Source organism: Saccoglossus kowalevskii, chromosome 3, assembly GCF_978046115.1.
Source record: "Saccoglossus kowalevskii chromosome 3, keSacKowa6.1, whole genome shotgun sequence".
Lineage (NCBI taxonomy): Eukaryota > Metazoa > Hemichordata > Enteropneusta > Harrimaniidae > Saccoglossus > Saccoglossus kowalevskii.
The window spans coordinates 20,025,800-20,314,157 of record NC_140643.1 but is presented as its reverse complement, the minus strand read 5'-3'; the positions used below and the strand labels follow the sequence as shown (position 1 = coordinate 20,314,157).

The 288,358-nt window shown below is 34.9% G+C and overlaps 15 protein-coding genes across 16 annotated transcripts in view; 10 read left to right on the top strand and 5 right to left on the bottom strand.

Annotated features, from left to right (window-relative positions):
* Positions 1-6,925, bottom strand: part of LOC100370134 (uncharacterized) — a 7,967-nt gene extending 1,042 nt beyond the window's left edge. Inside the window, exons 1-6 of the mRNA XM_002740264.3 lie at positions 6,869-6,925; positions 4,923-5,414; positions 2,707-3,482; positions 1,439-1,601; positions 1,162-1,294; positions 1-424 (exon numbers count right to left, since the gene is read on the bottom strand). The exon at positions 1-424 is cut by the window's left edge and continues 1,042 nt beyond it. Coding sequence (XP_002740310.3) covers positions 294-424; positions 1,162-1,294; positions 1,439-1,601; positions 2,707-3,482; positions 4,923-5,117 — 1,398 coding nt within the window. The 5' untranslated portion in view covers positions 5,118-5,414; positions 6,869-6,925 and the 3' untranslated portion in view covers positions 1-293. The remainder of the gene's footprint in view (positions 425-1,161; positions 1,295-1,438; positions 1,602-2,706; positions 3,483-4,922; positions 5,415-6,868) is intronic.
* Positions 6,926-44,615: 37,690 nt separating this feature from the next.
* LOC146747545 (uncharacterized) lies at positions 44,616-46,716 on the top strand. Its single transcript, XM_085496515.1, has 4 exons — positions 44,616-44,674; positions 45,461-45,583; positions 46,296-46,457; positions 46,594-46,716. Exons 1-4 carry the CDS (start codon positions 44,645-44,647, stop codon positions 46,660-46,662), a joined length of 384 nt encoding a protein of 127 aa, XP_085352641.1. The 5' UTR covers positions 44,616-44,644; the 3' UTR covers positions 46,663-46,716.
* A 544-nt stretch (positions 46,717-47,260) lies between these two features.
* Positions 47,261-54,970, top strand: LOC146747544 (uncharacterized). The gene is made up of 15 exons (XM_085497346.1): positions 47,261-47,432; positions 47,618-47,740; positions 48,007-48,138; positions 48,402-48,530; positions 48,862-48,981; positions 49,421-49,552; positions 49,739-49,867; positions 50,128-50,490; positions 51,012-51,137; positions 51,840-51,953; positions 52,392-52,511; positions 52,878-53,000; positions 53,490-53,628; positions 53,911-54,027; positions 54,497-54,970. Exons 1-15 carry the CDS (start codon positions 47,261-47,263, stop codon positions 54,588-54,590), a joined length of 2,133 nt encoding a protein of 710 aa, XP_085353472.1. The 3' UTR covers positions 54,591-54,970.
* Positions 54,971-56,073: 1,103 nt separating this feature from the next.
* Positions 56,074-83,548, bottom strand: LOC102808735 (phosphatidylinositol-3,5-bisphosphate 3-phosphatase MTMR14-like). Its single transcript, XM_006823478.3, has 20 exons — positions 83,197-83,548; positions 82,679-82,735; positions 81,856-81,953; positions 80,894-81,002; positions 80,449-80,527; positions 79,812-79,905; positions 79,145-79,261; positions 78,418-78,562; positions 77,428-77,505; positions 74,718-74,781; positions 70,197-70,282; positions 69,845-69,921; positions 69,587-69,623; positions 69,170-69,243; positions 64,437-64,489; positions 63,381-63,525; positions 62,419-62,530; positions 61,973-62,004; positions 60,972-61,109; positions 56,074-60,063 (listed from the first exon to the last, which is right to left on the bottom strand). Exons 1-20 carry the CDS (start codon positions 83,323-83,325, stop codon positions 59,901-59,903), a joined length of 1,887 nt encoding a protein of 628 aa, XP_006823541.2. The 5' UTR covers positions 83,326-83,548; the 3' UTR covers positions 56,074-59,900.
* A 224-nt stretch (positions 83,549-83,772) lies between these two features.
* On the top strand, positions 83,773-101,372 carry LOC100370436 (etoposide-induced protein 2.4-like). Of its 2 annotated transcripts, none has more exons than XM_002740266.4 (8): positions 83,773-83,954; positions 90,747-90,994; positions 92,702-92,829; positions 93,776-93,903; positions 94,673-94,789; positions 97,196-97,307; positions 97,728-97,914; positions 98,009-101,372. In XM_002740266.4, exons 2-8 carry the CDS (start codon positions 90,813-90,815, stop codon positions 98,145-98,147), a joined length of 993 nt encoding a protein of 330 aa, XP_002740312.1. In that variant the 5' UTR covers positions 83,773-83,954; positions 90,747-90,812; the 3' UTR covers positions 98,148-101,372. The 2 variants fall into 2 exon arrangements, with proteins under 2 accessions (XP_002740312.1, XP_085352985.1); XM_085496859.1 differs by lacking the exon at positions 83,773-83,954 and adding an exon at positions 84,894-85,105.
* A 13,972-nt stretch (positions 101,373-115,344) lies between these two features.
* LOC100370583 (protein kinase C delta type-like) lies at positions 115,345-147,834 on the bottom strand. The gene is made up of 17 exons (XM_002740267.3): positions 147,676-147,834; positions 139,510-139,637; positions 132,414-132,616; positions 130,062-130,122; positions 129,370-129,538; positions 128,902-128,933; positions 128,169-128,254; positions 126,839-126,968; positions 125,285-125,382; positions 125,075-125,166; positions 124,464-124,623; positions 123,979-124,152; positions 122,618-122,709; positions 122,214-122,415; positions 119,024-119,212; positions 118,741-118,869; positions 115,345-118,579 (listed from the first exon to the last, which is right to left on the bottom strand). The coding sequence occupies exons 2-17, from the start codon at positions 139,628-139,630 to the stop codon at positions 118,433-118,435; spliced, it is 2,085 nt and encodes a 694-aa protein (XP_002740313.1). The 5' UTR covers positions 139,631-139,637; positions 147,676-147,834; the 3' UTR covers positions 115,345-118,432.
* A 299-nt stretch (positions 147,835-148,133) lies between these two features.
* On the top strand, positions 148,134-158,385 carry LOC100370737 (metabotropic glutamate receptor 4-like). The gene is made up of 8 exons (XM_002740268.4): positions 148,134-148,631; positions 151,129-151,255; positions 152,998-153,323; positions 153,737-153,933; positions 155,744-155,988; positions 156,301-156,461; positions 157,518-157,713; positions 157,853-158,385. The coding sequence occupies exons 1-8, from the start codon at positions 148,200-148,202 to the stop codon at positions 158,383-158,385; spliced, it is 2,217 nt and encodes a 738-aa protein (XP_002740314.2). The 5' UTR covers positions 148,134-148,199.
* A 473-nt stretch (positions 158,386-158,858) lies between these two features.
* On the top strand, positions 158,859-162,155 carry LOC146747543 (metabotropic glutamate receptor 1-like). The gene is made up of 3 exons (XM_085496514.1): positions 158,859-158,970; positions 159,866-160,209; positions 161,712-162,155. Exons 1-3 carry the CDS (start codon positions 158,892-158,894, stop codon positions 161,925-161,927), a joined length of 639 nt encoding a protein of 212 aa, XP_085352640.1. The 5' UTR covers positions 158,859-158,891; the 3' UTR covers positions 161,928-162,155.
* An 8,787-nt stretch (positions 162,156-170,942) lies between these two features.
* On the top strand, positions 170,943-191,057 carry LOC100370877 (protein SSUH2 homolog). The gene is made up of 12 exons (XM_002740269.4): positions 170,943-171,204; positions 173,425-173,767; positions 174,753-174,898; positions 175,461-175,590; positions 175,895-175,955; positions 178,263-178,387; positions 178,674-178,736; positions 179,432-179,535; positions 180,106-180,198; positions 181,360-181,462; positions 184,369-184,473; positions 184,993-191,057. The coding sequence occupies exons 1-12, from the start codon at positions 171,179-171,181 to the stop codon at positions 185,137-185,139; spliced, it is 1,446 nt and encodes a 481-aa protein (XP_002740315.1). The 5' UTR covers positions 170,943-171,178; the 3' UTR covers positions 185,140-191,057.
* Positions 189,783-215,383, top strand: LOC144363047 (protein SSUH2 homolog). Its single transcript, XM_078013981.1, has 14 exons — positions 189,783-189,860; positions 190,884-190,948; positions 199,938-200,076; positions 201,625-201,696; positions 203,044-203,189; positions 203,536-203,665; positions 206,063-206,123; positions 207,937-208,061; positions 208,419-208,481; positions 209,024-209,088; positions 209,485-209,577; positions 210,593-210,695; positions 212,378-212,482; positions 215,237-215,383. The coding sequence occupies exons 1-14, from the start codon at positions 189,783-189,785 to the stop codon at positions 215,381-215,383; spliced, it is 1,392 nt and encodes a 463-aa protein (XP_077870107.1).
* Positions 215,384-221,728: 6,345 nt separating this feature from the next.
* Positions 221,729-236,169, top strand: LOC144363048 (protein SSUH2 homolog). The gene is made up of 11 exons (XM_078013982.1): positions 221,729-221,881; positions 224,299-224,444; positions 224,631-224,760; positions 225,070-225,130; positions 226,610-226,734; positions 226,935-226,997; positions 227,685-227,785; positions 228,177-228,269; positions 229,727-229,829; positions 231,837-231,941; positions 236,023-236,169. The coding sequence occupies exons 1-11, from the start codon at positions 221,729-221,731 to the stop codon at positions 236,167-236,169; spliced, it is 1,227 nt and encodes a 408-aa protein (XP_077870108.1).
* A 7,753-nt stretch (positions 236,170-243,922) lies between these two features.
* Positions 243,923-252,158, top strand: LOC144363049 (protein SSUH2 homolog). Its single transcript, XM_085497345.1, has 12 exons — positions 243,923-243,948; positions 244,352-244,469; positions 245,520-245,665; positions 245,795-245,924; positions 246,243-246,303; positions 247,883-248,007; positions 248,302-248,364; positions 249,001-249,068; positions 249,522-249,614; positions 249,984-250,104; positions 251,470-251,574; positions 252,012-252,158. Exons 1-12 carry the CDS (start codon positions 243,923-243,925, stop codon positions 252,156-252,158), a joined length of 1,203 nt encoding a protein of 400 aa, XP_085353471.1.
* Positions 252,159-259,551: 7,393 nt separating this feature from the next.
* LOC100371338 (uncharacterized) lies at positions 259,552-266,581 on the bottom strand. Its single transcript, XM_002740272.4, has 9 exons — positions 266,457-266,581; positions 264,242-264,800; positions 263,834-263,934; positions 263,514-263,609; positions 262,731-262,924; positions 261,489-261,577; positions 260,831-260,905; positions 259,946-260,020; positions 259,552-259,774 (listed from the first exon to the last, which is right to left on the bottom strand). Exons 2-9 carry the CDS (start codon positions 264,788-264,790, stop codon positions 259,661-259,663), a joined length of 1,293 nt encoding a protein of 430 aa, XP_002740318.1. The 5' UTR covers positions 264,791-264,800; positions 266,457-266,581; the 3' UTR covers positions 259,552-259,660.
* Positions 266,582-266,666: 85 nt separating this feature from the next.
* Positions 266,667-273,597, top strand: LOC100369843 (protein FAM72A-like). Its single transcript, XM_002740262.4, has 4 exons — positions 266,667-266,937; positions 267,166-267,243; positions 269,142-269,266; positions 272,120-273,597. Exons 1-4 carry the CDS (start codon positions 266,780-266,782, stop codon positions 272,215-272,217), a joined length of 459 nt encoding a protein of 152 aa, XP_002740308.1. The 5' UTR covers positions 266,667-266,779; the 3' UTR covers positions 272,218-273,597.
* Positions 273,598-274,928: 1,331 nt separating this feature from the next.
* Positions 274,929-280,003, bottom strand: LOC100371491 (ribitol-5-phosphate xylosyltransferase 1-like). The gene is made up of 6 exons (XM_002740273.4): positions 279,830-280,003; positions 278,648-278,848; positions 278,138-278,237; positions 277,399-277,704; positions 276,377-276,547; positions 274,929-275,534 (listed from the first exon to the last, which is right to left on the bottom strand). Exons 1-6 carry the CDS (start codon positions 279,969-279,971, stop codon positions 275,120-275,122), a joined length of 1,335 nt encoding a protein of 444 aa, XP_002740319.1. The 5' UTR covers positions 279,972-280,003; the 3' UTR covers positions 274,929-275,119.
* Between the last annotated feature and the right edge of the window lie 8,355 nt (positions 280,004-288,358).

The window sequence follows — 288,358 nt, the reverse complement described above, 5'->3', positions numbered from 1 at the left end:
ACATTATTCATGAGTATTTGAAGCAGTTATCAGGATTATTAGTGTCAACAATGTCTCTTGTACCACACAACAACACGTTATAAGGTATCAGTCATTATTAGCCAATGGCGTTTTTCCCGGTCTATGTAATGTTGGTTCTCATTTAAATAACATCTCTGTCATCCGCAATAGTTCATCAGACCGGACCGGACCGTTTGGACAAATAATGGTGTTCCGAGTAATTGATTTTAGAAATGCGGCAAGCCATAAACTTGTTTCCCAACTATATGGATCATCGCCAATATTATGACAATTCATCGCACCATCATGCGAACATTACTCGGCAATCCAGGCAAATCCTTTACATTTATTGTCTCTTCCAATCTGCCGTGTTTTACAAGCTGCGACCAATTTGATTTTGCACATGCAAAAAAAAGCTTGGCCTCTGAAAGAAAACGTAAAAAATGTTGTGATTAATTTTGCCTCGCAATTGTCTCTATAATTAGTTTGAGTTAACATGTTATCTGTTAAGTGGCGTCGGACAATTGCAATTATTTGGAGCTCATACGAACAATATTTTGATGATTTGTGCAGATTCGTTTTCCCCTAAATTTGATATTATACTCCTCAGGCTTACAATACAAAATCAGATAATATATTTGAACAAGATGTGGTAAATAGTTTATAAAATCAAAATATCATTATCCAGTATAGTGTAACACAATATTAAACAACAATATATCTAACATACATTGTTGGGACATGTTTACCAAATATACAATAAGGATACTGTGCCTAATATTCAGTTATTGCCGTCAGATAAAATGGGTCCCATTATTTCGAATATATTAATGTAACATGGATATAAATTATCATAGTTTACAATGCGTCTTGGTGGTATAGTAGACGTTGTATAGTAAGCACAACGATCTGAGTGATTCCCCTTCATAGACATAGGTTTACAATACAGGGGATCTCCTTGCAACAATTTATCCTGTTTTCCGAATTTATATTGGAAACAGTTTTTTTGTTTATCAATCATTCTCAATAAAGGTTTTCTAAAACACAAGAACATAGTAATTCCTAACCATACATTAATCAAGAAGTTTGACTTCGTCAATAGCCATGGCATACGAAATGGGTTGCGTACATATCCTAACATAGAAACAACTGCGTACTTACTACGTGCAAATTCTTGTTCAATTAATGACCATACGTAATTATCTTCTTTGTACTCTGCAATATCGCTTGACGGGGGAATGATGTCGTCTCGAGTATATAGACGTGTAGATTTTCCCAAAAGAGGTAATATTGCCTAAAATATATATGTTAAACATTGTTGAAAATCCTGAAACCAAATATTATCGAAAAGATCTTCGTTGAAGAGATCACGTATCGTGTGTCCTCAATTGGTAGTATTCATATGTACTCCTCTATTGATCCACGTGATTTATCTTACCTGATCGTAGAGTGGATAAGCAACATACAAACATTCTAGACCACGTGATTTCATGCTTTCCGTCAGTGATTGGACAATAACTCCAGCATATTTATACATACTCCCTAGCCTGGCAAGGACGGACCGACAATGTTCATCAGAATTGTCGCCAGGTCTGCAGCCACTTGAAAAAAACAAAACAAATCCGAATTTATTATGAATCATAATACATGTAACTAAGTACACAATCTGGAAAAAGTAATATTGGAATTGGGTCAGCTAACGACTTCCCTGTTCTCAACAATAAGTCATAAAATATATAAATTTAGGTCAGGTTGTTAGATGCCGGAGTTTCCGTCCCATTTCTGTTTTCGAAAAATGCACATCACTGTGAAATTTTAAATAATTTTAATTTCTTTTCCTATTTATGATATCAATAAATTATTGATATTTACATGTATATTATGTCAGACCATGACATAATTAAAGGTTCTAATTTTAGTACAACATTTATTAATGACTAACTACCATCATCTTCTTTCCCTGAGATGGTACAGTTCACAGTTCAAGTTCCCGTTCGATGAAGTCCGAAAACAGGAATTTATAATTTCATTCATGACTTGTTAAATTACCACTTTTTTCTTAATTTAATAAAACAGTATTGATAGTTTTGGGGGATTACAAATCTTTCAAAAATGTACGTTAAACATATGTATAGGGTGAGCTCAGTGCCAAATTATTTTGTTTTGTAGCCTTAATTCACATTAGTTATTTATTTTTTTGTTTTAGCTCATCATCATAATTTATGCATGTCTAATATCATACTAAGACTTTCTCTTTGAGATAAGTCTTTATCACACGTTTACAAAAGTTCATAAATTCCAATCAAATATGGACTCCGCTGTTTTACAACTAGGTATGATACAACTTGACGTCTTTATACCTCTAATATTGCAACCCGCGATGAACTGTGATTTACATATACAGACGACATTTTGCCGAGAACAGTAAGCTACAGCCATGCGCTACGAAGTAACAAGGCAGACTAAATAGCTGCGACTCGGGGAAAAATAAACCCAATCAAAATGTTTGACCTTTGACTTCTTAACGTCTTTTGAGTGCTATCACTGCAAACACAAGTAGCAATGGGTTAAGTCCCATTACCAGTTGACAGTTCCTCCCCGAAAATCTTCTTTAATTTTGACCCTTACTACTTGTATTTTACACGAACACCTTCGTTGTGTTACATAACTTGAAACTTTAAGCGAGATTGTGAGACGTATACTCACGTTTCCCCGGTTCTGTTTCTCCAGTGCAAGACCGCAAACTTACCACCGTCACAAATCTGTCTACTCAACAGGTTGGCCGCTGATACAATGTATGGCGCCCTCACAAAGTGCTCGTCGACTCTCCTGTATAACTCCTCTCCGTTTGGTAACTCCATATGGCGCAATTCCCATGGGCTGCTGACAATAAGGCACCTGGAATTGGGCGACGTACTGATGCGAGCACTTACATTATACGTTGAATCCCAAACGTCTTCAGCATTGGGGAGAACCAATCCAAACATACTTCGGAAAAGATCAACGTGTTTAGCATATCCTTCTTTGAGGTACTGTATATTACTTCTTGGTTTTCGAAATAATCTGCTGAGAATGACGTCATCTGCCGTCAAATTGTCGCCGCACTCCCGCTGAAATTCGTCTGTCGTCGCCAGCGGAAGCAGTTGGCGAAGTTTTTCTAAATCGAATGTGTCATTGAAATTTCTAATGCGAGACGAGGTGTCTTTCTGTGTCACGAAGTGCTTGTGAAACGGCAGCAACACAATGCTACGTTGCTGGTACAGCGCTAAGCGTACTGATATACGGAAGCTATTATACAGCCAGTTTGGACCGCCTTCTGTGAAGAATAATGGAAGTAAATATCGACGTTGTGGTGACTCGTTCGGTACCATTGAAGAATTACCTAATGGTTGCGAAGGCGTGATTGGATTATGCTGTGAGATCTCTCGTATCGTCGAGTTTTCTACTTGAATATCGTACACGTGTTCTGCTCTAATCCGTTCCTGTAATACAAATGATATTTAAAAGTATATCTCTTTTTGGTTAAAACAAATGGCTAGTTAGTAAATTAGACGAATTGGAAAATAACACTGCTTCATTATTAGAAACCAAGAAAATACGATTCTGTGTTTTTAGTTTGATACGTTGGTTAAGAAAAGTCAAGATTCTGGTCATCGTGGCACTACCAAACAATTCACTTATTTCGTCACTGCACACCGGCCTTGTAACTTGGAAAATGTTGACCGCGTCTAATATTTTAGCAGAGAAATAATGCGCCTAATCACCAACTTTTTTGAAAAAAAAAAATTGTCCAGACACATTTTGTCTTAATCAGATAAGTGTCATGAAACTCTATCAAAGCCTGATATATACGAGAACAGGAACGTATTGTAGCATGTGCTGAAATTATGAAAGAATCTGGACGGTCGCATGCAGTGTCAATCATTCACGGGGAAACCAAACATCCTACATGTACGTGATTGCAAATTTATTAGCTTCTGTTAACATTCCCGGCAGTCTGCTACTACTATATACTTCATACATGACAGAAGTCCAGGCCCTCAACCTGGCGTGTGCTGGGTGTAGACGTTATGCGGTGTTTCCTGTATACTACCGTTTAAATACAAAATGGCGACAACCGGCCACGAGTGAAATCATCTTCTCGAACGAATGGGATTCTCTGAGAATATTGTAACCATAACAACCAAAACTATTGTATAATTACACAGTCACTATATTCCACGGTGGTTTCATGTGATATACTTCTTTTAATCTATTGTAAGGTCAAAATAAAAGAATAAGACGTGCTTTTCAAGGACACCGAGACTCGGTGTCCAGATGAGTTTGCGGCCCATATGATTTGCATATGACTCTTAATATCAAAATAATTTAACTATCGCCGGATGAAATACCAGACGGTCTGGCACGTCATTGGTTCTAAAACCAATTTGTCGTATTCATCACGAATAATAGTACGTCTACATATGACAATAACTCATACTGCATGAACAGGCGAGAATATGTTATTTTTGCTCATGTCTTCACGTGACATAGCAACTGTGATCGTCCACTTATTGGTCAATTAAAAAAAAAAATTACAAACGTGTATTGCGACCCTAGCCGTCTGCCTTTTACAGTAAAATAACTGTGTCGGTGAATCGTAAGCGCCCACAATAAAGCCACATTGTTCGCACGATTACGTCATGACGTGTGCTGAAGTTAAATGTCTGTGGCCATTTTACACTGCGAAATGGAATTATTTTGTCCATGTTTATTTCATTTATGCACGAAATGTGTGATAATGTAGTATTGTGATGATAATATAGCAGGAAAACGTATGAATATCCCACGATAATACTTTTTTACGTTTATTTTCAGGCATAGTTCTTCACGTACACTTACTTCACGATATTCACTTCACGCATTCACACACCCATACTCACCTGTGTCGAGTTATTGATATAACTACCAGCCCTGGTACCGTATCCATGATGAGAAACCATAGTCGCAAAGCCCAAACCATAATTGTTATAAGTATACACAGATGCTAGCGAAAATATTAACATTATGAAAACAGTTTTACGAAGCTTCATTAGCATTGTTTTTGATTGAAACTTCTGTCTTTTTGGTGCCGACATTGATGTTTATTGTCTGATTTGTCCATGAAGACACTTCTAGGAAACACCGGTCATATAGGTGTACAACTTGTAAACTGCCAACACGGGAAGTAAAGCAAGTAAATAACGCCGAACACACGTAAAGAAAATAAATACTGTGTTAAATCAGATTGATCATGTCCTACACACGTACAGCACCGACTCGCCTAGTTACGGCACGTCTTCCTCTCAGCCAGATACACTGCACCAACGTCACACAGGTTTGCTTCCAATGCACATATTATTTACTTTCGGTTCATCTACTTTTGATTAGGTTCACTAGAAATAAATTAGAATCAAAATTAACAAATTAAATTCAAACAAGGGTAATATATTCCTGCGTCATGTGTTCACGTGGCAATAGTTTTTTTTTTTACCGCTTTTAACATCACTTACCGCGTTTGACACACTTTCCACCACACATACTAGGGGTGGGCTATATTTTCAATCCTTCGACTGGTTTAAGACCTCCAAAAATGAAAAATGACAAGTCCTTATTACACACTACTGTTGACTATTGCTCACCGGTTATCGCAAATTTGGGTAGAATATCGGATCGAATATCCCCCAGGCTGTTAATTAAACGTTATCGCGTTGACTGCTGCCACTGGCCACCTTTTGATTATATGGTACCCAAGCTCGTGCAAGTTATACAAATTGCTTCTCGGACACCGTAAACACCGAATTATCTCTTTTTCACAACGCTAGCGTTTAATAACAATATGATGACGTGCGCAACAAATACATTATATAAAAGTACTTGTTACCCCGTACTTCATTTTAAAACGTTCTGACCCCGTAAAAATGGCCAAACAACTATTCCCAAACAAGAGCCCGGTGACGTTTGGAGCCAATTTTCTTATATTGATAATTAGTAAAATATAATGGAATATCAATACATTCTCATGAGTATTTCATTGAATCAGCTTACACCCATACGTCACACATAAAACGTGTGCAGCTGAATAGCGAAAAACAGACAAGAATCAATTAAAGCAAATGCAACATAATGTACAATTTACATACTGTTATCGCCATGTTTGAAGTTTGTGGAGAAAACTGAAAGAGAAGCACGTAGTCACACTGATTAGTACAGTGTTATGGGGTCACTTATTGTTAACAGCCCGCCATATTATAATCACTTATTTTATATATACCGTAAACACATATTTTAACATCTGTATTATGTATCGCGACTGTGCACGGCTTTACCACGCCAATGGCTGCAAACATATATTGGCCTACGACTGTATAATAATATGCTATATAGAAATGTAAACAAGATTGCAACTCGACCGCATACGGAAAGTTGTTGATTGGAAATGGCAACCCGGCGGCAGATGCGGAGGTATTGTAGCCTGCCTGTTCGAGGCTTGGAGAATTCTGTCTGCCAATAGAGTTGAGTTTCGGTTCATTCTTTTGTAACAAAATGAGGACGTGTGCAACGAATACATTGGCCACAAGTACCTGTCACCCGGTGAAGTAGGCTTTTATCCAAACGTCATATATAAAGCGTATAAAACATTGTCGATCACGCTGCATGGCGACTATGCCGCTTTAATGAAAGTAAAAAGTAAATTGTGACAACAAGAAATCATTTAAAAAAAAAATTAAATTGTCAAAAGCTGAGTCGGGGAAGAGCTGTGTTGGAGTAGTTCTGGATGAACAGTTTTCTATATAACGAAAAAGACGATAACCACAGCAAATACAACATAATTTTACGATGTACATACCAAATCAGCTTGCCAGTTGAACACAGTCACCGCTCCAACAAATGTACACGCCGGACATTCACGATTTTTAACTTACATTATGAGTCACCACTCGAGTTTTTTATCGCTGTGATACAAACATAGAGTAACACGGATGTTGCTAGTATTCAATGCTATGATTGATGAAATCCATATGCTACATCGCTTGTTATTTTTTACCCTAGTGTGTAATGCTCATTGTTTGCTTAGTATGAGTGTGTCGTTTTCGCTACTGTGACGTCACATCGATAGACTGGGTATTCATACTGCCTCGATTCCGACAGTATTAAATAAAGATAATATTCTCGCGGCGGGCATCCGGGAATTTTTTCCGCCTGCCAAAAATCAAGATGAAAACAAAGGTCGACAACTCTCAGAGAATTCTACTTTGAGGACAGTGTAACATGTGCAAGTTATGTAAATTTGGTTGCTCGGAATTACTTCAAAGTTGAGTTTGTGCTGTTTGTGCTGGCGTTCCAACGCAGCTTGTGCAGAACCAATATAATTTACATGGTATAGTGGCGCGCGTCTTAAAACGTTCTGTGACGTAGTTCCGCCCCAATAATATATCGTGTATATATGAACTACAGATGCAATGAATGCAAATGACTTACTTGTGGCCACATCAGGAACATCCCTATAAGTGCGACTCGATGAACTACAAAGTGTCTTGATCAGCGAAGCACTCTTGCTGCGAACAATAAACTCGGGGGTTTTGAAGAATGTGATTTATTTGTAAACGTGTACATATCATTTTGGGTATATTTTGTAACATCCGTATAAAATCCGTAGTTTATAAAATAAACAATGTGCGCTTATTTGTTTTTGGTACAACTATAATAATATTGATATTAATAGCTATTGTGAATGTCCATACACTGTTCAATATGCATAAACTCAAATTACTCAATTTTAGAAATTGTAGAAGACGTAACAATCATAATGAGCGCTGACCAATGACAGACAATTTACCATACGTATTTATATTATTATTGAATAAGAACAATACATTGGAACTGATGAATAAAACAACAAACACTAGTACGCCGTAAGACCTAACAAATATGGCGACATCTGGTTATATCTAATCTATGACATTTAAATTCCCTGGGCAATATAATTTACTTTGTATGATTCATAACGAGGCATCATAACTGACTGAGTGTCAGAATTATTACGCAGGTAAGGGGTAATGTTAAGAAAATATGGCATTTTTTGTTACGTACAAAATATTCACTGTGGCGATTTATCGTAAATAGCGCCCTCTAGCGACGTAAACCGGCGACACCATAGACCTTAGAAAACAACGACATGCAACTGTGAATATTCCCTTCACACCTTAGACTGACAACAGAGAAATGTCAACTGGATACAGTCTGAGGGTATTAACTACACACAGTGAGCCATCTTTGTGGTTAGAATATAACCACAAAATTCACATTTTATTAAAACGCTAAGTTTTATAAACAATAATATATCAAGTTTATCATACTCACAGCAAACTACCAGCTGAGAGGTGGGAAACATAGTATTAAGGTCGTTCGCGGGTATTTGATCTATTTTGTTTGAAAAGTGTTACATAGTTATTGATTTATACAAGTCATCGACTTTTGGGCTTTGCACCCAGTATGACATATTTCACTGGGAATAAAAGTGTCTGAAAACATGCAAAAATGACACAATTTGGACTATTTATATATATGAATGCATTATTTTGTTTAAAAAACATATTATAGTATTTTTTCAGAATTTTCCAATAATTCGGGACAACCATATGTACATATCCTATTAGTAGTTATACATATGATATTTCATCACTATATATACCTGAAAACAGTTTTGAGATATAGCGTAACCTTGTTACCATGAGAACCAATGGCAAATGGCTTAAAATTACATTTTGTCATGGGTGTTTTACATTTTTTGTGCAAAAAGTTGTTCGAGGACTATGTCATTTAATTTGTATTGTGTGAAAAAACATCAAAAAATTAAGCCTCACGGTAAAAGTTAAGAAAATCTAGCGATAGGTTTTAAAGGTTGCCAAAGAAATAGAAATGATATCGAATGAACAAAATACAGGTTTTATTGATAATTAAACAATTTATAATCATAGAATCATATAATCTGTCGGTTCCACGACATGTCGTCTGTCTTTCAATGTAATTTTAAATATTGAACAGGCAGCCATATTAAAAATGGAGTTTCAAAACGAACAAACAACTTAACTTAACGTTGGATGTTATATCGCGCTCGGCATGTCATAGTCATTGAAACTGCCGCTTGCATATGTATGATCATCAGTTATTACCATGGTGACGGCACTCACTCGCTGTGTTGACCTTAATTGAGCGGTGATTGTTTGCACCTGTGCCACGACTGCTGCTATTTAACGAAAGTTTGCTGCTACAAATATGCCAATTAACATCTAATTTAAATATACAAACCGACAAAAGTCATAAATGTTTACCTACCCGTGAGTTGAATCAGGATAAATTCAGATACGCAATTATTTGATAATTGGAACTTGGAAATACTGTTGGTCAATTTAAGACGAAATAGTAACTGTTCAGTAATATCCATTCTCGAAGTTTAAAGTATTCGCCACTCCGTTCACATAATTAAGACTGGGCGTTATTTCAGGCGTGATCGCCGTAATCGAAGTCGCCATCGTCTGAGGTTGATTATTTGTTTGTTATTTCGCGTAGAGATGTGGTCAGCGAGGGATGTGTTACTTGTCCTTACTGTATCGCTACAACTATTTCTCTTAGCGGAACAAGGTGAGAATAGAATTTCAATTATTTGTGAACATATTTTGCAACGTATTAATATTTACACGAAAGCATCACGACACTGCACGTAATGACGTCATTATATATGGATTGATTGTGTGTATAATAAATACTAGTATATTTGAGGGTGTAGTAGACATTCGTGAAAAAATTTAAATACTAATCTTTAAAAAACTAAGATTATCATCAAAGCTAGGCCGATGATACTTTTACGGAATGTTCATCTAACCATGATCTGGTATCTTAATTTTTGTTACGTGTAATACTTTGGCGACCTGGTATCATCGCCAAACCACAAACTCGGCCGCAGCGTAGCCAGCTATGCTGTATATATACGCATACTACTGTTTTTATTGTGTACATACAAGTACTGTAGTAAGCACTATTTTCAGTAATTCAGTTTACTTGGCAGTCATATGACGTAATTCATATCACCACCCACATGATATAAACGGTGTGTTATGATTCAACCAATCAGAAGCTTAGACGAGAAATCCAGTGTTTGAAACACTCAAGTTTAGCACATCCTTCAATATAGTTTACATTATTTCCAGTGCCATGTGACAGTAATCCATGTCAGAATGATGCATTGACATGTATGGATGGAGAAACCGAATATTTCTGTCAATGTGCTGTGGGATATGAAGGGGATAGCTGTGAAATCCCAAACGGTAAGAGTACTTTTAATTTTTCTTACTTCTACGTAACTTAAACAATATGTAGAAGAAACTTATACATATATTAAAGTCTGTATGTGCGAATAGACACATCATGGTACAATGGTTATCACTCTGAATTGACACTTACATGACTGAATTATAACATTAGGAAAGTTACTGTAGTCACATTGCTTTTCAACACCAGTAAATAGGAACCTGGTATGTGGCGATCGGCACTTACCTATGTGCACTTATACATGGCAGCAGGGTTGTATGGCCTCAAGGGAGTGATGATAGCTGATACGTTTGATTCAGTATATATATGGCCAACTGACCTGATGCGCAGAGTGCTTCAGTGTGACGTTCTTAAGATGTACTAATTAGAATGTATATTACTTAGTTGCGTGGATCTTGTCATAATAACACAACTGTACAGTTGGGCATTATAATGCATTAATGTTACAATAATTATGATAACCAGATCTAATGTTAATATTTCATTCGATCCAGGCTTACCATCGAACAAAAACAACACAACATTCACTGGTAATACTAGCTTGTTTTTTTCCTCAGGTGCAAGATGTGGTGGGACATTCATCGGTGACACCGGGGACATCTTCTCACCAGGGTGGCCAGGCGAATATCCCGACAAATCTTCTTGTATTTGGTTAGTTTTGATACCCAATGCCGACGAAATACTCTTCAATATTGTGTCCTTTGACACCGAGTGGAACAAAGATGCCGTAGAAATCGGCGCTGGGACCGACACCTATGGTTTTGTGGAGCATACATTGATGGGGTCTGGCGCAAACGTCACGGATCACGTGACGATATCATCCAATAGAGCTTTCATCTTATTCACATCTGATCGCAATAAACCGAGACCAGGCTTCCATCTTCAATTTGAGAATCCGAATCCAGGTAACATTCACATTGATTTACACAAATATTATGATTGATTATGTAATGCAACGACTACATTATGAAAACTTCACGATACATACAACCATACCTTTTTAATAATGGACAAAACTATGCCGTAAAGTGAAATTATAAACATTACTATGCATACCATACCTTGTTGTTCAGATATTGAAGTTAAGTATTCGGATTTATTGAATAAAAAATCAAATAATAAAAGGTACATTTTTTGTGAATTCTTGAGAACCCTAATTTGCTTAAGTTGAATACATGAGTAAATATCGTCCTCACTTTGTTCAGTTCGTTAAATTCGTGCCTGTCATATTCCAGAAAGCGGTGGTCCAGAGGAAGTAACAATCACTGACTTCACGACAACGACGTCAACAATCACGTGGAGTGCGGTAGAGGGTGCTGAAGCATACATTGTTGAATACAATCCACAGGATGGAACTACTGGCTCTCCTATAAGAGTTGAATCTTCAGAAGCCAGGGAGATGACATTTGAAGGATTGACCCCTGGACGGTTATATACATATCAAGTGAAAGCAGTTATAAATGGACAGGAAGGTGTTGCCACGACAACGCAGGGTGCCACAGGTATAAAGCAATGCCGAATAATGATTTATAAGAGCCATATAGGAATGCAAGATAGTTTACGAAAAACTACCATGCTTTTTTTCTGTTTGTAGAATCGAACAGACCAGGCGACCCCGTACAACAAGCGGCTACGAAGGAATCTGTTACCGTGGGATGGGGTGCTCCCCTGGGGGGATTTGATAGCTACGAGCTTAGTTATGAGCCAGCTGACGGAACCCCTCAGCCACCGATATCTCTGTCACGTGACATAAGGGAATACACTGTGGATGGTCTTATGCCTGGTAGAAAGTATACATTTTATGTGTCTGCTGTCAACGGAGAGGTTAGCAGCGCCGCCAGTGTTGGGTATGCTTCAACAGGTATGCAAATTACTGATATGATTAAAGCTTAAAATTCTGTTTTGACAGACAGACAGACAGATAGACAGACGGGTAGACATATTTAAGCTGTAAGACAACTGTTCATTGTTACATGTAATATACCAGCGTATTGATCGCTATTAAATTACTAGTATAACTTTTTTTTTTCATTTCAGTACCAAACGCCGTGGCGGAGATTATACCTGGTGCTGTTGACACCTCCACAATCCCCATATCATGGGTTGCAGGCGAAGGCGAGTATCAAGAGTTCGAAATAATGTACGCCCCACACGACGGAATTCAGCAACTACCAATCTCTACAACCAGTACTGAAACTGTTATTTCCGGTCTCGAACCTGGAAGAAGTTACAATATTAGTGTGAACGCGCTATCTGGTGGATATAAGGGCGAAGGGAAATACATTGTCACCTCCACAGGTAAGTCACAGTCAATGGGGACATTAAACAATGTATGGGTATTATGGTTATTACACGAAATGCAGGCAGTATCGATGCAATGGAAGAGTGTTAGTGACGACGTCAAAAGATCGATGTCGGATAAAATAAACGTATCTGCTTTAGTTTGGGGATTTAAGTTTTTTATCCGACATCGATCTTTTGACGCCGTCCCTTATATTAATAAACATCGTTTTATCCCAGACGTGTCTTGAATGGCTCTGTGGTTAGTATCTACAATCTACCAAAATTACTATATAGAATTTGTTGTGATTTCCTCTACTGTTACGTAAAAAGCGAATCAATACATTATCATTAATCCTAAATAAAACACACATAACAGCATCTGTACATTATTCAAGTTTTTATAGGTTTTATAGTGTACCGACTACTCAGTTACGTCACACATACATTAACTAATTGACATGTCAATACAATTTGTATTTATATTTAGCCAAATGGTATAAAACTAGTGGGACGAGTTGGAGGCGGGGGGGGGGGGTATTTGTATACGTATTCATTCAAGCGCAGCCGCTGTTATTGATATATGCTGTAGGAAACCACTAATAAACGTTTAAATTATCCCCAAACAAAACAGACACACTCATAGTGATAAAACAAACTGCAAACTATTTAATACACTTTAAAAATTAAGAGTGACATTTTTTGGAAGTCTCCGGCACCTTTTAAATAGTAGTCAGAAAATTTAATCATTTGATTAAAGACGCCATTCAAATCTCTCTACTATATAAAAGGAAAAAAAAAACATTTCTCAACATTTAGGCAACAACCGTCGCCAATAATTGTGTTAAATACAATGTTGACAGTTCATTTGTGGTTATGGTTTTAAAGCGGTTCAGTCGTCACCTGCGCATGTGTCAGATGGCCATAGCGTGTCATTGTTTACAAACAAACATCTACCCGTGAGCCGTTGCGTTTTTAGCGCGTGCTGTTATCGTTGCTTGGGACTCAAATCCAGCGCGTGCGCAGGTTTTTTAGAATACTTTTCAGTATGGTGTTCAGCATTGTTTTTGTATTTGAATATCTAATTAATTGTATAATACTATTCCGTTTTTTGTTTTGCTTGTGTCAGTTTACTCGATTTCACATTCTCGATTCAGTTTAACATCGAAACAATTATCCTGTCGTTTATGTAGGACGGATCCGGGCGTTAACATATTTTAGTAATCTTGATTACAACCCTTAGTAACGGCCTTTGTCTAATTATCGCCACGCAATTCACTAATTGTCTTAATTGTTATGCAGCTCCGATGGGACCCGAGCGCACACAAGTCGGTGAGGTCACTGGAACAACTATTCAAGTGACTTGGGATGCGCCCGGCATGGGCGAATTTGATCATTATGAGCTGTCCTATGGTGACGGTGAGATCATTACCATCGGGAAAGATGAGCTGACCGAGTACACTCTCACCGGTCTTACCGATGGTAACGAATACACGATTGAAGTGCGTACAGTCAGTGGTGACGGTGTCCGAAGCGAAGCGGCTGTTGTATCACAGATTGCCGGGCGTGAGTATACTCATGAATATTCATTATTGTATATTCATAATTTCAAATCTAACCAGTGTCGTGCGCAGACGATAAGATGTTCGATATCGTTCAACCGAGAGCGACACTCCAACATATTTCGCCCCTAAATACGAGAGATTTTATTTATTTTTGTGTTTTATATAACCATTTTCAGAAGCCAATCCGTGCAGCGGCCAACCCTGTAATAATGACGGTGTATGCCGACCAACAAAAGAGGGCGGTTTTGAGTGTATTTGCACTACAGGGTGGATGGGAACACTGTGTGAAACAATGGTTGGTGAGTGGAAACGACAGTATAACACATGTTAAAACAATACACGAATATTGTAGACCTCGTTTCTTTAGACTAATAAATGTTGGATAACACCGTAATACGTCTTGGCGTCTCAAAGACAGATTCGATGGCACGGCTATGCATCTCCGCGGGGGTTACATATACTCGCCTTGATATAACACTACTTTTGTAAAATTCAGTATTTTAGAGAGAGAAAAGAATGTCAACGTCATTAATCTTAACCACTGTATCTTATCCCATTCCTGCAGAAATGGATATGTGTGAATTCAGTCCGTGTATGAATGGTGGTACTTGTAATATGATTGATGGACAGTCATTTACTTGTTACTGTCCTGGTGGATGGAGTGGATTTTTCTGTGAAGAGAGAGGGGGTAATTCGCTATTATATGTATACATATATATGTCACGCGAGTCAGCAGCGTTTTTGAATAATTTATTATTGGAATAATAGAAACTTTCTACGAATAAATAAAAACAGAATCGATAATGTTTGACCCTGTTAACTATGATTGTTTTCACATTATATCAGATCCGATGCCATGTGAAAGTAACCCATGTGAACGCGGTGGTACGTGCGAAGATGATGAATGGGGGGTTACATTTACATGTCAGTGCCTCGGTGGGTGGGGAGGTGCGACATGTACACAAGAACTCGGTAAGTGAATATTTTATGCCTTTTAATGCGTCATTATTAAATTATTGCCAGAAAATACTGATTTTATATATTACGCCCCAAGTCTCGGGGCAGATATACGGCCCTTTTCAGAAAAACCCATGACACAAAACAATGATACTGATCAATTAAAAAAAATTAACATTTAACAGACTGTCATTAGTTGATAACAATAATAACTATGCAATGCGCATGTTAATTGTGTACAGTATCAACTACCTCGCATATACTACATCGCATATGCATATACTACATCGCATATACTACATCGCATATATTACAAATTACGTTGATATAATGAATAGAAAGTGGTAGTTAGTAATCGCAGTTCGTGGTAATTATTGAGTATATAGATCAATGACCGAATATTGCCTATAATGGGTCGCAAGGGCTCTTTATATCTCAAAATGGCAAATGTATTGCGGGTACTTGGTGTGACTCTTGTGATATTGTGCTGCATTGCGAGAAATAATAAATATTTTAGTTTAGAGTGATTATCAATTAAACGAGATTGATATTGTCTGTATGCAGATCGATGTGATTCAAATCCTTGTCAAAATGACGGTACATGTGAAAGAACTGACGAGGGTTATCTGTGTACTTGCACAACAGCATGGGATGGTCCTGAATGTCAATTTGGTAAGTGTATTGTTTTGTCATAAGTCATGTGTACTTGTAAACCAGTTTGGAACGGTCATCAATGCAGTCAGTAGTCCCGAATGCCAATTTTGTAAGTCTACTATTTTTGTGACCCCAAAACGTAATGGTACTGATTTCTAATAAGAAAAGTCAGTGATAGTACTAATTCTGTTGTTGTTGTTGTTGTTGTTCTTTATGGAATGCAGTATTGTGTAATTCTACAAATATTTTAAATTCATTTGTAATAGTCATATTCATGCTGCTATTAAATTCCAAACATTAGGTTAGTGTTATATTCGAGTGAAATTTCAAAAGTAAAATAGAGATACTGCCAAATTAAGTTAGTAATGCCAGTAGCTGACATAATATTGACATTTCTTCATTTTTAGATGTTGATGAATGTGTCGGTAATCCATGCCAAAATGGAGGTTCATGTCTCAATGAATTGGGCGGGTATTATTGTGATTGTCCAGGTGGATGGACTGGAGAAATCTGCGGAGAAGGTAAACCACAAGCAATCGCTGTTCATAATTTAAAGTTGCGAATGGTTATTGATGTATATAATGGACAGCAATTGTATCATATACAGTAAAATCATATTTTGTCTTTTTCAAGTTAGGCATAAGCCAGGATAAGCTACAGTTGGGCACTAAACTAATTAATAACCTGTTGAAATTACAATGAGAATATAATTATACTTTCACGTGGAATTCGTTAATCAATTCACACCTTAAACAATAATACTTTTTGTATTTATAGTGAGTATGAATCCCTGTGACAGTGATCCGTGTCAGAATGGTGGACAATGTGAGGTTGAAGATGATGGGTTTAAATGTGTTTGCTTAGATAAGTGGTCTGGAACATTGTGTGACGAATATGGCAAGTACACATATATGTCATTGAATAAAATAAATAATTTGTCAATTAACTGTTAAATTAAATTGAATTCATAAACAAGGTGGAAATAACAAATGTCGAATAAAGACATTTAGAAGTCAAGCACAAATGACAGCAATCGATAAAAGAATAACAAAAAAATAATGTCAGGTGTTTCAAAAAGAGTGAGATCAACACAACTGTTGCTTAATGACAGTTTCGGTCTACAACCAGTTAAGTGACATTGATATCATCCGAGATCTTCATTTTTTTATTTAACCACAAATCATTTTATCTGTCAGGAAAGCCTTTTAAATCTTAACTGGAGTCTACAAAGTCCTTTGTTTAATAGTTTAGACAAAAGAAGACAAAGTCTCTTCAAAAGGTCTGCATATGTACTACAGCCGAGTTCGTAGCAAATGAGGTGGAAAATGAATACCTCATAAGTCATAAAATTATCCATTGTCCTGCACTGAAATCATATGTTTATATGTGCCATCGTTTGACTCCTATTTGTACTTTCATTAGATTATGATGTATGTGGTGACCAGCCCTGCCAGCATGGTTTCTGTGAACCATCAGTTAATACATTTACGTGTACATGTGATGATGGATACACAGGAGAATTATGTGATACAGGTATCAGTATAATACAGTTATGTAGCTATACATTTCAAATTGCAGATCATGTTGAGTTCAGAATATTAGGTTCTGTAAATTAGAAAATGGGGCATACTGTTTCATGTATCTAAACATTCATTCAGCTATAGACGTGACTTAATCCGGTGGCGAAGTGACTGATTTGTCATAATATTATTATCATAATATTTGTTCTTGTTTATTATATTGTAGCAATTGAAGCAACTGGTGCTCAACTTGCCTGTGAGAGTCAACCTTGTCAAAATGGGGGCACTTGTGTTGAAGGTGATAATATGTATACTTGTGAATGTCCCGTTGGTTTCATGGGAACACATTGTGAAGAAGGTGAGACAAATGTAATATTTTGATGTCTTAACATTTTGTTGAATTACTGCCATATTTTGATTGCTGTTTTGGCTTAAATTTTTAAATATAGTAATTGAGGCAACTTGTGCCCAACTTGCATGTGATAGTCAACCTTGTCAAAATGGGAGCACTTGTGTTGAAGGTGATAATATGTATACTTGTGAATGTCCTGCCGGCTTCATGGGAACACATTGTGAGTTGAATGTAATAAGTTCTTGTTCTTTTTAAATTATGTTGATTAATTACCATGTTTTTATCATAATATTTTTTCTTGCTCATTAAATTGTAGCGATTGAAGCAACTGGTACTCAACTTTCCTGTGAGAGTCAACCTTGTCAAAATGGGGGCACTTGTGTTGAAGGTGATAATATGTATACCTGTGAATGTCCTGCTGGCTTCATGGGAACACATTGTGAAGAAGGTGAGTTGATTGTATTATGTTGATATTGTTTTAAAGTTATTTTGTTTTATTATGCTGTTTTTATCATAATATTTGTTCCTGCTCATTAAATTGTAGTGATTGAAGCAACTGGTGCTCAACTTGCCTGTGAGAGTCAACCTTGTCAAAATGGGGGCACTTGTGTAGAAGGTGATAATATGTATACTTGTGAATGTCCTGCTGGCTTCATGGGAACACATTGTGAAGAAGGTGAGTTGAATATATTATGTTGATATTGTTTTAAAATTATGTTGTTTTAGTATGCTGTTTTTATCATAATATTTGTTCTTGCTCATTAAATTGTAGCGATTGAAGCAACTGGTACTCAACTTGCCTGTGAGAGTATACCTTGTCAAAATGGTGGCACTTGTGTCGAAGGTGATAATATGTATACTTGTGAATGTCCTGCTGGCTTCATGGGAACACATTGTGAAGAAGGTAAGTTGAATGTATTATATTAATATTGTTTTTAAATTATGTTGATTTATTACCATATTTTTATCATAATATTTGTTCATGCTCATTGAATTGTAGCGATTGAAGCAACTGGTGCTCAACTTGCCTGTGAGAGTCAACCTTGTCAAAATGGTGGCACTTGTGTCGAAGGTGATAATATGTATACTTGTGAATGTCCTGCCGGCTTCATGGGAACACATTGTGAAGAAGGTGAGTTGAATATATTATGTTGATATTGTTTTAAAATTATGTTGATTTATTACCATATTTTTATCATAATATTTGTTCATGCTCATTGAATTGTAGCGATTGAAGCAACTGGTGCTCAACTTGCCTGTGAGAGTACACCTTGTCAAAATGGTGGCACTTGTGTCGAAGGTGATAATATGTATACATGTGAATGTCCGGCTGGCTTCATGGGAACACATTGTGAAGAAGGTAAGTTGAATATATTATGTTAATATTGTTTTTAAATTATGTTGTTTTATTACCATATTTTTATCATAATATTTGTTCTTGCTCATTAAATTGTAGCGATTGAAGCAACTGGTGCCCAACGTACCTGTGAGAGTACACCTTGTCAAAATGGTGGCACTTGTGTAGAAGGTGATAATATGTATACTTGTGAATGTCCTGCTGGCTTCATGGGAACACATTGTGAAGAAGGTAAGTTGAATATATTATGTTAATATTGTTTTTAAATTATGTTGTTTTATTACCATATTTTTATCTTAATATTTGTTCATGCTCATTGAATTGTAGCGATTGAAGCAACTGGTGCTCAACTTGCCTGTGAGAGTACACCTTGTCAAAATGGTGGCACTTGTGTCGAAGGTGATAATATGTATACATGTGAATGTCCTGCCGGCTTCATGGGAACACATTGTGAAGAAGGTAACTTGAATATATTATGTTAATATTGTTTTTAAATTATGTTGTTTTATTACCATATTTTTATCATAATATTTGTTCTTGCTCATTAAATTGTAGCGATTGAAGCAACTGGTGCTCAACTTGCCTGTGAGAGTACACCTTGTCAAAATGGGGGCACTTGTGTTGAAGGTGATAATATGTATACATGTGAATGTCCTGCTGGCTTCATGGGAACACATTGTGAAGAAGGTAAGTTGAATGTAATATGTTAATATTGTTTTTATATTATGTTGATTTATTACCATATTTTTATCATAATATTTGTTTTTGCTCAATAAATTGTAGCGATTGAAGCAACTGGTGCTCAACTTGCCTGTGAGAGTCAACCTTGTCAAAATGGTGGCACTTGTGTAGAAGGTGATAATATGTATACATGTGAATGTTATGCTGGCTTCATGGGAACACATTGTGAAGAAGGTAAGTTGAATTTATTATGTTAATATTGTTTTTAAATTATGCTGATTTATTACCATATTGTTATCATAATATTTGTTCTTGCTAATTAAATTGTAGCGATTGAAGCAACTGGTGCTCAACTTGCCTGTGAGAGTCAACCTTGTCAAAATGGTGGCACTTGTGTTGAAGGTGATAATATGTATACATGTGAATGTCCTGCTGGCTTCATGGGAACACATTGTGAAGAAGGTGAGCCAAATGTGATATATTGTTGTTGTTTTTAAATTTTAATTTATCACCATATTTGTATCATAATTGTTGTTCTTGCTAATTAAATTGTAGCAATTGAAACAACTGGTGCTCAACTTACCTGTGAGAGTCAACCTTGTCAAAATGGTGGCATTTGTGTTGAAGGTGATAATATGTATACATGTGAATGCCCTGCTGGCTTCATGGGAACACATTGTGAAGAAGGTAACTTGAATGTATTATGTTGATATTGTTTTTAAATTATGTTGATTTATTACCATATTGTTATCATAATATTTGTTCTTTCTCATTAAATTGTAGCGATTGAAGCAACTGGTGCTCAACTTGCCTGTGAGAGTCAACCTTGTCAAAATGGTGGCACTTGTGTCGAAGGTGATAATATGTATACATGTGAATGTCCTGCCGGCTTCATGGGAACACATTGTGAAGAAGGTGAGTTGAATATATTATGTTGATATTGTTTTTAAATTATGTTGATTTATTACCATATTTTTATCATAATATTTGTTTTTGCTAATCAAACTGTAGCGATTGAAGCAACTGGTACTCAACTTACCTGTGAGAGTACACCTTGTCAAAATGGTGGCACTTGTGTCGAAGGTGATAATATGTATACTTGTGAATGTCCTGCTGGCTTCATGGGAACACATTGTGAAGAAGGTAAGTTGAATGTATTATGTTGATATTGTTTTTAAATTATGTTGATTTATTACTATATTTTTATCATAATATTTGTTCTTGCTCATTAAATTGTAGCGATGGAAGCAACTGGTGCCTTACTTGCCTGTGAGAGTCAACCTTGTCAAAATGGGGGCACTTGTGTCGAAGGTGATAATATGTATACATGTGAATGTCCTGCTGGCTTCATGGGAATACATTGTGAAGAAGGTAGTGTAATGTCGCTATGTTTATAACAACCTAAATACTTATTATTATATAATAATATTATTATTCTCAATATGGGCAACGTTTTGATTTGACGCGGAATGCACACTATTACAACCGACATAATAATTACGTTAAATTTGCTCACTCCAGCCGGTTGGTAATTGCAGTTGCTTCGATTGCAAAACTGACGTGTTCTAAATGTTGCTATACATTTTGTACTATCAAAACAGTCTGCCAGGCGCCCAGCATGATAAACAACATTTGATGATGGGTGATGCCATGTTGTGAATAAGTAACTTCACGGACAGCAATTGGTTTTCATATCATATGAATTTTGAACATACATAGAATTTAATTTATTATCAGTCCCATTTTCCGGCAACAGCAGTAATTACTCTGCTTGTTATATCATCACTGCTGTCATTGTCACCATTATATCGTTATATCGGGGAGTCGTCAACTGCGCATGCGTCAGATGGCCATAGCGTGTCATTGTCTACAAACACGAGTCTACCCATGAGCCTTTGCGTTCTTAGCGTGTGTTGTTATCGTCGCTTGTCACTCAAGTGACGACCCTTCCGCTTTAACTGCAACGTTTCATAGCGAAAACGCTGAAGAAGAATGTGTGCAACACGAGGTGCTGTTCTTCCCCATATAAGACACAGATACCGGTCAAATTTGAATAAGGAATATTCAGAAATTTCATCCCATTCTGCAACGTACATGTACCCATGAGGAAACAGTACATTCTAAATAAACTATTTTCACGCTGACCACGTGATTTCTTTTATAGTGCAATGTACTAGTAAGAACAATTGCAACAATGTAGTTGTTGATCCTTGCAAGCCAATAACGACGTTTAGATTAGGTCAACTTTACAAAGAAGCGACTGCAATTACCAATCGTTGCGAGTGAACAAATTTCGCGCAATTATGACGCGGTTTGTATTCAACTTCACAGAGCTTACTGTAACAAATGAGTGTGATAGTGCACCTTGTATGAACGGGGCAACCTGTCTTGATGGCGATGATATGTTTACCTGTGAATGTGCAGCTGGATACACAGGAGAAATATGCAATGAAGGTACATTTCATAAATATTGTTTTTTTGTCATATATTAGTTGTCTTGCCAAACATCCTTACTTATTTGTTTGTTCTTTTCTCGCGATAACAAATGCCATGATTTTCCAGATATTATTGAGTGTGCAAGTCTGCCTTGTCAGAATGGTGCAACATGTATAGATGATGTGAACAAATACACGTGTTGGTGTATTGATGGCTACACTGGAATTAACTGTGAAGTGGGTGAGTAATCTTTATCTTTAATTATGCAATATTAAATGTAATCCCATGCAAAATACAAGATTTTAAAAGCAAAATGGTGTTATTTTTGTTAGCATTTGAGCGTTAATGCCATTTTCATGTTAAGTACTTCATATAGAGACGGTTTAACATGTTCGTGATGATTTGACTATTTTGGTTTTAGGCGACACTTGCTGCTTTAAATCAATTATTTATTCTTTGGTTAGTGAACCATAGTTACATAATGGTTATCTTATCATTTGATATAGCATTTTATTTTTCATCTAGACATTGATGAGTGTGCAAGTACTCCCTGTCCACCCACTGCTACATGTTTTGATATGGTGAATAGTTTTAGATGTGAATGTCCTGATGGATTCATGGGAGATAATTGTGACGTGCCTATTGGTATGTATGTGTTATTGTACAATATATTCTGAACAGTGTTTATTTGTATTGTGTACAAGAAAAATAATCACATGAATAAGTCTTTGTGATACGTGTTTGTTACCCTTTCTGGTTCACAGTTAATGATGCGTGTGCTGATCAGTCACCGTGTCAAAATGGCGGTACATGTAGCAACACAGAGTCGGACCCAGGTTATCAGTGCTATTGTGACAACGGTTGGTATGGCGACCAGTGTACAGGTACAGAATAGTGTTCATAATATTTCACTCTAGCTACATGGCAACATAACGGGACACTTTAAATTAAACATATGTTGATTTTGTTATTCAGAATATGACACATGTTTTACTGGACCCTGTCAAAACGGCGGAACTTGCGAAGATGGTGATGATACATACACATGTATATGTCGAGATGGGTTTACAGGAACAAACTGTGAGATAGGTAAGGGATCAACACATACACATGTATATGTCGAGATGGGTTTACAGGAACAAACTGTGAGATAGGTAAGTGATCAACACATACACATGTATATGTCGAGATGGGTTTACAGGAACAAACTGTGAGATAGGTAAGTGACCAACACATACACATGTATATGTCGAGATGGGTTTACAGGAACAAACTGTGAGATAGGTAAGTGATCAACACATACACATGTATATGTCGAGATGGGTTTACAGGAACAAACTGTGAGATAGGTAAGTGACCAACACATACACATCAGTAAATGAAATGAAGAATTAATTAAACGTTTGGTTGTCATGATAAGAAATTTGTCTCAAGAGTGAAATATGTACCGTAATCGACGCTTTCTTTCATTTATTATGTGGGGACATATCCACAGTGAGAAACCAAACCACTCGTTTTAAATTTGTGTATGGGTTCGTTACAAATATTACAATATTTGTTTTTTATTCAGATGTCGACGAATGTGCCAGTGGTCCTTGTCAAAATGGCGGACAATGTGTTGATCAAGTGAATGGTTACTACTGTATCTGTCCTGACGGTTTTATGGGAGTAATGTGTGAAGAAGGTAAGTAGCAATTGCTCAACATTAAACATAAATGACAAACAAAATTATATAAATTACTAATATTATTGTAAATGTTCCCTTTGTATAGTGATTGGTGTCAATGCGTGCGAGAGCAATCCTTGTCAAAATGCTGGCACATGTAATGACGCTGAAGGTATCTACACATGTGATTGTCTTGCTGGATTTACTGGAGTAAATTGCGAACAAGGTAATATAAACATTGTTAGTAGCTATCATTTTAAACAACAGTGAACATTTCAGGGTTCAGTGCAAGGATGTAATGAATCACACATTTCAGAGAGCATCTTCAATTGCATTTATTTACATGCATTTACAAAAACAACTTTTATGTCAAATGTATTTTCTCACAGCGATTATTGTTCATGAGTGTACAAGTGCACCCTGTCAGAATGGAGGTACATGTGCAGACGGTGATAATATGTATTCATGTTCATGTGCTGGCGGGTTTACTGGAAATGACTGTGAGCAAGGTAGGTATATTTCTGCGCATCAAAAATATAGCATTTTTTAGTTCTGATACTAGAGTGTTAGATAGACAGAATGATTCATTGAATAATGTAATTTTATGTTTGCTTTCCAGATATTGATGAATGTTTAAGTGTGCCATGTCAGAATGGTGCAACATGTATAAACGATGTCAACGAATACACGTGTCAGTGCATAGATGGGTACACTGGAATTAACTGTGAAATTGGTGAGTACAATTATATTATTCTTACTTTTTCTGCATTTAAAAAGTCGAACCAGAAAACAATTATGCCAATATATAATAATTTTTTACAATTTTGTTTAATTCCAGATATTGACGAGTGTGCAGATTCTCCCTGTCCACCCACTGCTACATGTTTTGATATGGTGAATAGTTTTAGATGTGAATGTCCTGATGGATTTATGGGAGATAATTGTGACGTGCCTATTGGTAAGTATGTGTTATTATGCAGTATTGCAAAAATGCTTCGTTTGTCATAATTCATGAATCGTCAAACCAAATAACTAATTTTATAATTATTGGAATCCTGCATTAATTGTTTAAACGCAAATTAATATAAATTTATGAGATAAAGAAATATTGTGTCATTTACCTCGTTTTAGATAATCATGTTTATATGAACACATATATGAATTTGTAGTCTCGCAAAGTGCCGTCATTTATGCATTACTTTATTAGTTTATGCCGTCCTGTGTATTACATAATGATAAAGTTTACGTAACACAATGTCATTGCAGAATGGTAATGTGTGCTACTGATTGTAAAAAAATCTTTTTCTGAAATAGTATGCACTATATTGTTGTATAGCTACAGATTTCTGTACTCCCTCACCATGTTTAAATGATGGTACATGTCAGAATGAAGATACAGACAGTGGGTTCATTTGTTATTGTTCAGATGGGTGGTCTGGAGAAATATGTGATGGTAAGTGAAATGCAATTGTGAGCAAATGTTTATCTGGCATGAACAATATTAATATATAGTGAAAAACTATAAATTAATATTAGTATAATAGTTCTAGTACTTTGCAGTTACAGTTTACAGCATTATTTTCCCTTTCTAGCGTTTAATGAATGTATTAGTGGACCGTGCATGAATGGTGGTGTATGTGAAGATTTAGACAATATGTATACATGTAGTTGTCAAGACGGTTTTACTGGAACAAACTGTGAAAGTGGTAAGCAATCATACTATACATACTGTAACTTCTTTGGGTGGGAAGACGTCACACATTTCATATTATATTTATGTTTCTGTACACATAGGATGGACAATGTTGTGGTTAACAATATTTTATCTAGTTGCTGTAATAACTAGTTACACCAGTTACACAAAAGTGGAAAAGACGTTAGCTATCAATCTATGATCTTTATTGACAAACGTTATAGCAATGCAATGAGATTATAGATTTACATTGATGGGTGGGTAACATTTTTGCAATTCAGATATTGATGAATGTGCTAGTGACCCTTGTCAAAATGGCGGTGAATGTGTTGATGAAGTTAATAGTTATTACTGTATCTGTCCTGATGGATTTATGGGTGATGTTTGCCAAGAAGGTTTGCTATATTCCTTCATATCTCATATCTTGTAATATGCTCGTTCATGTTTGCTTCGATTGCCTATGGACAATTTTAAAATCATATTCCTCTTAAGGCTGTGCTATTTGATAAATGAGAAAGAATATCAAACTATATTTTCCGCGTAAAAAGAAAGTCTCTCATATTGGTATTAACGTATTAATGAGTATATATATATATATATATATATCATGTGATTACTAGTTCCTCAAACAGAGTCGCCCGATATTGATGAATGTGTTAGTCAACCCTGTCAAAATGATGGTACTTGCATTGATGGTGATGAAATGTATACATGTATCTGCTCCGCTGGTTTCATGGGAACAAACTGTGAAGAAAGTGAGTATTAAAGGGTGGTAGTCGTCGCGCCTCGCATGTACGACATTTGTGTTGATAAACATAGATTTTCCCACAATCCAATGCGCGTTTCTAATGAAATCACGAGTACGATTTTTGCACTGGGCGCCACTTGCACTAATTACCACGCTGACTCCTTCGATGCCTTCTAAACACCAAAACAAAATACTGAGTAAGCTCTCAGTTTGTACTAGTTGGTGTGCGCTACATTAAAAATCGCCTTCTTTGTTTATATGAGACCCATATATCGCGCATGCGCAGCGCGACGACCACGCCCTTTAAACTATTGTAATATATTACATGTATTGTGTGTGCTGAGAATCAGATTGTTTTGTTGGTAACATCGCATCCTCACCAATTTGACTTATCTCTAAATTTCAGACATTGACGAATGTACCAGTGGACCATGCCAACATGGTGGGACCTGTGTAGATGGCATCAGTGAATATACATGCAAATGCGTTACTGGGTACACTGGCAGTAATTGTGGGACTAGTGAGTACAAATGTGTTGTAATAAATATTTTGAGTATCATGATCTATGCCATAGTTCCTAGTTGTAAATTATTAACTAATGAGCCTTCCGTTTATATTGTAGACATTGATGAGTGCGCTTCAGAGCCGTGTGATAATAGTGGTCAATGTGTTGATGGGTTGGATGAATACACATGTATATGTCCATCCGGATTCATGGGTGAAATATGTGATGAAAGTAAGTTGTATTATGTTATGATATTAACATTTATAAGTTAATGAACACCATACTTCGGAGTATTCATTGAGTATGTGTTGTGTATGTTTCTTCTTTATTAAACTGTTATGTAATAAAATATGTGCTGTTTCAGTTGTCAGTGGATGTGATCCTAATCCTTGCCAGCATGGTGGAACATGTCAAGACACTGGTCCTAACCAATATGAATGCACATGTACTGACGGATACACAGGAACACATTGTGAGCTCGGTAAGAAATCTTTAATTCGCTATTCTGAAAACAAAACTATTTAAGTATCAAAGGATCGTAAGCCGAGGACATGATGTGTAGAATACATATTGAATAGTAATGAACAACATATATTTTTGTACTAACAATTGCTATAACTTTTATTATTACGCTAATTTTAGATATTGACGATTGTGTCTCTGAACCGTGTCAACACAATGGGATGTGTTTTGATCAACTCAATGAGTATGTATGTGTTTGTACTCCGGGATATCAAGGTCAAAATTGTGAAGAAGGTAGGTTACCTTATTGACATATTTGGAAATATGTGAATGCTGTTACATCACAAATATGTCCTGCATTCCCTCTATATAGGATTACTAATTTTCATGTTACGAATAATTAATCCTCTACAACAATTTTAATGACAATATAAAACTACTTCACAGATATTGATGAATGTGCTTCTGGTCCATGCTTGAATGATGGTACTTGTATTGATGGTGTTAATCAGTTCACTTGCATGTGTTCAACTGATTATATGGGCATTTTGTGCCAAGAAGGTCAGTTGTCAAGTATTTGATGTTTTTATTACTTTTTTATTCATGGCTGTCGTCAAACATCAATAACAGGTATTCCGATATAGTGTATAACACAATGGTGTCTTTGTTCTGAAATACATTTACCAACACCATTGTTTTATATATAGGCGTACCGGGTTAGCAGTAGTCATAATTATATTTGCATGATAGTATTGCTGTCATTTGTCTTTTCAAGAGGTGAAAGGATGTGATCCGAACCCTTGTATGAATGGAGGTACTTGTGTTGAACAACATCCAAATGATTATATCTGTGTTTGTGATGCCGGATTTGAAGGACCACACTGTGAAATAGGTGAGACTAAGCATATATTGTGAGCACAAAACATATTGAGAATGATTGCCATAAACATATTATTTTGAATTTCTGACAACAATTATATGATTTGAATCATGCCGTTTTATGTATTCTTTTATTTTGTCCTTGTACTCTAGATATTGATGAGTGTGAATCGGGACCATGTCAAAATGATGGAATATGTGTGGATTATGTCAATGAATATACTTGTATATGTATTGGTGGATTTGAAGGTGTTCACTGTGGTGAAGGAAAGTACATTGTCCTATTAGTTATGGTCTATTTTGTTCAAAACTTGTTAGCCAGTGTTTTATGGTTCCACCTCGGAAAACTTGTAATCATGTTAATTGTCATTTTTGAGTCGAAAACTGTTAGCCACACATACTTTTCTACGTATCCTTGAACCTTGTCCAAGGTTTTGTATTTATGCATCCTCGTCAAACCATTGCATCCATGTTCAAGATATTGTTAATAATCATTTTGTTCAAATCATTCAAATGAAATATTTCCAAAATCATAAACTACCCTCGTCATTATCATTACCACTTTACTGTCTTGTATGTTTGTATATAGTTTATATATCATTGGATTTATTTATATTCAAATGAATGAAACTTGAATCTAATTAAATATGATGTTTACATTGTTTATACAGGTGTGGATGAATGTTTGTCATTTCCTTGCCTAAATGGTGGTACATGTATTGATGGAGATCACAGCGTGACTTGTGTCTGTCCAGTGGGATTTATGGGAGATTTATGCGAAGAAAGTGAGTTTTCTAAACATATATGTGAATTGGCATTACAAATACACATGTAGCTGAAATTGCATTAAGTTTAATCTTTACAAACATGCTTTGATCAGTTTGTAATGGTATGTTTGACATGTTTACATTACTTCAAGCAATTACACAATTAACAATTTATTGAACTATCAAATGCCATGTTCGTGTACTTAGTTTTCATGTGAATTTTATGCTATATACAGATATCGATGAATGTGGATCCGACCCTTGTGTTAATGGTGGTACATGTCTTGATGGTATAAATAAGTATGTGTGTGCCTGTCCAATGGGATATATGGGGGATCACTGTGAAGAAGGTATAACTACTTCTTAATCTATTTATATAATTGATCTTCCATATTTCAGATCATGTGCAAATCTACTACTACTTTCCAACTCTTCGCTGGAAGGTTGTGTAATAATGTTCATGATTATTAGACGTAGTGATATAGTTATACCCGTGTTAAAGTTGTGTATATATCTTTGCCGATATGTTTGTTTAACTGCAGTTGTTAGTGGTTGTGATCCAACGAGATGTCATCATGGCGGTACATGTCTGGATACTGGTCCAAGTCAATATCAGTGTCTCTGTGTAGATGGATTTACTGGAACGCATTGCGAAGTCAGTAAGTGTTAACAAGTGCATGACCATCTACATCGCTCATCTACTAATTGTGGGTTTCGATCAACAAAGATTTCATTTGATAATTTCATTTTAACGTAAACACAGTGTTCATTATTTGAGTGTCACTGTAATGGTCAATAATGCTGTGTATTAGACAGAATAAGCATTTTCGTGACATACAACAATTATATTTATTATCGCTGAGGATCTTTAATATATATTTGCATCAGATATTGACGAATGTGAAAGTAATCCATGTGAAAATAATGGTGTATGTGTGGATGAAGATAATGGGTATACATGTTCATGTCCAGATGGTTATAGTGGCGATACATGCGAAGAAGGTAAATACAACACAAACCATTATCTCATCTCATTTGATCTCATTTTGTTTGATTTGTATCTTGGCAATAGTTAACACAACTTTATTTGATTTACAGAACTTGATGAATGTTTGTCATTACCCTGTCTAAATGGTGGCACGTGTATTGATGGAGATCATAGCGTGACTTGTATCTGTGCAGCGGGTTTTATGGGAGGTTTATGTGAAGAAAGTGAGTTTATTCACAAATAAAAATAATTTCTAATCAATCAATCAATAACACAACAGTGTCAATGACACAATACATTAATAGAAAAACATGTGTTACGTGTTATTATTGTGTGCATGGTTTTAGTTTCCACATCCATAAATGACTGTTATATTCTGTCATATATTCAGATATCGATGAATGTGAATCTGGTCCATGTGTTAATGGTGGTACATGTCTTGATGGTATAAATAAGTACGTGTGTGCCTGTCCAATGGGATCTATGGGAGATTATTGTGAAGAAGGTATAGCAGTTAGATTACAACTTTTTAATTTATTTATGTAAACTGTATGCAATAATTCAGTTCATTGGTAAGGAGCTAATATGCATGCCGCTTTGTGCACCGAAATGTTCATTTGACTATGAAATGTGACATGTTAGTTGTTCAGCGCTGAGACAGACAGAAAGAGTTCACTCCCCAACGTCGCCAGGAAAAGTTGTGTATTAGTCTAATTTATGTATTTATATATGTATGTACTAAAAAGTATCATAAACTACAGATACTTATATATATTTCCAGTTGTTAGTGGATGTGACCCAACGAGATGTCATCATGGCGGTACATGTCTTGATACTGGTCCCAGTCAATATCAGTGTCTCTGTGTAGATGGATTTACAGGAACACATTGCGAAGTCAGTAAGTATACAAATACTTTATTTGTATGGTTTGAGATGTGTATGTTGTGTTTAATATAAATCCAGATGTCCGCTTGACGCAGAACCCCTATATGTTGCTGTGACTGCATTGATGTTGAATCAACGTTAAGATCAAAGCCACGTTTGTGGATAAACGTTCACATTCATTTCATGCAATGATGATCTGACAATATAATATATATTTGCATCAGATATAGACGAATGTGAAAGTAATCCATGTGAAAATAATGGTGTATGTGTGGATGAAGATAATGGGTATACATGTTCATGTCCAGATGGTTATAGTGGCGATACATGCGAAGAAGGTAAATATAGTATAAACCTCTATATAATCTTCATGAATTACTTTAAGAGAAATTTTACATTCAAATTACAGTGAAGTTAATACAACTTAATTATTTGATTCACAGAAGTTGATGAATGCTTGTCTTTCCCCTGTCTAAATGGTGGCACGTGTGTTGATGGAGATCACAGCGTGACTTGTATCTGTGCAGCTGGATTCAAGGGGGATTTATGTGAAGAAAGTGAGTTTATTTTCAGATATTATAAGTTATTTCTAATCAATCAAATATCAGTGTCTTTTAATCAGCTTTCTGTGACAATTTATCTTAAAGTCACATTTCACTTACTTTAAATGACATTTGAAACTTTAAGCTACCACGTGTATAATTGTATTAATGTTTATGCGTCGTTTTATTTTCTCTGTTTATAAATGACTTCTACTTTAACTCATATTCAGATATCGATGAGTGTCAATCCGGTCCATGTGATAATGGTGGTACATGTCTTGATGGTATAAATAAATATGTCTGTGCCTGTCCAATGGGATATATGGGGGACCATTGTGAAGAAGGTACAATATATAATAAATTTTGTTAATATATTTCTGTTAAGGTCATTCAGTAATTGAGATCATGTTCATGGCAATAGATCAACAAGCCCCTTTAGGCTATAATTGGCAAACAGAAAATTTGAGATTGGCAACATTCCAACGTCACCTTGGAAGGTTGGGTTTTAGTCATATTCATGTATGAAGCTGGCGTTGCTGTAGTTAGCCACACACTAATCATACATACATACACACTTACAGTTGTTAGTGGATGTGATCCAACAAGATGTCATCATGGCGGTACATGTCTTGATACGGGTCCCAGCCAATATCAGTGTCTCTGTGTAGATGGATTTACAGGGACACATTGCGAAGTCAGTAAGTATACAATCATCTTATTTGTGTAGTTTGAAACTTTCATTCAATACAAACTCAATTGTCCAATTGAATCAGAACCCTAGTCTTGTTGTGATATTCGCCTGGATGGCAATTAACGTAAAACAATAGCCACGTTTGTATAGAGGTCAAATAATAATAATAATCATTGACTGTAATAATCTTTTGCATCAGATATTGACGAATGTGAAAGTAATCCATGTGAAAATAATGGTGTATGTGTGGATGAAGATAATGGGTATACATGTTTATGTTCAGATGGTTATAGTGGCGATACATGTCAAGAAGGTAAATACAACACAAACCATTATTTGAGCGTAATCAACTATTTAAAAGAAATGTATTATTTACGTCTTGGCAGTATTTAATACAACTCATTTATTTGATATACAGAACTGGATGAATGTTTGTCATTCCCCTGTCTAAATGGTGGCACGTGTATTGATGGGGATCATAGCGTGACTTGTATCTGTGCAGCGGGCTTTGTGGGAGGTTTATGTGAAGAAAGTGAGTGAAAAGCAATTCAATTTTTCATCCACCAGACACTAGTTCGTTGCTCTTTGATGTTTGATAGTAAATATTCCCCACGTGAGCTATAATAACAAAGTTGAAAAAAGAAGCCTGCAATCTAGCAAATACGTAGCAGCAAGTGTCCATGATTTTAATCAAATCATCAGACCATTTCTGTGAGGCTGTCCTTTCAGAGTTTTTGTGACACTTTCATATTGTACACTAGTTCCGGTGAGCACGTGTTTGCCTGATTTTGCCTTCTCTCTACCAGATATAAATGAATGTGCGTCCAACCCGTGTAACAATGGAGGTACATGTATTGATGGTGTTGCTGAATATGTTTGCGTATGTCCAATGGGTTACATGGGAGATCTATGTGAAGAAGGTACTGTATAATTAGCATATGTCGTGACATTGTATAGTTAATCGGCATGTATCATGTGTAGAAATATAATCACATTTTACTTTCAGTTGTTAGTGGATGTGATCCCACACGATGCCATAATGGTGGAATATGTATTGATACTGGACCCAGTCAGTATCAGTGTGTCTGCGCAGATGGTTTCACAGGAACTCACTGTGAAGTCAGTAAGTTGTTTTTACATATAATTTGCAGTGTATTAAAATTGTGACAGTACTATTATACAACGTTGTGTTAACTTAACGAATTCATTGTTTTGAAAGTGGCATTCTAATATATACAATATTGTTAGTAATATGTCATATGACAACTTATAATTCCAGATATAAATGAATGTGACAGTAATCCCTGCGATAACAACGCACAGTGCTTGGATATGGACAATGGTTATATGTGTAATTGTCTTGATGGATATACTGGGGACAACTGCGAACAAGGTACATATCCACTTGTCCATAGCAAACAACATTAATTTTCCTACAATGTAATGTATAAATTTCTATCAATACAACCTATTGTGTATGGTAATGTTAATTATTTTAACTGGGCAATATTACAATAACTTACGTGCGCGTGTTTGATCATGTAGAAGCGACAACTCCATGCGACTCCAGTCCGTGTGTAAATGGCGGCTCATGTCACAGTACAACAACTGGATATGTATGCGACTGTATCGATGGCTACACCGGGAATAACTGCGAGACAAGTAAGTAAAATCCTTAATTAAATCTAAGCCAAGTATGACTACGGTTTATATCTGCCGGGTGTCGTATGTGAAACCGAGTGTGTTTAGTATCCATGACATCACATCTTGTCTACTAACTTCATTTTCATGTGTACTTGGTATGCCAGCTTCCCACTCTAGAACAAATACAATTTAGATGTATTGCTTATTTCTATTTCTTCTCAGATGTCGATGATTGCAGTCCAGACCCGTGTTTACACCGTGGTACATGTATTGATAGTATCGATGACTTCATGTGCATATGTAGTACTGGATATACTGGAAAATATTGTGAGCAAGGTGAGTAACATAATGGATCACTGTTATACATATATGCACTGTTCGCCAGTTGATGCAATTTGTAGTGAGATATATATTTATGTTCATTTGTAGTCCGTATATCATGTGATGCGTTGCCATTTATTTTACAGACGTTGATGACTGTGAAAATGCACCATGCCAAAACAATGGTGTGTGTGTTGATGGGGCAAGTGGATCTTACAGCTGTGTTTGCCAAGCAGGATACACCGGAATTCATTGTGAAACTGGTATGTTAAGGTTACTTCTGTACAAATTAACTGTCTGTAAAATGATATGCATAAAATTGAGGCATTGTCCATCGACAACAGAGGTTTGTAATTAACAATCCACTAAAAATAATATAAATTTTGTAATGATGTGTATGGTACAACACTATATATCTTGTTATCGGTCAATATTTTGAGATATATCCTTGCCATAGAAAACAATGATAAACAGCTCTAACACATACGTGTCGCCTATTTTGTACATCTCTAGAGTAACGCCATATTTTAATTTCATTTTCGTCATCATTGTGACACTGTAAGATAAAAGAGAATTGTTGGTGCTGGGTAGCTTTCTACCTTAAATATGTGACACAGATATATTTGGTTAGTTTGTATTATTGTGTTTATCATGCATGTTCATAATCTTACACTGGGTTATGATTTATAGTACACTTGCGCTCTGAAATATTGACTTGCGCTCTGAAATACTTGCCAGTAATTAAAAAATGTATAGTTTAATCATTTCATTGATTAAATATTGTTTTTAAAACGAAGTGTGTTTACTGCCATATACAATTATTGTATATTGCAATGTAATTAAACACTGTTAACTGCTAACATGCCTCGATTTGTTTCATTTGAATGTATGAATATAACATCTCTTTATTAGAAATAAACGAATGTGCTAGTGTCCCATGCCTGAATGGCGGAACGTGCATTGACCAGCTGAATGGCTATTTGTGTATATGTACTGACGATTTTGAAGGACAGATTTGTACTGAACGTAAGTGTATGTTGTGCGGTTGGGTTTTTAATGCAATTGAATCAACAATTCGTGAAATGTTCTAATGTAATCTTATACAAACATGTTCGTTATTGCATATATATGAATACAAACAGTGAAGTACAATGTCCTTTTCTTTTTCATAGAAATTGACTTTTGTGACCCAAATCCATGTTTCAATGGTGGGACGTGTCACAGTACCAGTGTTGGCGCAGTCTGTATATGCGCACCAGGATATACTGGAGATATTTGCACAGAAAGTATGAACAAAAATCTCGTTCTGTTTACTTAATCTATTCCAAATATTCGTATCGAATCTTTTTGTACAGAAAACTAATATATGATTTATGTTAGTAATATTGACGTATTTAATCAAATTTAAGATAAAGATGAATGTGATCCGAACCCATGTCAGCATGGTATATGTCGTGATGGCAGTAATGATTTCACATGTGTATGTGATCAGGGCTACACAGGACAATTCTGTGAACAAGGTATTTTTTTAATATTTTTTGTCATTTCAAAACATACGCTAAGCCTCGGTCAGTTGAAACATTAATGATGCAAATGAGTTTGTTTGGTAGAATACAAACCGCGGATGTGTATTAACACCAACTGGTGCTAGCAATGTAACACGGAAAGTTTCTCTGCTTGATATAATCCACCAGATTCTTCTGAACTACTATTTATGAATTATGTCAGATGTGTCGAGGTGTCTGAGCTAAAGGCCTATGATGATGAATTTAATTTGGATTATGTATATTATCGCGTTAATAAGATATCCCGTTTGTAATTCCTTGTTTGCAGATGTGTATAATTGTGACATCAATCCGTGTCTTAACGATGGTACATGTATTGATAGAGGATTTAATGATGTTTTATGCCTATGTAAAGATGGATATGAAGGAGATATTTGCGAAACATGTGAGTGTTGAGTTTAACAAATATGTTACAGTTTTTTGTATATTGTTAACTGATTTGAACGACATTAAAGTGCATCATCCAATGTACTTATAATAATACTGATTACTTTTCTATTATTAGTCAATCCATGTACGAGTTTTCCGTGCAAAAATGGAGCAACCTGTTTAAAGAGTGCTTCTAATTATCTATGTATATGTGAATCGGGATATACAGGTCAACAGTGTGACGAAAGTAAGATTTAATTAAGACTGACAACAATTGAATTTGCCGTTTTGTATCTGCTTGTGCTGTAACTTGTCAACACGTATTCGAACATACGAATTTTTCTTTATTCGGGGTAATCTATGTCACCAACATTGACTCAGATTCCTTTGTTTATATTGGATACAGAATTGCTGGTGATGCAAATATATTCTCATCAATTAGGCCAACGTTAACAAAGCTTAAGAAGTGCTTCGTTGTAATTTTAGGCATTAATCTCTCAATATTTATTACCACAAGCAGAAACAAGATGTATAATGATCTACATACATCTAGACTATGCGTCGGTCGATACGATCATCGTACTGCCTTCGTACATAAACAACTCAATGAAACAAGAATCTGATTTGAACGCACCCATACGACGACAAATATTCTTTAAAATGTGTACATGGTAATAGTGTCTTGTCGGCAGTTAAAAGAAATGAAGTGTTGAATCTCTCATATGAACCGATTAAACGGTCATGCTACAGCTGCGTGTCCTACAATACAATATTCGTTTCATAAAGTGCAAGCTTTTCTATGACAGATGTTAAAATCAAATCCTTTTAGTGGGATATCAAGTTAACACTAGATAGCCGAAGGTGAAAAGAACAGGTTAGTCAATTGCTGAAATTGTGCACTAACAAATCTAGAAGCAAATTTTATATAGGGTAGTCTGAACTCTTATGATCTATTCTATTTTAGATATAAATGACTGTTTGCCAAACCCATGTTTGCATGATGGTGTTTGTGTTGACGAGATTGATGGATTTACATGTATATGTCCATCAGGATTCACGGGTGATTACTGTCAACAAGGTAAGGTAGAATGCAGGCATTTGAGATAATGATTTACATTTATTACAATGTTGTACGTTTAACATAATTATTGAATTTGATGTCATCAACTTTATGTTTTTTTCCTCCATCACGAAAAATTAGTTTGGAGAAAGAGAATTCATAGTAATCATCAGAATATGCAAATAATTCTTGACAATGTAACGAAACGAACTTTTTAGGTATATTGAGATCTTTTTTCATAAATGGTTCACAAATCACCATTTTAACTGATATTGAACTTGTGTTTTGAGTAAAGAATAGTTTATTTTATGCTGGTTTTGTGATCAACATCGTGAATTTAAAAACATAGTATAAACCTAAGAATAATTCGAAAATTTGTTTATATTTTGTTTTTATAATACCCAGCTAACTTGAAAACACGTCATATAATTGTGTTGCGAATATAGTAATCATACGTTGTTTTGCATTGTTTGATTAATTGAAACTTTCCGTAGATGAAGATGACTGTAATCCCAATCCATGTCTCAATAACGGTATATGCGCAGACACTGGTACAAACGTATTTATGTGCTTTTGTGCTGATGGATACGACGGACAGTATTGTGAGAATACGGGTAAGTTTAGAAACACAAGGTTAAACACATTAATTGTATTCATCAATGGGGCTTTGAACCTATGGTTTTGTGTGTTATATGCTTAAAATGATTAAAAAAATAAGTTGTCATAAACATGTAGTACTGTTACACCCATTTTATTTCAACTTTAAATACTAGACATTATTACATTCCTTCAATGGTACAAGTGAAAAAAAGTCATAGCAATGTGTTATTAATACTAAGTAAGAATATAATAGCAGTTTGTCGGAATCTGTGTTTAAAAGACGGTGCGTTTGTATATGTGCGTCTAATGTCTGGTGGATTGTAAATTTGCCTTTTTTGGTTTACAGCATCTGATCCATGTGATAGTAACCCTTGTGTAAATGACATCAACTGTATTAATGCTGGCGATGATTATGTATGCATATGTCAGCCAGGTTATACTGGTGAACGCTGTGAAGAAAGTAAGTAGTTGTTTGTCGTCGAATCAAGCAGAGATTGTGAAGACTTTCAAAATTATTTACTCGTATCATGAACAAGGCATTAGGAACAATTCGTACCAAGTTGTGCGAGCTGAGGTATTGAAGTCTATCATACTAACAAGTGTTTTCTTTGTTTGTTGTTATTAGGTATTAATGAGTGTGTCAGTCAGCCATGTCTTAATAATGGTATCTGTATTGATGATAATAATGCATTCCAGTGTATATGTCAAGATGGCTTTTCTGGGACGTATTGTGAGGAAGGTATAACAAACGTTTGTTGGTGCATTGACATAGTTGTGTACATTATTTACATTAACATACTTAGATAGATAAAATATTTGAAATATATTTAATAACTAATTGTTGGCTCGATATTCATTATTTTTTTCAGTCAGCCGTTTGAGATGCTCTGAATATGTTATAAATGTTTCTCCGCCATAACATTCTTTTCTGCTTAACGTAGATGGAACAGGCTGTGACCCAGATCCGTGTTTAAATGGTGGTGTATGTGTGCCAAATAGCAGTGGACAATATACATGTATCTGTAAGGATGACTATTCCGGACAGCATTGCGAAAAAGGTATAAATACGTAAACGTTTGTATTATCAGCTACAAATTCCCAACTGCTGGTGTTCAATTGATCAAATGTGGTGATTGCAAAAACACTCTGAATATAATGCTAGCTACTATCACATATCCTGTACTATAGCTTGCTATTAAATTGTTTTCGTATTTGATTGAATGGTCCAATATGTTTTAAATTGTAATACTAATATTGTCCCAAACATGACTTCAATGCATATCAACTTTAACGGACCACGTTAACAAATATTGTCAACAGCTCCTGACCCCTGTAGCAGTGGTCCATGTAATAATGGTGGGACCTGTCATGAAAATGTAAGAGGTGAAATTATATGCGTGTGTACATCTGGTTGGGAAGGAGATACTTGTGAAATAGGTAAAGTACCATCGAACATGCCTATATGTATTTAGAAAAAACATATTGAATACAGTGAACAAATGCATAATATTGTAATCGACATTTTGAGAAGTTGTGAATCATGTTAATCGTTACTATATCGTGAATGATATCAGGAAACTAACGTACTATTGTCATATATCATTTAACGGCCAGAAATTAATGAATGCGAGTCCGCTCCATGCAAAAATAATGGTGCATGTATTGACGAAGTGGATACCTTTACCTGTCAGTGTCTTATTGGATGGACCGGAACATTTTGTGAACAAGGTATATCGTATATTTCAAATTTATTAAAAATACGGAAATTACTAGACGTATGCTAGATTTACCTGGTATTTGTGAGTGTCGTCGGATATTATTTTGATGTGATCTTATAATAGTAATGTTATAATGACTTGTTTTCTTTTCTCAGATGTTGATGATTGTGGTTCTAACCCGTGTATGAATGGCGGACAGTGTTATGACATAGGAACAAATGCGTATGAGTGTTTGTGTGAAACAGGATTTACTGGACACAGTTGTGAAACAGGTATCGCCTTTTTGAATACTTCAACTTCAAATGTGAGAAACATTTAATCGACATTTTTAATAGAAGTTTCGGGTATTTCATATGTATTTATTGATATATAATTAATAATATGAGGTTGTGAGCAACACTGTTAAACAATAAAGAACAAAATGTATGCCATTTTTATTGCAAAAACACGATATTTTTGTATATTCTCTGTTACAGTAATTGATCTATGCGAGAGTGAACCTTGCCTACATGATAGTACTTGCATAAGTGCTATCAATTCCTACACATGTGCATGCAAACAAGGGTGGACTGGAGATAAATGTGAAACTAGTGAGTATTTGTACATGATGCATTAACGCAATAAAGCATGTCAACAGTCTGTGCTAACAATCACTAATTGTGTCTGTGTGGAACATAACTACAGTTTCTCCGTACATATTCAAATAAATTGTGAAACACATAGTGAATGTCATTTGTTTGGTTTTATTATTAGATATCGACGACTGCGTAAGAAATCTCTGCTTGCACGGGGGCACGTGTGTAGATGGTGATAATTTATTTACATGTGTGTGTGATGGTGGTTGGACAGGGAGATACTGTGACCAAGGTATTGTATTTAGGAAGAGAAAAGTCTCAAAAATAGAACAAAATTGCTGTTTATTGTTTTATGGATTCTGTAGTAAAATATGATTATACATGTCAAGTTCACATATTTTATATAAAATAGTACAATTCTTAATTCAATCAAGTTAATCACAAAATAAGTCAGCCATTTAAAGAGAACACTACTGATCAGTAATTAATTTACAAAAAATGAGCTAACTGGTTTGTGTTTTATGGATAATAACTTAATAACTGCAACCACATAGAGTCTATTAATGTCACAGTCACATGCGTTCACTGATTATTATCTGTGGAATCTTGTTTCTGTCTCTTTCAGACATCAATGATTGTGATTCTGAACCGTGTAAGAATGGGGCTACATGCTATGACATGGGTGCCAATGCATTCAGATGTATTTGCTCCGATGGTAACACAGGACAGTTATGTGAAACAAGTATGTTTACCACAATTTGTTGTCAGGAATGATAATTCACAAACACACATTGTGTTTTAATAGTTACTTTTCATTTGAGAAATGTACAATAATTGACAATTTACTGTTCATTCACTCCTTCAGTAATTGATTATTGTGAGAGTGGTCCGTGTCAGAATGGTGTTTGTATCAATGAAGCTAGAACATACACTTGTATATGCGATGCTGGTTTTACTGGGCATGACTGCGAAGAAGGTGATGTTGATTTTTAATAATAATTGAAATGATATTGACTCTTCAGCGCATGAAAATTAACAATCCCATATCTTATATATGAAGTTTACGCTTCCACTTCCTATTGTGGTCGCTTTCACATCCCTACATAGGTCCTCCTGCACGGGATCTGCCAAGTGTTTATAGTTAGCCTCCAAATACGTTCGACATTACCTAGCTTAAGGAGCTGTATACTAACATTACACTCGATTTCACATCTGTAAATTGACATTAAAACTACCAATAAGGTAATTACATTATATGGTACATGTATATATTCTGCAGATCAAGACGACTGTACTCCTACTACATGTTTAAATGGCGGAACATGCATCGATGACGTCAATGCTCATATATGCATATGTGCACCTGGATATGAAGGATTTTACTGTGAGGAAGGTAAGGAAATATCAACACAAAATAAGAAATGGTAATACATATTAAAGTATATTCAGTTATCATTGGTATTGTTGTTATTAGCTTGCGATATGTGAGGTTGACACGAAAGTATATTGATTTGTGTGTTTCTGGCTCTGTTCGTTGTTGTATACAGACATTAACGATTGTAACCCTGACCCATGTCTCCATGGTTACTGCGAAGACCTCATCGATGAATATTCATGTCATTGTCAAGCAGAATATACGGGGGAAAACTGCGAAACTAGTAAGCCGCTGTTTTAATTAAGATTTACGATTTACTTTTATCGCATTGAATTAACATTATATTCCAAATTAAAGTTACAATTGTGAAATGCCATAGAATGTACACACTGACATTACACCACACTTAATTAATGCTTACTGTGCCATTCATAATTAATTACGGTACGGTATTAATTCGTTCTTATTTGATTAGGAATTGATCCATGTAATAGTGGACCATGTCAGAACGGACAGTGTGTTAGTAGTATCGTGTTTTACACGTGTGTATGTGAAACTGGATGGACTGGGCAATCATGTAACCAAGGCAAGTGTTCTTATATGCGACACACTGAAATATCTTTGATTATTGTATTAGTAATTTGCAGTTGTTTTCTGAAAGCCACAAGTGTAATTTATTACGACGTTTTTAAAAATGAATTTTGTAAAAAAAAATGTCTGTTTTTATTAAATTAGATTTGGTATGTTGCTTAAATGCAAATCTTATGCATACATAGTGATATACATGTATATTACTGTGTTGGATGAATGTGACCTCGTCTTAATATTACCTTAGATTGTTGTACAAGTATATTTCCATAAATAAACTAACTAGGTCGTATACATGAATTCGTTTACGGTTACATGCTGTGAGATATAGAAGAAATGATAGTTAGTTCAATTCCGCTCCTTTGCTTGTACGTAGACATATAACATATGATTGATTGATTGGTGGATGGATTGATTGATTGATTGATTGGTTGATGGATTGATATATCTGAATACAGACAGAAAATAACATTGTTTTATTGTGATTTGTATAGATGCGGACGACTGCGAAAGAAATCCATGTTTGAATGGTGGTAGTTGCATTGATACTGGGACCAATGCATACACATGTGTCTGCTCCGCTGGATTGACCGGCGATAGATGTAATGAAGGTATGACTCAGTAGTATTTGTTCGTTTTCTTAAATATTTCGTCATACGCTATCAACGTATGTATTTATATATGATAAGTGATTAAGCATTTAATATTATTATACATCTGTCACCGTAATGCCATAAGTTACTGCGTGTCGTAATTTTCCGGTATTTTACGGGGTATTTTCATCCTACCATATAAAGAAATGCGAATTCCAAATATGGAATGAGTATGGCGTAAGCGTTCTCTGACAATAAAAACAAACATAGCTGCCATCAGGATTTGACCGGACTCCACACAAAGTTCGCTGATTCTGTTCTAAACGTTTTGGATTTCGGCATTCCCATGATGTATCTTTGGAAGGAAAAGATGTATAATAATAAGATTATTATGAGGATACCTCAAAGTATGCACTCAGACAGTACGCCGCGCATCGACCTCCAATGCGCGTCGGTCGATACTCCAGCTGTACTGTCTTCGTGCATACTTTGAGGTATCTCGTACTAACCTCATAGTTTACAACCATAACCACCATTGACTAGAACAAAAATATTCTGCTGATTTACATACACTATTCATTATTACGTTTTTCATCTGGGGTATTTTAAATTCGTGTTTCTCATTCTCATAGTGATTAACTACTGTGATAGTGGTCCATGCTACAATGGTGCTACGTGTATCTCGGGTATGAATAATTACGCATGTCAATGTGCATCTGGATTTGAGGGCACACTTTGTCAAATAGGTAAGACAGTACCAGCATTTGGAACGCATCGATTTTAATCAATACATAATATAACGTTCATTTTTTGTGTCAAATGTGTATAGTGATGAGTGGATCATATACAATAATTCACCCATTCAGCGTCAGGTAATCAAGATTGTCACCCATAAATTACATTTTTGGAACGTGCAAGCTTTAAAAATAATCTTACACATACAGGTAGAACTTGTATAATCTTTCACATACAGTTAACACTTGCCATGTAAGCTTTATTCATTTGTTTTGTGTCTTGTAGATATAAATGAGTGTTTATCTAATCCCTGTCAGAATGCAATACAATGCATAGATGTACAGGATGGTTATCGCTGTATGTGTGCTTCTGGATTTACTGGTGGAAACTGTCAAATAAGTAAGAAATTTATTTCATATGAACCAATGAACACTCTCGTTTTAAAATGTGCATGCATGCATACAATTAGAAATATAACACCATATATTTCATGCTTTTTGATTGTCCAGAAATTATTATTCTAATAATATATTGGTGATTTGTTTACATCGATTACCGGGCATAAGCAGGTTTATGGTCATATTCTAAATACTGACTAAGAACAAGGAATCGTTTGATGTGTTGTGTCTATTGATAACGATAGGAGTATATTAATTTATCTTTTGTCTTGATATTTCAGATATCAACGAATGCTATCAACATAACCCATGTCAACACGGTGGTACTTGTATTGATGACGTAAACTCCCATAGATGTATGTGCAGAGACGGATATACAGGAATGAACTGTGAAACAGGTAAACATAGATATATATATGCAGAATTTCGGTCTAGTTTAGTTTAGTTTGGCTAAAAAGTTGAATGTTTATAATTTATGTAATCAATCATATGCATTGTAAAACTGAATTTGTGTTTCAGTGTACTGTAGGATGTTGACGTCCGACGCAAAAACTATATCGGGAGTGTCATGTTATAAATGACGCGCTCATTAATTTCACGTATCGTGGTATTGCAATTTTATTACGAGATTGTATAATACATTGTTTATGATATACAAGTATTTCACCGTTGGTTGCCATATGGGTCAAATCAAATGCTGCAGATGAGCATATCAGCACTCAGGTCCATTGCAGAATGAACAAAAGTTCGTTGTACAAATAGACCCCACAATTTTATAAATTAACGAGAAATTTCTTACAAATTTTATCACCAAATTAATCTTATACTAATCGTGTCATGTTTACATTAAATACTAATATTGTTGTAATAAGCAAAACAGTGTACGGAAGTGTTATTCCGTAATCATTGTATACCATTACCCATGGTAGGTATTGAGTATAATTGTAATGCATAAATAGAAATATATAATAGGGCAACTATAAAGCTCACTGCCTCCAGGTTAATGACATAATAACTGTATTATTTGTATTGGTCTAGTCATCATCGAATCATGTACGCCTTCGCCCTGTACTCATGGTGGTATATGTATTGCAAGTTTATCTGGTATCCAATGTATTTGTAGTGATGGGTGGACTGGACAAATATGTGAAGAAGGTATTCGTTCATTCATTCATTTATATACATTATGAATATAGTAGCATGTCGTATTTTATTTTGTTTTTTTAAATTAAATAATTATGTCTTAGGCGATGACAGTGTTGAAGCTAACCAAAGATTAAAACGAGATACATTATATTCTGGGGACTAGGGGGTTAATTCCATTATACTCATCAAACGCAAATATAAAAACGACATATGATGCGTACGTTTTATCTGTTTTAAAGAAGCGTTAAATATTATGCAAAACGTTGAATTGATATGTTGTTGTAGCAGTCTGTTATTTATATATCACAAAGACCAATATACACTGATGAATTATGAAATAGAAGACGACACAGTGCTCATTATAGTATAGTTATAAATCACCACTATGACGTCATAGCTTTACATTGTCATACAATGTTGTGAAACTTTATTTGCAAGTAAATTCATTTCAACAAATTATTGTGCTGGTGGTGAGCGCGTCGTTTACTCTTGCATTTTAAGCATAAGCCTTTACGATTAAACAACATGCAAAGATTCGAAAATGCCCAGATGAAATTGGCCAGGATTTCTTAAGTGATAGAGTTATTGTACAAACGATCTCCACAAAAAAATAAAAAACAATGAATATTGACAAGTCGCACACAGATGTTCGTCCATTTGTACACTGATCGCAAGCACTATACAGTTATCTTCAAAAAACAGGGCTGCACGTGGTACCGATCGACCAATGAGAATACGATGTTTTAATAATGGCCAGCACACGATGTTATAATTAATGATTTATTTTGTTTTCAGCGATTTCCACCCCTTGTTCCTCTAATCCATGTCAGTCGAGAGGGACATGTATCAATGATCCACGAGGAGGTGCTTATTTCTGCCAGTGCCAGAACGGATGGGAAGGCACAAACTGCGAAATACGTAAGTTAGGCATATTTTGCCTATATTTGTATAGTTACAAAAATTACATTACAATTTAAATCATTCATAAAATAAAATCTATTATTCTGAGTAATAGTCAGATTTTTTGGCCGATCTACATACATGCAAATCTTCAGATCCAAAGAACTGCTGCATTTTAGAAGTTTATATTGAAAAACGGAAACATCTCCAACTGACAGAATAACGCATTATCTCACTCATAGTGATTGCAATGTTTGTGCATTGCCCTGCCAAAAATGTGATTTCGGAAATACAGCATTGCCTTATTGAACCTTGTATGCAATGTACGTCGTTTTACAGTGTAATTGTTTTGGAAATAGATTATAGGCATGATATAGAGCAATTTCCCGGAAGTAGCGAGACACGGGTCTAGTAATATTCAGTAAAAGGGAAATTTATTTTTTGGTACATCATTTGGTACATCAACAAGCACAATATCTGGCGTACAAGTTTACGTACACCCCATATATGGTATGCGTGCGTGTACGAAACGCCATATCTTTGAATTCCAAGACGAAGGCCATTCGGGTTAATTCCATGTAAGCATCAATATGATTTTACTCGTTATTGGAATAGTATCCATGCAATGATTATCCAGATGTAACGCAAATGACGATGGAATGAACAGTTTTGTACATGACTTTAGTCATATGTTTTACACTAAACGCTATAAAAATTGTATTGTTTTCAGTTTCACCTGTTGGTCCTCCTACATCACCGCATCCACCTGTTGGACCAGATCCTTGTAGATCCACGCCGTGTGTTGGTGATTCCACATGTGTTGCCAGTTCAGACTATTCTGCTTATTTCTGTATATGTTCAGTTGGTAAACAAGGGGTACACTGTCAAGAAGGTAAAGAATTTCGGTAATTACTGTAATGATTATGACGTTAATTATAATTATACGTGCTACGTATGTAGTGTCAAATTATATGTATTCCTGAATTACTCAATCATTATCATATGCTTTTACATATTTTACATTTCAGATATGGCTCCTGACAACCCGTGTTCTAGTGGTCCTTGTCAACATGGTTCATGTTCGTCTCCAGAAATGATATCATATTTTTGTGTTTGTGATAATGGTTGGGAAGGACTAAACTGCCAATCTCGTAAGATAGAAATTGTTTTACGAATATTAAATTTATGTTCAAGATTGACAGCGATTACAGCATTACTGTCTTGAAATCAATTCCTGACTGAGATATAAATTGTATCGAGCAATATTTACTGGCGTCATAGAGATATGAAATGTACCTCGTTGTTAGCAATGAATCGGCCAAAAACACATTTCTCCGGAATTGTAATGTATTATTGGTTATCAACCCTGCGTACAACACGATAGTGGTGTAAAACATCAGTTGCGTCTCAGAAACATTTGTCTTGTTGACCCTTACAGTATATATGTAAATGGATATATGACTATAAATGATAGATAGAACACGATAGTGGTGTAAAACATCAGTTGCGTCTCAGAAACATTTGTCTTGTTGACCCTAACAATCTATATGTAAATGGATATATGACTATAAATGATTTTATTCTTCTGATTCAGTATTTTTAGACTTGCTTGAGCCTGAATATAGATTTGTAAACAAATCTCTGAATGAAATTCTGGAAATAGGACTGTATTTTATAATATCGTTATAGTTTGACATGTTATTTTTAATTAATATTCCACCGTATATTCTACTAGCTATTCCTGTAGGGCCAAGCCCTTGTCAGTCCTACCCTTGTACGAATGGTGGCACATGTGTTAGCAGTACCAGTGGCAGCGATTTCTTTTGCATGTGTCTTTCTGGATTTTCTGGGATTCGTTGCGAGAATGGTATGTATCAATCCTGTTCTTTTAAGAAATATTTCGTTTCGTTTCCCCGCGATTTTCAATTCAATGCACTATGTGGTTTTGCCATTGTCTATGTGAAGTGAGGGCCATTGCACATGTGATTAAATAAGTTACGAAGCAACTGGTTGTAACATGTCATTACAATGCTTCATATTTTTATCTCACAGCCGATGATCCATGTTCACCGAGCAATTCTCCATGCGAGAACGGTGGTACGTGTATAACATTAGGCAACAATCAATATGACTGCATTTGTCCACAAGGAATAACTGGAGACAGATGTCAGACAGGTAAAAACTACTACGATTTTAAGATTCACTGTAACACTAGTTAATGCATTATTAATGTATTAGAGCAAAATGTTTTTAAATTATTTTATGAAAAACATTAATTAAATAAACACTGTCACTGTTCTACCTATTACTGTCATTTTCTCGGTGGGCATGGAGTGGTAGGTAGCCTGTTTTCCTGTAGTGGCAAGGTGATTTCCGTAATCGTGAGTTTGAATTATTGTGTTTCATGTCGTAATGTGTATGTATAAATATTATTCAAACAGTTATACCTCCAACTGAAGATCCTTGCTCTCCTGATAATTATCCTTGTCAAAATGGTGGCTCATGTATTGAATCGGGATCGTCCTACGAATGTATATGTACCGACGACTGGACTGGACAGCAGTGTCAAATACGTAAGTACTACTAGCATTGAAAATTGCATTTCATAGAAATACCGTACTATTCTTTATTTGCATCAACAACAAAATCGTCCAGTCAAAGTTGCAATTTTACTAGTTTATACGATACTGCTCATAAAGTGTTTCATGGACAAGTTTTTTGTTTCAAAATTCTGCTACCTTAACAAATTAATTAATATTTTCTTGTACTTTGTTCGTGTGTAATGCAACTGGTCGTATAGTATTGAAACATCTCGACCCGTATATTTTGCTTGCAGCTGACGAGGTGTCACCTCCTTGTTTGTCATCGCCCTGTGAAAACCGGGGTAAATGTATTTCTGACAGCAGTGGTATTATCTACGCGTGTATATGTCCACAGGGTTATCAGGGAAAGAACTGTGAACAAGGTAAATCACCTAGACCTGTATTATAAGCATTAGTATTCTGGTGAGATATATTTACATTACCACTGAGCTATATGGAAGTGTTTAATTATCAAATATGTAATTGTATGTACCTTGTTAAATATTACTAGTGTATAACCTCGTATTGTTTAATTATGGACAAATTTACAGTGATAAGCTATGTTATAGTTATAGTTCATTACCTGTCCGTAAATTTACAGGTCTTTATTCGATGAGATTATCAAATAATATGTACTATATCTTTTATTTATATACCACTTTTATTATATTGTACATTGCTTGTTGTCACTGTTCTCTGTAAATATGTATTTAGTTGTACCAAACGATCCGTGTTCGTCCTTCCCTTGTGACAATGGGGGTACATGCATTACAATGGAATCTACCTATGACTGTATATGTATGGATGGATGGACCGGGCCATCATGTGATACTGGTGAGTGTTATAGGGCATTGTATATTGTGATTAATTAATTAATTATTCATTGAGTCGTCGGGGTTCGTATAAACACCCAAGTAAATATGAAGTAGAATAGAAAAAGACGTATGTACAACTGTTTTGGCATTGAAGTAATAATCTTATAATAATCTTATAATGATTTTTCATTTGGTAATTACATGTACAGCATGCCACCCAAAAGCGTTTAGGGTGAAACACATCTTTATCGACTACGCACGGTGTCTGCATTAGATTTGTTTTATGTGCTGAACAGCGATCGCATCGTGGTCAATGTTAAAGTTTATATGTATGCAAATTATTATAAACATATGGTAATGATAAATAGAATGATACGCTCCATGTCTTAACACAAACATGAATCACAAAGAACTTATATTATTTATATTATTTATATTTGCCTGACGTTTCTCTGCAGACATAAACGTTGAAAATGTGTGTATTTTGAACACCAATCTGTGTAAAAATGGTGGTACATGCTACAGTACCGGGGAACAGGAATTCAGTTGTATTTGTGAAAGCGGATGGACCGGACAAACTTGTGAAACTAGTAAGTGTTGTATACTCCAGTAATTATTCATCATGTTTCAAACAGAAATCATTTGAATATGACATGTGCAACACGAGGATACAATCGTGAAATGGCTCAATCAATACCATATGTATGTATGCCATTTACCTATAATTACAATTAAAAAAAATTAAAAATGATGTAAATTACCTGTTATTTATACAGCTGTGATTGTGGTCAATCCTTGTCTCAGTTCGCCATGTAAGAACGGAGCATCGTGTGTTCACCGTCAGACTGAACAGACATATATATGCCAGTGTAGCAGTAACTGGCAAGGCAGAGACTGTGACATTGGTAAGTGGCCATGCTAAAATGTAACCAATCAAAACGTTACCTTGCAATATTGTATTGAATTGAAACTATTATTTTCGCTATATATATCTAGTCTTTACGGGATATTAATACAATTGTTAGAGGTCTGACAATATTTCATTGAAATACGATGATTATATATTTCCGAACAACACAATTCACTAGGCCTACTGTACTGTGTATGTCTTTTACCTTGTACCATTATCCAACTCGGCCTACTAACAGTTTAATTTTGTTTTCAGCGCCAGCACCAGACTGTGAAATGGAGTATAACTTACAAACAGGTGATGTGGTCACTGTGACATCACCAAACTACCCTTATAACTACCCTGATAACGCACACTGTACATGGACAGTGACAACGGAAGAAGGCCATAAGTTAAAGATCACAGTGAATGATATGAACACAGAATGCGAGGGTGACATGGTTAATTTGGGATCTGGAAGTAATCCCAATGATCCAAATTCTCTGGAGATGAAGGAATCAGGGTCTGACTTAATTCATCCGTTTATTGTCGATGACAATGAAGTATGGATCAAGTTCGATTCAGATCCAACGAACAACAAACGAGGATTCTCATTGAATGTTGAAGATATTATTCCAGGTAACACTATATTTTAATTTAAAGTACACTGACTCACATATAAAATCTATTCGTACTTTTGAAAGCGGGGGAGTTGTCACCTGCGCATGCGTCAGGTGGACATAACGTGTCATTGTTTACAAACAGGCGTCTACCCGTGAGCCTTTGCGTTCTTAGCCTGTGTTGCTATCATTGCTTGTGCGCGTGCGCAGGTGACGACCCTCCCGCTTTAAGAGTTTTGGGTTGAACGTTTCCAAGTACAAAGAGATACTATGTGCGAAGTAATCAAATATCGTATATAAAGTGTATTACATATTACTAGGGTTATATTTTCACAGAGATTGTCACGTGGAATGTTGAGCCAATGAGTTTCGTGTATTGATTGCAATATCGTTGTGTCCCCTCTCTACCTCAGAATAGTGGGAATCACAACATTCTGTTAAATGGTAGAAATATTAGTATCATTCAACGATGTCACAATGTTCATGTGTCTAGTGTCAATATGCAATTTAAGTAGCCTAGACAACGGCTGTATTTTTTAGATGAAGGTGTGGCTTGTGACAGTTCTCCTTGTCAGAATGGTGGAATGTGTGTTCTGGTACCTACCCTAAGCAACAGTTATAAATGTATATGCCAGCCTGGATGGGGCGGACAGACTTGTGATACAGGTAACACGGGTGTATAATGTTTCTACATTTCTGTTTGTTTATATCACATTAAACAAAACAACGCCCTCTATTGGACGACGTGTTAGTATGTTGTTGTCGTTTTACTATGAAAATAACTACCGACCTAACTATAATCTACCTTGTATTGAAAACAGTGAAACTATATAAATGAGTAGTGGAGACAGCAGTTACGTCAAGGAAACCAAATATTACGCTGTCAAAACAATGTGTTTGTATTTTAATGTATTAAAGACTATTGTGTCTCTATTATCAGACTACACTCATGACTGGTGGGCATCTATGAACAATTCGTAACCACTGACCAAATTCACATACAAAATATCAGATCGTCATCTCAAATCAACCCGTTAAAATAGAAAGCACTTGTTTTAGTTTCACCGGGCACACAACCAATGGAATTCATCCAATGCAAATATTATTGTTTTCTCACCGCCACGTGATATAAATCGCTGTGTGAGATACAATGTATATAGATAATTCCAATTTTAGTCAATTTTATATTTAGTGTAATTCCAAATTCACTAGTACTACTTTTTTGTGCAGGGTCTTTGTTAATAGTAGGTAGTAGCTACTTGATTAGCTACCTAGATTAAATACAGTCAAATAAACTGGACTGGACTGAACTGAAATAAAACTGGTAATATAGTAACAGCTGTATATAATGTTCTTTTTACATTATAGATACTGATGAATGTCGAAGTAATCCATGTTTAAATGGCGCCACATGTGTTGATGGCAACGATCTGTATATTTGTGTATGCTTGACTGGATTCAAGGGCAATAACTGTGAGCTCAGTAAGTATTCAACTAAAGTGTAATATATAATTATGTCGATCTATTGATCGCTCACATGCATTCTGTATTATTAAAATTGTAGTAATCTACACAACTATCTAGTACTCAGTGTATTTATGTGATAGATGTGCATAAGGCGTGGGTCATTGTGGTAGACAATGAAAAGCGTATTATAATAGCTCTGGGAGAATGACGTCATATCGGATAGGAATGATATCTACTGTTGGCCCCATGTGCAGTTAATGTTTATTGCCTCTTTGTTCAAGCAGACTCAACGTGATTGTAGCGACGATGTTTATGTTTATTGCCACGGTGCTCAAGAACACTGAACATGATTGTAATGACAATACTTTTGTTTATTGACTCCTTGCTCAAGGATGCTCAACATGATTATCATGAGATGATTATCATGACAATGTTTATTTTTATTCACAACAGCAACAGCCGTTGAATCATGTGGAAATCATTTTTGTTATAATGACGGTGCGTGTATTACGATTGGTGGAGAGGAACAGTGTACATGTGGTTCTGGATGGACTGGAGAATATTGTGAAGATGGTGAGATGCCAGCGTCTGATCACTTATAGTTCTACATTAGCCTTCACATCCTGTCACATACGAATTATGCGTTCTAGAGCGCCTACTTGCAAGATTTACTTTGTTTTCGTAATAATATATCTGCTGTCAAATGTAATTATTACAGCATGCCTTATTTTCATTACAAAACTGAACACAAATGCCCACTAATTCCCATGCATTTTCTGTTCATACTATATTATTATATACTAATAATAACATACTTCTTCTTCTTCTTAAAACAGTGTTGAAATGAAACATTTCAATAAATCCATTACGTAATATCTCATATATTTTCGACTTGCATGTAGTATAACAACACAATTACATTGTTGATTTTCATTCCAGCTGTTAATGAATGTGCCAATGCTCCTTGCCAGAATGGTGGAGAGTGTGTCGACGGCAATGATCAGTTTCATTGTGTATGTGCTGATGGCTGGACAGGGTCTGTGTGTGATGAGGTGTCTGCAGGTAAATGTTCGTAACCATATTGGTTGTTCGGATTAAATGTGACAATCGTTATAGGATATTCTGTTTAACAATTAACAAACACGAATGTTTCTCAATATTTCGAAAATTGTATGTGCCGGGCTCACTGCTACTAAATACCTAGTACATAAAATAACATTGAACATTAACTACAATAAAGGTGTCAAATGTAAACAAATGGTAAAAATCAGCTACCTTTTTTTACAATAAACATACCTAAATAAAAAAGAATATCTTGATTTTAGATAGTGTCCATATTTCGATAATATTCACTGACAAAATATTACCTTTTACTGTAATACCTTTCAAATTGTGTTAATTATTCAAACAAATCATTTACAGAGTCTTAATCTAATGTTTTACTGTGAATAAAAAGTAAGTTAACATTTGGTATTCCGTATATATTATTAACGAATCGGCCATTTTATTATTTCTAATCACTCCTACAATGTCGTCTACTTTTATCCGTAGCATCCTCCGGGGATCCAAACTCAACTGGTAACGATCCATCATCGTCTTTACCGTGGTATTGGATCTTTATAATTGCTGTCTTGGGTGGCTTAGCTGTTGGTGTTGGAGGATATCTTGCATATAAACAATATTTACAAAAGTAAGTGAAATATCTAACCACCACCTTCAAGAAATAGTGCTTAGTTAAAGATGACAATAAATGACAGACAGACAGACCCGCCGTTGATTACAGTATTGAACAAATTAATTAATATTCTATTGTATTTCAGTCTCAAACGTATACATTTTTAACATATCTCTACTTTATGGTATTTTCCCTTGGTCGATATTTAATATTTCAATTCATAATTGGTATAATTTACTGACTTGAAATCAACAGACTCATATTTGTGTTGTACTTCCTAATTGTTTTTTTTTTCAGGAAAAAGGAAAAGGAATCGAACTTGAGAAACACTGATCTACTCCAGTCCTTGAAGGTCAATAATGGCGGACTTTCACCAGAAAATAGGTACGGCTTCACTCCACCTGGAGAACTCAGGTAAAGACGAATGATAGCCCCAGTGATTAGCTTGTAAACTGTATATCACATGCTCATGCATGAGGGCCTCATGCTTTTCTGACTCTGTGGGGGTCGCTTCGCCCGCTTAACTTCAGGTCAGTACACAGTTCATGTCAATGTTTTGACAATCATATATTTCCTAACCTGGATCGTCACAAAATTGAATCTAAAACTGTAATAATTAGTTTTACTAAGCTCATAATTTTCGTAAAATAAGTAAGATGCGCGTTTTGAGTTAGTCTGTTAAAACAGGAAAAAAACATGTCTACTTGTGCCAGTAGTTAAAATAGTGTTATGAAAAAGGAAATAACGAAAGAATCAACTGGCACAATGTCCCAGTTCACATATTTAGGAGTAACATGAATTGAAAACAACTGACAGCCAAGTTTGCTTCCCTTAGAATTGTTGTCATCATAATGTTATACAGTATATTATATATCTGTTACAGCTCACATTCCACGGTGCCTGAGGTGAACAGTTACGAAAACCCATGGCCACGAAGTACAGAAGACTTTGGTGATCTTCACAAAACAGAGATTTAGTATTTATATTTACAAATAGCGTCTTTTTTAGATCGAGACAACAACAAATATATTTATCTCAATACTGTTGTATGCCAATTTGCTATTATTTCCAATCTGACAAGGTCTCGTCGAGTTGATGAAAAAAAAAACAGAAAATATTTTGTTTGTGGAAATTGATAATGAGAAATAAAAAGGAAATAAAGTAGATATATGCTAGGAATTATCCAGGCACATTGAATTAATAATTAAAACTATTGATAAGTGTTATTATAATATAAATGGCATATTTCATATGTACAAGAAATATTGTAATTCACATCCATTTATTGCGTAGCTTAATAATTTTATTTTGTTGATTTCAGAATTTTGTAAATAAATTATATTATTAATTCCTTGTATGTGACTGTGAGTGTTTCACTTCCACAAAATTCACTTTTCATTATCATACCAGTATGTCTGCCACACTTCTTCAATGTCATTATCCATAAATATCCTCAGAGCCGTATTGTAGTGCTTATGAATGCATAGCTATGGCCGGAAAGCAGTTTTGTGACCCTGTGTATTTTATCGGCTGATCTGCACTGGCTCGGAAGATGAATTCTGATTGGCTAAAAAAACAAAAAAACTTGTGGCGTTGAATGCACGTTCATTGTCAGTATTGTTATGCAAATTAAAACTAGCTAATCATTTACAACCTTCCAAGCCAGTGCAGATTAGCCCTATTTTATCTTTGATCTTAACATGTAATACGTGTATAAAGTTTGAAAGTGGTAGCTATTTTTTTCATTTCAGTTATATTGCGAAAACAATCCTGTATGCCGGTTGCAAGGGAAACATGTGTGTGAAGGCATTAGTATTTTATTCCCTTTAAATTATATTGAAAACATACATTCACACATACTGCTTTGACCGACAGTGTCACATAGCTAACACTTGTGTAAAGATTGAAGGTACTATCCGTTTTTCTTTTTGCGTTTTATTGCAAATTTAAATACATGGTACACACATTCTGTAATAACCTTCACCTTTTGTTCAGAACTTTTAACATGCTTAAGAGCTCTATTGCAAACATACATACATACGAGTATGAACATGTATGGCAGTGAATGTTCTACCTGAACGCTGATTTACATTTCTAAAATCAATGACTGTTAGAAATCATGAAATTTAATGCATTTGTTGTTTTTCATCTTACAACCCTTGTATTTAAGACCATAGGAGACAAATGCAAAATTGCCATTCTGACCACAGGGGGCACTATACTACAAAATTAGCATACTGACCACAGGGGGCAGTATACTACAAGATTGCCTTTCTGACGACAGGGGGCAGTATACTACAAGATTAGCAAACTGACCACAGGGGGCAGTAAACTGCAACATCATACTGACAATAGGGGACAGTATACTACACGATTGGCATTATGTCCACAATAGGAAGTATACTACAAGATTGTCTTTCTGACTTAACATTGACAAAAACTAAATAAAAACTAAACTAGTTTTTTTACCATTGAAGATAAAACGAACTTTAATGTCTTTTAAATTTAAAATGGTCCAAGAACTCAGAACTGACTGTAAATGAAATACAGGATTATGAAATTGTTGAGTAAAATATAAGCAATTAAATGGCAGTGGTCATCGCACCATATATGTTTATGGGAGTGCTATGCGATGAATATAACACATGTAAAATGTTTGTTTACAACAAATATGAACTTGTGCTGCATCATTACCATCAAACCACCCTATAAAATAAGTCAGAAATTGACGATCAAACTGATTACAGTTAATGCACCACCCTATTTATACAATTTATAATGATAACATGTACACCCCATTGACAATTAACTCAAATCATATGTAGTTCAAAGTTGAAAGTAGACATGCATCCAGTGTTAAAAACAAAAACAAAAATAAATGGAACACTGTAAAATACTTTATTTTAGACTGGAATTAATTATCGCTGAATAGACTTTTTGGGTGTTTTGTGTGGAATTTATTTTCACTGATTATTGACAAGTTGAATGTAAAATATAGGGAAAAAAAAGTATATTCTCTGGATTTTACTTTCACTGAATCATTCCTCCAGTGAAAATTAATTGCAAGTGAAAATAAAGTATTCCACAGTAAGCTGTTAAAGGCTGTTAAGGCCAGCAGAAACAGCAGAGCACAGCACTGTCAATGATACAGAACACAGTACAAGTGATATACCCTGTTCCTTTCACCTGCATTCTTTTATTGTTTGCTTGCTTACATCGAATATAATACCCCGGATAATTAAAATAGCATGATCAGAATAGAAGTAATGTATGAATTGAATTAATACTGTATACAAGAGAGGGTTACTCTTTCACCACATTGTTACTTTTTGAGTCCATCATAAAAGGATGCAGAACAGGTTAGATTTATAGATAACAAGACTGCAATACTGATGCCAATGTTCAAATGAGGGCTGATCAAGCAAGACATTATTGGTCAGAGATTAGCCAACTTGCATTAAATGTGCTGATAATTGTGACAAGTCATGTTTGATATAGATTCCTTACATGCAAATATGGTAAAATGAAATAGAACAAACAAATTCAACAACCCAATGTCACAATTCAGATTTTTTTTTCTTAGCAGACTATGTCTCTATTTTTATATTTTTGAATATGTAACAAGCAACCAACCAACCAGCTAGCTAGCTAGCTTAAAACATTACTCTGTCCAACATTGTTTTGCAATCAGAAAAAGCGACATTGTTGATTCATTAACAACAAAACAGACAATGTTGCAAGTAACAACACTTTTCAGCAAGTCTAATGTTTGACAGTTTGAACCATTGTTGATATTAATTATAAGAAATTAATCGCAACAATGTGTTTTTATGTTTTGGTTTATCTGTTATTTCAAATTGTTCAGTGATTTATCAGAACAGAATGATAGAAAATAGACAATCTATGTACGAGAATTACTCCCATCTACAGACTATATGAATGTAACATTACTTGAACCACTGCTGTAGTGCCCAGCAAAGTACATTTAGCTGAAGATGTTACTTGGTGTACCCAAGAAGTGCAAAATAAAGTTGTGATCTCTTAAATAAATAATTCTTACAAAGCATTTTACCACAAAATGAAATGTTGTTTGACCTCAGTCATTAAATATTGTAAATTTCAGGGCATGCATATTAGCATTACTGCACCAACAATTTCTAAAAGTTGTGTTCGCAACCTTTAAAGAAAAACTCCTAATAAGGGGTACAAATTTTGGCCAGGTATGTTAAGCACTTAGGAGTATTAATAGTTGCATTTGAATATTTAACATATTACCAGAGAAACTCATTTTAGACTTCCAAGCAGAAACTACAGCATGTTTTCTTCAGCGACATCATTCAGCGTACTGCACACAGTGTTCTTTTATCGCATCCAACACATCATTTGGTTCATATCTTCAAATGACCATTATTATGGGAATAATTTCTTGACCCTACTTATGTGAAAAAGGTAGTTACATTCAACAAAAAGTGTTTAGGGAGAAATTTTGAGTTTTGGTTACCCAAGTGTTTAGTCAAATGCACCTATTCCAACCCCAGGGTGTGAGCATCTAGAGTCGTACATAAGACATAAACGAAAATGTGTACATGACCTAAGATGAATAGCTTGATTTGACTGGAAGTACTAAAGAGCTAACATGTCAATATTTACAAGCCATGCATGGCACAGTCCCCATTAGTTATGGAATTTAAGATATATAGTTTTGTTTATAGTAATATAGCTGGAATATGAACATGTCAGGAATATGATTATGACTGTTTAACATTAAAATGATTGACATTTGTATCTGATCATCAAACGAGTTCTTGTCCATATTGAGAGATATTGGAACAGCATTAATTAAAACAAAATCAGCCATTTTGAATACATGTATATATCTATAAAATGGTGTATAATGAATATATAAAATTTGAACATTATCAGTCAAAGCAAGACAGAAGGGCTCTAGAAGCCCATTCATTAAAACAAAATAGCCACCAGTCAGCCATATTGAATCCGATCTGAAAAATAAAATGACGTGCATCAGGAACCCGTAATGTCTAATGTATGTACCAAGTTTGAACAAATGCCAGAAATGCTTGATATTTGATGATTTTTTAGCACAAAAATGGCCACCATTCGACCATTTTTAATAGGATCATCAAACCAATATATCTGTATATCTATGACATGATGTATAATGAATATTTAAAATTTTAACATAATCATTCAAAGCAAATCAGAGATATGGCACTAGAACCACATTCATTAAAACTAAATGGCTGCCAGTCAGCCATTTTGAATCTTATCTGAAAAGCAAAATGATGCGCATCGAGGTCCTATAATGTCCAATGTGTAGACCAAGTTTGAACAAAATCCATCTGTAAACAGCTGAGAAATTTAATTTTGATGATTTTTTCAGTACAAAAATGACTGCCATACTGCCATCTTGAATTAGATTGTGAAACAAATTGATGTGCATATGTATAATATATGTATGATGTATGTGTGTATGTCAAAGATACAGGCATCTCTAAAATACAGGCACGCATGCGCGCATAGACGCACAGAGGTCAATCATTAAGTCCCCGTTTTTGGACTGCGTCCAAACGGGGACTAAAAACATCTCAAATACATGGATTGACTGAGGTCTGGTAACGCGGGTGCATCAGAACAAACAATAACTGCAGATATGAACCATTTGCTATCCTTATCAATTTCAATTCAAACTGACAACATTTTCCATTACCTAAAGGTTGTGATCAAAATTGTCAAAAAAATTATGAAGACGTATAGTGAAAAAGTTGAGTTTGATGTTCAACATCACCTGCAGAAAGCCTATGAATTACCAAAATGAATGGAGAAATATGGTGTTGGCAGGCGATGTGCTTTCAAGATCCATCGTGAACAAATTTCCCCTCATGAATGCATACAAATTATCAACAACCAATTGCATTATACTTCACAAATTGGGCTTTGGATCAATGTGATTCCAATGTAGTCAAACATACGCAAACAACCATTATATAAAACCACAAAAAAATGTAATATATAAATTTCAAAAGAGATTTCCCCATGCAAGGTGTGCCAACATTCCAAATATATACAAGAGGGGTATACTTCTTGTCAAAATAGTAAATCATTAATTTGAAAAAACTTTAAATTTATCTCACAGAAAAAATCAAAGACTATAACATGAACAACATAACCTAAGACATAAATAAAGATATTTCATTTGAATTCATGACAATTGTAAATTTCATTGGACTCGCTTTGGTTAAAAACATTAAATACTGTTTTTTTTTAAATTAAAATAGTCTGCTCTTGATTCCTATTTTGGATGCCAAGTTATCAAGCATTGATGAGAAGACGCTTGCTTCGGAACCGTTCTTGTAACCGATGATCTCGTCGTAGGCTGCGATGAAAGCCATTCTCACAGCACTTAGTTTTTGGTGTCTTTCAGAGTAAGTACTGAAATAAAAAGAATTGATTGATTTATTTTATGGAAGGTGACAAAAGTTGACTTTGGCATTCAGACCATAATTTTAATGTAGAATATTTTATTTTAGAAACAGTAATCAGTGATCATTAACACACTAGAATTAAATCCAATACAAGGGTTTTTCTAGGGTTTCTTAGGGCCAAAATTACTATCAGACAGGTCAAAGTTAAAGACTGTGGCCACATGTGATCCCAGGTCAATCAGAATTTTATGGTTACCAGAGGATCTGCTCCCCAGGGTAAGGGGGCGCATGGCCATACCATGAGGGCACTGCGCCCCTGTTCCCTTGTTTAAACAAATCCCTGCAATATGTTTGCATGTATGGAGTATAGACTAAAAAGTATTTTATCATTGCATGGCTGCTTCATAAATTTTTCATTTTTCTTCTAATTTTATTAACGTCCTTACAATTTTTATATTAAGGTTCATATGTTAACTTACTGCAAATATTCAAGACGTGTGAGCGAATGCCACTATTAATACAGAACTGGGCTATTGACTGTCGACCTGACTAACTATTGACTGTCACCTCATGAATGGTCAATAGCATGTGCTGTTACAGTACTGTATTACTTGTTGCACATAGCCAAGCAGTACTGTAAACTGGAACTTATGTGATTTGATAATTTTATGGCATTGGTTAAGGCAAAATTTCATGAACGTCACTGTCACTCTGCACCAGATAAAATTTGGAATGTCACAAAATTTCACAATTTTCACTTACTCACCGAATTCACAAAAATTTGTCACTCTCAAAATTTAAGCAGTTTACATTTAATAGATAACATCGCAACCTTACATTATACGTTGACCTTTCACCTATGAACACCTACCAATATTCATGTCATGTCATCAGAAGAACAAAAAAATCACTTACCTCGCTGCAGAATTGTGAAATGATAAATGACTTTGACCAGCTCCACCGCTACTACTGCTACCACTGCTACTAGCAGCGTTAGAGCTATCTGAAGGAACAGAATCCTTGCAGCTTCCTGCCCTTGATATAATCTGCCAACTAATGCATATAATCACATCATATACAGTAGAAACATTAATTTTTACACCTACAAACACATACTGTGTTTCACTATGATGATAAGTTACATCCACTGATTTAAAATTAAAATCATGTAAACATATAAAGTTACAATACTCTTTGTACCAACACATCCATGAATTTAAAACCCAGTGTGTATGCTCTTAGTATGGAAATTTGAGTGAAATTGAATGGTTTTGTACCAGTGTAATAATACATGTACACCTTAACATAGCATAACATGTGGTATGGTGAATACACAAGTTTTGCCACTTGCTTTTCTTACGGCAACCATGTAATGTCCTTTCTACTTTGAATTACAAACTAGAGTCAAGAAGCTTCAGTTGGCAATGGTACTAAATACAAGCCACCTCTATTTTTAGCGAGACAAACCCTCCATTGAAGGGATTCCTGCTAGGCATTGTATATGCGTTGGTCTGGTATGAAATTGTGCATCTGATAACAAATAATGAATCACATTGTTGGCACACAGCAAAAGTTGCCCAAATTCAATGATTTTTATAGAATACAGGTCAGATCAATTATATATATTCATTTTTGAGAATGTGTACACACATGATTAGTATGCCAGAATTTATTGATAATGATGGCCACATAGAAACGTTATGAAATATTTGTGAATAACAAAGCTATATGTAACTGACAGTCACTTATCTCAAAGAATATAATTAGTGAAATTCAACACTGTCATCCATAGTGAATCAATTGATGGAGCTGTGTCTGTTTATTATGCAAATTATCATAATGACGTACATGACAGGCATAAAGATGTGGGAGTTTAATATTGTTAAGGTCTCTGCTATGATAGATAGTATGCTTACCTTCCACAACCTGATGATGCTGCTGATTTGTCCTGCAAGAAATATTGTAACTATGGTGACTCGTGTTATCTGTACATGTAGGAACTGTCACAGTGATAATTACTGTAATCATGTTTTCTAGTAATGTAATTATATTTGATGTATTCTTAATACCATGTCATTTGTTATTTTCATAATCATGTTTTTCTATTGACTTTTCATAATGTAAATACATTTTCCTTTATAATAATGAAATGTTTGCACGTTTTTTTTTTCCATAATTTAATAATATCTCACAATGTAATCAGGTTTTCTGATTACATAATCTTTTTTTCTTCTAATGTAATTATGTAACCACATACAATGTATTTCTACAGTGTCACGATCACCAAGGTCATTACCAATATATTATGTATATACATGTCAATCTAAATCGATTCCAGTGGAAATTATCACTTTGTACTTACCGTATCAGGGGTGTATTTTTTGAGTGGGACGGGAACAGGACTTGTTCCACCTTTACCACCATTGCTATAAACACTGGTAGAATTATTGTTGTAAAGTGGTCGGTAAAACACACTAGAAAAAAAATTTCAGCTTGTAAATATGTATTTCAAAAGTGATGTCACAAAAGAATCAACAGGCAATAATATGAGGTTATTACGAAAATAGCTCATAGTATGCACGAAGACAGTACAGCTGGAGTATCGATTGACGTGCAGCGGAGGTTGATGCGCAGTGTACTGTCTGAGTGCATACTTTTGAGGTATTCTCGTAATAACCTTATTATTATACATCTTTTCCTTGCAAGGATACATCATGGGAATGTCAAAATCCAAAAAGTTTACAACAGAATCAGCGAACTTCTTTGTGTGGAGTCCGGTCAAACCCTGATGGCAGCCACATTTGTTTTTATTATCAGAGGACGTTTAAGCACGTAATCATTCCATATTTGGAATTCGCATTCCCTTATATGATAGGATGAAAATACCCCGCAAAATACTGAAAAATTACGGCACATTGTAACTTATAGTGTTATGGTGACAGATGTATAATAATTATCGTTATTATAAAGCTCACTGTTTCAAATTTAATGTCTAAAATTATCATCACATTTTAAATAATGTGTAGTGTTGAGTCCCTGATGTTATAAAACACAGATTGTCTGGCTTCATTAACGCAGCTGAGTAAGTCTATTTTTCTTGCTAAGGCCTCTCTGGGAATAGTCAGATTTGTGACCAACTCAAAATATCTCTGGAAAAATATACGTACATTGTTGTATGCTGTTGTCCTTATTGCCAGTCAATATATGTTTAATATTCTTAGGAAAAATATTATTGTGGAAATGAAAGTTCATTTTTTAAATAACTGCTTACATATGTATATTAAAAAGTGTTATAAAGTAAAACAGCATCACTATGTTAATTACCTGTTTCCCTGAACAGCATCTTCTCTATCTGTCTTTTCTGAGACATTGAATACAATTGGTGAGCTTGTACTACCAACACTGGTAACACTACAAGCACTGTTTAAACTAGTACTGCTACCAGAACATTGATTAGAATATTCAGAATCTGTAATACAAATACCAAAACAGTGTTGTTAGTCATGGTGGATGATGGCTTTACATCTAGTGAGAGTGACCGAATGTAGTGGATTGAGTTTTGAGAAGTAAACACCAAAACAGTGGTGTTAGATCTTGGACTGCTTCAATTAAAAGTAGATTTATATTGAAAAATATAGTTTGAGACAAATGTCTTCATTTCCATCAACAGTAAAAACAACAGCTTATTCACCATATTATACATATAGTTAATAATTTTGATTCATTTGTCAAAGCATTTACTACATGTTTAGCAACAAAACAATAAGTAAATAGGAGCACCCACTGAATGTGTCTGCAGGACCACCACATTTCATGGTTACTGGTTTAGACCACACACTGAATGTGTCTGCAGGACCACCACATTTCATGGTTACTGGTTTAGACCACACAATTCCAGATTCCAGATACTATTCGCTGCACAGAAAGGGGTTTGGAATGAAATGACGAGTCACCTTATGAATAATGTACATAACCTTTTATATCACTCACCGTTAGTGTACTACACAGTTAGTGTACTACACAGTTAGTGTACTACACAGTTAGTGTACTACACAGTTAGTGTACTACACAGTTGTGGCTTTGGAACGATGAATAGCTGAACTACTGGATGAGTTTATTAGATACTAAAACAGAGATAGGCTACTGACTGAGATTTATCTACCAACAGACATGACTTTAGGAGAACCTTGGATAACGTCTACAGGTAAATGCATTTACCTTGGCCTTGTTGAGACATTAAATTGCAATACTATTATGATATTAAGATGGTCACACAGTCCCGACGTGTAATCCCAAACACGGAATTTGGTTTCCACAGAAAAATGTACTGTAGGTTTAGTTAGAAGTAAACTAGATATGAAATTCAAAATGAGAACTTACCGAGCAGTAAAGGGTTATCAAACTGGGAGTCCGAGTCTAATCTACCAAGTGGCCTACAATGAAATACCATACACAGTGCAAGTTAAAGGTGTAATGATTAAAGTCAGTATTCATTTGGGGAACCACCAATGGTTTTGATGAAAAATTTGAATAGTGACATTAACTACTTTTATAAATAATATTTCTCTAAATATTTCTCAATACCTACATCAATTTGAAATTGATGGCCAATTTGAAATTGATTGAAAAATGAACAAATACATTTAAATACAAGTCATTGAAAATGACACAGTCCCTGTTAAATTTTTGAAAGTTCTCTTTGTGCTCGTCATAGTGGCGTATACAACAGATTGTGTATTTACATCAAAACATGTGTTCCATGTACTGTAAAATCTGTATTAAAAGCCGCAGCTTCTATTAAAATGGTACACTGCAACAGAGGGGATGCAGCTTCTATTAGAGCGTTACACATATGAGAAATGATGAATTTTTGGGTCTCAATTATTCAATCAAAGAAAGCTTAGAAAGAACTCCCGTGTGCTGAGAGTATTGAAAACACATTAAAAATTAATTCAAAATTACCTGTACATGAGATATTGATAGAAAAGCTGAAAACTAATTATGTACATCATGTAACTAATATCAACAGAACAGAACAAAAAAATTATGAATTATTATGCTAATTAGAGAATTAATATGAACAAATTTTAACCCAAAATTAATCAGGCCTGTCTATTGTCCTAGAGCATTTATGTACCAAATTTTATTCAAATGTGATGATCAGTAATTGAGATATCAGTGTTAATTAATTATGTTAATTAGGTGATTAATAAGCATAAATATTTACCAAAAACTAATTGGGTTTCTGCATAGTTCTCTTTAAAAGTTTCATTAAAATCCAATTTGTGGTTCTTTATATATCAGTGGAACATTATGCAAATTAGGTAATTAATATCCAATTAAAAATAATTAATAGGTCTCTGCATAATCCTAGAAGATCTATGTAGCAAGTCTCATTGAAATATGATGATTACTACTTGATACATTGTATATCAAAAGCTGAAAATTAATTAATTATGCAAATTAGATAATTAATATGTACTCATATTACCCTAAAAACTATCAGGTTTGTGCAGTGTCCTAATCATGCATCAAAATCCAATGAGTGGTTCTTTAGATATCAGTGGAACAGTCATGAAACAGCTAAAAATCAGCTAATTATCATGCAAATTAGGTAATTAATATGCATGGATTTTTACCAAAACCTAATCAAATCTGCGCATTGGCCCAGAGCATCTATGCACCAAGTTTCATCAAAAACTGATGTATGGTTCTTGAGATATCAGTGGAACAGACGGACACGCATACACACACACACACGCACACACACCCACACCCACACACACAGACACACTAACTGCAAAGACTCCCTTTTTGTGCCTCGCACACGGAAGTCAAAAAGAATGAGTGCGGCTTTTATAAGGGATGCGGCTTCTACTACAGATTTTACGGTAGTAGTAATATGGCCAAAAATAAAAACAGCCGTTATTCGGCCATCTTTGATTTGATTATGAAACACACTGTCTGATATGTATGATGTATGTGCCAAATATGAATGAACATAGTTGAACTCTGGTGACCTTGCCCTTTGTTATATAATATAATTCCCTTTATCATAGTTTGTTTCAATATAAATATGCATTGTCATAATTAATTTTGAATACAAACAAGTTTTGGGGTTGAACCAACAGTGGGGAATCAGTCAACCGAATGTCCTTAAAAGATGTAAATATCTTACAAAAACATGCCTTATTTGTTTAATTATTTTAAGGAACATAATTTCCAGCTTTATTCAAAGTAATTCAGATATTTTAGAATAAAAACAAATGTCTCATTGCAAACAAAAAGTGCTGCATTTAGATGTGAATAGATTCATAAAACATGCAAGATAACAGAAAAATTTAGCTGGCTTTAGTCCAAGTATTTTGTACAGGTGTCTGTCAAAAATTAATGATTCACTGAGACAAATATGAACTGCCTCATTGTGTGACTACTGTATTATATGAAAAGTAAAAAAAAACACCCTTTATGAATAGCTATCATGTTGCAAGCTCTGCTTTGTAGGCAAATCAACTTACTGTAGAATACTTTATTTTCGCTTGGAATTTTTTTTCGCTGAAGGGATGTTTCCGTGAAAATAAAATCCAGCGAATATACTTTTTTTCCTATATTTCACATTAAACTCATCAAAAATCAGTGAAAATAAATTCCACACAAAACGCCTAAAAAGCCTTTTCAGCGAAAATTTATTCCAGCGAAAATAAAGTATTCCACAGTAAATAGTTGGTGTCCAGTGGAGGAAGAAGTCAACAGTACTGTTGCCTCCTGAGAATCTACATCTTCAAACACTGCAATCTTTGAAGTGCGTTTTTAAACTAGTATTATAAAAACTCTATCATTCTGTTCTAATAGCTGAAACATATTCCTGTGAGTTTTCATTTGTCGAATGAACTGTTTGTCAAATACAGAATACATATATTTTAGAATAATTTTCTTTTTAAAATGTGGATGAAATGTTTTGCTTTTAATGTATTTTTTATGTATTGTTTTTGATTTGATAACTTTGAACTAAACAGATTTTCTATTAGCTTCAGATCTTGATCAAAGTTAGGCACCCAGTTCATAGGAGTGCTTATATTGATTTTCTGACATCTTGTTTTCTGTAAAGATTTTATTGGTAGGTTTGCAAATGTGTATCAGACTGTGCAATCTCTCCATGAGTTGGTTTTGAAACCCAGTATGGGATTCTGAGATACAATACCAAGGATATTATTACAAGATAAATCATTTGCTTCATTGAACACACACAACAATGCATATTTCCACTGAGATCAGTGACCTTTGATGTGTATCACCAGTGATCAGTCAAGTAGAAACAGTCAAAATATTTTATCATATTTTCTCAATTTTTGCATGATATTTTCATACAGGACATCTGTTGTTCAAACTCAGGGAAGACTTTATACTGATGAATAAAGTGACCAAGTTTGATAAAGTTTGGAATAGAATTAGTAAAGTTATTATGCACACAATAACAATTATTAACAACGACGACGACGGACAAAATTTTTCCCTTAATATACCTTTCCCTTCCATCTTTGATGGTACGGGCAAGGTAAAAATGGTACATAAATTGTGGAAATATAGTAGCAAGGCCAAACAGTCAGATGGCTGTCAATCGGCCATCCTTGACCAGATTTTGAAACAAATTGTCATGAAGATGCATCCTAACATGTATAAAGTACATGTATGTGCCAAATTTGAATGAAAACTGACATAGCACCTCCAAGATAATGCATAAAAAACAAGCAGCCTATCGGCTGAGATAGCTCTGCTGTTATAGCAATGCACATTTCAATTAAAGAACTGAAGACATCATTAGAAAATGAACAATATGAATAGTATCAAAGCAATCGGACTTACAGTTTTTAACAAGAAGTTGAAAATATCACTTTTTACCAAAAATTACAAAAATATTCACCAAAATAAGAGAACTGAAGATATCATCACAAAATGAACAAATCTGAGAAAGGTCTACATGTAGTATCTATATATGTAATATCAAAGCAATTGAACTTTTGGTTTTTAACAAGAAGTCGAAAATATCACTTTTTACCAAAAATTACAAAAATATTCACCAAAATTAGAGAACTGAAGATATCATCACGAAATGAACAAATCTGAGAGAGGTCCACATGTAGTACCTATATATGTAGTATCAAAGCAATTGGACATGCGGTTTTTAACAAGAAGTCGAAAATATCACTTTTTACCAAAAATGACAAAAATATTCACCAAAATTAGAGAACTGAAGATATCATCACAAAATGAACAAATCTGAGAAAGGTCTACATGTAGTATCTATATATGTAATATCAAAGCAATTGAACTTTTGGTTTTTAACAAGAAGTCGAAAATATCACTTTTTACCAAAAATTACAAAAATATTCACCAAAATTAGAGAATTGAAGATATCATCACGAAATGAACAAATCTGAGAGAGGTCCACATGTAGTACCTATATATGTAGTATCAAAGCAATTGGACATGCGGTTTTTAACAAGAAGTCGAAAATATCACTTTTTACCAAAAATGACAAAAATATTCACCAAAATTAGAGAATTGAAGATATCAACATGAAATGAACAAACCTAAGAGAGGTCTACCCAAGGTACATATACACCAAGTATCAAAGCATTCAGGCTTGTAGTTTTCAAGAAGAAGTCGAAAAAGTAAAACATTGACACAGACGACGGACGACGGACAATCACTCATATGATAAGCTCCACTCGACAAAGTCGACAGCGGAGCTAAAAAAAAAAAAACATGCCTGCAAGTTGACCATCTTTGATCCAATTGCGAAATAAATCATCATGGACATGTATCCTAACATGTATAGTCTATGTACCAAGTTTGAATGAAAACTGACAAAGCATGTCCAAAATACAACATTTTCAAAAAACAAGATGGCTGCCAGTCGGCCATTTTGAATCGAATCGCTAATCCACTGCATGTGCATATGTCCCACATAAAGTATTAGGCACATGCAAGGAATGAACAGAATCGGTTCAAGGGATTCTGAGATATGACTCCGGACGGACGCATAATAAGTACACATGTAAATTGAAAGAAGCAAACCAAGCTAAAATACACATGCACTTGACAGAACTCACCGATGGTGTCGCTGCTTCAGCGAAAACTCTTCTGATGATATGTTTTTAAGAAAGTTGAAGCAGAAGAAAAAAATCTGAAAATAGAGAATAGCCGGTATAAAATTCCACACAGCTCAACAAAACTCAACAACACATTCTGTTTTTTCTATCAGTGGACTTTTTACAGTACACACACACACACACACACACACACACACACACACACACACACACACACACACACACACACACACACACAGATGTAATTGTAAACTTAAACAAGTTGTTCATACTTTTTCAACAATTTTGACCTGCAGCTTGTGTCCATTTGGTCGGAAATTAATGAAGACATTATAGAAAAAATTGGGAAAATATGAGGTTAAAGGTTGAGCAAGAAGGATAAAACCTGAGGTTTTCATAGTTGATGTGAAAGCTCACCTCTTCGCCTTTTCCAACTCGGTCAATTAAATTATGCCTGTAAAACAAAGATTTAATGAATTAATCTGAGAAATCATAAGAAAATATAACTTGAAAACAGAATTGATGGATAATATTTGTTGGTGGTATACAGATGACATTTCAACAGAAACATTTTTAAAGCACTAAAGTCATCGTGCAGCGCCTGTTGGAATGTGTGTTGCTATTGGTTACATATCAAACATGACATGGTGTGATGACTGTACAATTAAAGCTTACCCAAATAGTAGCCAATCATAAGCTATTGTTAAATATAGCATTTCTATCGGTGACAGTGATTTATGCATTTTGCCGTCCTGTGAAATAAGAAGACTGTTATTTGACATGTAAATTAAATCAAGTTGAATTATCAATTTTGAATTTGTGTGCATATTAAAAAAAGATAATGAACTCAAGGCACACATAAAAAATCAGTCAGTTGTCAATGTTTACAACCACTAACATTATAGGATGATTCTGTTACAATTCCTTGACTTGAGAAGCATAGTACCACCTCGTCACTGTGAGAGAGCTAATTATTATGAATGGAGATGCATCTCTGCCCAACTTTTCAGAAACGTTTTATACTTACGGCCCATAATGAGAGTCTTAAGAGTGAAATATAAAGTGGAGTCCTGTCCCATCCTGAGATGCAATGTATCAACACACCACAATCACCTGAAAGAATAAATGTTTAAGATGACATATTGTAGTAAACAAGTCAGTAGCACTGGGGTCCATAAGACACACAGAGTTACAATGATCCAGAAGACACACAGAGTTACAATGATCCAGAAGACACACAGAGTTACAATGATTCAGAAGACACACAGAGTTACAATGATCCAGAAGACACACAGAGTTACAATGATCCAGAAGACACACAGAGTTACAATGATTCAGAAGACACACAGAGTTACAATGATTCAGAAACACACAGAGTTACAATGATCCAGAAGACACACAGAGTTACAATGATCCAGAAGACACACAGAGTTACAATGATCCAGAAGACACACAGAGTTACAATGATCCAGAAGACACACAGAGTTACAATGATCCAGAAGACACACAGAGTTACAATGATCCAGAAGACACACAGAGTTACAATGATCCAGAAGACACACAGAGTTACAATGATTCAGAAGACACACAGAGTTACAATGATTCAGAAGACACACAGAGTTACAATGATCCAGAAGACACAGAGTTACAATGATCCAGAAGACACACAGAGTTACAATGATCCAGAAGACACACAGAGTTACAATGATCCAGAAGACACACAGAGTTACAATGATTCAGAAGACACACAGAGTTACAATGATTCAGAAGACACACAGAGTTACAATGATCCAGAAGACACACAGAGTTACAATGATCCAGAAGACACACAGAGTTACAATGATCCAGAAGACACACAGAGTTACAATGATCCAGAAGACACACAGAGTTACAATGATTCAGAAGACACACAGAGTTACAATGATCCAGAAGACACACAGAGTTACAATGATCCAGAAGACACACAGAGTTACAATGATCCAGAAGACACACAGAGTTACAATGATCCAGAAGACACACAGAGTTACAATGATCCAGAAGACACACAGAGTTACAATGATTCAGAAGACACACAGAGTTACAATGATCCAGAAGACACACAGAGTTACAATGATCCAGAAGACACACAGAGTTACAATGATCCAGAAGACACACAGAGTTACAACGATCCAGAAGACACACAGAGTTACAATGATTCAGAAGACACACAGAGTTACAATGATCCAGAAGACACACAGAGTTACAATGATCCAGAAGACACACAGAGTTACAATGATCCAGAAGACACACAGAGTTACAATGATCCAGAAGACACACAGAGTTACAATGATTCAGAAGACACACAGAGTTACAATGATCCAGAAGACACACAGAGTTACAATGATTCAGAAGACACACAGAGTTACAATGATCCAGAAGACACACAGAGTTACAATGATCCAGAAGACACACAGAGTTACAATGATCCAGAAGACACACAGAGTTACAACGATCCAGAAGACACACAGAGTTACAATGATCCAGAAGACACACAGAGTTACAATGATCCAGAAGACACACAGAGTTACAATGATCCAGAAGACACACAGAGTTACAATGATCCAGAAGACACACAGAGTTACAATGATCCAGAAGACACACAGAGTTACAATGATCCAGAAGACACACAGAGTTACAATGATTCAGAAGACACACAGAATTACAATGATCCAGAAGACACACAGAGTTACAATGATCCAGAAGACACACAGAGTTACAATGATCCAGAAGACACACAGAGTTACAATGATCCAGAAGACACACAGAGTTACAATGATCCAGAAGACACACAGAGTTACAATGATCCAGAAGACACACAGAGTTACAATGATCCAGAAGACACACAGAGTTACAATGATTCAGAAGACACACAGAGTTACAATGATTCAGAAGACACACAGAGTTACAATGATCCAAAAGACACACAGAGTTACAATGATCCAGAAGACACACAGAGTTACAATGATCCAGAAGACACACAGAGTTACAATGATCCAGAAGACACACAGAGTTACAATGATTCAGAAGACACACAGAGTTACAATGATTCAGAAGACACACAGAGTTACAATGATCCAGAAGACACACAGAGTTACAATGATCCAGAAGACACAGAGTTACAATGATCCAGAAGACACACAGAGTTACAATGATCCAGAAGACACACAGAGTTACAATGATTTAGAAGACACACAGAGTTACAATGATCCAGAAGACACACAGAGTTACAATGATCCAGAAGACACACAGAGTTACAATGATCCAGAAGACACACAGAGTTACAATGATCCAGAAGACACACAGAGTTACAATGATCCAGAAGACACACAGAGTTACAATGATTCAGAAGACACACAGAGTTACAATGATCCAGAAGACACACAGAGTTACAATGATCCAGAAGACACACAGAGTTACAATGATCCAGAAGACACACAGAGTTACAACGATCCAGAAGACACACAGAGTTACAATGATTCAGAAGACACACAGAGTTACAATGATCCAGAAGACACACAGAGTTACAATGATCCAGAAGACACACAGAGTTACAATGATCCAGAAGACACACAGAGTTACAATGATCCAGAAGACACACAGAGTTACAATGATTCAGAAGACACACAGAGTTACAATGATTCAGAAGACACACAGAGTTACAATGATCCAGAAGACACACAGAGTTACAATGATTCAGAAGACACACAGAGTTACAATGATCCAGAAGACACACAGAGTTACAATGATCCAGAAGACACACAGAGTTACAATGATCCAGAAGACACACAGAGTTACAACGATCCAGAAGACACACAGAGTTACAATGATTCAGAAGACACACAGAGTTACAATGATCCAGAAGACACACAGAGTTACAATGATCCAGAAGACACACAGAGTTACAATGATCCAGAAGACACACAGAGTTACAATGATCCAGAAGACACACAGAGTTACAATGATCCAGAAGACACACAGAGTTACAATGATTCAGAAGACACACAGAGTTACAATGATTCAGAAGACACACAGAGTTACAATGATCCAGAAGACACACAGAGTTTCAGCAACTCACACAAAATGTTGTGCTGACAAACACAATTAAATCGTGATAACAATAATCCGTATTCACAATTTGATAGAACTGACATCTCTTGGTGCACCCCCGTTTCTTTATGAGTGCATGTATACAGCCACTAGTATTCACATTTTTTTCAGTAGTTTATATGTAACCCTTGTATGAAAATATGACTAGTTCAGATACTACTGTACATAAAAGTTTAAATGTATTGTTGTTTCACTAGATCGGGAATCAAAGAAAATTTTCTGTCAACTCAAAGCAAATTTTGTAATCAATTTTCAGATCATAAAGTATATCAAATTCACATTCTAGTTTATGTTGTATTGCTCTAGTGAGTTAGGAAAAAAACATTAGGAATTAGACATAGAAGAAGACATTATGATAAGTTCAGAAAGGGAACATCGACAAAGACATGACAAGTTTAGGAATGGGACATCAATGGAGACGTCTTGACAAGTTTAAAAGGGGACATTGACAAAGACATGACAAGTTTAGGAATGGGACATCAATGGAGACGTCTTGACAAGTTTAAAAGGGGACATTGACAAAGACATGACAAGTTTAGGAGGGGCACATCGATAAAGACATGACAAGTTTAGAAGGGGACGTCGATAAAGACATGACAAGTTTATGAGGCGACATCGATAAAGACATGACAAGATTAGGAGGGGCACGTAGATAAAGACATGACAAGTTTAGGAGGGAACATCGATAAAAGCATGACAAGTTTAGAAGGAGCACATCGATAAAGACATGACAAGTTTAGGAGGAGCACATCGATAAAGACATGACAAGTTTAGAAGGGGACGTCGATAAAGACATGACAAGTTTAGAAGGGGACGTTGATAAAGACATGACAAGTTTAGGAGGGGACATCGATAAAGACATGACAAGTTTAGGAGGGGACATCGAAAAAGACATGACAAGTTTAGGAGGGGCACATAGATAAAGACATGACAAGTTTAGGAGGGGACATCGATAAAGACATGACAAGTTTAGGAGGAGCACATCGATAAAGACATGACAAGTTTAGAAGGGGACGTCGATAAAGACATGACAAGTTTAGGAGGGGGACATCGATAAAGACATGACAAGTTTAGGAATGGGACATAGACATGACAAGTTTAGGAGGGGGACATCGATAAAGACATGACAAGTTTAGGAATGGGACATAGACATGACAAGTTTAGGAGGGGGACATCGATAAAGACATGACAAGTTTAGGAATGGGACATAGACATGACAAGTTTAGGAGGGGGACATCGATAAAGACATGACAAGTTTAGGAGGGGACATCGATAAAGACATGACAAGTTTAGGAGGGGACATCGATAAAGACATGACAAGTTTAGGAGGGGGACATCGATAAAGACATGACAAGTTTAGGAGGGTACATCGACATAACAAATATCAAATACAAACACTCACCTTCTTTTAAAATATGCAAAAATAACTTTAAATAATTAGATGTAATAGTAACTAGGTCCCATTTCTGAAAAGAAAGTAAACAGTGCTTGTAAAAATTGTATTCACCTTAATAGTCAGTAATGATATGGAAATGACATTACAGTTTTATTCAATTTCCTGAAGAACAAAAACAATCAGTTTTGAGAAGTATTTGAACAGTTAGTAAGATAGCTTGCAGCTTTATGAAATGCTTGGCATTTGCTTTGCTAGATTTGATGGCACAGTTTGACTGATGGCATGCTGTGTGTGATTTACTATTTCATAGAGTAATCAACATTATGATTTGCAAATCTGGTGTACATTGCAACAAGTCATTGAAAATGACACAGTCCCCGTTAAGTTCTCTTTGTGCTCGTCATATTAAAGCGGAGGGGTTGTCGCGAGCGTGTCCTTGAAATTTGAGTTCCAAGTGGCGTATACAACAGATTGTTTATTTACATCAAAACACGTGTTTCGTGTCATAGTAATATGGCTAAAATAAAAACAGCCGTTATTCAGCCATCTTTGATCTGATTATGAAACACACTGATATGTATGATGTATGTGCCAAATATGAATGAAAATGGTACATAAATTGTGGAAATATAGTAGTAAGGCCAAAAAGTCGGATGGCTGTCAATCGGCCATCCTTGACCAGATTTTGAAACAAACTGTCATGGACATGCATCCTAACATGTATAAAGTACATATATGTGCCAAATTTGAATGAAAACTGACAGAGCATGTCCAAGATACCGCATAAAAAAACAAGATGCCTGCCAGTCAACCATCTTTGATCCAATTGCGAAATAAATCGTCATGGACATGTAACCTAACATGTATAATCTATGTGCCAAGTTTGAATGACAACTGACAAAGCATGTCCAAAATACAACATTTTCAAAAAACAAGATGGCTGCCAGTCGGCCATTTTGAATCGAATCGCTAAACCACTGCATGTGCATATGTCCCACATAAGGTACTAGGCACATGCAAAGAATGAACGGAATCGGTCCACAGGATTCTGAAATATGACGTTGGATAGACTGACGCACGGACAGACGGACAGTCGGACGGACAGACTCAGGAACTCATGGATGGTCAGGGACATGTATCCTAATATGTATGATCTATGTACTAAATTTGAATGAAAACTGACAAAGCATGTCCAAAATACGACAATTTCAAAAAACAAGATGGCTGCCAGTCGGCCATCTTTGATCCAATTGTGAAATAAATCATCATGGACATGTATCCTAACATTTATAATCTATGTACCAAATTTGAATGAAAACTGACAAAGCATGTCCAAAATACAACATTTTCAAAAAACAAGATGGCTGCCAGTCGGCCATTTTGAATCGAATCGCTAAACCACTGCATGTGCATATGTCCCACATAAAGTACTAGGCACATGCAAAGAATGAACAGAATCGGTCCAAGGGATTCTGAAATATGACGTTGGATAGACTGACGCACGAACAGACGGACACACGGACGGTCGGACGGACGGTCGGACGGACAGACTCAGGAACTCACGGATGGTCGGGGACATGTATCCTAACATGTATGATCTATGTACTAAATTTGAATCAAAACTGACAAAGCATGTCCAAAATACGACATTTTCAAAAAACAAGATGGCTGCCAGTCGGCCATCTTTGATCCAATTGTGAAATAAATCATCATGGACATGTATCCTAACATGTATAATCTATGTACCAAGTTTGAATGAAAACTGACAAAGCATGTTCAAAATACAACATTTTCAAAAAACAAGATGGCTGCCAGTCGGCCATTTTGAATCGAATCGCTAAACCACTGCATGTGCATATGTCCCACATAAAGTACTAGGCACATGCAAAGAATGAACGGAATCGGTCCAAGGGAGTCTGAGATATGACTCCGGACGGACGCACGAACACACGGACACACTGACGGACACACGGACGGACGGAGACCGAATTATAAGTCCCCGTTTTCGGACTTCGTCCGAACGGGGACTAATAACTATTCTTCATTACTTGTATATCTACATTGTATTTGATTCAATAAATATCAAAACACGTCAAAATAACCTGTTTGTGTATTCTAATGAACATATATTATTTTGAAAAACTGTGCTTTATCCTTGTCTAGTTTGATAATGAAATGATCTCAACTGTGCATGTGTCAATGAAACAGCACTGTGAAGTCTAGATTTAACAATAACCAAAATGTTAAATCTCATAACCATGGTAACACCTCATTCAAAAGTATACACCTTAGTCAAGGTTGTGATAGGTATGCTATGTTTTCTCTGTATACTGTACAAAGAATATTCACAGGGTATAATTTTAGTGGATTTGGAAAACAATACATTTTCTTGCTAAATTTGAATACTCTCTGGGTGTCAATTCAGTGCAACTAGCTCTGAAAAAATAGATATGGAAATTTTAATCAAATTATGTACAATGATCAACCAATCAGGACTTGTGTTACAAACTATATGTGCAAATTAATCTTATTTGTTTAAAAAGGCATGAGCTAATTGGTTCATGAATCTCATCTGCCAAAACACAATTTCCATATACAGAACATAAGATTGTAGGAGCAGCTAAGAATGAGACACTTTTATTCTCTTATTATGTGATACATTACATCTGATCCACCATGTACAGCTGCAGTTTTACCAAAGATAATGTTAACTCACCCTATATTTGGTCCAATCTATTCCTAATGAATCAAGTTTACAACTCCCAGGTATCTGTAATTCAGCATCAACAAAACCCTGAAAAGGAATAGATGAAAAAATTATGCTAACTGCAAGGGATGACATTTATAAATATACCACCAGAATACCAAAGTGTAGATTTGTGAGTGGAATTTTAGCAAAAACCAATCAATTCTGAAGTGGTGGACTAATTTAACACATATTTGGAATGAATACATAGACATACTTAGGTGGTTCAACTTTTTCAATAATGCCAATACCAATACCATTGTGACTGAATTCACTTTATTTGTATATTACAATGTTGTTTAATATTCGGTTTTAGAAACTCGACAAACCACATTTTTCAATTTTATAAAATTTTGGGTATTGTGTAAAAATATCTGTGCTTTTCAGTACATGTAGGTAATTGGAATATTAATAACGTTCATTTAATTGGGAGACTAGTGGGAGCAAGTCAGGCATATCGGTAATTAGAAAAAATTGCAGTTCTTCCAAATAATACATTAGTAGCAAAGGCAAAGCAATACATGTGTCATATTACTACCATAGCAGACACTGCATGCACTTCCTATTTAGTCAACAACAAAAAATAGCCTGAGGAGCGAGTTATACATTATTCAATTGTCCGGTGTTTTCAGGAATCTTCAGCAGGGAATGAATAAATTCTTGCATCACTCTCAGGTATTTATTTAACTAATTCATTGTACTATACTAACAGTAATATTACTTCAAATTCATAATGATTGTTGATTTAATTTGTTTGAAATTAATTTTCTGTTATAACCATTGTCCACTATTGTCACACTTTAATAAACATAAAAATTCTTATTATAACTTGTAAAATCAATGTCAAAATTTAAGATACAACGAAAATTGAAATCTAACAAAAAATGTGCAACAGTAAACACTGTAGGTACAATACACTGGAATTATAATATGGTCGAACAACACTGATTTGAAACTAACCTGAGTCCAGTCAAATGAGAGCCCTTCTGCAACATACTTATTATCTTTATAATCCTTAAAAAACTCACAACCAGGATAAGGTAATGACATGAGACAGAAATCACTATACCGGTGTTCCTTGTCAGCTTTCTCTGATGATGTCACACTGTAATCAAGAGGGATTATCAATCGGTGGTTGCCAAGCGACATCATCAACACTAGAGAAGGAGCCATCAGGTTTTTACATTGAAAGAGGTGTGAGAGAATCAGATAACGATAATCACTTTATCATCAATGGAGATACACTTCTCATAAAGTAAATATGACAATTAATGAAATACCTTGCACCTTAAAGTTCACTCTGAAAGCATTGGGGTCTTGAGACTATTAAATGAAATATTTACTGGTCTGAATTTTGGGAAGAAAGATAGATCTTGAGCCCATGATTAGAATAACTATGACCCGTATTAATTTGGAACAGAAACAACTCTTTGTGAATCCATGTGCATTTGAACACATAATCAAATAAGAAGCTGTAACAATTGCCAGCAATTCAGACATACTGAAAATTATTGAAATTTTAAATTGTATTATTATTTCCCATAATCCATATAAATATGTCATATAATAATCCTGATTTCAATAAATGAACGCTATCAGAGTGCAACTTTAAAGCATGGTAATACCACCCTGTTTGAAGTTTCAAGAAAACAATTGAAGTTAATATTAATAAACAAATTCGACTTACGACATGCCAAACTTAACTTTCTTCTTTTCAACCATCAGATCACATACATAGCCTACTGATAATAATTTCAATAACTTTATATCTTGACCACGAATTCTATCCATCAACTGCCAATCACTGTAAAATCAAACAATTCCGTTGATGTCAGATTATAAACTGACCGGTACATACACCTGGTGGTACTGCTACAGTGATTTGTTGTTATCGCCACACTGGTCTGATACAACCACTATGGTCTGATCGCCACAATGTTGTCGTTTTTTCGTTCATTGTGTGCAAATTTTAAATGAGGATATTAATCTTTACAAAGGTCACATAGATTGTCACTCATTAACAGAAGTAAGCTATAACAGGAAAAACGGTATCCCAGAGCACACTAACTATCAACTTTTGTTTTAGCACTACCAACTTGACTGCTGAAACTAAAAAAAATGGGTACTGTACCCTGTATATGCAATATGACTTCTGTATCCATATTTCTCTGCATAGCTCTATAATGGAATAACCAACATAAAGGGACAACAAGCTTTTAAAACTGCGCACATAGGAGGTTTCAGAGCTTCGTCTAACAATATGACTCGCCAGTAAGCCTACTCAGGTGACAGGATAATAATCTGTATATAAACTGATGAGCAGATTCACACCACTCTAATCTGTTTAGTCTTACCCACTAGTGGCTTGATTTGTCTGCAGCATTTCATCAGTAGGCGAATCTTCCTCATAAGAAACATCTGAGAAACCAACACCACCTCCACTACCACCTAGAAAAGTTCAATAAAATGAATCCAAATTACAATATTGAAAAAAATATTAAACAATAAAGATCTTAAAATAAAAAGATCTTCTGAAGTCAGACAAAAATACACACATTTGGTCAAGTTGTTTGGTATAAATGCAGCGGTGACACACGTCTGCATTATTCAGTATTAAACATCAATTTATTCACTTTTTATCCCGACCTCAGATGTGCATGTACAACATTGGCAGGGTTGCATACAAATTCAAGTCCATCATAATTATAATTTCATCAGGTAATTATCATCATGATCAGTGAAGTATGCACTAGGGATATTAATTGTCAAGACATGTATGCAGTAAAAGTGTACAGTTGACTCTACTGGCTTGGCTGTATGTATGTAGTGGCTGAATGACGAAAAACATTGATTCATTGGCAAGTTTATTAATTTTGATTGTCAAATTGAATGCAACAGCCAGACTAGTAAGGTACATGTAGCTTTCATATGTCTGACGGAACAATAAATCTGAGGAGTTTAATATACATGAAATAGACCAGTATGACATACCTGTATTAAACAAATAATCTAAACCCGACCTGCCATAGATCTCAGCACCAGCAGATAAAGTAGATGATCTACATATTTGCTGTATAAAATAGTAGAAAAAGAAATGTTAGCCATAAAATTATTTGTTTTCCAGATCAACAGTTCAGTGTTTTGTCAGTTTTCTCTACAGGCCTTTTAAGAACAGCAGTTTTACACGCGTGTTACTGAAAGGCCATGCTTGAACTATCAAGAAACATTAGAGTTAAGTTAATTATTTTAGTTACAAAATACATATGCAAATTAAATATATTATCATGCAAATTAGTCAACATGTACCTAGGGAGGGGCCTATCATTGATGTGCATGAACAATGCATTTAAAGTGAGTAAACTTCAGTAACATATCTTATTTTAACAGTATGAGAATATATCAAAATGTGCGAAGACAAATGGTGACAAGCGCATACCTTTCCCTCATAAAGTAAAACCGGTATAACAAAGCGTGATCGACATCTGGCAAAGCGGGCTTTTGTGAAAAGTTCTTGCATCTTTGCTAAATCATACAGGCTTTCAACACTATAAAAAATGTGACAATATAAAAAAACAAATCAATAATTGCAATAGAGAGGAGAACAATGAAAGTTGTTTCAGCACAGGTGAACTATAGATAAGCACTGAAGATGAACTACTACGTTATGACACTGAAAGAATGTGATGTGAATCATGAGTGTAGCTTCTAATGAAGTAACGACTTTGACATATTTACAACTTGTTTTGCACACAGAAAATGCAACAGAGGAGATAATTGCATTGAACCAAGGAAAGTTATAGTAGTGAGAGAAGACACAATAAAAGTTGTGCATGTTTACAGATGTTAATGGTTTTCAAAACATGTACCATTCATTGTCTAAAACACAATACACAAAATGGTTGACATATAAAACATGTTGAAATAGCTACATATCATTTTAGCAAATTTGACACAGTGCTTGAATTATATCTAGTTGAATATTACTTGAGCTAAAAAGTGTCAACACTCCCATTGTGAGAATATACTTTATTTTGAATTAGTAAATTATGTATTAGATAAACTAGCAAAAAAAGCTAGCTAAAAGGACATGTTTTTCTATGATGATCTATTGATTATTATCTTCCCTACAATTCCCAGCAAAACAAGGTGAATTTCATACTGCAAAGCACTAGATGTGTCAACCAAAGAAGTATGAAAGTCAAGTGATTGCCACAGAATTTAACAGATGCATGGTATTTTATAATAATGGGAATTGCATTATTTCTGCGTTTTTGCAACAATCGCATGGAGAAGACTCAACGTTTAGTAGAATATGATCAGTTGTTTTGAAAACAAATCATTCATTGGTAATTATTATTTTTTCTACATGTTAGCAAAATGTTACATAAAGCACTTTACCTGGTTGGGTACACATCACTGTTTGACAATTCATACTCCAAGAGAATTAACTTAGTTGGATAGTGATTACACAGTTCACCATTACCATTATGTATCACCTAACAAAATGCAAGTTATCAGTGTTTGGGTATCTGCATACATCATCAGCTAAACATGAAACTGATGGAACATATACTAGTACATACACAATGTAGATGAGACAAGATGTGTGATTGGTCAAACTATGCACATCCTAGATGCCTTAACCCACTTTTTCTACTCACTGCAGTTTCAATTAAGTTAGTTGTTTTTTTTAGGACATAAAAAAATACATTGTATTTAGTGCTTGGAACAGATTGCACTAAGTGTATTTATTACAGCGCAAAAATAAACAATTTTGACAACAAACAATAATAATTTCCTTGAGAAATTAAACATAAATAAACATAAAAAACTCTTGTACAAACAAAAAATGTACAAAATGTACAAACTTAGCATTATTGGTATACTAAAGAGGGTAACGCACTAGTGATCACTAACAATCTGTGAAATACACTTTTTGCATTGTTTTTCATGTTTTAAACAATGACTTGAATGTATACATCATTTAATGGCTGTAGCAAATATTTAGGACAGGAGATCCAATGCTATGCATCATATTTTGACCTGGGATGTTAATCATTCAAACACACTTTAATAATACAGTATGTACATTGTAATGTATAGTTTGCATCAAAGCTTTATTTATTTCACTGTATTAGCATACAGACATACAATATAAATTGTATGCAATTGTTGTATAGCATCTAATTTACTGTATGGTGTTAATTACAAATTAGCTTACCGAGTATTTGTAGTCTTTGGCAAATAAATGTAAACATCTTCTCTCCACAATTTCATGCTGTCAATAATATTAGATTTGAAAAAAAAAGTCAGTTATTCCATGGACTAATTACCACTATTTTGTATCGTACTGTAACATCATTTGCTAATATCATACAATACTGATATCGTTGTGAGAATAGAAAACTTAAAAAGCCAGTCTTATCAGTCATTAAAGATTGACTCTACAAAAATGTTTTTTTTTTTCCCATCCAGTTGTAAGAATATTAATAATTCAATGTTGTATCTCTGTCAAGTCTGCACTTGTCTTATGTTTATATTGGATTTTTGTTTATCTCTATGTTACAATATTCAAATTAATCTGGCATATGACATCATCACATGAATCTTTTACTATTTATTATGACCAGATAAGTTTATGAAAAGTAGGCGGGTCGCTTTGTATACGTGTACATGCAGTGTTGGTCGTCATTTTTTTGCACGAGTTGATGCACAGTCATTGAACGCAGTAACTCTTACCTTTCTTTCCTTGTCCCGAGCCCTGTACGTTGTCTTTGAGAACTGATCTAGTAGTTCCAATACCTGACCTTCGCTCACGAGGCTGTCAGGCGCAGCACTGCTAGTGCTGGTAAAAGCTTCTGCATTCATACACACGTGTACGTCGGGAAAACACAAAAAATTGTCGACAGCTGCTACACCAAACGGCGAAACAAGTCAAAATAAGTTTTGCCCGAATTCAAATAAGAAATATAAAACTACATATAGTCGTCATAATTTGGCTAGGTTGAGTTGAAAAGGTCATTTGAGATGGGTTAACATAAAACACACACACAACCAACCAAAACGAAATTATCAACTACTTCCTGTATGTCAAAAAAGATATTCAGGCAATTCACAACATGTCGTTCGCCCGTTTGATGAAATTTATAATCTGAATATAGTTACTAGAACCTACAGAATTTCGGAAATGCATTCCCTTTATGAATTTAATTTTTAATGTATTTCAAATATACGAGATATTTAAAACAAATACAATAACAAATATCGACTCTGACCCAAATCTTTATCTTTGAAACAGTTGCTGCAAATGTACAACTTTTGCCGTAATTTGTTATTGGAAGACGAGATTGGAGCCTGTCAAGTTACATTGACCCACAAGGAAAAAATACCAATACTGTTGAAAAACATATATTTCTGTTTCAAAAAAATTGGACTGGTTAGTCGTGAATGGAACCAAGGAAACGAACTATGTAGACATAAAGTCCCAGAGGCCCGAGGTACGTCCCGTTCTGTTTGTTTCTCCAACCTTTGTTATTACGTTGATCGAAGTCGTCGTTGTTCACTACGACAATGACGTTGATGGAAGTCCAGTCGTGATTGGCCTACCGTGAACTACTCGGCTTATACGAGCCACCTATGTTACCTTTAAAAGTAGGGCCCTTTCCTGCTACGAAATTGCAGACACATTGAGTAAGCCATAAAACTAAAAAAAACCGGGATGAAAATTGCTTTCTTCATTCTTTGTTACCATGAGCGCCTATGGTATTTACTCTGTACACAAGATTAAATAGCGCACGTCGGATTACGCTGTTTGTCAAAGACGCCTACTATTTGCTTCTTAACACTGTAGTATCCATAAAATATCCTAGTCAAATTATGTTATTGCGAGTGAACAAAACAATATTAATATTAAAAAAACAACAACAACAAAACACAGTTAAAGCTCCAAACTCATTCAAGACACATCCACTGTCCGTTATTAAGACTTGTCTTAATCAACTGAGGTATGGGAAATACAGGCAGAGCTCCAGAAGGAGTACCTACACTTTATGCAATTTTTTTAAAATTATGCTAATTTATTCATGACGTTGCAGTTTCTGTGCTCATGAATATTCATTAATTTGTGGCTCAATACATTTTAAAAGGGGCGATATATTATTTTTGGGGGAAGAGTTAGAAAGGGGGATTAGCAATCCTTAGGGGGTCAATACAAAAGAAGGGAGCCATTTGAAGAGCAGCCATGCTCCTCGTGTCTGTTGTTGCACGTGACCTACAGCTGTCAACTGTGTTCGTTCTTCGACTGTGTTCATTCTTCGACGACTTCGACTGGCTTCGACTGGCTTCCATGTGGGGTAGTATTCTTGTGTTCTGTTTTCCTGACTTGAGTTTTTGAATCCACTGTTTATGTTTTTAACGTCTTTCATGTCTTTTCTAGGAGTGTCTAATCCGTGACTCGAACTTGCGATCTTTGAGTTCCCAGCGCACTGTCTTGTCCACTGTACCACGAGTGTCTTCACACAGGAGATAGGATTTAAGTCCTATTCATAGGAGCACTGTCTTCACTAGCATTCAAAAATCTAACTAAACATACTGGATTCGAACCAACGATCGCTCACATTGCTGACATCGTACAAATCAACTGAGCTATGTGGGTGGTCATGCAAATTAAATAATTTGTTGTCATATTTAGCTTTATTGCCAAATGGTGTTTGCGAGAAAAAGATGGGCAGGCAAGGGAATTGAACCCAGGTCCTCCTGATCACTATGTAAATAACTGACCCACAAGACCACAATGGATTAACTGGATGTGTTTGCATTTGATAAGACTATATAGTGTGTATATATATAGAAATACAACATATTTCTATTATTGAGTTACAATTGTCCAAAAAATTGCCAATTTTGTGTTTTTACTTGTGTAAACTATATGCATGCCATAACCCGTTAGTGTACATCTTGCCAATTGGGTGTTTGCCATTTGCGTTGCCCATACCTGACCCGACCCTAACCCTAATGTCAAGACACGTTCCTGTTAATAATTCCGTTGCCCATACCTGACCCGACCCTAACCCTAATGTCAAGACACGTTCCTGTTAATAATTCCGTTGCCCATACCTGACCCGACCCTAACCCTAATGCCAAGACACGTTCCTGTTTATAATTGCTCAATAATGATACTCTGTTGTGCACTGTCTGCGGGTACTGTAAAATGACTAATTTTCATTGGGTTTAATTTTCACTGATTTACCATTTCAGGCATATTAAGTGGGTTTTAAATTCACGGTTTCGTCATTTAGATAATGTGTTCTATGCTAAATTGTACATATTCACTGTGTTTTAATTTAGCGCATTTTCCAGTCAGCGAAATAAGCTAAATTAAAACCCAGTGAATAATTACCCCATTTACAGTAAGTTGCATTGATGTCAACTGATTAAACAAGTCGCATTTAAGTAATTTCCACTATTAACAAGTGGTTAAATTGTGACAATAAATGTGTGGACAAATATTTGAGATTAATTTTGGTGTAGACAACTCTCGTTTAATTATTTTACACCATTACAAGTTGTTAAATTGAGAGAATAAATGTCTCAACAAATATTAAATACTTAGTTTGATGTAAACAACTCACGTTTGATTAATTCCCACAATTACAGGTTGTTAAATTGAAAGAATAAATGTGCGGACAAATATTTTAGACTTATTTTGGTGTAGACAGCTCTCGTTTAATTATTTTACACAATTCCAAGTTGTTAAATTGAGAGAATAAATGTATGGACAAATATTTTAGACTTATTTTGGTGTAGACAGCTCTCGTTTAATTATTTTACACCATTACAAGTTGTTAAATTGAGAGAATAAGTGTGCGGACAAATATTTTAGACTTATTTTGGTGTAGACAGCTCTCGTTTGATTAATTCCCACAATTACAAGTTGTTAAATTGAGAGAATAAATATACGGACAAATATTTTAGACTTATTTTGGTGTAGACAGCTATCGTTTAATTATTTTACACCATTACAAGTTGTTAAATTGAGAGAATAAATGTGCGGACAAATATTTTAGACTTATTTTGGTGTAGACAACTCTCGTTTAATTATTTTACACCATTACAAGTTGTTAACGTGAGAGAATAAATGTATGGACAAATATTTTAGACTTATTTTGGTGTAGACAGCTATCGTTTAATTATTTTACACCATTACAAGTTGTTAAATTGAGAGAATAAATGTGCGGACAAATATTTTAGACTTATTTTGGTGTAGACAACTCTCGTTTAATTATTTTACACCATTACAAGTTGTTAACATGAGAGAATAAATGTATGGACAAATATTTTAGACTTATTTTGGTGTAGACAGCTCTCGTTTAATTATTTTACACCATTACAAGTTGTTAAATTAAGAGAATAAATGTGCGGACAAATATTTTAGACTTATTTTGGTGTAGACAACTCTCGTTTAATTATTTTACACCATTACAAGTTGTTAAATTGAGAGAATAAATGTATGGACAAATATTTTAGACTTATTTTGGTGTAGACAGCTATCGTTTAATTATTTTACACCATTACAAGTTGTTAAATTGAGAGAATAAATGTGCGGACAAATATTTTAGACTTATTTTGGTGTAGACAGCTATCGTTTAATTATTTTACACCATTACAAGTTGTTAAATTGAGAGAATAAATGTGCGGACAAATATTTTAGACTTATTTTGGTGTAGACAACTCTCGTTTAATTATTTTACACCATTACAAGTTGTTAACGTGAGAGAATAAATGTATGGACAAATATTTTAGACTTATTTTGGTGTAGACAGCTCTCGTTTAATTATTTTACACCATTACAAGTTGTTAAATTGAGAGAATAAATGTGCAGACAAATATTTTAGACTTATTTTGGTGTAGACAACTCTCGTTTAATTATTTTACACCATTACAAGTTGTTAACGTGAGAGAATAAATGTATGGACAAATATTTTAGACTTATTTTGGTGTAGACAGCTATCGTTTAATTATTTTACACCATTACAAGTTGTTAAATTGAGAGAATAAATGTGCGGACAAATATTTTAGACTTATTTTGGTGTAGACAACTCTCGTTTAATTATTTTACACCATTACAAGTTGTTAACGTGAGAGAATAAATGTATGGACAAATATTTTAGACTTATTTTGGTGTAGACAGCTCTCGTTTAATTATTTTACACCATTACAAGTTGTTAAATTAAGAGAATAAATGTGCGGACAAATATTTTAGACTTATTTTGGTGTAGACAACTCTCGTTTAATTATTTTACACCATTACAAGTTGTTAAATTGAGAGAATAAATGTGCGGACAAATATTTTAGACTTATTTTGGTGTAGACAACTCTCGTTTAATTATTTTACACCATTACAAGTTGTTAAATTGAGAGAATAAATGTATGGACAAGTATTTGAAACTTATTTTGGTGTAGACAACTCTCATTTGATTAATTCCAACAATTACAAGTTCTTAAATTGACAGAATGAATGTATGGACAAATATTGACCATTATATTTGTGAGTAAATACCTGTTGTTTAATTAATTTCCACCTCTACAAGGTTGAGAGAATAAATGTGTCGACAAATATTTGATACTTATTTAGGTGTAAGAACTCGTGTTTGACCAACTTCCACCATTGCAAGTTGTTAAAATAATGAAATAAATATACTGGTATCATTGGATATTTGATTTAATTGTGAAACTTTCTAACAAAATGTTAACTGCTGGCTTCGAACCCTCAATCAACAATTCCGCAGACACGGTATAAATTCCACAACACCACAGAAGATATTCGTCTGTTGCCTGAATTGTTTTCGTAATATAGGGAACGCCATCGACACTTTAACAAAACTTACCTTGACTTGGGTCTTGTTTATCTCTTGTCACAATCTGGAAACTGTTGAACAAATTGCGCGTCGTCTAGTTTAAGACGTTAGTTATTTTATTATTTATTCATTCAGTTTTGTATGGTGGAGTTTTGTGAGGTTTATTATTCTTTTGCGACGTTCTTTGTTTACTTGTTTACGGTTTGAGAGATTTCAGTTTATTTGATTTACGTTTTTACGGTAGCTCTGAGCGGGACTCGAACCCACTGTCTTTTCAAGCTAATTTTGTTTTATTTTGATGGCACGCTTGTGTACCACGCCACGACGTTGGTCGTTAAGTGGTGTTCATTTTTCTAACTACTCCAGTGTTCCGATGAGTTGAACGGAAAAGCCAAAACGATTGCTGGTTTCTGATTGCTTCGGTTCTGGTGAGTGTGTATCTAGTGTGATTCGAACCCATGTCGTTTGTATTGGGCGTTTTTTTATTTTCCATGTTAGCTACGCCGTAATATGCAACCACTTCCCCGTTTTATTGTGATTTTGAGTGTTTAATGATGTCTTCCTCACCCGTCATGACCCAGTTTCAACCACACGGCCATTTTGCAACACAGTTCGTGACCCTCGGCGTCACCCGACTGACTATATGAGCGTTCTGTTCAACTGTTAAGCTAGGATTTATTACCGTTATTATCATTATATTGTCACGTGATTTGTTTTACCTTATGTGTAATGTCTTAAGTATCTTTATTGTAATTTGTATATACCAATTCGTATATACCGAGGAAACGACCCCGATTGAAGGTCATGTATTTTATGACGTCACCAATTCGTGTGTAGGTACTGCTTCTAGATCTGTGCCGAAATACCATATGTTTGTTGCTCATAATGGAAATAAATTTATCACTCTCGCTACTGGTTCTAAGACATAATAAAAGTTTCCAAGTTTTAAGTGGATAGAAAAATTAATGGGCATGACCTGAGCTTGATCCCATATCTTAACTGACTCCATTAAAAATTATGATGCATAATAAAAACCATATTTTCCCCAAAAAATAAGTTTATATAAGCAAATAATTCCCAATTTAGATTCTCAGTCGAACAAGGGTGGTAAAAATTGCATTCGTAACATCACTATTTTGTTTTGGGGTTTAATTTATTGGTCAACCAATATTCCATATGTTTTGATGAATTTATAAGATGAAGGTATGCCAGTGGTGTGATATGCGATGAAGAGCTAGAAATCTTGACAAGTTGTATAAATTAGTGACTCTGTTAAGTATCTGATTAGCATTCATCTCAGAACATTTTGCTAATGCCCTTATTTATTTGCAAAGCATGTATACACTTGTAATTGTATTTTGAGTGTTTGAATGCATGTACAGTTGCTCATTTATGTTAATGCAGACAAACTTGTTTCAAGTAAAATCGATATGCTATCGATTAGGCAAAGGTAACTTTCTACAAATATTTTCAGTCAAACTTTGTTTGCAAATTAGCCCATTTTATTGTATATTTAGACAAATTAGTCATGTCCTCACAAAAATTATTCTGTTTATTTACCTTTGGTTTAGTAAATGGTCAGAATATGACTGCATTAATTATACACTGTTCTTTAATTTCGCTATTTTTATTAATAAGTATAATTCACTAAATTAAATTCACATGGGCATGTAGAAAAAAACGATAGAACTTATTGTTTCCTTGCCAAGTTTGTGAAAATGAAACCAAGGGAAATTGCTCAAAACGTGAAAATAGTGAAATTACCGTACGTGTCATTGAAAATAAATGGTTTTATAGTATAAACTTACAAGTGGTAGTCATTCTCATGTCTATGTTAAATGCATGATTGTAATAGAAATAACCTGTAAAAATGTGGTCCACTAGAAAAATAAAAATAAACTAAACTAAACTAAAATAAAAACTCTAATCTGCTTACCAAATATTTAGTTAGCCTGTTACAGGAACTGCAATTTTTTTTTTCTTAGCCCTTAGAAACATTAATATGCACTGAATGGAATCGCTTTTAAATGCTACAAAGTACAAGAGTTCATTTTTTGTGAGATCTTTATCTTGATCACCATATTATATGTACATTTTTCATTTGACATACTGTATGCCTGTCTACCTAAACATTTTACAAGTCAAGTGACTGTCTGTTCTTGCAAACTAAATACTGTAGAATACTTTATTTTCGCTTGGAATTTATTTTCGCTATTTTCGCTGAAGGGATGATTCCGTGAAAATAAAATCCAGCGAATATACTTTTTTTCCTATATTTTACATTAAACTCATCAAAAATCAGTGAAAATAAATTCCATACAAAATGCCCAAAAAGCCTTTTCAGTGAAAATTAATTCCAGCGAAAATAAAGTATTCCACAGTAGTTAATATTTCTAGCAGCAAAAAATCACTGACTTTACTTAATCTTTTCAGAAAGTGTGTAGACTACTTGAGTCATTCATCTCTGTGACTTGTACATCTAATTAAAAGACTTCAGTTATGACGGATAATGTCAAAGAAATCCTTCAGGGTATAGGAAATGGCATGAAAGATGCATTTGCAGGCACCTTGAAGATATATAGCATGGACAGTGAGCTGAGTGCTCGTGAGGAAAAAGTAAGAAAGAAAAGAGAAGAGTGGGCACGATTGAAAGGAAGACCACCACCAAAGAAGGAAGCAGGGTATGTCATGCATGGGTGTCACTGTCAATCCAACTGCAAAATTGTTCAATATGATGACAAATTGAATAATTTTACACTGGCTAATCTATTCTAATAACAACAATTTGTAAGATTGGTCATGTGATAGTTATGATGAATAAAACACAAGTGATTATGTAGGCGAATGATTTATCTGTTAAGTAAATATCACCACCAAATGTGTCAACTATGCACAATGTGTGGTACTTTATTCTGGTATACCACAGTCCCTCCACACCTGGTTAGGAAACGTGTTTCGCGTTCGTAAAATTAGTTTACCGGTAATCCCCACACTGTCTACATTAACATAAAATTAGCATATAGTATGACATCATTTTCACCCAGAATACCTCGCAATTAATTTCTGCGCAGGCGTACACAACTTTATTTTCATGTTTCACTGCTGTGAAAGTTTCAACTTACTGACTTCTGGGCATTTTATTTTAACGGAATGCAGGAAAAACACAAAGATTTCGTCGACAGTGATATTGATTGGGGTGACATAATGGATCGCCACCACCACTTGGAAAAAAACGAATGAAAAAATAAGAGAACAGCAATGGAAATAATATTTGCCATTTTTTGGGATATCTAATCTCCATATTGTACTAACTATATAATAGTTTAAGCCGAAATGTGCATATACGAAGGTCGATACGATCGGATACTTTCAGCATAACGGCGACAATAGTAGGTATCGCCATCTTGAAAACAAAAATTCTGCCGAGCACATGTAACAGGTAACGTGACATAATGTTATTAATTATGATTAGAATAGAATGGGTCATATGACAACATAAACGGTTTGGTTATCTAAAAGCTACAATTAATTCTATCTTTTAAGTTTCGGTAGTTCCTATTTCTCACGGAATAACATTTTCTGTTAGCGACACCAAACAGCCATCTTGAATGAATGAATGACTGAAATGAACACCTTCCCAGCACTTATGCACAAAGTAAAAAATATTGTCCAAAATTAATGTATCAAATCACAAATTGATAACGACTGTGTTTGTTTTGGGGGTGGTAACGCGATTCACCAGGGTTGAAACTTTCGTGGTACTATTGCCGTAACGCATACAGTAATAATAAATGAACATGGAAGCTACAGTTTGAAATCAAAATCGTTTTTTTTTTCGTTATTTATAATGAATATGGATTTTAAACTACATGTACACGTGCCCTTTCATGAAACCGATATGATCACACAGAGATTTGTAACTTTAAATAAAATTTACCGACTTTGATCAAAAACACGCAATATTTGTAGACGTAACACTGGACGGACGTGCTTCGAACGAGCTCGAAGATAATGCTGTGACGTCACTGCTCTCTCTCCACAAGCAAAACACGCACTGTACACAGGACTCGGGTGATTCACACCTTAGAACAATTTCCTAACCGAGTGTTGAGGGACTGTGGGTATACTATTTACTGCATTAAACCACAGCCAATAAAAAATTGATTTGTTTCTAGTCAGTGTGTGTGTGAGTTCAAAAAATAAAAAAATTGAATTGCATAAAAAATCTTATTATTTCATTCTTTGGAACATCTCAAGAGTAGAAACAAATCATTCTTTTTAGCCTAATATTTCACTCAATTAGTAACACTGTACCAGTTCATAACAAATTACATTGATTATCATCGATTAAAAAGCTGTGTTATTTTGTGTTCCATTTTGTCTTTCAGCGAGACTCGTATTCTGTTCCGTATCATACAGTGTTGTACCTTCAATGGTGGTGTGTTTTGGTGTAGTATAGCAATATTTAATAACATAGTTTTACCGTTATTAGAAAAATTAACTTACTACATAGTTGGTGAGTATAAATTACTTAAGATTTCTAACTACCAATAATAACTACAAACTATGAGTTACAATATTTTGAAGAGTTGTTTCTCAGTGCCTATTTCATTTTCATGTGCATTGTATTGTATAAGTTATACATTCAGCATGTATGGGTAATGTGCAATAAAACCATATATCGGTACATTAATTTGTCCACTCACACATTTCATTAAATTTTTGTGTTTATGCTGCATGTTTCAACCATGCTTGTTGTTTTTAAATATGTGAAAAATAATTTTATCCCCAGTCTGTTCATACAGTATATAATGTACGATTTCATACAGTATATTTTTCATATACTGATATTGATGTGTTTGCTTTTATATGATAATACTGGTGTGGTGATGTACATGGGAAAGTGTGCCTGTGTAACATTTGTGCAGTATTCGAATAAAAAGGAGAAATTAATTCTATTTTTGGATTTTGGTGAAGCCCAATATGTTATATGAGATTAATAATATGAGTATTTCTCAAAACCCAAATTAACTAAGAGAATAAGAATGTCAATGATTCAGCTCAACATAAGCCAAGCAGCATGGAACATTTTGTTTTGTTCGGGTATTTCATGAATCTATAATTAGAAGCTTATCAGGTACAGCCAGTACAATATTGTATCAACAAGGATCTGTGTTTGAAAAGTTGGCATGTGTTTATCAATAGTGGGCAAAAACTAATGTGACTTCGTATATTTAAAGTAATCAATGTCAATAATGTTTATAACAATCATCAGCTATGTCCCTCTGACTATCTTTGAGTCAGTTTTTGTTATGTCTAGATACTACTTTATTTTTAGTCGTGTAATATAAAAACAGTGTCACTGTCCTATCCCATCCTATCCTGCACTGATTTGTACTGTGAACCACACTGTCTGTATTTGGTAATGTTGATTATCCAGGAAATCTCATTATATTTTTTAGGTGATAGTGCAGTTCAAAGTTTAGTTGTGTGGTCATGGCTGGGACCGATGTTATCATATACTTTCAGTGCATTGTGGGTCATACCACTCTTTCTACTTTCTAAAATTGTCAATAGTTTATGGTTTCAGGTAAGAAATATATCTATCAATCAGGGTTTTTTGTCGAAAAAAAATGCAAGAGGGAGCACTACAATTCAGCAGCGCCACCAAGTGGGGAGTTAGAGTTCTCCCTATCAGGGTGTGGAGTTTTTGATAATTCTAAATTAAAATGGAGCGTTCTATGGCTTCCTTGGGGCCAAAATTACTATCAGACAGATCACAGTTGAAGACTGTGGCCACATGTGATCCTTGGTCAATCAGGATTTTATGGTTGCCAGAGGATCTGCTCCCCAGGGTAAGAGGGAGCATGACCATGGCATGAGGGTGCTGCGCCCCTGTTCCCTTGTTTAAAAAAATCCGTGCATCAATCATACTTACCCTATTAGACGGATATATCCAGAAGACGTGTATATCATATGTACTGTATTAGAAGCATGTCTTCAATAGAAACACATATAAACCAAAAATTGCATTTATGGTATGCTAGATCATATACTGGTAAATATCTTAATTTGACCATGGACTGATTTACTTATAAAGCAGATGTACTTTTAATAGTCCACAAACGATAACCTATTTTGGATGGGACATTATCTAGATTTTTTTCATAAAGTGAAAATTCTCTATTAAAGAAAATGTTTGTATTTCTCAATAATTTCAAAGGTAACATAAAAGCACCAATATTTAGTGTAAAATCGTTAGTACATGTATTGCGAGTACCTTTATAATGTACATGTACCTTACATGTAAGTAGCTTTACCTCTTGCCTTATTAATGAGTCAAGACCTTTCATTTTCAGGACATAGGAGATCTTGCCTACAGAAAGTCACGTGGACGTCCACAGATGCTAGGTTTAAGTACTATGGTAGCTGATCTTCTGTTTAGTATAGTTATACAGGCAATATTCCTGATTCAGGTAAATCATACATATCTAATCACTTCCTAGATCATAAGTGTCTTAGTTTTCAATAGAATAGAATCTTTATTGCTATCATTTCCCATATCTGAGGTTTTAATGAAATCCCCGGCAAAAAACGAAAATTCACGAAAATTTTCAACACGCAGATCGAACTGCGGTAGGGAATAGAACGGCAAATGAAAACATGCAACCGATATAAATGAACAATATGCAACATTAGAAGTAAAACAAAATTAATGTATTGCTTATACTGTGATAAATAAACCAGAAATAATAAAAAATCGACAGTGAGGAATCATTTGAATTAGGATTTTCCTGCCGACAAACACACCCAATGCACGTGAACTCAAAATGAATTAAAATGTCTGGGGTTAAACTACGTAAATGATTCCCGGTCTCCACAAATTACGAATCAACTGTCATATAAGATCAATAATAATTAACAATTTTACACAGTAAAAATTATAAAAATTCATAGCTGTTTGAAAAAACTTCTCAGATCTTTATTTGTACGTTCATTGCCATCTTCGTCAAACTCAAAACCCTCAAAGTCCAAGTCGGCGTCACTGTAGCCGTCAAACAAAATCCCTAAAACTTTTTCCTGAAGTTCGTCGATATCGCCCCACACAATTTGGACATTTTTAATCCACGGATTTCACCTTGGTCTATCACCTTGGCACTTTTCATTCATATCTAATCACAATAAAGAGACAAAAAAATAGGATCACTCTGCTGCGATGGCACACGCTGTTTTTGTTTACAGTCTGGCAATCATCTTTGACCTTTATGCATCTGCTTAACTGATTGGCTAAGATGACATCACTACTGGTATTTCATCATCGTAAAGGTCAAATCGTGCCATTGCTTTCTTATCAGACTCTACGCTTATCAATCACGGTGAAAGTTATCATTTAGCAAGTTCCAGCGGTTGGAATGTCTAACTATATGGATATCGCGGTGGACTTGAAATGGGAAGTTTTTTTTTATCCAACGACAGAAGAATAGTTTTCATGACAGAAATGCAATAGCGGTGATGAATGAAAGATGGTAAAAAAGTTGGCAGTCTTCGGCGTGACATTGCGTGACATTGCAAAATTGCATTTATGGATTCGCAAGCTGCTACCAAATATTTTATAAAGCCAAAATAACGTGATTTCAACCACTCTTCCAGGTACGGGTTGCTACAATATTGCAACATTGGTTTTATTGTCGACGACGCTAAAGCCGAATGAGTGCGGCACTTGCTTAGCGGCTCTCCTTATACGATTTGCTTGAATCGTTTCTATGGAAGCACAAACCAAACGGCCGGCCCTTTTTAGGGCCACATCATATTTCAAAAAGAGAACTACCGTTTCTGCTTTAATATATATTTTTATAGACTTGCTGACTTTTATGATTCTGAAAAAAATCAGCGGTGAACGCGCTGCCCTGAAGGCAGAAAGATGTCACAGCTATTGCGTGTTCACCCCATGTTTTACGCAATTAACAATTATATTTAAAGTATTTTTATGAGCATCACAAGAGACTGCAAGAAAGTCAACTGTTGATACAACCACAGTCAATGAATTGAAAATAGTTTTTTATTATTTTTTGTATAGAAAAAGACCCCCTGGGCGTGTGCCCGGATATGACCTCAACTTCTTTATTGTGTGAAAAGTGGGGGGTGGGCGTTTGCCCAGGCATGAGCTCTTACCCAGATAAGTACGGTAACAATACAGAAAAAAACTTAAATTTCTAGACGTAGAAAAACTGGTTAATTTGTATTTTCTGAAGCAGCTAGTTCAAGCATTTCACTTTTAATTGAATTTTCTTGTATATTAAAACAGTTATAGATGTGTTTCACCACATCATTGTTTAAAATATTAATTAATAACTGTTCATTGTTTTTGTTGTCATGAATGATGTTGTGTTTTCTAAACAAACTTTCTCTTTCTTTAGCGTATAACTGAAATGACTGCAAAAAGTGTTGCTCATTTTCAATTTCTTTAATTTCACAAACTGAACATTTTCTATCAGAGATTGGTAGATTATTGTATCTTTCCATTTTAATCTGTTAGTGGTGAGCACTTATCCTCAGTTTGGTCATTGCAATGCGATATAGCAGGTTTTTTTATTACTTGTTAATATTATTATTAATGACAGGTAAATTTATATATTAATAAACTGTTTCATAGTTATGGGGCAGCATTATAAAAAGCACATCTTCCAAAGGCATTTAATTTTGATTTGTGTATGAATAACATAAGTTGATTTTGTGAACAGAGACAAGTTGCAGTACCATGATTAGCATGAAATGTAATGAGCACAGTTCCAAATGTAAAACATTGTTTTATGCGCAGCCAGTGGTGTTTGTATAGAATGTTATTTGAATGTTCATATCTTTGTGTTCATTGTTTTTTTCAGGCTATGTTTGTTGGATTGATACCTCTATCTGGTATGGCTACTCTGTTAAGTCTTTTTCATCTGTGTCTGTTGTATTCTTTATATGCATTTGAATACAAATGGTTTAATATGGGTGAGTACAAATAATTTAATGAGTGCAGAAGTTGGAAAACAAACCCAACTTTGGTGGTTTCATCTTAGCACAGTAAACGTTGGTCAGTGTTTCATCTTTGATGCCTGTTAACTAGTATATACAAGTTTAGTACAATTTATGAGAACAAAGATATGTGACTTGAGAAAATGAGTCAGAATTGGAAACAAGACACAAAGTGTGTGTATATATATATATATATATACCAGTATATATATAGTCCTGCAGTGGAGCTTTCTCTTTTGTTGAAAAGCATTAAGATAGGTTTCAGTGCTAGCTACATTTTTTTGGATGACAAAACACAACACAGTTGATTGGTGTAAAAATTTCCTTTAGAATTGATCTTTTAATGCAATCTTTCTATTGTTTTATTCAAGTTGTGTCTACTTTATACTTCTATAGGTTGGGAAGTTCACAAGCGCATCCACTACATCGAGAGTAACTGGCCTTACTTTGTTGGATTTGGTTTACCTTTAGCTGTGTGCACTTACCTACCCCAGTCACAGATTGTTAGTGGTTGCGTGTTCTCTATGCTGTTCCCTTTATTTATTATTAGTGCCAACGAAGCCAGACCACCAAGACAACTATGGTGAGCATCATAACCGTGCAATTATTTTTTGTTTTCAAATAATTTCTGTTCCAATACTTCATCAAATTTTAAAATTTTGTTTGTTTTCTTCCAGTGAGAAAACTATACGGGTCTTCCATCTGTCTGTAGAACTTGCCAACAAGATATTTCATAAGACGATGAGAACACCAAAATCTGCCACAGATCAGTCCACTGGTACTGTCACCACGTCAATATCATTGTCAACTAGCTAGAGTTGTACTTTTCTTCTCGCATCTACTGTGCATTATATATTGATAGTCATGTCAGAGGTGATATAAGATTTGTCATATAGAATACCATAATTTGAGGCATACTCAACTAAACTTTTATTAATTTTTCATTGTCTTTAAGAAGTCCTCTGTGTTATTTAAAAATCAACTCAGGACTTCTAGTTATTTTTGCATTGAAAGCATAGTCTTGCTGATAAGCATATAACCACCATATTTGCTTCATTGAGCCGAAAAAAAAGTAATGTTTCTAGTCAGTGTAAGAACTACCCAAAAAAGTGTGGGTCAATCAATTATTCAGACATTGCATAGCGCCCATTCTTGATGAAACCTGCAAAATGTGTGCCCTGTCAAATATTTTAGAAAATAAAAAATACCTCACAACCCCATATTTGAAAAAAATTTAATCATTTTTTTTGGGAGACTAAAGGATTGCATATATATGCTTTAATTCAGCCAAGGTTCAATGTATTTCTTGGCTCATATGCACCTCTGTTAGATATGTGCTTCTAATGGAATAAATGCAGTTCATAAAGTTCGTATCAATTCATAAACCCGTATGAATTGATACGCCCATGTTCTTGTAACAAGGGAAGTAACTACCGATAATCACATGCGTCTTTTAATGAATTTGGTTTGTGATAATTTACTACTGCCTAATCTGATATTAGATTAGAAGTATACATGTACTTGTATTAACATCTATATAATCTGCCAGTTGTAGATTGACTCGCATCTAATTTAGATGGTTTATTCACATCCTGTGATTATTACGTATACATAGATATATTCAAGTTTAGTAATTCATATTAAAATAATATTAGTACTATAATATTAATACAAATAATTAATCAGTAATTAGTCAGATATTTAGTGCTACTTTTATAGAATGTATCTAAGTGTTAACCATAGTGTAAAACTTGAACTTAAAGATATTAGTTGGTGGTTACACCCCACTGATTGTCGTTTATTGAAAACAATTATTGTGCCAATGTGTAATATGCAAGCATGTTTTATGTAATATTATATCAATATACCAATATGTATATTATCTCTTAATGGCAAAAGCTGTGTCCACATTATCAGCGATTTTGAAGTGTCTTTGACTTTATTTTTTTCAGTGAGTGTGTCATGTTTTCAGCTTTCAGTTATAGTTATATTGGTGGATATTTATGTCAGTCACATACAAAAATATCTTTTTAAAGTATTTGCAATTTTATATAAAGTGTACCATGCTCACTCTATATAACTCAAATACTTGCGACAACAATTAATATTTATGGGTAATTTTCTATTCATTGCGAATGCTGTGGGTCGAGCGCCTGCAGCAAAAATTGAACAGTTTGTTAATTCAGGCCAACATCATCACCAAATCTCATCAAAGTTCTGAGGATATGGTAGTTCCCTGGAAAAAACGAGCCTTTCTAAAAATGAATTAATAACTATGAAGAAATTTATTGTTCCTGTAATTTAAAGACAACTCAAAGACTTTCCAATTTATTTGTTATAGCTCAATGTTGATTTCTAAGAGGGGAATATTGTGTTATAATACCCTTAAAATACCCTTCATCAAATGTGTATATCACATTAATATGCCCAAAATATACAATGGTTTGATATCACTGTGTTTCTATGACCTTTGTTTGTTCGTTCGGTTTCACGTATAAAGCAGGATCTCACAATGAACAGAAAATGGTCTACTGTAAAGTCTGTATTAGAAGCCGCGACTTCTATTAAAATGGTACAATGCAACAGAGGGGATGCGGTTTCTATTGGAGCTATCTACACATAGGAGAAATGGTGAATTTTTGGTTCTCAATTGCTGAAAAAGAATGGGTGCGACTCTATTAGTGATGCGGCTTCTAATGGAGATTTGATGGTATTGTTATTATGGTAATTTTATTGTGTGGTTGAATAAATTCTGTACTGTTAGGAGCTACATTATGGGTGTTTTTTGCCCTGGTTGGATATCTATGGTGCTTGCCATTCCTGGACATTTTTGTTACACACAAAAAATTTATTGTTGATTGTAGGTAATATAGAGAACATTTAATTTAGACAGTGTTATTTCCAGTATCAGTTTTCTTGCAGTTGTGCTGGCGCAACTGACTTGGAAGATCCAAATTTAATTTCTCTTGTATTAACCACACACTGTCCAATTTAAGATAAAAATAAAATAATGATAATTATAAAGTCCTTCAGCATGTGCTGGTACCCACATGTAAATAGCTGAAATTAGAAATAGATATCTCATTAATGTCTACCTTTGAGCGCATTGTGAACCCTAATTAGTGTATCGTATGTGTATCTTGTGCATTATTGTTACTCATTAAGCATGCAGGTGATTTCATTATGAAACAAAGAACTCAATTAAATATGTTAAATAGTTGTTTTCTTCTGTAATTTGCTATGTTGTCAAAGTAATATTAGTTACTGTATACTTGTCAGGAATATCTATAGTAAGGTGTGTTCATAACTGACTTACTTTTTATCATTCAGAACTGTATTTGTTTGTTTCAACTGCAGTAGAGTGGTAGTTATTTTAAAATAGTAAATTGCAGCTAAAAACTGCATCGCTTATTTACATTAATGTGTTTTCACCTGCAACTATGAGGTTTAATCATTTTGACAATTTTTGTCTTAGAGTGGCTTGGCACCAGTATTAATGTATTATATATTTTAGGTTTTTTTTTTAAGCTTTGTTTTTTAATAGGTATTCAAAAAAGAACTGAAAATATTGGGTTGTTTTTAATATCTGTGAAAGTGATATTACCGTACATGTATGTACTAGATAAATATGAATACTGAGTATTCATTAGCTAATTTTGTGTCTGTATGTATAAATTGTGTTTGATATTTTCTGTACAAGCATCATATTATGTCATTTCAAGATTGGGGGGGGGCACAATTTTAGCACCTCATAATAGTTTGACTAATATTTATTACCCCTCCCATAAACTAATCCATTATGCTCCATAGTATAGGAATGTAGAAAATTAAAGTCAGGTTTAATTTTTACAAAAAAATTTAACCATTTACGCCGTGTACCGTAATGTGAAAGGTTGAGTATGAAGCATGAATTTTTAGAATGTATGTACATTGTTATTTTCAGAGTACAGTTTGTAATTTAATTTTTTAATTATTTCTATGCAGTTCAGATTGTCAAAAATGTATGTTGGCATGAATTTAAATAAAGCTACGATGAAACCATGTTTTGTTTCTACTACTGGTTCTCTTCCTTACACAACACAACTTATAGTGTGTATCCACACTGCTAGTACATCCCCATGTTAAAAGTACATTCCTTTGCAAGCCAGCACTAAAAACCAGCAAATAAATCTATGCTGATTTAATAAGCCACACACACAGCGATGGATAGGCTGAGTTCTCGTTCACTGATAGCGCCCTCCTTTGGCCAACAAAACGTTACTTTCTTTTTTCACGATGTTTCTGCAAATCTAGTTATATAACAACAAAGCTTCACTCACTCTGGTGGTATTTAAATATAGATATCTTAAGGCACTTGTAAGACTTTGATAAAAGTCATAACTAGGTACGTCTTCATAGTGATTTGCATAAACTATTTACTAGTATTGAAAATTATTTTGCATAATAATAAGGGGTCTTTTTACAACATTGTTTGTTGCGTTTGTATCTCAAGTACCATTTGGTTTTAAGTCAGTTTGAAAACAACATACACAAGTTTTCTATTATTATTATTTGCATATTTAATTGGTTTTATGTTTTCCTAATACATAATGTATCATTAAAACCACTTTTCCATATACAATAAAATTTGTGAAGTAGACTACTTGATGAACAATGTAAAGTTTAAGTTCACGTTTGTTGACAAGGTCATTTTCATTAAATAATTTCAGCTAGGAATGTTCAGCCACACATGGTTCAGAGCGTTTGTTAGGATTCAATAAATAAATGGTACTAGTTTATATAGGTGAGTACAATTGCGACCAAAATAGCAGGGAAAACAGAACTAGTCTTAATTATAGATTAAGGAGATTAGCAAACTTAGCTTCTTAATTACAGAAATTCCTCTCAGCTTTCTACCAGATTGTATGACAAAAATATTTGATTTTTAAATTTACCATGATTAATTGTCAACCAAGAGTTGTAGAAAACTACTCGCCTCAACATTCAAAAGATTTTACTTTGGAAATGTAACTAGCTTGCAGTTAAACATGATAACACAGTGGTATCAGATATGGCATCAATGTCACTTGTCTGGCATGTAATTTCGCTAGTTCAAGATGTAGATAATTCAAATAAAGTATGTTCTCACTACAGTCAGCTGGCGCACACGTGATAATTAAATAAATATGATATTTACTATATGGGGGCCGCCATCTTGAATGACGCATAAAACTAAATAAGAGACAAGTTGTGAAACGCGTTTTTCAGATTCCTACAAATCAGGACAAAAATACCAATCTTTCACAAAAATACGGTCCGTTGGGGTTATATAAAGAACACTTTCCTGGGTGTATTTAAAACTAAAAATTGGCATTCCAGCTCAGCAGCCAATCAACGACGGCCTAACGCTTAGATGACAATTTCGGTTTCAAATACCCCGGCTTAGTGTTCTAGGTTCTTCGCGTAATTAGGTGTTCATTAGCCCTGCGTACAGTGCTGTGTGTACGGGGACGCGGTCGGTTGATAGATGTCCCCACCACAGCCCTGCGAACTTCCATAGACAAAGTTCGGGACTTTGAAAAATATAACTTTTTCAATGAAATAACATGCCCAGGTACCAAAAATGATGATCGATTACCAGATATATCCAGAACTCCTAGTTCGGAGTCCAATTGTGGATGAAATCGGCTAGTTTGCCCTAAAAACAAACGCATTCTCTCGCGTGAATGAAATTAAAAATGGCGGCGTTTGGTGGATAATTCCTCCGGTACCTACGCATTTACAATTTGTCCGTCGTTACTAGTTGTTATTTAAAGACATTTCAGTTTCAGATAACTTTGTAATGGTTGTTACAGATAACTATCGTCATTTCAGCCGATTTCGGCTGGGCAACTACTTATTTTTAACTTGCGCACCAATTACGGTGCGCTCCCGGACTTTGTCTATGGAGGTACACAGGGCTGTGGTGGGGGATAGCCCTGCGTACAGTGCTGTGTGTACGGGGACGCGTTCCGTTGATAGATGTCCCCACCACAGCACTGCGAACTTCCATAGACAAAGTCCGGGACTTTGAAAAATGTAACTTTTTTAATTAAATAACATGCCCAGCTACCAAAAATGATGATCGATTACCAGATATATCCAGAACTCCCAGTTCGGAGTCCAATTGTCATTGAAATCGGCCACTTTGCCCTAAAAACTATCGCATTCTGTCGCGTGAATGAAATTAAAAATGGCGGCGTTTGGTGAATAATTTCTCCGGTACCTCCGCGTGTCCGTCTTTACTAGTCGTTTTTTAAAGACATTTCAGTTTCAGATAACTTTGTAATGGTTGTTACAGATAACTATCGTCATTTCAGCCGATTTCAACCGGGAAACTACTTATTTTTAACTTGCGCACCAATTCCGGTGCACTCCCGGACTTTGTCTATGGAGGTATGCAGGGCTGTGGTGGGGACATCTATCAACGGAACGCGTCCCCGTACACACAGCACTGTACGCAGGGCTATGGTGGGGGACATCTATTATATCTATAAATATTAGGCTATGCCAATTCATAGAAAGCAAGAATATCATAAACAACAATCAGGCAGGATTCAGAAAAGGGTACCGGACAACTGATCACATTTTTGTCTTAAAAACAATAGTTCATAAATATCTGAAACAAAACAAAAAAATTTATACTTGCTTCATCGATTTTAAAAAAGCGTTTGACAAAGTGTGGAGAGAAGGATTATTCTATAAACTGCTAAATAATGGTATTACTGGAAATATCTACAAATTAATTCAAAATATGTACCAGAATACAAAGGCATGCATTCGTTTCGGTGATAAGATATCTCCGATATTTGAAACTATCACAGGTGTAAGACAGGGATGTGTTATGAGTCCAATGCTTTTCAATCTATACGTCAATGACTTAAATAGTCCAATACAAAACAATGACAAAGATCAAGTTCAACTTAATAACATCAAAATTAGCTCACTGTTTTATGCAGATGATCTAGTTTTAATATCAGAAACAAATAAAGGTCTACAGAGATCAATCAATAATTTGGAGAAATATTGCCAAAATTGGAAACTCCAAGTGAATATGTCAAAAAGTAAAATTGTAATATTTAAAAGAGGATACTTGAGAAATACTGAAAAATTTACATATCAAGGTCAAAATATTAGTTGTGTATTTTCATACAACTACCTTGGGGTATCATTACAGTCGAATGGTAAATTCAGCGACACAAGAAATAATTTGGCAGACAAAGCCACAAGAGCTTTATATGCAATGATGACTTCTGTGCCAAAAGAAACTGACTGCAAAACAATGTTACACCTATTCAAAACATGTATAAGACCAATACTAGTATATGGATCAGATGTATGGGGCTTCGAAATTCAAGAAAATAATAAATGGGACATTACACCAATCGAGAAAACCCATCTGAAATTTAGTAAAAGAATGCTTGGATTGAATAAATTTTCATCAAATCTAGCTTGTAGAGCAGAAATAGGTGAACTACCATTACTAGTAGACATCAAAATAAATCTTATAAAGTATTTGGCACGGATCAAAGAACTTCCAGAATGTAATTTAACAAAACAGGCATACCATGAACAGATAAACTGCAAACTCCCATGGATTATGTCAATTTACAAAGAGTTAAATAAGGAAGATAACACATTAGATATAAAGAATATCAATGACAAATTGAATGCAACAAAACAAAATATAAAGAGAATAGGAAACAATATTAAACAAAAATATATTGAATTCTGGAAGGAGACAATTATGGATAAACCTAAGTTGAGAACATATACTCAATTCAAAACAAACTACAACTTTGAAAGTTACTTAATTATACTGAATCTAAAACATAGAATTTCTGTCTCTAGATTCCGAACAAGTAATCACAGCCTAGCAATAGAAAAGGGTAGACATACCCAACCTAAAATTTCTTTGGAAAACAGGATTTGTAAACAATGTACTTTAGCAGACATAGAAGATGAAATGCATCTCCTCATCAAATGCCCAAAATATCACACACTGCGAATGGATATATTCTCAAATATACAGTTTCCTGATGAAACAAAAACTGACCAACAGAAATTTACATACTTAATGAAAAATTCTAACACAAATGTAATCAAACTTGTTGGAGAATTTATACACAGCTCGTTCTTAATGAGAAACGAGAAAGATACTTAACAAAAACACTAAAATCTATCATTTATTATTTGCTATAGTTATTTTGTTATTTTGTTTTTTAATATCTTACTTTTGTTGCTATAAACTGATGGAAACACTGTATTTCTAAGGATGCAATAAATTATCTTTATTATTATTATTCTATCAACCGAACGCGTCTCCGTACACACAGCACTGTACGCAGGGCTAGGTGTTCATATGCAAGGGATTTTTCCACACAAAAACGACGAATTAGGCCGAATTTTGTTATCGGTTGGCTTAATATAACCCCAACGGACCGTATTTTTGTGAAAGATTGGTATTTTTGTCCTGATTTGTAGGAATCTGAAAAACGCGTTTCACAACTTGTCTCTTACCGGTATTTAGTTGTATGCGTCATTCAAGATGGCGGCCCCCATATAGTAAATATCGTATTTATTTTATTATCACGTTTGCGACAGCTGACTGTGGTTCTCACATTGAGATTATTGTCGACACTTATTAATTAAAGGGCGCCGCCGCGGTGGTCGTCGTGTAGTGCGTCTTCTAATATCATGTAAACAAACAATGTATTTTACACGCGTTGTATACATCGCTATGAGTCCCATATCGAACAGGACGCGGAGCGACAACCACTGCCCTTTAATATTCTGGTAATTCATGCATCGGATTAAATTCGCTGAAATGACATGTAGTGTACAACAGTAACTAAATTAGCTTCATAGTATGACTTGATGAATATTGATTTACTTACGACTGAAGTGTTTATATACACGCGCAGATTTAGGGGTAGCCCCCCCCCCCCCACCACCACCACCACCATTCAGCCCGCAGAATGAAAACAAAAGCCACGTCAATAGTAGCGCCCCCTCTTACTGAATTTCTGGATCCGCCAGTGATATATGATAATATGTTAGTGTTTATAATGAATTACGATTTTACTTGTAAAAACAAATCAAATTGGAGTTCTCAGATATATTCTTACCTACAAATAAAATATATGGGGAAATATACAAGTTGTATGCGAGTATCGTCGGGGGCGGAGCTACGTCACAAGACGTTCCACGTTGCTAAGACGCGCACCACTCAACCTGTACATGCATTTCTGTGGGCTCTGTGCGCGCTGCTGTGGAACGCCGGTCGAGCCGGTGAAAATTCGAGAAAACAACACAAACTCAACTTTGAAGTAATCCCGGACATACCAAATTTATATATGTTACACACGTAGAGCTAATCTTGTTACACTGTTCAGGGGAGTCTCAACAACCACCCCAAAGTACCGTTTTCTGCGATTTTTTGGCCTTTGTTTTCACCGCCAGGGTTGCCAAGCGGTGAAAATGCCCGGATGTCCGCCCCCGAGGATTCATTTTTTCAAGTACAGTAAGTAAAACTGAACGTCACAGCTAATGATTGGGCAGCCAACATTACAGTTTCCCGACCGCATTTTCGCACTTTTATACAAATTCAACAAATAAAGCATATTGGGGGAATTTTTAAAGCTGACGATACAGGAAATCTGAAAAACACATGTATCTTAGAGTACGAGCAAGACCACTGGACAACGTTGTGCGCAACTCGGCAACCTTTGACACGTACTGTCAGCAGACGACATTTTTTTGTTGGCGGGAGTTATCAATACATAAATGTCTCCCTCGTGCATAGCATCGCTTGAGTAATATTTCAACACTTTATTCTTATTTTTCCATATTTTATAGTCCTACTGTTATCTAATTGAAATGAGCCCACCCCCCCGTCGTTGACCGAAATTTAAGTTCCAAAGCGACCAGGCCCGTAGCCAGCACTTTTGAATAGTGGGTTCGAAAACAAAAATAATATATTTGACGTGAAACGTGTGAATTTTATAATATTAGAAAAGTGTCTTTGAGCTCTGTTACAGGCATTTTTATATTCTCGGTTTTAAATTCAATTGGTTTACTTTGTGTTACGTTGGTAAGTTATTTCACATAACATCATTGAACTATTTTACCATATGATTTTAGAGAAGGGGTCCTGAGCCATTCCCCACCCACAGACAAACGCACCCACACCCTAGATTCACTACGGCAAAATGTTGTACACAAAAAAGACAAGACTATACCTATCTTAGCATTATTATTATTTTAAGGTTGAATGCTACTCACGAGATTTTTCGCTCTTCGCAGATGTTAGCGCACATAAAAGTAACACGATTTCACGTCGAAATCTGTCTACAATTATTCATTTTAGTATTAGTAAATTGTGTATTATGTAATTTTATTTCTGTACAGGGCCTCAGTCCATCGTAGAAAATGTAATGAGTAGAAAAGTGCATAGCACGTTTTAAAAACAATACAACATCCATATAAACATATGGTACTAAGTTAAGCTGGATTAATATTCATCTCGTCGCTCGAAAACTTTTAAAAGACACAGAGCTAGTTGATAAATGGTGTTGCAGTTTGTGTAGCGACGAAGTAAGCCCAGACTGTCAGTATTTGCATAATTGCATATTGCATTATTTGACAAAAGATCAACCCTTAGATCATTTAAAATGGACATATAAAAACAAAGTGAATTTCATTTTCTACCATGCTAAATTCAAGCATATCACTGCAAAAACTAAACATTTATTGATCTAACTATATTTTTGTGTGTCTACCTAATTCAACATTGTTTATGGCCAAAACAGCGAAAACTCGTCAGTATATATTTTAGTCTATAATTGCTTGCCAATAAATCTCCCAGGTTTTAATACTACTTTGATTTTTCCGAAAGTGCACAGCCTGATGATTGTGAAATTGGGGCATGCCATTCTTGCTGACAAATTGTTTTTATTCTTTGAGTAAATATCTCTAAGAAATGTGCAGTATCTCCAACTTGTTTTTCAAACCAGACAATGCCGAAACCATATTTGAACAGGCGATTTTTATGTGGGTATCCCAAGTAAGTCTGCCGGTTTTGTCTAATCGTTTAAGCATGATATAACATGTTTTGGGGTTCCAGCTATTTTTTACTTCAACTAATTTTAACCAATATGAGATACAACGCTTAAAATAACGACAGCATAATGGTAGCCTTCCACATTCATTCAACTTCGCTACATTGTTAGTACAACTATTCACGCTAAGTAGATATCTGCAAAATGTTGTCTGTACCCTCTCGATTTCCGAATTTTTGTACCCCCATATCGCTACCATAAGAAATAGCTGGCACAATGATTGCATCAAACAAATTAAATGCACTAACCAATGGCATACCATATATGTTTCTTACAGTATGTAAATGTTTTGGTTCATTGTAAATCTGTTTTTAGAGCGCGGTAAAATAATATACATATAGTGGTAGTTTAGCAGCAGTCTCAATGGACTTCAATGACTACATCTCCTGTTTATGAACCCACTAAAAATATAGTAAATTTTCTAAGACATCAAAACAAAAAAACGTGTAAAAAAATATGTTTGAAAAATATGATTCGTCGCATAGTTTCAGTGCTGAAGCAACACAGTGGGGGAAAATTGTTGACTGCAAGGAGCTCTTCGACCTATACAACTCGTGATGATAAATCTTCGGCATTTTTTTAATGATCTGTTAAATCCGTAGCTATACACTATTGTCCAATAACACAGGCTACACGTACTAATACAATAAGTTGACTACATTTGGCTGATACACTTGCAACAAAAAGTATATATGCCATCATTTAAAAATACAAAACTAATGAACCAAACTAGGAAAGTACAGTGTCGTGTTGTGTCAATCCCGTTCGACACTTTACTAACTGGGCGAACACTCGCACAAGACAAACGGCCCTATTCAGGACCACCACATCATTCAGAGAATGACTACCATTACATTATTTTTTCAATGTTGTTTTAATATTTAACATCAGCTGCTGAATCTGATAGTTACCTCAATGAGTCAAGTGATTTAAACGATGATAATTATTTTAATTAATACTGTTTGTTTATTATGTTCTAATCTACGTTAATAAATCTATTCACTTCCAAAATTTAGTGGGTTCGACCGACCCCCCCGAACCTCCCCAAACTACGGGCCTGGCGACGTTATAATCGCAGTGAGTGTTTTCTCGCCAAGACAATCGAACAATGGCGGTACGTAGCTTGTACGCGCTGCGCTACGCGCCAGGAACACTCACTTCATTGCAATCACTGGCTGCATCAACACGCTCTGGATTTGCGCTCTCACTGCCATTTACAGTTCAGCTTTGTAAAACACTTCGAATACAATTTCTGTTTATTCTGTTTACAGCCAAAACAAGGTCAGCTTGGACGTTCAGTTGCGAGACATAACAAAAAAACCGCAGCCAGTGATACATTTCGAAAATAAAAATACAAAATAAACGCAATCAGAGGCGCCGACCACGCGCGTTGGTAATAAATAGAACGCGTTGTGACACATTCTCACCAGCGTCTTTCACTCACGCAATATATAATTATGCTATTTTCCAATGCACTTATAATTAATACATTGACGAAAAACACCACAAGAAAAATGTAAATCAGGCTTGTAATTACTAGTAACTCAACTTGAACGCAATATTCATCCGGTCGTCTTCGTTGATAACTCGCCAATTCACCACAACCGTGGTGGTAAACTGTTTAGCTGATTTTTCATCCCAACTTATTTGAATATTCTTTCGGAAATTTGAGACATTGTTCAAAAAATCCTGTACAGGGATATGTCTGATGTCAACTAATAATACACAATTATCCAGGCAGTACTAGAATTTATTGCTGATACTAATCATGTTTTGTATTGGGAAGTTGGATACTTGAACGTGTAGTTCCTGGGCGTGTAGTAGACGAGCACAATCGTACTGTCACATGTTTTTCGTCGTAGCCTTGTCTTTTCGTCTTAACCGTCGCAGTCCGCTTCATTGAATGTTTAGTTTGATAATTGATAAACATATATTCAGTGTGAGACTGTTGCTTTCACGTTATGTTAATACAAAGATGATTTAAACTTGCCCTTTCCGTTGCCAGCAAATAACACCGAATAAACGGCAAGGTAAAGACTATGTCTAATTATAGTAAATACGTACTGCGTGCGTGACTCGAACCGGCGCTCGCGTACGGCACCTAATCGCCTAGCTTCACGTCACTACACGTCTTCCCCTCGGCCACCGGGCATCCCCAAAAAAGGATGCTTAATAACCGAGCTTATTACGTGCAGAGAACATGAAACCCGTCGGTTATTAAGCATCCTTTTTTGGGGATGCCCGGTGGCCGAGGGGAAGACGTGTAGTGACGTGAAGCTAGGCGATTAGGTGCCGTACGCGAGCGCCGGTTCGAGTCACGCACGCAGTACGTATTTACTATAATTAGACATAGTCTTTACCTTGCCGTTTATTCGGTGTTATTTGCTTACTTTACTTCCTATGTCGACAGCAACTATGAGTTTAAAAATTATTTCTCAGTACCTTTCCGTTGCCAACGTATTCAATATACGGAAATAGCATGTCTCATCGCAACGCGTTCTATTTATTTCCAACGCGCGTGGTCGGCGCCTTTGATTGCGTTTATTTTGTTCTTTCATTCGCAAAATCTATCGCTGGCACCGTTTATTTTGTCATGTCTCACAACTGAATGTCCAAGCTGACTTTGTTTTGGCTGTATTTGCTCAAGTATTATTTCACATACAAGTGGTAAGTTGTAATTTTTGTCTTATCCAATAGTCTTTTTCGTGGAAAAAATCTTGTCGAATTTGTAATGGAATGTAATGCATCGCTGTGAGACGCGTCGGAATATTGCTATAGCAACTGGAACAAACTCTGTAACATTGTTATAAAAACAAAGTAAACTTGTGACTGAATCACCTACGGTGTTGGTTTTACAGGTGTGACCGTTTACGAAGTTCTTACATGTAAAAAGTGTATACATTTTATTTTACAGAATATGTATAAACATCCATTGATCATGAAAACTCTTGATGAAAATAGACGTCATCGACACCGTCCGCATGTTCGTAACATTACCACTCCCAAAGTTGACAACCATGCTACGTCTGAAACAAAGTTTAATGTGCCATCACCTCGTTCTATAAGAAGTAAGTAATATTAAACAAATTATTTCCATTAATTGTTAATTTATATCTTAAAAATTATATTATAAATACTTACTATACAATTGCAAATTAAATTATTTTTTAGTTACGTTTATGTACCCTCATTACATTTGAAATAGCTAAATAGAAAATGTATAACTTTTTTATATGATGATAATCATATGGAGGTAATAAAGAATTATCATTTATTTGTCAAAGAATGGGCATTTAATATATGTTTCTCTGAAATTTTTTTATATTTCTTGAGGAAACAAATTTTGAGAGATTCTCAATTCTAAAATTAAAAAACTTGTTTTTTTTTTTAGGTGATTTGTTCGCGTTGCCACCACTTACTCAGCCTCTAGATGGTACTCATTACTTTCCCCATGCTCCTCCTCCTCAGCGTGTTCATAAAGGAGCAAGACGAAATGACCAGCAGTACCAGTGTCTGTCACCAAATGAAATTGGATTGAAGAACTTTCCTACAGTGGAAAATTCAACTAGCTTCAATGAAGGTAATTTCACAAATACTGTGTAATTATTTGTTCATGTAGTTTTAATATGTATTACTGAATTATTGAAATAAAAATGATAACACTAACTTGATACCTTCAATTTAATTTTTTTTTGCTGAATTTCTTTAAAATTATATTTTATTTTTTCCAGAGGTAAATCATTGTTATCCACTGGGATCACAACCTGGTGTTTCCAGGATACTTTCATCACCAAAAATGGAGGACATTTACGATCTCTGTGAGGATACATACATTGCACCGTATGAGATTGAACCAGATCTATTGTCACCTCTCCAAGAGTTGCCACATGCAAGAAGTGTAATTGACCTTAACTCTCTGCCAGCTTATGCTGGTTTGAAAAAGATGGCTGAACACAAAGCATATATGCAACAACGGATGCATCCTGATTACATGGATGTTGATATTACTAAACGACCTGCAGCTCCATCAAGTAAATCTTATCGGCAAAAACATGTTAAAAGTAGCTGTGATGATGGTAAGTTAAGTTTTGATATTCGTGTTTCATTTTGCTGCTTACACTAACAGTACATTTACAATATATAATTATTCTGGATGATAATAGAAAGGTTTATTTTATAATAAGTTTATTGTTTACATAAAAAACGGTACAATATAATGTTTATAGCTGAATACAGCATTATAAGTTGTTTTTTTGTTTTTTTAAAGATAAAAAACTGATGCCAAAAGAAGCATCTAATTCCGACATTGCTAAAAGTAATGTCGAGACATTGGTTGCATCAATCCACCTACCGGAGATTGAGAGACAAAAGTTTATGCCACATCCGCCAACCAAACAGCCACGCCCACCAACTAGTAGGAGACGAACCAGCAGACCAACTCAAGTCATGGCTAGTCTCAAGCACCAGGATCCAATTGTTGAAACTCCATCTGCAGCATCAGCAACTTCTTTCCTGCCAAGCATTAACATTCGTCCTAAAAGAATGCCACGTCCAAAAGCTGCTCACCATTTACGCCGTCGTCAGCCATCTTTGCCACCACTGTCCGCCAATACCAAATATCCTAGCATAATTACTCAAGTTAAAGATGCTGCTGGGCAATCACAAATGATGGCAGGAGGTCTTCAACTGTCACGAAAATCTGGAGAAGTACGCCTAATTAGCGATCTATGCAATAACGTACCCAAAAAACAAGAAAAATTCATCACTGCTGAAGAGCATGGCACAGCAGAGATAGAATGCCACAAGAGTCTTACAAAAGATGCTCGCTTATCGGTTTCGCAAAGACAGTGGTAATGCTTACGGGACATCAAGTGCAGAAACATAAAATATTTTAAATCAGTTTTACTTAATTTAATATACAGTTACAGTTTATTTCAAAGATAAGAGGAACGATCAATTGTTTTAAATAAGAAATCATAGTACAAATTAAATGACTGAAAGTGGGATAAAATACTTCAAAGTTAAGGACGGACTAAACGAAAAGACGCAAGAGGATCCAATCACCAGAGAGAAAAAAACAATGTATTGAATAATTACTCATTCTCAGCACTGTGTGAGTGGTTTACATTGTATCAGCATTCTGCAATCTGCAAGAACAATTCAACGAAGCATAATATGTGCCGAATATTTGAATTACCTGGTTCATGATGAGACTGTACTGTCATGCTAACACCTTGTAGTCAACCATTAAAATTTGAAGTCTGTAATTATTTGTATTGAGTCATATTTGTGTAATCAAACTTTATATCCCCCTGGTATGAGATTTCATCATATATTGAAAAACCTGAATGTTTAAAATTTACCATCCCTGTTGTGTGGTGCATAATGTTGTGGCATTTCAATGTTTGAACTTCAGAATCTATCGAACACTCAATTTCAAGGCCAAGACGGATAAAAGTTACATGAATTATATGGAGTATCTGGATTTATTGAAGTGTACAAAGACGTCTTTTATCTGACTTTTGAAGCCCTGCAGCCCATGATACTGATATTCCTTTGGAGACAATTTTATAAAATCTCTAATCTGGGCGTTTTCTCAAGACCTGCCAAGCTAACATTAATTATAACCAAATAGCAAGGGCAATTAATATTTTCTGCTAGAGAAGTGATACTTACATGACACATTTTTGTTTAGCCATTGCCTAATTGGCATCACAACTGAACTAAAGTGACTGACAATAGTAGAAGAGCGCCATCTATGGTCAAGACTAGAAAACTGTTCACAGTAACCAATACCACTACCTATTTTGCTCTATGAAAGAAGCACATAAAACAATGCACAAATATTGCATTTATTGTATGCTTTATCATTAAAATATGGCTTACTAGTATTTTGACCACAGATGCAACGCTGTCATTTACGCAAGTGCTTCTAATAGAGTACAGTAAATAAAATATTTTGTTCATAGTTGACACAAAGAAAAAGCCGAATTTAATAGTTTCAATTTAAAGTATAGAGAAGAGAACACTAAATCTCATTGAATAAAGAACTGTATGACTATAACTATTTGGTGGTTTCATAACTTGTTTGAATAGTAAGTGTTATTAGAAAATTCATTGCAGGTTGTTTTTAGTAACTTTAGATGGAGGAAGCGTACATAAAATTCAGCATGTTAATGTTTACCCAACGACTTTGATCAAAATTGACAGTTGGTCCACCGAATTAAATTGAATCACAAAAAAAAAAATTATGTGCACCTGTAACAAAATAAGTGTGATCATCAAAATCGTTGGTCATCTCCGAGAAACAGCTGCTGACACATTTGAGAATCAAAAATAGCAAATTCTACATCCAAAATGGCCACCAGTCAATAAAAAAAACTAATATGCAAGATATGATGTATTGTCTTTGTGTAAAGTTTGAATGAAATTGGTCAATGAGTGTCTGAGATACGACTCTGGACGGACTTCAAATTAATAGTCCCTAATTTCGAACTTAGTAAATATACTTGTATTCAGAGATTCATGGAAATAAATCTCCTCAGAGTTTCACCAAAAGCAAAATTATTTCTCATAATTCTCCTCATACTCGTATGTTTCCTGTCAGTAAATCAATCTCTCCCATGGCGTCTAATACATACCAAAGATAATATTGCACAGTGTAGAGATTTAGAATCAAGTTGTATGTACAGTCATCTGGCACAGTATTTTTGTTCACATCTACTGACAATCAGTCACGCAAAACTATAGAGGTCGATCTTTCACTTTACCTCACAAGGACCCCAGCGTGAAATGTTCCAAGTGCAATACATATGGACAATTTTGAGATTTGCTTCCAAAATGGCTGCTATATCTATTAAAGCAACAACATTAGAAATGATATGGGAGAAAGACTTTTAATTTAATCTGGAGACCCTATTGAAATGAAACAAGCTTTTAAGCACATATAACAATCAATCATAATGTAAGTAATCGGATTAGTAGAGTCGAGTGGTATATTTATTTTATTACTGACTGTCAGTATGTACACATCGACAAATGTACTATTCATGTAAAATTGATACCTGAATATAACTGTCATTTCAAGCTTAGTGATTTGTATCGTTTCTTGGTACAAATCTGAATCAAATTTATCTCCTGAAATAATGAGACTTCAAATATGAGCTTGTGAGTATTACATTTTATATTAGTTTAAAAAAAAAATGTTTTGTTCTCCAAATACTAGGTTAAATAGAAGATGTCTCTAGTAATCATAATGCTAAAAATTATAAAAACAGCACTATTTGTTCTATTAGAAGATTATACACAAAAGTAGACAACCCATTTAAAATGAACCAATGCAAGGTTGGTGTACTTAATATTCTACCGAAAATGTTTTGGGTCATATGTACTTTTTATTGAAGATGAGCTTCTAATAGAACAAATACAGTATATACCATTGTGAGTCAGTGAACCTTCAATTCAAATACATATCACGCTACAGAGAAACTTGTAAATGACTTCTCTATCATGAATGATCTAACACCTTGCAGTATGTTGCTCCATGTTATTGTTATTCAGCATTGTTACATAACAATGTGCAAAATTTTTTATTTTGATGACATCTATTATATATAAGAACGATCTGTGAAAAATGCCATGAATTGATAATGGAGATACAAAATTGTTGAAAAATATAGCAAGAAATAACAATTGTAGTAGAAAAAAATATACAAGATTATTATAGTTTCATCAGTAATGTGGTTAGAAACAACATTTTTTAGGGTTGTAATCCAGTACAATGTATGAAAACTGGAACCGTGCACACAGGAATACTGAAAGTTAATTTATAAATATCAACAGAATAAATTAATCATTATTACTACTTTTTGTTTAAAGGCCACATATATAAGTCATTCCAACAATCATGAAACAAATCACACAGGATTATAGAGTGAGCAACATCATTCATAATTAAGCCTAAAAATTTGATTAGTAGACATACTTAGCACATAAATAATGATATCAGCACAAAAAACGCATATATACAGGGAATGTTGTGCCATACACCATTTAAATTTCTGTGTATCACTGAAAATTTCATTAGTGACTTTGGTCCTTTTTTTTCAAAAATGATCAGTTTACATTGATTTATATTGACTTTCTTAAATTTTGTACTCTATAAAATCACTGAAGAAAATTCAGCAAATCCTTCCATCATTTTAAATTATTTGTGTTAGAAGACAATTTGTTTAGCACACAGTGCTATACTTTGTACTGATTAAAGATGGAGGTATAATGAAAGTTTTTGAAATTTGGGAAATGCATGTTTAATAAATGACCTGTCAATTTTCCATTAGACCCAAAAAATATTAGATTGACATTTGTATCAGACAAGTAGTTGTCCATATTGAGAGATATTGCTCTGGAACAGCATTCAAAATCAGCCATTTTGAATACATGTATATATATATAACATGATGTATAACGAATATATAAAATTTGAATATATAATCAGTCAAAGATATGGCTCTAGAAGCCCAATCATTAAAACAAAATGGCCGCCAGTCAGCCATTTTGAATCCAATCTGGAAAATAAAATGATGTGCATCAGGAGCCCGTAATGTCTCATGTATGTACCAAGTTTGAACGAAATCCATCCATAAATACCAGAAAAGCTTGATATTTGATGATTTTTTAGCACAAAAATGGCCACCATTTGGCCATTTTGAATAAGATCGTCAAACCAATATATCTGTCTGTCTATGATATGATGTATGATGAATATTTAAAATTTGAACATAATCAGTCAAAACAAGTCGGAGATATGGATCTAGAAGCCCATTCATTAAAACAAAATGGCCACCAGACAGCAATTTTGAATCCGATCTGAAAAATAAATGATGTGCATCAGGAACCTGTAATATCTAATATATGTACCAAGTTTGAACAAAATCCATCCATAAATGCCAGAAATGCTTGATATTTGATGATTTTTTTAGCACAAAAATGGCCACCAATTGGCCATTTTGAATAGGATCGTCAAACCAATATATCTGTCTATCTATGACATGATGTATAATGAATATTTAAAATTTGTACATAATCAGTGAAAGCAAGTCAGAGATATGGCACAAGAACCACATTCATTAAAACAAAATGGCCGCCAGTCAGCCATTTTAAATCTTATCTGAAAAACAAAATATTTGCATCAAGGTCCCATAATGTCCAACGTATATACAAGGTTTGAACAAAATCCATCTGTAAACAGCTGAAAAATGTTTGATTTTGATGATTTTTAGCACAAAAATGGCCGCCATTCGGCCATCTTGAATCAGATTGTGAAACAAATTGACGTGCATATGTATAATATCATGTATGATGTATGTGTGAAGTTTGATTGTGATTGGTCCAGGCATTTCTAAGATACAGGTCCGGACGCACGCACACACGCACGCACGAACACACGGAGGTTAAAACATAAGTCCGCGTTTTCGGACTGTGTCCGAACGGGGACTAAAAAGAGGGGTGTACAGCCTGTCATTGGTCAGATAATATCTTGTCAATGCATGAGCAGATGAACTTTCTTGTTGTTTCATACAAAAAGTAATAGACCTTTTAGGGGGAGGGAATAGTCCAGTAATACATTGAATTAATTAATATACATCTGAGTTACAGGTACATTTAAATGTAATGCAACTACATGTGGGTAATCAAGAGATAATATTTGGAATTCACCATTGAATGATCACAGAGAATTATGCATTTTTTTTACAATTTAATAAGTTGAAGACAAACAAATGATATGCTTAAAAATTCTTGAACATATGATGACTGCAATTAATTAAGTTTTAAAAATTGATAAGAAGGGAAAAGAAATTCCATTTTCAGACTAAAATAAAAACACAGCAGCCCAGGCAACTGGCAAATGCCAAGGCTTTGAAGTTGCCACAGAGGTATCATATCATTCTATGGCAACTGTTTCTATTCCATCATGTGAGGATTGGTAAACGAGAATCCTTTGAACTGTACTTGATTGATAGAATCTAATAGCCTGGGATCAGTTGGTGTCAAAACCACTTTCTCCATTGTAAACTCTGGATCAAAGTTACTGGCATCCTTGGCTGATTTCTGTTATAGAAACAAACAAATCATTAATAAGCAAATTATATTATCTTGATGTATGAAATGTTTGAGTGAAGCAGATGGACTATAAAATGTAACCCACAACACACAAAAAAATTATATTTATCATCCAGGGTGCTTTTGTGATGCATGAAAAATATGCTTACAATTTTGGGTTTGTATGGAGGAGTCACTTCTCTCCTGTCCATTTTATCCCAGTCAACCGCCCGAAAGAATGCATGTTTTCTGATGTCAGTCTTGATACCTAGTCGTTCGGTTGGATTGGGTTCCATCAGCTAGAAGACAAAAATGAAATATTACAGAAAAAAAGTTACACCAATGTTGCATCAGCTTCAGTATGTCCAGCACAGCATACTCTGATAAATCTGATAAATAATGATAGTGAAAATAACAGTAATGCTATTGCTATGGTAACCATTTAACACTTACTAAACTGAGACAGGCAGCAGCTTCTTTTGGCAGCCATCTTGGATACACTGGATTATCATTACAGATAGACTCAAAGAGTGCGTCTTCGTCTTCCCCATGGAACGGGGACTGACCAATCAGCATTTCGTACAATAGTACACCGAAGGACCACCAATCCACAGAGGAATTGTACTTCAAACCTTTCAGAATCTGAAAAGCAATGTAGAGTAAACAGATGAAAATGTTTATTTCATTGAATATGTATCCATAACAGTGATAGAAAAGATTATTACATATGTACTGCAGTTTATTTTGATTCGTCTCTGAAATCACAATCGGTATTTCCACAACCCATATGCAAATGAGGTCTGAGAGCAAACAAAGTAGTCCCTTCAGGAGTACCGTTTTTCGAAATAAACTTTATATAGAAATACGATATTTTCCCTTTGGGGTACATGAATATACTTGCCGAGTGAAATGAAATTTGAACAACGGTGATGGTACTTTTGGGCAGTCACTTATTTTGACTCAAACTAATTTGCATATCACCATGCAATAATGTTTTCGGTATTTTCACGGTCTATATGCAAATGAACATGTTATTTCCATTGGCTACCGAACTATTTTTATTTTGTAAACACATTTTCGTCTGCTATTTTTATCCTGTTCAAATCGTTCAGCAACATCTTTGGCATGTCAGATGTACATCACATGGAATACTACGATTGGGAGAACTTAATCACCTGGAAACTGAGTTTTATAAACCTTAAAGGGCTCTCGAAAAACCCACCAGCAGTAAAATCAGCGATTACTATAGAGCCGCAACCTTCAACATTGAGATACCAGGTTTCTGCTGGCGACGTTGCAACGTTACTGAGTTTCAAATAAAGAGTATTACCGGTAATGCCAAATGAGCAACCTTTTAATCGGTAACCAAGACTCATTCAATCCACGACCAGCAACATCATAAAAGAAGTTGTAGGTTGCAGCTCAGCGACGACCGCTGTCAATGAAAGTCATGCCGTCAGTGGAGTACCGTAGTTGCCCAGCATGTTTGCCAATGCACAATTCTGTGGTGAAACTTTTAACTTCAACACAAGTCATTGAAAATGACACAGTGCCCGTTAAGTTCTCTTTGTGCTCGTCATATTAAAGCGGAGGGGTTGTCGCGAGCGTGTCCTTGAAACTTGAGTTCCAAGTGGCGTATACAACAGATTTTTTATTTACATCAAAACACGTGTTCCGTGTAGTAGTAATATGGCGAAAAATAAAAACAGCCGTTATTCGGCCATCTTTGATCTGATTATGAAACACACTGATATGTATGATGTATGTGCCAAATACGAATGAAAATGGTACATAAATTGTGGAAGTAGTAAGGCCAAAAAGTCAGATGGCTGTCAATCGGCCATCCTTGACCAGATTTTGAAACAAATTGTCATGGACATGCTTCCTAACATGTATAAAGTACATGTATGTGCCAAATTTGAATGAAAACTGACAGAGCACGTCCAAGATACCGCATAAAAAAACAAAAACAAGATGCCTGCCAGTCGACCATCTTTGATCCAATTGCGAAATAAATCGTCATGGACATGTATCCTAACATGTATAATCTATGTACCAAGTTTGAATGACAACTGACAAAGCATGTCCAAAATACGACATTTTCAAAAAACAAGATGGCTGCCAGTCAGCCATCTTTGATCCAATTGTGAAATAAATCATAATGGACATGTATCCTAACATGTATAATCTATGTACCAAGTTTGAATGAAAACTGACAAAGCATGTCCAAAATACAACATTTTCAAAAAACAAGATGGCTGCCAGTCGGCCATTTTGAATTGAATCGCTAAACCACTGTATGTGCATATGTCCCACATAAAGTACTAGGCACATGCAAAGAATGAACAGAATCGGTCCAAGGGATTCTGAGATATGACTCCGGACGGACGCACGGACGCACAGACGGACGGAGACCGAATTATAAGTCCCCGTTTTCGGACTTCGTCCGAACGGGGACTAATAAACTGTGTATCATAGTAGTCCAGTTCAAGTTCTGGTCCTGTCATGGATCCAACTAAACGTCCACGAGTAATTTATTCGGACAGTGATTCAGATTGGATGTATGATTATTTTATGTCCACACAGACAGTGACACGCGTTCTACACGGGGAGGGAGTGGGGTTCTGTCATATTACTGTAAAATACATTATTTTTGCTTGAAATTAATTTTCATCAAAGGAATGATTCAGTGAAAATAAAATCCAGTGAATATACCGTTTTTCCTATATTTTACATTTAACTTGTCAAGAATTTTACAGTATGTAATTATTAATTCAGTTGTCTCAACATTACCTCAGAACATTATATTGGCCCAGGTGGCAACTTAGCTTCATGGAACATTTCTAATTATTTGCCATATTTTAGGGTTAAAACAATAAATTTAACAGAAAAAACACTTTGTCAGAAATAATTGAACAAAATTAGGACATTTTGAAAAGTACCAGTAAATTGCTGAAGTCTTTTGAGCATTTGAATTACCGACTTATTAGCTGCATATAAAATGCATGTATAACACTGCAACAGTAATATAGGATGCAACAGTTAGATTCTTACATTCATCTCCAACTTCCAAGTCATATATTGCTTGATATGCGAGTATTGTTAATGAAATTGTTAAATTCACTGATTGATATATTCATCATATTTTATAAATTTGCCAATAACACGCATTGTTTACTTAAATTCACTTTGTTATTTTAAAGGGCAGTGGTGTTTGATATGAGACTCGTAGTGACGTACATATTGCGTGTAAAATGCATTGTTTTTTACATGAAATACAAACTTGTGTTGCGTTATAATCACCCCCTGTAAAGATATAATATAATTGTTACTTGTATATTTATTTTTTAGGCTTAGAGTGTATGTTTGTATGAATAATACTTCAAGGCGACTGTAAAACTGGATTTGTTCCTGTTAGATTTTCCAAATAAATAAATAACTATAGTTAACATCGATAGAGGTAGGGTTATTTTGATAACATTTCATGCAGACAGGTTAAATAGTTATTAGTTTTTTACTAGGAATTTTCATTGCAACAATTACCGGTAAATACACAAACAATTAAATAACAACATTTATTTTTCTTTTGAAGAAATTTCAGCCAGTAATAACAGTTGATAAACAAGAATAGGGATGAACTCACCTCAGGTGCTATGTAGTCTGGCGTCCCACAGAACGTGCTGGCTTTCTTATCGCCAAGTATATTCTCTTTACACATCCCAAAATCAGCAATTTTGATATGACCATCTTTGTCTAATAATACATTGTCAAGTTTAAGATCTCTGTAAATGATTCCCCTTCGGTGTAAGAATTGTAAACCAAGAATGATTTCTGCACCATAAAACCTGAAAAGAAGAAGATAATGTCAGCAAAATGTGGTGGATAAATCTCTTCTCAAAGCAAATGTCATTAGATCTGTAACTGCAGTGTATATTTATCCTTCTACATCTCACAAATTTTGTCTCTTGTGGAATTAAAACAGTTTTAAAGTTATATTTTACACTGATTATACTTTCATAGTTGAACGCTTTAAATGTCAATTCATACCTTGCTCTCTTTTCTTCAAATCTCCCATTTTGCTGGATATGAAACATTAAATCACCGCCGTTTAAATACTCCATTACAAAATATAAATGTTCCTACAAAAATAACATGATTAGAAAATGACAACACATTCTTGGTGGCAAGAAAATATAGAGGTGTAATGTGCATGCAACTTCCCGTTCTGTAGAGCTAGTTACATAATTTTGCAATACTGTGATATTCTAATATATAATTAGAAGGGCTAATCTCTAATTCAAGTGCACAAAAAACAAAAATTGCATTTATTATATTATGACTTATTTTGACCGTAGCATTTTTGCCCTCTATCATAAGCACACAATATTTGCTTTATCAGAAGCCAATCTTCAAATGTAGCGCATATAAAACGGCACATTTTTTCTATTCTGAATCATTCAAATATTATTTGGACAAGAATAACACCTAATAATTCATGTAAGCACATGTACCGGTACTACTAATAGTAATTATATATAGGAATAATGTTTCATTACTAATATTGCTTCGATATTGCACAACAAAATGATATAATTTGACAATCACTAGATAAGAGGAAGAAATAAGTAATGATCTACTACTTTGACTTGGATAAATTTTTTGTATAAAACATAGTGAAACTATTAAAACCATGCTATATAGCATGTATTTTATGATTTGTGGTTTCACATCACACAGCACCAAGTGCACCAGTGCAGGTAACTTTGTATGGTAGAAGAGTAGCCCTGCGTACAGTGCTGTGTATACGGGGACGCGTTCGGTTGATAGATGTCCCCACCACAGCCCTGCGTACCTCCATAGACAAAGTTCGGGAGTGCACCGTAATTGGTGCGCGAGTTAAAAATAAGTAGTTTCCCAGCCGAAATTGGCTGAAATGACGATAGTTATCCGTAACAACCATTACTGAGATGTCTTTAAATAACAACTAGTAAAGACAGACTAACTGTCAACGCGTAGGTACCGGAGGAATTATCCACCAAACGCCGCCATTTTTAATTTCATTCACGCGAGAGAATGCGTTTGTTTTTAAGGCAAAGTAGCCGATTTCATCCACAATTGGACTCCGAACTGGGAGTTCTGGATATATCTGGTAATCGATCATCATTTTTGGTACCTGGGCATGTTCTTTCATTAAAAAAAGTTATATTTTTCAAAGTCCCGAACTTTGTCTATGGAAGTTCGCAGGGCTGTGGTGGGGACATCTATCAACCGAACGCGTCCCCGTACGCACAGCACTGTACGCAGGGCAAGGTAGAAGAGAAGACAATTAACAGTTTTAACTTAAAACTAAAATTTTCTAGTAGACATGTGAAAAGGGCAAGATTAGAACACAAAAAATATTTACTAACCTTTGACTGAAATGTACAATAGAGATGAGTCAAGAATGGATGTTGCCATGCCAATGCTAATACCCGCCTTTCAATCATAGTGCATTCAATGTCATCATCTTCTAAAACCACATCTTTTTTAAGTGTCTTTACTGCAAAATATTTATCTGTTCCTTTTAGTTCTGCTAACAGCACCTGAGTGACAAAAAGAAGTATCGACATTTAGAAAAGATTGTGTGAGTTTTGAAAATGTTTGCAGCATTCTCCCCAACCAGCAAAATCTTCAAACATGACAGCTATCTTCTTATTAAAATATCGAAAGTGCATATTGTTAAGACAATTAAGTTGTAACAGTAAAATTAATTTACATATAAATAACTGTTTGGTGAAAGTCAAGCATGGCATTTTTCTGGCAGGCATGATAAAATTACTTGTCACTACTGGTAATCTGAAAACTATGAATATCAAAAAAAAGGAAGACATTGCATGAGTACATTTGTATTTACCTTTCCGAAACTACCCTTTCCTAAAACTTTGAGAAAATTGAAGTCTGTGTTACAAAATCTTCTGACTTCCTGAGGAGGTACTGCAACTGCTCCTCTAAGACTGGTGGTACGCTGAGGGGGTGGTGGACCTACAGCCTCCCACATAGGCTCATATACAGCTCTGAAAAAAAATGTTAATAAGTAAAACTTGTTCTTGTTTGGCTTCTGATATTGTAACCAATCAGTTGGTTAAAAAAAAGTTGGTCATAAAAATCACATGTAATGTTCATTGTTTTATTATATCAAATTTTTTGAACGTTTTTGATACCCAGTTTTTTGAAATAATTCACCACAACAAATAGTACACCATCAGTCACAATATATAATTTTGTCATCCTAAGTCATCAGCCTACAATTTATCCACCATAAGAGCCAATGGTAAAAACCTTGTACCAACAAAATGGCCGCCATCCACTAAAATACACATGTACAACCAAAAACAATAGGCTGGTGACCCCCCCCCCCCCAACTCAAAATACTTGTATTGACCAGGAATATTTTTAATACATTGCAAAATGAATAAATTCTTGGTATTCATGATTAGCCTTTTAAAAACAGAATTAAGAAATCACCTTTCATCGTCATCATCATCATCATCATCATCTTCATCATCAGCACCAGGAACCATTGGATATTCAGAATTTGATCTTGTTACCCGTGCTTGCTGTAACAAATTATCAAAAACTTAAAATTAAACCACAATAAAGAGATGACCTCTTAACTAAGTACACCACATAAATTGGTGTTGTTAGTGGTTAACAATATACTTTGTTATATCTCACCTCCACTGCATCCATGGCTTCAGCAAGTAATTTCTGATTGACGCCGCACAAGTTGGGCACCAGTTTCTTGCACTTATGATGTACGTTTACTGCACAAACTGAAAACAAATAAACATAGTTAAGATCCTTCTAATAAATATGTGGGGGTTCAAGTGGTGAACCTAATTATGCTATGGACATTAAAGAATTGATAAATGTAAAAATGTCACACAGTATAATATACTTGTGTATAGTAATGTATCATGTATCTGAGCTGCACCAGGATAATAGGAAGGAAAAATTATATGTAGATCTCTAAATACTGCTTTTTGAAGCCTTCTGAACATTGTGGTGCTTTAATAAGCTATTAAATTCATGCACAAAGCTTTCAAATTTTTTTTTTCTATAATTTGTTCATTTATGATTAAATTATCTTTTTCTGCTACAGGTTGTGATACAAACAAATTGAAAAAAAGGGGGGGGGGAAATGTGTAAATGTTTAATCCTTTAATTCGGTGCAAATATTTTGTAAAATTTTGTAAAATAATCACTGAATTTCGTCATCATTTTGAATAATACAGACTGTTTCAGATCGTCCTTTTAGTTTTTGATCAAAAGATTTGGCAATTTTTTTTATCAATATTTATTAAGTTAGGAGTAGACTACAACATCATTTTGTAGATGGTGCCGAAAGTTTACAATGGCTCTCAATTGGAGGGATGAATGAATGTCCAAATATAACAGTATTTTTGGGGCCTTTCATAACAAGGTACTTAATAAGTGAGATATGCACTATGGAAGTATCAGCATGGTTTAAGGCTTTGTTATTATGTAGCATTTTCACCAGCCAATGCCTAACCATGACTACATGTATAGTATTAGTTTACAGGTGCATTCTCAATGTCAATTCAATAACCCCCCCCCCAATTTTTGTTTATATACCCAGTCATATGTAAACTATTGCAACATAATTTACAGGTGTTTCCAATCACATTTATGAATAGACCATTTTCCGTACACTGCGAGAATCACGCGTTATTCGTGAAATCGAACGTAAAAACAGGACAAACAAAGGTCATAGCGTCGTAGTCGCGTCAAACATCGCGTGGGATTCGACAAACGCGAAAGTATTTCGGGGACATTTCCATGCTTAATAATGTGCTGTCCACATTTGATGATAGGCAATTTCGATTAAGTGAGGGTATTCGGAAGCAATATTCCTCTGTCGAAGATCGGCCGGTCAATGTAAGCTGCGAAATAAAAAATTTCTAGTTCAAAATCAAATCGTTCGATTTTTGCGGCAGACGCGCGTCTTTCATGCATCTCGCGAGATCTCGCAATTGTTCGGAAAATCACCTATTCCACCAGTAGGAATACTCACAATTTGTTGGAAGTACATTTACATTGAGTTTGAGAAACTGTGTGTGGTTTGGATGATAACACAGGAGTGATAGCTTAAAGTATTTGTGTCATATCCAACTATAGGATGTGATCACCCAGAATGTACACTTATAATTCAGTACTGTATACTAGTTCATTTCAAGGAAGATCTCTACAATGTTTTCACTGTCTTACCTTCACATTTCACACCTTGTCTGAATAATCCATACAGCATTGTACCACAGTGATCACAGAAAGTGGGACTCATATAGTTGTGAACTTTAAATCTATGAGGCATGTCTACTTTAAAACGTTCTTTGAGTCGCTGTAAAGAACCATGTGGATTAAATAAATTAGAATAGGTACCGATGTATATTTATTTCATCATTCTATCATATTTCGGGATTGAGAGTCAACATTCAAGAATGTATGAAAATTGGGCATGTACCAACAAATGGTGAAGCAATTCTGAGAAATTTAGCACAAATGATGTATTCATGCATCATACTCGCTTAGAAACAAAAACTAATATAGCATGGAAAACACAGCTTAGTTATACAAAATGTTTTGGAATATTCTACTATTTTTTTTGATGCTGCCAGTCAATCGTAAGATAGTGGATTGATTTATTCCACAAGTTGAGACAAATACTGTATATAACGGACAAGTGACTATGATTATATATATCCCAATACACGTATTTTGCTGAAGTTCAGTGAATAATACAGTATTAGTACATTTTCAGATACAATGGAAAATTACATTGAAATCTGTTGGCATTACATCTACACCCTTTAAATCGGTCTGTCAAGGTAAACTACTTGAAATAGTAAATTTAACGCAACTACCGTATTAAAGGCTATCAACGCAATTATGTTGGCAGCAAAAGATAATGTAGAAGACTGACTACAATAATTCTATTGATGATTCTATGCTACACTGTTTGAAGCTCGTATACTATCTTCTATAGAATCGTCATCTAACGATGGCTGCAGGGAATCCATAACTCTGATAATATTATAATGGTATCAGTCTACTCCTATATATTTATGCTTTAAAGTTGCACTCTGATAGCTTTCATTTATTGGACTCTTGAGAATATTATGTGACATATTTGATAGTCTGAATTTGTGTGAATTATGGGAAATGACAAATAAGTTTCCAATTGATGTATGTTAATAATTCACAAAGATTCACTTCTGTTCTGCATTACTGTGGGTCACAACATTCTGGTGAATCCACATTTTTTTTCTCTCGAAATGCATGCGAATTATTATAGTCCTAAGGCATCAGTAAACCTCTGCTCTCCCTTTCAAACAGCAGTTCCCTTTTTTCATCACAAAATTGTCTTGTTTATCTTCCTTCAGAAGATTAAGGCAGAAATAGTCAAATTTTTGGAGTAAAAACCTAAAATTAAATCAAATTTTGTCTGTTGGCTCCCAAATTAGGCTTCATTTCCAGAAATATTAAAGAAGAAAGTCTGGTGGTGAGAAGGTTATTAAGGCAGTACTACAAATTGACTCACCTTGGTATCCAGTGTTTCTACACCAGTTCCTGGACATTTAGTCAAGATCTTTTTATGGCACTTCCTATGCACAGCCATTGTGCATTCTGCAAGAGAGAAATAATACCTTACAGAAATTGTATACAATAAATTTCATATAAATATAACAAGACAACTCTTAATTTCAGGGATTTTACTTCATAGAGGCAATTGTCTTTATGCCTAAGAAGTTTGTCTCGTTACCCTTATAAATATACTGGAAATATACTGATTTTCTCCAACACTATTCCTAAAGGTATAAAGGCAATTTCGTTAAAGTTCATGCTTTGTCAATTCCTAAATTCAAGCATAGTTTTTAGGTGAACTTGTAAATGTATTGTGGGTAATATTTCATTATTCTTTTTGTATGCCAAGATTTGGTTGAATGGGTAACCATATTAACATGGAAACAAACTATGAACTATGTTCCTAGTACACGTATATGAACAACTTCTGATTAATATTAGAAATTTAGAAACATGAAAGAAGTGCTTTTTAACAAAGAGAATGATTTTTGTTATTTTTTCAAAGGTTTAATACAAAGCTAATATGACCTAGTAGAAGGTGACTCGCATGTATATAATAGAGTTACTTTTATGACACAACAGATAAAGATAAAGATAAAAGGCATTTATTTGGCAAAAACAGGAACCACGCTGCAATAATACTAATTTCACCTGAATAGAAATATGTGAATAAAAAAATGAACACCTACCTTTACACTGATAGCCTTGTTTACCAAAACCCCTGTGAAAGTGACATAAATGTTACGTAACAATTAATCACATGATTCCATGACGTTAGGGCACTATCAGTCACCTTATCAAAAGACAGCAGGATTGAACATGACACTTTCAGGATCTTTAAAAAGCCTATTTTTATTTTTTATGTATGTTTCTATAAATATTTGGATAATGTAAGATCAAATGGACATTTGAATGAAGGTCATGAACAAGTTTGTTTTTTTCAAAATATGTGGAAACAATTATGCAGCTTGATTTTGTGAAAGATGTTATGTTATTCATGGACCCTTCATTTGGGCAAGTTGTGGCCAGCAAGATTTGTCCACACATTTTGTGTGTTACTATCATAAATTACTTCTAAACCACGTACAAATGTAAGCAGAGTAATGTTGTCTGTGAAAACACCAGTTAGAATAAATTTGCTTTCTTCATAAACTCACCATAAAAACTCACTGCAAAATGAACAATATGCAGGCTGGCGAAAAAACTTTGCAAGAAATTTGTGCCCTCGGTGGTCATGTATCTTAGCATGACGAATAGCTCCTTGACGTCGCGCCAATCCAAGAAGTGGCCTCTGGGAACCAGCATCTGGTATGTGTGTCTCCGGATCTGAACAATTCAACATAAATTATTTTGTCACATATCATGGTTTTAAAAGTGTAGTGGTTTTTCTTTTCAATGAACTATTAATATGTGCAGAATTTACACAAAATTAAATGCACATCAGACCTTTAATGTAAATTGTAAAGGTCAAAGAACCAGCAATCTTCCCATGTAGTTAGTTGAACTCAGTGACAGATGCAAAATTAAAACATAGAAATAAGCCATCAACTGTATTCAGATTGTTTTCAAAACATAGAGGGTGCTGTGAATATGAACAGATATCTACCATCTGAATTATATTGATCAGAAAACTCAATAAGAACATTTCTACTAATGTGTTCATGTATGACATCATAATAGGAGCCCTCAGTGTTCAATGTAAAACATATGAACCAGTAATATGTATTGAGCTCTTTAAACATGATTTTATTTTCTTGTTCATTCCAACCAATGAAACAAGAGTAAAATGACTAAAAAATCTCTTTAAATTTATGCTTAAAACAAATATAAAAAATTAGGATATTTTTACCTCCATCTTCAGCAAAGTGTCTAACTTGTATAAGAACTCGCCCGGTTGGTTGTAAATCCAACTAAAAAATAATATAATTGAAAAGAAAAATTACAAATAAGCATTGGTTTTAATGTTTGTGCAGGAAAGTTATTACATTTTAATAGTACATGTACCAAATTTTTTCTTATTAATAGTGCAATCAATTTACAGAGGTATTTCTATTGTCAAAGTGAATCATATTTTAGCAATTTTTGGTTTAATGTGCTTTTAGTGGAGATGCACTTCTAATAGAGCAAATACAGTATACATCAAACCACAGTTTTCACAACCATCTCACATTTTGTTTCATGATGAACTAAAGCATGATTAATTACAACTGATATTATGTAGACAAACATGCCAGTGCTGATCTGTTCTGGGTTCCCTATATAAAATAAAATGTCCTTATTAAAATAAAAAGCATAAAACAAATTCAGCAGCTTATTTTATTTATGAAGTAATATCTGGCCAAACCAAACATTATTATTATGTGTCAAACTATTGGAATAATTAAGGTAAAATTTGCAGAAACATTTGGTTGCAATGTGATAGTTTTGATGCGATTTCAGGTCAGGTGTCATTGAGGTGAGCCTTCTTCTTTTTAAGGTGGAATTCACAATGTAATCTTTTGATCAGCTGGGCTACCAGGTCTAATCAATTTGGTTAATCTTATTTCCTATATTCTCAGTGGGTGGAGATCCAGGTATTTTCACTAAGCAAAGTTCAAAAATTATTAGTACTTTTGGTTAGTTGTTGAGACTTTCCTGTACAGTACAACAAGAATATCCCTACATCAGCAACATATATAAATTTGGTTGCTAAGGAATACTTCAAAGTTTAGTTTGTGCTGTTTTCTCAACTTTGGCTGTTTTCACCAGCGTTTCGACCAGATCAACATGCAGTAGCTCCGTAGCTATGCTCCTGTGAATAGTCTGCTGGAGGTAGTCAAATTAGCTGATCAAAACCAGGGGATGTAGACAACATTGACTGTATCCATAAAAATGGCGTTGAAATAAAAAAATATTTCTAGAGATGAATAATAGAATAAGTATAATTAAAATTGCAGCAACCAAATGAAATACCACATAAAGTGGTATCATATGTTACTCTCACACAGTGGTTTTGCACACTTCCTACTCTTTGGAATACTTTGAAGTGAGTCTGCATGCTTTTTGAAAACATTTTAATAAGAGTGCTAAATTAGGGAAGATGATGGATAACCATTGGATAACCATTTTGAGAATTATTTTTTAAACATTTCACAACAAATTTATACAAGCTTTTCATTTTATTATAATCGAGCAAAACAAAAATAATTCTAGTCAAAAAAAATGCTGTGTACAAGCAATGTCAAAATATACGAGGGATGGATTTGAAAGAACTGCTAATGTAGTGTGATTTTGTACCATATAGTACCAAAGATAACAGTGGATTTGAAAATTACATTGCAAGTGTTTAGCGATTTTACTACTGTAGTATGAACAGTAAAGGACCGGCTAAGTACATTGTATGTATTCAATCATAGATTATTGAGATTGCCATCACCACTACATGCAGAGTCGTATTTTCTTCAATGACATGCTTTTTGTGTGTTCACTGACAATGTCATAACATGGATATCTGCACCATGGTAAAAATAGAAAACTATCTACCGGTAATTTATCAACACACATTGATGTCTATTCAATACCAGTACATATTATACAATGATTTATAACATCCTTTCACTTTCATGCATATGGCTCATTATAATAAAATCCAGGGTCCAGTGAAACCATTGCAACTAGTTTGTTAATATGCAGTCAACTGTGTGAACATTGGAAAACGGGGACATTGGTAATCTCACCTTTGTGTACACATGTGTCCCTCAGATATGTAAACTTCACACATTGCACATCACGTCATACATGTACTTCATACATGTATGCACTTGCATTTGTTTTATGATCCAATTGAAAATGAATGAATGACGACTATTTTAATGTCTCAGTTGTGCATAGACATATTTAAGTTGAATTGTATATGTACATTAACATAATTAGTCCTTGATATACATAACTTTTTTCCAGACCAAATTCAAAATGGCCGACTGGAAAGCTGTTTTGTTTCACGGAATGCCGTTCTAGGGCTATATTTTTAAAATGCCTTACATATGCATTTATTTCATATTCCAGCTATTTACATGCTATTAAATTAAATACATGCCATGTTTTACTTTACTCATTTGATACACAAAGTTAATTTGGCCTCATGCACAAAGAATGAGGAATACTTGTTGCATTGCATTGATCAAGTTTCAACATTATCATAAACCTCAAATAGTTAACTTACCCACATGCCAACAATACTATCATTTTTCCCTTTAGCCTTGTGCGCCAAAACATCAACACCAATTGTCACTTCAGCCAGCATTTTATTTGGTCTATTCATGATGACAATCTGGACAACTCTCCCATCGTACACGTGAGCGTCAAAACATTTATTCCAATCGGGATAAATTGTCTTTTTCTTTTGTACGAGCTGCACTCCATGACCTAAATGATGGAATGGAAGAGAAATGAATAAAAGTATGACTAATGTATGGCTTACATCATTATTAAACCTTTGAGTGCAAAAGTCAAAATAGTTTCATTTATAGTCTGCTATTTTTCACTGAAATGTTGGCAAAAATTCAAATTTTCTGATTAAAAAGTAGAAGCAATGTCACATTTTGTCTGTTTGGTTATAAATTAAAAATTCAGTTTTATTGACGTGAACATACAAATTTCATAATTATGCTCATTCTTATTTTATTCATACTGCATGTAACCCCTTGAGGAGTCACAACATGATGGTGCTGTTACACTGAACACAAGAGTATTCACTTTGAACAGCAGCTAGGTCAATGTTATTGTTTCAACACAAAAACCCACAAATGATATGGATATTAAAGGGGTATATGTACATTTCGTGACAATCACTGAGTGATTCAATCACATAACATTGTCTCCTTTCCAATTGATATGCAAATGAGATGATGAAATGGCAGCTCAGTGAGACCTAGAGAGGAATTTTCAATTTATGAAGTAACTGACAATTAATTATCAATTTTACATGATTACATTATTTGTCATTAACTTACATATGCAATAGATCTAAAAAAAAAATTCTAGGAGTTATCAGTTTTTAGATTAGTTTTCTTTAATATGTAAACTGGTTAATTTTTGTAGTTTTTGCAATTCAATAACTGAAAAGACAAAACTTGATGTACAACATCTTTTGTATTGGGGATAAAAAAAATGCATTTATACTGAAGTGGAATTCATTATTATCTAATTTGAAGTGTGATCCGATGGGGTTGATATCACTGAAAAAAGCATGATTTTTTTTTCATTTAAAGAAAAAAATATCAATTTTTATAAAGGTAAAACAACTAATGGAAGCGTTTTAACAATTTTATGATAACAGATAAAATGTATTACATATCTTCTCGTGCAATTATATAAAATTGTCCTTCCAATTGATATGCAAATATGATGATGGAATTGCAGCTCAGTGAGATGCAAGATCTAGAGACTAATTTCTATCATTAATAGCCACAAGAATTTCCAATTTACAAATTTACTGATAATTAATTATGTTACATGATAATTTGTCATTCACTTGTTAACAAATACTTCAACCTTTTCATCACAAATTCACAAAATAGTACTGTTTATAGTCTGTCTGCACTTTCCTTCAAATATTGAGAAAAATAACCAAATTGAAAACCGAAAAAAATACTGAAAATTGACTGAAATTTTGTCTGTTTGCTCTAAAATTAGGGTTCATTTCCTGGAATATTGAAGAATACATGTATAAAAAAGTGCTGAAAAATTTGGCCAAAAAAGGTTGAATCATCTACGCATAGCTCTTGAAAATTGTACATACGGTAATAGTTACCAGCATTGGGACGTTTTGGTTCAGTTTTCCAAATCTAACACTTGTAGGAAGTACAGATATACTGTAAATCAGTTAAATTTTGATACCATCAATATTTGCAATTAAAAATGTTAATGCTGCAATATTTTTCATTTTTATCTTAATTTTTGAAAGTTGTTAAAATTTGTCTCATGAAGCTGTTTGCAGTAAATCATAAAAGTTAGGTTGACATGACAACCAAATTATCCTCCTTATTGTGGTGAGAATATACACGACATTGGAATGTTTTCATGAATTGCATTATTGCATTAAGACATTCACAACAAAGATAAAACTTCAAATCTGAACACAATTCAGGACAAATTACATTGCCTTAGTTGTACAGAATGCAGACATAAATTCACTTGGCCAGGTATAAACTTTTCCAAAGTTTTTGTCAGTGTATTTTTCATATAAGACCCAAATAACACTCATGAAGTGTAACAGTCACATGGTTGGCACAGACTTGACATGCTATATTGGAGATAATGAGTATACCTGGATTTAAATTTACAAGTCAGTCTCTCATGTATTGATAAATATTTACGGGTTTCCTCATTTCGTATACAATAACAAAACTGTCACATCTCATAAATCATTTGCACTGTCTGTATGATTATGATTTTCCTTACGAAGATTGTATCATGAAGAGTAAATTGATTTCTCTATGGCATCCAGATAATTTAAGTCTGATCAAAAGAAGCTTAGAAAGAGCTCCTGTATGCCAGGGGGTATTGGAATAATAATTTGTAAGGTTGGCCGTTCAATCTTCATTTACCAGCAGAAAATGAGAGTTTTATATTCTTCTACCTTGGTGCTGCATTTCTTATTTTTTTGAACAGATCTTTTTTGGTTAAGTCATATAAAATAAATATTGAAAATCTTTTCAAGGCAGTACGCATAGATTTTATTACTTGTATCTCATCCCTGTACAATAGTAGCTTGACCAATATGTGAGGTAATCTACTTCCAGCACCATGACCTTCAAGATGAATCCGCTCTATAATAATATCAACCAAATTAAATTTCTCACGTAGTATATCTTCCACATGTCAGACAAACTTCTTTTTTTCTTTAGTTGGAACCCTACAACACGAAAATTATTCCGCCTTGAAAACCGTTCCTGAATATTCAACTGATACTGTTTGCGATCCAAGTGAGTTTGCTTTTTCTTGTTAATACACATAAGTTTGCGGTTCTCTGGAGGAATGCCAATTTGTTGACTTTGAAATTCAAATTCAGCACAAAACATTTTTTCATTTCTATTTTTACTACAAGCAGGGAATAGATGTACATGTATACACAAATAACTGTAACAATAAGACTATTATCTGCTGGGCATTGGGTGATACGATCACTGTACTGCATTCGTACATACTTGGTGGTATTCTCATAGTAGTAACTCACCCATAAACAAACTAATCAATAACAAGACATAAATGTCACAATAATGGTATTAGAAAAATGTAATATGTACAATGAACAAAATTGTGGATATGTTTGCTTATATTATCCAATGTATCAATTAAGATTCATCTGGAATTTGATCAGTCCATATGATACATGTACATTGTATCTAGGACTGATTCTGAATACAGAAGACTATATATATTCCATTATCTGCTTCATTGAACCTAAAACTATATACACGAGTAAATATTGTAATTGTTTAGCTCGTACACTGTCTTGCAAAGAAACAATATTCTATTTTTTTTTTAAATGTAGCGCTATGGGGCATTCATTATTGTGAGTATAAATCATCTATGACTGAACTGAAACATTTCATTTCTATTACCTTCATGTCATTTATCATTACAACCAGTTAGATTGGAACTCAGTAATTATGTCCAATATTTGTTTTTGCTATACACTAATTTCTATCGGTCGCAATCATCCTCTATATACCTAAATTCTGTAAAATTTTGAAAAACCAAGATATTATTTTTTTTGTATTTAAAAAAAATTGTAAAAACCTAGTAAATGTTCTAATGTATTTTCTCTATTAGAAGCAAATCTGTAATACATATACATGTAGAAGGGCACATATGCCAAAAATTGCATATATTATCTGCTAAATCATTAAAACAGGTCTTTAACCATAGAACACCTCTGTTTATTATATTCATACAAGGCTTACAATTTATGTTATAAAATCAATTTTATTTCTTGCAATATATAATATCACAGCTGCATACATCCCCAGTGGCAATGCAATTATATAGTCTTCCCAAATTTATAATATAATATGGCTGCACACACAATGTCTTTTCATTTCCATACTGTGATACATGTATAAGTTACAACAACATGGTTGAATTGACATTATCTGTTGACTATCTCAAAATCTAATTAAAATAAGATTTATTGGCTTTAGTGTGTAATTTTTTAGGGTATATGTATCAGGAAAGCCATACATGTACATAGACATGATATATCTACCATTGAATTTTTACTCATACATGCATCTGACAGTTTCACCATGTCCAAAAGGGATTCGGGTATGGAAGTAAAGCTTTCTCTGATTGGTTGAGCTATATTTACTTTGAAAACATCTTGTGAATGAGATCTTCTGTTTGAGTTAGTTATTGATGATACCATGGAGGTAAAAATAGATAACAGGAATTAGAATATTTGTATTTTAGCTATGCAAACAGGCTATATAAACAGGAAAGACAATGACGTTCTCACTCTTTCTACTGTATAACCATTTATTTTTACTGACATTTAATTTGACTATGTTGATATTTTGAGCATATTCACTGCGTTTTAAGTTCACTAGTTTGGCAGGGACACAATAAATTCTATTTTTATTTTACATGTTAATGTGGATTTAACTCAGTGAATTGTAGCTGTCAGTGAAAATAGCATGCATTCACAGTATTTTACCTGCATGATGAAACTGAACGTGTAACCAGCAAAAAATGGCTGAAAAGGCTAAAGGTAATTTTCGGGAAAAATTTTAATTTCTAGTTGAATTTGAAATTTGAAAAAAAATACATTGAGTACAGTTAAAGAGACTCATCATGCAGCACATTAAAATTCGATGCAAACAACGTAGAGTTGTACATGTCATATGGGACTCGTATCAAGCATTATATTCTGTCATATTCCATGGTAATATTAAGAAAACTATATTTATTTGATTTTAATACACATCGACTTCACGTAAATGTGGAAAGTAATCTTCAGGAGATGAGGTATTAGAATGGATTTCCAGAAAGTGGTGACCCTAATATAATATAATGTCAGAATTATTAAGCTCCTAGTGTAGTAATTGATCTGTGTTTTTCGTGAACAACAAATCACTTTAATTTTGCCTGCAACTGTATTTTATATCGTGAGATCAAATTTCACTTTTGTTCGTTAGACATAGATTACTTACCTGGTAGGTAAAATTTTGTTACATTACCAAATGTCAATAAATACCCAGCAGTAAAAGAACTAAAATTGGTGATACATGTATGAACATTTATATATCTCTAAATGTTGTCATATCAGAATTGTATCTTTTAATCTAAATCATGTAAAAGTAAACGTAAAATGCTTTAATTTCGTGATAGACAAATGTTTGCAAAATTTCGCAAGTCATTGAAAATCCACAATTTCTGTAGCATTAGGATTTTCTCTGATGTCCTACCGACAACACAGAGTGTCAATGTCTTACAGAAAATTTGTTCTCCATGGATGCCATAAAATATGAAAAGGTGAATATTTCTAGCTGTGAAAATAAATCGTTCACCGTGTGTGTATATGGCAATTTGGGTTATGGCAATCCTAATCTGAGCAAAATCAGATGTTAGTAGGTTTTTCTTCTTTCTTTTTTATATGTTTACGTGTTCATTTTTAAAAAAATATTTTTATAATCATAATTTTTCAAATTTTTTTCTAAATTCTATTTTTTAAATGCTCAACATATACCAGGGTACATGATATGGATATGTAAAAGCAGAAGAAGTCACATAAAGCAGTGAGTTACTCCAAAACAGCAAAATGTGCAATTCTTTGTCTTCCAGCCTGTGTGCTCAGGCATGGGGTTAATCTCAAACGTTAAGAAAATTCCCACTTTTATAGTGACAGAAAACTTTAATTCAGTATTCAAATACAACTAAACACATTTTACATTTAAAATAATTATTCAGAATTGTGAATTAAGATACAGGTAAATAACTTTGCATTATGTGGTTATTTTGTAGAAGTTTATGTTGAAGGGTCAATGGAAGGCAATTTTAGGGTGGCTTAGCCACTCGTCATTTTAAAGTTTGTTTGCAGTAAACTCAAGAATAACCATTCATTCTATATTTTGCTATTTTCTCTATTATGAAGTTATGATGTGAATATTTGTTAATATACATTTTTATATGTGTACAGAACAATATTGGTTGGTTCGTTAAGTTACGGTCACGATATTATGATGCTGAACATTGTCTTTAAGGATCAGACAATTACAAAAAAATTAAATTCAGAAAATATTTGAAAACAAATAATATGATTAAAAAAATTAATAATAACATTTTTTTAAATAAGTAAAGAAAATTAAATTAAATCTGATTTTAATTACGGTAGATGTTTTTTAAGCCGTTCACTTACAGTGCATGTGAGCACTACACAGTACACTGATTTAACTGTTGTTGATCATTGTTTGGTACTTGTTGCACGTCAAGGTTGATTTGTTTTATCCTGAAACTGAGCAAATAGTTCTTTAATTCCATAGAAAAAATAAACAGCTGCTGAGGCCATGTTTTCTTAGTTTCGCTACATGTACTTTCAATATACCCTTCCAGAGAAAAATGCAAGGACACTTTTTTACAGGATGTATATGTATAGGGTACATGTGTAACTTTTATAAGTATTTGACAATTGGATAAAATAATTTTATTGAAAGGGGAAGATCACAATCCCTGGGATTTCACCAAGGAATCGTGGGATATCATATTTACACTAATTAATCTGTTAAATTAGTGATTATGTACATATAGTCTTTTTTAAATAATTTTAATATTAACAGAACTTAAGTTTCTGATTTTGATTTTCTGATAAACGTGTTTGGTTTCCCATACAATAGGTGTACCCGTGATATGTATGGTCTTTTGAAATTAGTCACATAACAACTGACTTAGTACAGGTAGTAAGTAAACTGGTTTGAGGATGTAGTCGAGGTTTTTTTCTTTGAAAATATCAAATTTACATTTTTTTCCACATTCTCTTATACGAATATATAAAGCATGCACTCAACTAGAAAAAACAATTGTAGCAATGGTTTAAGAGGGTAATACATTTTGAGTAAATCTGAGATACAGTGTGTTTTATGTTTTTTGTGGTTTATCACGCATACGAAAACATCGGTATTTGGGGTTAGTCAAGAGAGTTGATCTTGACTCCCAGCTGCTCCATGACGATGATTTTTGACATAGAATTGGATTATCATAATAAGCGAGTGAAGTAAATAAATAATTAAATAAAATTGTTAGAAAGGGGGGCGGGTTCTCACCTTGAGATTCAACAGCTTCTTTGACATTGATGGCACAAAATGGATCAAACACTTCACCATCATCAACCATCTTTCGACTTCCTGGTTCCACTTGCAACAATTTGACTCGGATGAAGCCCATCTTGAAGCTGACGTTCAGTACCATTAATATAAAATAAATAAAATTAAACATTAATATTGCTAACATATTGGTAGATATATATAGGGTTTGTTCTCTTGTATATTTATATATATAAATAGAACATTTTATGAGGGCTACTGTAATACTTTTGTACTCTGAAGTGATACTTTTATTTTTCAGATTAATTTAAAATGTCACATATATTGGTTCTACATGTATTGGAAGCACATCTAGAATGAAGAAGGGCATGTGAATCAAAAATAAATTAATAATTTGCTGGATTATTCAAATATAACTTGTTTTGATTCTTTATAATTGTGGCAAATATGACACTACATTTGATGGGGGAAGAAATATGTACAACATGTGAGTATATGTATGAATAGTGATACCATAATGTATACATCAAAGTAAAAATTAAGTTACATCATTTGTAAGTACATTGTTAATAACATGTACGCATTTAACAGTGTAAATAAACATAACCCCCACCCCTCCAAAACCAATCACTACAACCCCCCACCCCCACCCCCCACATAATTAGTCTTTTCAAGTACAAGATTAAGGCAATGCAATCAGTTAATCAGTCACATTTTTGAAAAAAAAAAAATATTTTTTTATCTGCGCATATAAAAAAACTACTGAAACTGTCATATTTTTTTACAAAGAGGTCCATATAGTTGACTTTCAAAAAATCTCAAACAAATTTTCTAATTCAACAAGTAATGCCACAATAATCAGCATAAAGTAATATCACGTTTATCAAAAAAAAAAAAAAAATGTTCACCTTCAAGCTTCAATTCTAACAGATTCAATTCAACAATTATTAACACATAAGCAAACAGGAACTAAATTATATACCTAGTAATAGACATCCATTGTTTAAAAATTTACAATACTGGTAAACAATGTTGCAATTGATTACTAATCACTCAGTTCCCCCCAAGATCTTACTTGTACAACCTATGTTTACATCAATATCTGTATTATGTGGGAAGTATATTCATGAGCACCCAGTAGTGAAACAATATACATAACAATTATTGTGAAAAAAAAAACACGTCAAAAGTCTGGAGAGGTGTTTTTAATCAAACAAACCAGGGCTTAGTCTAGCCTGGATTTTACCCTGCCATCAAGCTTTACAAAATGTTAGGGTACATAATCAAATCAAGTTTTTTCTCTTTAAATATCTATAGATATATAGATATGCTAATTTTTGTGTTGGTTCAAAAAGTAAGCTGTTAAAATCTTTGAAGTAGTTGGTCAACAGGAAGTGCTCTGCCTGCTGCCAAGTTTCAAATGATGACATCATGCACATATTTAAACAATGTTTTTTTCAGTAATTTGCAATGTCAAAAGAAACATACAGGAAATGAACAATGCTATAAATATTTACACTTTGTATGAAAATTTGCGAATATTTGTCTCTCTTGGAAAATTAAAATCGGTTCAATTCATCAAGTAAGAGAACCGAATCAACTACATAATCAATTATCAAATCTATTACATCACAATTTATCAAATAGCCACCCAGGGACCATTGTGCAGATTGACAAATCTGACAACATCCAGACGGAAGTGAAAACTAATGAAACATCCAGGAAAATATCAATTTGGATTATTTCTATCAGTATCCAGGGCTTCACTAAATGCACTTACAGGAAACAACGTACATAAAAGAAAATCAGAATACATTTATCCTTCTATGATTACATATATCCTGAGGCATATGACTTATTATGGTTCCTTGAAAAATAAATTTAAAAAGCTTATAAAGTAGTCCTATGAGCTGATGGTACATGTATTGGGGACAGATAATAATCATAATTTTAAAGCTCATTTTTTACATTTAGTTAAAAGCAAAAAATTATAATTCATGAAATATACATTTTTATAAAGTTATTAAAAGAATGTATATAAAGATAAATAATATAAATTTAAATATCTCTCTCTCTCGGTATATATAGCCAGCTAATTTTTTAATAATATCTGATTGAAAGTATATAAGAATATAATTTTATTGTTTCTTCTCTGGTACACGTGGCACCTTGAGAAATATTTATTGACAAATATCTTCTATTAAATTGTCATCACAATTTTGGTGTACTGGAGACAAGATTTATTTAACAAAATTAATTCAAAATTTGAATAAGGGCTTAAATGAGGCTATTGTTTTTTTACATGTTTAATCAGATTTAACTCTAGTCATAAGGTGTGCAGTTCATGAAACTGGTTAATTATTATGCAAATTGCATCACTATTAGGCACGTAAAATGAACCAAATATATACCGGGGGGGGGGGGGGGTAGTAGTGTTCATGCTATGTGAAGTAAGATTTAGGCTAATCTCATATGTTTGCATATAGATAGATCCAATTGTGTTCATGCACAGGAAGAAACGGTGGTTAGCATATGGGCTAAGGAACCCCTAAACTTGTTAAGAATACACAAGATCTTCAGTCATTTTAACTATGAATACTCAGTAAAGCAACTAGAAAGGTATACATGTTAGTTTTACGGTTATAAGACAATACCAAAATGAATTCAGACAGAGCAGATTACAGAATTACAGGAAGAAGCACAGAGTCTCATCATCAGTTAATTTCTTTCTCAAGAATAAAGATTGTCATGTCAGAAATGGCATACTGAAATGAATAGTTAATGTACAATATAATAAAATATACCGGTAATAGTGCATCTCCCAAATGAACATTGAATACAATGATGTTTTGGGCGCTTAGTCCGAACTAAGCGTTCACGCACATTTTTTTAGCCCATGCTAAGGATCTGGACCAGATTTAATCTTGTTTCTTAGCCTGTGCTAAGTGTTCATGCATGTTTTGTTAGCACGGGCTAAAGTATCTGACTAAGGAGTTGTGCATGAATGCTACGGTACTACAAACCAGGTCAGATCATATTATCCCAAAGTATGCAATTTACTCAAATGTACTGAATCCAACAGTGGACCATCTGAAATTCCATATACAAGATTCTCTCTGATATGAGAATAGAATACGATTATTAAAATTGCACTAAATGAGAACTGAAAAAACTACGCATCAAATGATATATATTTATTAATGCCTTTCTGTTTAGTTCCCTAAATAATCTCTGTAATGCCTTTGAATGAGAAAGTCAACATTTGTCACATTTCAGGAAATAAATGTATAAAAAGACCTGTAGGCAACAGACAAGTATTAAACAATGTGGAAAAGACTGCTCCAACATTTTGGTAAGTTCAAAGGATGCAGATTGTAAATCACAGAATCAACAGGTCTGCCAAGCTTGAACTTCATAGAGGTAACAACAGTAATTGCCTAGACGCCCAATGCATATGCCTTGGTCAGATTGGTTTCCTTTAATATTATTTGTAAGGTTACATATGATCAAACAAGGAAGCAATATCGGTAATCCCAATTAGTTATCGCTAAATTCTTTCTCTTTCATATCAAACTGTCTTGAATTGTGTATTGTATATATACATTTGTGAACAGTCTCTAAATTAACCTTCTGATAATGTAAACTGCGTTAATTTTGCAAGAGATAGATTTTTGTGAATTTTGCGAATCACTAAAATTTTTTTTTTTTTGTGGTGAATATGTTTCTGGCATTTTACGAGTGTCAGTGATTTTTGGAAAATTTTGTTTTCACTAAAACCATAGAATTCTGTAATCGCTAAAGTTTCTATCTGTGAAAATCAATTGGTTTAAATTATGAATAATTATTTTTGAATCCAGATTTGGTTTAAATTAGTAGTGAGATGGTTGTAGAATTAATGTTAATGCAGGTATATATACAAACCCAAAAAACATGTTGAACAGTTTAATATACAAAGATTTGAAACAAATTTTATTTTGTGTCAATAAGAAGTAAAATTACAGTAGATTGTTAGCATTAGCATGTGGTGGTTTCCTGTTACAATACATAAAACTAAATATTTATTGATTATGGGAAAAAACAGGTGGCTCAAGAACTGTAAAATAATTTATTTTAGCTGGAATTAATTTTTGCTAAAAGATATTTCTGAGCATTTTCACTGAAATACAGACAAAAAAAGGTATTTCCAACCAGATTTTATTTTTACTGATTCATTCAGCGAAAATAGCCAAAATAAATCCCAAGTGAAAATACAAGTACTTCAGTAATAGAAGATTGTCAATAAATGGAAGGGTTACAACCACCCTAATTTGCAAGAGACACATTTACAAGTCAAGGAAAATCATAAAATTTAGTTACTTAGACACAGAATCAGAGGGACTTGTTATGGATAACTTTACAGCAAAAATATCTATTGCCAACAAACCAAATTAACTAGATAGAGTACAACACAGATATACTGGGGTAAAATTTAAAATAACCTTTATACAGTGGAGTGTAATGAACTATTATAAAACACCTAAGTTTAGTTATTAAACTATTATTTACCAGTAAGTGAATTTAACAATTACAATTAACCATGGACCATGTAGATATGTATACACCATAGACCCTAAAAAAGTGGGTTCCTTTCCTCTAGGGTATATGTTTACACTAATGGCAGGTATATGCACTTACAACCAGTACATGTAACGGTATGTCTATCCCTATACAAAGTTACAGTGATTGAGCTACACACTGCACCTACCTGTATTCGTGTTAAAGTCTTCAATTGTGTATGCAACTAAATGACTTAGTATGTATGTCTCTCATATAAACTCCACACAAAGTTATTTTTAGAAACAGACCTAATGGTGGTGGGCAGATAAAGGTCAATTAATTAAGACCTAAATACTAGTATGTCATACTGGTGTGATACACTTGTGAGTGAATCAGCTATGTACATCAGAACAACTAAACTCACGACACAATTTACATGACAACAGAGTTATGACATCAATTCAAACCCCAACTAAAGGTTGACCCATATATAGGAATAAAACTGCCCAGTTTACAAACAGATGACTCAGGTTACTCTTTACACATGTGCTGATTGCTTTGATAAGTCAATAGATCATGAACTTGTAGTGATTCCCACTCTTTCCAGCAAGGTGCCAATAAATGAATGAATCAGTGAATGAATGACCCCTCCCCCAAGCTAAGAAACCCTGGGGAAGTATGTATGACAGCAGTACCCAACATTAAATGTTATTTTTGTCTCACCTGACTTAATTTGTGTCATCTGTAAATGTTAATTATTATGTGAACTCCTGACAAAGTCTGGAATGTGCCTGGTAGAATTGTATTCTACTGATGGTAGCGCAAAAAACAACCCAAATGATGATCAAGCTAAGAAGACACAGTGCATTTATAAAAAGTATGATAATGAATAACAGTGAGGTTATACTGCATCACGACACACAGGTGTGTTATGTGATGGAAACACTCCTTGTAGGGATATGTTTGAAAGCTGTGATTACAGCCATGGTTGAACATGTTAACAACAATGACAACACACTTTTGCATGCACGGGTGACGCCTATGCTGTGATGCTGTAAATGCATGAAATAATATCCAGAAATATATCATTATGTTTCCCATGAATAGATTAGTCAGTGATTGAAACACTGCCAGAAGGTTTTAATTTGTTATTTTTGATACCACTTAGCCATGAAACATTTACTGAACTTTTAACAAAAACCTTCCGATCAATATTACATATAAATGTCAATCATAAATAAATTTGAACAGATAGAGGAATGATTGATCACTCTCACAAATAATTCATTCATTATTGCAGTGATGCATCTCTTGGGATGACATACACTGTAGCCTCGCTATAACGAACTCTTTGGGGGACATACAATTAGTTTATTATAGTGAAATGTTCACTATAATGAAGTACATAATACATTGGGTTTGTTGTGAGCGGGAGACATATGCTATGTGTTCATTATATCAGGAAATTCATTATAACGGTGTTCATTATATTGAGGTTATAGGGTACTAAATTTATCAACTAATGAAATAAATAAACTTTATAGAGTACTCTTAGCTCAACAAAGTTATTCTCTTCATCTTTATAAATAATTTCACAATTCAAAGTTAAACAAGGTTTCTGTTGGTCGATTGAATAACAGTAAATTGTTTTCAAATTATGTCATTGCACACTGTACTCATTGATTGGTTCATTTGATTCACCTGCAATTGAAATTTACAAATTTTAATAAGGCCAGACTTTTATTATCCCTTGTTTCGCAAACCTGCCGAATGAGCAGCAGCCGAAAATGAAATAAAAATAAAATTTTATTTCAGCGTAATTTCTCATGCCCGCCGACTTGCGAGTGCAAAAAATTGCTAAAAAAATAAATGTTATCTTCATTTTTTTTTTTGCCCGCCGCCTAACAAATCCAAGTTTCATGGGAGTATCATGATCAAAGTACCTAAGTTTCACGCAGATCTATATTTTATGCATGTTGGTTGACAGTGAATTTTGGGTATTGACTTCTCTGCGTGCTGTTTGAGATTACGAGGCAGCGGCGTGTTTTGTGGTGACATGTTGTGAAACTCTGTCGTCAAAAACCGAGAAATTCCTCATTAATGCTGAAAATTGTGCCCCAATTGGCACCATTGCCAACAAGGTTATACATGGAATAAAAATTTATTTCATTTCTTCTCTCTGATCAATGATCTCACTTACAATTCTTTGAGAATCACACAAATCTAATGGAAAAAAAAAAAAATTTTTTTTTTTTTTTCGCCCTCCTCAAAAACATTTACTTATAAAAACTCAAGAAACAAGGAATAAAAAAAAGTCTGGCCTAAAAATTAAGGGGAATGCCTTTGTTGTGCTGAGAGTACTACTCATTAAATATTCAATGGGTTTTATCTTTTACTGAAAAGTATAATTAATTCATACTAGCAGATGTCTACATAAATTTAAAATGCTCAAATATTCCCTACTTTACTCTTTTGGAAGAGTTCCATAACATCACTGCATATCATGAGTAATTAATAGCACTGAATGTGTGAATGGTGAACATACAGTAGCACAGACTGTGATAAAATAGTTCACTAGATCAATCCCTTGCACACTGTAAATGCATTAATTATTCAATGTTTTTAATTTTACTACTTCTGCTATAATAAGTAAAATTTGCTAAATTAAATCCACGTGAACACGTAAAATAAAAATAGAATGGTTCAAACCTAGTAAAATTGCTCAAAACACCGAAATAGTAAAATTAAATGCCAGTGAAAATAATTGTTTAAACATTACTTTTCCTTCATTCACGATGTCACAAGAAATCTGGTTATTTGACGTGAATAAAAACGAAATTTATGATCCACTTCAGCAATCACCGAGTCTTTAAATAAATTATTACTATGTATTCTCTAAATGACTCACGGTATTTCTGCGAACTCCATTCAGTTGTGCTTCCGGTGGATTGTCCCACTATCTGGCCGGTAGAAAACTTATCAAAACTCGATCACCCACATCCCACATGCATTGGCATGCCGTTTTATTTGATGAAAAATCACATCAAACTATTTACATACATGTATACGAGGTCAAACAAACAAAGTTTCACTCTCGAATGAACATCGCTCTACTTAATTACAACTTTGTGTACACATTGCCTCCGCGTTGTTGACTTGAATTATCCGCCATTTTGGTGGATAATGTAATTGAATTTAAATGATATGTACATTTGGTGTCAAACGGTGTAACTTGTATTGACAAGATTGGATTTTAATGCGAAATCCGATCTGAGCCACGAATGCAAATGCGTTTTGAACCCGGAAATAACAACGTGAAGTAACAACGATTAATTAATTTCGTAAAGTTAGTTTATATTTTTACCCCCATGGTTTATAGTTTTCACACTGCAACACGTTTCAAATGTGAAGTGTCCATTTTCAACAGGGAGCCAGAGATGTCTACTATAACGCCAATAAGATCGATAGTGGATTACCGGCAGATCAACACATCTATATGTTACTGCACAGTCCCTCATTGAGGGACTGTGGTTACTGGTATATAGGTGTACGGTTTTTAAAATGGTTCCCCTGGCTTGATCTCGCAGGTACACCTGGATGACAAAGTACAGAATATTGATAAAAACTTACCTTCACGCGGTAGCAACACTATACAGACGTGTATAATAGTGGGAAGAATACAGAGGTAATATACAACACTGAAATATAACTAGGACACATCGATTGGAAACTGACTATAAAAGTCAGAACGGCCTTCCCTTTTCTCAAGAACCTACGCTGAACGGGGGTACACTCCCTGATGTCAAATTGCAACTCAAATTATCGCGGGGGACACACACTTGAACAAGTGTGTAATTGTTTCATCATAATGAGCATACGAACACTATTTAACAGGAATCACTCAACAAATGCATGAAATTATTGAGTATGAATCGTGATTTACAAATGTTGCAGGTCCAAAACCATTATTCGCCGTGAAAAATATACATAATCTGAGCGTTAAATAATGGTTATCAACGTCAACTTAAAGGGTCTGGCTCCTCTAGAATGTCATTTTACTAGGGGATCAATACCACTTTATGAGATTACGGTTTTATGGGTGATTAACGCAATTTATTCTGATCTGGGATATCCCGCTTATTCGTGTTCCCGGAATGTTCTGTTTTTCGAAGATTATTAGAGGATGCGGTGTGTGTGTTTGCAGCATCGCGATACTATGTTGCTTCGGCGCTGTTGCTGTGAATGTGGCGAACACCAGCAGTGATTACACCTTGGCATCCTCGCATCTTTCTCAGAACTCACTGTCAACAGCTGTTGATTCACCAATAAATTATGACAGTTCCATCGCAGACACTTTCTTTATCGGGACATCGGTGAATCTTGGCGGGCTCTTCGCGGTGCATCTGCCAGACGAAGATGCAAACGGTAAGACGACGTGTGGCATTTTGAACGAAAAATCGGGATTGTGGATCGAGGGCATGCTTTACGCAATTGACAATGTCAACAAACGAGATGACATGTTACCAGGTGTTATTATTCATGGTGTAATCAAAGATGATTGTTCGGATCCCAATCATGCTCTAGAGGTAATGTCACATAATCAATCCCACAATCCCTGCACAACTAGTAAGTATTGCATAACACCATATACACATTAGTGTCTATGATAATAATAACACAAAATTGAGAATTGTATATCTACATGTATAAAAACAAAATAAAAATACTTAAATATAAGTATATCACTACACTGGGTTTCATGTAGGCGTGAATTTGTTTTACCTGGTAAATAAAATATTTATAAGAGTTTTTTTAAAATTTAAAATGGTGATTGAAAACAGCTTGACCAATTACAAGCCTTAGAGAAGGAATGTCACCCATATAGAACTCCACTGTGGTAAGTTAACATTTAATGTCTTCTCTTTCTGTGCCTAACAAAAATATGTTACCTATTCGTACGACCAAAAATTAAAGAAATTCCATAAAATCAAGTGGGGAATGGGCATCACCTAATGGTTTCTACAGCCAATGAAAGCATTCCTTTGAATGAAATATGAAGATCTTTCGTGTTAATTGTTTTATAGATATTTATAAATGTCCATAAAACAAATTCATGCCTTCATGAACCCTGGTGTATATTTGTTGTAATGAAGCAGGAATGCTGTCATTATACTTCCTGTTTTCTAAGACAAAAAGATGATGTAGATTCCCACTTAGAGGCAAATCTCAAATTAGCACATAACCTCAACAAACATAATAAGTCAGGGAAAACTACAAAATTACTTTTAAAGGTTGTTTATTTACTCGATCTGATTTATTGAACCAAACTGCACACAATTAATCTGATTTGATCATATTAATCAGATGAAATTAAACACACCTGATTCTCCAAAAAAATTGATCAGACATCAGATTCTGTCTGATTAGATTAAATGGAGATTAAGTTACGTCTAATTTTTTACAATCTGATTGGAGGTCACATTTTATGCATAAATGATCAGATTTATCTGATCAGGTTAATCTGATCAGATCATTAATATTTTAAATTAAAAATGACTGAAACATAGATATGGCCAACCATTGTATTTACAGATGAATACCATTGCGATAGAAATCCACAATGGCATGCAACCTTTGATTCCAAAATAATTCAGCAGCTAGAAAACGATATGCATTTTATTTGTAACATTCTGCAACAATGATATTCAACTATTCAAAAGTGTTGGAATAACTTTGATTGGATCTATCATCAGTTCTGCATAAATGAGTCATAATTGCGGGAAAGACTGAATCACAATAATGAGGATTAACGAAGGACTTCTCTAGCCAATGAAAACTGCTTCTTTGGATATGAATATTACAGCAGGTTCTTCTAGGGTAAATGTCTTACAAATTTCCATAGAAAATGATCATGCATCCTTGGAAACGATTGTACATGTATATTTTTAGAAAGGCTGTAGTTTTCAAACAATGTGACCAATCCCCAACACATTCTCAACCTTTAATGTGTATATGCTGAAAAATAACTTTTACATCATTTATATGTTCAGTGGTTCTGAAGAAGAAGATTTTTAAGCATGTTTTGAATTTTTGCAGGTTAAAAAAAACATGTCAGTCAGTCAGCTACTTTAATAAACTGGCTATATTGAAATGTCCAAAACAATATGACAATGACAATAACAGGAGACATGTGCTGTTAACACTTTTACTGTCCATATAGTCTTTTGTTGTTTGTTACCAGCTTTAAGTAGTATTGACGCATGTATTGATGCAGCAACCACAAACTAATACCACATTAGTTCTATTAGAAGTGTATCTACAAAAGAAATGTATTAAAATGAATAATTGCATTAAATGCACTACTACTAGAGCAAATATTTGAAAACATCTAGAATTATATTAAAAATCCCAACAAGGATGTGATTGTCATCAGAATGACATATGCTCAGCTTTATTTAATTTTGCAATTTAATACTTTATTACTTATACTTATTTCAGACAGTGCCATGTACAAAAGTGAAATCGAAGACAGGACATTTTTTTGCTGAAATGTAAACTACACGTGTACATGGGAGAGAAAAAAATCCCTCATAAGCGAAACTGAAAAATTTACAAACATAACCTGAAATAGAAAAAAAATATATAGCCATCATTTATTTATTTATTTATTTATTTATTTATTTATTTATTTATTTATTTATTTATTTATTTATTTATTTATTTATTTATTTATTTATTTATTTATTTATTTATTTATTTATTTGTTTGTTTGTTTGTTTGTTTGTTTGTTTGTTTATTTTACCTCTTGTTTTCTTTATTGAACAACTTATCAAGATCCAAACACAATTAGATAAAGATTAATATTATTTTAATTAGAATTAAATGTTCAAGGGGGACAAATGACATAAAATAAAACCTTTACAAGGTCCAGATACTTGAATTATAATTATTATTACATGTTGTGGTGCCTGTTTTCACACACTTACAAAGTAATCAAATTACAAATTCCATTCTCTCAGTCAGAGTCCACTAAGTAAATGATATGTTTTGTGATTATTTCATGATGTTCTCCTCATCCAATAGCAAGCATTATCCTTCCTCGATGATGAGGAAGACACTTGCTGTAAAGATTGTAAAGTCCCTGTTCCTATGATTGGTGTGGTTGGAACTGGATCCAGTGTGACCTCTACAGCTGTGGCTGATCTTTTAGGTAAGCAATCAGTATTACATACTTTATTAAACTTTATTGCGTCTACAATGGTTACTGGAGTGCCTGGCTAATTGCCTGACAGATGGGGCAGTTACATGTAGGTTTATGTAAATATCTTGCACCCGCTGTTAAGCATACACTGTACTGATGAATCTCTGAAACCAGTAGGTGTCTTAAGTAATGTAAAATAATCAAATTTAATGAGAAAAACAAGAGATCTGTTTCTGGTCCAAAGTTTCTTAAAATTTTTCCACGATTTTTTTGTAAAAAGACTACCAACAGAGTAACCTGGAGCATTAATATGAAAGAAGGAAATAGATTTGAGACGCCTTCTATTAGTGAGGAAATAAGTGCATTGATTACCAAAACCAGATATAGCAGATTACTAGTCCACCTACCAAGCAGTACGAAATGACTACATTGCCAACATGATGAGTTGCAATAGATACCAACAACTACTGCAGTATTTTCACTGAAATGACCAAAGAATGATTCTATGAACATATAGTTGATGATGCTGAACGAAGAAAAAAAAAAAAGAAGCAGACACCCCTATATGAAGTGCAGCCAGTGCTGGATGCTGTGTTCAATAAGTCCCAGGAATGTTACAATATGAACACGTGAAGTTGTGGGATGTAACAGACTTTAAGGAGGAATCCCAGGAGTGTGTATCAGGGGGGAACCTCATTCCAAGGGATTCAAAACATATTCCATGGCAGATGCCAAAACTGGATACAACTACAAAATTGAGATAATGTCAATGACTGGTAGTCGTGAGAAGTATAGAAGGGATGTGGCCACCACATGGCCACAGGATGCCCAGATATAACAAAGTCAACACAGATTATGCAGGGAGATTTTTAGGCAAGAAGAAGATGACAACATAATGGAAGAGATGCTGGGAAATACAATAAGAAGAAATGTAATCTGCCATTTTTTTTCATAGTAGTAGAAGTCTCTGAATAGAAGTTTTTTTAATGCTTATATAGAAGTATAGAAGGGATGTGGCCACCACATGGCCACAGGATGCCCAGATATAACAAAGTCAACACAGATTATGCAGGGAGATTTTTAGGCAAGAAGAAGATGACAACATAATGGAAGAGATACTGGGAAATACAATATAAAGAAGAAATGTAATCTGCCATTTTTTTTCATAGTAGTAGAAGTCTCTGAATAGAAGTTTTTTTAATGCTTAACATGAACAAATTTTTCTGAACATAAATCTCTATTTTATTTTTAACTATTGTATTCCTTGACTACTTCAGGATGACTAAAAATCAAAATGATATCGACTTTGAATTATGTCAATTACATTTATTTGCATCATTTACTTTGTCATTAGAGGGCGCAGTTTATATGAGTAGTGTATACTCGGTAGTCTTTTATATCAATAATTCATGATTAATACTAGATACTGTCTTAATGTTAAGTGTAAATAAAATAGTTCCATTCACTGTACTTTTTTTGAGATTTTGCTAAAAAAACATTTAAAAAAAAAGAAAGAAAGAAAACCCAAGAAAAATTGAGAATATTTATAGCCAAAATGCTTCAGTTTGCTGGTATGTGAAGGCATGTATGTATATCTTTCAGTTACAGCGCCCTCAATAATTGTGTCAGTAAAAAAAATAAAAACACTGTTGTTTTACTTAATTCACTGTCTGTGAATTGAACTGCATTACTACGTTAGCAGAAGATGCTTTATCAAAATTTGTGAATATTTACCTTTGAATTGTTTGCAGGTTTGTTTCAAGTTCCCCAGATCAGTTACTCGGCAACGAGCGAGATGCTAAGTGACAAGAAAAGATTTCCTTTCTTTTTACGAACTGTGGCATCCGACATCAATCAAGCCCAAGTTATGGCAGATTTAGCTGTGTACTTTGATTGGAACTATGTAGCCATCATCCACACTAAAGATGATTATGGGACGCCGGCCGCTGAGACTCTGACAGCTGAACTAAAGAATCTGAATGTCTGTATCGCCTCCTTACATGAGATAACCAGACATAGTACTGATAGAGAAATCAGACACATCATCAGTGATCTCAAAGATCAGACCCAAGTAAAGGTAACTTACAAAATTGTAATTACAAAATACTTCTATATGTCAGGCAATAATTATTATCCTGCGATGACATTTGCATATTATGTCATCAGATATTTAGTAAAAACTAATAACCACAAGTCAGGTCCAGATCCCCCCAAAAACTTGTGGAATTTTCTAGGAATATTCCAGAGGTGGTGACTGATATTGTAATTTTTTTAGTTTTTTTGTTTGTTTTTTAATGGTGGTGGTGTTGGGGGGTGGTTATAATAGGGTAATGTCTTGTGATTCTGTTTCTCACAATAGCACACAAATTTGGCAGAGTGTTATTCTATATTCTCCCAAACCACAAAAAAACGCATTTGTAAAGATACATTTCTGTATGAACTAACATTGAAAGCAAACAGGGACTATGTCATGATTTGTACTCTTTGTAGGTGATTTTCACCTTCTGTTTGAAGCATGACATTTCACGGATACTAAAGGAGGCTGTAAAACAAGACATGACAGGTCGTACATGGGTGGCCAGCGATGCTTGGAGTAATTCCGATCAGGTCATGCGAGGAAAGGAATCAGTAGTGAAAGGCATGTTGGGTATTGTCCCAAAAGCAGGAAGTGATGATCAGTTTATCAGGTACTGTATTAAACCATTGTCCATATTTGAACCTTGTGTGATGTTATGGCTGTACGTTATCACAATGGAGGATGGCTATATTTTGTTGCATTAATGTCTGAACCTGCATGAAGTTTATTCAAGAACGCTTCAATATTTCTGTATAGCCCATGTATCCAGACATGATACTTGTATGTAATTTGTTTGCTCTTTGTTACCAGCCCACAATTTGAATTACGGCATATTCTCGTACGTTAACTCAAAGACACAGGAGGATATTTAGAGTTGAAATCTAATCACATTCAAGAGATTTATGTTGAGGCTCCAGCGGAGGTTTCAGTTACAAATAGATGACAAACAAAATATTAGTTTCTTTTTTAAGAGTGTCCTTATACTCGTACAGACTAACATGTTTTTTTTTTATTTTTTGCAAATGTAATTTACTTATAGGAGCAGAATCTAAATAAGTTACAACATATATGCCGATCATTAAAACTCTTGAGGGGTAGAACTACTGTGCAAGGGACTATTAATTTGGGTTCGTTCCGTACGTACGTCCGGAGCTATATCTTGAACACCCCCATTGACGGATTTCATTCAAACTTTACATGAAGACAATACATAATGTCTTACATATGCGTGTTATGTTACTTTATGATCGGAGAAAAATGGTCGACTGGCAGCCATTTTTGATGTCAAATTTGCTATTTCTGATACCTAAACGTGTCAAAAGCAGTTTCTCAAGGATGACTGGGCCGATTTGGATCAAAGTGGGTATGATGATCATACATATTGGGTTGTAGGTGCACGTCATACTTTTTCCGTGATTCAAACAAATATGGTTGACTGGCGGCCATCTTGTTTTTCATGGTACCCACGCTACTTTATCTTAAATGCAATGAGGGTTTCTGTTTAAATTTTGTACAAAGATAGTATACCAAGAGATACAACTACACCATCATTATTTTTGTGATTTGATTCAATATGGCTGACTGACGCCCAAATTTCATGTCAAATTTGCTATTTCTGATACCTAAACGTGTCCGGAGCTGTTTCTCAGAGATGACTGGGCCAATTTGGATCAAAGTTGGTATGATGATCATACATATTGGGTTATAGTTGCATGTCATATTTTTTCTGTGATTCAAATTAATATGGCTGACTGGTGGCCAGTTTTTCATGATACACATGCCTACTTTCCCATGAATGCAATGAACATTTCTGTTAAAATTTTGTACAAAGACAGTATACCAATAGATACATCAACAAGAACATTATTTTTGTAATTTGATTCAATATGACTGCCCAATGTCCAATTCTCGTGTAAAAGCACTAAATCATAATTTTTTAACAAATCCATCTCCTATTAATATTTTCAATCTAATTTCAATGACTTCATCAGCATCAAATTGATATGTCAGATCACAAAATTTTTGACGGGGACTTTGTCATTAACAATGACTTGTTATATATGGAAATGACACTTTATTTCCCAACCCCCAAATGTAATGTTATTTGGGGGGGACAAAAACTGTTGAGTCACAGGCCAATTGGACTGTTTTATATGATAAAACCATTATAGTCTGATTGTATGGCTAATGTGTCCACTTAAGCTTGGACACTTCTGCCGCATGACCTTGGTCCAAAAAAGCCGGATCTGGTTCATAATGGCTAAAACTGTGAAGCATGATTGATTTTTTTCAATGCATATCAGAAAATCTTATAACTACCACTACCATTACATTAACAAATTTAAAATTAAGTATTAATAAATAAATAAATAAAAGAAACTATATGAGGCAGACTATACCTTTTCCAATTTTCTCATCAGCTACCTGGCTCAGTTGAAGCCTGACAACAATGCACGTAATTTTTGGTACAGGGATACATTGCAAGCTGGTTTTAAATGTAGCTATATGCCATCTGGACCCAATATCAGGAAATGCCATGGAAATGAAACATTTGCTGAGATGGTTCAGGGCAAAATGGAAGCAGGCTGGACTGCATTTGTTATTGATGCTGTGTATGCATTTGCATATGGTCTCCATGGCTACCTTGAATGTAACTATGGCAATGGTGAGTATTTGCTTGTTCATTTGTTTCAAAGAACTTACCAATGTACTAAAGGTGGAGAAAACAGCTAACAGCTAACAGCGAAAATTAGTGAACTAGCAAAAAAAAAGCTGAGACAATACTCCTTCAAGGTCATTTTCATTTACTCCGGTAGTATTTCTAGAAATAGTATAGCTGCTACCGTAAGTAACTTTGTGATCATACGCAATTGATACACTTTCAAATTGGATCTTATTCATCATTTTATTCTATAGATTCTTAATCTAATGGACACATCTAACTGATACTAATAAGTACTTATCTTTTTTTTTTAAGGAGAAGGAAAGTGCAATATTTCTAAACTTAGTGAACATAACTCATCTGCGTTTTTGGATGACATTAAAAATGTTTCTTTCAATGGAATAAGCACTGGAGGAAAGAAGTTTTACTTCCAAAATGACGAACCCCTGGCAAACTATGCTATATATAATCTACAGGTAAATTATTATGTGTCAGACAAACGTGGTGTAAAGCTTTATCCAGTAGAGACTGTTTTGTCAGTTTATATGTGTCTCCATTGCAAACAAAATAACATCAATAAGCATTACAACATATTTATGAAGACATTGGATTCGGACAAATGAGTATGCAATAACTACTATCAGAGGTACATTAATTGGGGTTTGCAAGTAGTGGGACATGATACCAAGATACTGTTTCAATCTCCTTCTGGCATGAGCATTCCCAACTTAGAACAATACAAATGCGCAAGGTAACTAGGATACTGGGAGGTCCAGGTGAATCAAAATAGCTGCTCACGATACGACGGATTACAAGAAATATATTTTCTGTACATTTTCAATGTATTATAATTTTTTACAATGATAGTGGTAAGACATGTTTTATTGTTTTATTACAAACCCTGAACATTGATATATGTCATGTCAGAAGGTCATAGCATCAGTCTTGCTATCTACGAGATGAGACTTGAATTGGATCTTGACATGATGTCACCATACAGAACTATGCGCATTGGAAACCCCAAGCTACTATATATATTGTGACAGTGATATTTATAACTGTTATGGCATGAGTAATTTCGTTAAGGCTTTGTTCAGATAATCGATTCCCATGATTGTGTCTTACGTCTGCACTTATTGTCATCATTTGATGTGTTTTATGTACTGTATCGCATTATATATATGATTGTGTGATTTTGTTTTGACAAGATTCATTTGCATTTAGTTACAGGGTTACATTTTTTGAATGGTTGAGTGGTTACAATACTTAAAGGGTGGTCATCGTTGCATAGCACGCATTTGAATTTCAAAACTAAGTGAAGGAAAAATCTATATTTACCAATGCACAACTTATAATGGTCAGAATTGTAAAAACATTACTGATTGTTGATTAAAATAAAGGGTGGGCGATTGTTGTGCAGCAACTGTTTGAATGTAAATTTCATGTAAATAAACACATTTACACGCTTTAAGCATTGTTGTCTTTAAAACCATAATTACATGTGATAACAACTTAATTTGCAATTGTTACAGGTTTTCGGTGAGAGAAGTAATTTCTCAGAAGTTGGTAGTTGGTCTCCATCATCAGGACTTACCCTTAAAGAAGCCAATATTCGTTGGTCAACTGGTTCATTTCCACCTATGTCCAGATGCTCTCAGGATTGTTACCCTGGCAACTACAAAGTGATTAAGAGTCCTTCTTGTTGCTGGACGTGTGAGCCATGTGAAGGTAAATATTTCGTGTTGATTCTCATTCTCGCCATCTTATATGCACTTTGTATTACTGTGTACAAGGAACCGTGCTCTAATTGATTTGATATATAAAGTCATGTAAATTTAATTGTTTTCTTTTTTATTGATTTCCGCAGATAACAGTGTCAGCTCTGTGGTGAATTCACTGTCGTGTGATGTGTGTCACGATTGGGAGAAATCAAACCCCAATCAGACTCAGTGTATCGATTTACCGCTAGAGTATCCCTCCATGTCTCATCCCATCATCATAGTACTCAACATCATCACAACAATTGGTCTCCTAGCAACAGCAATTGTATTCTACATCTTTGTGAAGCATCGGATGACTCCGATCGTTAAAGCCACCAGTGTGGAGCTGAGTTACTGCCTACTTATCTGTATTGCTCTGTGCTACGCTAATACTTTTCTTATTTTACAAAAGCCTAGTGATGGTACTTGCAGTGCTGTTGTGGTCATGGTGGGAATCAGTTTTGCGGCCTATGTGGGCACTTTATTAACAAAGACCAATAGAATAGCAAGAATCTTCAACAGAAAGCTGTCTGCTGGTTCTCCATCATTTCTCGCAATCAAGGTAAACACCATGCTTCAATATTTAGGGACACACAGTTTTATAGATTATAATGCCACTTCTATCATACTCAATTATTAACCACGGTAATACATTTTAGGAATATCTTTCAAGCCAAGCAAGGGTAGTGTTGTATAAAATGAAATGTGTCAAGCCACTGGAAAATAATGTGTTTATCAAAATAATATTCACACATATTTGGCAGCATAAAGCCCAAAAGAAATTAACAGTTCAAAACTAAGTGAAGGAAAAAATCTATATGCACAGCTTATCATGGTCAGTCCTTAAAATTGTAAAAACATTACTGATTGTTGATTAAAATAAATTTTGAATACCTTATTTGCTTTATTAGTAGTGCATACACTTTATGTAAATGAAGATGCATGGTCATAATTAGTCAATAAATGCAATTTTTGGTTTAATGAGAGCTTTCTTCTGGGGTGCAATATGTTCATTTTTTTTCACATTTGAATGATTTCAAATTAAAAAATGTTTGTGAACTCTAGTACCAGATGCTGATGATTGGTGGTATAGTCGGACTACAGACCATTATACAAGTATTATGGGTATGGATTGAACCAGGACACATGATTTTTGTAAGACGTGATGACTATGTGCAACTTGAATGTAAATATGGAAGCTATGCAGGCCCCACAATAACTGTTGGTAAGAATTATACTGGGGTAATATATAAACCATTGTGACTGTTACAATATCCACTTTCAAAAAGTCGTATAAAAGGTCTTTATAAACTGAACACCTCTGTAAAAATACATTTGGTGTTCATTTTAAATACATTTTACTCATAGTTCAAGGACAGCAATGAGGACACTAACAGTGGGTAATCGACTGTTTGGGGTTTCAGTAAACAAAAATACTAGTACTGGTAACCCATATTTAAGTAGTGCAGGAAAAGTTTTGCTCATCACTTGAGTCATATGAGAGCAGTTCAGTTCCAAAAAAAGAGTCCTGTCTAAGTAAATGGATATTGTTAAGAGCAAAAAATAAGGACTGTATATAATAAAGAAAGAGTACTTTTCTAGTAAAATCTGAATAAAAACTGTCCACTGTCGAAGGTTAGAGGACTGTTAAAGCAATAGAGATAATCTAGAAAGTAGTATTACTGTATAAATTAACTATAAACTGAATACCGTAGAAAAGTTTATTTTAGTTGGAATTAATTTTCGCTGAAAAGACTTCTTTGGTGTTTTGTATGGAATTTAATTTCACTGATTTCTGACGAGTTGCATGTTAAACATACAAAAAAAGGTATATTCGCTGGATTTTATTTTCACTGAAATAGTGAAAATTAATTCCAAGTGAAAATAAAGTATTTCACAGTACCTCAGTGAATATAACAATCTGTTTTCAGTACAGGTTTCACTGTATAAAAAACTTATGTGAACATTATGTTTTTAGTTCTTTAGTGTTCAATTTAGGCAGGTTTTACTTTATTGGTTTTAATATTGCAAACATTCTGTTTTTCAAGCCTTAAAAATAAATTCAATCTCAAGTGTCTCTCAGGGAAATAAGAGTTAATGGTTTGGTTCTCTTCTAACAGGTTATGTAACAATTCTGGCAATGAGTTGTTCCTATCTAGCATTTCGTATCCGCAAGCTACCTGGCCAATTCAACGACTCCAAATCAATCTTTTTCACCATGCTGACGACCTGTCTGATCTGGTGCACATTCTTCCCAGCATACTTTGCATCTGGAAACAAGTGGAGGTTAATTGTGTGCTCGCTGGCAATGATTTTCAATGCCACTGTTGCACTGTCATGTGTGTTCATTCCAAAACTGTGGATCATTCTCTTCAGACCGGAGAGAAACAGACGAGAATCAACGCTGAATTTGAAAGAAGCAAACAAGATCCATATGAATACTCCAAGAAATTCAATCACTCAGGTACTAATGAAGTTTGTCATGTTTATAAGATCTTACTTAAAATTGAACATGCATATAAACATAGAACATTGTCTTTGAAACAGAACAAATGCAAAAGATGATAAAGACAAATGTTTTCTGTTCTTTCCAGAGCATTTCAAGCATCGTGGCCACGAAGCTTGAATAGGTGATTTACTTTTCAACTGCGTGAAAGACGCACACTGAACATCTGCCGCAAAAGTCAAACAATTTGATTTTGAACTCTAATTTCTTTATTTCAAAGCTCACATTGAAAGCCCGATCTTTGACAGGGGAATATTGCGTTTAAATACCCTTACTTCATTGAAATTGACCATCATCAAATGTGTACAGCACATGGTTTTAAGCGTGGAAATATCCCCAAAATTACTTTTGCGATGTTTGTCGCCACTACGATGCTATGACCTTTGTTTGTCCTGTTTTTACGTTTGATTTCATGTATAACATGTGATCTCGCAGTGAACGGATAATGATCTATTTGTTGTTAAAATTAAAGTAAAATTAAATACAAGTAAGACTAAGTAATAAATTGCTTGAGATCACTTACTTAATTAATGTTTCAAGTTATGGGGAAACTTGAGCAATAGTGTAATTAATAATTCAGGCAATGTTGTGTTTGATAATGAATTAAGTCTACATTATGTGGAACATATCTATATCTTGTCGAACACGGATACAGTGCAGGAAAAGAGGAGAATATTCAGTCAAAGGCGTTAGTGCAAGAGATGGATCAGATATAGATAACAATATAGTAATATTAGACTTCACAAACTGGTGTTCACATGTAAAACTGTGTATAAATGACCTCTCTACTTGAGCGTGATTTTATGCTATGAGGGAATGTCAAGACATTACATTAAATTGTCTTAATATGCAGAATAACTTGTAGCAAACCTCACTATCATATGTTTTAATTAGAATTTTTTTTTGTTATAAATCTTGCATATACATTGTATTTAATATTTCACACTGCATTTACAGTTTAACACATTGCCTCCTGACACTGTTTTAGTCATATCCATAGAGGTTTTCTGCAGGCAATATGTTTATTGGCTTAGATTGGTATGGACATGGTTTTAAAGGGAGATACTTTTTTGCCACACTAAACTTGTGCCGTATACAAAGTTTTGTCTGTCATAAGATTGGCACAATGATTCACTTTCGTTTGCATTCAATCCAAAATGGAGAGACCACAATACCTTAACCAACCGTGATGTTCTTGTCAAATATTATTGGCCTTGATCCAGAATTGTTTAACATGTCTTTTTCATGAAACAAATATGGTGGCAAACCACAATGAGATTATCAGATTTTAATGCTCGGAGGCTATAAAGTAAATTTCAGAGCTACAATGGTTGTGAATAAAATGATTTCTAAGTGTTCTATGTAATTTTTGGTAAATCCAATATGGCCACATAAGTTTTTATCCATGAACATGCTGCTCAACTACTCTGATCAATGTCTCAATTCTTCCACAATTTCAGAATATCATCTCATCAAGTTCTTATCATGCTGACGAAGACAACAGTTTCGACAGAATCCTTGATGACGAAGAGACTTTCCAGAAACGCCTAGAAGAACTACAAGAAGAGTTAGCCAATGCAGAGAGTGAGAAGACGGTGACACTCTCACGTGTTGAAGAGCTGAAAATAATTTTGGAGGAACTTGAAAAAGCATGTGATACCATACATGTATTGTAAACTTGAAAAATCATGTAATAACATACATGTATTGTAAACTGGAAGAAGCATGTAATAACATACATGTATTGTAAACTTGAAAAGACATGTAATTACATACATATATTGTAAAATTGAAAAGACATGTAATAACATACATGAACTGTAAACTTGGAAATACTTGTAGTAATATACATGTATTGTAAACTGGAAGAAGCATGTAATAACATACATATATTGTAAACTTGAAAAAGCATGTAATAACATACATGTATTGTAAACTTGAAAAAGCATGTAATAACATACATGTATTGTAAACTTGAAAAGGCATGTAAACATACATGTATTGTAAACTTGAAAAAGCATGTAATAACATACATGTATTGTAAACTTGAAAAGGCATTTAATAATATACATGTATTGTAAACTAGAAAGGCATATAATAACATACATGTATTGTAAACTTGAAAAGGCATATAATAACATACATGTATTGTAAACTGGAAAAGACATGTAGTAACATACATGTATTGTAAACTGGAAAGGCATGTAATAACATACATGTATTGTAAACTTGAAAAGGCATGTACTTTATATTATGTGTCCGCCCAAACTGTTCCCCTATACCCAATTTTGATAATTGGTTTGTAATAGAATTGAATATTTATTTGAATGTGTATGATAGCAGGTCATACTGAGCTATTGAATACTTCAATGTTGACCTATTGAACACTGTATTCATGAGCATCGTAATGTTGAGCTACTGTGCACTGTAATGTTGAGCTACTGTGCACTGTAATGTTGAGCTACTGAGCACCGTAATGTTGAGCTACAGAACACTGTAATATTGAGTTACTGAGCATTGTAATGTTGAGCTATTTACAATTTTGTGCAATATTTACAAATTTAACACTGGTTCTGAGCTACCACAAGTAAACAATTTACTAAACACATGCTATTGATTTGTAAACATTGTTTAGTTTATTGTATTAACCAACTGAACACTGGAACTGAAAATTGCATTTATTTTATACTGGATCATTAAAATATGACTTTTTTTAGCTCCGCTGTCGACTTTGTCGAGCGGAGCTTATCATATGAGTGATTGTCCGTCGTCGTCGTCGTCGTCCGTGTCAATGTTTTACTTTTTCGACTTCTTCTTGAAAACTACAAGCCTAAATGCTTTGATACTTGGTGTATATTTACCTTGGGTAGACCTCTCTTAGGTTTGTTCATTTCATGTTGATATCTTTAATTCTCTAATTTTGGTGAATATTTTTGTCATTTTTGGTAAAAACTGATATTTTCGACTTCTTGTTAAAAACCGCAAGTGCAATTGCTTTGATATTACATCTATAGGTACTACATGTGGACCTCTCTCAGATTTGTTAATTTTGTAATGATATCTTTAATTCTTTAATTTTGGTGAATATTTTTGTCATTTTTGGTAAAAACTGATATTTTCGACTTCTTGTTAAAAACCGCAAGTCCAATTGCTTTGATACTACATATATAGGTACTACATGTGGACCTCTCTCAGATTTGTTCATTTCGTGATGATATCTTCAATTCTCTAATTTTGGTGAATATTTTTGTCATTTTTGGTAAAAACTGATATTTTCGACTTCTTGTTAAAAACCGCAAGTGCAATTGCTTTGATATTACATATATAGGTACTACATGTGGACCTCTCTCAGATTTATTCATTTTGTAATGATATCTTTAATTCTCTAATTTTGGTGAATATTTTTGTCATTTTTGGTAAAAACTGATATTTTCGACTTCTTGTTAAAAACCGCAAGTGCAATTGCTTTGATATTACATATATAGGTACTACATGTGGACCTCTCTCAGATTTGTTCATTTTGTAATGATATCTTTAATTCTCTAATTTTGGTGAATATTTTTGTCATTTTTGGTAAAAACTGATATTTTCGACTTCTTGTTAAAAACCGCAAGTGCAAATGCTTTGATATTACATATATAGGTACTACATGTGGACCTCTCTCAGATTTGTTCATTTTGTAATGATATCTTTAATTCTCTAATTTTGGTGAATATTTTTGTCATTTTTTGGTGAAAAGTGATATTTTCGACTTCTTGTTAAAAACCGCAAGTCCAATTGCTTTGATACTACATATATAGGTACTACATGTGGACCTCTCTCAGATTTGTTTATTTCGTGATGATATCTTCAATTCTCTAATTTTGGTGAATATTTTTGTCATTTTTGGTAAAAAGTGATATTTTTGACTTCTTGTTAAAAACCGCAAGTCCGATTGCTTTGATATTACATATATAGGTACTACATGTGGACCTCTCTCAGATTTGTTCATTTTGTGATGATATCTTCAATTCTCTAATTTTGGTGAATATTTTTGTCATTTTTGGTAAAAAGTGATATTTTCGACTTCTTGTTGAAAACTGTAAGTCCGATTGCTTTGATATTACATATATAGGTACTACATGTGGACCTCTCTCAGATTTGTTCGTTTTGTGATGTTATCTTCAATTCTCTAATTAATTTATTTTGGTGAATATTTTTGTAATTTTTGGTAAAAAGTGATATTTTCGACTTCTTGTTAAAAACTGTAAGTCCGATTGCTTTGATACTATTCATATTGTTCATTTTCTAATGATGTCTTCAGTTCTTTAATTGAAATGTGCATTGCTAACAGCGGAGCTATCTCAGCCGATAGGCTGCTTGTTTAATCATAGAGACACCTAGTCATTTACATAAGCCCATGTGCTACTACTCGACCAAAAATGAAACTACCTTTTGAATACAAGTTACTCCAGCAGCCCTTTATATAAGTCTATTACGAATGAATGTTATGAATATATTTTTGATTACAATACACAGCTAAAACATTTTATAACTATAAATTTATAAATTCAAAAGGGCTGTTGGAATTTCAATTGACCAATCCAGCAATGTTGTGACATCATAGTAAGTTAATTATTATTAATCAGTTAGTTCAACGTCATTCAATCAGCAAATGCTTTAATTTGAACAAGTTTACATTCAGATATGATTCAAAGCATGTATTCACTGTAGGCAATGTTGAGTTCTTGAGCCAATTACATATTTGAATAGAATGCTCAGGGTCGGTAATTATGAATATTTATAAATGTATTTATTTATTAAGTAAGCTACAGGTTTCTGCTGCGTACTGTGGTTCTTTGAACTTTTGCATTTTTGTAATTCTTTTTATATATATTTAATTTTTTATTATTTATTTATAGCATTTGTAATACAGTGTTAAATAAAAGTGTTTCTCTATCCTACTTACCTGTAAGAGTGTTTTGTGAAAAACACACATGACACAAATTGTAAAAAGGGATTTGCGACACGCATGCAAATGTAGATATTTTATAAAAAAAATAAAAGTAAACAATGACCTGTAAAACTTTTGTAACATCATTTTTACCATAATTGACTGGCTGCCATATTGTTTTATAGAATGCTGTTGTCGCATACGACTTATTTACCACTTCCGTGTCACTGAGAATGTTCTAGAACCGTACTGTGTCTGGGTGGAATATTCTAGATTTTTTTTAGAAACTGGTTGAATAGGTAATAAAACACTGGAGGAGGCAATAGAAGGTAATGGAACATTCTAGAAATTTGTAGTAAGTGCCAGACTCATTATGTATGCTGATGTAATGGTCTATTTATAGACAGTGGGGGGTATATATAGGGGAGTTGTTCAGCACTGAGATCAGATCGGAGATCTCGTTGAATTGTATTGGAGTTTAAGTATCTAGTTATTGGAGTAGTGGAGTTTTACCGCGTTATTGTACTTGATGTTTGCAGAGTATAATAATACCAGTACCAGTTGAAACCTCATCTGTTGGCTCCGTGTTCGTATTTTATCATCGCCGCCAGGGAAGTCTTTCTGTTACTGTTGCCATTTTGGTATTTGAACCATCACACCTGTACTATACCAATTACGGTAATATTACGTTGCGTGTGACAGCTGTACTATAGGTCTGGGTCTCATTTGAATTATTCATGCATTCAAACATAACTGCTATGATTCCTGTTTGAAATATTTATCGACTCATTAACGAATGAACTGGGTCCCAATTCAACTTTCATCCTTTCAGCATAAATGATCTGGTTTCCAATTAAAACATTCAGATAACTGGTATGGGACCTGTTTGAAACATGCTTTCCTTCTCACATTACTGTTCCAAGCCTTTTGAAACGTCTGTACACACCTAGTTAGTCTGTAGCCCGTTTGAAATATAAAAGATAATAATTCCGTAATGGGGGGTAAAATATTTTCTACAAAATTTCTAGACATGGAAACTAACAGGTTAAATAGTAATAGTAAAAGAATAAACTCAAAACAACCTTTTTTGTAAATGGGGGGAAAGTTGTCTGGAAAGTCACAACAATCCCATCTGCGAACTTCGCAGTGTCGCGCCATGAAGACGAGAAAGTAGCCTAAAACTAAACAAGCTGCAAAGTTCAGTGACTCACTTTGAAAGGAAGTCAAGTTGCCAACAAATTGGTAGAGTTGCTTTGGAAAGCAGAAAGTAGCTTGAAAAGTCACCTTGAAGAAAGAAGAGTTACCTAAAAAGTAGCAGTTCGATTTAGCAGGCGGGAAAGCTGCCTGAAAGGCCATGAGCGTCATCTGCAAAGTTTAGAGAGTCGCTTGGAAAAACTTTAAAGTTGTTTGACAAGCCATGAAACTTACATACAACAATTGAATTGTTACAAAAGCTGTCTACAATATTGGAAAGTTACTTCGAATGGCGAGAAATTTGAAATTTGCTGAATTTGAAACATCACTCTGATAAGCGAAAAAATGTATGAAAAGTATATGCAACGAAGGCAAATAAACTGAAAAAATGAAAGATGACTGAAAAATAACAAATAAAGTTTGCAAAGTCACTTTTGAATCTGCAAAGTTCTAAAAGTCATTTTGAAAGCTGAAACATTTGCCAAGTCAAGGAAACGAAGTGCGGGAAATAAGCCTGGAAAATTATCTGAAATGTAAATGTAAGATGGAAAAGTTGCCTGAAAGGCCATATAATACATTTAAGGAGTCACTTGGAAAGGCAGCAAAGTTGCCTGAAAGGCCATATAATACATTTAAGGAGTCACTGGGAAAGGCAGCAAAGTTGCCTGAAAGGCCATATAATACATTTAAGGAGTCGCTTGGAAAAGCAGCAAAGTTGCCTGAAAAGTCATGAAAGCTTCAGACCGTCAATATCCAGACCGTCATTTCGAAAAACGGCAAAAGGTTGAAAGATTGCTGAAATACAAGTATGAAATTTGCAGTGGTTTAAGAATTATGGGGAGGTTCCTGGAAAAAGATGAAATTCGTAGAGAGACAATGTACGGAAAGTTGCTTCAAGGCAGAAAAGTCTACAAAATTGAGGCTTCTCACTTTGGAAAGAAAAAAAAATGAAACTCTGTAAGCAGTTTGCAAAATTTGAAGTTTAACACGTAATGTTTAACATTGTATTATCACCTTAGAAATTGAAAAGGTTTCATGAACAGCAACAAACACAATCTGTAAAGCTCGAAAATTCTATTTTGAAGGCTAAAAGTATTTAAAAATTTCAGTTGCCTGAAAAACCATGAAGGCTTTTTTCAATGTTTGATTAAAACTCGTCAGATGTGTAGTAAAAAGTCCAAGGTGTTATACAAAGACCGTGCTTTTGAAAATTTAGGTCCTAAACTTTTTAATGAATTACCTCTGTCTGTTCGTTCTAGTCCTTCAGTAGACATTTTTAAATCCAGACTGAAAACGCACTTATTTAAATGTGCTTTTAATATTTGACTGATTGTTTATTGTATCAGCGCCTTTGATCTTCATATGTTGGAATTGTTGCGCTTAATTAAATAGAGTTATTATTATTATTATTATTATTATTATTATTGTATCCAAGACATTGCATGAATAAACAAAAATGTCGCCCACAAAGTACGACAAGTTGCCTGAAATGTCACGAAAGCCATTTTCAAAGACTAAAAGGGCATTTTTAAAGGTGGAAAATTTGCCCGAATAGTGAAAAAGCTCTCTGTAAAGCTCGAAAATTAAATGGAAAATTGCCTCCAATGTCCCAAAAGCTCAAAAATTAAAATCGTTTTGAAAGTCGAGAACGAAAGTCAATCCACAAAGCTCGGAGACTCGCTTTGTACGGCAGAAATATCGCCTGAAAAGGTCGTAGGGAATGTTCGTCGTGTCTTCTCGGAAGTTGAAAAGTTACCTGAGAAGGTAGAACGTAGTCAACACGTTTTGCATTTTAGATAACTTGTTTGAGCTGAAAGTACTTGATAAAAATGTCGTGCAGCTCAATCCTTTTTTCTATTAACATGGTAGCCCGAGTTTGTACTTGTCTTTGATCATTTGTTATTGGGCTCGCCATCGACTGAAAATGTGAAAATAACCGAAAAGGCCCTCTAGCGATTCAATAAAATGAAACGTCCCAAAATGTTGAAAGCTAAATGTCGCCACCACAGGTATAAGTTTAAGAATAATTGTGATTCCTTACTACCAAACTATCATTTGTAAAGACGCCAACAACTAAATTGGCCGTCATTGGCCACGGACTCCATTTACAAAGATTGACAAGTCACTTTTAAGGGCGGGAAAGTTGTCTGAAAATTATCATTAGCCGTCTGCCGAACAAGGTTCGAAAAGTCGGTTTCGAAGGCATAAGACTTGTCTGAAACGTCTGCAAAGTTCAAAATATTCACTTTACAAGGCGGGAATGTTGCCTAAAAACATCAAAAGCTGCCTGTACAGTTCGGGCAGTCATTCCAAAAGCCAAATAAGATACCAACTGTATGGCTGGGTAAATACTATGCCAAATCAAAGTGACTTGTGTAAAATGTTTTAAATTATTTTAAAAACATGTACTGTTGTATTTATGTTTAGAAAAACTACATAAACAACTTTTTGCCAACGATTATGTTGTTAATAATCTTCCCCCAAGCTCTTCATGCACTGGGAGCAAGCGGTGAAAACTTCCCCGAGACACCTACCGGTATTTGTGACGTCACATACTAGCAGTGTAACGAAGACGCGGCAAACTCAATGCGACCTGGGCACCATTCGTAATACGTAATTAAAAAATAATTGAAACAAAAAGGGCGGGACAAATCAAATACTTTGAATTAATCTGCGACCAAGATAATTATTTTCAGAAATCTGTTTTGTGCAAACGATGGGTACAAATGATAGTTTTAAGAGCGCAGTGATTAGTATTTGGTCAAATGTCGTGCGCTCTCGTGCTCGAGTTTTATCAGCTATCTTTTAGAAAGCCCGGGTACCAGGTTCACTCAAGCTCAAGATCGAACGACCTAATTTTTTAAAGAAAATTGACAAATTAGTCAAATTCAGTATCTATGTTCTGCAACTTGAAAATGTGTTGGTAATTTAGTAACGTTACGTGGACAGCCTATAATCCCTATTAAAAACTCTGTAAAGTTACGTGGGAAAAAATGTAATGCTAAATGGAAAGTCGCTACAGTTGCGTGAAATGTTCACATGGTAATGTACTGAAGTCTGCGCCGACTACGTAGTTACATAGCAATTAACCAGGCCTCTCTAGTAGCGAACTTTGTTCACACATGGAGCTAAAAAAAGAAGGAGACTGGACTGGTTTTAATCCTACTTGAGTCTTTTGTTTTAAGCTGATTATTCTTTTGTGTTTACGCGCCTTTCATGTCGATGACTTCTGCTGGCTGCCGTCACACTGATTATTCAGCCGTCACTGCCTTCCTGAGGTGTGACGATCATTTTTGTTCTGCGCAGTTGACGTCAAAGGTCGGTGAACATGCGCGTAGCGGTAATTACGGAAGAGTGTCGTCAGTTCTACAGGTCTGCGTTTGAGTCATGGAAATCGGACGGGTTTTCAGCAAGTTATTACAATGTATGTGGTTCTCGTAATGTCGAAAACATTGCTCACAAGAAATTGATTTTAAAATAAAATACTTGGCCGCAGACGATAAAATTACTACCGATATATAGTGTTTTCCATGTACTTTCCAACAAGCTTGAATTGAAGTTCGAGCTCCCATGGCCAAATTCACAATCACGTTTTTCATTTCTGTTCATCTGTCCTACTTCCTGTGTGGGCCCTCATAGACAACACGTGCCTTGGATTAGCTGCAGTTCTGTAGCTCGCTTGGTTTCACTGTCGGTTATTTTGTTCGTCGTGGTGTTAACGCGAAACCAGGGAGCTACAGTTCCATCCAGAACTGCAGCTAGCCTTGGATAAACGACGCGTTAAATTTGAGCTCCGGTAAATTCTATTTTTTTCGTAAAATCTTTTTCCGCGGACGCCGAAATTTAGTTAAATAGTAAGCTGACCTATTCTACGCCATGTTAGGGTAGGTGCCAATAGCGGCACATCACGGCCAAACCGGCAATCGCCGATTGAGTTTGACATGCGTTGCGTTGCTTTGATTTGTGTTGATAGCTCATATTAAGGAATAGGGGATAGTTATATTGTGGCGGGTTGGAAGTTAACGATACTTTGTTCCCCACTACATTCCATCACAATTACTTGTGTATTACACATCACCAATTTAGAAGTTACTGTGTAATTCTGGCCATGTTTTTTTCCTACTTGAGTCTTTATAATTTTTTTTTCGTCCCTCACCCTGCTTTGTAATAACGACCGAACTCATCCGAGAACGTCCGATCATGACTAATTAAATATTCACGTCCAGTAATCCCCCCATAAACCCGTCAAGTGTTATCTGTTGACCAAATAGTCGGCAGAAGTCATGGTAACAATAGCATCAAAGGGAGTTCACTCTCCTTCTTTTTTTAGCTCCATGGTTCACACAATATTTCGACATTGAATGGATATCTAAGCTGTAAGGAATTATTTTAAGTTTCTTTTCTGCTTGATCTCATAACAAAACTTATATGTTATTTATTCGCTTCTTTAAGTTTTACGTTCTAATGAGAATGTTTTGGAAATTCCAATACGAAAAAACAAGCGACTTGTATACATGAGAGTAACACCCCCTGAAGAGGTTACAGATAGTCACGTGAGAATCATCACTCCCTTCGTTTGATCAATGTAAACAGTGAAACACATTGATATGCGAGGTCTTCGCTTCGTAAACTGCTGTGACTGTGAATCATTTCGTTAGAGTCATTCAGAGGTTCCGAACGCTTCCGCAAGTGGCGCAAAAATAGCCTGACTTGTCTGGTGAAATTACGACGCAAGCTCAGAACAGTGTGTCGTACAAGACGCAAGTTACTGAAACTCGACCAACCTCTAGACAAGGCAAGATGAGCGAAAAACAACCACTGTTAAGGTATTATTTATTCCTAAGGCGTCGATATAGGGTCATGCCGAGGACAACAGAGTACACCATATAATAAAATTCACGACAACAGCATGCTTTACCACACGTTTCTGATTTCACTTCCGGGTTTAATCTTGTATACGTTACCACCGTTGAGGGACGGTGACGTTACGTGGCTTGTTCACGCCCTTGAAAACCTCTACATTCTTGGGGTTATCATGCATATACCGTATTTGTTCTATTAATTAGTAGCGCATATTTTTGCACTTATAATAATGAAAGTAGTGTAACTATAATCCAAAAAATAAGTCATAATGATTTAGTACTGTAAAATGACTAATTTTCACTGGGTTTAAATTTCACTGATTTACCATTTCAGGCATATTCAGTGGGTTTTAAATTCACGGTTTCGTCATTTAGATAATGCGTTCTATGCTAAATTTTACATATTCACTGTGTTTTAATTTAGCGCATTAAGCTAAATTAAAACCCAGTGAATAATTACCCCCTTTACAGTATACAATAAATCCAATTGTTATGCCCTTCTAATAAAGTAAATACAGTATTTGTTTTTCTGTAAATACATGTACAGAATATGACAGTGAACATCATACTATGATACCTGGCACATACCACTGTCTATATATACCAGAATAAATTGCACTCCTGTTGCTTTATTGGTGGAGGGGTGGAGTAGGATTACTAAATGAATTATTTGATGGTTAGAATTTTCAAAAATGACAGGAAATAAATGTACTAATAAATGCATATAAACTGAATGTTGGCGATATCTTTGGCTGACTATTTGATTGATTGTACAGATTTACAGACATTCAGTTCTGTTTCACTGCAGTACTCTCAGCAATATTCATTAAGAATACAAAAGTACTACCAATTTGTTTTTTGTTGTACCATATTTACTTTATTAGTATTGCGTATACTTTAATACATACATAACAGAGGTGAGTCTATGTTCACAATAAATCATATTTTAATAATCCAAAATACATAATATCTCAGACCACCAATAAACGGACTGGCAATGCTATTGTTTAGAGGTGTCAATCAACATAATCCCCGGCGAACGTGTGTCTCGGCTATGCTGGTGGCTCACGTTTGGTGAATTTTGCCGAATGGCGAGTACACACATCTGAAATCCTCAGTCTCGCATGCATTTCAGTCATTCTCTGTATTCAGTTCAGATCAGATCACCTGGAAATGACAGAATTTCCTTTGATTTGCCGAATAATATAATTTTTAGCCAAAATTTACCATATTTTAAGAAAGTAATGATTATTTTAATGTATATATAATGTATCTTTATATTAATGTTGAATGTATAATGAAGAAAAAGGAACGACTTTTACCGTAGCATATTGAAAGTATGATACATCAGGGCAAAAACTGTACCAGTCAATTAAATTTAGGCAAAATTAATATAACGGTTTCGAAATAGTACTGACGTGATGTTTTGATTTTGTACATTGTGTGTAGCAACTTCGCGTCAAGAGAACGCTCATTAATTATTTCCATCTGATTTATTTTCACTGCTATTTAGTTTGACCTTCAACTGAATTTTATACTTTCTGTTTTATTTTTACCTGGACCTGTTTTATGAATGTTAGTGGGCCTGTGAGAATCACTAATGCTAGGAAAATCTGAAACTTCGGTCTGACCTTTCATGTCACTTCTTGTTGAAACAGTTTCTCACAAAGTCGTGCATTATCATGTGACTTCTTGGACATTTTCTTATCTCCCCCGGTTGTTTATAAGATTAAAATGTTATTGCAATAGTAAACCCAAAACTCACGTAAGATCAAAAGAAATACCTGCATTGCCAGTCTGTTTATTAGTGGTCTGAGTTCTAGGAGAGCAAGTATGGCAAAGAATAAATATTAGTTTATAGTAATATTTTCAGTAACTGTTAATTTTTTAGCTCCGCTGGTGAATTTGTCAAGCGGAGCTTATCATAGGAGTGATTGTCTGTCATCATTATCAACCGTTGGCGTCCGTATCAACTTTTTACTTCTTTTTGAATATTATAGAAGTCTTATTCTCTGATACTTTGTGTATATATTTATTTTGATCGAACTAGTGAAATTAAATACCAGTAAAAATGATTGTTTTTTGAGTGTATGGACACTGTAGAATGTAGAGTGTATTATGTTGCCTCATCCAAGCTGTCATTTGAGGGCCAGTATTTTACTGTATCTTAATGTTTATTTATAGTGGACCTCCATACCCTGGCAATCCTCAAGGTCAACCACAATATCCAGGAACCCAGGGACAGCCACCATATCCATATCCATCGGCCCAAGGACAGCAACCATACCCACCAGCCCAGGGACAGCAACCATATCCACCAGCCCAGGGACAGCAACCATACCCACCAGCCCAGGGACAGCAACCATACTCACCACCTTCTGGGCAGTCTCCTTATCCAGCAGCAGGGGGCGCTACCCCTGGTTATCAGAGTGGATACCCAGCAGCCACTAGTGGAAATCATGTTGACACACCAACGTGGCAAGGTGAAGTTCCTGATGATGACCCAGATGAAAACCCAAATGTGCAGGTATGGTGGATCAATCAAGTAATATAATATAATATAATATAATATAATATAATATAATATAATATAATATAATATAATATAATATAATATAATATAATATAATATAATATAATATAATATAATATAATATAATATAATATAATATAATATAATATAATATAATATAATATAATATAATATAATATAATATAATATAATATAATATAATATAATATAATATAATATAATATAATATAATATAATATAATATAATATAATATAATATAATATAATATAATATAATATAATAATTTAATATAATAAAATATACGCAATATTCCCTCTAATCTGGCACCTTGTGAATCAAAATTGTCTTTTGGATAATTTTCGGGGGGGGGGGCTGTTCGACTGAAAAAAACATGATTTTTTGAGTTGATTGGATGAGTACGATAGTTGACTACAGTCAAAACAATTGATCAAATTATTTTGACATTTACTATATGCTGTTGTTTACAAAACTCAGTTGAAAATATATGAAACTAATTATGTCACAAAACACAGGTCAGACTTGCATGAAAATTGTGATTTTGAGTCATTAATGATTGGTTTTTCCTATGGTAAAGTATTTTGTACTGGGAATAAAAAAAATAAATAAAAAAAAAACATGTGTCAAAATAAATAACCTGTATTTGTTAGGTTGAATTATACACAGTCTTCATTAGTATCTTGATTCTGAACAGACAGGGTCGTACTGTAAAATACTTTATTTTAGCTGGAATTAATTTTTGCGGAAAAGACTTTTTGGGTGTTTTGTTTGGAATTTATTTTCACTGATTTTTGATGAGTTGAATGTAAAATATGGGGAAAAGTGTATATTCGCTGGAATTTTACAGTATGTTTATTTTGAATATTCTGCCAAATTTCCATTCTCAAGTTAATTCCAACATAGTTTTTGTTGTTGTTATATCATTAAATATTCAGCATAATAAATAATATTCATATTCAGCCTCCATCAGCGACAGCCCCACCGCTTGAGAAAATGGACCAATTTTCAGGGTATGAAAATATGGAAGGTACACCATTACAGCCACCTCCTAGCTACAATGAAGCACTTCACTCACAGCCACCACAGAGCCAAGATATGGCAACAAGGTAACTATAATATAAGTGTTAATAATTATGTCTTCCCCAAGCATTATGTCATGTTTGGTTTGGACAAACAGAAAATAATTAGAATGAAAGAGTAATGGATTTGTATTACTGTTACATTTATTTCTGAAATTTTGTCAATTTAGTACAATTAGTCAGGTTCACTATGTTAAGAAATGTAACTTCATTCAATTTTTTTTTGGAGATTAGCAAAACTATACATTTTTTAGAATCTTCAGAGTAATGGAGAATCTGAAAACCAATGTTGGCATTTGCACAAACACCAGGATGGCCGCCATCTTGGATTTGTAAAATGGCCGCCATAAAATACATAATTTATGATATCCCACCTTCAATTCAACCTTGAAACATAGTTAAATAGGCTAATACTATGACTAAATATGGACATACATCTTGATAAAAAAATTTGAAAAAAAAGATAATAATTAAATAATTCTGCAGTGTTATTTTGTGAAGTATCAACGAATTCAGTGACTTTATGATGGCAGACTATTTTGATGGTTTATGAAAAGCTTGTTGAATTCTTGCATCATTTGTTTTGCAGAGTACCAGTTGTTTCTGAAGAACAAGCAAGAAATGCATTGCTCGACCATGTTTCTCAGAATTGCTGTTTTGGTTCGAAACCAGCAAATGAATTGATCTTCACCAATATTCTCCCATCAAGCGCATTCCATGTAAGTTTAAATAGATTGTGTGTGGTACATGCATATGTTCTAATTCAGTTATGCATGGTTTAGGCTTGTATATTGTTAGAAAGCGCTAAGTAATCATACTATGCCCATATTATAGTTACATTACATGTATGTATATACTTCAAATTGTTCGAATGTGGTTTAATTGACTTGATAATGTTATGTACTGTTCCAGCAGTGTTTTCTTGGAGAATGCCTGTAGTCTATACCATCTCTCTGATGAAATTGACACATACATTTTCAATTTAATATGTGGTACTTTTGTGATGTGATTTCTCCCTCTCAGTATTCATTGGAATCCTACACTGAGAAAAGGTCAACTAAATGGGCCTATGAACCATATCATGGTGAGTAAATAATAATATTATACATATATGGTGTTTTGAATATAAACTATAACTTTTGACTTAATTTTGCATATTTGTTTTATAGTTTATGCAAATTTGTTAGTCCCCGTTCGGACGTAGTCCGAAAACGGGGACTTATGTTTTGCCCTGTGTGCGTCCATGCGTGCGTCCGTGCGTGCGTCCGTGATCACCTGTATCTCGAACATGCATAGACCGATTAAGTTCAAACTTCACTCATACATCACACATTATATGGGATATATGCACATGCATTTTTTTCATGATCCGATTAACGATAGCCGAATAGCGGCCATTTTAAGGTCGAAAATGCATCAAAATCACACATTTTCACCATTCCGGACCCGGATCTCAGTTATGCATGGACAGATTTTGTTCAAATTTGGTACATACATTAAACATAATAGGACCTTGGTGCACGTCATTTTTTTTGGGGGATCGGGTTTGAAATGGCCGACTGGCGGCCATTTTGTTTTAAAGAATTCAGTTCTGGATCCGTATCTGAGACATGCTTGGATTGATCGAGTTCAAACTTCACACACACAAGGTACATCATGTCACAAGTATGTATGTGCATTTCTTTCATGATCTCATTAACGATAGCCAAATGGCGGCCGCTTTAAGGCCAAAAATGCATTGAAATCGCACATTTTCACTATTCCGGACCCGGATCTCAGTTATGCATGGACGGATTTCAGTCAAATTTGGTACATACATTAAACATAATAGGACCTTGATGCACGTCATTTTTTTGGGGGGATCTGGTTTTAAATGGCCAACTGGCGGCCATTTTGTTTTAAAGAATTCAGTTCTGGATCCGTATCCGAGACATGTCTGGATTGATCAAGTTCAAACTTCACACACACAAGGTACATCATGTCACAAATATGTATGTGCATTTGTTTCATGATTTCATTAACGATAGCCAAATGGCGGCTTTTTTAAGGTCGAAAATGCATTGCAAAATCGCACATTATCACCATTCCGTACCCGGATCTCAGTTATGCATGGACGGATTTTGTTCAAATTTGGTACATACATTGAACATAATAGGACCTTGATGCACGTCATTTTTTTTCCGGATCAAGTTCGAAATGGCCGACTGGCGGCTATTTTGTTTTAATAAATTCAGTTCTGGATCCGTATCCAAGACATGTCTGGATTGATCAAGTTCAAACTTCACACACACATGGTACATCATGTCACAAATAGATATGTGCATTTGTTTCATGATCTGCTTAACAATAGCTGAATTATGGCCATTTTAAGGCCGAAAATGCATCAAAATCACGTATTTTCACAATTCCGGAACCTGATCTCAGTCATGCATGGATGGATTTTGTTCAGATTTAGAACAATGTGTTGTACATATGCAGGTGCATTTCGGTCATGATCTGCTTTGAATGTATATGTCACTCAAATATGAACGGAACGGGGACGTGTCATTGACAATGACTTGTTCCATACATGATGATTTTGTGGGAGTTTATATGCAAATGTATTCCATACATGGTGATTTTGTGGTAGTTTATGCAAATGTGTTCCATACATGGTGATTTTGTGGGAGTATATGCAAATGTATTCCATACATGGTGATTTTGTGGGAGTATATGCAAATGTGTTCCATACATGGTGATTTTGTGGGAGTATATGCAAATGTGTTCCATATATGGTGATTTTGTGGGAGTTCATGCAAATGTGTTCCATACATGGTGATTTTGTGGGAGTATATGCAAATGTGTTCCATACATGGTGACTTTGTGGGAGTTTATACAAATGTGTTCCATACATGGTGATTTTGTGGGAGTATATGCAAATGTGTTCCATACATGGTGATTTTGTGGGAGTATATGCAAATGTGTTCCATACATGGTGACTTTGTGGGAGTTTATACAAATGTGTTCCATACATGGTGATTTTGTGGGAGTATATGCAAATGTGTTCCATACATGGTGATTTTGTCAGAGTTTATACAAATGTGTTCCATACATGGTGATTTTGTGGGAGTATATGCAAATTTGTTCTATATCTGGTAACTGCATTGAATTATAAATTACACAAATTTGCACAAATTTGAATCTTAGAAAATTGGTTTACAATTTTGCTCTAGTGCATCTCTGAAAATAAAAATGCATTTATTGCAAGTGTGAGCATTGAAAAATTACCACATACACACACCTGTTATTTACATATAAACAGTACTTGTATTAAAAAGTAAACATTTATATTGTGCTAGAATTATTCCATTTATCATTTCACTTGAATGAATACTGTGTTTTTCAATGAAAGGGCAAGTAATTGATGGGTCATTCAATGGTGTAGCGCCATCTCCGTGGGATATAGAGGCAAGACCTCCTGCATTATTTCAGTCGCACACTGTAAATATGGAAGTACCACATACAGCATCTGTCAAGGTAATTAACAAATACTCGCCGTAATATGTATGATTTATTTCAATAATGTAACATAGTATACTTAATATATTAATATGAGGTAATCACTATATGCGTGATGTCTGGATGTTTACATTTATTGTTTTTATCAATCTTCTTGATCAAACTTCATAATGTATGAGGAGGAGGACTCATGTGAAAGATGATACGTGCCTATACCCCACCCAACATTACAAAAAAGGATGGTACGCTGTGACTGTGACTGTGACAGATTAAATTTAAATTTCTGAAATATTTATGTTTTTAGCCTTGTCATGACTGTATTGGTCTGGGTAGAAAACGATGTTATAATTGTCATGGTAGAGGAAGGGTAAGTTGATTAATCGTTGCGATTTGTATCAATATTTAGTAATTATTGTATCTGTAAATACATTAATGAGTTACAATTTTGCATGACTGTACTGGTCACCAGTATGTAGTGGTTCTTGCTCTGAACTTGTTAAGATTGATGGGTTCTAGAGTTAAAATCTGGACTTGAACACAAACAAGTAAGGGATCAACTGGTACCTTGTGTGAGAATGTCACAGATGTAGTGGGTATGTCAAAGACAATTGGCTAAGATTCATTAACCAACATAGTTTGGGGGAATCTCGTTTATTTTAGGTCTACATACAGACCAGGATATATAGCCTATTAAATTGGCATTTACGTGTCCACTCAGTATGTGGCACTGTTGCCTGGCACAAATTACCAAAACTAGTTTATATATGATTAAAATTTTGAGTCTGTACGTGTATCTAAATTGTAATTTCTGATTCATAATTTCAACCTGAGTTACGTATGGCCCAGGTTGCCAAAAGTTGTTAACATCATGGAAATAAGCTAAGAACAAAATTTGTTTTCAGTGTTGATGTATGCGATTTCTTACATATCAACTAGTTGTCACACAAGTATATCTATAGAATTATCAATTATGAATACTATCTATGGTGAGTGATTTATTTTTCATTTTTTCTGACGCTGTATAACCAATCTCTATAGTTACTATGATGTATATCATTTCAGACTCGATGCCATAGTTGCCATGGACACGGTCATTCAACTCATTATATCAATGGTCATCATGAGAGACGCCATTGTCATTTTTGTCATGGCCATGGGAGAAAACGGTGAGAATCTTGTTCGCTTTAAAATATATATACATATACTTAGAAGTTTTTAAGATTTGATTCCAACCAATCAGACCACTTGTATATTTGTAAATAAAGATTAATTTCTTGCTACATTGTTTGGAAAAAATGTATGTACGTCGATCATTATCCTCAATCCTTGAATATAGTATTCTACATTGCAGTTTGTCAAACTTGTCAAACAAATGTCAAATGTATCCATTTTCAAATCAGAGATGCTAGGGTTAACATTGAATAACATGCGTTACATGTGTTATTATTAGATGGCGTACTGTTCACGAACACATTTCAATCTATACCTAATGCATGAGAAATGTGAACGGTTGTGGATTTCATTTAAGGGGTAATCTGCAAAGCTTTGTTTTTATTAAAAAATATTAGGTTAGTTTTGTTTTTGTTGTGCGCTTTACAGTGCATGTATGTTTTGGAAGATATTATTAAAAAAAAACTTAGTGTGCAGAGTAAGAAGTACTCCTGAATCATTTTGTTGTACACAGTGCATGTCTGCAAAAGTAAAACAATAATTGATGTTCTACATTTTTGCTGCAGGTGCTTTGTCTGCAATGGTCATGGTCACACTGCGTGTCATACATGTAATGCTAGGGGTCAACTGAAGTGCTTCATCAGACTGACTATTGAATGGTAATATTTTATTTATTAATTTACACAGCTTATGACTTGGAATTAATTTTTGCTATTTTCGCTGAAGGAATGATTCAGTGAAAATAAAATCCAGCGAATATACCTTTTTTTCCTATGTTTTACATTAAACTCGTCAAAAATCAGTGAAAATAAATTCCATACAAAACACCCAAAAAGTCTTTTCAGCGAAAATTAATTCCAGCGAAAATAAAGTATTTCACAGTATAATCTTTTTCTACTGAATATAAAACAGCTAATTGATTGAATGGGAAAGCAACCTCATTATGCAAATTACAATCAATGCAGTTGCCCTGCTTTTACTGCTAATCATAAAAAAAAAACACGTGAACCAAGTTTTGATGATTTTGTTTAATGTTTTATCCGAAGGGACCTTGTTTAATACATCAAGTACAATTTATTATATAATACATTTTTGCATTTGATGTTTTGTGAATCAGAAAACTCTATTACAATTCTTTAAGTTACCTCCATGCACATGCTGCTTGACTTTGATTGTATCTGAGAATTTAAATATGATTAGTAGAATTGCTATCACTGCTGTATTAATGAAGTCCAATATTATGCACATATGATAAGATGCATGAAAATGTTGCCATGTTTCATTAACTTAATGTAATTCAATATATGTGCAATATATGACCTATTGTGAGAGATATATACACTGATTACGTAACAAAATCAAACTTGATTGAAATCATCCCAAAGTGGTTAATATAATATCCATATTTGAAAGAAATTAGATATGAAACTGTAACCACAAGATAAAGTTTTAAAACAATGACAGACATTTCCCTTCATATTCCTTTCCCTGTATCTACAGTAATACAGGCAAGGTAAAAATAGTGTACTGTTATATATTTCTGTTGTTTTTAGTTTTATTCCTCAAATAATTGAAATGCATTATGGGAGAACTACAATGCACCTTGATATCTGACATTTTTAAAAATTGTATACTCCTACACATGTGAACTCACCCCACACACAAGTGGATTAGCATAAACTTACCCCATTGCAGTATTGTATTCTCTTTTTCATCTCTGGGAACCATCATCTAAAAAAACTAACTTAATTTTTTGTGTACATGCAAATGTTGTTGTTATTATTATTATTATTGTTTTGTTTTTATTTCAACTTTATTAGGATTGTTCACCATGATGACCATGTTGTGGAAAGAACTTCATTGCCAGATGAATTAATTCGCACTGTGTCTGGCGAGACTGTCTTCAAACAGGAACTTCCTAGGGTGAGTTTTGAGAATTAGACACAGTATATATCAAGGTTTTCAATTTCAAGTTATATTAAGACTAAGTTTATATTTTGCATTTACTAATTAGGCAGTAAACTTTTTCCCTTGATATTTATAATAAATGTCAGAACGCAGTTGAATCCAACAATTTTATTTCATCAGCCAATAGAAACATCTCGTTTCAGTTTCATTCATGAAATTGATAAATACATACGTGTATAAAAACCTAAGGAATATGTTAACAGTAACAGTTAACAGTGTCAACAATATACAAACTTCTGTGAAAGCTTAATCAACTTATAACAAAAAATCCAACGGTTGAAAAAGCTACGCTGTCCTATAAGAACATTGTGTCAGCCAAGTCATGCAATAGTCAACCATAATTCAAAATGCAAAAAAAAAACCCCCAAAAAAACAGTTTTCTTCTGGCTGTTATGGACTTAACTTTGTCAAAGAAATTGTTCACAACCAATTGATTAAAACATAGATGATGTCAAATATTCTATATTGTCACACATCCCCCTCATCCCCTCTTGAAAAAATAGTTATTTACACCTGAAATATATTAATCAGGCTAATAGTTTTTAAGAAGTCAAAATTGTTAGAAGTAATTTTGTAATAAAATTTACATATTATAATCAAACAGAAATGGCTGATCCAAGTACAAAAAAGTATGTACAATTAATGTACATATCAAGCATGACAGAAATCAGTTTTAAAAAAAGAAGTTGAAAATCTCATTTATTACCATAAAATCAACAATATTTGCTAAAAATAGAGAATTAATGATATGAAAACAAATCTGAAAGAGGTCCACCAAGTTACATGTACATGTACTTTTAAATCAAGGGTGAGTTTTCAAGAATAAGTCAAAAATATCATTTTTTACCGAAAATAACAGAAATATTTTCTAAAAATAAAGAACTAAATACATTCACAAAAAATGAACAAATCTATCAATAGGTTAATGGACCCGTGATACCTACATAATTAGTATCAAAGCAATGAGCCTGTTTACAAGAATACAAAACGAAGCCGAAAATATAACTAAGAATGTGAAAAAATATATGCTAAAAATAGAGAATTAATGATATTGTCACGAAAACAAGCAAATATGACACAGGTCCACCCAAGGTACTTAATATCTATTGGTAGTATCAAAGCAATTGAGCTGGTACTTTTCAAGAATAAGTCAAAAATTTAATTGTTGATGGACATCTGAAAGTCACCTATATGAACAGCTTTGTAGAGTTAAAAAAAATATGTCAGCTATAACATATTTGCTCTATAATCATAATTCTATAGTAATAGAATATGGTATATGAGAGACATTCAAGAAATGTTTAGAAAACTATTGTAGATGGTTATATGTTAATGAGTCAGTAACAATTGTAATGTTTTATAGAAGTTAAAATATCATTCAGTTCAATTTTGCAAAATACTTTAAAACATGTTGAAAAAGCGACATGCAATTTTCGCGAACTGTGGTAAAATGATGTAATAGCGAAAATTTTGCGAATTTCTCTTGTCATTGTTGATTCCCTGTTTTCACAATACATGTCTGTCGTTCGTCAATACAAATGTACCGTTATCATCTCCATAAAAACAAAGAAAAACTGTCAAGTGTAATTTGAGTTTGTTTGCAGTGATAAAAAACAGATTCAACAGGGGTTTGAAAAAGCCGGTATCGTTGCTGCGTTACATCCAGAACATTGACCTTTTATGTTACTAAGTACTACCAATTCCCATAATAATATATCAGTATTACTTCATTTATTTATTTATTTTCATTAAAATAATGACCGCAATGAATACGTTTATTTTTTGTGTTAATTTACTTTTCAATCAAGTGTATCTATCATGTCAGTACGTTTTTTTTGTATTGTTTAAGGCGCAGTCACACCATGACGTTCTGGCTAGCGTTCTCTGGCATTTGAGGAAACGTTGGTAGTCGCCCAAAGTTGCTGGGAACGTCGGTAATCGTTGCTGATCGTCGGGAATCGGCGGAGAACGCTGATCAAAAAAAAAAAGTTTTGAACATGCACGTTCTTCAACGTTTATTTTTGAACGCTGTTAAACGTTAAATAATATTCTTCGATTGTTTTGCTAATGTTTGACGCGTTAGACAATCGTTAGTCAGTCGTTGCTCTAGCGTTACTTAGTTGTTACCAATCGCTCGCTTTGCAGTGAACAACTCACTAGCGACCTGTCAACGACCGCTGAACGTACCCCTAGAGCACATAAAGCGTGCGACTAACGTCAAATTAACGACCTAACGATAGATACACGCTCAACACGCTCACTTAACGTTTAAAAGTCATTCGTTGCGCGCTAGTGACACGTTAGCACACGTCAATGATTTCCAGGGGTATCTTACTTGGTCGCTCATTACACACTCCTCGTGCGTTAGGAACACGCTAGTCATACGTTAGGGGCACTCGTTAATCGAACGCTGGATGTGTCTACCTCGTTCCAGAACGCTCGGAAATTGGACGATTGGAACATTCAGAGAACGCTGACCAAAACGTTATGGTGTGACGGGGGCTATTACAAAGTGCATGTTGAGAAAAAAAGACATTGTTGGTGCTAAATTCGCTAGAAAGACATGTTTGCGAAAAAGACATGTTTTACAGTAGTCAATTTCCCATCACTGGAAATTAAATAGTTTACAGTATCAGTGTTGTCAAAGGAAGTTTAATTACCATATCTGCATTAATTACCGAGGTGTTTCTGTGGTCAAAATTACTAATATTCTATACATACAGCAATTTATTGTGCTTTTAGTAATCTGTTCGAGATGTGCTGCTAATACAGCTAATACGGTATACAAAATTATTGTAAAAAACAGTGAACATTATTTTTTTTTAAATACAAATTATATAAACAATGAAATTTTTATATAGGTTTGGCCAATCAATCATTTTCCAGATGTAAATATCAATGAAGCATCTAAAAATTTGGTACAGCGTCACCTGACGGGTTTTCAAGCAGAACGTATAATTATGCAGGTATAGTCTTTTATTTTTACAAGAATGTACATTGAAGTGTCTGGATATCAGTGTTTCTTATATACTACTAATCATTATTACATTATCATCTACAATAGAGTTTCAAGTTATAACGCAATTAATTGGTGTCCAGGTGAGAATGGAGCGTTGATTTCCACCTCTCACAATTTGTTAGGTGGTTTTCTTGATTCCTGGTGCTCTAGTTAACCATTGACCATTTATGCTGCTAAATCACCCCCCCCCCATGCAGCTGAAATTGGTATATTACCCCCCCCCCCCCCCTGCATCCAAGTTTCTAATATTTTAACTCGAAAGTTGTCAATTGTGTATACAAAGCAAAATTTATAGAAATCAGTTTATAAACACACTCAGCTTCGTGTATTTACAAGATGCTGACCCATTACTGTTACATTTATAAACATACTTACTTTTACTTAAATATGTTTATTACATTTTTTTTTTTAATTTCCCTTAATCTTGTCTAAAAAAAATCTTCTTCTTCACCATTTTTTTTTTCAGCGTCATAAAGTTCGAGTTATTCCAGTTGCTAACATCCATTGTCATTGGAACAACAATAGTTTCTCGTACTTTGTATATGGATTTGAACACAAAGTGCATGCACCAGACTACCCCCAACAGTGCTGCTGCGGATGTACATTACTGTAAACCACCACTAGAGGGCGACATTACACCTGACAAGATATGATTTTTCTATTTCAGTGTTTGGTTTGTTTAATATTAACAATCAGATTTGATTGCTATAATTATCCAGTATGTCAACTGCATAGATAAATTAATTTTTTTGTATGTGAAAAAATTAGTTGTTAACCACAGGATAGGTTTTTAATTGAAGAGAATTTTAGGGATGTATATCTAGAAACTTCATTCCCATAGAAACAGGGAATTTTATTTTTTCTCTCTTAGTCACATTTTTCTTAACATTGGATTTTTTGTGTATCTAATGATACATTGTTTCCAATACTGTCTATCTCCACAACAGAACATCTTGAATTATACCACACTCACATACATGACATTATAGCATTTTACAATCCACTGTATACAACTGTTATTTCAGTTCCATATCTGTACACATTGAATTACACAATATATATTTACATATTTTATTGAATTGCAGTAACTAACATTTCACAGAAGTGAATAATATTTGTATACATAGAACTCGAAAAATATAATTGTCAACTTTTATTATTTTTTTTATTCTCTGGACTCAAGAATGACAGACCACATAAACAACTATGCTTTCTGTGACATGGTTCAATAAGAATGAATATATATATTTTAAATTGTAAAATATAAATACCTGATTTGGGTAGTTCTTAGGTATTTAACCCATAAAAGAATGCCATAATTTATCTTATAATAGTACTGTAGTAAACAAACAACTGTTCCATGTGAAGAGCTTATGAGGTAAGACCTTAAAGCAGATTGCATACTTTGTCCAAGTTCTCCCGCATTCTCGTTACTCATGGTGAAATATACATTGCCTTGTTTATGTAAATAGGGAAAATGTAACCATATAATAATTGTTGTGCAAAATGCTGTAATACTTCCACTAAAAGTCAATTGTGCAATCAAATCTGGATAGCAGCACACTGCATAAATTTTATGCCAATTTTGTTGATCATATTGAACGGAAAAATTGTTAAAAATAAATACTGTGAATCATTGTATTTTCATGATCGATTTTCTCCATCAGACATTCAGCATAATAATTCTATCCGGCCTGTAACAGGTCTGCTTCATCAGACATGCAGCATAATAATTCTATCCGGCCTGTAACAGATCTGCTCCATCAGACATTCAGCATACTAATTCTATCAGGCCTTAACAGGTCTGCTTCATCAGACGTGCAGCATACTAACTCTATCCGGCCTGTAATAGATCTGCTCCATCAGACATTCAGCATACTAATTCTATCAGGCCTGTAACAGTATGCTCCATCAGACATGAGCATACTAATTCTATTAGGTTTGTAACATGTCTGCTCCATCAGACATGCAGCATACTAATTCTATCAGGCCTGTAACAGGTATGCTCCATCAGACATGAGCATACTAATTCTATTAGGTTTGTAACATGTCTGCTCCATCAGACATGCAGCATACTAATTATATCAGGCTTGTAACAGATCTGCTCCATCAGACATGCAGCATACTAATTCTATCAGGCCTGTAACAGATCTGCTCCACCAGACATGAGCATACTAATTCTATTAGGTTTGTAACATGTCTGCTCCATCGGACATGCAGCATACTAATTTTATCAGGCCTGTAACAGGTCTGCTCCATCAGACCTGCAGCATGCCAATTCTATCAGGCCTGTAACAGGTATGCTCCATCAGACATGCAGCATACTAATTCTATCAGGCCTGTAACAGGTCTGCTCCATCAGACATGCAGCATACTAATTCTATCAGGCCTGTAACAGGTCTGCTCCATCAGACATGCAGCATACTAATTCTATCAGGCCTGTAACAGGTCTGCTCCATCAGACATGAGCATACTAATTCTATTAGGTTTGTAACATGTCTGCTCCATCAGACATGCAGCATACTAATTCTATCAGGCCTGTAACAGATCTGCTCCATCAGATCTGCAGCATACTAATTCTATCAGGCCTGTAACAGGTCTGCTCCATCAGACATGCAGCAAGCCAATTATGTCTGTAACAGATCTGCTCCATCAGACATGCAGCATACTATTTCTATCAGGCCTGTAACATGTCTGCTCCATCAGACATGCAGCATACTAATTCTATCAGGCCTGTAACATGTCTGCTCCATCAGACTTATCAATTCAGTAAGACCTTCAGCTTATCATTTCTCTCAGAAATACATTAATACATTGCCTGCTGAAACCTCCCCAAAATCTATAGGAAAAAATATCAACAGGCAATGAGATAATCATTATACTCGACATTTCTCGCTAAACTGAAATAACATAATAAAATGCAATCATTTTTTGGTGGGAAGACACCAATTATTTCAGAACCTTTAATACCTTTGATACAAAACCTGTAGGACTGTAGTGCCAAATCCCAACACATCACCCGTGAATTAACTATTTTGGCTCTCTGCATGTATTTAAAAGATTGGTGGTCTGTCTGTAGAGTAAATTTACGGCCATACACATATGCATCGACCTTGTACACTTCCCTAGTCATTGCTAAGCATTCTTTTTCAACAGTAGCATACTTGGTTTCTCTTGGCAACTGCTTTTGGCTAGGCTACTGAGAAAACGTCTTGGTCATGTTCCTAGAGAAGAGCTACACCTAAGCCGAGATTTGATGCATCTGTGCGTAGCATAAGTGGCTTTGTGCAGTATGGTAGATGTAGGATAATTGAGGAGGTTAACTGGTTAATTTTAGTTCATCTTCCTGACTCTCGCCCTAACTAACCCCCTTTCTTTGTCAGACCTGTTAAAGGCACTGCAATCGCCGCAAAGTTGGGAATGAACTTCTGATAGTAATATGCTAGCCCAAGAAAGGAACGCAGATGCTTTTTGGTTGATGGCCTCTTAGCTTCTCTAATGTTCAATAGTTTGTCATGTTGTGGCTTGAGCTGACCTTCACCAACTATGTGATCCAAGAAGATTCACTTCTTTAAGTCGTGCCATGGCCCAAGTTGCTGTGCGGACCAATATATCGTCAACAAAGCTATCAACGTTCTTTATTCCATCTAGTTCCAACCTTATAACACTGCTAAACGATGTCTGTGCATTTACCAAGCCAAAGGCCATCATGCAGAAGTAAAACAAAGCATTTGGAGCTTCAAATGCAGTTACTGGATGTGACTCCTTTTTCAAGAGAATTTACCAATACCCGCTAGTGAGGTCTACCTTGCTGAAATAATTATCATGTAAAAGCGAAGCAAAAATTTCATCTGAATCATTCAATTGAGCAGCGTCAAAAACTGTGATGCCATTTAATGACAGAAAATCAATGCAGAACATGATGTTGTAATCTTTTTTCTTCACAATGACTATTGGAAGAAGAGTTGGGGGATTTCGACCAAGGGTTTTATTATTCTCAGACGCAACATGGATGATATCTCCTGTCTCACTGTATCTTTTAAGGTATGTGCTATGGGGTAAGGTCGTTGTCTGATTGGGTTGTATGTAGTCAACTTTATCTCATGCTCCCATAGTGATGTTCTTTTAGGCAAATCCTTGAGTACTTCACTATTACTGGGAAAGTAGCTGTCTCAGTGCGTCATCCTGCTCCAAAGTAAGGCTGTCACTCACCTTAACATCATTGGCGTTCTGAGTTTGCTGTAAAAACCGACACCATCAGCAAGTCACCATGTGGTTGTACAGTCTCGTGCCCGTGCTCCAGTTCTGGCTCTGCTTCAAGTAGCACTGACGCCCGAGTCATCTCATTGGCGGCCGCTGGGCCAACTACATCCTCTGCTTTCCTGCAAACATACAACTTTAGTAAATTGGAATGGAATGTTTTTACTTTACCGCCTATGTCAATCTGATAATCTACATTACCGATTTTTGCCTTCACTGAAAATGGGCCCTTCCACTGCAGCAACAGCATTTTACTTTCTGTTGAAAGGAGTAGCAAAACATAATCACGAACCTTAAACTGATGTGGTTCACTCGTTCTATTTTAAAATAAATTTCTCTTGTCTCATCAGTGCCTTCTTTAGGTTCTCATGTGCGAGCCCACATGTCTTTTCCAATCTTTCCTGCAGATCGATAACATACTTGTAGGTGGTCCTTACCTCAGTCTCCTCTACCTCACCAGTCCACTGGTCTTTGAGTATAGATATCCGACATCTCACACTCCTCCAATATATCAAATCAAATGGCTTGTGGTACCTCACGGTATGCAAATAAAAGTGATGCCAGCTAGCGGTCCCAGTCTTTGGGTCTCTCAGAACTCAGTCTCTTCAACATTTGCTTCAATGTGCCATTGAAACACAGTCCATTACAGACAGGTTGGTGGGGTGTTGTAGTCAACTGTTTTATTGAAAGTAACTGAGTCGCCTCTTGCATGACACCTGATGTAAATTGAGAGCCTTGGTCACTCAAGATCTTCTGCGTTACACCAACCCTACAAAACGCATCCACTAATGCCTCTGCTACTTTAGTAGTCTCAATATTCTTCATTGCCACTGCCTCTGGGTGTCTTGTAGCATAATCTAGTTCAGTTATCGGGAAGATGGGTCCCACAATATCTAGATAGATATAATAGTGTCCATTCACAACCACCTGTGTCCATTCACATCCAGACAACCACGATACACCAGCTGTCGATATAATTACCAAGCCAATGCTGATATGCCGTTACTCTTTTTTATTCCATTCAGCAAAGGACATGACCATCTAAACCAACAAACCTGTCCTGTCTTTACACAGGTATATACGTAAAGCTGGTTATACTATTAGTCTGGTTCTGCAGCATAAACTAGGCGACGAAGAGCCTAACATGCCCTAACAAGAAGTTAATTAGATCAAAACAAAAAGAAGAACAAAACAAAATTGTTAAATTAACTGACATAAAAAAAATAATTCCCATCAATTTTGGAAAATAATCAATGAACTAAAAGGTTCAAGAAATGATCAATCTAATCCAATTTCTCCCAAGAAAATGGACAGAATTATATGAACAATTACATAATGATTGTCCTGATAATAATAATACTGTTTTTCAAAAACAGATAATCTCCAACATCTATGGAAGTAAAGGACATTTTAACAACTATAATGTAAATAATGAGATATCTGAAAAAGAATCTAGGCAAGCCATCTAAACCTGGCGATTTTCCAGTTGGAAAAGATCTGTATTGTAATTTGTATATATCAATTCGTATATACCCCGATTGAAGGTCATGTATTTTGTGACGTTGCCAATATCTCCGTGTATTGTCGAAATATGTTTTATGCAGTGATAAATTTATATCAATTTATATGGTCGACATTTTTTTTGCTAACAGCGCCATCTTGCATACTCGTTCGTTTTTATGGTGGCAAATTATTAGGTCAGTTGATGATGCTCTCATCTGAAATACAATACAAAATTAAATTAAATTGAGCATTATATTATTCCCAATAAATAAACCTTATTTTAGTGATTGAGCATTATGTATGAATGCATCACATACCACATGTTGTAGGGTTTATAATTTATATTATTTCTATATTAATTTGTATGTATCACTGTGAATTATAAAATAAAAGATATCTGCCTGAAGTGTTTTTGGCTTTCATATTTGTATACACTATATATACAATATATACACTATATAATACTTTTGTGTATCTTTTTTTTACAACAAAACTTTCATGGAATGAGAAAGAAACTGTTTTCCTTAGAATTAGACTAACTTTTTTTATTGATAAATGCCTGAATTATTTATTGATTTTTTCTTTACATTTTAGGTTATTGTAGCTGGAAGATTTTTTTCTCTGTGTAAAAGGGTTTTTGAGGGACTAGGTTGCATTTGGTTAGTACACGCACCAACTCATATCCGGACCACACACTGTCAAATAATCTGGTATTAAATACCAGACATTTGAACAATACCAATAAAAATCCATTGCTATCACATATAACTCTACAGTTTTGTCCATGTACTATACAACAAATAACTCTCTCATTACATTACAGAAGATGCTGAATTGTTCGAGATACGGATATCGAGTTACGAAAATCGAGTCACGAAAACATCAAGTTATAAACATGTCCACACCCACTTTTGCAAAACGACAATTAACAATTAGCTTAACTTCGAGTTCCGGGCAACGCATATTTTTATTTTTGTTAAACGTCCACATTTAGTTCCTCGAATTTTAATGAACAGTTAACCGAACTTCGAGTTACGGGTAACATAGATTTTTTGTTTTGTTTTGTTTTGTTTCGCCAGAAGTGATATACTTAACTATACAACTACATCTGATAATCACCAAGTCTGCAGAATTGCATATTATTTAAATAACTCAATATTAACTAATCACTGTTTGGATAAAGAAATTGTACTTGGCAGGATAAATAAAATGAATCACTTTCTATGTGACATATTGATTAAAGCCTCGTAAACATGTATGTATAATGCTTGCATATGCTTCTTATGAGGTTATTGCATGTTTTGTAATGAAAATGACAAATAATTGGTAGACGAGTTGGTTTTATTTTTATGTGTGAATATGCTTGACCTTTAAAAAAATACATAATAGGACATGAACTAACAGAGGTATCAAAGGAAAATAATTCACCCTTTCTAAATGCTAAAGTCTTTTTTTTAGAAAATGGGTGCTCCTCAATTCAAAAGTAAGGTTCTGCAATAGTATACTTGTAAATTTGTTTTTCATTCTGACCTCTGACTGGTGGCCATGTTAGTCGTAGAAAACATTTGAACGTGTCAAATTTCAAACTTGGGTTTTAATGCATGACTGCATTGTAATTTGAAATCCAAAATGCTGACTGGTGACCATGTTTTATTTTCATACTGTACTTTGTTAATAAGACATTAACATGCTGAATACTTCTGCAACATTTAATTTATAAACTACATCTGTCATTGTTTGTAACTGGTACAGTAATTAAAAACTGGATGGGGACTATGACAGTGACTTGTGTTTCATGGATCCTGTTGCATGGCAATTTCCCTGGAATGCACGCCCTGATTTAATTAAAACTACAAAACATACACCATAGATGGCGTACACGAATTTAGTAATGAAAAAAACAGAAGATGTTAGTAGAAAGGTACGAAAATCAAGATGTTGTTTAACCAAATTTTGTTTAAATCTGGCACATAACTAAAAGGTTTACCAGTTATGTTTGTAATGTAGTGGGAGGGATAAGATGACGCCTTTCAATAAAGAGTTTTCTGACTGTTATCCCTTTCTGCCATTTACCATGTGTTTGGTTTGAGCACAGGGAAACTGGGATTTGCGACACACTTGCACGTGTAGGTATTCCTTTCCTGTAGCCTAAGTTATAATTCACAAGCTGTCTGCAAAGTTCGGTGATTCACTTTGAAAAGCAGTCAAGTTGCCAAAACAACTTGAGGAGTTGCTTTGAAAAGCAGGAAAGTAGCTTGAAAAGCTAAGCAAGTCAACTGCAAAGTCGACAAATCATTTTGAAAGGAGAGAAAGCTGCCTGAAAAATTATGAAAGCCAAGCACAACGATTTGAAGTCACCTTCAGCGATGGAAGAGTTGACTAATAAGTTCGATTTGGGAGACAGGAAGGTCACAAAAGCCTCCTGCAAAGTTCGAAAAAGCAATTTGAAAGGCTGAAAAATGCCTTAAAAGTAACAAAAGCAAATTTCAAATTTCGAAAAGTCGCTTATGAAGCCAGGAAAATTGCTTGAAATGTCAAAAGTGTCTAAAAAGTTTGAAGAGTTGATATGAAAGACGTATAAAAATACATGAAATGAAACTTTGCAAAGTAACTTTTGAGGACAGAAAAGTCATAAAATTTACAGGTACAGTTCGGCAGAATATTTGCTTGAAAAATAACACAGACAAAGTGCAGAAAAAATGCTTGAAAAGCCACGAAAACCATTTGCAAAGTTCGAAAAGTAAAGGCTGGATATTTCCTCAAAAGTAATAAAAGTTGACTGCGATTATATTTAAAAAGTGATAATATTGAATGATAAAAAAATTGAAAAATGGAAAAGATGTTCGAAAACTAAGAAAAAACAGTCTGCAAAATTCTGAAAGTCGTTTTGAAAGTTTCCTGAAAGTATAACAATAGTCATTTAAAAAAAAATAATGCATTAAATTTTTAAAGGTAAGTTCGAAGTTTTGGAAGTGGGAAGGTTTATGATAGACATCTGCAAAGTTCAGATAGCCATTTTGAAAAACAGGAAAACATTGAAAAGTTGCTAAAAAAAAGTTTGAAATTTGCAGTGGTTTAAGAATTGCGGTGAGAAAATGAAATTCGTAGTGGCAATGTTCGGAAATTTGCCTCTCAGGGCAGGCAAGTCTACACAATTTAGCCATGTAGAAAAGTAGAAAAAAACTGCGTGGGAAATCACGAAAACAGTTTGCAAATTTTGAAAATGTTAAACGCAATGTATGGAAAGTCACTTTACAAGATATAATAATTACCTTAAATTTATCAGAACCACAAAGTGTTATTATCACATTAGACAGCAAAAACGTTGCATGAAAAGCAACAAACACAGTCTGTAAAGCTTGAAAAGTCGTATTCGATAGCAAAATGTTCTCTGAATAACAATTTAAAGTTGTCTAAAATGTTCGGAGAATGCACATAAGCTACCTGAAAAGTGAGAAAAGCAGTTGGCAAAAAGAAGCAGACTGCAAAATTTGAAAGGCAGGTTTTCAAAGATTAACGAGTCACTTTCAAAGGCCGGAAGGTCAGCAAAGTTTGAAAAAATCACTTTCAAGGTAGGAAAAGTTCCCTGAAAAATATCAAAAACTGCCTGCCTGCTTACACTAGTAGTTTATATTAAGACATTATACTTAAATTAGTTTTTCCATCATTTTATTTAATGAAATACAAAAAATCCCCCCCAATAAAAACAGGAGATCAAACTTTTCCAACTACAGACATAAAACCAAGTCAAATTCAGATTGTGATTGATAAACTTGCTCTGCCGTGTAATAACTGTTTATGAGACATATCTTTAAATTGTCCACGAATTATTAAATGTCACCTATTACAAATTATAATCAATATATGTGCGTTTCATAATACATTATAGGTATAGATACAAACTCAATAGTTTCATTGTAATTAGTGTTTAATTAGTTAGTGTCTGCTAGAATACAGAAAAATTTTACCATAATTATGATTTTTATATTTTGACATTTCTGCTAATTATTAAATGTCACCCAACATAAATGGTTCATATGCACAATCAACAGTTGCAATTAGTGTTTTAATTAGTGAGTGTCTGCTAGAAAAAGGAAAGAACTACCATAAGTATATTTTTTCAAATTTTGACATTTTCTGCTAATTATTAAATGTTACCTATTGCAAATTGTAATCTATGCATATATGTTTCATACCAGGTATTTCGCGTTTAGATTCACACTCAATATTTGCATTGTACTTAGGGACTTAATTAGAGAGTGTCTGATAGAAAATATGGAAGTTATATCATATTTATATTTATGTTGTATGAGAACAACTTCTCTGACGAGGTTACAGCTAGTCACGTGAAAATCAACACTCCCCTCGTATGATTAATGTAAACAGTAAAACACATTGACATGCGAGGACTTCGCCTCGTAAACTGCTGTGACTGTGAATCATTTCGTTAGAATTTGAGTTATTCGGATGTTCTGATCGCTTCTGTAAGTGGCGTTAAACTAACCTGACCTGACTGGTGAAATTACGACGACAAGCTCAGAACAGTGTGTCGTATAAGACGCAAGTTACTGAAACTCGACCAACTTCTAAACAAGGCAGTCGCCAAGATGAGTAGGTAATTAGTAGTAGTAGTAAATGGTATCTGCTAACGAATAGGGAAGTTCTACAATAATTATGATTTTCATATGTTGAAATTGTCTGTTAATTATTAAATTTCACCTATCGCAAATTGTAGTCCATGCATGTATGTTTCATACTACATCAGTTGTATAGGTGCACACTCAATAGTTGCATTGTAATTTGTGTCCTAATTAGTGAGTCTCTGCTAGAAAATAGGGAAATTTTACCAAAATTATGATTTTCATATGTTGAAATTGTCTGTTAATTATTTATTGTTGTCTATCACGAATTGTAGTCAATACATGTATGTTTCATACCACATAAATGGTCATTCAGGAGTTCTGGTCGCTTCTGTAAGTGACTCTAAACTAGCCTGACTTGTCTGGTGAAATCACGACAACAAGATCAGAACAGTGTGTCGTATAAGACGCAAGTTACTGAAACTCGACCAACTTCTAGACAAGACAGTCACCAAGATGAGTAGGTAATTAGTAGTAAATAGTCTCTGCTAGAAAATAGGTTTCACTATAATTATGATTTTCATATGTTGAAATCGTTTGTTAATTATTAAATGACACCTATCGCAAATAGTAGTCCATGCATGTATGTTTCATACCACGTATTTGGTTTAGATGCACACTCAATATTTTCACTGTAATTGGGGACTTAATTAGTGAGGGTTTGCTAGAATATCGGGAAGTTTTACCATAATTATAATTATGTTGCATGAAAACATCACCTCCTGATGATTTACAGCTAGTCACGTGAGAGTCAGCAGTTCCCTTGTTTGATAAATGTAAACAGTAGAACACATTGACATGCGAGGACTTCGCCTCGTAAACTGCGGTGACTGTGTATCATTAAATTCGGAGGTTCTGGTCGCTTCTGTAAGTGGCACTAAACCAGCCTGACTTGTCTGGTGAAATCACAACGACAAGCTCAGAAGTTACTGAACCTCGACCAACTTCTAGACAAGACAGTCGCCAAGTGAGTAGGTTATTAGTAGTAAATAGTGTCTGGCAGCAAATAGGGAAGTTCAGACATAATTATGATTTTCGTATGTTTAAACTGTCTGTTAATTATTAAATGTCATTTATTACAATTTATAGTCTATTTATATATGTTCATACCATATTTGAGTTATTGGTTCACACTCAATATTGTTACTGTAATTTGTGTCTTAATTAGTGAGTCTCTGCTGGAAAATGTTACCATAATTATGATTTTCATATGTTGAAATTGTCTGTTAATTATTAAATGTCACCTATCGCAAATACTAATCCATGCATATATGTTCCATGCCACATATTTGGTTTAGATGCACACTCAATATTTTCACTGTACTTAGGGACTTAATTAGAGAGTGTCTGCTAGAATATCGGGAAGTTTTACCATAATTATAATTTTGTTGCATGAAAACATCACCTCCTGATGAGGTTACAGCTAGTCACGTGAGAATCAGCACTCGTCTCGTTTCACGAATGTAAACAGTAGAACACATTGAAATGCGAGTACTTCGCCTCGTAAACTGCTGTGCCCGTAAATCATTTCGTTAGAATTTGAATAATTCGTAGGTTCTGGTCGCTTCTGTAAGTGGCGCTAAACTAGCCTGACTTGTCTGGTGAAATCACGACGACAAGCTCAGAACAGTGTGTCGTATAAGACGCAAGTTACTGAAACTCGACCAACTTCTAGACAAGGCAGTCGCCAAGATGAGTAGGTAATTAGTAGTAAATAGTGTATGCTAGCAAATAGGGAAGTTCAAACATAATTATGATTTTCGTATGTTTAAATTTTCTGTTAATTATTAAATGACACCTATCGCAATTTATAGTCCATTTATATATGTTCATACCACATTAGAGTTATTGCTTCATTCTCAATATTTTTTACTGAAATGTGTGTCTTAATTAGTGAGTCTCTGCTAGAAAATTTTACCATAATTATGATTTTCATATGTTGAAATTGTCTGTTAATTATTAAATGTTATCTATCACGTATTGTAGTCAATACATGTATGTTTCATACCACATAAATGGTGTAGATGCACGCTCAACATTTGTATTGTCATTAGGGACTTAATTAGTTAATATCTACTAGAAGTTCTTCCATGATTATAATTATGTTGCATGAGAACGGCGCCCCCTGATGAGGTTACAGCTAGTTACGTGAGACCCAGCATTCCCTTAGTTTCACCAATGTAAACAGTAGAACACATTGAAATGCGAGTACTTCGCCTCGTAAACTGCTGTGCCCGTAAATCATTTCGTTAGAATTTGAATAATTCGTAGGTTCTGGTCGCTTCTGTCAGGTGCAGTCAACGAAGCTGTTCGTGCAAAAAGGTGTTCGCGAACGTTTTTCTGTGGGCAGGCAAAATTTAATTTAATCAGTGGGAGGGAGAATAATATGACTTAATATTGTGGGGAGTGGGTGTGGGTAATGCATTTTTGGAAGTGGGAAGGCAGAATTGTTAACATATGGTGGGCAGAAAATTATAACTATCAGTGGGTAAAGAAGAACTTGTGGTTACAATATCGGGAGGGAGAATATAGAGATAATACCCGTAGAATACAGATGAATCGTCAGGTTGCCAGATTGGGTCAAGCGAGGTCAGTTGTGTCTTTGATATGATGAACGCCACCAAACAGCGAAGAGTTCAGTGCGACGAAGAAGCCGACAGGATATCATTCGTCCATCAGTGATCAATCGAGTTTTATGTTTGTTGATATTAGTTTCTTTTGTTGATAAAACAACGTCTGCCCTTATATAGGAAACACGTGGGTGTGAGCACGCCAATTTGACAACATTATGATTAGATGTTGACAAAAAGTAATTAAATTCAAAATAATAATTAGCAAAAACAAAACAAAGCCCGCACACTACTTGAGGTTTAATGAAATATGCTGAGTCATGGCTGAGGTATGCTCGAGTATGGTTTGAATCTACACATAAAACATCAAGTTGAAGAATTAACTGCATGTAGGATTTAAGTAGGTTGAGCTCTTGTACAATGAATTTCGAAGATGTGTAAGAACAGGTGGCGAGAGGGCTCTGAAGACCACTACCCAGTGGGAGGGCATTTTTTTGCAGGCACTAGTGGGAGGGAAGGTAGTGAGAGGGGTGATGGGTGGGGAGAAGGCAGCGGGAACCAAGATGCAGTGGGAGGGCATTTTTTTGACGTTAGTGGGAGGGGAATTACGAACAGCTTAACCCCTCCCCTCCAAATTTAAAAACGTGTCAAATATCGATAAAAAGTATGTACATGATGGACAATTATTAATAATGACGGTTTTGGAAAATTTGGCCGTTGGCTGCACCTGTTCTGTATGTGACTCTAAACTAGCCTGACTTGTCTGGTGAAATCACGACGACAAGCTCAGAACAGTGTGTAGTATAAGACGCAAGGTACTGAAACTCGACCAACTTCTAGACAAGGCAGTCGCCAAGTGAGTAGGTTACTAGTAGTAAATAGTGTCTGCTAGCAAATAGGGAAGTTCAAACATAATTATGATTTTCGTATGTTTAAACTGTCTGTTAATTATTAAATGTCATTTATTACAATTTATAGTCTATTTATATATGTTCATACCACATTTGAGTTATTGGTTCACACTCAATATTTTTACTGTAATTTGTGTCTTAATTAGTGAGTCTCTGCTGGAAAATGTTACCATAATTATGATTTTCATATGTTGAAATTGTCTGTTAATTATTAAATGTCACCTATCGCAAATACTAATCCATGCATATATGTTCCATGCCACATATTTGGTTTAGATGCACACTCAATATTTTCACTGTAATTGGGGACTTAATTAGAGAGTGTCTGCTAGAATATCGGGAAGTTTTACCATAATTATAATTTTGTTGCATGAAAACATCACCTCCTGATGAGGTTACAGCTAGTCACGTGAGAATCAGCACTCGCCTCGTTTCACGAATGTAAACAGTAGAACACATTGAAATGCGAGTACTTCGTCTCGTAAACTGCTGTGCCCGTAAATCATTTCGTTAGAGTTTGAATAATTCGTAGGTTCTGGTCGCTTCTGTAAGTGGCGCTAAACTAGCCTGACGTGTCTGGTGAAATCACGAGGACAAGCTCAGAACAGTGTGTAGTATAAGACGCAAGGTACTGAAACTCGACCAACTTCTAGACAAGGCAGTCACCAAGATGAGTAGGTAATTAGTAGTAAATAGTGTCTGCTAGCAAATAGGGAAGTTCAAAAAGTTTAAAAACTATTAAACTTCATCTATCACGAATTGTAGTCCATGGATGTATGTTTCATACCACATAAATGGTGTAGGTGCACACTCAATATTTGCATTGTAATTAGTGTGTTAATTAGTTAGTGTCTACTACAAATAATTTTCATATTTAAAACTGTCTACTAATTATTAATTGACACCTATCGCAAATAGTACTCGTATGTTTCATACCACGTATTTGGTATAGGTGCACACTCAATATTTTTATTGTAATTAGTAACATAATTAGTGAGTCTCTGCTAGAAAATAGGAAGTTATACTATAATTATAATTTTCATCTTTCGAAATTTTCTGCTAATTACTAAATGTCATGCATATACCGTATTTGCTCTATTATTTAATAGCGCATATTTTTGCAGTTATATTAATGAAAGTGGTGAATCTGTGATCAAAAATCAGTCACAATCCAAATGTTGTGCACTTCTGTGAGAGATTTGTTTCTAATAAAGCAAATACAAGAATAAATTGCACTCTGAGATCATTCCTGTTGCATTATTAGTGTTATGAGTAGGGTTACTAAGAAAAATATTTGATGGTTAACATTTTCAAAAGATTCGGGAAATACATGTTTAGTACAATGCAAATATTCACATCTGTTTCGCATTTTCTGCATAGTCGGTTTTTAGATTCAATTTCAGGTTTTCTTGTTTTCCCTCAATTTCAATTTCTAAGTTTGAGTGTATGTACATTATGTCGTCTTATTCGAGTTTTCATTTGATGACCTGTGTCTTACTGTATTATTATAATTATGTTTATTTATAGTGAATCTCCATACCCTAGCAGGCCTCAATGTCAACCACAGTTTCCATGTACCTACGGACAGCAATCATACCCACCGAACCAGGGACAGCAACCAAGTAAAGTTCTCGATGATGACCCAGATGAGAACCCAAATCCACAGGTACGCAGGATCAATCTACTAGTTTATTCTACTAGATAAAAAATAGACTATGAACAAGTCTGGTCTGCGGCTGACCCTGTGGCCAAATAACGGCACAATACAGAACGTTATTCCAAACCAGAGATAATCTAATTCTTTTGTGAAACTTTGATCATCTGTTGTAACACATGTAATCACTATTGATAATGACATTGAAACTAATGTGCCAACTGGCAGGAAATTTCCTTTGCTAATGTGGTTATTCTAGTTATGAACGCTTCCAAAATTACTTGCGGATTTTACATAAAGATTCAAATTCATTCAGTACGTTGGTAGAATGAATATTCACTAGATTTGATCTGGTTTGAGTGTGAAGTTTTGCAAGTTAGATTTTACGGTGTTTGACATATATTTTCAATCCCAACATTAAATTAACATATTCCACAGCAAAAACGTCTACTTTCTGAACTGACATCTGTATGTGTCCATTATTTTAGTGTCCGTGCTTGTATGTGTATGGATCTATATCTTCGACATGCCAGGAACAATTACATTCAAAATTAACACATGCATCATACATCATATTATACATATGCACACCAATTTGTTCCACGGTCTGATTCATGATGGCCGAATGACGGTCACTTGTGTAAGAAAATTTATCAATGTCAAACATCGCTCAGCTTCAGATGAATTTTGTTCAAACTTGGTATATACATTGATCATTATGTGCTTCTGACTGACTGGTAGCCATTTTGTTTTAATGAATGCGGTTCTTGTGCCATACCTTTAACATGCTTTGACTGATTATGTTTAAATTTTAAATATTCATCATACATCATCCATAGATATACAGATATATTGGTTTGACGATCTGATTCAAAATTGGCGAATGATTGCCATTTTTTCTGGTTTTCAAGAAGAAGATGCAAATGCAACGAACGACAGTCAATCAGTTATAATTTGTTGCTGTGTCATCTTCGACGGCAGCGGAGCTAAATAAAGTCGCAAATACAAAACCTGTTATAATTAATGGTTATTTTGTCAATAAAATAATGAAAATATACATGTCACGATGATATGCATATTTAATTTGCTTATTTGCTAAAGTAATGCGCCACTCACGTTCGAAGTTAACATGATGTTTCCACAAATTTTAACTTTTACAATCACATGTACGCAATATTAACTACACTTTATTTAATGCGTTGTACAAGTGTCCTCGGCAAACATTGATTTTCAGTGGAACAACGGGAAGTATATTACACCGGAAATAAATCGCACGTTGAAGTTCGACAATAATTCCTGGCCTGATTTGCGCATGTGCGTCACACAAACCCAGAAGAGTTGTCACATCAGAACGCGTTGACCGGAAGATTATTGAATGTGTGATATTGTTTGACTCTTGATTCTTGAACAAAAATTATCAAATGTATTAAAAAACTTAAAAATGTAATTATGAATTTGTTTTTTTTTCTGTAAAGTGTAAGCCCATTTTTTATTGTAAACGAAATTTTCATTTTTATTATTTCTTGTAAAAACGTAAAATTACTTTTTTATTTCCTGTAGCCTGTGTCAGCTATCCCCCTTGCCCAGCCTCACATTGTTGGTGCTTGGTCGGCGTCATCCACATGCCACCAAGTTAGACATTGGGGCGCCGGTTACCATAGCCACATCCAGGCGTCACTTTTTTGACTGGTCGAGTGTCGCGTGCCGGGGCGCGGCTCACAGCGGTTCACCACATTCATAGCGTGAAAATTGTTTTTTAACGCGTGCCGTGCCCGCCCAAGCCTTTACCAGTATAATGCGGACTCGGGAATACCTAACTGTAAACCGAAGGGTTCATCTCTATTGTATGACAAAGTGAGTATTTTTTTAGGAAATCCAGCCCTGCTGTTGCTACAAATTAGTCTGCCTTTTAAACAATATTGTGCATCGAAAAAAACAGACCTTCGGGCGCGCGGCGGGCGGGGGTCATCAGAACCCTCCTAGCCGCGGGCATGAATGCCGCTTCCTTTGCCTGCACGGCGTGCCCGTGCAAGTTCCAAGTTCCTAAGTAGGGCGCGAATTGGCGGTTGGTTCCAAGACACTTGGACACAAAGACATTCGGAACAGTGTGTAACCTTTGGTCGTCATGGGGGAATCCACTGAACATATTTCCCTGGTGATTTTCCAATTGGCACGAAAATGAATGCTTCTAACATAACTGTTCTACGTTGTTCATGATCAAAAGTTTATCATCCCATTTAACTTTTTAACAATCTGAATCCTTTGAATGAAATTTCCAGTCTTGCCCGCTAGATATTGTACAGAATCCGAATTGACATGGCATGAGCCAGAAGACTACTGTCATACGTGTCGGGAAATACCACTGCCAGCAACCCCTCTTCTTTCTCTTTGATAGTATATTAAGTAAAGACTGGCAAGGCAGTTAGATGTTAGGTTAATAATATTAAGACCATTAAGTATATTCGGTGTTAGATTAAAAATTAAGTTAAGACTCTCAAAGCTATTGGGTTAGAACATGATTATATATGCTTTATAACAGATATACTCAACCTTTCGTTTTCATTAAATAAAATATTGTCCGAAGCAGTTACAGCCAAAACAAAGTCAGCGTGGACTTCCAGTTGCGAGACATGACAAAAAAATACAAATACAAAATAAACGCAATCAAAGGCGCCGACCACGCGCGTTCGAAATAGAGTCTCACCTGCCTCCTTTGCTCACGCAAACGCACACACACGTGCTATTTCCGTATATATACACATATTTGTCAAAATCAATAAATATGTGACAAAAAGTGATATATTTTTAACCTGTGTTTGTTAGTTTGAATTTCCTTATTTTTAATATCTAGATTCTGAACAGACAAGATTGTATGTTTATTTTGAATATTCTGCAAGATCTCCATTCTCAAGGTCAGTTCATCGTAGTTTTTTTGTTGTATTATTAGTTATTCAGCATTAAAATATTATTCATATTCAGCCTTCATCACCGTCAGCCCCACCGCTTAAGGAATTGGACCAGTTTTCAGGGTATGGAAATATGGATGGTACACCATTACAGCCACCTCCTAGCTACAATGAAGCGCTGCATTTACCGCCACCACAGAGCCAAGATATTACGACAACGTAACTAATTTATAATACTAAGTATAATACTTTATTTTTAGTGTTAATAATTATGACTTCTCAAGCATTGCGACATATTTTATTAGGACAACAGAAAATAAACATGATCGAATAAAAAAGTAACGAGTTTGTATTACTAGTAACATTTATTTCTGAAATTTTGTCAATTTTGTACAATATGGACATTTTCTTATTGGTCATAGAATTTGATCAACATTTTTGAAAAAAATTCTGCAGTGTTATTTTGTGAAGTATGACTATCAACGAATTCAGTGACTTTATGATGGCAGACTATTTTGATGGTTTATGAAAAGCTTGTTGAAATCTTGCATCATTTGTTTTGCAGAGTACCAGTTATTTCTGAAGAACAAGCGAGAACTGCATTGTTCAACCATGTTTCTCAGAAATGCTGTTTCGGTTCGAAACTAGCGAACAAAATGAAATTCACCAATATTCTTCCATCAAGTGCATTCCATGTAAGTTAGTTGTGTGTGGTACATGCATATGTTCTATTTCAGTTATGCATGGTTTAGGCTTGTATATTGTTAGAAAGCGCAATGTAATCATACTATTCCGATATTATGATTACATTATGTATATATTTCCCATTGTTCAAATGTGGTTTAATTGACTTGATAATATTATGTACTGTTCCAGCAATGTTTGCTTGGAGAATGCCTGTAGTCTATACCGTCTTTCTGATGAAATTGACACATACATTTTTATTTAAGGTAGAGATGCAGGTTGGGAGACTATATTTCTAATTGCCTCTAATTACTGTAATTACATGAGTAAAATATACTTATTACCAATCAAGTTATATATCATTTGAAAGAGTTTTATTTAAACTTTTGAGTTTTATGGTTTACAATATTGTACTATGATACCATATTAAGTGGTGTTGATTTTGGGTTAAAATCATGCATTTTAGGTGAAAGTGCACTTAAAACTATTTAACTTTTGAATGCATACCCTGATTTTAATTTAAGAACACTTATTTAAAACTTCTGTTTACTAGGAACATAATGGCTTATTTATTAGTGCTTCCATTGAAAAGTTTTTACACAGTGCTCTTTGAAACATTCACATTTTATAAATCGTCCACAGTTAACAGAGCCGCTAATTGGCAGCTCTATTGTTTCTGTTCCAGTAAAGACAGTGAAACCATACGAAGCCATTTACTTAGGATGGACCTGAATAATGACCCCTGAAAGTTTCATCGAAAACAAATGAACCGTCTAGAAGTTAAATAGTTTTAAAGTTGAAATTTGGAGTAAAAAATGAAACTGAGATAATCGCCATTTTGTAAAAAAACAGTTTTAAAACGAATCATTCGCTTCATATGTGTAACAGAAACTCCTAGAAATACACCATACACCGTAATTTGCCGATGTTAAATCGTCAGGTAAAAAAAATAAATAAAAACATTTACAATTCGAGGGAAACGGACAAAAAATCGTCCGCGAAGTCTCAACCTAGCGTTAACACTGTCATGGCGTCGTATTATCAATTCCACTGAGGGAGGAACACAATGGATTACGTAAAGCCGATGACTTATTCATACAGTTATATAAACATAGCGATCACCATTGGGTGGGTTGAGTCTAAATTTACCTTCCCTCAAACCTTTAAAAAATACTTTGTATGACGCAGTTTATGTGGACCGTGCGAAGTTAGACGACCAGGTTGAAAAGGGCCCTAATATTTTACTACACAACGACTATTCGCAAACGCCGGTGAAACAAATTCGAAATAAAGTCACTTTGGAAAGGGAACTATTGTAAATCGATGCAGGTTTCATTCAACTACAGACGAGACAGGTCGATGCAAATTAAACGAACTCTGACCTCTGGAATTACCTCATTCATAGAGTTCCTTAGTACCAGAGGTCGCCGATCACGACCATACAACGTAGTTTGCGACATCGCTACCGATGCATGCTAGCTGACAAGGGGGTTTCCGATTAAGGTAACCAAGATGGCATCGCAGAGTGCATGATTTTTCCGCGGTGTTTAAAAACAGCATCTCATTGCCGATTTTTCGGTAATTTCCAGGGTATTTTTTTTATTTTTAATTAACCGAGCATTTTATGTTGGCACTGAGAAGTTAGTTATCGATGACAGCATCAGCAGTGTTGTTTGTCAATTGCATCACAATTATATCAGCACGATAATCGTTAATACAGCGAAACGAAAAATGTTTACTTCAGTGTTAAAATGTCGTTGGAGTAAAAATGTGTGGAAACATTTTTTAGTTTCGCCCACAATGCGAAAAAGCTTGAAATCTATGCACCAAGAAAACAAAAGAAATTGTGGCCTTGTTTTGCGCGAAAATTAAATCGCCCTATCGACGCTACCTCCTACATGAAAATAAATGAAAAACCAATTTATTTAAGGGTGAAAAAGTTTACTTATCAGTTACAAGTGTATGTTTTGTTTCATTCCGCTTGCATGCTGGAAGCGTCTACGTCTTGTCTGTTTTTTGTAGTTTGCTAGTTGATCGCGCTTGAGGTAAGTAAACAGAGAGCCAGGACAGGAAGTCGCACACCGGCTGCTCCGTAACTGGGGCCAGCAATCATTTGCATATAACATCAACAGTGACTTGTCAATCAAAGAGCAACGCAAACAAACTTTCGGGACTTTTAATCACATACGCGTGCCTCGGTTTCCTATATTTTAAAATTGATTTTTGAGTATGTTCCAACAATGACAATGCTCCGAAATTTTAACACTATCTAGCCAAGACTGTCTGGGTGAGAAAAAGCAAAAAAAAAAATTCACGAAAAATGCCCACGAACCTGCATCTCTACCTTAACTTACAATATTATTGTGCATAATTTGTGGTACTTTTGTGATGTGATTTCTCCCTCTCAGTATTCATTGGAATCCTACACTGAGAAAAGATCTACTAAATGGGCCTATGAAACATACCAAGGTGAGTAAATATTAATATTCTACATATACGGTGTTTTTTTATAAAATTTTACATTGTAGGAGATTATGAAAATTTGTTCCACTTATGGTGACTTGGGGAGAGTTTTTGAAAATGTGTTCTATACATGGTGGCTTTTTAAAATTATATGCAAATTTGTTTCATAGATGAAATACGCTTTTAACTATAGGAATCTTTTCATTGAAAGCCACGCTGTAGTAAGCAGCTCCGGCCGAGCTCCGGTAAAGACGTGTTTTCTCCAACTTACAGGTAGATATGTCGTGCTAAATTGGATTTTCGTGACTATGAATATCACAGCAGTGATTATATATAATATTTATGACAATAAATAGTGTACAAGTTGAGATTTGTCGTATAAATATCAAAAACATGAAAAAGGAAAAAGGGACACGCTACTAAGTTTTAATAATTAACTTTTATCAACCAATGTCACGTGACGTTGAGCCGCGTCATCTAATCTCCAAAATCATTTACACAGTTCCCAATGCTCATTATAGCGGATTCAAAGAAGACAATTGAAACCGTGTTCGCACATTTAAAAAGTCGCCACAGAGAGAACGAGCCAGAAATACCGCTAGTCGTGTTTTAATGAAATGAATAATGTGTTTAGTATTTTTTACTGTTACTATTACTTAATTTATGATATGGAGCGTATTGTGGAAATAGCGTAGCATATGACAGTAATCGGGACAGGTATGAGACTCCTCGCACCAGACGATCTCTGGAGTTGCCGATGATGGACCAATAATGTTACACGTGACTCAATACATATTAACTCACTGGCTTGTTCGTGGCTTTTACAGTTGTTTAAGAAAATGGCAAATTTATGACGTAACTGGCCCATAGCTAAATCGTGACTATTTTTGTTTTCTATAAAATTATTTTTTTTACTCGTGACTACTGAATCTGGCTTTTACAGTCACATTAACAGTAGGTGATTAATGACTAAAATGATTTATTTTAGATAATAAATGCACATGCACATTAGGAAGTTTGATTTTATGTTACAAGTGGATGTGGTCGGTCATTACCTTTTCGCACGCAATGCTATGTCGTCTCAAATTTATTATCTTTACTATTGCAACGTACCAGTAACAGCATTTATGCGAGTGAAAGTGTGAGCGCTGTGCACTGAGCAATTTTTTTATTGTTGACCATAGCAAGCTTGACAGCATCCTAAGCATGTGTGTATCATAGTCATCGCCATGGAATCGTAGTTCAACGATACATGGTGGCAAATGAATATGATACGTCAATTTGTTGAAATAAACCAAATTCAAAGAAATGGTCAATGCCACATCATTATGTAACACGTTCCATATTAGCTTGTCAATAGGGAATGCCTATGCAGCTCAGGTCTGTGCGCTGTGGAAGTTTGACTGGCCCGTTATATACTTTGATGCTTATGGGTATTAGTGCTATCAGCTTGTACACTACGAATTTCTGTAAACATAGGCTATGCAAGGGATTAATAGGACTCATTAGCATAGCTACGCCTCCAATAAACACTTGCTGGGGGAGTGAATTGGGCTTTAAATAGACATACAAGGAGTGAAATGTCTCGGCTGTGCATTTTGTGATTTTCCCTGATTCATAAAATGTTTACAAATTGGTTTACAACTTTTGCTCTAGTGCATCTCCAAAATAAAAATTACATTTATTGCAAGTGTGAGCATAGAAAAATTACCACATACACACACCTGTCATTTACATGTAAATAAATGCATGCGGTGCTAATAATATAGTAAATACAGAATATGTACTATTCCATTTATCATTTCACTTTCAATGAAAGGTCAAGTAATTGATGGGTCATCCAATGGTACAGCGCCATCCCCATGGGATATCGAGGCAAGACCTCCTCCACTATTTCAGTCGCACACTGTGAATATGGAAGTACCACATACAGCATCTATCAAGGTAATTAACAAACACCCCTGTAATATGTATTGATTTATTTCAATAATGTAACATAGTATAATTAATATGTATTCATATGAGGTAATCACTACACGTGTACTGTCTGTATGTCTGCGTTTATTGCTTTTATACATTTTCTTGATCAAACTGCATAATGTATGAAAATAGGAACTCGTTGGCATGATGATGTGTTATTGTTATGAATTTTATTTTTAATATCTTCAAAATAATCTACCCTTATTTGGGTATAGCATTATCTATTAAGACAGAATGCCGATATCCAGCCCACCATTACTCTATGGCATGATCTGACTGTGACAGATTAAATTTAAAACTTTGAAATGTTTATATTTTTAGCGTTGTCGTGACTGTATTGGTACGGGTAGAAAACAGTGCCATAACTGTCATGGTAGAGGAACGGTAAGTTAAATTAATCGTATTATGCAGTATGCAGTGGTCTTGCTCTTATCCCGTTAGAATCTGGTACTAGCACCTTGTGTGAGTATGTCACAGACTTAGTGGGAATGTCAAAGACAATTGGCTGAGATGCATTTACCAACAGAGTTTGCGGGAATCTCGTTTAGTTTAGGTCCACATGCAGACCAGGGTGTAGCCTATTAAATTGACATTTATATATTCACTCAGTATGTTTTTTTTAAATCTACTAGGCATGAAAATATCAAAGTTAGTTTATATTAATTTTGAATCTAGTGCGTGTATCTAAATTGTAATTTATGATTCATAATTACAACCTGTGTTATGTATGGGGGTCGCCAAAATTTGGTTTCATTCTGATAAATGCGATTTCTTATAAACTGTTTTACATACAATATTAATTTCCCCATTTTAACTCGCTGAAGTATATCTATTCAATTATTCAATTAAGCCATACTACCTATGACACTACCTGACAGTGTAACCACGATCAACAATCTCTACAGATATGATGTATACCATTTCAGACTCGATGCAGTAGTTGCTATGGGCGTGGTCATTGTCAATTTTGTAATGGTGATGGGAGAGAAAGGTGAGAATCTTGGCTGCTTTAAAGTATATAATGCGCAACTTGAAAGTATTTAAATAAGACTAGATTCTATGCTATTAAGATGCTTTTAAGATTGAATAACTTTTCGATACATGTGTTATTATTATATAGCGTACTCTTCACGAACACATTTCAATCTATATATAATGCACGAGAACTGAACAGTTGTGGATTTCATTTAAGGGGTAATCTGCAAAGCTTTATTTTTATTGAAAACCTTTAGTTTAGGTTTGTTTCTGTTGTGCGCCTTCAGTGCATTTATGTTTTGGAAAATATTATTACAAAACGCAGTGTGCAGAGTACGAAATACTCCTGAATTTTATTGTACACAGTGCATGTCTGCAAAAGGAAACAAATGATTGTTCTTCATGTCTGCAGGTGCTCTATCTGCAATGGTCATGGTAAAACTGAGTGTCTTACATGTTATGCTAGGGGTCAAGTGAAGCGCTTCATCAGACTGACCATTGAATGGTAATCTTTTATTTATTAATTTACACAGCTTATGACTTCAACATATTTTTTTTTACCTAATATAAAACAGCTAATTGACTGAATAGGAAACCAACCTCATTATGCATATTAGAATAAATGCAGTTGCCAGTCGTTTATTGCTAGTAATCATTTATCGAAAAAAAACATCTGTGAACCGAGTTTTGATGATTTTGTTTGGTGTTTTTTTTTTATCAGAAGGGACCTTATTAATACATCATTTGTGGGAAAATGGGAGTTTTTGCATTTGAATTCGTGAAATCAGAAAAAATCTATTACAAATTTTTCAGTTACTGATATGCACATGCTGCTTGACTTTGATTGTATCTGAGAATTTAAATATGATTAGTAGAATTGCTATCTCTGTTTTATTAATGAAGTCCAATATTATGCACATATGTTAAGATGCGGCATGAAAATGTTGCCATGTTTCATTAGCTTAATGTAATTCAATATATGACCCATTAAGAGAGATATATACACTGATTACGTAACAAAATCAAACTTGATTGAAATCATCCCAAAGTGGTTAATATAATATCCATATTTGAAAGAAATTACTAATAGATATAAAACTTGAATCTGAGTTACTGTAACCACAAGAGAAACTTTTACAACAATGACAGACATTTTTCCTTCATATACCTTTCTCTATATCTACATTAATACCGCCAATATGAAAATAGTGTACTGTTATATAGGTATTTGTTTGTCTTTCTGTTGTTTTTCGTCTTATTGCTCAAATAAATGAGATGCATTATGGGAGAACTACAATGCAGTATGGCTTCATTTAATAAATTGGCATCACCTCGAGATCTGACGTTTTTTTAATTGTTTACTCCTAATAGAATGTGGGCACCTATACACATGTGAACTTACCCCATTGCAGTATTGTATCTTTCTTACTCATCTCTGGGAACCATCATCTAAAAAATCTAACTTTATATAACATGCAAATATTGTTGTTATTATTTTTTTTTCATTTCAACTTTATTAGGATTGTTCATCACGATGACCATGTTGTAGACAGATCTTCATTGCCAAATGAATTAATTCGCACTGTGTCTGGCGAGACTGTCTTCAAACAGGAACTTCCTAGGGTGAGTTTTGAGAATTAGAGGCAGTATATATCTAGAATTTGCATTTCAAGTTATATTAAGGCTAAGTTTATATATCGCATTAACTGATTAGGCAGTATACCCTTTCCTATGATATTTATAGTAAATGTCAGATTGAAACATCTCATTTCAGTTTTATTTATGAAATTGACAAATTGACAAATACGTGAAATGCTGAATTGTTCGAGTTATGGGCATCGAGTTACGAAAACATCGAGTTACAGAAATGACCACGTCAATATTTTTGAAACCACGCCCAAATTGTAACTCGATGTCCAATTAACAGTTAACAAAACTTCGAGTTACGGGCAACATACATTTTGTTTTTGTTCAACGTCGACATTCAGTAACTCAAACTTTAAATAACAGTTAACCAAATTTCGAGTTTTTGTGTTTTGTTTAACTTTCAAATTTTGTAACTCGAACTTTAATTAACAGTTATTCGAACTATTCGAGTTATTCGAGTTATTAATTCGAAATTTAATTCCTAGTTAGCCGAAGTTCGAGTTACGACAACGTAGATTGTTGTTATTGTTCGAACATCCACATAGCGTCTTTCATTTTTGACTAGCAATATGCTTGCTTGTTTCAACGTTTTTGGCTTAGTCACCTGTACATCCTCACAACTTCTTTTCGACGTCTTGCTGGAGCCTGGAAACCACCACAGACCGTATATAGAGGCCGGAGTCGTGATACTTCTTCATTGGCGTCATTCCATATTTACATCATCTTCAACTTACTCTTTCTTATCATATACTGATTCATAGTAAATTCAAAAACACACGACTATCGTTCGTGTCACTGGTTCAACATGTGAAATTAGGCAAGCAGATTCTCAAATCTTCACATTAGTCAATTTTGGCGCATTTTGTTGCAATAATAACAGTAACATTGTTGCAACATTACAAATTCAAAATTGTCACAAGTAATTTTGTAATAAAATTTACATATTTACTTATCCAAGTATCTACAAAAAATGTACATATCAAGAATGCCAGCAAATCAGTTGGAAGTTTACAAACAAAAGTTGAAACTCTCATTTGTCACCATAAAAACAAAACAGGTCCGCCCAAGTTACCTAACATCTAATGGTAGTATCAAAACAATTGGGCTGGTACTTTTCAAGAAGAAGTCGATAATTTAATTGTCGTTGGTCAATGTAAAGTCACCTATATGAACAGGACTGTTCCGACTGCAGAGCTAAACAGTATGTCAGATATAACATATTTGCTCTATAATCATAGTGGTAATAGTATATGGTATAAGAGAGGCATATACATAAATGTATAGAAAACTATTGTAGATGGTTATATGTTAATGATTCAGAAATAATTGTAATGTTTTATAGAAGTTAAAATATCGTTGAGTCCAAAAATGTCCTCACAAACGCCATTGAATAGTCAATTTCCAATCAAAGGAAATTAAATAGTTTACAGCATTGGTGTTGTCAAAAGAAGTTGAATTACCATATTTGCATTAATTACAAAAGTGTTTCTGGTCAAAATTACTAATATTCTAATGATTCAGTATACACCAATTTATCGTTCTTCTGTAATACAGCAAGCATGGTATCAAAAATTATTGTAAAAATAGGAAAAATATTTTTTTTTTTCAAAAGTACAAATTGTATAAACCATGAAATGTGTATTTTTATGTATCAATAGGTTTGTCCAATCAATCATTTTCCAGATGTGGATATCAATGAAGCATCTAAAGATTTGGTGCAGCGTCACCTGACTGGTTTTCAAGCAGAACGTATGATAATGCAGGTATAGGCTTTTATTTTCACAAGAAGGTAGTGTCTGGATATCAGTAATTATACTGCCAATCATTATTACCTTATCATATATAATAGAAAAGTTTCGAGCTATACCACTATTCACTGCGTTCAATTATCCACTGTAAGCCGGTCAGTCAAAATGACTATTTTGAACTGTGGGCATTAATCTGTGATTCATCCAATGACGTAGAGAGAAATGTCAGGCGAAGCCCCATGATCTCATCGATTTCCCTCCACGTCATGTAACACGTGACCGATGTCAATAGGTAAACGTCATCTCGTTCACTTCTGTTTTCTCTGCACAAGGTGTGCCTCGTAAATACCAGTGCGGTTCAGTCAGCAGTTTATCGACTGAGTTTACTCTTTGAGGTACTATCCTGTGACAATTGGTAACAGTAAGACTTGTTCCTTTCTTAATGTAGCTAAAATGGCCGACTAGGAGAAAGAAAGCATTCCTAGACGAGCTCCTAACCTCCCGTGTTTTCATTACAATAGTCAACTTGGTCTTGCAGAATTGCCACCGGGATCTGCCACACTGGAACCTGCATCGTAAATGTCATTCATATTTGGAATGTGTGCGGGGTGTTGGCAAGTGGGGTGGAGGGGGGGATCTTCTGTGGATCGTTCCTCACCTGTTATCATGTTTGCCTCAAAGATTCGGACTATTGTCGAGGGCCTGACAGGACAAATTTCGTCCCTTGGTAGACAAGCTGCAGGTGGAGCGGGTTTCCTCCACTGCAGTTGCATCTTGGTCGGCGAATGGGAAAAAGCACACCAGGAAGCTTGCACTCTAAGGGTGCTTCCTCCCGGGATCTCGCGCAGGCTGGAAGTACTGGGCCTCCACCGAGGATGACAGGCAGGCCACTGATAAGGTGGAGGACAGAGCAGGGCAGAACGTTGGTTTTGTCTCTCCCTTGCTTCCTGCCAGCCGGGGATCATCAGTCAGAGCCAGTACCAGAGTCTTTCCGAGAGCACTGCCTCCTCTATGTGTCACTCCCCCTTCAAGGACCTGCAGGCCTTCTAAGCGGGAACCAACCCAGTTATCTAAGGCCTTCTCACGGCGACTCCATTTCCAGGATACAGAGTGGCAGGTACCACACTGGGTAGCCTCCAGTCTGTTTCGGCTGTGTGACGTTCCCATGACCTATTCGCCACACTCCAGAATGCTAATCTCTCGATGTACGTGTCACTTCACTGAAATTCTTGACGTGAAAAACAGTCTTCTTACTAGCACTCGCCTCTGGTATGCATCGCCCTGAGTCAGGGGCCTTGTCCTTCTCAGAGGTATGTGTCGCTTTTATGGAAAATCAAGCTGTGCTAAAAACCCAAATCAGGTTTCTCCCCAAGAACCAAATCCCAGAGCACGACCCACAGCCAACAGTCATCCCCTGTTTGACCAATATTGTCAGCCTTGAAGATCAGAAGGACCGAGCCCAATTCGAGCTTTGAGTTGCTATGAGAGACGTACTAATTGAGGCAAGGCAGCAAGCACATTTTTATGTGTTTGGTCAGGGTAAGCATGATAAACCAGCCTCCCGACTTCGATTACAACAGTGTCTAAAACTGACTGGCGTCTTCAGCACAGGGTCTACAGAGACACCAAGTACAGGTGCATAAGGTTTGTGCGATCGCCAACCCATTAGTTAATGCATCAGGTGATCCCTCGAAGACATAGTACAGGTTTCTGAAGATTGCAAATTGTCTCTATCAATTATTATCTAAGAGAAACACAATCCATTGAGGAAGTTCTTTTTAAGCTGGGTCCCATCATTGCGGGTCAGACTTTGATTGTTAACCCATTCAGGACGACAAAGAGATCCCTGTGCATAGGCGATAGAACAGTATCTGAAAATTCTGGGCAGTGCTCTTTGGACATTCCCAGGTCTTGTTTCGGCCTATACCCTCATACAGAACTGTTTCGGCCTCTTCTTTTTGGAATGCTACTTACCCCCAGAATCATGTTTGGGTCTGGTGTATCAGTATGTTTTTACTATGGAGACGACACTGGCAAGGTAAGACACCGTTTTTCAATGCTCTTAGCTAGGTGGTAGACGTAAGTAAATAAAAATTTGTCCCAGTATTGGACACGCTTCATTTTAGTACTCCTTTATTTTCTGTTTTGCTCGGAAATCCACCATCTTTCGTCATCTGACTCTGCCTACAGATCAAAATATTCATTTTGACTGACCGGAGTCCTTGTATACGGAGAAAACAGCTGAGTGAATATAAGGCATAAGAGCGCTGACCTATTGACTTTGGACATATGTTACGTGACATGAGGAAAATCTATGAAGTCATGGGGCTTCCCCTTACCTAGATTTCTCTCCGTCATTGGCTGAATCGCAGATTAATGCCTACAGTTCAAAATAGTCATTTTGACTGACTAGAGTCTATGATGGGTATGAACTAGGTGAATAGGTGGGTTTAAAACCCTCTACCTAAAATTGTAAGATTCCATGCAAGAATGGAGGGGGTTGCTATCTTGCTTGCAGGAATTTGTTCCCTGGTTTTACCTTGATTTCCATCCACTATTTATGCTTCTAAATTTTAACCCTCAGGCATTCAAGTTTCTAATGGCTTAACTCTAAACTGTCTATACAAAGCCAAATTTATGGAAATCGGCTTATAAACACACTCATCTACAAAATGCTGTCCAATTACTGTCACAAACATACTTACCTACACTTACACATTCCATTAACCTAGTCAAAATACAAATCTTCTTCTTAACCATTTTTTTCAGCGTCAAAAAGTTCGAGCTGTTCCGGTTGCTAACATACATTGTCAATGGAAGAACAACAATTTCTCGTACTTCGTATATGGATTTGAACACAAAGTGCATGCACCAGACTACCCCCAGCAGTGCTGCTGCGGATGTACATTACTGTAAACCAGTGGGCGACATTACACCTGACATGATATGATTCTCGATTTCATTGTTTTAGTTGGTTAGTATTAATTGTCTTGTGTTTAAAAAAATAGTTATTAACCACAGAATGGGTATTTTAATTTAAGAGAAATTAAGGAATGTATATTTAGAAACTTCATTTTCATGGAAACAGGAAAGTTTATTGTTTTTCTTTCTTAGTCACCTTTTTCTTAACTTTGTCTATATAATGATGTATTCAGAAATTTGGTTGGTTAGTATTAATTGTCTTGTGTTTAAAAAAATAGTTATTAACCACAGAATGGGTATTTTAATTTAAGAGAAATTACGGAATGTATATTTAGAAACTTCATTTTCATGGAAACAGGAAAGTTTATTGTTTTTCTTTCTTAGTCACCTTTTTCTTAACTTTGTCTATATAATGATGTATTCAGAAATTTTGTACATAATTTATCTTATAGTAGTATTGTAGTAAACAAACAACTGTTCCATGTGAAGAGCTTATGAGGTAATACCTTAAAGCAGATTGCATACTTTGTCAAAGTTTTCCCTCATTCTCGTTACTCATGGTGAAATATACATTGCCTTGTTTATGTAAATATAGGTAATGTAACCATAAATTAATTGCAGTGCAACATGCTATATTACAAAAAAATAAAACAGAATCTGTCGTAACACTGAATAATTAATACTTTCACTAAAGGTCAATTCTTCTGTCAAATTCAGATAGCAGCACACTGCATAGATTTTATGCCAATTTTGTTGATCATTTTGAATTGAAAAATTGTTCAAAATAAATACTGTAATTCATTGTGTTTTCATGACCGATTTTCACCATCAGACATGCAGCATGCCATTTCTGTCAGGTCTGTAACAGGTCTGCTCGATCAGACATGCAACATGCCTATTCTGTCATTTCTCCGAGAAATGCATTAAGATATTGCCTGCTGAAAGCTCCAAGAAATAGCAAAATCAATGGGGGAAATATCAACAGGCAATGAGATAATCATTATACTGGACATTATTAGCTAAACTGAATTAACATTTGCTTCTGGTGGGAAGACACAATTTATTTGTATCATCAATTTAGCTTGTATTTTTTACGCCAATTGCACCATATTGTACAAGCTGTGTCATTATTAAAAATGTCAAAAAATATTTGTAACACAATTTATGTCATTGAATCTATAATATTTTTAATGAAAATCAGGATGAAAACTCGCCCGACCTTCCTGTGAATAAATAATGTCATATTAGGCAGGTTTAACGCTATGCAATTAAATTGGTCATAATGTGGTGGCATACAGTCTTCCAATTTCTTCACCGCAAAATCTCCAAATACCATACAATAACTATATCTAATATGCAAATATATAAACCATAAATTTATATCAGTTGGAGACCAATGATGTCAATGTCTAATAATGTAATTTGTTTAATGCGTCATTTGATAGCAACATTAACCAGTTTTGTACAAAACAAAATGTTTTGAAATCAAAAGACCTGTACACATTAAAATATATTGATTGTCACATGACGGTCGATTTTTTAAATCATAAAATATTAATGTCTCTTCTTCAATGTCATGGTAAGATATATATAGTAAGTACCCGCATTGGCAATGTCATTTGTTGCATCAACTGAACTATATATTGCTATTTTGTTTTTCGCATTCAAAGGCCAAAATCTCGTGTTCTAAAGAAATAAGACATAATGTCATTTTTTTTGGATTTGTTGGACCCATTTCATTATTGCCTAGCCGACAAGACAAGTTATGGCAAACGTTGTACAAAGCGACACTATACATTGTGTATGTCATTCAAATAAAATTCCTTCACTTTGGGTAGTAATTGATGTGGAATCCTTCTTGGTGTATAGAGACATACTGGTTGAGGGTCTGAGAAAAGTGTAATGTGATATTCAGTTCCAATGAACAAAGCTGGGAATTCTGTTCTGAAGTTCGTTTTGGAGTATTGTAATCCATTTTCAATGAACATGATTGTTTTTTATTACAGTTTCATATGCTTGCTTGTGGCGGTATTGTAGCATAACACGAAGAGATTGCTGAGTCTGACTAAATTTATTCTTTTCCAGCCATGGAACTTTGTCACTAATGACTAAAACTGCAGCACCGGTATCTAACTTGAAGTGTGTATCATGGTCATTTTACCTTTATTTCTGCACTCCAGTATTCATCACTTCAAATTAAGATGTCAATTTCTTCAAGATTTTGAATTTCCTTCACTTTACTGCTTTGACTAGCACTTAGACACTGTTTCTGAAAGTGTACAATTTTCTGACGTTTGTGACATGTTGCTTCTCTGGCTGGATGTCAGCAACCATGTTTTGACATGTTTTTGTCCTATTACCTCAAACCCTGCAAATGGAAGTGTGCATGGAATCATGGGAAGAAACGGTGCGCATTGCCATGTGATAACTGTCATAAAGATGATTGACAGATCATACTTGTTTTCATCTCTGGAAGGACAGATGGAATCTACCTGGTGTGCCTGTGATTTACATAACACAGGGTGTTTACAACTTCAGAAGGAGAATTGGAATTTACCAGGTGTGCTGTTATTTGAATAACAAAGGATCTACTGAGTTGCCTAAGTGAAACAGCTGCTAGCAAGATCACATTCTGATTGGCTCATGTGGAAACCCAGGTAGTGATACTGAATCATGCCTTTGAATCATGACATTTGGGTCCATCATTTCAACTTGGTATCCAGTGTGTGCTGCTACGATATTGTGTGACAAGTGATACAGACTACAACCATCATTCTGTGAGACTTATATGAACTGCTCTGCGATCTCTTGCTTTCAGCGGTGCCCTCCAGAATACCATCATTCCTCTGCAAGCAAGACTCCTGTATTTCTTCGTTGTTGTGTTGCAGAAGCCATTGACTGTCGTCCATTACTACATCCTGGAACTGTGAGTTATCACCAATGCACACTTCCCCCATCAATCCCCTATTTTAGTGACTTTATTCATTGTATTTTCTGTGCTTTATTTCTTGTAATTATTTTGAGAGATATTAAAGCCAGGAGCTTTAACTCGATATCTTGGTGTATGTGTATTTCATTTCAGATTTCACATTATCTGTAATTAGCGAAACGAGCCGTTTACTAATTAAATTATTGCCATATTGTGCGTATAAAACCCATTTTCTCTGTGTCATCCCATTTCGTTTCGTTAAGCCGGTAATTAGTAGTTAATAGTGTCTGCTAGCAAATAGGAAAGTTCTACCATAATTGTGATGTTCATATGTTGAAATTGTCTGTTAATTATTGAATGACACCTATCGCAAATAGTAGTCACATGGATGTATGTTTCATGTCACGTATTTGGTTTAGATGTACACTCGATATTTATACTGTAATTAATGATTCAATTAGAGAGTGTCTGCTAGAAAATATCATAGTTCTACCATAATTATAATTATGTTGCATGAGAACAGCATTCCCTGATGAGGTCACAGCCAATCACGTGAAAATCAGCACTCCCTTGGTTTGATTAATGTAAACAGTGGAACACATTGATATGCGTGTACTTTGCTTCGTAAACTGCCGTGACTGTAAATGTTTTTGTTAGAATTTGAGTTATTCCGAGGTTCTGATCGCTTCTGTAAGTGGCACTAAACCAGCCTGACTTGTCTGGTGAAATTACGACGACAAGCTTAGAACAGTGTGTCGTATAAGACGCAAGTTACTGAAACTCGACCAACTTCTAGACAAGACAGTCGCCAAGATAGATAGGTTATTAGTAGTCAATAGTGTCTGCAAGAAAATAGGGAAGTTCTACAATAATTATGATTTTCATATGTTGAAATTGTCTGTTAATTATTAAATATTGTTTATCACGAATTGTAGTCAATACATGTATGTTTCATACCACATAAATTGTGTAGGCGCACACTCAAAATTTGTATTGTTTTTAGTGACTTAATTAGTGTCTACTAGAAAATAGGGAAGTTCTACGATAATTATAATATAATATTTTGAAATTGTCTACTAAATATTATATGACACATAGTGAATAGTAGTCCGCGGTGGCTTGTATGTAATTTAACAGGAGTTTCGTCAGTCTACGCGTTGCCACGTAGCATTTAATATCTTTGTGTTCTACACTCCTTTTATGCAGCTTTATTTCCGAGGTAACTATTAAGTATTTTCGATGTTTAAATAACAACATTGTTTATTGCAGTAAGCATACTCATAGATGTACAACTTCATTACATGCATACCCGCCACCCTCCTTCAGGTGCATTCGAGCATGTGGCGGGTGCGCAGATTTCCAGAGGTTTTTAGTCCCGTTATTATTCGGGTTTTCATTTCGGTTTTTGTTTCTGCACGGCTTATGTGCCGCTTTACAGGGATTGCAGTTTTTAATATTCTATGTACGATAGTTACTGGTGTTCAATTTCCTCATCTATGTTTAAGTACTTACTACACTTTTTTGTTAATAAATCTTGAGATCCGTGTGCTCCTGGCAAAGGGATTACACTCTAATTATCAGTAAGTGCGTAGTTTGATGGTGTGCTCGTATGGTAGAGTGTAAACATAAGGAAGTTCATCCATAAATGTAATTATGTTGCATGAGAACAGCACCCCCCGATGACGTTATAGCTAGTCACGTGGGAATCGGCACTCCCCTGGATTGATCAATGTAAACAGTGGAACACATTGACAAGCGAGGACTTTGCTTCGTAAACTGCTGTGACTGTGAATCATTTTGTTAGAATTTGAGTCATTCGGAGATTGTGATCGCTTCCGCAAGTAGCGCAAGAATAGTCTGGCTTGTCTGGTGAAATCACGACGACAAGCTCAGAACAGTGTGTCGTATAGGACGGAAGTTACTGAAACCCGACCAACTTCTAGACAAGACAGTCGCCAAGATGAGTAGGTAATTAGTAGTAAATAGTGTCTGCTAGCAAATTATTGAATGTTACCAATCACACATTTTAGTCCATTTATGTATATTCATACCACATTAGAGTTATTGGTTCACACTCAATATTATTACTGTAATTGTCCACTAGAGAATAGGGAAGTTCCACGATAATTATAATTTTCAGATTTTGAAATTGTCTACTAATTATTAAATATCGCAAATTGTAGTCTATGCATGTATGTTTCATACCACATAAGTGGTATGTGTGCACAATCAATATTTTTATTGTAATCTGTGTCTTAATTATTGAGTATCTGCTAGAATATAGTGAGGTTCTGCCATAATTACAATTTCCATTTTAAAAATTATTCAATTCAATTTAAAAATTATTCAATATTACAAATATTACCAATTGCAGAGCGTGCACTTATGGGTCATACCACATAAATGGTATAGGTGCACACTACCATAATTTTGATTTCCATATTTCAAACTTGTCTGCTTATCATTAAATGTTCCCTATCACAAATTGTAGACAATAAATTTATGTTTCATACTACTCAGTATATTAAGTAATATATTAGGAATAATGTTTATATACACGCACATTTCATTACACTTTCAAAGGAAGTGAATTCATTTATTGTAATTACTGTTTAAATGGATATTAGCCATTCACATTATTATATTGAAATCAAACCATGATTACCTAATGAAAAATAATATGATAAACATTTATTCTAAGCATTGTTGATAAACTGTGGCTGCCAGTGTTTCTGCTAGCTCCCACTGTCTTCTGTAAGTGTGTGCACCATACTGTAGTCCCTAAACTTCACGACAACGGCATGTTTTAAAAATCGTATCTAATTTTCACTTCCGGGTTTAATCTTGCACACGTTAAGTGGCTTGGAGACAAAAGCATACTGGTATACGCCCTTGAAGACAACTACTTTCTTGGGGTTATGCATATACCGTATTTGCTGTAATAATTAATAGCGCATAGTTTTGCAGTTATATTAATGAAAATAGTGAATCTGTGATCAAAAATCAGTCACAATCCAATTGTTGTGCACTTGTATTTCTAATAAAGCAAATACAAGAATAAATTGCACTCTGAGATCATCCCTGTTGCATTATTGGTGTTAGGAGTAGGATTACTGAGAGAAATATTTGATGGTTAACATTTTTGAACAATTCGGGAAATACATGTACTAATAATAAATGCATGTAAACTCAATGTTAGTGATAGCTTTCGCTGACCATTTGCTGATTGATTGTTCAGATTCACAAATATTCACATCTGTTTCGCATTTTCTGCATAGTCGGTTTTTAGATTCAATTTCAGGTTTTCTCGTTTTTCCTAAGTTCAATTTTTAAATTTGAGTGTATGTACATTATGGCGTCTTATTCGAGTTGTCATTTGAGGGCCTGTGTCTTACTGTATTATTATAATGATGTTTATTTATAGTGAATCTCCATACCTTAACAGGACTCAAGGTCAACCACAGTTTGCATGTACCCACGGACAGCAATCATACCCACCGAACCAGGGGCAGCAACCAAGTAAAGTTCTCGATGATGACCCAGATGAGAACCCAAATCCACAGGTACGCACGATCAATCAGAGTTTATTATATTAGATAAAAAAAAACTTGATCAAATCTGGCCTGCAGCAGACCCTGTGGCCAAATAACAACACTATACAGATCGTTATTCCAAATCCAGAGATAATCTAATTCTTTTGTGCAACTTTGATTATTTGTTGTAACGCATGTAATCACTATTGATATTGACATTGAAACTAATGTGCCAACAGGCAGGAAATTTCCTTTGCTAATGTGGTTATTCTAGTTACGAGCGCTTTCAAAATTATTTGCGGATTTTACATAGAGATTCAAAGTTATTGAGTACGATGCCAGAAAAAATATTCACTAGATTTGATCTGGTTTGAGTCTGAAGTTCGGCAAACTAGATTTCACGGTGTTCAACATATATTTTCAATCCCAGCATTAAATTTACCTATTCCACAGCGAAAACTAGTATGCATCTCAAAGTACCATCCACTTCCTGGATTGACCTCTGTATGTAACCATTTGTCCATGTGTCCGTGCGTGTATTTGTACGGACCTACTAGTATATCTTGGACATACCAGGACCAATTACATTCAAACTTCAATTTGTTCCACGATCTGATTCAAGAACCCCGAAAAGCGGTCATTTGTGTACTGAAAAATTATCAAAATCAAACATCGCTCAGCTTCAGATGATTTTTGTTCAAACTTGGTATATACATTGCACATTATGGGAACTTGATGCACGTCATTTTGTTTTTTTTATATCAGATTCAAAATGTAGCCATTTTGTTTTAATGAATGCGACTCTGGTGCCATATCTCTAACATGTTTTAACTGATTATGTTTAAATTTTAAATATTCATTATACATCATATCATAGATATGCCGCTCCCCCAAGCCTTTACCAATATAATGAGAACATGGGAATACCTAACTGTAAACCGAAGGGTTCATCTCTATTGTATGACAAAGTGAGCAATTTTTTAGGACATCCAGCCCTGCTGTTGCTACAAATTAGTCTGCCTTTTAAACAATATTGTGCAAAAAAACTGACCTTCGAGCGCGGGTGGGGGGGGGAGAGGTCGTCCGACCTCCCCCCTCTGGCTATGGGCATGAATGCCGCCTCTTTTGACAGCACGGTGTGGCCGTGTACGTTCCATGTTCCTACGTGGGGCGCGACTTGGCGGTTGGGTTAAAGGCACTTGGTGGCCTCTTTGTGAAACGGAAACACACAACTGTCATTTGGGACAGTGTGCAACCTTTGGTCGCCGTGGGGGAAATCCATGGAAACTCTATTTCAGGTTTTCAAATTGGTACAAAAATGAATGCTCCCAAAAAATAACTGTTCTACGTTTGAGGGCATGATGAAAAGTCTATCATTCCATTTAAATTGTTATCAATCTGGACCCTTTGAATTTTCTTGGGCTAGAGAGGGACGCCCGGGGGTTAGGTGATAACTTAAGAATATCAAGTTAATACTAAGTAAGGCTATTACCTTTAAGGTAAGAGTTCAGACTGCTATGGTTGTTAGGTTAAGAATATTAAGACCATTACAGATATTAGGTGTTTATAACGGATATTCTCAACCTTTCATTTGCACCCAATAAATTATTGTCCGAAGCAGTTACAGCCTGTATGTTAGTGTCTCTGATTTTCCCTTCAAAATCCACTCAAAAACGCAAGAAATTACGTTTCAGAAAGTTCAATTTTCACTTTTTTCCGAGGAAGCATGCCCTCGGACACGCATAGGAAGCTCCCGGCTTCGGCGCTCAATGGTCCCTCACGAAGTAAAAAGAACCACCCCCCCCTCCCAACAAAATCCTGGCTACGGACAGGAACGACTGCATGCTCAGTAAATGATTTGTTCACACTCCTACCATTTCATACTGGGGTTGTGCCATGTATGGCTTGTTATTTGTTATTGTGCCATACTCATTCGACTCATGCCCGACTAAGTGTCCAACTCCCAATTTTAAGGGATTTCTGTTTTTGTGGTCACGTTTGATTAGGCGCCCACCCCTTCTGAAACATCTTAAATTAAACTGTCATTCATGAAATTATTGATCGACGCGCAAACCTTGGTGGCAGCTATGTTTGTTTTTATTATTAGAGAATGCTTACACGCGTAATCAATCCATATTTTGAATTCGCATTTCCTAATATGGTAGGATGAAAATACTCTGTAAAATACCGCAAAATCATTTCAGGCATACTTTTCCTAACAAATATTTGTCAAAAATCAATAAATATGTGACAACAAGTGATATATTTTTAACCTGTATTTGTTAGTTTGAATTACCCATGGTCTTCATTAATATCTAGATTCTGAACAGACAAGGTTGTATGTTTATTTTGAATATTCTGCCAGATCTCCATTCCCAAGGTCAGTTTATCGTAGTTATGTTGTTTTATTATTAAATATTCCGCATTAAAATATTATTCATATTCAGCCTCCATCACCGTCAGTCCCACCGCTTGAGGAATTGAACCAGTTTTCAGGGTATGGAAATATGGATGGTACACCATTACAGCCACCTCCTAGCTACAATGAAGCGCTGCATTTACCGCCACCACAGAGCCAAGATATTACGACAACGTAACTAATTTCTACATTATTTTTATTGTTAATAATTATGTTTTCTCAAGCATTACGATATGTTTTATTAGGACAACAGATAAAAATGATAGAATGAAAAATAATGAATTTGTATTACTAGTAACATTTATTTCTGAAATGTCAATTTTGTAAGCTTGTTGGATTCTTGCATCATTTGTTTTGCAGAGTACCAGTTGTTTCTGAAGAACAAGCGAGAACTGCATTGCTCAACCATGTTTCTCAAAATTGCTGTTTCGGTTCGAAAGCAGCAAACAAAATGAAATTCACCAATATTCTTCCATCAAGTGCATTCCATGTAAGTTAGTTGTGTGTGGCACATGCAAATGTTCTAATTCAGTTATGCATGGTTAAGGCTTGTATATTTTTAGAACGCGCAATGTAATCATACTATGCCCATATTATGATTACATTATGTATATACTTCACATTGTTCGAGTGTGGTTTAATTGACTTGATAATGTTATGTACTGTTCCAGCAATGTTTGCTTGGAGAATGCCTGTAGTCTATACCGTCTTTTTGCTGAAATTGACACATACATTTTTAATTTACAACATTGTTGTGCATAATTTGTGTTACTTTTGTGATGTGATTTCTCTCTCTCAGTATTCATTGGAATCCTACACTGAGAAAAGGTCACCTAAATGGGCCTATGAACCATACCATGGTGAGTAAGTATTAATATTCTACATATATGGTGTTTTCAATATAAACTGTAACTTCAGACATAATTTTGCATATTTTTTTTATAAATTGTGCAATTTTATTCCATATATGGTGACTTTGTGAGAGGTTATGCAAATTTATTCCATATATGGTGACTTTGTGAGAGTTTATGCAAATTTGTTCCATATATAGTGACTTTGTGAGAGTTTATGCAAATTTGATCCATATATGAAATACGCTTCTAAACAATAAGGATCATTTGCTTGAAAGCCACACTCTAGTAAACAGCTCCAGCCAAGCTCCGGTAAAGACGTGTTTGTATGTGATATATGTGACTATGAATATCACAGCAGTGATTATATATAGTATTTATGACAATAGTGTACAAGTTGAGATTTTCTCGGATAACTGTCAAAAATATGAACCGAAAAACACTACTAAGCTTGAATAATTAACTATTATCAGATTGCGTCATCTGAACTCATTTACACATTTCCTAATGCTTTTCTCATTATCACATCATCATAGTGGATTCAACGTAGACAATGAAAATCGTCTTCTCACATTTAAACAGAGAATACGAGCCAGAAATAACCCTAGTCGTGTTTTAATTAAATGAATAATGTGTTTAGTATTATTAACTGTTACTGTTACTTAATTTGTGATATAGAACGTATTCCGGAAATAGCGTAGCATATGACAGTAAATGGGACAGGAATTAGACTCCTCGCACCAGACGATCTCGAGAATTTCCGATGATGAATCGAAAATGTTACATGTGTACAATTTAATTCATTTTTGTTTTCTCTAAAATTATTTGTTTTAAACTGAATCTAGCTTTTATAGTCACATTAACAGGTGACTAATGACTAAAATGATTTTAGATAATACAACTTCCGACTTTCCTTGTCTAACTGGCCACGTGCACATTAGTTAGTTTTATTTTACATTACAAATGACTGTGGTCGGTCATCAGGTTTTCGCACGCAGTGATGCATCGTTTCGAATTTATTATCTTTACTATTGCCACGTATCAGTAGCAGCATTTATTCGAGCAAAAGTATGAACGCTGTGCAGTGAGCTTGACAACATCCTAAGCATACGTGCATAATGTTCATCGCCTTTGCATCGTAGTTCAACGATACATGGTGGCAAATGGATGTGATTTGTTGAAATAAACGTAGTTCAAATAAATGGTCAATGCCACATCACTTTGTAACACGTTTCATATTAGCTAGTCATTACGGAATGCCTATGCAGCTCAGGTCTGTATCCTATCGAGGAAAGTCTGACTGGTCCGTTATATACTTTGATGCGTATGGGTATTAGTGCTATCAGCTTGTACACTACGAATTTCTGTAAATTGCCACATACACACACCTATCATTTACATATTTATGCATACATTTAAAAAAATAACATTTGTATTATGCTAGAACTATTCCATTTATCATTTCACTTTGAATGCTTTCAATAAAAGGGCAAGTAATTGATGGTCCATTCAATGGTGCAGCGCCATTTCCGTGGGATATAGAGGCAAGACCTCCTGCATTATTTCAGTCGCACACTGTAAATAGGGAAGTACCACATACAGCATCTATCAAGGTAATTAACCCCCCTGTAATGTGTTTTGATTATTTTGAGTTATTGCTATGAATTTTTATTTATAAATATCTTCGAAATAATCTACCCTTATTTGGGTATCGCAGTGCCTATTAAGAATGCTGATATCCCACCCAACATTACTCTGTGGCATGATCTTACTGTGACAGATGAAATTTAAAATGAAATATTTTTATGTTTAGCCTTGTCATGACTGTATTGGTCTGGGTAGAAAACGGTGCTGTAACTGTCGTGGTAAAGGAATGGTAAGTTAAAGTTATCGTCAATATTTAGTAATAGTCATTGTGTCTGGAAATATATTGAGTTACAATTCTACATGACTGTACTGGTTCTTGGTCTTAGCCCCTTAAAATCTGGGCTTGAACACAAACAAGTAAGGGGTCAACCCGTTAGAATCTGGTACTAGTAACTTGTGTGAGTTTGTCACAGACAGTGGGAATGTCAAATAAATTGGCTGACATACATTAACCAACAATAATTTTTGGGAATCCCGTTTATTTTAGGTCCAAATGCAGACCAGGATGTAGTCTATTCAATTGACATTTACATGTCCATTCAGTATGTGTTTTCTTAAAATCTACTAAGCATGAAATTATCAAAATTAGTTTATATATTAATTTTGAATCTGGTACGTGTATCTAAATTGTAATTTCTTATTCATAGTTCCAACCTGAGTTATGTATGGGATCGCAAACATTTGGTGTCATTATGAAAAAAAGTACAAAATTTATTGTCTGTGTTGATGTCTGCGATTTCCTATAAATCAACTATTTTACACACATTGTTAATTTCCCCATTTCAACTCGCTGAAGTATATGTATTCAATTATTCAATTAAACCACACTACCTATGGAGAGTGAATTATTTTTCATTTTTTCTGACACTGTAACCACCCTCAGCAATCTCTATAGATATGATGTATATCATTTCAGACTCGATGCAAAAAATGCAAAGGGCGTGGTTATACATTTGACTACAGGATTAACAATGAGAGACGCCATTGTGACAGTTGTAATAGCCGTGGGAGAGTAAGGTGAGAAGCTTGTTTGCTTTAAAGTATATAATACCCAACTTGGAAGTATTTAAATAAGATTAGATTCCTGGCTATTAGGATGCTGATAAGATTGAATAACTTTACGGTACATGGTACATTATTATTAGATGGCGTACTCTTCACGAACACATTTCAATCTATACCTAATGCATGAGAAGATTTCTGTAATTATTTCGGTAATCTGCAAAGCTTTGTTTTTATTGATATTTTTTAGTTTAGGTTTGTTTCTGTTGTTCGCCTGTAAGTACATGTATGTTTTCGAAGATATTAAAAAATGCAGTGTGCAGAGTAAGAAATACTCCTGGATCATTTTATTGTACACAGTGCATGTCTGCAAAAGAAAACAAATGATTGTTCTTCATGTCTACAGGTGCTCTGTCTGCAATGCTCATGGTCAAACTGAGTGTCTTACGTGTAATGCTAGGGGTCAACTGAAGTGCTTCATCAGACTGACTATTGAATGGTAATCTTTTATTTATTAATTTACACAGCTTATGACTTCAACATATTCTTTTTCTACTGAATATAAAACAACTAATTGGCTGAATGGGAAAGCAACCTTTTTATGCATATTAGAATAAATGCAGTTGCCAGTCGTTTATTGATAATAATCGTTTATCGAAAAAAACATCTGTGAACCAAGTTTTGATGATTTTGTTTAATGTTTTTTTTTATCAGAAGGGACCTTATTTAATACATCAAATTTGGGAGTTTTGCATTCGATTTTGTGAAATCAGAAAACTCTATTACACATCCTTTAGTTACTTACATGCACATGCTTCTTGCCATTTATTGTACCATAAGTGCGATGCATTATGGGAGAACTGCGATTCAGTATGGCTTCATTATAAAATAGCAACACCTCGAGATCTGATATATTTAGTCGCCGTTGGGACATGGTCCGAAAACGAGGACTTATGGATCCAACTTTGTTCGTGCGTCTGGACCTATATCTTAGACATGCCTGGATCGATTATCGGTATATTCAAACTTTACACATACATCATACATGATATTATACATATGCACATCAATTTAATTCACGCTCTTATTCAAGATTGCTGAATGGTGGCCATTTTTTGTGCAAAAACGTCATCGAAAACTAGGTATTACTGGCATTCCGGTATCGAGATCAAATTATGGGACCTTGATGCACAGCAATTTTCTTTTTCAGATCGGATTGAAATTGGCCGACTAGAGGCCATTTTGTTTTAAAGAATGTGGTTCTAGTGCCACATCTCGAACATGCATAGACTGATTATGTTCAAATTTTATATACTCATTATATATCATGTCATAAATATATTGACATATTGGTTTGACAATCCGATTCGAAATTGCTGAATGCCGGCAATTTTTGTGCTAAAAAATAATCAGAAATTAAGCATTTCTGACATTCATGAATGAATTTCGTTCAAATCATGTGCATACATTAGACATTATTGGTCCTTGATGTACATCATTTTGTTTTTCAGATCGGATTTAAAATGGTTGACTGGCGCCTATTTTGTTTTAATGAATGCGGTTCCAGAGTCTGGAATGCTGACATGCTTTTACTGATTATGTTAAAATTTTATATATTTATCATGTCATAAATATACAGATGCATGGTGGCCATTTTGTATTAATTAATGCTGTTGCAGGGCAATATCCCTCAATATGGACAAGTAGTCATTTGATGATCTGATACAAGATGACTGAATGTCAACCGTTTCAATATTAAAATTCATAATCAAGCATCAGCTTCTGGATCCATATCTCTGGCATTTTTATGTTCCAACTATATTACTATAAACAAAACCATGTATCTTAAATTTAATAACTAATGGAGACTGTGCCAGGCATGACTTGTGATTAATTTCCTGTGGACATACACATGTTGTTGTTATTATAATTATTGATTATTTTTATTTCAACTAGGGTTGTTCACCATGATGACCATGTTGTGGAAAGAACTTCATTGCCGGATGAATTAATTCGCACTGTGTCTGGTGAGACTGTCTTCAAACAGGAACTTCCTAGGGTGAGTTTTGAGAATTAGAGAGAGTATATATCAAGGTTTTCAATTTCAAGTTATATTAAGGCTAAGTTTATATATATCATATACTGATGAGGCAACAAGCTCATTTCCTTGATATTTATAATAAATGTGCAGTGCACAATAATGTTATTTCGCCAGCTAATATAAACATCTCGTTTCAGTTGCATTCATGAAATTGATAAATACATGCGTGTATAAAAACCTAAGGAATGGGTTTGTTGTATCAACAGTATACAAACTTCTGTGAAACTTATCAACTTAAACAATCTGATGATTGAAAGAGCTCTACTGTTCTTTAAAAACATTGTGTTAGCCAAGTCATGCAGTGGTCAGCCACAATTCAAAACGCAGTTCACCCACACACAAAAAACACAGTTTTGTTCTGGCTGTTATGGACATGCCACATAACTTCATCAAATTGCTTACACCCAATTCCCGATTTCTGAATTACCGTTAGACGCGATGTAATTATATATTTGCGCATGTGTAAACTACCTAGCAGCGAGCGAGGGTAGGACAAAGGTATACAAATTCAAAAGAGTACCAGCAGACATGTTACCCGGAAGAAGCCAACGGCATATTTTGAACAGTTTTTTTTATGGAGAGTATGGGTGGGTACAAATGAGGGCAGTTGTAACAAATAATTTTTCAGAGAAAATGGACTGAAATAGAGATAGTACGTGTGTGTTTCACAGAGTAAATATGACATAGTTTCCAAATCTGTCCGATCTTCCGGTTTGTTGACCCCAGATCACGCAATATGCGAAAGCACACAAACGATGAACGCACAAATGCTATCAAATCGGGAATCGGGAATTCAAATGTCAAATATATATTCTATAATTTCACATATTGCCATTTATCCCCCTATTTTTTAAGTTATTTACCTCTCGTATATTAATCAGACTAATAGTTTTTAAGAAGTAAAAATTGTACTAAGTCATTATGTGATAAAATTTACATAATATTATTTTAAATCAGGCAGAGATAGTCGATCCAAATACCTACAACAAATGTACATATCAAGTATCACTGCAAATTATCATTTATTACTATAAATATCAAAATATATGCTAAAAATAGAATGGTATGAATGGTATGGTCGACATGAAAACAATTGTCAGAGGCTCACCAATGTACATGTACCTTCAAATAAATGGTGAGTTTTCAAGAATGAGTCAACAATTATTTTTTTACCAGAACTGACAAAATATTTGCTAAAAATAGAGAAGTTAATATATTTTCAAAAATTAACAAATCTGTCAATAGGTTCATGGTCCCATGATACCTACATATTTAGTATCAAATCAATGAGGCTGTTTACAAGAATACAAGAAGAAGACGAAAATATAACAAGAGTGTGAAAAAATATTTGCTAAAACAGAGAATTATTGATATCGACACGACACACAGGTCCACCCAAGGTACCTAATATGTATTGGTACTATCAAAGCAATTTGGCTGGTATTTTTCAAGAAGAAGTAAAACATTTAATAGGTTATGAACAACGGAAAGCCACCTATATGAACAACGCTTGCAGAGCTAAAAAATATATCAGATATAACATATTTGCTCTATAATCATATTGTTAATAGAATATGGTATATGAGAGACATTTACAGAAATGTATAGAAAACTATTGTAGATGGTTATATGTTAATGAGTCTGTAACAATAATGTTTTATAAAAGTTAAAATATCATTGAGTTCTATTTGTCCCCACAAACGCCATTGAATAGTCAATTTCCCATCAATGGAATTTAAATAGTTTACAGTATTGGTGTGGTCAAAGAAGGTTGAATTACTATATTAATTACCAGGGTGTTCCGGTTCAAAATTACTAATATTCTAATGATTCAGTATACACTAAGTTATTGTTCTTCTGTAATACAGCAAGTAAGGTATCAGAAACTATTGTAAGGAACAGAAATATTTGTTTTAAAGTAGAAATTGTATAAACCATAATATGTGTATTTTTATGTATCAATAGGTTTGGCCAATAAATCATTTTCCAGATGTGAATATCATTGAAGCATCAAACAATTTGGTGCAGCGTCACCTGACTGGTTTTCAAGCAGAACGTGTTATAATGCAGGTATAGTCTTTTATTTTTACTAAAATCTAAGTCAGGGGAAGCCCTGCGATCTCATCGATTTTCCTCAACGTTATGTAACACGTGGCCGATGTCAAGAGGTCGTCGCCATCTTGTTCACTCTCTGTTTTCTCTTCACCAAGTGTGAATCATAGAAAAACTCTCCTATGGCCGTTGGTAACAGTAAAACTTGTACTTTTCTTGGCCAACGAGAAGAAAGGAAGCACTCGTAGAAGAGCTCCACACCTCCTGTGTTGCCATCCCAATAGTCAACTCGGTCTTGCAGAATTACCACAGGGATTTCCCGGGCTGGACCCCATCATAGATTTCATTCATATTTGGAATGTGTGCACGGTTTGGATTTTTTTGCCACGAGGTTGTGTGTTCAAATTGGAATGCTAAGACTGGGATAAGTTCCGAATTCTGGTTCGGCATGCCGTCAGTTCTATTTGCCATGGGGGCATGAGTGAGAGGAGTGCTAGTATAGGTAGGAAGTCCTCCCGTTTGTCTACCAGTACCTCAGGTACTGTGTTGGCAAGTGGGGGGGTGGACCCAAGCCCAAGATTTCTCTTCCCTTGACCGGAGGACATCCTCGCAGCCAGCAATGATGAGGTAGTACCCCTATGGTCCTTCTGTCGATCCTTCCTCACAAGCTGCAGGTTGAGCGTGTTGCCTCCACTGCAGTTGCCTCTCTGTCGGCGAACAGGAAAAATGACACTAGGAACCTTGCATTCAAATGAGGCTTCCTCTCGTGATCCCAGCTCCGACCTCCCCAGCGATTGGGAAGCAGGAGGCGCGCCACCTGGTAGTACTGGCCTCCACCAACGATGACAGGGAGGCTGGCAGGCAGGCAGGCACCGAGAACATTAGTTTCATCTCTCCCTCGCTTCCTGCAAGCCAGGGATCATCTGTCTTAGACAGTATCAGGGGTCTTTCATAGAGCACTTCCTCCTTTATGGAAAACTCCCCCTTCAAGGAAGCAATCGGTCATAGTGTCACTATGTTGATACCCTCATCTTTGATTCTGAAGCAGCCACTCTCAAAAGCATCATAGCTTCTGGGATTCCTGATGGTGGGATCCAAGGAAACACTTTTGGTGAATTGGTGAATATGGCAAAGGGCACATAAAACCAGCAGAGTCTAGAGACAACACTGATACTATCCCTCCATTCCTTCCCCCAAACATAGGTAGCACAAACTTTTGTTCAGTGGGACAGGTAAAAGGGGATGGCCATGTTCTGTGGAATTTCTCAGCATCTTAGCCAGAAACAGTACATCATAACCTGAGCGATTCATTATTACGGTGCATCTCCAGGGCTCTGAAGTCTCAGAGGCGGAATGCACAATCCTCCTAGACTAGCAGACACATTTGTTGGTGGGACATCACACAGCTATGTGTGATATCCTGCAGTGTCATCTGGCTCATTTGGCAGGGGCTACCTCTGTGCAGTAGGATGTGGTTTTGGCAGCTTGTGTTTTTGCCGGTGAAACGAGTCAAAGGGAGTGTCATCGCCTCAATTACACAGACTGAATCTCCTCCACCCTCTTTGATGTGGGAGATGGAAGGCGCAGCTACGAAGCTTCAGGAACCCAATGACCAGATAGTACAAGTGGAATCCCTAAGCCAGTGGGCTGCTGTCATAGGCTAGATGATGGGACCCCTAGGGCAGAAAACGCAAGAGCACCCACTTGCCAGAAGCTGGAAAACGCCCCTACTCTCCCGCGGCAGAGAGGAGAAGAGGGGCTCCCACAGGAAGAAGGGACTGGTGGCTGAACCTCCTCCATTGCTATCTCCGCCTCCCCTGTTGATGTCCCTGTTGGGGGTGCTCCCAGGGTGATCTGGAGACAATCCGACAGAAGGTAGACAGTTTGCTTACAAAAGGCGCCATACACAATACCATGCGACAAGTCAGGCATCTACACACATGTGTTTGTAGCTCCAAAACTATAGGTGGCCAGCGTCTAGTTCTGGATCTAAGCAAGCTAAATCAGTATGTGCTCCTTCATCGGCTCGGCATTGAGACGCCAATCACTGTTTTACTCTCTGTGCACCATTTTGATTGGTTAGTCTCGCTAGACTTAAATGCTTACCGGCACATACCAACCCATGCGAATCATTGACTTATACACACACCGTCTGTTACCTAGACGACTGGCTGCTACACAACCAAATCATGGGGGTTATTGGTCAAGCAGGTAAAGTAGGATTTACTACGCCAATCGCCCAACACCTTGTTTGCTTTTCTGGGCATGCAACACATTTTGTAACTCTCTCAAGTGAGGGATGCCTTGCTCTGGTGAATCTCAATTGTCAACCTCATGCAGGGACCCCACAGCTGTGACTTCGATAACAGATGCCTCCATCACAGGAAAGTGCACCTAATATACGAACAAGTCCAAGGAACATGGCCACTGCATTGGATTCAGGGTCGCCATATCAATCAGCTGAAACTGAAAGCAGTACACTTAGCACTGATACACTGATATTCATAGATCAGTGATACAGAGTTCTGCTGCTCTGCGCAGACAACACAGCGATGGTCTCCTACATCAACAAGGAAAGGGGACCAAATCACCAATGATGTCAGCTCTGGTGGAGCAAATTGTCAACTGTCAAGCAGACGCCCTCTTGCGGCGACTCCATTTCCAGGACATAGAGTGGCAGGTACCACACTGGGTAGCCTCCAGCCTGTTTCCCAAGACCTATTCGCCTCACCCCAGAATACTAATCTCTTCCTACTAGCTCCCGCCTCTGGGATGCATCACTCTGAGAAAGAAGCCTTGTCCTTCTCGGAGGATTGTGTCACTTTTATGGACAATCAAGCTGTGCTAATACCACAAATCAAGTTTCTCACCAAGAACCAAGTCCCAGAGCACGATCCACAGCTGATTGTCGTCCCCTGTTTGGCCAGTATTGTTGGCCCTGGGGATCAGGAGGAGATGAGTCTATGCACGGTTGGAGCTTTGAGTTGCTATGAGAGATGTACTGGGGAGTTGAGGCAAGGCAGCAAGCACATGTTTATGTGTTTGTTCAAGGGACTAGTAAGCAGAATAGACCAGTCGCCCCGACTTCCATTTCTAGGTTGATCACTTCGACAGTGTTTGAGGTTTACAACCGACTGGCATTCTCAACACATGGTCTACAGAAACACCAAGTACAGGTGCATGAGATTTGTGCGATCGCCAACCTATTAGCTTTTGTATCAGGTGATCCCTCGAATACTTAGTAAGGCTTCTGAAGATCGCAAATTGTCTTTAATAATTATTAGGTCTTTTTAGGGTGGGTGCCATCATCGCGGGTCAGACTTTGAATGTTGACCCATCCCAGATGACAACAGGTATCCATGCGCATAAGCAATAGAGCAGTATCGACTACGAATGTGTGTGCTCTTTGTATATTTCCAGGTCTTGTTTCGGCATATGCCCACACGCAGATCTGTTTCGGTCTCTTCTTTTTGGAATGCTACTCAACCCAACAATTATGTTTGGGTCTGGTGTATATGGGCAATGCCACCCTGTCAGTATATATAAATATAAGGCAAGATGGCGCTGACTTCTTGACCTTGGTCACGCATTACGTGACGTGGAGGAAAATTTATGAGGTAATGGGGCTTCCCCTTACCTAGATTTCTCTCCGTCATTGGCTGAATTGCAGATTAATGCCTACAGTTCAAAATAGTCATTTTGACCTGACAGAGTCTATCGTGGGTATGAACTAGGTGAATAGGTGGGTTTAAAACCTTCGACCTGAATCTGTCAGATTCTGTGTATGAATAAGGGGTTGATATCTCGCTTGCACAATTTGTTCTCTGGTATTCCATCCACCATTTATACTGCTAAATCCCCCCTACGCAGATGAAATTGGAACGTTTTTACCCTCAGGCATCCAAGTTTCTAATGGTTTAACTCTAATCTGTGTATACAAAGCCAAATTTATGGAAATCCACTTATAAACACACTCATTTGTGGGCATTTACAAGATGCTGACAAATTACTGTCACATTTACATACATACTTATACTTATACATATGTTTATTACATTTATTTAAATTAAAATATTCTTCTTAACCATTTTATTTTCAGCGTCAAAAAGTTCGAGCTGTTCCGGTTGCTAACATCCATTGTCAATGGAAGAACAACAGTTTCTCGTACTTCGTATATGGATTTGAACACAAAGTGCATGCACCAGACTACCCCCAGCAGTGCTGCTGTGGATGTGCAGTACTGTAAACCACCACTAGTGGGCGACATTACACCTGACAAGACATGATTCTCGATTTCATTGTTTTGGTTGGTTGGTGTTAACAATCAAATCCAATTGCTATATTTATCCATTGCAACTGCATTAATTGATTGTTTTGTGTGTAAAAAATAGTTATTAACCACGGAACAGGTATCTTAATTGAAAAGAAATTTAAGGAATGTGGATTTAGAAACTTCATTCTCATGGAAACAGAAAATATTATTTTTTCTTTCTTAGTCACATTTTTCTTAACTTCGGATTTTGTGTCTATATAATGATGTATTCAGAAATTTAGTACATTGTTTCCAATACTGTCTTTCTCCATAATAGAACAACTTGATTTATACCATACTCGCATAATGACACTATAGCATTTTACAATTCACTGAATACAACTGTTATTTCAGTTCCATATATGTACACATGGAATTACACAATATATATTTACAAATTTTATTAAATTCCAGTGACTTACTTTTCACAGAAGTGAATATTTGTATACATAGAACAAAATATATACTGGTCAACAATTTTTATTTGTTATAATCTATTGACTCGCTTTGCAAGTCAAGAACTTTCCCTGAAACGTCACCTAGCTCAGTTACTCCTTTAGAAGGCAGAAAACTCGCATAAAAAGGCATGAAAGAAGTTGGCAATGTTCGTGGGTCACATTGGAAAGCCTGAAGCTGAGAGGAAGCGATAACACTTGTGATGTTATAAAGTAGTATAATGGAAATGAGGCAAACTCAAGAAGAACTTGTCACCTGCAAGCGAAATCTTAGTGGTAACAGGCTGTTCTAATACCACAACATCCAGGCCAATATGAATAACAACAGTTTGGTTATTCTTGCTATAATCGGATTGCCCGAGCCAGCGATGAGAATGTAATTTCACATCTGAAATAGAAAGTGTACCCCTCAAACTTTGGAAAGGGTGGGTCAAATCTAACAATGTGTGCGTGTGAATAAATCTGCGACCAAAACACCGAGTGTATTTTCAATGTGTCAGAGTCAGAAATCTATTTTGTACAACAATTGGGTTGAATATACGTGACAGTTTTTCAACAGTGATTCAAGTAATCGGTTAAATGTGTTGTGCTCTCGTGCTCAATATTTTTAGTGGAATTTGTGTTTAATTAGTGAATGTGTGCTGAAAAAAATATACAATAATTATGATTTCCATATTTTTAAATTGTCCACGAATTATTAAATGTTATCTGTCACAAATATAGTCAATGTTTCATACCACATTAGAGATATAGGTACACGTTTTATTATAATTAGTGTCTTAATTAGTTAGTGTTAGCCAGAAAACAGGGTTTTTCTACCATAATTATGACATCCACATTTTGAAATATTCAACTAATTATTAAATATTAACTATCCCAAATAGTAGTCCATGCATGTATGTTTCATAGCACATAAATGGTTTAGATGCACACTCAATATTTTTACTGTAATTAGTGTCTTAATTAGAGAGTGTCTGCTACAAAATATGGAAGTTCTATCATAATTATAATTATTTCGCATGAGAACAGCACCCCCTGATAAGGTTACAGCAAGTCACGTGAGAATCTGCGAATGTGAATCATTTTGGTAAGATTTGAGTCTTTCGCAGGTATTGGTCGCTTTTATAACATGCCTTCATCTTTCCGCCAATTAAACACACACTTTAGAATAGGAATACCCGGGGATTGTTGCGGTCCGGTGAGCCATGTACGGACCGTCGTCAATAGCGACAGAGAGGTCCAATGATCAAAGAATTCGCGGAACTACTTTCGTTTGCTTGGAGAAAATTTATAAAAAATAAAAATGACAATTATGATGATGTTAATATTCAATATTTTAATAAAAGTTTGCAACCACACGCAAATCCAATTTTACAACAATAAAAACAGCTCACATCGGATACATGAGCTTGTCAACCAAAAATGAAATTCAAACAATCGCAAAAGTTCAACAACTTGCGACAACAGTGCATACTAATTTAAAATCGGCAAGTTCTAATCAACTTCCTGGCTAAATTCTGAGCTAGTGTTAATAACCCGTATACGACTGAATTTGTATGATTTAACACAAATTAAATTGGTGCCACATACTTCCACGTTCCCGGTTACAGTTACATTCATTGTAATGGCGCCGGCGAACATATTCTGAAACTTGTCATTTTCGGTTCCCATTGGTGAGACAGGGTAAAGTTTATTTATACCTTGATCGCGAGGTACAACTTGCTTGTATGCAGCGCTCAAAATATACAATAATTCTTTCCGTGATCGTAGTGTTGGAGACTAGCTAGATTCTGGTGACCGGTCAATTTTGCAATTTTATGGACAGCGACACCAGCAGAAGACAAACGTTTCACGCAAGTCTTGCGCAAAGAATGATTAAATTTTCGACCGGATATACCAGTCAAACGTGTAGCATCTACCATCAATTTTCCGAGGTTATTCTTTCCGAGCGGTCGTAGATAATACCATACACCAGACTTGATCAATTGTGGTGGAAGTGAAGTCCGAGTCGGGCTTGCAGGCAGTGGGTGGTCGATGTTTTATGTACTCAAAATATAGTGATACTGGGTCTCGCCCGCTGTTTCCAGGAGTTGAAAACATCTTCGCAGTGAATTCTTGTACGTTTGCTGTTGTCCCATCTCTGCGTTTCGTACTTCTCTCGTGAAATTCTAAATATTCAGTACCACCTGCATCATGACCAACGACGATATTGCAGTTGCCGGTGCTCCTGCCGACCTCTCATGCCGTAATGTTTGCCAAAATGAAAAAAACATTGTGAAATTAGCACTTTTAAATTAGTGTTATGGATTCGCAGCACACCGGTTTGCCCATAACTTCCTTAGCCGAGATTTTTTCCGATCTGTGCTCTTTTCTACCCTTTCCTTGACCTTTGACATCGACTTGTTTTGCTCGTATATCTTGATTTAATTTGTGGAAAATTCGATCATTTAGATGTATATTAATTATCGCGAAGATAGCGCTCCAAACTACACATCACGTTGGCGATGGAAGCTGGCTCATATTCGTCTCCGTCCTTCTTCTTCTTTATTCTGATGAAAATTTTGCCCAGAAGCTCATTCAACTCGACCGGTGGTATGTCTTTGAGACGTCGCAATTGTCCGGTATTCTGAGTTAACCACTCGATACAGCGACAGACAACACGTTCTGTGGTTTTTAACAGTACTTCTGGTGTTCTTTTATAAAACCGTCCACTTCGTCTGGTACTTCGTTTTCTGGTGCTGGTCCAGGAATTTCATCAAGTTTGCCCTGTCTTATCGACCGCAACCACTGCATAATATCCATTTTCTCTGCTGCAGCCATTATCTTCTGCGGGTTGTTAAGGGAGCCGGTTAAAAGGAGCAGTAAACATATCCATCCGCAGTGCCAAACTTCTCGATTAACGCGATTGCATGCAAAACTTTTTACTGCTCATAAAAAATTATCTTTTTACCAATAAGAATTACCTTTAAACATTAAGATATAAACCCTGTATTCTTTATTTTATTAAAGGCATGTAATAAAAGTACCCTCGCGCAAGGAGGTGATTTTCCCTCCTCGGGCACAAACGCCCATATTCAGTGACGCTAAACTAGCCTGACTTGTCTGGTGAAATCACGATGACAAACTCAGAACAGTGTGTCGTATAAGACGCAAGTTACTGAAACTCGACCAACTTCTACACAAGGTAGTCGCCAAGATGAGTAGTTAATTAGTAGTAAATAGTGTATGCTCGCGAAAAGGGAAATTCTCCTATAATTATGATTTTCATATGTTCAAATTGTCTGTTAATTATTAAGTGTCATCTATCACAAATTATAGACACCTATCGCAAATAGTAATCCATGCATTATGTTTCTTACCACGTGTTTGGTTCAGGTGCACCCTTAATATTTTCACTGTAATTAGTGACGTAATTAGAGAGTGCCTGCTAGAAAATAGGGAAGTGCAACCATAATTATAACTTTGTTGCATGAAAACAGCACCCACTGATGACCTTATAGCTAGTCACGTGAAAATCAGCACTCCCCTTGTTTCACTAGTGTAAACAGTAGAAAACATTGACATGCGAGAACTTTGCTTCGTATACTGCTGTGCCTGTGAATCATTTCGTTTCGAGTCATTCGGGATTCAGGTCGCTTCTGTAAGTGGCGTTAAACTAGCCTGACTTGTTTCGTGAAATCACGACAACAAGATCAGAACAGTGTGTCGTATAAGACGCAAGTTACTGAAACTCGACCAACTTCTAGACAAGACAGTCACCAAGATGAGTAGGTAATTAGTATTAAATAGTGTATTCTACTATCTACTGTAATTATGATTTTCATTTTCACCTATCACAAATTGTAATCCATGCATTTATGTTTCACACCACATGAATGGTGTAGGTGCACACTCAATATTTGTATTGTAATTAGTGTATTAATCAGTATGTGTCTGCTAAAAAACAAGGAAGTTCTACGACAATTATGATTTCCATATTTTGAAATTTTCTGCAAATTATTAACTGACACCTATCGCAAATAGTAGTCCATGCCTGTATGTTTCATACCACATAAGTAGTACAGGTGCACAGTCAATATTTGTATTGTAACTAGTGACTTAATTAGTGAATGTCTGCTAGAAAATAGGGACGTTCTACCATAATTATAATTTTCATATTTTGAATATTTGGGCTAATTATAAAATGTCATCCATCTCAAATTATAATCCATGCATTTATGTTCTATATTACATAAATGGTGGAGGTGCACACTCAATATTTGTATTGTAATTAGTGATTTAATCAGTTTGTGTCTGCTAAACAAAACAGGCAAGTTCTACGATAATTATGATTTCCATATTTTGAAATTGTCTTCAAATTATTGAATGACACCTATCGCAAATAGTAGTCCATGCATGTATGTTTCTTACTACGTGTTTGGTTTAGGTGTACACTCAATAGCTAGTCACGTGAGAATCCACACTCTCCTCGTTTCACCAATGTAAACAATAAAACACATTGATATGCGTGGACTTTGCTTCGTAAACTGCTGTAAATGTGACTCATTTTGTTAGAATTTGAATAATTCGGAGGTTCTGGTCGCTTCTGTAAGTGACGCTAAACTAGCCTGACTTGTCTGGTGAAATCACGACGACAAGCTTAGAACAGTGTGTCGTATAGGACGCAAGGTACTGAAACTCGACCAACTTCTAGACAAGGCAGTCACCAAGATGAGTAGGTAATTTTAGTAGTAAATAGTTTCTGCTAGCAAATAGGGAAGTTCAAACATAATTATGATTTTCATATGTTTAAATTGTCTGTTAGTTATTAAATGTCATCAATCACAAGGTATAGTTCATAAATATATATTCATACCACATTAGAGTTATTGGTTCATATTCAATATTTTTACTGTAATTTGTGTCTTAATTTAATGAGTGTCTGGTAGAGAATGGGGAAGTTCTGTGATAGGTATTTTTGATGGTTAAAAACCTTTCACTTAGGTAACCGGGATTCGGTCGTTTCCACGCTAGGTTAACAAAAGACACACACGAGCTTCGTTCATGTTCCCAAAACGATTCTCTGCCAAGTCCCTGGTTTTCACCCGAGACAGCATTAAATCCATCTTTATTTCTTGTCACCCCTTAACCAATTACAATCAGTATAAGAGACTCCAAGGCCTTTCCTTCCAACAAACAACCAATCACATGAAAGTTTTACACATCATAATCAATTAATTACTCGTCAAGCTGTCTAGAGAAAACATTTCTATACATTGTCAACGCTAACTAATATTGATGGGGTAATAATCTCGCACTAACATTCCACAAAGATACTACCTTATTTAAACTCGCAAACAACATTGGTTTAGAATTACAGCTACTGTCTTGTATCTTAAAAACTGCAGAGTCATAAGATGTTTTTGGTTGATTTCGACCAGCTCGCCATCTGGTCTTGTCATTAACATTTATCAGTATATGTCATGGCAACCACTGTCAAACTGACTGAAATATAAATCATGATAGTTCTACCAAACAACATAAGTGGTATAGGTGCACACTCAATATTTATACTGTCATTGGTGTCTTAATTAGAGTTTTATCGCAAATAGCAAAGTTTTACCATAATTATGATTTCCATATTTTAAAATTGTCTGCAATTATTAAATGTCATCTATCTCAAATTGTAGACAAAACATGTATGTTTCATACCACGTAATATTTCAAATAAAATATTAGAAATAGTGTTTATATATTACGCACATAGAAATACACTTTCTGAGGGAGTGAATACATTTGTTAGGATCACTCTGTTTAAATGAATATTAGCCAATTACATGCTTTACCACAAGTTTCACTTCCGGGTGTGTGTAATCTTGCACACATTACGTGGCTGAGAGACACCAGTATACTGGTACACGCCCTTGAAGATTACTACATTCTTTGGGTTATGTATATACCGTATTTGCTCTATTATTAGTAGCGCATATTTTTGCAGTTATATTAATTGAAGTGTCGTATCTATAATCAAAATAATAAGTCATAATGATTTAGTATACAATAAATCCAATTGTTGTGCGCTTCTAATAAAGGAAATACAGTATTTGTTTGTTTCTCTGTAAATACATGTACTGAATATTACGCTGAAAATTATATTGTGAGTGGAAATCTGGCACATACTGTTGTATACAGTGTCTGCTAATTATTGTTGCACCATGGGATCATCCCTGTTGCATTATTGGTGTTATGAGTAGGGTTGCTAAGTGAAATATTTGATGGTTAAAATTATCCAACATTTCGGAAATACATCTACCAATAAATGCATGGAAACTAAATGTTGGTGTTAACTTTCGCTGATTGAATCTTCAGATTAACAAGTTTGTTTGTTTCACTGCAGTACTCGCAGTAATAACAATAAGAATACAAAAAAACTGTACTGTATGTGCCCATGTATCTACGTCTTGTACCATATTTGCTCTATTAGCATTGCATGCACTTTAATACATAAATAACAGAGGTGAGTCGATGTTCACAATAAATCATATTTTAATGGTACAACATTGTGTTGTTTTCCTTGTAATAGTGCAAATATTGCGAAGATTAATTATTAGTTTTGTTTTTATTTTCGTTTACGGTATACCTGATAGCTATTGATAAAATATTAAAAGATGTCAACAGACTTACATTTACATTTTTAGTAATATTTTCTCTGTTCTCAGTAACTATTGAAAAGTTACATCAGTGTTACGATTGTGTGTGAGCGTACATGTATAATAATCAGAGATGTTTATAATGTGATGTGTGTAATCCAATGATGTCATGATTTATACTTTGATATGTGTCAATTAACCTCAATGGGGAAGTAACACTTTATAGCTTACAAATATACAGATGATGTTTAATATCAATTATTATCATATTGTGGATAAACTTTCATAATGCATGCTCAAAGTTCGTGTAAACAAACAATGTATTTTACACACATTATGTATTTCATTATTAGTCCCATATAGAACAGGAAACGTTGTGGTAACCATCGCCTGTTAATGTAATGTACTCACAATATATGATTATATATGATCTTATAGCACTCACATTGATTCTTTAAACTTGTGTTCGCCATAGTTATTACCACCTTAGAAGAAGACAAAACTTGCATAATCACTTCAATATATGCAATATTCACAGACAAGCCATTTCTATGAATATTCCCTATAAATTTACATTTGTAGATTGTGATCTATCTTTTAAATATGTTCCATGGTAGTTTTCAGCCTCAGTGAGTATAATCAAACAAATGAAATTAAACACCAGTTAAATTAATGATTTAAATAAATTATTACACTACTATAACATCATAGGGTACAATATGGCAATTAAAACACATTACAAAACAAAAAGCGTGAGTTTCATGTACTAAATTTATTTATGACATTGGGAAATAATGTACAGTTTAAAAGGAAATGTACCTCGTCCTCTACCTCACCAGTTTCGCATTTTCTGCATAGTCGGTTTTCAGCTTCAATTTCAGGTTTTCTCTTTTTCCCTCAAGTTCAATTTCTATGTTTTAGTGTATGTACAATATGCAGTTTTATTTGAGTTGTCATTTGAGAGCCTGTGTCTTATGTATTATGTATTATTATAATGATGTTTATTCATACTAAATCTCCATACCTTAACAGGCGTCAAGGTCAAACACAGTTTCCATGTACCCACGGACAGCAATCATACCCACCGAACGAGGGTCAGCAACCAAGTAGGGTTCCCGATGATAACCCAGATGAGAACCCAGATCCACAGGTACGCAGGATCAATCAGAGTTTATTAGATAAAAAAACGAACTTGAACAAATCTGGTCTGCAGCTGAACATGTGGCCAAAACAACAGCACAATACAGATCGTTATTCCAAATCCAGAGATAACCCTTATTCTTTTGTGCAACGTTGATCATTTGTTGTAATGCATGTAATCACTATTGATATTGACATTGAAACTAATGTGCCAACTAGCAGGACATTTCCTTTGCTAATGTGGTTATTCTAGTTATGAACGCTTCAAAAATTAGTTGTGGATTTAACATAAAGATTCAAATTTATTCAGTACGTTGCCAGAAAAAATATTCACTAATTTTTAATACATAATATTATACATATACACATCAATTTGTTTCACGATCTGACTCAAGATGGTCGAATGGAGGCCATTTGTGTACTGAAACATTATCAAAATCGAGCATTGCTCAGCTTCAGGTGGATTTTGTTCAAAGTTTGTATATACATTCCACATACATTATGAGATCTTAAGATGCACAACATTTTGTTTTTCAGATCAAATTCAAAATGGCTGACTTGTGGCCATTTTGTATTATTCAATGATGTTCCAGGACAATTTCTCTAAATATGGACAACTACTCGTACTAATAATATAAATAAAACTATATATCTTAGACTTGACGAATGGAGCCGGGAACAGCAACTGGTGCGCGCTGTTTACAATCGATATATATATTGAGGTCTGCCTATGCTCATTCAGATTTCTGTGTAAAGGCAGAAACTTGGTGACCAGTTTAGCATTATAGAATGCGTGTACAGTCTTTGAATTACCACAATAGGCAAAGTGGGGGTCAAGACCGAATATATGTGATTCCGGCATTTCATAATAAAAGTTTTCTATTAACAATTGCACTTTCAAATAATACTCATGAGTCATATTAATGTCATAACCTTGTTAAAGATCATTAGCAAATTGTGTAGGCTGTGCGCATGCTTTAATCAGTTTTTCCGTATCCAACAACCAATGCGTCATCACAGTCAATTAAATATTAAATATTAAAATATTATTCATATTCAGCCTCCATCACCGTCAGTCCCACCGCTTGAGGAAATGGACCAATTTTCAGGGTATGAAAATGTGGATGGTACACCATTACAGCCACCTCCTAGCTACAATGAAGCGCTGCGTTTACCGCCACCACAAAGCCAAGCTATTACGACAACGTAACTAATTTCTACAAGTATATTACTTTATTTTTTGTGTTAATAATTATGAATTCCCCAAGCATTACGACATGTTTTATTTGGACAAATAGAAAAGCTTGTTGAAATCTTGCATCATTTGTTTTGCAGAGTACCAGTTATTTCTGAAGAACAAGCAAGAAGTGCGTTGCTCGACCATGTTTCTCATAATTGTTGCTTCGGTTCGAAGGCAGCAAAAAAAATGAAATTCACCAATATTTTTCGATTGAGTGCATTCCATGTAAGTTAGTTGTGTTTGTCTGGTACATGCATGTGTTCTATTTCAGTTATGCATGGTTTAGGCTTGTATATTGTTAGAAAGCGCAATGTAATCATACTATGCCCATATTATAGTTACATTGTGTATACACTTCACATTGTTGAAATGTGGTTTAATTGACTTGATAATGTTATGTACTGTTCCAGCAGTGTTTTCTTGGAGAATGCTTGTAGTCTATACCGTCTTTCTGATGAAATTGACAAATACATTTATAATTTAACATACAACATTATTGTGCATAATTTGTGGTACTTTTGTGATGTGATTTCTCCCTCTCAGTATTCCTTGGAATCCTACACTGAGAAAAGGTCAGCTAAATGGGACTATGAACCATACCATGGTGAGTAATAATAATAATATTCTTCATATATGAACTTCATATATGAACATAAACTGTAACTTTAGACATAATTTTGTATATTTTTTATAAAATTTGATATTGTGGGAGATCATGCAAATTTGTTCCATATATGGTGACTTTGTGATAGTTTATACGAATTTGTTCCATGTATGGTGACTTTCTGAGAGTTTATGCAAATGCGTTTCATATATGGTGACTTTGTGAGAGTTTATGCAAATTTGTTCCATACATGGTGTCTTTTTGAAATTATGCAAATTTGTTCAATATATGGTAACTGCATTGAATTTTAAAGGCCTAGGTATACTATAAATACGCTTCTAAACATTATGCAAATTTGTTCAATATATGGTAACTGCATTGAATTTTAAAGGCCTAGGTATACTATAAATACGCTTCTAAACATTAGTAAACAGCTCTAATTGATGCTATGGAGCGTATTCCGTATATAGTACAGCATGTGAGAGTGAATGGGACCAGACGATCTCTAGAGTTACCGATGTCGCACCAATAATGTACAAATTAATTCACTGGCTTTTTGTACACGGTGGCTTTTCCAGTTGTTTTAAGAAAATTGCAAATTCATGACGTAACTGTGTGCCCACGTGCAGGCCCATAGCTAAGTTGTGGCAATTTTTTAACGTGACTACTGAATGTATAATGATAAGTTCTGACTGTCCTTGTCTAACCGGCCTCTTGCACATTTTATGTTAAAAGTGGCTGTGATCAGCTTTTCGCATCGTCTCAAATTTATTATCTTTACTATTGTCACGTATCAGTAGCAGCATTTATGCGAGTGAAAGTGTGAACGCTGCGCAGTGAAAATTGTGTTATTGTTGATCGTAGCGAGTTTGATAGCATCCTAAGCATACGTGTATCATGTTCATCGCCTTGGCATCGTAGTTCAACGATACGATGGTGGCAAATGGATATGATACGTCAATTCTGCATCTCAGACGAACGCTATTGTTGAATTAAACGTAATTCAAAGGAATGGTCAATGCCACATCACTTTGTAACACGTTTCATATTAGCTTGTCAATACGGAATGCCTATGCAGCTCAGGTATGTGCTCTATGGAAGCAAGTCTGACTGGTCCGTTATATACTTTGATGCTTATGGGTATTAGTGTTATCAGCTTGTAAATAAACTACGAATTACTGTATACATAGGCTATGCAAGTGATTAACAGGACTCATTAGCATAGCTACGCCTTCAATAAAAACTTGCCTGGGGCAAGTGAATTGGGCCCTTAAATAGACATACTAGTAGTGAAATGGCTTGGCTCTGCACAATTTTGTGAATTTCCCTGATTCATAAAATTTGCACAAATTTAAATCTTAGAAAATTGGTTCACAATATTTGCTTTAGTGCATCTCTAAAAAAATGCATTTATTAAAAGTGTGAGCATAAACAAATTACCACATACTCATACCTGTTATTTATAATAAACACATGCGATGATGATAATAAAGTAAATACAGTACATGTAGAAACAATTGAACATTTATATTATGCTAGAATTATTCCATTGAATGAATACTTTATTTTTCAATGAAAGATCAAGTAATTGGTGGGTCATTCAACGGTTCAGTGCCATCTCCGTGGGATATAGAAGCAAGACCTCCTGCATTATTTCAGTCGCACACTGAAACTATGGAAGTACCACATACAGCATCTATCAAGGTAATTAACGAACATCGCTGTAATATATATTGATTTATTTCAATAATGTAACATAGTATAATTAATATATTCATATGATGTAATCAATTTCTTGATGGAAATACATAATGTACGAAGATGGGAAAGATGTGTTATTGCTCTGAATTTCATTTTTAAATATCTTCAAAATCCTCTTCCTTTATTTTGGTATCTCAATGCCAATTAAAACAAAATGCTGATACCCCACCTAACTTACTCTGTGACATGATATGACTGTGACCGATTAAATTCATTTTGAAATATGTATATTTTTAGCCTTGTCATGACTGTATAGGTTTGAGTAGAAAACGGTGCTATAAGTGTGGTGGTAGAGGAATGGTAAGTTACTAAATCAATCGTCAATATTTTGTAGTAGTTATTGTGTCTGTAAATTTATTGAGTTACAATTCTACATGGCTGTACTGGTCACCAGTATGTAGTGGTTCTTGCTCTTAACCCGTTCAAATCCGGGCTTGAACACAAACTATTAAGCGATCAACTGGTGTCTTGTGTGAGTATGTCACAGACTTAGTAGGAATGACAAAGGCAATTGGCTGAGATGCATTTACCAACAGAGTTTGGGGAATCTCTGTTATTTTTAGGTCCAAATGCAGACCAAGATGTAGCCTATTAAATTGACATTTACATGTCCATTCAGTATGATTTTTTTTGAATCTACTAAGCATGACATTACCAAAATTAGTTTATATTAATATCGAATTCGGTACGTGTGTCTAAATTGTGATTTCTGATTCATAACTGATTCATTCATAAGGTCATCATGGAAATAATTTAAGTAAGGGTTTATTTTCAGTGTTGATGTATACGATTTTTTTTACATATCAACTATTTGTCACACAATTTTATCACAAAGTATATATATTTTCAATTAAGCCGTACTACCTATGCCCATAATTCTGACACTGTAACCACGCTCAACAATCTCTATAGTTACTATAATGTATATCATTTCAGACTCGGTGCAAATGGTGTAATGGAAACGGTTATGATTGTACTTTTTGTCATGGCTATGGAAAAAAAAGGTGAGAATCTTGTTCGCTTGAAAATATATAATACCCAACTTGGAAGTATTTAATTAAGATTTGATTCCAACCAATCAGACTACTTGTATATTTGTAAATAAAGATTGATTTCTTGCTACATTGTTCGGAAACAAATGTTGTAAGTCGATCATTATCCCTGATACATTGCAGTTGGTCAAATGGAACCATTTTGAGTAGAAGCAATGCTATTAAGATGTTTTTTTAAAAGATGGCGTATTAGATGGCGTCCTGAATAGATTTCACACTATACATAATGCATGAGAAATGAATGCTTGCGGGTTTCATTCAAGGGGTGATCTCCAAAGCTTTGTTTTTATTGAAAACTTTTTGTTTTGTTTCTGTTGTGCGCCTTTCAGTGCATGTGTGTTTTGGAAGATATTAATTAAAAAACGCAGTGTGCAGAGTAAGTGTGTTTGTTCTTAATTTTTGCAGGTGCTCTGTCTGCAAAGGTCATGGTCACACTGCATGTAATACGTGTAATGCTAGGGGTAAACTGAAGTGCTTCATCAGACTGACAATTGAATGGTAAGCTTTTATTTATTTATTTACGAGATTGTGACTTCAACATATTTTTGTCATACTGAATATAAAATAGCTAATTGGCTGAATGGGATGGAATGGAATTTTGTTGTTGTTTTAGTCTTATTGCTCAAATAAATGAGATGCATTATGGGGGAACTAAAATGCAGTGTAGCTTTATTTATAAAATAGCGAGACTTTGAGATCTTGATTATTAAAAAAAATACTTCTAATAGGATGTGGGCGCCTATACTCATGTGAACTTATTTATTTTTATTATTTTAAAAAATAACCATCATGTGATTTATTTCCTGTGTACATGCACATATTGTTGTTATTATTGATTTATTTATTCGTTTATTTTAACTTTATTAGGAATGTTCATCATGATGACTATGTTGACCATGTTGAACATGTTGTGGAAAGAACTTCATTGCCGGATGAATTAATTCGCACTGTGTCTGGCGAGACTGTCTTCAAACAGGAACTCCCTAGGGTGAGTTTTGAGAATTAGAGGCAGTATATATCTAAATTTTGAATTTCAAGTTATATTAAGACTAAGTTTATATTTCGCATTTACTAATTAAGCAGTAAACCTTTTCCCTTGATATTTATAGTAAATGTCAGAACGCAGTTGAATCCAACAATGTTATTTAAACAGCCAATAGAAACATCTCGTTTCAGTTTCATTCACGAAATTGACAAATACATGTATAAAAACCTAGGTAATGTGTTAACAGTAACAGTTAACAGTGTCAACAATATACAAACCTCTGTGAAAGCTTAATAAACTTATAACAAGCAATCTGACGATTGAAAAAGCTCAACTGTTCTATAAGAACATTGTGTCAGACAAGTTAACCCACAAAAAAGCAGTTTTGTTCTTGTTGTTATGGACGGGCCACTTAACTTTGTCAAAGAAAGTTTTCACAACCAATTTATTACACATACATGATGTCAGATATTTTATAATACCACATATGCCACTCTTCCCCTTCATCCCCTCTTGAAACAAAAAACACCTCAAATATCAATCAAGCTATTAGTTTTTAAAAAGTCAAAATTGTCAGAAGATTTTTTTGTAATAAAAAAAGAGATGGTCGATCCAGGTACCTACAAAAAATGTGCATAACAAGTATGGCAGCAAATCAGTTGGAAGTTTTCGAAAAAGAGTTGAAACTACCATTTTGTTTGTTAAAAATATGGCCATGAAAACAAATCTAACAGCGGTTACCAAAAATGACAAAATATTTGATAATCATAGAGAACTGAATTCAAATCTGTCGATAGGTTCATGGACCCATGATACCACATATCTCGTATCAAAGCAATGAGTCTGTTTACAAGAATACAAAAAGAAGCCGAAAATATAACAAAGAATGTGAAACAATTATTTGCTAAAAATAGAGAATTAATGATATCGTCACGAAACAAGCAAATATGTTGGGCTGGTACTTTTTAAGAAGTCAAACTGCAGAGCTAAAAAAAATATTTCGAATAAAATAAACTATTGTAGTCGGTTGTATGGTCATAAGTAAGTAAGTAACAATTGTAACGTGAAAATATCGTTGAGTACAATTTTGCAAAATTCTGTCTACACTATTGAATAGTCAATTTCCTATCACTAGAAATTACATAGTTTACAGTATCGGTGTGAATTACCATATTTGCATTAATTACTGAAGTGTAAATGTGGTCAAAATTACTAATATGCTAATGATTCTATACACACCAAATAAATTTATTGTGTTTCTGCCAGAGATGTGCTGCCAATACAGCAAATCCAAAATTATTGTACAAAAAAAATGTTTAAAGTTCAAGTTGTATCAATCATGAAATTTGTATTGTTATGTATTAATAGGTTTGGCCAATCAATCATTTTCCACATGAGAATATCAACGAAGCGTCTAAAAATTTGGTGCAGCGTCACCTGAATGATTTTCAAGCAGAACGTATGATAATGCAGGTATAGTCTTTTATTTTTACAAGAATGTACATTGTAGTGTCTGGATATCAGTGTTTCCTATATTCTACTAATCACTATTACATTATCATCTGCAATAGACGAGTTTCAAGTTATAGCGCCATCTGTAGGTTTCTGTGAAAGAATAGGTGCTTGATACATTATCCAGCTTGCGCAATTTATTCACTGTTTTTTTTTCTGGTTTCTGGGGCTCTGTTTAGCCATCTATCTTTTTATTTTATCACAGATGAAATTGGAATATTGTTACGCTCAGGCGCAAGTTTCTAGTGACTTAACTCTAAATTTTTCAATTGTGTATGCATTCGCGCATTTACAAGATTACTATCACATTCACAAAGATGCTTACTTATATGTCTATTAATTTTTTTTTTAATTTTCCTTAACCAAGTCAAAAAAGTCTTCTTAACAATTTTTTTCAGCGTCAAAAAATTCGAGTTATTCCGGTTGCTAGCATCTATTCTAATTGGAACAACAACAGTTTCTCGTACTTCGTCTATGGATTTGAACACAAAGTGCATGCACCAGACTACCCCCAGCAGTGCAGCTGTGGATGTACTTTACTGTAATAGTTTTCACATTTTTTCTTAAAATTGTTTTTTTTGTGTATCTAATATGTATTTAGACATTTAGTACATTATTTCCAATACTTCATTTATACCATACCATACTCGCATACATTAATATTTTCACTAAAGGTCAATTCTGCTATAAAATCCATGATAGCAGCACACTACATAGATTTTATGTCAATTGTGTTGATCTTTTTGATTTGAAAAATTGTTCAAAATAAATACTAATAATCATTGTATTTTTTGTGACTAATTTTCTCCATCAGACATGCAGCATGTCATGACAGGTCTGTAATAGGTCTGCTCCGTTAGACAAGCGGCATGTCAATCCTATCAGGTCTGTTACTGGCATCGAAACAGAGAAATACTTGTCTATTGTATTATGGTTGACTACAATAGCCTCTCCGATGTTGTATACTCTCATTGCTAGCTTCACTGCAAAATACGTGTCATAAAAGTCCTTGATAGTCATAAGCCAACTGCGAATTCAATGAATTAATGAAGGCAATTAAAAAAGTCAACTCTGACCGAATGTAGATTAAAGGACGGTGGTTGTTGTGTCATGTTCATGTAACAGGTCTGCTCCATCAGACATGTAACAAGCCAATTCTTTCAGGCCTGAAACATGTCTGCTCCATCAGACATGCAGCATACTAATTCTATCAGGTCTGTAACAGGTCTGCTCCATCAGACATGCAGCATACTAATTCTATCAGGTCTGTAACAGGTCTGCTCCATCAGACATGCAGCATACTAATTCTATCAGGTCTGTAACATGTCTACTCCATCAGACATGCAGCATACTAATTCTATCAGGTCTGTAACAGGTCTGCTCCATCAGACATGCAGCATGCCAATTCTATCAGGTCTGTAACAGATCTGCTCCATCAGACACGCAGTAAGCTAATTCTCTCAGGCCTGTAACAGGTCTGCTCTATCAGACATGCAGCATACTAATTCTATCGGGTCTGTAACAGGTCTGCTCCATCAGACATGTAACAAGCCAATTTTGTCAGGCATGTAACATGTCTGCTCCATTAGAGATGCAGCAAGCCAATTCTCTCAGGCATGTAACAGGTCTGCTCCATCAGACTTGCAGCATACTAATTCTATCAGGTCTGTAACAGGTCTGCTCTATCAGACATGCAGCATGCTAATTCTATCAGGTCTGTAACAGGTCTGCTCTATCAGACATGCAGCATACTAATTCTGTCAGGTCTGTAACATGTCTACTCCATCTGACATGCAGCATACTAATTCTATCAGGCCTGTAACAGATCTGATCCACCAGACATGCAGCATACTAATTCTATCAGGTCTGTAACAGAGCTGCTCCATCAGACATGCAGCATACTAATCCTTTCAAGTATGTAACAGGTCTGCTCCATCAGACATGTAACAAGCCAATTCTTTCAGGCCTGTAACATGTCTGCTCCATCAGACATGCAGCAAGCCAATTCTCTCAGGTCTGTACAAGTCTGCTCCATCAGACATACAGCAAGCCAATTCTCTCAGGCCTGTAACTAGTCTGCTCCATCAGACATGCAGCATACTAATTCTATCAGGTATGTAACAGATCTGATCCACCAGACATGCAGCATACTAATTCCATCAGGTCTGTAACATGTCTACTCCATCAGACATGCAGCATACTAATTCTCTAAGGCCTGTAACAGGTCTGCTCCATCAGACATGCAGCATACTAATTCTTTCAGGTCTGTAACAGGTCTGCTCCATCAGACACGCAGTAAGCTAGTTCTCTCAGGCCTGTAACATGTCTACTCCATCAGACATGCAGCATACTAATTCTATCAGGTCTGTAACAGGTCTACTCCATCAGACATGCAGCATACTAATTCTATCAGGCCTGTAACAGATCTGATCCACCAGACACGCAGTAAGCTAATTCTCTCAGGCCTGTAACAGGTCTGCTCCATCAGACATGCAGCATACTAATTCTATCAGGTCTGTAACAGATCTGCTCCATCAGACACGCAGTAAGCTAATTCTCTCAGGCCTGTAACAGGTCTTCTCCATCAGACATGCAGCATACTAATTCTATTAGGTTTGTAACAGATCTGATCCACCAGACACGCAGTAAGCTAATTCTCTCAGGCCTGTAACATGTCTACTCCATCAGACATGCAGCATACTAATTCTATCAGGTCTGTAACAGATCTGCTCCATCAGACACGCAGTAAGCTAATTCTCTCAGGCCTGTAACAGGTCTGCTCCATCAGACATGCAGCATACTAATTCTATTAGGTTTGTAACAGATCTGATCCACCAGACATGCAGCATACTAATTCTATCGGGTCTGTAACAGGTCTGCTCCATCAGACATGTAACAAGCCAATTTTGTCAGGTCTGTAACAGGTCTGCTCTATCAGACATGCAGCATGCTAATTCTATCAGGTCTGTAACAGGTCTGCTCTATCAGACATGCAGCATACTAATTCTGTCAGGTCTGTAACAGGTCTGCTCTATCAGACATGCAGCATGCTAATTCTATCAGATCTGTAACAGGTCTGCTCTATCAGACATGCAGCATGCCAATTCTATCAGGTCTGTAACAGGTCTGCTCTATCAGACATTCAGCATACTAATTCTATCAGGTCTGTAACAGGTCTGCTCCATCAGACATACAGCAAGCCAATTCTCTCAGGCATGTAACAGGTCTGCTCCATTAGACATGCAGCAAGCCAATTCTCTCAGGCATGTAACAGGTCTGCTCCATCAGACATGCAGCATCCTAATTCTATCAGGTCTGTAACAGGTCTGCTCTATCAGACATGCAGCATGCTAATTCTATCAGGTCTGTAACAGGTCTGCTCTATCAGACATGCAGCAAGCCAATTCTCTAAGGCCTGTAACAGGTCTGCTCCATCAGACATGCAGCAAGCTAATTCTGACCCGGACTTTCCCGCCAGTATATAATTTCATATTAGATAACTTCAACACTGTGAAATTAAATTGATCATAACGTAGTGGTACACATTTCGTCATATATCAATATCTCCAAATCACATACTACATGATAATAATTGAATCATAAGCACTGGGTATGGAGAAACCTGATAATAGAACAGCTTCTGACAAAGCAGTGAAATACCGCAAACCACGCTCTCATAAACGTCGATAATGAGAGAACATACGAGAAAAAAAGAAATATTAGTTTTGTAGAAACATATATACGCATGTTCCGAAGAAAGTAAGACCTGCAAATTCGTTATGAAAATAAGTCACTTTGCAAAGGTCTGTAAATCATGAACAGATAACAGAACTCCAAAGAAGGTTAAAGACTTAGTTGTTCAGCAAGAACGAAGGTGATAGTTATGAGGAAGAATGTGTGTTTATCATTAACTTGCGCTACAGTGGCAAAACATCTTTGATAACTGTATGTGTGAACAATATACCGCTTCCAATGCTAACTGATAATCATGGTGAGTTACTGGCCTCGAAACAGAGAAATACTTGTCTATTGTATTATGGTTGACTACAATAGCCTCTCCGATGTTGTATACTCTCATTGCTAGCTTCACTGCAAAATACGTGTCATAAAAGTCCTTGATAGTCATAAGCCAACTGCGAATTCAATGAATTAATGAAGGCAATTAAAAAAGTCAACTCTGACCGAATGTAGGTTAAAGGACGGTGGTTGTTGTGTCATGTTCAATATGAAACTCACAGCAACGTCTACGTACGACGTAATGCTAACAAAAAAGTAAACAAACATCCTATCGCAATTCGCGATACCGTACTTGCCAGATGTTAAGAATATATTATTTCAAAACATCCACTCAGTGGGCAAATGTGGTAGAACCCCCCCCCCCCCCATTAGTTAATGTTATAAATTTATTCTCTACGTATTTCATCAAATTTTACTCAAAAATACATATTGATAAATTTGAACAATTTCCGTCAAGTTAAATTATTGCAATGTTTAGAACTAACTGAAACGATGTTCGACAGCAACATTTAATGCTTAGACACTTGGAATTATTACTTCCAAATCATATTCATTCAAAGTGGAAATGGGTGTAGAGTACATAGCATACAATTCGGTGGTGGTCGGTCTAATCGTCTCAAATTATTAGTCAGGTCCAAAGTCGATTTATTAGGTTAGCCCGATACTAACTCGTCCTTATACACCCAAATAGATCCGAACAACAAATAGCATCTTATAGTCACGCACTTGTCGTGCATACGACAGCACCTCAAACACGTTTATTGTATCACATGCAACTTGTTAATTCGTCAATCGTCAAATCAAGTTATTCATATTTCAAACACGGTTGGCTGAACCCGTGGTAGTAATCGACAAGAGCTAGTACACACACGTACGTCGAAATTGACAACCACTGGCATACCAACATAGAAATCAACATCACACTGCACAGGATCGCACTACTAACCAAAGGGAATGGGCGAAAGTTCATTGGAACGAATGTGAATTAGGGCGAATTGATTTATGGAACGAATGTGAAGGGACGAATTAACTGTGAATCCTACGATTAATGTGTATATATAATTATGTGTTATAATCTCATATATCTCATAATGTTACACTGTATTATCAATGACACGCGTCTACAATGTACCTACGTTTTAGGCAAAAAAAAGAATGCTGTTCATGAAGTTTCGGTTACGGTTGGAAGTTTTGAGTGCCGAATGCTAGCGATCAGTGTGTTTTTATTTGCTTTAGGTTTTTCCTAGATGCTCAATGTTTAAAGTAAATTGGGAAAAACTGAAGGAGCGTGGCTGGGGAAGTGGATAAGCAAGAAAGAGGTAAAGTTTGGGGTAATATGGCCCACATCACAGATCAAGATTGTGGGAATTTATTTCTCATACAATAAAGAAGAGAACTTATAGGATGTTTGAACATGTACAAGTCAAATAGCAACATAAAAATTATATTAAACCAATGGAAAAGAAAGAAATTATAAAGTACAGAGACGTTTGGTATGTCACAATTTACATATATTTTTACTCAAGACACTCATAAAATAATTTACAAATTTGGATAGGATATGATAGCGAGAAATTCAATGATCGGTAAAGGGGTCTAATAATGGATGGATAAAACGCTATTTAAGCCCATATATTGAACTTCCATGGAAGGTGTTTCTGGATCAACAACTCAAACTTGTTCGTGGGGATTTCATCTTCAGCTGTAATTACAAAACAAGTTTGCCGACGGTGCGGTTGAGTAACTTTGTCAATAACTGTTTAGATATTTGGAAAAGGGAAACGAAATCTCACCGAGGGAATAGAAATCAAATACTGTGGAGCAATGAAAAAACATTGTTGGGCATTAATATGATACGTTTTGAAGACTTCAGACAAAACGATAGATACTGTGACTGATTTTAATAGTGCAGTTATTTCGCTCACGGGAAATTCTGCTAGCAGCGCTCTCTATGGGCGTAACATACATAGTTCGTGCGATTAGTTAAATACCACACATTGTTATAGTTTTATCCCTGCATCCATAACTGTAATGTATGTTGCGTACTGATACACAAGCGAATACTCGTTAACTGGTACAGCTGATTATTTTACCAGCCATCTTGATCAACGCAAGGTCAAATTATTCATCATATCCAGTATTAATACATTTATTATTACCAACTTGATGTGCATTGAAATTGTTGCAATTGAGTCGTAATTTCAGTAACTTAAAATCGATACTGAGAGTGTGTTTAATCTTACGCCAGATATTACGGTGTGCATATAACGTTACAGCAAATAAAGAATATGCCATCAGTAAAAGGTTGTTCACCTCTAGTTCAATTGGTTGATACAGCTACAGATCAAATCCTTTCATTGGCTATGATTCCAATACCCTGGCAAACTATAAGCCAACAATCTCTCCTTGTTATAAAAACTTGGCTAGGACTGGTATCAGCCATTCCAAATGAATTGAAAAAAAGACAAGCCATGCATGGCACAGTCCCTGTTAGTTATCAAATTTAGTTATAGTAATATAGTTCGACATAAACATGTCAAGAGTATGGATCCAGAAGATGATGCTTGATTATGATGATTTTTTAACATTAAAATGATTGACATCAGGTATCTGATCGTCAAACGAGTACTTGTCCATATTGAAAAATATTGCTCTGGAACAGCATTAATTAAAACAAAATGGTCATGAGTCGGTCATTAGAATACATCTATACCATGATGTAAAACAAATACATAAAATTTGAACATAATCACTCAAAGCATGGCAAAGATATAGAAATAGAACTGCATTCATTAAAACAAAATGGCCACCAGTCGGTCATTTTAAATTGGATCTGAAAAATAAAATGATGTGCATCAAGGTCCCATATTGTCCAACATATGTACCAAGTTTAAACAAAATCCATCAATAAATGCCCGATTTTGATGGTTTTTTTTAGCACAACAATGGCCACCATGAATCAGATCATGAAACAAAATGATGTGCACATGTATAATACATGTATTATTTATGATGTACGTGTGAAGTTTGATTGTGATTCGTCTAGGCATGTTTAAAATACAGTTCCGGACGCACACCTGGACACACTAACGCACAGAAGTCAGAACCCATTTTTGGACTGCGTCTGAATGGGGACCAAAAAAATGAACCAAAGGGTACTTGCCGAAAGTCTTGGGCATTTCGACTCAAGAGACAGTTGTTATTGCACCGGAAGTGAATACGAGTTATGTGAAAACAAAAAAATAAATCATTATTTGTCGTACCAGTTCGTGCATTAAAATCAGCTGCCATTTGTGTCTCTTACTCTTAGCTACTCACTTAGCATACCAACACGAGAATTTGTTGGTCAATTATAGTAACCGACTAAAAGTGTTTTTTCCCCCAAAGGAAATAACATTTTGTCCAGATTTAGCACTATATACAGTCTTTTAAAGTACACATACTTTTAGAATCTGTTGAACTCATTTCATATCAGTATTTCTGTACATTCAAATTTTTAAAATAAACTCGTGTACATATGGCCGATATAATATCTGATGTACATATGAAGTTTGACCATAATCAGTCAAAGCATGTGTAAAATTACCACTGGATATGGACTCGTAGACATACAGATGCATGGAAGCACGCGCAAGTCCCTGACTGTGCCTGAACAGGGACTGAAAAAGAAATCCAGTGGAAAATATAAATAAAATAAGAACCCCAACTGCCTACCAAATATTTTGTAAACCTGTCTCTTTTGTCGCCTAGTTATTTAAGAATGGAATGACAATTTTCACCTGGTAAAAATGTTAATTTTTTCTGTATTTTTCATTTTAAAATCCCAGTAAGTGAGTGAAGGGAGGGGTATCTGCTGTCATAAATTCTATTTAGAGTTCCTAGGTCCTGTCTGGAATATCAATTAAAGAAATATACACAACCATTATAGAAAATATTCTTTTAATATTGACCTTGTAACAGTAGCTTCTACCAAAGTCACATGTTTTTAAGAAGTGAAAATAAAAAAATTTCAGATTTTTATGAATAGATATCATCGCCGTTTCTTCTTCCACGTTTGTTGTTTAATACTTGCTCGTTTCACTACACTGTCCCATTCCTTTCTATGCAACATGTACAATTTCATAGCAGCTTGTGCGTCTTCAACCTACAAATTTTGAAAATACATCAAAATCAATCATTGTGGTCAAATAGAATAATAGATATTTGTCTAACATATGTCCTCGGTCGTACAGCTTACGCACCCTCGCAAGCTTCCATCGCACAACCTCAGGCCGCAAAAGCCGTATCCAGTCCATAAAGAATAAAATCTACTTACAGAATTATGTTCGCCCTGCTGTACATCCATCTTAAGAATCTTTTTAGTCAATTTTTTCAAACCTGGTCTATTCGTCTGAAATTGAACAGATTGATTCATGTCGAAAATGCATAAGATTAGTTTGGAAACTAACTCTCGTTATATCTGATTTTTAACTTGTGAACTTGAAAACATTGCCTAATTAATGCTGGTCAAGTGTATTTTTAATCAACCCACAGAACACAGTGGGTGCATGGAAATGTTCAATTACTTATACAGAAATGAGTGAGATTATGGTCATATACAAAATACACATGTAGCTACACCCTTTTGCGAATATGCAAAGACTCCGCCAAAAACACTGTAATCATTGTTTTCACAGATTCTAATTTGCATAACAAATTCTAGCAACATTGATTTGTCTTGCAAATTTTGTGATTTCGCAATTTGCACGACTTCTTCAATTCTTGCGAGTATTGCATATCCTTCTAAATCCTTGGTAAAATATATGTTCACTGCAATATTGCATATATTTAGTAATGACCTATGCCAATTGCAAAAGTTATTCTAAGGTTAACCTTTTCACTACCAGTTCCTTTTTTCATCATAATTTCACATAATAGTCCTGTGCTCTCCATCAGAAATTGGGACAAAAATAGCCAAATTGTTTTAGTAAAATCTGAAAATTCACACAAATTATGTCTGTTTGGCTTCAAAATTTGGGTTCATTTCCAGAAACTTTTAAGAATATAAGAAAAAAGTGCAGACATAATTGGGCAAAAAAGTGAGAAGGTAAAACATGGCCAAACCAAACTAGATCAGTGTTACTACAGGTGCTAGAGATTTCATCACTCAAACAAACTGAAACCTTATCCGGTTATTTGGCAATGTCTATAATATACATACTCTCATTATTTTCTGGAACGGCTTGTATCTTGCAGTGTCTCTCACATTAATTCTCTGATGACTTAGATACAAGACCTGAAAGACACCAAACAACTTAACATCTAGAAACATGCACAAACCATAGTTGTTCTATTAGAAGTATATCTCCAATAGAAACATAAAATTGTTTTTATTGTGTACCAGATCATTACTGTGACTGCAAATATGTACACCTTAGTTAGCAATATTGTTAGGCAATGCTACTTTCAGAATGCCAGTATACAGATGTGAAGGCAACACTGACAACATGCAGACAATTAGCTGACAATATTACTGGCTTGGTGTACAAAACAAATGCATGACTGCAGTAACATATGCCTTTATTTGGCCACACAGACATGCATGTTATTTACGTGAGCTCATATGATACCAACAGGGTAAATATGGTAATCTAATTTGAGTGAGTGAAACATGTTACACTAGCTGGAACTTACATAATGTAAACCCCGAAAATCTGCCTTTAGGCGCATGTATATTATAAAAGATGCGAACACATATACAGAAAAAAAGTATCACAAAATTCAATGAGTAAAGTACATCATTGTTGATTGGCGTTTATGTATATTATGAATAACTAGTCAATCAGAGACAATGTTGTAAACATTCTGCAGATATTCACCTTCATATCATTGTTCAATGCGTGACCAACCAAGATACGACCCTTGAGCATATCAGCAACATCTCTTTGAACAACATCAAACTCTTCCGCTGTAAAGTTGACAACATAATTGGTTAACATTGTTTCTCTCAGAACTTGGGCACTATTCACAAAATAAACCTGTCTAATAATTTTTACATATTTTGTTCAAAACTTTTGATCAAATCCAGAATTTTGATCCAAAATTGACAAAAAAAGGAACTATAGAAGAACACGTGAAAAATGTAGTACCAAAAACTTGTCCAGAAATAATAATGCGAGTCCACTATCCGATTTTGTTGGCTTGATGTAACATATTGGAATTGTGATAATTATGAACAATTTCACACAAAATGTATGACAATGTTTGTGCTCTTTTTGCATGATCATAGGCTGTTGTGTTGTTAAATTTGATGAGGTCACCACAGTACATATACACATTTCACAAAATTTGCATCCAGACTTTTATCAATTGCTTTGACTCGAAACAATTATCAGACAAATTAAGGGACGACATCAAAAGATCGATGTCGGATAAATAACTTATTTCCTTTAGTTTGGGGGTGGGGGGTTTTGACCTCAAAAATTTCCATCCTACAAAAACGATTTTATTTTTTAATGAAGTCTACAAAATCTTGGAGTATTTGTAGTTCGTTTTTTTCTATCCAATCATGGACAGAAATAACCGAAAAGGGTAAAAAAAACAGAAAAATGGTTTGGTTCGCGTGTAAATCTGTGCGTCAAATGAGGTGCATTTGTAAAATCTTGTTACACCCACCCGACAACCAACTGCTATGCAATACTACTGTCCGATTATCAATTTGTATTTAATGGTGAATGTAGTCTGACGCCATGATCAATATTTATCAATTAAGTTTCAGTGGGGGTAGGGGGGTTTGGAAAAAAACTAAAGGAATTAAGTTTTTTATCAGACATCGATCTTTTGACGTCGTCCCTAACCTTTGGTATGCATCAGGTATCAATAGCTATTATTATCAGAGTACATGAAAGAAGCTACATGCCACAATCAAATTTAATGTGGACATTTTGGGCACAAGAAAAACTATGGTGCCATACATCACTGTGGTTTACGTACACACACAGACCATAATTTCAGATGCAATACAGTATCATTAAAATACACTCATTTTGACAGCAGACACAACTCTGTAATTTAAATAAACCCATAGGCTACTAATAGAGCAAACACAGTACATGTATTACCTTTTCTGATATGTGCTGGTGTGATACCGCTAACAGCTGTTCTATAATCTGTCACCTTCTCCCGAGGTTTCACATATTTATCGTACACACACCCACCATACTCATTTACTAATGAGACCCTAGCTAGTTCATTATCTTTGCCGTCAAAACCAGCACCGACCATTTCACAGTCCATGGCAATACAACGAGTTAAACTGAAAATAAGTAATACAGACAGTATAGTTCAGAAGTCATTAAAAGATGTATTCATGTACGTTGAATAAATTTAGAACAAAAGTTTTACCATCTGTTTGCTTTATTAATTCAATGGTGGTTGCAGCGCGTGGTGTTTGATATGGATCCCATACAACATTTAAGTGTGTAAAATACATTGTTTATATAAAGTTTGAAGACTTGCTGCATAACACCAAATGTCAATCAAGATTACTTTTAAAAATGTTTTGTAGCATTTCCATGTTTTTGTTTGCAAAAACTATTGGTAAAAAAGAACTCTTATGTCCTCAAAGTTTGACAAGTCTTATTTTTACCATTCAATTTGAAATCTCATCGTTTTTTTGGCATGAATATAAATTGTCACTAATTTGTTAGCGATCATGATTTAAAAACTCTAACCTTTCGTTGCAGAGAATCCAGTTTCTCAGCAATTTATCAGTGAGAATTGTTGACAAAATAGTGAGCATTTAAATTCATGTCAACAAATTGGTGAGAATGTATAATCCTGCCAATGACTATTGATGAGAATAAAATCAAGAATAAATGTAGAATATAAAAAGCATATCTCACCCTTCATATCCACTCTTTGGTTGTGAATTTGAACTGGCTGTAGCAGCCGTTGCCTGCAAGACCATTGGATCTACGTCATCAAACCATATCTCAGGGCTGCATCAAAGAGAAAATCAATGCAACATAAAAAACACAATTACTGAAATCAAGAATCGATACTTTTGCTAACGTACAGATTAAATTACATGCATTGGGATTTATATCTACAGATCAGTATATGTGTTAAACTTATGTGATTTTTGCTAACTTTGGAATTCAGCAAAGGCATCCTACAAATTTATCAAAATGGTATGGTATGTTACAGAAAAGCTACAGCATACCTTTCTGCCCTTTTCTTTTCATCTTGCACTTGCTCAACTGGTTTCACAGGGACACTCCTTGGTTTTACTGCAGTCTTTGTCTCAGTCTTAAAATTCATAGACTAGATAAAGAAAATCATTTTTTTGTAAATCTGGTTTCAGAATGGCTGGAAATGCTTGATTTGTGAACATTTCAACATAGAAATAGCCACCATTAGACAATCTTGAATTATTGTATTGTACATGTATTATTAGTGTACAAGTAGCTGCCAAAGTGTGACATGATGTTAGTTATATAGCAAGATTTATATAGCAAGTAATTGAGGCATATTTGATACATAGGTGCAGATACAAAAGCAGAGAGATGATAAAATCTCTGAACAATAAATAACGCTATCTGCCACAGTGCAATAAATAGCTGTAAGTTACCTCCGCTAGCTTTTTCCAGTTGGATGACACACTAACAGAAGATGTTACTTTTTCTCCGGACATCTGCTTTGATTTCCTCTTTTTCTTAAATTCCTTCTTTTTTTCGGGTTTCTCATGTCTCAAATTTTTAGTTCTGGCTTCATCTTCCTCAGTCTTATTTGTTGTGTTACAATGTGAAACACCTGTATTTTTGAGCTCAGTACTTCTAGCTGGATAACCTTTTTCGTTTAAGTTTTGCATTTTAAGTGATGGTTTCATTTTGGTATTATCCCTGATTGCATTATTTATATCAGTTATTTCAGAATTTTGCTTATGATTTTGTTTTCCATCTTTTTCGTTATTGTGCACGCTTCTTTTCTGTGAATTTTTATTTTTCTTCTCTTTCCAAAAAGGGCGTTTCCTTTTTGGCTTATTTGCATATGTTAGATTATGTTCAACTTTAAGTTCTCCAGAAACAACGACTGAACCACTTTCAACTTTCTTCTTCTTTGCTCCAAAATTATCAAGGCGATTCTTAGAATGCTTTCTTTTCCTAGATTTCTTCTCCATTATTGAAGCCCTAAAATAAAAGAAACAAAAGTGCAAGATGGTTCTAAAGGTAGAAATAGAAATGCGAAATTTACAAACTGAGTGTGAGTAAAGACATGCAGTGTGGTCTTGTTTGAAGCCTTAGCACTACTCAGCTCTCAAAGTAACAAGCTCATTCTCCCTCACTAGGTGGCAACTGCTATTGCAGTTTTTTTCCAGAAAAACCCCAGAAAAACCTTGAATTTACTAGCGTGCTTGTAAATATCGTACCAAAACTGCCTTTTAGCCATTCTTAAAAAAATCAAAAAGCATTTGTCAAGCATAATAAACTAATATTTTTGATGTGATTTTTTTAAAGACTCATCAGGAATGAGAACACATAATTTTTAATAATGTTGTTTGATGGAAACTGTACATGGAAATACTGCGTGTCCTACTGATACAGATTTTTAGTTTATGATAATTTGATTTTCAGTATAAAATATCAAACAACCATATTAAATATAATACATTTTGTCATCCATATTGCATCTTTTAAGAAAGGGGTGCCGGAACGGTTTACACTCCATATAAAACAAATAACAAACAATACATTTTGCTCGTGAATGGCAAAAAATTCAAACAAAGTATTAATAGTCACTGAAACTAAAAATTATTGACATCAGGACACTGATCGAATAATAAAATTGTTTGAGAGAGCAATTATTAGTCTACCGGCCAATGAAATACTCTATACTGTAGCTGCAGTTCTGTAGCTCGCTTGGTTTCGCTGTTGGCTATTTTGTTCGTCGCGGTGTTAACGCGAAACCAGGGAGCTACAGTTCCATCCTATGCGAGTTACCATATTTTACCGACCTGAAATCAGGTCGGGCCGTAACAGCCGTTTTTTTTCATTATTTTCGACTCAAGTTTCTACTTTTCTACTGTCGATGGGTCCCGAAACTATTTCATCAATTATTTTGAGGGCGATTGTCCGAAATTGGCCGATTTCACGACGAAAACCGCGGAAAACTACAGCGAAATCCCCGCGTTTGCCGCCATCTTGAATAAGTTATCGTGACGTCACAAGGCGTCACAGTTTTCCCATTTCACGCAGTTTTCGTCGTGAAAATGACCAATTTCGGACAATCGCCCTCAAAATAATTGATGAAATAGTTTCGGGACCCATCGACAGTAGAAAAGTAGAAACTTGAGTCGAAAATAATGAAAAAAAACGGCTGTTACGGCCCGACCTGATTTCAGGTCGGTAAAATATGGTAACTCGCATAGGATGGAACTGTAGCTCCCTGGTTTCGCGTTAACACCGCGACGAACAAAATAACCGACAGCGAAACCAAGCGAGCTACAGAACTGCAGCTATCTATACTGTAGTTTACAGGGTCAATGAAATACTGACAATATACTAGCCACAGTGGACTGGTCCCATGTATTAAATGTGTACATCATGGTCACGGTCACTTCAATCACAGTCGTTTGAGGGACTGGGCTTCAATGAAATGAGCTACCTGAGGGATGAAACTATTTATTTTACTAGTGTATATAAAATACGGATAAAATGTTATTTAGATTTTCCACCTCAGCTAAAACTCAGACCGCTAAAAGCCACATTATAATACTGTTTTAACTGTATGTATGCACAGCTTTCTACGCAAGCATTTGAAACTGTATTGAATAATTGATAACTTACTGAATGTTCTCAGAATACAGCAGACGGAATTAGTATAACACCAAAAAAACAGAAACGAGTCACGCCGCGTTTTGAAATGACCTTTACCCCGGATATAAACTATGAACTGTGGGGCGATTTAAAGGGCCATAATGGCAGCCAATAAAAAAGCTTCGTTACAATAACAAGACTTTTAAATATTACCCAATCAGCTTCGGTCTTTTATAACAACACCTACCAGCAGAACGCGTACACTGTGGAAACCCGTGCTCTGAGGAAACCTTTTTTCGAAAATTACAAAACCATTTTGATATTTGCACACATTTTAGGCGAGGTGTGTAACAATGAGTAAAAGATACAAACATCCTGCTTTTAAAACGAAACCAGTTCAGGAGTTGCTGTGTAAATTTTGTGAAAATTGCGTCTGCCGCAGGGGAATGAAAGCAATTTTGTTGGCAGACACTAATGTTGAACTATTTTCAACGGATTTTCCTCCTAAATAGTAAGTAAAATCGTTTTAGTAATATAATTTTGAGCGCTTGTGTTGCTAACGAGTGGCCATGAGTAAGCCGTGTTTTATCGAGCACACTCGGTATGTGCGCCGACACGGATTTTTCTGTTGTCACGGGAGAAACTGGTGGTTATACAGGCTTTTATTGTTTTTTAGATACCTAGTACGGTTTCAGCTAAACTCTCTGGGGAAAAAATCATAATTTTATTTTATTCACAGTCATGTTGATGTTGTTGGGCCAACTTATATAACATCGAACTGCAATTGCAGAATCAGAGATGTAGCCTGCACACAATGGTAAGTTTAGCTTTGGTAACATTCATTATGTGATACAGTGATCAATGTATTTATTAAATGGGTGAGATATTTCTTCAACTTCAAGGGATGACAAAAATAAATAAAATACTGACTGAAATATCTGCATTCAATTTGATAACATTTTTTCTTTTGAGGGCAATATGAGCGATATAGTAAATTCCTTTGTAGTCAGAACTAAAAGTAGACATTACCATTGTTCCTCCTACCCTCCACTTCTATGAATTGTAAATTTAGAGTTTAATCATAGTATTTATAATTTTACTGCCATTACATGACAAACACTATCAGATGATCCTGTCTGAATATTCACAGTTATAGTTTTGCAAAATAATGTAGACATACTGGGATAGTTAATTTGCCCTCTTAAATTTATTAATTTAACGTAACAGTAATTATGTTCATGTCTTGGATGTATAAATTTAGAATTTATAAAATTCTTGTAGAGATGGTACATGTAGCTGTGTGTGAATGTGGATAAAGAGGTACAGCTTCACTCATCTCAATAATAAACAAAAAACAAGCATGGGAGTTTGGTCTTCTTTGTTCTCAGCACCAGCTTGCATCATGATTACTTTTAGTATTTAAACCTGTATGTAATTCACAGCCATATACTACAATTGACCATCTGTAGTGGTAAAGAAAAAATTTTTTTCATTCTATTTTGGTTAGTATATGTCCGTCTCGATAATAAATGACTAAAATAATGATATATTCAACAGTGTAAATTGTGTACAACATATAATTGAGGTTATTATTGGTCACTCTTTAAATTTAAAGAGGGAGGGTCGTTACCTGCGCACACGCGAGAATTGAGTCCCAAGCGACGATAAAGACTCATGGGTAGACCCTTGTTTATAAATAATGACGCGCTATGGCCATCTGACGCATGAGCAGGTGATGACTCCCCCCCCCCCCCCCCCCCCCCCGCTTAACCAATATATTTAAAGGTTTATGAACTGAGTCATTCAACTCATAGTTATAGTTATTTATAGTTGGCTTTCTGCTAATAATATAATTGTTCTCAAAATTATTGTGTCTTTTTCTTTCCCTTTCTTGTTTACACTCAAAAAGAATTGCATTGTATTTTTTCTGAATCACTGTTTCCTTTATTCTTGTAACTCCATTCAGGCAGTCACTCACGTAAATTGTCATGTGTGAGTGAGTCTGTGACTTTTGTCTATTTTGGCTTCAGATATTAATTATAATTGTTAAACCTAAATCTTTGTATTGCTGCATCTCAAGATGTTTTAGGAGCCCTACGTTGCACAATTGATAATTGTTAACAAAAGTTAATGCTACAGTATTTGCTCATGTGTATAGGTTATATATATTGCATCGAAAAAATGGAAGAAAAAAAATTTAAACCTGTACATTGTGGTTCTTCCATGATGCATTTCATTTAAAATGATCAATAGAGGGATTACATCGTAGCTTTGGAAGACAATAGAAGGCTTACATACATGTAATAGTGAAAATGATGTAAGCATTTTTTCATCTGTTATGCATGTGTAGGGCTTCATTAATACAATACTGTAAATACATCAATTATTTACTGGGTTTTAATTTCTCTACCTTTTGCTGATACATGTAGTTGAAATCTGCTAAATTAAATGAACATGTAAAATGACAATGGCACTCAACGTTTCAATGGAAAATCTGTGTTTTTAAAACCCCAGTGAATATGATCAAATATAAAAGTAGTATAACCTGTAAAAATTAATGTTGTATTTATTATGTAAACATATTTTTCAAATATGTTTATTTTTCAAATATGTTTATTTTGTACCAACCTTACATTGGAGCTTACTTACTGTAGTGACATAATACACTAGTATGTCCCCATAAATGTAAAATGTATATATTATTTTGTATTTCAGTGGTAATATTGTAGGCTATCATGTAATTTTACCATGTACTCCATGTATGCAGTCTTGTAACAATGGTCATTTCTGGATGTTTCATAGCACTGCCACATATGCACTTGACAGAGTGGATAATACAGGTGAGCAAATCTATATTATATATAGGAGAACATAATTATCCTTCACGCAATCATTAGTCCATAACATATTTGTACGAGTCATAAGGAAATAATTGAACAGAAGCCTGATACTTGATATACATGTCCACCATACGCATACAATTAACTTGTTTGAACCTGGTTTCTATCTGTTAAGGCTGTGTTACATTAGGTAATTACAGCGAGCGCAAGATACTTACATACACATAACTCTCGCACCCAGCAGGTAATTACCGAGGGACTTTGCAACATGCCCAGAGACTTTGCTAAACGCTCCAACGACCGTTGTAGACGCAATAAATTTACATACACGCCTACGTGACAATTAATCAAAACAACGGATCAGGGCTTCAGATAGTCAACAAACATTCATCAAACAAATGTTTTAATCATTGTTGATAACGAACATTTTATTATTTCATGCATACATATGCTCGTTCATTTAATACATTCTATTTTGAACGTTTCACGAAAATAATAAACCTAGTTGATACAAATATTTAAAAACGCCCCCAACATATAATGAAATTACCTAAACTTTCCTCGTTTTGAATACAGTTTAGTTTTGAATACAGATTTTGAACAATTATTGCTATTATGTCAAAGCGTTTAGACAAAGACACTGAGATGGTGATTATTCGCCTCTTGCGAATGATCGACGGCGAAGGAAGTTGGACTAGCGACGACAATGGTTCAAGGGATTGTGCGGCATTTTTGTCGCATTGGTTGGATACATTTTGAAAGAAGTAGCGGCGGTCGTCGACTGAATGTTACATAAGAAATTGTTAAGTTTACCGAATTTTGTCTGCGATCTGAAAGATATTTGAAACTGGTATATAGTGACGGTGTGGAGGTGAAACGAAGTAGAAGATTTCAGGGAAAGATTGACTGGGCGATGAGTGTTCTGGCAAACTGGCAATGGGACCAGCCATTGTGGGAGAAATTGAACGGGACACTCACACCGCTAATATTATTACTATAAATCCATTGACAATATCTCAACAAACTAAAAATCAAAAGAATTTATATTTATCATTTCTTGTTAATATTCATTCCTAGTTTTAGTTTGTATTATATTTCTCTCAAGTGTTACACAGCAATGATTTTGGTTCCTACAAAGCAATGGAATAGTCCAACTACCCCTCGTTCCTCGTGGCCAAACATCAGAGGCATTCCGCGCCCGGTGTTTTGATTAACTGTCACGTGAGTGGGTATGTAACTTTATTGCGTCTACAACGGTCATTGGAGTGTCTAGGGAAGTGTCTGGCGATGTTGCAAAGTCCCTTGGTAATTACCTTCCGGGTGTGGGAGTTAGGTGTATGTAAATATCTTGCGTCCGCTGTAATTCATGAGGTAACCCAATATGTAGTTTGGAGACAACAATGTTGGTTACATAAGGCAACTGATGGCGTGACTGTGCAATTTCAATCGTTGAATATTATATTTAAGACTTGCATTATAAGTGAATGTTGATTGTTTGCACTATAATGCCAGTAATTTTGATGAGTTAATCTGATGAGTGCCTTCTATTATCTATTTTTAAATGAACACTAAATTACAGGCTAAAATTGCTACAAAAATCAAGTTTAAATTTCTGTGGTATATTGCTGTTCACAATGAGGAATGTATTATTCATTTATTATTCCCCCACTGGAAAATGATTTTAAAAATATTTCAGTTCAATTGATTGTGCATAGCCACAGTGTGAGTTAATATAGGACAGACAGAAATTGCTTATCGCATACTGCCAAACTTTTTTTCACTGTACGATCAAGCTACCAGAGCTTCAGGTTTATATATGCGGTTTGATAACTATGGATTATAGTAACAATGGTTCATTTTGATTTTGGCGAGCTCCATGTGTATATTTTCTGAATTATAATTCAGTCTCTCCAAAAAAATCATTTGAAATTAAAAAGAAATCTTAGTGAAATGAACAAACAAGTATTATCACCACTCACTGTTTGCTTGAAGTGAAACCCCAGGGTTCAACAAAATCAGCATACAAGGCACGTGCAACAATATATTTATATCTGGTGTTATACCAGCAATAGTTCCACTATCACCACTCTACTCTCTACTTTTTCAGAATGTGGAAACATGCATGTGATAAATATATAAAACTCTGGCGATAATCACTCGTATGCAATATACAATTAACAACAATGCATTTAAATACAGCAAGTCTCAGAAGTATTGCAAACTCGCTAGCGAATTGGCTAACTGCTTTGGTTTTGATGAAACGGTTGGCTTTTGAATCTCACTGGCACCTTTTTGTTGGCACTTGCACTCTGGGTGAATCTATGTACATAACAGTAGGAGGAGGTCATCATACTTTAGGTGCTAATCAGCAACGGTCTTACAGTTGGATAGCGATTTTGCTTTAAATATACTAGGGATAGTGTTTCATGTTCTTAGTGTAATGAGGTGTTCGTATACAAGGGACTGTCCATGCAAAAATGGCGAATGAAGTCGAATTTTATTAGCGATTAGCTTAATGTTACCCCAATCGTTTAGATGTGAAAGTTTTTCTTTGGGCTTCCTGATTTGTAGGAAACCGTTTCTCTTCATTTAGTTTCAAGCAGTGTTCAAGATGGCTACCACCATATAGTAAATATTGGTGGATTAATCACATTTATTATATTATCACTTGTACGCCAGCTGACTGTTGCCATTCTCAGGCTGACCAGGGAAACCAAGAGTTTTCAGCAATTTATCAATTTGATTTAAAGAGTCAGCAATGGCACAGTAGAAATAAACAACTGTGGCAGTCTAGACTAGTGTGGCTGTAAAACAAAGCCCTTTGGACTAACATTTTAATTTGATGCTTTATAGGATGTAATATACTATTGTGGGGTAAGCTGCCAGAAACACAAGAAGAAGATGACATGATGGAATCATCAGACCCATGGTTTGAGGAATGTTACAGATAGTGAATGTCACAGACAGTAACATACTGAGCATACTTTAGGCTGTAACTGGAAACCTGCACATCCCAGTTGTATCCTCAGGACATTTATAATCATAAAATTTGAACCTTAACCTTTGTAGTGATTATATAGACTTCTAGTCTTGGAAACTTTCTACAGCTATCAGCTATGAAAACAGTTTTCCACATTCCAGCATACAATTTTGTTTCATTTTATAAATTTATGATCATAGTGAAATATGTAACGCAGGCATCCCAAGATATATTGTCTTCAGTTCTTTTTCACAGTAAACAGTCGAGTTAAGTGGCTGTAAACTTAGCTCTGTTTTTTTTTACTTTCACTTTAAGAAACATTTTCCACATTCTTGCATAATGTGGTTTTTCTACAAGGACATGTTCAGTTGCATGTCCTAAATATTGTACTCGACTGAAATAAATAATTATCACTACCTGTGCAATGATTGGTTGACTCCAGGCTTAGACACCCGTAATACTCTATTTGCTGTATTAGAAGTGCATAAAAAATGCCCATTGTGATCCCAAATTTATTTAGTTATGTTCCATTAAATATAGAGCAAATACAGTATACACTATCTAATTGATTCTGAGCTATATAGAGACAAGAGAAGAGTATATGATCTAATTTATTGTTTGTATTTGTTTCTTAAATTATTGAAAATATATACAGTAGTTGCTCTATTAGAAGCACATTTCTTATAGCAGTGCAAATAAAAATAGCATGCATTTTAAGTGGATCATTAAAATAGGATTTATTTTGACCTAGACCATTTTATCATTTAGAAAATAAACTCTGGATCCAGACCCCATATAGTATGTGCTTTGCAATTCTCAGGGCAATTCACTTGGCTTATGAACATACATAATATTAGTCTTCGTACAGTGTAAAAGAGGCGTGGTTTTTGAGAAAAGTAGAAAACTGCTATTGTAGGCATAAAAAATTCACAGTACATACAACACATTTTAAGATGCTTCTATTCTTGTTGCGGGAGTATTTTCTAATGAATCTTTATTCTTATTGACATCTTTTTTGTTTTCCTCAAATTCATTTGATGGTTTTATTTAAAAGCTATTAAATATATTATAAAAGTAAAAATTACAGAGCATTTTTATAAACATAGTATGGTACTGCTAGTTTGGTTTGTTACGGTTACAAAATCTCATTTTAGATTGCCTAGGTTTTTCCACTCCCTATTTTTTTTTTTAATTTCTTATGCAATAAATTTGGACATTCATAGTTTTAGATATTGTTTTATCTAGATGTAATTTAGTTGATCTATAATTAATATATTACTGAAACTTAGTTTAAACTTTTATTGTAAATATTGTATATATGTACAAAGGAATAAATAAGATAATCTTGAAAGTTCTTGAGTACTCTGTCTGTTTGTATAGATAATCACATGGGTAGTCGTGCAATTTCAAGTGTAACACCCACACATATGACAAACCTCTTGTAAATGTTACAAGGCCAAAAAGTGAACAAGGTTTACAAGATGCTGACCATAAGTATGGCTGTCACACTTAACATGACATGACTCGTACCATGACGATCCAACGGAGACATGTAATAAATGCACACACTGATTCTCTCCATTGCTGTTAGTGGAACAGTTTCATAAACACAAAAAGCACATATCATGTGATGAAAAATACATTCTTGAAGCTGACTACTAATGCAAAAGTCGTGGTTAAAACCCAACTTTTTTAAATGAGAAAAAATTCCTCTAAACCGACACCGGCCCAAGCTCCATGTTCAGAAATGCCCAACATTAACAAGTGTGTGATCAACCGTGGCATGTACCGGTATATCTAAAATAACTAATCTGCATATGATAGTATCCATTCAATTTTCATTAATCCAATAATAATTTGGCTGAAAAAAAACGTTCACATTCTCCAACATAATGCCAAAAACATTTCCCCAAAATTAACTAAATATTTGTAGAAAAAAATTGGTGAAAAAATCTTTTTTTTTTTAGCATCAAGTTAAGGATGTTTTTTCTGCCAAAGTATTGCATATACTTAAATTTACCAATGTCAATTAAATGGATTACATTTTTGCACATTCTGAAATTTTCACTAATGCCCATTTTGTTTGAAAAGTCCTTGTACTTAGGGACGACGTCAAAAGATCGATGTCGGATAAAAAACTTAATTCCTTTAGTTTTTTTCCAAACCCCCCTACCTCCCACTGAAACTTAATTGATAAATATTGGTCATGGCGTCAGACTACATTCACCATTAAATACAAATTGATAATCGGACAGTAGTATTGCATAGCAGTTGGTTGCGGGTGGGTGTAAAAAGATTTTACAAATGCACCTCATTTGACGCACAGATTTACACTCGAACCAAACCATTTTTCTGTGTGTTTTTTCCCTTTTCGGTTATTTCTGTCCATGATTGGATAGAAAAAAAACGAACTACAAATACTCCAAGATTTTTTTGACTTCATTAAAAAATAAAATCGTTTTTGTAGGATGGAAACTTTTTGAGGTCAAAACCCCCCACCCCCAAACTAAAGGAAATAAGTTTTTTATCCGACATCGATCTTTTGACGTTGTCCCTTATACTTGGATGTACCAGGGTATATATTGTAAAAAATTGGAAGTTACATTATTTTATGTCTGGTGACCATTAGGTTTGTTCATTTATGGCACATGTATCAATGTCATCTACAAAAAAAAATCTGACTTTCTATTGCAAGACGCAAACTGCATTTATTTTTGTTCAGTTAACATGATACAATACCAAATAAAAGAAGAAAGCCCAAGAATGTTATCATGGTAAAATATTTATTGAAGAGTGTTAAAAACAATGTGTACTGCTACTCCATTGTTTTTTAATACCGATATGAGTAATTGGTTCCATGAAAAAAAATTATATTACGTCACACTGTCAAAAAAGCTTTTCTGAAGCATATCCAGGAACCCATTTTTTAAATTCAACCTAAACTTTTTATACCATTGTACTAAATTAGTTCTCCTCTCCACTTTCTCACTGAGAGTTAGTTTTTCTTCAAGTCTTAAAATTTCTGGCAGTTCTGACCAGTGTTTGATGAATATAAATGGTGGATTTGTAGATTTTAGAAGACAAAGTGGTGAATTTTGGCAGTAATTTGAGTCTCCACACTGTCCGGATGTCATAATGTCCTCTATGACTGGAACTGATCCGTAGGCACATGCTTCATATATTCTATAACATTCTGTATTCACACCAACAGGAGATAATGTCAGATCACTTTCTAACAAAGTCTGTTCATATTTTGTTCTACTGTCGTCAGTTTCATTAGGTTCCCACCTAGAAATTAAAAAGAAAAATTAGCCACACTGTATGTAATGAAGATGTTGATTGATTAACGATGATTACTTTGTAATTAAAGAAAAGTTAATATATACCAATGAATATATCAAAGTAAACTACCGGGGGGTATTCTATGAATTGTGTAGAATAAAGTATAGAATAAAGCCAAAGTATTCAGGCTCTTGTGGGATAAAAAGTGTAACCCAAGTTAATATTTCACATGATTGCTTTATATCCTGGAAAAGCCTACATATAATGTGCTTTATCAAACTTAATCTATAAATATACATTAATGAGTCCTGTGTGTGAAAGTGCAGTCAAGTTCAAGCCACTGACCAACATCAACTTTCAGGCAGATCAAGATACTAAGTGTATTTCAAACACTCATTCTGAGATTTGAGTTCAAACCCAGCTGTTTCTTCTATCAGTGCAAGAAGACAAAGTCAAAAGATCTATATAAATAAATGACGGAGGGCTTTACATCATATAAACTTCCCAGAACTGTACTTGATGCTTTTTATGTTCAGACTACAAACTGAAGGCACAAATCAAACTCAGAAACTAGGCTTAATAACTAAGCAATTCTGATTGGTTGAGACGCTATAGGCTGGCAATGGTAAGCTGATATGAATATTGCAACTTTGTTATCAAAACAGTAAGCTATATTACAATACTGCTGTGGTTGGGTTGCTTTTTCATTCACAGTAATGTAAACAGATGTCTTTTCAATAACATAACTATATTTAGCATATATTAAAAGGTATTTACATGGTCTGAATATGTTTCCTGTAAACACAATGTAAATCATTGTAACAGATATTTCAGGTGATTCAACTTACGCTTGTCTCGTTTTCATATAACATCTGTCACTGTAATCACTGTCAGATAAAACTTTGATGAGCATCTGTCTGGACGAATTATCATAGACTGTACCCATGAAATTACACATGTACTTTCTGCCAAAATTCAGTTCCGTTGTAAGAGCTTCAATTTTGTTGAAACCACGATATCTGAAAAGTTCAAATTAGAAGATGCAGACTTTGTATCACAATAGTTGAAGACGGATGTATTCGTAGGATTACCATTGTGCATTTTGAGGTGCACTTAACAGTGCTTTCTGCGCAATAACTTGTCATTACTTGGCACAAATAGTTGCATAATTGTTTGGATTGCTGTTGAAAGTATTACCTTTTTGAAGTGAATAAATAAATATTCCTAGGTACAATGCTGGTTTTGATTTAGATATTTTCAATCATGAAAAGCCATTGCGCTTATGGGGTATGTTTGAAAAAAAAAAAACTATTTTAATTTAATAAATAATAAAAGTATAGAAAAATTATTTACATTGTAAACAATTTTCCATAATAACAAAGTAACCCAAAAACGTTGTTGATGTTCATGTGATGTTGTTTCATTTTTAAAGTAACCAATGCTGTTGAAATACCAAGGAATATTCCAATGTTACAACTAAAATTCAATAATAAAACAAATCATAATTAACATTACAGAGTACATTATAGAATATAAATTTTTATTATTCCCGGGTGTTTTCCACAGCAAAATAGCATATAGTACTGGAGACACTTTGCATAACAATAAAACGTGTTAATTATCTACATTGTTTTGTTTGATAAGATGACTGAATAATATTGTTTATAATGCATACAACAGATTACTTATTTGCCCTAATAGTAACATATACCAAGGTAGGTCTATTGCAAAATAAGGTACTTATTATGTCATTCTCCTCTCAATTGGGCTCATATCCATATTCAGTTACAATGTAGATTTATAATCCAACTAAATTGTTTTTATATTCTGGGGTCATATTTATTATTTCTCAAAAATCAGTGCAACTTACGTGGCAACTCCAAGTGGCCAAGGGTGAATGTATATGCTGTCAATCATTGGACTGTCATAGACGATAAACAGATGATCCACCAATCCACCGTGCTGTCTCATGTATGGTAAAAACCAATCATTGTCACATTGCTCATTGCCCAGTAAGAGGACTGCCGTCTTTTGAAGTTCAGACAAAGTTGAGAGATGTTGCAACCAAAGATGTGCGAAGTCAATTTTATCTGGCGCTCTGCCATTTATAAGGAGTATAAGATATTGCACGTCAACTGGCGCCTTACTGGGTATCACTCCGGGTCCTGTTCGAAATCTGTAGAGGGGGGAATGTGTACATTAAAACAAGAATGAAGCAAGTTTTATACTGCATAACGTTACTCTTCAACATTCCCTATATGATTTTAAACCTATTTTATTTTGGAGAAATGAGCACAAGTTGCCAATAAATACAACAAACAATCACTTATGGCAACAGCTTAAACTGTCATATCTTTGTTGAGTTTGTTTCCAGTGTGAAAATAGTCTTCTCTTATATACAATTGAAAGTTCTCTTCCATAATGTAAAAATGTGCAGTAGACTAGAGGTCACGCTGACCTTCAAGAAATTACTAGTAAGTCTTCACCCTTGCCCTTGAATCATCAGATAGCAAACATTTCTTGTTTTGCAGTATACAATGAAGTCAACAAACCCATATTTATGTACACATGGCTTTGTTGACTGCAGAGTATATAGTCAGTACACTTACTTGAATTTGATATTCCTTTCTTTCTTAAAACCATAATGCCATATGCCATTCATCTTGGATTCCAGTTTCCCTTCAAGTATGTGCTCCCAAAAGTAATGACCTACAAGAATACAAAGCAATGTAAACAGAGACATTAGACAAAGACAAGTCATTGGTATGTACTATTGACATCACAGGAGAGGGCACTCTCACAGACAAAAAGGTCAAACTCACTGACCAAAAATGTGTTTATATTGACACATGAGGGAGCTGTTCAAATAATAAGTCAAAGCTAAAAAGATATTTCTGAAGACGCATGAAAATGGGTAAAGCTGGTAAATTCAGGAAATTCCACCACCCACATGCAATTTAAGAATTCTCGTTTACCTTAGTAATGTCATGCCCTGTGTTACAACAATAGCTCATTTTAGCCCCTTTAGTGAAAATTACAGAAAAGTTATATATGTACAAGAGCAAAAATCAGACCAAAGAAAGTCATGAACAGAATATAGTAAATGTTTTACTGATTACCAATTGCTGCTTTGCCCCAAACTTCAACATAATGATAGCCATCGCTTTCATTAATGGGATTAAATTTTTTCCCAAAATCCAACTTTTTACTGCTGCTCCATTTAAACTTTGGTTTCACATCTTTGTTATCATCTGCCTCATTTCGGAACAGCTCTTCTCCCCATGGATTCCATTCTTCATTGTCCTGGTGACGTTTGCTGTCTAAAAAATAAAATGATTCTTTTTGAATTAAGAAATAAAATCTTCCATCCCCATCCATGCAGGAAAGAAATGTATACCATAGGACATATATGCATGTGAATATTGTATTGCTTTCCTAGGCCACCGGCCAATATACAAACACTTCAAAAAAATGCTTAAAATGTAACAGGTACAAGTAGAATATGAGTCATGGAAATGCATGAGTCATGGAAAGCAAAAAAAGTTACACCAAAATTATTACATAGAAATAAAAAAAAGTTCAAAAGTAAGTGAGGACAAACACCAATTTGCACAGTTCTGAAGGCTAACCTATACTGACAACCTATGCAACAATTTATTTGAAAGTTTTGTTTTTGGGACTTTTGGTTGTCATGCAGTCTTTGTTCTTGTTTGGTACACTTTGTTGGCCTCCTTGGTATTGCAACTTACAACTAAATTAGATCATGTCTGACAATGTGAAAAAAAAGTGAATGACAGAACCACAGCTGTTAAACAATATTTTGAAATAATATCTGAAAGTTTTTTATTATTTATTGCGTTTTAAAGTGTCTGTTTTCATTATTTTTTGTAACTATAAACATTATTAATGTTTTTTACACATTGTAAATTATTACACATTTTGTTTCTCAACATCTATATTATATAACGAGTATCAAAAATGTAATGGGAACTGAATATCTATATTAAAACAAAAGTGATTATGAATTCATTCATTCATTCACCACATATGACATTGATTTGTATAAAATAATATTATAATATCTACGGTATATATTATTTTAAACCCAGTATGCACTATATTATTCAAATTACGTACATTTATATTCACAAATTGTACACTTATATCCCCAAATTGCGCTATTTCATTAACAGTTGACAAACTGACAAACATAGTTAACTTTAAGGTCGATACAAAGTAGCAGCCAGTTCTCTCTATCTCAACACATGAACAAAGGACGCGAATTCCTACCACACACGCACCTTTTGCCAGCGGCCTGGGCTTCTTAAAACCGTTTGTTGATGTGTCAGACACACGAGTTAATAAAATAAACGTTGTGTAACAGGTAATTATGCTGTACACAACAACTCCAGCGAAAACAAGCCTACGCAGTGTCAACTGCATAACTCCATTATTTGTTCCCAAACAGCTGATCACAATACTGCAAGCGCCATCTAGTGTCGACCTTCATCAAAACTTTCTAATTTCGGAATGCTGCGAAGAAGCGGTAAATACTTGACTTAGTTCATGTGATGTTAAATACGCAGACAATAACGCTTCCGATATTTTTGTCTGGCGTTTACACTATTTTACACTAACATAAACATTACCCAATTGTGTTTGCTGCCCTCTAGAGACATATTTTAAAATGACTGCGCACGCGGGAGAGAATGTGCTTTCCTCCAGTTCAACGATTACAAGTACTGTGGCTGAGATGCATTGTTCGAGTTAACTCGCACTTTTTCGTTGATTGTTTATTCATTATGATATCGTTGATTGTTTATTCATTTGCTCGTAAATATATTTCGTATGTTTCTACTGCACTGCATCTTTGTTTCTCAATCGACATCGTGAACAAGAGAGAACACCGCTTTTTGTTCATTTCTACCGATCATAGCTTTGTGTTTTGTATCGATATATTTCGCCGCAACATATGTATATCCTACCCAAAAATTGCAAAGAACCCGTTCAATGTATTGTACCGGTTCTGTCTGTTCGTTCAGCAACTAAACATGTTCTAATTTTTGCTTTATATGTTTGTCTTAGTCAATTCTTGGTGACAACGCTCACTACAGGATTTGCAGAATTATTAAAACATTGCATGCCACCATGATGTGTAAAATTTTCAAACTTATATAGAGTGTTAGATTTCTTTTTTTGCTATATTCTATAAATACATATATCATCGAAAGACTTTGCAACAAAGCTACAAAAAAACGCCCCTACATTTTATGCATTATACTAATTTATTCATTAAGTGTAGTTACGTGCTCATGAATATTTATTACCTTTTAGGTCTTTACATACGAAAAGGGGTGATATATAAATGTCACGATAATTGTTGGGGGCAAGAGTTAGAAAAAAAGGAATTTTAGTAGTCTTAGGGGGTCTAGTAGAAAACTCCTCCCCCCCCCGAGTATCTGACAACACGCACCTCATACAGATCATCGGCCCTGTAACACTGCTTGTAAATGTCCGATATTGGTTTTACTACATTCATTTTTATAGTGCCAAATATATGTAGGTATTTAGTAGGTATTTCTTGGACAAGACCGAGATAGAACCTAGATGCGACCTCTCCTTTTTCATGTTGCGGTCAATCTGGCTTTCACGCACCGGTCATTTCAAAAAGGGCTTTACAAAGCCCGCAATTTTTTTTTATTTACATAATTGCGGTTAGAAAGTATCAATGACCCAGTGTGACTTGTAGCTGGTACCTGAGTTAATCGTCTTCTTCTTAACCAGGTTTGCTGTCGTTATTAATAATGACGGCCATTGAATTTCTAATATTTTCGGGAATCTAATATTTTGATTTTTGATGAAATTTCAATTGATGAATTGTGGTAAGTAATCACAATTTAGATTTTAGCTGTGATTCTCGGAGTTATTCCTGTGTTGGCGACATTTAGTTTTCAACAATAAGATTTTGAATCATATCCTATCCAAAATCCTATTTTCATTTCGGGACGTTTCATTTTATTTAATTATTAAGACTTATTGTAAATTAAGTCATTGAGGCTGGAGATTCCTGATGTGCAGATAAGTCCACAATTAATTTTTTTTCATGGAATACTTGCCTACTGCTATTACAAAACGGCTATTTTTTTTATAAATATGGTACAGGCGCCACATCAAAAGGTCCTAACAAATAACCCTAGGCTTGTATATCTCTGAATTTAACAACAGTTCCACGCCCTGTGGGTCATTTCTGACAGACACATTGTTATTGTATTCAAAAGTCACAGAGGCAGTGTCATTAATTTCAGTCATGTAACCAGAACGGAGTGCTTCACAAAGACCCACAACAAAAGTAGCATCAGAATGCTATAGGCTAAATCATTTTCTAATCTATCAACATGAATCGACATACTTGCTGTATACCGTAGTCACTGAGTTGGTGGATATTCGGTCTTTTACTGCTGGGTGTTTTTTTTTCCCACGAGTGAGGTATGATGAATGCAAATACAAACAACCCATCTTTGGACAACCTATGTTTATGTTATAATTACAAATTTCATTGTTGGCATGAAATATGTAAGGACTCCCTCTCATGTCAGTATTTGATGTCACGAGTCTGCTAATATTGATGACACGGGCTTAGGTCATACAAGTGCGTTGTGCTACATGTATGATGGACCAATCAACTTTAACCTATCTTCCATGGAGCCATGTTGATTTTCTGGGGGCAAACTGATGAACAAGCTTCCACCAAAACTGTTGGCCATGTCGGTTTGATAGAAATAAAGTTCTTCACTCGTGGACTTGGACTGGACAGGTTCATAATGGATTTACTGTTCAATCCTTTATTTACTAGAATCCACAGAGCAGCTAAATTAGGGACAACATCAAAAGTTCGATTGTTAGATAAAAAACTTAATTCCTTTAGTTTTTTCTCAACCCCTCCCCCACTGAAACTTAATTGATAAATATTGATTATGGCGTCAGACTACATCCACCATTAAGGTAGCGAGAATGGAAATTTTCACTTTTTTCTTGATTTTTCGTGGATATTTGCATAGTGTTTATCTTTGGAAGGAATTAAATGATAACATCTTATCTGTATACTCTGTTGTTGACGATTCTGATGTAACGGGTGATAAGCTTCCAGTTGCAAACAATGCGTGTTTATCTAACGTCCATTGTCAGCATTATTGTCAGTCGAGACTTCGTCGGAGAAACATGGTCATACAGTACTCATTTCGCCCAACCTTCTGCTTTTACATCGACCGCTTATCGCTTAATTTCCGACCACGCGGTCTTGTCCGACCGGAAACCGACCGCATTTTAATCGCGTTTTTTTTTTCGCTCGCTCGCTCATTGAAAACATTGACCGCTCGCCCAAACACTGAAAACTGGCACATGGGTGGTCGAAATGGTGGTTTTGATAGTAAAGTGTGAACATACAACTAGTATTAACTATTATTACATTCTGAACGATACTTCAAATCTAATAGCTGTATTACACTTGTATCGTGAAAGCAACTGAACTGGGACTTCTTGTTACGTGTTTTGGGTGCTTGTTCTAAATGTAATATTTTTATTTTTATTTTAATGAGACAGTTACGTGAAAAAAAGCCTAGGTAACTCCTTTTGACAGAGCAGAGAAACGAGGAAATGTTAGTGATTAATTCCAAAAATAACGATATCGAATCCACATCGGTCCACGTCTGGTAAAATTTGACATTCAATTTTTAAAATTAAGTCACGATCATTGAATGAGCTCGGTCTATACCGTATACGTACCGCAAAAGTGTTCCCACAAAAAATATTTTCGACTAAAAACGGCCACATGCCCTGAAAGAATCGAACAGAGCTTGACATGTATGAATAATTTATTGAACTTAAATGAAAAACATGTCAAATTTAGTTATAGCCATAACTATTTGGTGGCCAGTCTATGAACAATTCAAAGTCCTTCAAGGCTGAAAATCATCGACGCTACTCTGGTTTACTTTATTTCACAACTTGCAGAGAAAACTGATTCGCGTGTATCTTAGCCTAGTATTTTCTTTTTGAACTAAGGTCAAATTCCATCAGTTTGTCAAAATATATGTTTTTCAGCGAATAATTTTGAAGCCTGTCACAGCACAGACAACTATGTGAATCGACGCCGGTGATTGGATTGTACGACGACCCTTCAATTAGCGTCAAATATGCTTTGTTACATCATTGATTGGTTGAGAGTCACCTGATCGGAGCACGAACTGGGTCACAGAACCATATTTGTCCGTATTATCAACAGGACTTTGCAAAATAACCACACCCACATTTTCAATCATTTTTTAGCGCGGAAGTTGCCAACAAATGTAAAAAAAATCGTGAATTTCATGGATTCAAATAAAATAAAGCAAGCGATTGATAAGGATGATTATTAATATTTTCCCCGATGCTCTTCGAATTTTTATTTTTTTTATTTCAAGGTAAGAAATGGCTAGCTGAAGTTGCATCGTCTTCAATGCGGTTGTTTCACCACGAACAACTCTAGCTCTGTTTTGGGCATGGTTTAGTTTTGCGATGTAAAATAAAATATATATTAAAATAATAATACTTGATTAATTATTTGGGGTTTCAGCCCACAAATTACGGACATGATCTCCATGAATTACGGTCAATGTTTGTCTTCTCTCGGCTGTTTGTCACGGTGTTGATCGACGCCCTTCCTAAACTCAGTATGGAGAAACCAACGGGGATCGACATTCCAAACAAACAATCGAAATTATCAACGAAAGACGAGATTTTTCTAGATATTTACAAACATACTGTCATGACAAACATATGTAAAATTAACAAATACACAAAGAGGTGTAATATTAGGTTTTATTTTAGGCTTAGAAATATTTTCTTTCACTCAGCCCATGCATGTAACTGCCATTTAGCTTTACGGTCCTTCAGCATCGGGGAAAACAACAATAATTATACAAAACACATTGCGAAGACTCAACAATCAGGAAAGAAACCCCAGACAACCCTGTCGTACTTGTGTTGAAATAGATTTTGTATTTCACGTCAGAATATTGTTTAAAATAAAATATTCAGTCCAAGCCAAATCGAGGTCAAAGGGTCAGGTTGCGTGCATATAATTATATATAGTTAAAACAAAAAGTATTTGAACTTTTGTCAGCTGTTCAACATCTATAAAAACCAGAAAGACAATTATAAGACAATGTGAACCTCGGAAATTATTCTGTTAGTCTGAATTTTAAATGCGCGCGAGCGAGCAGGTGGGCGGTGATATTTCGGGGTTTGCGCGGTCGAAAATAAAGCGGAAATTGTCCGGTCGAATTCAACAAGCGGTCGCAAAAGCGAGAGAAAAAGGTGATTGGAAAGCGGAAGCGGGCGGGAGGTTGTGCGAAAGGAGTACTGTAACTTTGCACACTGGCAACTTTCTTTTAAATCGTTTTATTTTCCAAGTCAATATTCTATTTTACTAATACATTTTTTTCTAACGCAATGGCGAAGAAAAGAAAGAAAGCGTTGACAGACGAGGCAAAGAAAAATCTGCCACTCAGTGTCGCACTCTGACACAGCAGCAATTTTTTTTCAAACATCGGCCATTTTGTTTCACCATGAAAACCGTTTTATTAGATGTCTCATCTGAGACACTTGAAGGATTAGCTTGTTTGTAAACTGTCAGCGTGTACAGTGGGACAGTAATGTTTGTCAGAGGATTATCCCTCGTTGTTCGTTTGCATAACAATGGAAAACCCGAACGTTCCTGGAGTACGGACTCAAATGCCAGCAGTTTTCTTCATTTTTCGCGCTCGAGCTTGAAATTATTCATTATCTGATACTCTTTATGAGTTCTATGATATCAGTGGTTAATATGTTTGGCCATTTTTAGTGTATATTTATAATAATGCAGCAAATCTACAGTGTTTTATTAACCAAAACTGTTTTTCGCGTTTTTCTCGAGTTGAAGTTTTGATCGAGAACGACTCATTGGGACCGCCGCCAAATCAAGTGCGTTCGGACTAGGACATTCAAACTCGCAGTTATCGTTCAAAAGATAATGATGGTGCGAAATATGTCTGGGTTTTTAAAGAAAATGCTTTATCACAGAATAATAGTCTGTTAAAGGTGCCAAGTATGAAATAATTTGGGGACAAAAAAACAAACCTGCATAGAAATCGGAATAATAGGTCTTTTGATTATCGGAGACGCATTTCAATGGACTTGATTACGGACAATGCATAACTTAAATTTCACCAGGAAATTCCACAGTGTGCTCTCGCAATCACGTACTTAGTCATTTTTACAAGGTTCGCCATTTTTGATGTCACGTGATAATTATGTAAACAATGTCTGTCCAGTTTGTGCGAACTTGCACCTCTATACTTAGTCTTTTGATATATATAACCTAAATTACTGTTCTGAACGAGACAACAGACAGAGAATGTTTTATTTAAAAACGTCACAAAACCTTCTCGCTACCTTAAATACATGCTCTAGGTCCATGCCCTGAAATTGACGTCATTTGACGCACACATTTACACTCGGACCAAACTATTGTCTCGTCTTGGATGTGTTTTTTTTATTTTCTGTTATTTTTGTCCATGAATGGGTATAAAAAAAACGAACTACAAATACTCCAAGATTTATTTGACTTCATTGAAAAATAAAATCGTTTTTGTAGGATGGAAACTTTTTGATGTCACCCCCCCACCTCCAAAATAAAGCAAATAAGTTTTTTTTATCTGACATCGATCTTTTGACGTCGTTCCTTAAAGTATTGACCTGTAATAATTGTCTTTCACACAGAGGTTGAAACGGGCACAATCTTAGGCAAATCGTGATAGACTATGCTGAATTCCCGACGTTGTAAAAACGGGAATTACAACCACAATAATGGATTACAGCGGTCGTAATTTGAATCATGTTGATGTGGTTGGCGTCGGACATTGGGACAGCCATTGGTACTGGTGGTGTCCTTCTTCAAATCCCTCTGCCATTACTCATCTTTCTTTACTTCTGCATAAAGTCGAGTAAGTACCGTGATTCATTTATCAACGTGAAGACCATTTTTCAACCAACAAAATCCAAAGTTCAAAAACTGCCACAAGTTAAAACTGTCTGATTAGAACAAAGATATCGCTAAAACTACTTGCACCAGGTAACTCCTCGAAAGATAAAAACAAATTGCGGCCTGAACACCGTCTAATGCATATTCAATAACCATGCAACTGCATTCTCTTGATTGAGAATAAAATTGTACTCTGACATTGATCGTGGGAGGTGAATTCAGCAAAATATTCTCAAACTATTTCCGGGTATCATAAGAACCCCGGGTGATCACAAGTGTGGTTTATTTTCATGTGATCCAATACACGGATATTAGAACTAAGCAATAACTAAGTTTGTATGTCCCAAGGTATTAACATTCTATATATTAGGAACAATTAAACAACTAGACGTTATTCTGAAAAAAATTGAATACAGAATTTTTGACTTGTTGTCGGAGACATGGCTTAGAATTGAAGAAAACTGATAATAAATAAAAAAAAAAAAAAAAACTGAAAGTAATAAAAAAATAACATTAATATCGCTAGGCCTAGTATCAATATTTAACAACAAAACCCAAGAAAAAAACTCTTAAAAATAAAACTATCAATAAATGAAATTATTAACAACTATGATTTCCGTGTCTTTGATTATTATAATGCCACTCTCAAAACATTGACTGATATTTTGTCGTTGGTGGCGTGCGTTCTGCCGGCTAAAGGGACACGAACACATATTCCATAATTAACGTGTGTTATTTTTCAATAATTCCAATTACCAATCACTTGGTATATGTGCACATATTTTAAATGAAGTTATACGATTAAAAGGCGGTGGTCATCGTGCCGCGTTCTGTAAGATATGGGACTCATAGTGACGGGTATAACGTGTGTAAAATGCTGCACGTCGACCAACGCTTTTTAACCCATACATCGAATATATTGGATACAAGATGGCCGAATAGCGGTCATTTATAGGCGGGATGGCCTTTACTGTACACTAAAAGCCGCAATGAACACGTTTGTAAACAAAATCAACATCACTAAAACAGATACAGCAAACGTCATTTTTTCTGCCTTTGGCTGGTCTTCTTTTCTGTTGATGTCTAAACGAAATTTAATCACGAGAACGAGGCTGGTGATCAGCTGCAGTATAATTGAGAGAATCAATCCGATGTTTAGAATGACAAAAAACTCTGGTGTTGATCCATTGCTGTGGCTGCGCCATAAAGTAGCCAGGTGAGAGGCATTCGCTGTGAGTAAAGCGAAATCTATAAATCCTTGTGCCACTGTCTTCTTCCCAGCATATGAATTGGCATCGAAAACACTTTTGTGCTTTTTTTGACGAACCAGTAACTGCTGCACATGCAAAACAAGAAAATTATTATTCCATGATTTGTACGTGCACATACCCTTTTCTGAATAGTTAATATCACTCATGGAATCTCCGTATTTCTTTTTTTATATAACTTGTTTGTAAATTCAATAATGTATAAACTTATGTGAGTAAACTGTGTTTCCATGATTGTACAATGCCTCTGTTAAAAGTTTGATTGTTTGCACCCAGGCACATACTATGCATTCATTACGCATGCGTATAATAATAGGAATATTTCAATAACAAATTCTAAATTTGTTAAATTGTTTGCAGTATACAACCCTACGTAAGAGTAGTGTCATTTTGATATATACCACTATGAGATTGGGTATAGTGTGAATAAATGAAATTCCATCTATTAGTAAATACTTTATGAAAAAAATCTTAAACTAATGATATCCCAAAATGTATGACTA

What these genes read in the sequence shown, in the direction of transcription:
- LOC146747545 (XM_085496515.1), top strand. Translation starts at nt 44,645, where the DNA reads ATGGGTGGACTGGACAAATATGTGAAGAAG. An exon ending in TGGACAAATATGTGAAGAAG is followed by an intron (nt 44,675 to 45,460) that starts GTATTCGTTCAT and finishes TTTTGTTTTCAG; the next exon opens with CGATTTCCACCCCTTGTTCC. An exon ending in AGGCACAAACTGCGAAATAC is followed by an intron (nt 45,584 to 46,295) that starts GTAAGTTAGGCA and finishes TATTGTTTTCAG; the next exon opens with TTTCACCTGTTGGTCCTCCT.
- LOC146747544 (XM_085497346.1), top strand. Translation starts at nt 47,261, where the DNA reads ATGTTATTTTTAATTAATATTCCACCGTATATTCTACTAGCTATTCCT. An exon ending in TGGGATTCGTTGCGAGAATG is followed by an intron (nt 47,433 to 47,617) that starts GTATGTATCAAT and finishes TTTATCTCACAG; the next exon opens with CCGATGATCCATGTTCACCG. An exon ending in GTGTGATGAGGTGTCTGCAG is followed by an intron (nt 53,001 to 53,489) that starts GTAAATGTTCGT and finishes TTTTATCCGTAG; the next exon opens with CATCCTCCGGGGATCCAAAC.
- LOC102808735 (XM_006823478.3), bottom strand. Translation starts at nt 83,325, where the DNA reads ATGAATGCAGAAGCTTTTACCAGCACTAGCAGTGCTGCGCCTGACAGC. An exon ending in ACAAATCAAGCCACTAGTGG is followed by an intron (nt 79,262 to 79,811) that starts GTAAGACTAAAC and finishes TTGATTTTACAG; the next exon opens with TGATTGGCAGTTGATGGATA. An exon ending in GATGCTGTTCAGGGAAACAG is followed by an intron (nt 62,531 to 63,380) that starts GTAATTAACATA and finishes TTTTTTTTCTAG; the next exon opens with TGTGTTTTACCGACCACTTT.
- LOC100370436 (XM_002740266.4), top strand. Translation starts at nt 90,813, where the DNA reads ATGACGGATAATGTCAAAGAAATCCTTCAGGGTATAGGAAATGGCATG. An exon ending in CCACCAAAGAAGGAAGCAGG is followed by an intron (nt 90,995 to 92,701) that starts GTATGTCATGCA and finishes TTTGTCTTTCAG; the next exon opens with CGAGACTCGTATTCTGTTCC. An exon ending in AGGCAATATTCCTGATTCAG is followed by an intron (nt 94,790 to 97,195) that starts GTAAATCATACA and finishes TGTTTTTTTCAG; the next exon opens with GCTATGTTTGTTGGATTGAT.
- LOC100370583 (XM_002740267.3), bottom strand. Translation starts at nt 139,630, where the DNA reads ATGGGCTTCATCCGAGTCAAATTGTTGCAAGTGGAACCAGGAAGTCGA. An exon ending in ACAAGGCTATCAGTGTAAAG is followed by an intron (nt 128,255 to 128,901) that starts GTAGGTGTTCAT and finishes TCTCTCTTGCAG; the next exon opens with AATGCACAATGGCTGTGCAT. An exon ending in TTTGAAGAAAAGAGAGCAAG is followed by an intron (nt 122,416 to 122,617) that starts GTATGAATTGAC and finishes TCTTCTTTTCAG; the next exon opens with GTTTTATGGTGCAGAAATCA.
- LOC100370737 (XM_002740268.4), top strand. Translation starts at nt 148,200, where the DNA reads ATGTTCTGTTTTTCGAAGATTATTAGAGGATGCGGTGTGTGTGTTTGC. An exon ending in AGCTGTGGCTGATCTTTTAG is followed by an intron (nt 151,256 to 152,997) that starts GTAAGCAATCAG and finishes AATTGTTTGCAG; the next exon opens with GTTTGTTTCAAGTTCCCCAG. An exon ending in ATGCTATATATAATCTACAG is followed by an intron (nt 156,462 to 157,517) that starts GTAAATTATTAT and finishes CAATTGTTACAG; the next exon opens with GTTTTCGGTGAGAGAAGTAA.
- LOC146747543 (XM_085496514.1), top strand. Translation starts at nt 158,892, where the DNA reads ATGATTTTTGTAAGACGTGATGACTATGTGCAACTTGAATGTAAATAT. An exon ending in AGGCCCCACAATAACTGTTG is followed by an intron (nt 158,971 to 159,865) that starts GTAAGAATTATA and finishes CTCTTCTAACAG; the next exon opens with GTTATGTAACAATTCTGGCA. An exon ending in CAAGAAATTCAATCACTCAG is followed by an intron (nt 160,210 to 161,711) that starts GTACTAATGAAG and finishes CCACAATTTCAG; the next exon opens with AATATCATCTCATCAAGTTC.
- LOC100370877 (XM_002740269.4), top strand. Translation starts at nt 171,179, where the DNA reads ATGAGCGAAAAACAACCACTGTTAAG. An exon ending in TCCCATCAAGCGCATTCCAT is followed by an intron (nt 175,591 to 175,894) that starts GTAAGTTTAAAT and finishes TCTCCCTCTCAG; the next exon opens with TATTCATTGGAATCCTACAC. An exon ending in CATGGCCATGGGAGAAAACG is followed by an intron (nt 179,536 to 180,105) that starts GTGAGAATCTTG and finishes TTTTTGCTGCAG; the next exon opens with GTGCTTTGTCTGCAATGGTC.
- LOC144363047 (XM_078013981.1), top strand. Translation starts at nt 189,783, where the DNA reads ATGCCGTTACTCTTTTTTATTCCATTCAGCAAAGGACATGACCATCTA. An exon ending in TCAAACAGGAACTTCCTAGG is followed by an intron (nt 210,696 to 212,377) that starts GTGAGTTTTGAG and finishes ATGTATCAATAG; the next exon opens with GTTTGTCCAATCAATCATTT. An exon ending in CAGAACGTATGATAATGCAG is followed by an intron (nt 212,483 to 215,236) that starts GTATAGGCTTTT and finishes CATTTTTTTCAG; the next exon opens with CGTCAAAAAGTTCGAGCTGT.
- LOC144363048 (XM_078013982.1), top strand. Translation starts at nt 221,729, where the DNA reads ATGTTTATTTATAGTGAATCTCCATACCTTAACAGGACTCAAGGTCAA. An exon ending in ACTGTCGTGGTAAAGGAATG is followed by an intron (nt 226,998 to 227,684) that starts GTAAGTTAAAGT and finishes ATATCATTTCAG; the next exon opens with ACTCGATGCAAAAAATGCAA. An exon ending in ATCAGACTGACTATTGAATG is followed by an intron (nt 228,270 to 229,726) that starts GTAATCTTTTAT and finishes TATTTCAACTAG; the next exon opens with GGTTGTTCACCATGATGACC.
- LOC144363049 (XM_085497345.1), top strand. Translation starts at nt 243,923, where the DNA reads ATGTTCCATGGTAGTTTTCAGCCTCA. An exon ending in GGACTATGAACCATACCATG is followed by an intron (nt 246,304 to 247,882) that starts GTGAGTAATAAT and finishes TTTCAATGAAAG; the next exon opens with ATCAAGTAATTGGTGGGTCA. An exon ending in TCAAACAGGAACTCCCTAGG is followed by an intron (nt 250,105 to 251,469) that starts GTGAGTTTTGAG and finishes ATGTATTAATAG; the next exon opens with GTTTGGCCAATCAATCATTT.
- LOC100371338 (XM_002740272.4), bottom strand. Translation starts at nt 264,790, where the DNA reads ATGGAGAAGAAATCTAGGAAAAGAAAGCATTCTAAGAATCGCCTTGAT. An exon ending in ACTGGAAAAAGCTAGCGGAG is followed by an intron (nt 263,935 to 264,241) that starts GTAACTTACAGC and finishes TTCTTTATCTAG; the next exon opens with TCTATGAATTTTAAGACTGA. An exon ending in GAAAAGAAAAGGGCAGAAAG is followed by an intron (nt 263,610 to 263,833) that starts GTATGCTGTAGC and finishes TCTTTGATGCAG; the next exon opens with CCCTGAGATATGGTTTGATG.
- LOC100369843 (XM_002740262.4), top strand. Translation starts at nt 266,780, where the DNA reads ATGAGTAAAAGATACAAACATCCTGCTTTTAAAACGAAACCAGTTCAG. An exon ending in ACGGATTTTCCTCCTAAATA is followed by an intron (nt 266,938 to 267,165) that starts GTAAGTAAAATC and finishes TTTTATTCACAG; the next exon opens with TCATGTTGATGTTGTTGGGC. An exon ending in TGACAGAGTGGATAATACAG is followed by an intron (nt 269,267 to 272,119) that starts GTGAGCAAATCT and finishes GATGCTTTATAG; the next exon opens with GATGTAATATACTATTGTGG.
- LOC100371491 (XM_002740273.4), bottom strand. Translation starts at nt 279,971, where the DNA reads ATGCAGTTGACACTGCGTAGGCTTGTTTTCGCTGGAGTTGTTGTGTAC. An exon ending in TTGGGGCAAAGCAGCAATTG is followed by an intron (nt 278,238 to 278,647) that starts GTAATCAGTAAA and finishes GTATTCTTGTAG; the next exon opens with GTCATTACTTTTGGGAGCAC. An exon ending in GAAAGGAATATCAAATTCAA is followed by an intron (nt 277,705 to 278,137) that starts GTAAGTGTACTG and finishes CCCCCTCTACAG; the next exon opens with ATTTCGAACAGGACCCGGAG.